Source organism: Lithobates pipiens, unplaced genomic scaffold (genome assembly GCF_037356315.1).
Source record: "Lithobates pipiens isolate NorthernLeopardFrog02 unplaced genomic scaffold, aLitPip1_a1.2 Scaffold_16, whole genome shotgun sequence".
Classification (NCBI taxonomy): Eukaryota; Metazoa; Chordata; class Amphibia; order Anura; family Ranidae; genus Lithobates; species Lithobates pipiens.
The window spans coordinates 609,527,657-609,816,014 of record NW_027507748.1 but is presented as its reverse complement, the minus strand read 5'-3'; the positions used below and the strand labels follow the sequence as shown (position 1 = coordinate 609,816,014).

Genomic DNA, 288,358 nt, shown 5'->3' with positions numbered 1-288,358 from the left:
CCCAAGTGTGGTATGGGATGCGTTTAAAGTGGTGACGCGGGGGCACTTTATTTCGGCTATAAAAATGGCCAGGGTGGCTGATGGGACAGAGATGGATGACTTACTGGTACAGGTAAATCAGAAAGCCAGGGCGCACGCGGACTCTCCGTCAGGTGCTACATATGAGGCCCTGTTGGAGGCAAGGCGCACGCTCTCGCTGCATTTCACGAGTCAATCTCGTGCGGACACGGTTAAACAGGCCCAGACGGTTTTTGCTGAGGGCGACAAGAATGGGAAACTATTGGCAATGCTGGTGGCTGATCATGGCTCCCTCACCTGTGTCCCGGTTCTTAGGGAGAAGGGTGGGGGACTGATTAGTGATCCGGGGGCTATCATGCAGGAGTTTGTTCAATTCTATTCCGCACTATACTCCCCCATCCCTCCCTATGATCAGTCAGCATTGACTTCATTCTTGGGTGACCTACCTATTCCTAGACTTTCCGATGGGGACCGGGACCTTTTAGAAGCCGAAATAACGCTTGCGGAGGTACAGACAGCGATTTTTGCATTCCCCCCGGGTAAGGCCCCTGGCCCAGACGGGTTCCCAGCAGACTTTTACAAAGCAAATGTGGACCTGGTGGCCCCCCGACTTCATGCACTTTTGAGACACTGTCTTGCGCAAGGTTCCCTCCCGAATTCTATGATGGAGGCGTAGATGGTCCTCTTATTGAAGCCGGGAAAGGACCCCTTGGAATGTGCGTCTTACAGACCGATTGCCCTGCTTAATATGAACTTAAAAATTCTCACCAAAATACTGGCCAGGCGTTTAGCTACGGTGCTTCCCTCGATAGTTAATATTGACCAAACTGGCTTTATGCCGGGTAAGTCCACGGACACGAATTTAAGACGACTTTTTACCCATTTACAGATTAAACAGAATGCGCACACATCCCGAGTTGTGGTCTCCATAGACTTTGAAAAGGCCTTCGACTCTGTGGACTGGCAGTACATGAACACAGTGTTGGAGGTCATGGGGTTCGGTCCACAGTTTCGAAGATGGATAGTGATGTTGTATTCCCAGCCGAGAGCGGCGATTAAACTGGGTTCGGCCACGTCTGACTTCTTTGCAGTGGGCAGGGGGACGAGACAGGGTTGTCCTCTCTCGCCCTTTCTGTTTTCCTTAGCTCTGGAGCCGCTTGCTGTTGCATTGCGGTCCTCGAGTAACATTGGACATATTAGAGTGGGGACAATTGATGAGACTTTTGCATTGTATGCGGACGACATGTTACTATTCCTAAATGACCCTGGGGAATCCCTGACAGTGGCTTTGGGGATTATAGATCATTTTGCTCAGTTTTCCGGACTAAGGGTGAACTGGGGGAAGTCCTCAATTTTACCCATTGATGCGGCGGCAAGAGATAGGGCAGACCCCGGGATGGCACTGCAGTGGGTTGAGTCCCTCAAATACTTGGGAGTGCAAGTTACGGCGAGAGTGGAAGACTATGTGGCCCTGAATTTACTACCCCTGATACAGCTCCTTAAGAAGAAAACGCAGACGTGGATTAAACTCCCGCTGTCTTTAATGGGAAGGATTAGTTTGCTGAAGATGAAATTTCTCCCGGTGGTGTTATATTTTCTTCGGCACGCACCGGTTTGGGTTCCGAAGTCCTATTTCCGCAAACTAGACAGTATAGTCTCATCGTTTCTTTGGGCCCCTGGGACACCCAGAGTGGGAATTAAAGTTCTGCAGGAACCCAGAGAAAGGGGAGGCCTGGCTCTACCCGATTGGCACAAGTATTATCTCGCCGGGCAGCTGGTGTTTGCACGCCGATGGTTGACGGTTGATGATGGGGATGCGGCCACAGTGTTGGAGGCGGCTCACCTGGGGGCGTATGATAGTTTGCGCTTCGCCCTGTTTCAGGGTACCAAATCGGAGCTACCATTGACGTTGTCCATGAAGGCTACTATCAGGGCATGGGGTGTTTTGGTTAAATTAACGTGTCCCAGTTTTAGAGGGGTGTCCCCTTCTACTCCCTTATGGATGAACCCGACCTTGCTGCATTTTTATAACCTCCCAGATCCCATTTTGTGGGTGGTGGCAGGTATCAAGACCGTGGGGGATATCACCAGAGACGGGGAGCTGCAGACCTTTTCCCAATTGCAGACCAGGCATGGCCTGCCAAATAGTTACTTGTTCCGATTTCTGCAAATCAGACATGCCTTTCAAACGCAGTTTCGGGAGTTGAGGGTGGAGTCTATGCCGTCAGCCTTGGAGAGGTTGTTGTTGGGGGAGGACTTGGTCAAGCCCCTCTCAGTGACCTACAGGGAAATGTTCCAAATCACACCTCAGGCTATAGCAAAATGTAGAGAGAGGTGGGCAACTGAGGTCCCGGATGCTCAAGTGGAGGACTGGGATGATCTGTGGGTCCGGCCGTTCCAACATCTGGTGTCCGCTAGGGACAGATTGATCCAGTTCAAATTTTTGCACAGAAGCTATTATACCCCGGCCCGGTTGGGTAAGATTTTTCCAGGCGTCTCCTCGGAATGCTGGAGGTGTTCTCATTCCCCGGCGGATGCTAACCATATTTTTTGGGACTGTGCACTTGTACAGGATTTTTGGGAAGACATAACTTTGTGCATCTTTGAACTGATTCAAGTACCTATTCCTAAGACTATTAGAATATGCCTATTTGGTCTGGTTGATGAGGTGGTGCCTTCACGAGCCATGCGAACAATGCTGAGTATCCTATTGTTTTACGGTAGAAAGTCCATTCTTTTGCATTGGAAGAAAACCAGGGCCCCGACGGTTTCCTTTTGGAAAAACCTGGTGAACACGATGCTGCCTTATTATAAACACACCTATGAGGCCAGAGGGTGTATGAAGAAATTCGATAAGGTCTGGCACTCCTGGCTTAATTCCAGCACCACCGTAGGTTGATATTGTATAGTAAGGGGGTGGTCGGGTTGGGGGCAAAAGTGAAACATAAGGAGGAATTTGTTAATGTGAACTATTGATGATTTAGGCATGTATGTGGGACTGTCCTGACGAGTATTCTGTTAATTTCTTAACTTATCGCAGGATTCAGACACTGAATGTATAAGGGAAGGTACAAGGGTACCGGTCGGGCTGTGACTCTGGGTTGGGGGGGGGGGGTGGGGGGTTGATTGGATTGGATTAGTTAGTTGTTGATGTTAGTTAGTCTTGGCCATTGGCCTGTGGATGTGTCATAGGCGCGTCCATTGTTTTGTATGTTTTGAAAAAAAATTAATAAACAGAATTTAATAAAAAAAAAATATATATATATATATATATATATATATATATATATATATATATATATATATATATATATATATAAAACCATCTTCCGAAATTCAAATTTGGTATATAATGATTTAGATTTTAATAGAAAAGATTTTAATAGAATATAAAAGAATAGACTAGAAAAACAATAGAACAGAACAGAATAAAATATAATATATTCTATTCTGTTCTGTTCTATCATTTTTCTAGTCTATTTTCTATTTTATTATAATCTTTTCTATCCAAATTTAAAATTAATTCATTTAAAAGTTTGAATTCATACTATTCGAAATTCAAATTTATTCTATTCAAATTTGAATTTCAGAAGATGGTTGTATATTCTTTCTATTTTATTCTATTAAATAATTTTTTCCTATTTTGTTCTAATCTTTTCGATTTGAATTAGAAATTTTGGAAGATGGTTAGTTACTTATACTTACTTATATATATCTGTCACATCAACTTCTCATACTTGCAGTGTACCAGTGCAAAAAAAAACACACACATCTTATTTAATTTATATTTATGGTATCAATGAAGTTGTCAGCATGCCTGATTGAAGAAGTCTCAGATGTCGATCGCAAGGCAAGTGCATATGCTGTATGTCATTGTCCACTTGCCAAAAGTTGTGTATTGTATTTGTCCACTTGCCACGTCACCTGCCACAAGTTGTGTATTGTCCACTTGCCACGTCACCTGCCACAAGTTGTGTATTGTCCACTTGCCACAACACCTGCCAGGAGTGCCACGTGACCTGCCACGAGTGTCACATGACCGGCCATGAGTGCCATGTGGCCTGACACGAGTGCCACGTGACCTGACACGAGTGCCAAGTGGCCGGCCACTAGTGCCATGTGTCCTGACACGAGTGCCACGTGACTGGCTACGAGACTTAACACGAGTGCCATGTGACCAGCCACGAGTGCCATGTGACCAAGTTGTGGATTGTTCACTTGCCACGTCACCTGCCACCAAGCGACCCCAGATATGGGCAATATGAAAGTACTTTTCTGCATCAGAGAATTACATTTTGCGATTGGGGTTTCTAACACCAAGTGACCCCGAGATACGTGGCCCCAAAGTCGGGTCACAAAATGTCAAGCACTTTTGTGCAGCAGAGAATTAAATTTTACGACCCGAATTTGGGGCCACATATCTTGGGGTCACTTATAGCTAGAAACACCAAATTCGGTATGCAAACACAATAGGGGTTTCTAGCACTAAGTGACCCTGAGATACATGGCCCTAAAGTCGGGTCGAAAAATATTTTCGAATCCGGTTGAAATAGTTTCGATTGCAGTTGAAATAATTTCGAATGCAGTTGAAATAATCTCGAATCATGTTGAAATCATTTTGAATTCGGTAGAAATATTTTCGAATTTGGTTGAAATATTTTCAAATGTGACCGATTTTTCGAATTCGGTAGAAAACGAAACGAAATCCGAAAACGAATTTAAGGAATTTAAGGAATATAACTAAACGAAATTAATTAATTAACGAATTAAAACGAAACGAAACAATTTTTTTCCTTTTGCACTTTGCACATGTCTAGTTTAGACATTAATGTGTGTTGAGTTATTTTGAGGGGACAGCAAATTTACACTGTTATACAAGCTGTACACTCACTACCTTACATTGCAGCAAAGTGTAATTTCTTCAGTGTTGTTACATGAAAAGATATAATAAAATATTTAAAAAATGTGAGGGGTGTACCCGCTTTTGTGAGATACTGTGTGTGTTATATATATATATATATATATATATATATATATATATATATATACATACATACACACACACAGTGGGGAAAATAATTATTTGATCGCCTGCAGATTTTGTAAGTTTGCTCACTTACAAAGAAATGAAGGGTCTATAATTTTTATCATAGGTGTATTTAAAATAATAGAGACAGAATATCAACCAAGAGTCTAGAAAAAAACATGATACAACAGTTATAAATTAAATTGCAGTTCAGTGAGCAAGATAAATATTTGATCCCCAAGCAAAACATGACTTTGTACTTGGTGGAGAGACCCTTGTTTGCAAGCACAGAGGTAAGATGTTTCTTGTAGTTGGTTACCAGGTTTGTACACATCTCAGGAGGGATTTTGGTCCCCTCTTCTTTTAAGATCTTCTCTAAATCCTTAAGGTTTCTTGACTCGCTTGGCAATTTGAAGTTTCAGCTCCCTCCACAGATTTTCTATATGATTAAGGTCTTGAGACTGGCTAGGCCACTCCATGACCTTAATGTGCTTCTTCTTGAGCCACACCTTTGTTGCCTTGGCTGTATGTTTTGGGTCGTTGTCATCCTAGAAGTCCCACCCATGGCCCATCTTCAGTGTTCTGGCTGAGGGAAGAAGGTTCTCATCCAAGATTTCACAATACATGACCCCATCCATTGGCCTCTCAATGCGGCAAAGTCGGCCTGTACCTTTAGCAGAGAAACAGCCTCAATGCCTAATGTTTCCACCTGAGCGCTTGACTGTAGGGATGGTGTTCTTAGTGTCATAATCAGCATTTTTCTTTCTTCAAACATGGCGAGTCAAGTTAATGCCAAAGAGCTCAATTTTGGTCTCATTATCTCAGCACTTTCTCCCAATCCTTCCCTGAAGGATTTAGATGTTCATTGGCAAGATTCAGATAGGCCTGTACATGTGCCTTCTTGAGAAGGGGGGACTTCAATCCATGGCGGCATATTGTGTTACCAATGGTTTGTCTGGTGACTGTGGTCCCAACCGCCTTGAAATCATTCACAAGCTCCTCCCCTGTAGTTATGGGATGATCCCTCACTTTTCTCATTATTATCCTTACCCCATGAGGCAAAATCTTGCATGGAATAATCGCTCCAACAATTGTCTCCTTCTTAGCAAGCTTCTTGCTGATGGTCTTGTGAGCCATTCCAGCCTTGTGCAGGTCTACAATCCTGTCCCCAACATCCTTTGACAGCATTTTTAGTCTTGCCCATGATGGTTTGAATGGAAGAAAGCCATTCTGTGGACAGGTGTCTTTTATACAAATAAGGATTTGTCATTAGGGGCACCTTCATAAATTGGCAGAACTAATCTGTGTACCATATGAGCACATATTGTAGACAGTCTGTGCGAGCCAGAATTATTGAATTATTATCTCACTGAACTGTGAATCAATTTATAACTTTTGCATTGTGTCTTTTCTGGATTTCTGGTTGATATTCTGTCTCTATCATATAAAATACACCTATGATAACAATTATAGACCCTCCATTTCTTCGTAAGTGGGCAAACTTACAAAATCTGCAAGGGATCAAATATTTTTTTCCCCACTATGTCTTTTACAGCTGAACAGGTGAGTAGACAGTTGATATTTAAAGTGATACTAAAGTCTTGTTTTTTTTGTTTAAAAATAACAAACATACTTACCTGCTCTGAGTAGTGCACAGAGCAGCCCAGATCCTTCACTTCTCGAGTGAATACAGGCACTCCTGGCCCCTCCCTCCTTCCGAGTGCATCCTCAGCAAGCAGGGGGGCAAACGAGTAGAGCTGCTGTTCTGTGTGTCAATTCAGACACAGAGCTATGGCTTGGCCCCACCCCTCCTCTCCTCATTGGCTCACTGACTTTGATTGACAACAGAGGGAGCCAATGGCGCCCCGCCGCTGTCTCAGTCAATGAGGAGGGGAGTCCCGGACAGCCGAGACTCTCATGCAACATCGCTGGTTCGAGATGGGGCTCAGGTAAGTATTAGGGGACTGCTGCACAAAGACATTTTTTTATCTAAATGCATAGAATGCAATAATATAAAAAAAAGTCTGACTTTAGAACCACTTTAAGGCAGGAAAACCAGCAGGCCCTGATGGCATTAGCCCCAGGGTGCTCAGGGCATGTGCAGACCAGCTGGGGAGTGTCCTTCAACAGGTCTTTAACCTGAGTCTATGAAAGGTTCCTGTGTTGTGGAAGACATCCTTTCTTGTTCCTGTGCCAAAGATACCATGTCCTTGTGGCTCCAAGGATTACAGACCTGTGGCTTTGACCTCCCACATTATGAAGACCTTGGAGAAACTTGTTTTGTATAAGTTTTAACCCATGGTTAGTAAATATTTTGACCCTTTGCAGTTTGCCTACCAGCCAAGACTGAGAGCTAAGGATGTTATCATCTTCATGCTAAATCGCATGTATGCACACCTGGATAAGCCAGCAAGCACTGTTATGCCACATACACATTATCAGAATTTCAGCCAGCAAAAGATCGATGAGAGCTTTTCATCGGAAAAGGTGATCGTATGTATGCTCCATCAGAATTTAGCTGGCCGAATTTTCCGGCAGAAAAAATTTGAGAACATGTTCTAAATTTTTCAGACGAAAGAACTTTCTATTGGAAAATCTGATCGTGTGTATGCAATTCCGACGCGCAAAAACTCACGCATGCTCAGATTCAACTACGAGATGGAAGCTATTGGCTACTGGGTGTTGAACTTCCTTTTTCTAGTCCCGTCGTACGTCACCGCGTTCTTGAAGGTCGAAATTTGGTGTGACCGTCTGTATGCAAGACAGCTTGAGAAATCCCGTCGGAAAAACCATCAGAGCTTTTTCCGACCAAAATTCCGAACGTATGTACGCGGCCTTAAGGTAATTTTTTTTTACTTCTCTGGTGCTTTTGATAATATCAGGCCGGATCTCTTGGGCAAGAAGCTAGCAGCAATACAGGTTGAGGTTTACCTTATGTCATGGATTGTAGACTACTTGACAGGAAGACCGCAGTATGTGCGTTTGCAAGACTGTGTGTCAGATAGGGTGATCAGCAATATTGAGGTTCCACAGGGGACAGTCCTCTCACCCTTTCTTTTTAGTCTATACCACTGATTTCAGCTACCAGAGTCTTGCCATTTTCAGAAGTTTTCTGATCACTCATTCACCTGTATCTACAGTAAATGTGACAAAGACAAAGGAGCTGGTTGTAGATTTGAGAATGAGAAAGGCACCAGTGACCCCAATCTCTATCCGAGGAGTGGATGTAGTAGAGCATTACAAGGATCTGGGGGTGCCCACAGATAATAAGCTGGACTAGAGCAATAACACTGAGGTGCTATATAAGAGGGGCCAGAGACACTTCTACTTTTTGAGGAGACTAAGGTCTTTTAATATTTGCCAGACGATGCTGAAGATGTTTTGAGTCTGTGGTGGCCAGGGCTCTCCTGTATGATGTGGCATACTGAGGAAGCAGGGTTAAGCCTCGTACACATGGTACAATTGCTGGCAGGGGATTGTTGACAGACTGTTGTCCTAAAATCTTACCGTTAGTACGATCCTTTTGACAATTGTTGTCCAACTTTCGCCAACAAATGGTGGATGACAGGCTAGTAAATTTTCGGCAGACAAGGGTTTGACTTCAGATTTTCGTATGGTCAGTACACAAATCCGTCACACAAAAGTCGAAAGTACAAACATGCATGCTGGGAATCAATGTTCACCAAACACAAAATTAGCAGAAGAGGCCCAAAGAGTGGCGCTCAAGAACTGAAATTCCTCATAGTACGTCACTACGTTTGTGTTTGTGGCACAACAATTGTGTACCGTTAGTATGCAATACAAGATCCGGGCACACGCCCTTTTGACAAAAATCAGACGCTCGGTTGGCCAACAATCGTACCGTGTGTATGAGGCTTTAGGGTGGCTGACTTTACAAACTGATTCGCAAGGCCAGTGATGTTGTTGGATTGGAGTTGGAGTCTTTAACAACAGTGTTGGAGAGGAGAATGTTGTTCAAGGTACATTCAGTATGGGTTCACACCTATGCAAGTTGGATGTGGATTTTACGCCATCCAATTCGTATGGGAGGAGATTGTGACCTGCTCTCTTTGGAGCCGGTTCACACATCTCCGCTGCGGCTGCGAATTTGCACAGGGGTCCTGTGCGTCTTTTGGTCTGTTTCAGATCCGAATTCAGCCCAGAAAGGGGATGCACTGGACCCCTGCTGTGAGCTGCATACGGAAATAGTGTGGACCCAGCCTCAATCTTGGACAACTCCTCACACCCGCTCCACAATACACTGGTCAATCGGTGGAGTACAATCAGTGACAGATTATTACAACCATGATGCTCCACAGGAAATCATTTTTGCCTGTGGCCATCAAGTTATATAATTCTTCTCTTTGAGGGCTGGAAGTGAAGATTTTATTCTGGTTTATGATAAGGATTGTATGTAGTTTTTATAGTATGTTGGTATTATGTTTATTACTTGGGGTAATGGAGAAAGTGGTGTGTAATTTACATTTGTAGTTTGACTTTCTGTTATTTTTAATCTGCTATGTATTCTATGTTGAATTTTAATTGTATGAATGGTTTATTAGAGTGCAATTTTAATTTGTTTTATTTGATGCTAATGGCTGTTTTTGGTCATTTTGCTGTGTCTTTGTATTTGTTCTGTTCATTGTTGTGATTCTGTGTTGTGTTTGTTGAGTGTGGCTGTGTCACAACAATTTCCCTTTGGGATTAATAAAGCATTCCGATATCCCCATCTTACACACATACTTTTTTTTAAGACAAACTACTTTTTTTTAGGTTTTCTAAAATATATACAAATTTTTAAACTGATGCTTTATATGTTTTTATTACATTTTTATTTTACTAAAAACATAGGTTGCAAAATGTCAGCTGTACCTTTTCTCTGCCAAATTGTCTCCACATCTGAACAGAGGAAAGCCGAAATATTGCTTCTCTACCTCATTCTGTTGTGGGTGTGTGTAATTGATTTCATTCAGCTCTACAGACAGATTTCCAGCAAAACAGATATTCACCGATATTCAGCTATAAAACATTATGACTACTGACAGGTTGATTTACTCCTGACAATGGCACCTGAAAGTGGGTGGGATATATTAGGCAGCAAGTAAACATGTTACCCCTGAAGTTGATGTGTTGAAAGCAGAAAAAATGGACAAGGGTAAGGATTTGAGCAATTTTGCCTAGGGCCAAATAGTAATGGCTAGACAACTGGGTCAAAACATATCCATAATTGCAGCTCTTGTGGGATGTTCCAGGTCTGCAGTGGTCAGGACCTACCAAAAGTGGTCCAAGGAAAGAAAACCAGGGTGATGGATGGCCAAGGCTCATTGATGTATGAGGGGAGTGAAGGATGGCCCGTGTAGTCCAATCATATAGAAGAGGGACTGTGGCTATAATTGGTGAAAACGTTATTGCTGGCTCTGGTAAAAAGGTGTCAGAACACAGTGCATCACATTTTGCTGTGTAAGGGGCTACATAGACACAACTTGGACAGGATGACTATGCTGACCCATGGCCACGGCCAAAAGTGCCTACAATGGACACATGAGCATCATAACTGGACCACGGTGCAATGGAAGAGGGTGGCCTGGTCTGATGAGTTTAAAAATGGTTTGAGGAACACTACAATAAGTTTGAGGTGTTGACTTGGCCTCCAAATTCTCCAGATCTCAATCCAATTAAGCATTTGTGAGATGTGCTAGAAAAACAAGTCTGAACCACGGAGGCCGCACCTCGCAACTTACAGGACTTAAAGCAGGGGTAGGCAACCTTGGGCCCCTACAGCTGTTGCAGAACTAAAAGTCCCATCATGCCTCTGGGAGTAATTGTAACTGCCAGCTTTGCAATGCCTCATGGGAAATGTGGTTCCACAACAGCTGGAGGACCCCAGGTTGCCTACCTTAGACTTAAAAGATCTGCTACTGGCAGCCTGGTGCCAGATACTAAAGCATACCTTCAGAAGTCTAATGGAGTCCATGCCTCAATGGATTATATGGTAGGTGGTCATAAGGTTATAGTGGATCAGTGTACTTCTCATTCAGCAAGCATTTCCCTTTAAAGTAATGGCCTCCCATCTTCTATTGGGTCACCTATTTCAGTGACAACATTTTGAAAAGGTAACTGCTCATATTTCTGGTTAGGTCTGTGGGGCAGGAAGTTCAGGTTATGTATACACCAAATTTAGAGTATTGTTCAGCATCCAAAAATGAGCACTTTGTCAGGAATTGGAGGTCAGGTTTGGTTCCTTTGTTATAGCAAAAGTACAGGATGGCCTGTAAGCAAATTTTCCACCAGACTATACAATATTCCTGTGTAAAATGTCACTTTATTAACAAAACAATTTGTAAATTTCAAGTTATAACATACCTGGACCATGTAAACGCACTCCACATGACAGTACTCAGCTTGGCGACTGGCCCACAATTCTGTGCAGAGGCAGAGATGGCCATGTGCTCCTCCATAGCTGGAAATGGGGGAAATTTCTCAGGCAAGGCTGGTGGCAGGTACAGTAAGTGCAGTGAACAGGAGTACTGGCTGCTTATTGTGTCTCTTATAAAGTAAATATGTTACTTTGCCTAGTCTGGCTAAGGACAAGTTCACTTTAACAGTCTTGGATATGCGTACATTAACCTTCATTCATTTCTGCAGTATACAAGCTACATCTGTACCTAGTCATATCCAAGCTATGGTTTGAGGATCAATGCATTAAAGTGTCCACAAGGATGACCTAAACAGTTTACTATGCATCTTAGTAGGAGGCATTCATCCCTCTGATGTACTTATTCTCTAGTTAAAACTTCATATTATGGAAGAACTCTTGAAATAGCTTTCTAGTAAAAGTAGGGAAGACCTAATAAAATATCTCAGTACATTCATACAAAAAAAAAAAAAGTACAAAGAGTGTTGTATATTTTTATTACACTAGTGATCTTTGGGAGAGTCAGTAGAGAAGGGCCGCATTATACTAGTGGTCATTGGTGTCACCTGAGAGACAGAAATTGCTCATTGGTCACGAAAGCCCTAACGACGTCTGGAGAAACCCTAGTCAGGAAAGGCTGCTCTAATTCATAAAAGCACAGCACTGGACAGTCTTCTGACTTTGGCACCGTGCCTCAACCTTATTAGCTCACTATCAAATGCCAAACATTATTAGTGGGTACTGATGGACTTTGGTTGTGAGACAGACAGCAATAAGGTGTGGGCGAGGCATAGCCCCTATCGGACCTCACATTGAGGCTTCGGTTTCAATTTGGCTCAGAATTAAGAGGTTGTGTAGTAAGAACTGGATCCCGGTCAGGCTAAAATTGCAGCATCTCCACAATTTCATTCTTATGCCACCCCATATGTTTTGAACAGGCCCAGTTCTGAAAGTATGAAGAAAGCCATCTCTCAACAGATTACCTTAATGTACAAAGCATGGTAATTGAAAGCTTTGGATTTCAGTTTACGGGGAAGATGAAAAATCAAATGGCTATGATTTAGTGCATATATAACATTATTTTTGTCATATTAAATGAGCTTGTCTGTTTAAAACTGATCCTAACACCTTTCAAGGTTCATTATCTCTAGTGGCATACACCTAGGATTCCCTGTCTCCCTTCTACTGTTTACCCTGCCACTTGAGCTCTCAGTGCACTATCTGTTGCAACCCAAACATAAGAGGCTAAGGGCCGGTTCACACTGCGAGCCGCGGCGAGGCGTCTCCGACTTCCTCGCCGCGACTTGCAGGGGGGGGTCAGCGGCGACTTGCAGAGGACTTCTGCATAGAAGTCAATGCAAGTCGCCCCCGAAGTCGCCCCGAAGTAGTACAGGAACCTTTTTTCTGAGTCGGAGCGACTCGAGTCGCTCCTCTCAGAACGGTTCCATAGTACTGAATGGGGGCGACTTGCGGGAGCGAGGCGAGGCGAGCCGTGTCGCCTCGCCTCGCCTCGCAGTGTGAACCGGCCCTTAGAGGTAGCGGGATAAGATCTGATTTTCTTTTGTTCCCCTATGATAACACTCTTCCAGATAAATCCCCCCTCAGCTGCACTTCCAATTGAACCCTCATGATATCCAAGTCAATTTTAGGTCCTCAGGTCAAAACAAACCCAAAAGCACTAAACGTTAAACTTACAAAACATATGGCCATACAACTAGTCTTTTCTTTTCTTACATCAGGGGACACAGAGCCATAGTAGTTACTATGTGGGTTATATGGACCACTGATAGGTGATGGACACTGGCACGCCCCTAAGGCAAGACGTATACTCCCTATATAACCCCTCCCGCTACTGGGAGTCCTCAGTTTTTTCGCCAGTGATGGCGAACCTTGGCACCCCAGATGTTTTAAAACTACATTTCCCATGATGCTCCACTACACTGCAGAGTGGGTAAGCATCATGGGAAATATAGTTCCAAAACATCTGGGGTGCCAAGGTTCGCCATTACTGGTCTAAGGTGTTGGTCATGAGTAAAGATGTGCTGTGCTCCACTGGAAGCTTCCTTGCTGGGGCTAGCCATGCTGACTGGATCCATTCTGATGTTCTTTCATGGGCTAAACGAACGGTACCCGGGCGTCCTGTCCGAAGAAACAAGGTTTTACTTGCAAACATTTCTCTTTAGAGAGCTGGACCCTGGGATCCAGTACTTTTTGGTAGTAAGGCCATAAAGTTTTTACTGGCAGGGTGCTGTCGTAGGTCCAGGATTGTGGGTAACCTGAGGTTCCCCTGTTCCTGAAGGTTTCCTAAAGGTCTCAGAGCCCACCGTGAAGGGTGAAGATTGTTTTTTTTTTATCTCAGATAACCCTGCTGCGAGGAAAAGGTAAGGGAGATTTTCTCAGGAATTTCACCTTCTTTGTATAATGTGTCATGCCTATATGTCACCACTGGGGGCTGTATTGAGCACTCAACACGCTGGAAACAGCACAGAAGTCTTCATATCTCCTCTCCTCCAGCCACAACAGATCCTCCGGTAAGAAAGGGGGTCTGGTACTCTTCCTGTGCCCCCAAAATTGTTTTTTCCCCCTGCAGGGGATAGGATAACAAAACAAAATCCTGCGAGCCTTAAAGAACCCCCCCATCTATCTGTCACTAACAAGCTGCAAACGTTAAACACGTCTCATACGTTTGTGCACATTAAAACCAAAATTGAATATACGCTGCGCTGGAATGGCTATGCACTGAATAATCTGTATTGTATGTATGATCCACAAAAATATAATAATGTGCATAAAATAGTAAACATACAACTGGTGTAAAGTGCAAGTGCAAAATATAGCAAAACAAATAATGTGCACAAAATCTGTAAACGCACAACTAAATATAAAGTGCACAAGTGCCAATAAAACTCTGTGAGGTTATATGGACCCCTTAGAGTTACAAGGTGCCATGCAGAATAACATACCAGGAAATACAATATCAATAATAATATTAGATGAAAAAAGTGCTAAATGCTAAGTGCTAAAGAAGACTTAGGATACACCTATACAGTTGACCAATGGGAAAAAGCTTGTAACACCACATATAAAGCCACATGCTGCTCTACACTATGGGAAGTATCCATTAAATTGACTCAACGCTGGTATCTTACTCCTGAGAAAAAATCTAAATTCAATGGCACATTTGATGACAAATGTTGGAGATTGTGCAGGGAAAAAAGGTGATATGTTACATACATTTTGGACATGCCCTAAACTTGGGAAGTATTGGGAACAAATCTTTCAAGTTATGTCTGAAATTACCAAAACAGTCATTCCTCCAAATCCCTCACTGGCTCTATTATCCATTGATCTTGATCGATATCCTATCCAGTTTAGAAATGTGTTTACACATATTTTGCTGTCAGCCAGGATCAGTATAACAAGGAACTGGAAAAATCCTGATCCTCCCACCATAAAAGAAGTGATAGAATCGACTCAAACTCATTACATTTATGAATCGATTCTAGCTCTTCGGCCTCACATAAAAGAACATACTCATAAAATATGGCAGCCATGGTTAAAATGGGCTAGTCCCCAAAACATTGCACAAGTTCTTTGTTCCTAGATAACTTGAATTAAAAAATTACTTACTCCGCTCTAATATGTTAATCTTTGTTTTGTATCTATTAAATGACAGGTTACTATTACTGTCCCAAACACAGTTTAGCACCCATAGGGGTGTTTGGGAATATATTTAGGTTCATCATCTTTGAATTACTTGAATTGGCAGTATATAAATATATGAAGATAATATTTATATTACTTTTGTGCATTGTCTCCACAATGGATGTATTAATAACCTCCCGATCGTTATCTTTATTATCCTTATTATAATTGAGATAATTAATATGGTTTTCTTTATATTTTTGATTATTTTTGGATACTATTAACTAAATACTGTAACTGATCTGTTATTTAGTCATAATTTCTGTCATTTGTCTTGATAAAAATGTAAACTTTAATAAAAACTATTGATTAAAAAAAAAGTGCTAAATGCATACATATATGATAGCAAACATATATAAATAAAAAACGCATAAAAAGGTGCAAGTGCATAAACCATACAAGTGTCTCTATATTATTAAAAAACTGTTCTTTGAGGCAGCCTGTCTTGGGCTGTGATAAGAAACACAAAATCTTGATTGATGTGAGACTAGATGCAGGTGACATGATCTCCAGTGATCATACTATTGACATGCTTGTTACATCCAACCGTGGCTTTGAATGATGCATAGGTGAAATCTGGGAACCCCTTATGGTAATAAGCTCTCCTCAGAGCGTGTGACCAGCTTTTACACCGAGTCAAAACACGCATATGAACCACTATAGGGTTCTCAGCTGTTACACTGGATCAGTAGTATCCTCAATGCAATGATCTCAGAAGCGCATGAAAAAAGGAAAAAGACTAATAGTGCAATACCGTTTTCAAAATTTAATAGACAAGTTAAAAAAAACATCCCCCGCTGGTTTGTATCTCCTCTAGTCAGGTGTACAATCTCTCGCTCCATCCTGGCCCCTCCCCTACACATGTCAATACTTAGGGTGTGGTGTATCTTCCTCAAGGGGATGCCAAACTAGTTTCCTTTTTCGTAAAAAAATAAATAAAAGGGACATGCCGCGGCCACTCAGCGGAGGATTTACCCCCACCATTTCTGCAGCTTCCACAGGATGCCGCTTGCACGGGAAAGCACTTTCCTTTTAAAGGAAAGGAGGGGGGGGCGTAATTTGCATGAGGGCATGGCTAACGGAGTCAGACGCCGGCCCCATGTGTAGGAATTTGATTTAAGCGCTTTGTGTATCTAGCTGCTGCTTGCTGTGGAGGGACAGAACAGGAGGTTGGTTGGATCAGGTTTGGTGACACAGGCATTTCCCTTTCACACACTGTACTTTAATGGGCTAGGATTAATAACAGCTATTGTGCTGGACTATAGCCTAGCAGTGTACATTCTTTTGCTGGTAGTGCCTCTGCTTTGTGCTTCAGGCTATGAGTGGAAAAGGGACCAGGTACTCCTCTAAGGTTTCTAAAGGGTCAGTGGTTACACAACAAACTAAAGCCATTTCCAAAAGAATGTCATCCTCCTCTGTGAGTGATGCGGCTGGTCAGATTGAGCCATCAGGGGAATCTGTAGTTGCAGCTACACAAGATGCTTCAGCCCCTGAGTATATCACACAAGAGGTCTTTTCTGCTACCATTAATAACAGCTATTGTGCTGGACTATAGCCTAGCAGTGTACATTCTTTTGCTGGTAGTGCCTCTGCTTTGTGCTTCAGGCTATGAGTGGAAAAGGGACCAGGTACTCCTCTAAGGTTTCTAAAGGGTCAGTGGTTACACAACAAACTAAAGCCATTTCCAAAAGAATGTCATCCTCCTCTGTGAGTGATGCGGCTGGTCAGATTGAGCCATCAGGGGAATCTGTAGTTGCAGCTACACAAGATGCTTCAGCCCCTGAGTATATCACACAAGAGGTCTTTTCTGCTACCATTTCTGTCTTGAAAAAAAAGATTGATGCTATTTTATCCCTCCATAGTAGGGTCAAACGTAGCACATCCCCATCTAGTGCTATTGAGGTTCAGGAGGCTGGGGATCAAGTAGATCTTCCCAAAGATTTGGAAAATACTTATATATCCTCTTCTGAGGATCCTAATATAGAAGGAGTAACATCACAAGACAGGTTGCTTGTGCACTCCCTTAATTGGTTCGTTCAACCTTTTTGCTGCCTGCAGCGCAGGCTCTTGATGAACCCACCTCTAATTTAGGATCATTAAAACCTCCTCCATCTGGAGATGCCTTTGCTATTCATGCATGGCTAAGGAAGCTTATGTATGCTGAATGGGAACATCCGGATAAACAATATTATCCTCCACACTTTATCCTATGGAAGAGAACTTCTATAAAAAAAAATGGGGGGTTCCAGCGATTGATGCTGAGATTGCCTCAGTGAACAAGAATCTCACATGTCCGGGGGATAATGCGCTAATGTTAAAGGACGCAACAGATAAAAAGTTGGAGCTTCTTTCTAAAAGCCATATGTCTTTGACAAGCTCAGTAGCGCAGCCAGTTCTTGCCACAATTGGTGTATCCCAGTCCATTAAGGAACAGTTTGAGGAGATACTTAAAATTCTGCCTGACGAACAGGCCCAGTAATGGGCTGGTTTATCAGACGCACTGTGTTTCACAGTAGAAGCTATGAAGGATTCTATTCTATGCTTGGACTAGTGCATTCTCGTAGAGTTCTATAGCTGAAAAGTTGGTCAGCCGAAGCACCGCTCACTCGGGTGGGGGGAAGGCTCCTACAATTCTCAAGGATCTGGCAGGAGCAATTTACTTTCCAAGGTCAACTGTTCCCAAGAACCCAGAGAAAAAGAAGGCTCTCCTTCTAGCGCTGGATCATCTATTATCCCAGTCGGTGATATCAGAGGTCCCCCCTTGGTGGAACAGGGCACAGGTTTTTATTCAAACCTTTTCACAGTTCCAAAACCAAACGGAGAATTAAGACCTATTCTAGATCTCAAAGATCTGAATTGGCACTTGAATATCTGATCCTGTCGCATGGAGTCAATCCGATCGGTTGTTGCCATCCTGCAAGGAGGGGAGTTTTTGGCTTCTATCGATATTAAAGATGCATATCTCCACGTGCCAATATTTCCCGCTAACCAGAAATTTCTGGGCTTTGAAATAGAAAATCATAATTTTCAGTTTGTGGCCCTGCCATTCGGTCTAGCCACAGCACCACGGGTGTTCTCAAAAATTCTGGCACCTCCTTTAGCCATTAAAGGCTCAAGGTATAACGGTCCAAGCCTATTTCGATAATCTTCTTTTAATAGATCATTCGGTTTCAGGTCTAAACCAGAGTCTGGTCACAACTGTAAACTACCTGGAATCTCTAGGTTGGCTTCTCAACCTAGAAAAATCATCCTTAAAACCATCAAGGAGATTGCAGCACTTGGGTCTGGTCATAGATATCATACAGAAAAAGGTATTCCTACCCCAGACAAGAATCAGTTCCATTGTAGAACCAATTCAACTCAAAGAAAAATCTTTCCATTCGGTTGTGCATGAGATTCGTGGGGAAAATGGTGGCCTCCTTTGAGGCCGTCCCTTACACGCATTTTCATTCAAGATTGCTACAAAACACAATCCTGTTGGCCTGGAACCAAAAGGTTCAGGCCTTGGATTTTCCAACATGCCTGGCTCCCGACGTGCGTCAGAGCCTAAATTGGTGGTTGGTATCCAGCAACCTCCAAAAGGGAAAATTGTTTCTACCAGTCTCCTGGAAAGTAGTAACAACAGATGCCAGCCTTCTAGGCTGGGGAGCAGTCCTGGAAGAAGATTCTGTCCAGGGGAGATGGTCCAAGTTGGAGAGGACCTATCAATATTTTAGATTCGGGCAGTTCGTCTGGCTCTAAAGTCCTGAATGGTCAGACTGAGGGATTGTCCTGTCAGAATTCAGTCTGACAATGCCACGGCTGTGGCTTACATCAATCACCAGGGGGACACGAGGAGTCGTGCAGCCCAAAAAGAGGTGAATCATGTTCTAGCTTGGGCAGAACACCACATTCCTTGCCTATCGACAATATTCATTCCGGGAATAGAAAATTGGCAGGCGGACTAGTTGAACAACTCAAGATACACTATCAATGACCTCCCAATTAGTATATCATCACAGTGCTCACACACCCCCTCCCTCCAGCTGCCACTTAAAAAGTTAAATATATCTATCAGAAGGTGGAAAAAAAGCAAATCTATCACTTGAAATGCAAAATAAGCACCTAGTGGCGCTATACAAAACCACACTGTTAGGTAACAGTGTGCTATAATAACCAAAAATGCCTAACGTGAAAATTAAAAATGTGCATAAATATAATCAACAATACAATAAATAGTGATGAAGTAGCAACGAAATCCAATCACAACAAAATTTACAGTCAAAAATATATAAATCCCACAAAAAGTGATACTGTAGATGTGTGACAAAAAGTGAATAAAAAATGAACACAATAACAAATAGTGTTCTAATGAAGATGTGCAGTTCCAAAGTGAATTCGATTAATCTTCAATCAAATAAAATTGATGAGGAGCAATAACCATAATGGTGGCAATAGTTCAAAAAATGATTAATTCAGGTGAACATTCTGTAGCCAAGTGTCCATCAAATGAAAAAACCTCCACCGCACCCTTGGTGTTCGTGCCCCCCTTGTTCAAAAAACTCACCAGCAGTATTGCCCAGCACTCTCGTGTCGGGCAAAAACGCATATAGTGTATACAGATGATTATTTCTCCAAGCCACTTCTTATGATAACTTCGCAGGCAGAGGATAGTCACTTATTATCTCAGAATTACCTCAAGGAGACAAAAGAAACTTCCCATAGTGCAATAATGTAAAGCTATTTTAATAAAACATCGAATTTTAAAATCACACTCACATGGATTCAATTAAAAACAGGCACTTCAAATAGACAATCCACTGGTTAATTCAAAGGTTCTTCCCTCATAGGCATTGGTAGGTATACTGGAAGCAAGCTAGGTAGTATCACATAGCACCGTCTCTATACAAGGTATCTGTGTGGTACCTGACAGCAGACAGCTCAAATTGAAAACAGCGCCAAATGGTGATATTCCGTCCTTCAACCTGTATGTTCTCCTCCCTCCGCCTTCTATCAAGTTAATTACTGTGTGTGCTGGTCGCCATATAGCCACACCCCCGACATGTTTCGTCCAATGGACTTCCTTGTGGGTTTGGCTATCCAGCTGTAACAACCCCCCTTTTATTTGCACCCACGGGCGACCAGACCCTCCCAATCCAAGTAACCACTCCCCCTTACGTCCTCCAATTGGTTGATGGAATCTTGCAATGGGTGGATCATCATTAATACCTCCCCCAACCAATAACCATCTCTATGTGTAACAGGCATTCCCAACATCTCCACATATTGCTCACATGTCGATCGGGAAAATACAGTCACATATAATAAGGAAGGCACATTATCCTACCCTTCTAACTGATTGCCCGATCACGCCGTAGCAGTGGATGTTTTTATTATCTCGGCGCGCATGCGCGGAACATCCGAGGACGCTCGTAAATAACGTGAGCTGATTGGCCCTGTCAGGGCGTCGTTGTCATCACGCATAACACCGCCTGCCTCCCCAGACCGCCCACTACACCCGCGCCATCATAGTACACCCAGGTGTCGCTCATGAGCTGCGCACGCGCCAATAGTTGTACTTAGTTATGGCGAACGGCTCAAAAGACCTCCCCCTTACACCCATAGTTCTCCCCCTTCACCAGCGCCATCTTATTACACCCAAGAATCACTGCTAACATCACCTGCGCAAGCGCCAAGCACTGGGCGATATCTTGGAGACAATAGTAATAATCTTAGACATCTGCGCTGCACTGCTGTCGAGATATCCACTAAATCCAACAGGGAAAACTGCCACAAACAATGCTGTTTTAAAGCGGAATCACATAATAGATGCCATAAATGTGCACATTACTATGCCACACATAACACACTAGCGACCCCCTCACCTCCAATAAGCGAGTCCTAAACACAGTGTATATGCAGTAAAATGCGTATGTCCACAAACTCATAACATCTTAAATGGATCCACAAAAGCTATGCCATACAGTAATAAATAAATAAATGTACTAAAAAATAAAGAAATAAAAATAAATAAAAATAAAAATAAAAAGCAAAAAACAAAACAATCTGTCAGAGGAGGAGAACATACCGAGAATTTACAAAAAATATATATTTAACCCCACTACTTAAAATCAGAATGCTACATGTCACCCTTATTTTTGAACACCAAGCTTGCACAACCAATGCCCAAGAGTTCACATAATAATAGGAACAATATAAAAAATATATATAGTGTATATGTCAAGTTATACCTTCTCATCAAATATACACTCTTTACAGAAATGTGCATAAAAAATGTGAATAAAAAATCAATGAAAATGCTAACTACCATCAATGGTCAATATGAGAAACATTTCCCCACAATAAGGATCATATCCTCCTAGTTCAAAAACAATCTAAAAAACATTTAATAGGACAATCATAGGAAAGCGAGGCGGCCAACCCCCCTACAAACAAAATTCTTATCAGGAATTATTGATGAAACTATTGACATCCAGCTCGATATTCATACCCACTGGTGCCAAACTCCTCATCAAAAAAATCCACCTCGTTTCCCTTTGTGACAAGTACCTGATTCGGTTTGAACCCCTCCAAGAGTGGTGGACATGGTCAATACCGCAAAACTGTAACAGGGATGGATCCTGCTGGTGGTGCTCTTTAAAGTGCATGGACACACTATGGTACTTGTACCCCTTTCGTATATTCGCAAGATGTTCCGAAATACGAACCTTCAATTGCCTTTTAGTGCGTCCCACATAATAGAGTTTACATGGGCACCACAGTAAATATACTACATAAGTCGTGTTACAGGTCATGAATTCCTCTATTTGGAAGGATTCCCCAGCCCCGTTGGTCACTGTAGTAATGCCCCTATTGATATCCAAAACCGTCCTGCAACATATGCATTTCCTGCATGAAAAGAACCCTTTTAGATCTCCAGAGATGGTGATTTTCAACGGTGGATCTAACACCTTCTTAACGATCCTATCACCAACATTAGGAGCTCTTCTGTAGATGAATCTGGGAGCAGTTGGTAAAACCGCACCCAGATATCTATCTTTCCCCAAAATATGCCAATGCTTAGCAAAAATAGATTCTATGTCCCTATATTGGTGATGAAAACCCGACAAGAATTTAAATTGATGTTGTGTTTGATCATTGCTTTTTAACCGGTCTTGCAGACATACGTCCCTAGGTATATTACCCACTTCCTCTATCACTTTCTCAAGGTGAGTGCAATTATACCCCTTCTGCAAAAATCTTTCCTTCAGTATGCCTGACTGGGATACAAAGTCCATATCTGTGGTGCAATTGCGGCGGACTCGCAAAAACTGGCCTTTCGGAACATTCCTTATCCACGAGGGGTGGTGTCCACTCCTCGTTGATAACAAACTATTCCGGTCCGTAGCCTTAAAATAAACTATCGTACTTAAGTGATCACCATCTCTAGTTATAGTGAGATCCAAAAAGTTGACAGAAATGGGACTGATATTGAAGTCCAATCTTATGTCATTTATATTGGAGTTCAATTGTTCTGCAAATTTGTGGATAGTGGGTTCAGTACCCAACCAGATGATCAAGATATCATCAATAAATCTCCGGTAAAAGATCAACTGATGTGGTCTATTTGAGAAGACAGCCCTATCTTCCCACTCTGCCATGAAAAGATTGGCCAGGCTTGGGGCATACTTAGCACCCATAGCCACGCCAACCTTCTGCGAGTAGAAGTCTCCCCCATACCAAAAGTAGTTATGGGACATGCAAAAATCCAAGGCATGGCCCACAAACACCTTTTGAGCATGGGGGATATCGTCCCTCCTGCTTAAAGCCCAATTGAGGGCCAGGAGTGCATCCTGATGTTGGATGATGGTGTAAAGACTAGCAACATCCGCTGTTGCCAAAAAAACTTCAGCGTCAGGGGGAATTTGTATCTCATTTAGCGCCTTTAAGAGGTCTGTGGTATCCCTTAAATAGGCCCTTGTGTTTTTAACGCTAGGTTGGAGGACTCTATCAAGATACTCCCCCAGTCTAGCCGTAACTGAACCTATACCGTTGACTATCGGTCGTGGAGGGGGGGTGATTTGGTCCTTATGTATTTTTGGTAGGGTGTAAATAACTGGTATCCTACACGCACTTGGTACCAAATATTTAGTTTCTTTAACGTTTAAAACCCCTTTACCATAACCCCATTGGATCAAAGCCTCCAATTGGTTTTTATAGTCATCAGTAGGATCTCCATCCAATTTCCTATAAGTCGTGATGTCACCTAGTAGTGTCTTTAACTGGCTGTCATAAAAGGATTTATCCAAAATTACCACCCCCCCTCCCTTGTCCGCAGGGCGTACAATAATATCTTTTCTGTCCTCTAAGGACTTAATCCCATCCTTAAAATGGCGAGCATTAACACCTTTCTTAAGAGGTAATGCATCCAAGTCGTTGAGTACCAAATTTTTAAAAACTTCGACAAAATGATTACTGGGGATCTGAGGGTTGAACAGGGAGCGATTTTTTAAACCACTATCACTACGGGTGTCAACTGAACTCGTAATAGAACAACCCTTAGAAGGGTGCATGAGAAAATGTTTTTTGACATTTAAAGAACGCACATACTTATGAATGTCCATATAAACATCAAATTTATTCAACATTCTTCTCGGTGCACACTTCAGGCCCGTCTTTAGAATATTTAATTCTTTGGTTTCTAGTTGTACCTTGCTTAGATTAAACACCCCTCCATCTACATGTCCCTCATCCTTTTTCTTGGATTGTCTGTATTGCTTTCGTTTTCCCGCTGTTTTCAATTTGAGCTGTCTGCTGTCAGGTACCACACAGATACCTTGTATAGAGACGGTGCTATGTGATACTACCTAGCTTGCTTCCAGTATACCTACCAATGCCTATGAGGGAAGAACCTTTGAATTAACCAGTGGATTGTCTATTTGAAGTGCCTGTTTTTAATTGAATCCATGTGAGTGTGATTTTAAAATTCGATGTTTTATTAAAATAGCTTTACATTATTGCACTATGGGAAGTTTCTTTTGTCTCCTTGAGGTAATTCTGAGATAATAAGTGACTATCCTCTGCCTGCGAAGTTATCATAAGAAGTGGCTTGGAGAAATAATCATCTGTATACACTATATGCGTTTTTGCCCGACACGAGAGTGCTGGGCAATACTGCTGGTGAGTTTTTTGAACAAGGGGGGCACGAACACCAAGGGTGCGGTGGAGGTTTTTTCATTTGATGGACACACTTGGCTACAGAATGTTCACCTGAATTAATCATTTTTTGAACTATTGCCACCATTATGGTTATTGCTCCTCATCAATTTTATTTGATTGAAGATTAATCGAATTCACTTTGGAACTGCACATCTTCATTAGAACACTATTTGTTATTGTGTTCATTTTTTATTCACTTTTTGTCACACATCTACAGTATCACTTTTTGTGGGATTTATATATTTTTGACTGTAAATTTTGTTGTGATTGGATTTCGTTGCTACTTCATCACTATTTATTGTATTGTGGACTAGTTGAGTCACCAACAATTATTTCCAGGGGAATGGTCTCTTCACCCCAACATCTTCCTAGCAATATGTCAGAGGTGGGGTACTCCGGATGTGGATCTGTTCGTGTCCAGATTCAACAAGGTCGAAAACCTTGTGTTGAGAACAAGGGATGCGCTAGCTTGCGGAACAGACGCATTAGTCTTCCCATGGGATCAGTTTTCTCTGATCTATGTATTTCCTCCAGTTCTGCTACTTCCGCGTCTTCTTCGTAGGATCAAGCAGGAATGAAAGGAGGCGATTCTGGTGGCCCCAGAAGATCTTGGTTTGCCAAGATCATAAAGAGGGCAGTAGGAGTCCCTTGGACTCTGCCATTATGGACAGACCTTCTCGCACAAGGTCCAGTATTCCATCCTACCTTACAGACGCTAAATTTAACGGTTTGGCTATTGAGACCCACATTCTAAGGGATCATGGGTTGTCTCATTCAGTAGTGTCTACCTTGATTAATGCCAGAAATCCGGCTTCCAGAATCATTTAATATAGAGTCTGGAAGGCATATGTTTCTTGGTGTGGATCCAGGGGTTGGCACCCCAGGAAATATGTCATAGGTAGGATCCTTGATTTCTTGCAAATGGAATTGGAAATTAAGCTGGCCTTGAGTGCTATCAAGGGCCAGATCCCGGCCTTGTCAATATTTTTTCAACAGCCTCTGGCTTCTCACTGTCTGGGGCGTAGCTTTGTTCAGGGGGTAACGCGGATTAATCCCCCTATCACGGCACTTATAAATCCTTGGGATTTAAACTTGGTCTTATTGGCTTTGCAGAATCAGCCTTTTGAGTCTTTACGAGAAATTCCCTTGGTTCTTTTGACTAGAAAGATAGTCTTTCTGAATGCCATTTCTTCTGCTAGAAGAGTATCAGAACTAGCGGCTGTCTTGTAAAGAGCCATATTTGATCATGCATAAGGATAAGGTGGTGTTACGATCTCATCCCGATTTCCTACCAAAGGTGTTGACAGGTTTTCACTTAAACCAAGATATTGTTCTTCTTTCTTTCTTCCCAGAGCCTCAATCTAGGGAAGAGAAGGCACTACATGCCCTTGATGTAGTAAGAGTGGTCAGTGTATTTAAAAGGTGACCGCACAGGTTCGCATAGCAGATGTTTTATTTGTACTGCCAGATAGTCCAAAAAGGGGAGAGGCAGCATCAAAAACTACCATTTCCAAATGGAGTCTTCAAGTCATTATTCAGGCTTATGGTTTAAAGAGAATTACTCCTTTTCTTGTTGAAGCACACTCAACCAGGGCGACTAGTGCATCTTAGGCGGTGCATCATCAGGCCTCTATGGCTCAGATCTGTAAGGCCGCAACCTGGTCTTCAGTTCATACGTTTGTTTACCAGATTTTATCAAATCAATGTTAAAGGTCATGAGGATATTGGCTTCGGGTGCAGTGTACTGAAGGCTGCAGTATGAGTACTCTGGCCTCCTTTTTGTTGTTGTGTCTCCCTCCCTTCAGTTGCTATTGCTATGGAACATCCCACATAGTAACTACTATGGCTCTGTGTCACCCGATGTAAGAAAAGAAAACAGGATTTTAAAGCAGCTTAGCTGTAAAATACTTTTCTTTGATGTACATCAGGGGACAGAGGTCCCCCCCTTCTTGGTGTACACTTGTATTGCTTGGCTACAAAACTGAGGACTCCCAGTAGTGGGAGGGGTTATATAGGGCGTACATGTCTTGCCTTAGGGGCGTGCCAGTGTCCATCACCTATCAGTGGTCCATATAACCCATATAGTATCTACTATGGCTTGTGTCCCCTAATGTACATCAAAGAAAAGGATTTTACAGATAAGCCGTTTTAAAAATCCTGTTTTTTTTTTTTTAGTTTTTTTTTTTCTTCTTTCACTGGGAAACGAAAGCATGCAATATCTTGGGTCCAGCATTATATCCAGTTAACCACTTCAGTCCTGGAAGGATTAACCCCCTTCCTGACCAGAGCACTTTTTGCGATTTGGCACTGCATCGCGTTAACTGACAATTGCGTGGTCGTGAGGCGCAGCTCCCAAACAAAATTGGCTTATTTTTTTCCCAAAAATAGAGTGCTCTTTTGGTGGTATTTGATCACCCCTGCAGTTTTTATTTATTGCACTATAAACAAAAAAAATAGTGACAATTTTGAAAAAATGCATAATTTTTCACTTTTTGCTATAATAACTATCCCCCAAAAATACGTTAACAAAAAAAACAAATTTTTTTTCCTAGTTTAGGCTATGTATTCTACATTTTTTTTGTAAAAAGGCGATTTTTTTTTTTTACAAAATCGCCTTTTTGTAAAAATAAAAAAAAATATCGCAATAAGCATTTGGTTTGCGCAAAGGTTATAGTGTCTACAAAATAGGGAATCATTTTATGGCATTATTAATATATATATATTTTTTTTTACTAGTAATGGCGGCGATCAGCAATTTTTATCGCGGACTGTGACATTATTAACGGACACAGATGATTTTGACACATTTTTGGGACTATTTGCATCAATGCTTTAAAATTGCATTGATTACTGTAAAAATGTCACTGGTAGTGAAGGGATTAACCACTAGGGGACAGGGAGGGGTTAAGTGTGTCCTAGGGGAGTGTTTCTAACTGACGGGGGGATGGGCATGTATGACGTGGACACTGATCGCTGCAGACGATCAGTGTTTTGTCATTAGGCAGAACGGGGAGATGCTGTTTACATCAGCATCTCCGCGTTCTTGAGCTCCATGACACGATCGAGGGGATCCCCGCGGCAATAGAGTCCGTGGGACCCACAGCCACGGAGCTTGTGGCAGGACACATTTTCCCTATAATGGCTGCGCTCTCAAAAATGTTATATCCCACAATCGTCTTACCAATGGGCATTCTGGCCTACATATTGTGCATATTACATGACATAGCAGACTTGTACAGTTGTGCTCAAACATTGCATACCCTTGGAGAATTAGTAATACACATACCATTTTTAACCACTTACCTACTGGGCACTTCTACCCCCTTTGTGCACAGGCCATTTTTTTTCAGTGCTGTCACACTTTAAATGACAAATTGCGTGATCATGCTGCACTGTAACCATGTGACATTTTTATGATTTTCTTCACACAAATAGAGCTTTCTTTTGGTGGTATTTAATCACTGCTGGGATTTATATTTATTTCTTACAAAAAAAAAGAAAAAAAAAAAAAGTTTGTCAGTACATTTTGTAAATAAGTAATTTTTCTCCTTCACTGATGTGCGCTGATGAGGCAGCACTGATGGGCACGGGTTGCTGGCACTGTAATGTAATTAGGGCAGTGATCATCAGTGCCGATTACATCTCTAAGACCCAATACACGCTATACAACTTTTGTCATCAGATTTCCTTAAGATCTACCAAAAGGTAGAAAGGAAAACATGTAGGGCCCGCCAAATTGCATCTCTTAGGCCCCTTTCACACTGGGGCAGTGTGGGCGTCGGCGATAAAGCGCCGCTATTTTTAGCGGCGCCTTACCGTCGTTTTAGCGGCGGTCTGCGGGCGCTAGCAGGGTGGTTTTAACCCCCGCTAGTGGCCGAAAAAGGGTTAAAACCGCCCGCAAAGCGCCGCTGCAGCGGCGCTTTGCCGGCGGTATTGCCGCGCTGTCCCATTGATTTCAATGGGTAGGAGCGGTGAATACACCGCTCCAAAGATGCGGCTAGCAGGACTTTTTTCACTGTCCTGCCAGCGCACCGCTCCAGTGTGAAAGCCCTCCGGCTTTCACACTGGAGTGAAAGGGGCCGTTTTTTTTCAGGCACTACACAGGCGCTATTTTTAGCGCTGTAACGCCTGAAAACCGCCCCAGTGTGAAAGGGGCCTTAAGGTTTGACCTCATATGGTTTTGGTAAATCTGAAGGAATAAAAATCTACAGAAAATTGTATAGTGTGCACCCAGCTTTACTGTCCCCTGCAAGGAGATGCTGCTGATCAGCTCTGCTCACCACACACACCGTCAGTGTGAGGAGAGGAGCGGCAATTACCGGCACTTCCTTGTTTAATCATATGATCGACTGTGTCCAATCACAGCTGGTCACATGTAAAGAGCTGCGTCAGCAAAACTGTATTGCCTCCTTTAGCATCAGTAACAGCATGCAATCTTTTGTAATAGTGGTCTATGAGGCCCCAAATTTCTACAGGTGCTATAGCTGCCCATTCGCCTTAGCAAAATACCTCCAGGTGATGCAAAGTCTTTGGCTGTCTTGCATGAACTGCACACGTTTGAGTGGCTCCATGACATTAAGGACAGGAGACTGATGGCCACTCCAGAACCTTCACCTTTTTCTGCTGTAAGCACTGGAGGGTGAACTTGGCCTTGTGCTTGGGTTCCATTGTCGTGCTAGAAAGTCTAAGAGCGTCCCATGTGCAGCTTTCGTGCAGAAGAATGCAAATTGTCTGCTAGTATTTTCCGATCACATGCTGCAGTCATCTTGCCATCAATTTTCACAAGATTCCCCATGCCTCCTCCCCCCCTTAAAACAAACATCAGTGAGCCACCACCATGGCTCCCAGTGGCAATGGTATTCTTGTCGCTATAGGCCCCTCTCCAAAATGGAGGTGACCATAAAGCTCTATTTTGGTCTTGTCACTCAACATTACAGTGTGCCAGGTGCTGTGAGGCGTGTCAAGGTGTTGTCAGGCATATTGTAACCATGGCTTTTTGCTGCAGTAAAATCTTCTTGCTGGCAGCTCAGTCATGCAGCTCATTTTTGTTTAAGTATCATTGTAATGTGCTCCTTAACCTCTTAAGGATCACCTCCTGCACATTTACTTCGGCAGAATGGCACGGCTGGGCACAAGCATGTACAGGTACATTGCTCTTTAAGTGCTCAGCCGTGGGGGCGCGCTCGCGACCCGGTACTGAGCTCCGTGACTGTGGCTGGGGGACCTGATCGACACTGGTGTCCCGCGATTGGGTCACAGAGCTGAAGAACGAGGAGAGGTCAGTGTAAACAAACCTCTCCCCATGCTTCCTACTGTGGCTGTCACCGATCATCTGTTCCCTGTTATAGGGAAAGACAATCAGTGACGTCACATACCAAGCCACGCCCCCCTACAGTAAAAACACAGAACAAAAAAAAAACACAAACGTCACATAACCACTAGGAGGTGAGTAGGGGTTAACTCCTTCACTGCCAGTGTCATTTACACAGGAATCAGTGCATTTAAATAGGACTGATTGCTGTATAAATGACAATGGTCCCAAAAATGTGTCAAAAATGTCTGATGTGTCTGCCATAATTTCGCAGTCACCATAAAAAAAAAAAAAAAATAAAAAATGATCGCCATTACTAGTAAAAAAATTATTTTTTTATAAAAATGCTATTAACCACTTCAATACCGGGCACTTAAACACCTTTCTGCCCAGACCAATTTTGAGCTTTCAGCGCTGTCGCACTTTGAATGACAATTGCGCGGTCATGCTACACTGTACCCAAATGAAATTTGTATCATTTTTTTCCCACAAATAGAGCTTTCTTTTGGTGGTATTTGATCACCTCTACGGTTTTTATTTTTTGCTAAACAAATAAAATACCGAAAATTTTGAAAAAATGTTTTTTTTTTGTTTGTTTCAAAACTTTGCAAATAAGTAAGTTTTCTCCTTCACTGATGGGCACTGATGGGGTTACACTGATGGGCAATGATAAGGCGGCACTGATGGGCACCGATGAGGTGGCACTGATAGGCGGCACTGATGGGCGACACGGATGGGCACTGATAGGTGGCACAAATTGGCACAGATTGGTGGCACAGGTGGGCATGGGTAGACGGCACAGGTGGGCATGGGTAGGTGGCACAGGTGGGAACTGATAGGCGGCATTGTATTATAATATATTGCACTAATGGATGCCAATCAGTGCCAATCAATAATGCATGCCAATCAGTGATGCCCATTGTGGACACTGATTGGCATCCATTATGGGCACTGATTGGCATCCATTGTGGCACTGACTAGAATCCCTGGTGGTCTAGGGTGGCATACCTTGTCCTTGGCATCCCTGGTGGTCCAGTGTGGGCATCCTCGGGGGGGCTGTGCTGATAATCGATCAGCACAGACCCCCCCTGTCAGAGGAGCAGCCGATCGGCTCTCCTCTACTCGCGTCTGACTCGCGGCTTTTCCTATTTACACTGATCAGCCGTGATTGGACACGGCTGATCACGTGGTAAAGAGTCTCCGTCGGAGACTCTTTACCGAGATCGTAGTTGCCGGGTGTCAGACTGACACAACCCGCAACAACGATCGCCGCGATGCGCAGCGGCTCATAATCCTGATCACGTCATATGACGTCCGGTCAGGATTATGAAACCACTTTGCCGCCGTCCATTTGCTATAGGGCGGGTGGCAAGTGGTTAAAACTATCTCCTATTTTGTAAAACGCTATAACATTTGCGCAAACCAATCAATAATCGCTAATTGCAATTTTTTTTTTACCAAAAATATGAAGAAGAATACGTATCGGCCTAAACTGAGGAAAAAAAAATGTTTTTTATATATTTGTTGGGGCTATTATAGCAAAAAGTAAAAAATATTGAATTTTTTTCGAAATGGTCGCTCTATTTTATAGCGCAAAAAATAAAAACGCAGAGGTGATCAAATACCAGCAAAAGAAAGCTCTATTTGTGGGAAAAAAAGGATGCCAATTTTGTTTGGGAGGCACGTTGCACGACCGCACAATTGTCAGTTAAAGTGATGCAGTGCCGCAAAAAGGGGACTGGTCCTTTGGCTGCAAAATTGGTCCGGGGCTTAAGTGGTTAAAACAACCACTTCGATTTTTTTCAGACCAGCCTGTATTTCTCTTGAGGCCATCTGTGGGTTTTTCTTTGGATCCTGAACAATTCTTCTGGCAGTGGTGGCTGCAAACTTTCTTGGTCTACTTGACCTTGTCTTATTGTCAAGAGATTTTCCCACTTCTTAAGTGATTGAACAGTATTGACAGGTATATTAAAAGGCTTTGGATATCTTTTTACATCCCTTTCCAAAAAAAGTAACAGACAGTACCACAACTGTTTTTTTTTTCCAAGTGCACTGATACAGCTACAATCACCATAAGCACGACTATGCACAAATTCCAAAGGGTCTGGACATCACATAAAACACGTTACATGCCTCCAGACTTGAAGATTCCAGAAAATGTTTGGTTAACCTTTTAGGGACTTTTGGCTCAAGTTCATATTGTGAACCACATGTGAATCATGTTTCCCACATAGGATCAATGTGAACTGGGGCTTCTGATTTACAGGATTTAACCAGCTGGGCTGCCCCCAATTCCCTCCTTTTTTCCCCCTTCCATCTTTCCACCCTCCTTAAATTTCCCTCCTCTTTTTCATTTCATAACCTGTCTTTTCTTCCCCCTGTGTACATTCTCCTTTCTTGTATGTTCTTTTTTTGGTCGTCCATCTATCAGATTCTATGTAGGCACCAGTGACGCTTTCTACTGGGCCCATCACTTGTAGGTTATTTCCCTTACATTAACAGGCTACCATAGCTTATTACGTTTATCATAACCTCTGCAATGAAGTACCCTGCCATCTTCTATGAATATATATATAAAAAAAAATCTCACTATACCTTATACCACTTATAGTGCTACTCAAGGTGCTCTGGTAGATCCAGTGTTTCACAGAAATGGGTGCAGGCTGTCTTATGTGTAATCCAGAAAGCAGGGAAGTATGAGGGGATGAGAGACGCCACAAATCACTTAGCTAAACACATGAAAAAGATGTGAAGGGTGTGAATGGCCTCAGCCTTGAGGTCCTCCTGAGCATGGTCTCAGATCTCTACGATTAAACCCAGATGGGCAGGGTGAAATGCATCAGACAGGGCTCAGGAGGAGCTCAAGGCCGAGGACAGTCACATCTCTTTTTACCTGTTGAGCTAGTGGTGTGTGGTATCTCTCATCCCCTCATCATACAACAATCTACTTCAGTGATTCTCAACCAGGGTTCTGTGGAACCCCACGGTTCCTCCAGCATCGGGCAATTTTTGCCTCTCAGATAAATTACAACTGACACCATTGATTTTTTTTTAGCTATCTCTAAGGAGGTAATTCTTCCTAATGACCACAAGTGTAAGGACCATTCCTCTCACTGACCATCACACTAATGTATCATGAGTTGTAAATTTCCTGTGTTGAAAAGGTTGAGAAAGGTTTATCTACTTTGACAACTGATCATCTAGTAACGTTCTTGAGAAAAGCAGACATGCTACAGAAATTATAGTTTATGACTCCAATTTATATACATATTCAGACTGAAGGACATACAGGCATATATACATATACTAAAGTGAAAAAACATGCAAGTCAAAAAAGGTATTCGTACTAGTTTAATACAAAAAAAAAAACATAACTATAACAAAAAAAAGAAAAAAAAAAAAAAAAAGGGGGAAGATTAAAAGTGAATACAAAGCTGTCATTTTGAGGAACAAAAAAAAAAAAACAAAAAACCTACAATAGGCCATCAACTGCACAAAGCCGAGGCAGGAAGTTTATAAGAAAAGCCTGTACACTGGAAGCCAAAGTTCCAGCACCCAGGGACATTCATTCTCTTGATGAACTGATAGACCATAGCATCAGGCTTCATGGATCAACACAGGAAGATAGCTGCTTGACTAGCAGTGGCCACAATGAAAAAATAAAATAAAAAAAACTGGAAAAAAAAAAACAATATAAGAAGACATGCTGCTGTAATGAAATGGTGATTTGACCTGCACATACTGCATATCTACAGTGAATCTCCAAAAAGATCTATATGGGGAGCTTTATTATCCTCCATGGGCTCAATAGTTAGAGAATGTTAACCAAGGCCTGTGAATGTAATTTACACTTTAAAATGCATACAATATTTCTCTGGAGGCTGAAGATGGAGTGATGTTATTTCAAATAAAAATAATGGCTCGGTTATGTCAGGACGGCAACGCACACAAGTATCATACACTCCATTCTTCTGTTGGAAAATATTATATTCAAAAAAGGACAAACTATATAGAACTACATTTTCTTAAAGGGCTAGGGCGTCTTGTAGAATTGAATTTTAAATCTACTGAGCAACTCAAATGCATGGCTTTAACTTCACATTATATGCTGGAGGACTTAAATAAAGCATGATTTCTTAAGTTGGCCCTATAAAAATATATCTAAAGAAAATGTCGTTAAGCCTTATAATTTGCCTACATGGGCAAAGGAAAGGGTCAATTTTAAAGGCTAAACATAGCAGAACATAACAGAAGTGGTTGGTCTCAACTATCGATACAGTTGAGGTCATTATTTAACCTCCTGTACCCGTGTGCCATTTTACAATTAAGTGCTGAAGATCCGGTATCCTATACATGCTAGAATTCCTAGCTTATTTAACTCGTGGACAAAAAAAAAAAAAAAAAAAACAATGGAACAGACTTTAATCCTCTATTTTTCCAGGAGCACCCAACACAAAAATATATTCCTTTCAACTTCATGGTAACTGACAGGCAAATTGTACCTGAGAAACCACAATCATTGGGTGCGAGTTGCCCTAGTGTTCTTGTGCCACATGCCTTCTAGAAGATTCTGAATAAGGAGGTTGTTTTCTGCCCTTAATTTAGGCATTTGACAAAGGCTGCTCACCTGAAAAAGCAACTTAACTTGTCAGTTTCTCTGCGACTGGAGCGTAATCACATTTTTGGGTTACCAAACAACTTTCAAGGCCAAGGGAGGGGGAAAAAAAAAAAAAAAAAAAAAAAGGGGGGGGAAGAACATGCCACCACAAAAAGTATAAAAGTAAATCTTAGAGCATTTTGTTCTCCAATTCTTGCAGTTACCATAGAGGTCAGTGTCCTCTACAGAGACTTGTGCGGTTTCTCTATAACCAGGTACACTGTACACAACCACACTGCAGCAGTCACTAAACCACAGCTAACAGCCACAAGGTCAGCTATCTATACAAATCCATATAATAAAAATATCTGCAAAAACAAAAAACAAAACCAGAAACTATGCAAAACTTCACTGGTCACACTTATAACCCATACAGTATGTGCAAGAATAGCCAACAAGCTATTAAGACAGTTGTGAAATCTTGATGTACAGTTCAGTGCACTGTTGTCATGACAGCCTCCAAGAGACAATATTATATAGAGTACGACATTGGGTACAAACACACCAGTGGCTTTTAGACATGAAAACATTGGAGGAAAAAAAAAAATATCAAAAACTTTATAAATCTCTTAGGGAACAATTAGAGCACATGTTTAGAAAAATAGATCTTCAAAATGTACTAGCTAACTTCTCTCTCTCTCTAAAATGTCTATCGTTTCCCTCTCTTGTTTCCAACTGGGGGCTTCTTAAGCTGTAGCAGCTGTGATCCGGTCCCAAAATTGGTAGATGAGGGGTTAGATACTCCGAAGGTTAAACCAGCTGATGCAGTGATGCCGGGACTGCTGAAGTTAAATCCAGATGTAGATGAAGTGCCAAATCCTTGAGGGGATAAAATAAATTTGAAACCATTAATTTAAGTGAGAAAGGGTTTCCATTTAAATAACTATCCTAGCCAAGACATTATACAATTTACCTCCACATATCTGGATTGTGGAATGGCTACATTAACTGGTGTGAGTCGCACAAGTGACAAAACATCACAGTACAGCAAGAAGTTATTTAAAGTGAACCCCTCACTTAAAATATAGTTTCAACCTAGGCTGATTGACCTGGGAAACAGCTGGTCTTAAGTCTACTGATCCGTCTTGTCCTTACAAAATCTTTTGTGCCCAGTACAAATGCACATGAGGCTCTGTGTGGCCCTGCCAAGTACCTGACAACATTGTGGGAAAATAGGATTAGCATGACAGATTTCCAGTTACACATATTTAAGTGGCAGGTTCACTTTAAATCCTAAATGGCAACGGTAAGGAGGTGAGCTGAGTACACACATGGCATTAAAGGAAATTAAAATGACTTAAGCTTTAGTTCCTTACAGATCAGTGATCACTTTTGTAAATGGAATACATGGCACAAACATCAAACCCTTTAGAGGCTTTTTCACATCAGTTACTTAGACTTAATTTTTGCAATGCACTGTTACATTTTGGCTGTTGTGGTAACATACTCTCAGACGACATTTGTGAGCATAAAAGATAAAAATATTTCTGGAAAGTGTTTTGAAGGTAAAAGGACTTGACATATAATTTCTATTATCCTGAAGATAGTTTGGTTTATATTTTACAAAGATAGCTTTAAATCGCTTGCCGACCAGCCGCCGCGGGTGCGATGACTGCCGGGGTCCTGCGATCGCTTGTGACAGAGTGAAACCGGGATCTGTGTATTTAGGGGAGCAGAAACAGATTGTGTGTCCATACTAAGTATGACCACCGATCTCCTCCTAGACAATCCCACTCCCCCCCACAGTTAGAACACACCTAGGGAACACATTTAACCTCTTGATCGCCCCCTAGTGTTAACCCCTTCCCTCCCAGTGACATTTATACAGCAATCAGTGCTTTTTTTTTTATAGCACTGATCACTGTATAATTGTCAATGGTCCCAAAAATGTGTCAGATATGTCTGCCGCAATATAGCAGTCCGGAGTCTGCTTGTCTGGAGTTCAGTTTTAAAGCTGCATTAATTTTAAAATGCACATAACTGGCCATAAAAGGTAAGTGGTCTTTAAGGTTAGTTGAAGAAAGATAAAAAGGCAGAGGCAAGGTTGGACTGAGAAAGGTTTTAATATTGTATTGTAGATACATTCAGTAGCGTGCTATGAAATAACATGGATCTTTAGGCAAAAGAATCCCATCTCCCCTGGAAGATCATCTTGAAAGGTTGTTTTAGCCTAGATATATAAAAATAGAATCAAAACAAACTTTTAATTTATAAGATACCCTTCCAATAAAAAAAAAATAAAAATAAAAAAAAGCACAGGATTTCCCACACACATTATAGACTCCCGTATTTTCATAATTCACAGTCGTGGCCAAAAATATTGGCACCCCTGCATTTGTCAGATAATGCACCACTTCGGCCAGAAAATTGTTGCAAGTACAAATGTTTAGGCATTCATGTTTATTTCTTTAGTTTGTATTGGTATGACACAAATGGCCCCTTCACAAACTATTTTTTACAATTTTGTGATGCTCCTTTAATATGTTGAGAGTTCAAAGACAAATGCTGGACAATATAGAAGTCACTCTGGCAACCAGTTAAAATGGTGAAAAATGTAGTCAACCCTTTTGTTGTGTGTCTGCGTGCCACACGGAGCACAGAGCAGAGAAACAGCAAAGAATTGCCTAAGGATTTGAGAAGAAAAAAGTGGAAAAGCATGCGCAAGCCCAAAGATACAAGTCCATTTCCAGAGATCTTAGTGTTTCTGTGCCCACTATGCTCAATATTGTTGTCAAGAAGTCTACAGCCCATGGCACTGTAGCCAATCTCCCTCGATGTGGACAGAAGAGAAGAATTGACCAAAGATTGCAATGAAGGATTGAATAGTGGATATTAAAAAAAACAAAAAAACCCTTGACCAACTTCAGACAAATTCAAGATGACCTTCAGACACAGGATACAACTGTGTCAGCTTGCACTATACGTTGCTATCTGAATGAAAAGGGATGCTATGGCAGAAGACCCAGGAGAACCCCCCACTGCTGACACAAACATGAAAAAGCCACACCGGAATTTGCCAAAACTTACCCGAGGAAGCCAACATCCTTTTGGGAGAATGTGCTGTGGACAGACAAAACAAAATTACAGCTTTTTGGTAAAGCCTATCATTCTACTGTTTTCAGAAATTAGGCCTTTAAAGAATACAGTTCATACAAACATGGCAGAGATTCACTGATGGTTTTGGGGATGCTTTGCTGTTTCAGGCACTGGTTGTCTTGACTGTGTGCATGGCATGAAATCTAAAGACAACAAAAGAACTTTGGGGTGCAATGTAGGGCACAGTATCAGGAAGTCGGGTCTCCGGCAGAGGTCATGGGTCTTACAGCAGGACAATGACCCAAAGCACATGCCAAAAAGCACCCAGAAATGGTTTAAGACAAAGAGCTGATAAGTACTTAACTTGGCAGCATGGAGTCCAGATCTAAATCCATTGGAGAGATCTCAAAACAGCAATTGGGAAAAAGGAACCCTTCCAATCTGAGAGACCTGGAGCAGTTGGTGAAAGAAGAGTGATCCAAAATTCCAGTGAAGCAGAGGTTTAAATCTCATTGAAGGTTACAGGAAGCAACCGATTTCAATTATTTTTTCCATGGAGTGCGCCGCCAAATATTAAAATGAAGGTACCAATAATTTTGTCCAGTCCATTTTTGGAGTTTTGCGTGGAATGGTCAGATTTGGCTTTTTGTTTCTCCAATTTTTTGTGTAATACCAATACAAAACAAAAGAAATAAACATGAGAATGCCTAAACATTTGTAGTTGCAACAATTTTCTGGGTGAAGTGGTGCATTATCTGACAGAAATGCAGGGGTGCCAATATCTTTGGCCATGGACTGTATCTGCAGCTTGAACCATTTACAGTGGGTGTGCACAATGCGAAAGTATTGTGCCATGTGAGGATTAGATTGGGTGGTAGTGACCACTTTTCTGAAATGAACACTCACTATCATATGCAGCTATTGTGACAAATTAGGATTGTGACTGGATACTGACCATTTCCTTTATGGTGGCAAAAAGGATACAACCCTTGGGCTGCATAAATGCCTTAACAGAGCTAGGTTCATTGTGGTACCTGGTGCTTCCGAGATGCCAGCAGGCTGGAGATGTCCATTGACCTCTTGGCGACACCTGCAAGTCTAGTGGAAGTCTTTATCTCATTCGTTGACAGCAATTTATGAGGAGTTTAAAGTCAACTGCCTACAGGAATATACAGCATGTACATCCAGGTGGTTGCTCACTATTTTACCTCAGACTGAAAAGATTCAGCATTCCACTGACAAAACGCGAAGTAAAATATCCTCAATAAGAGAAAATATAGCAATTGCATGGCAAAGGTTCTAATATCCCCAGCCATCTTTGACCTTCAGTCGACCCTTTTCTCATGGGCCAGTGAGAACCCCATCACAATTCATGGCCAAATCACATGCTGCTGGTACCTAGAAGCATTGCTGCTACAGTGTCCAAGGGACAGTAGATCATCTTTAAAATAGCATAGCCTTTGGCAAGATGCAGTGCATTAGTTAAAAGCATCTCCTCTGTACCAAAATTGTAGCCACTACATAGCATGAGAATTCCAGTTGTGCATCTTTGATTTAGAATGTCACAGATAGGTGAACCATGGTGTATTCAGAGGGTGTCCACTTCCAATAGCTATTGTAAATCTTTACCCGTGGGCTCATTTACACAAGGGTGGATGTCTAGCGTGCTGTCTTTTTTAGTTTAGGAAATAAAAAGGTCATTTGCATGATACTTTGAAAAGCCAACAGAGCCCCTAGTGTTCTGACAATATGCTGCAGTTTGTCTTGCACTTTCTGCTCAAGTAAATTGGATGGGCACCTTTAAAAAAAGTTCATAGCAATGCATCTGTATTTAATTGCACAGAATAATGCAATTGTTTCCAGCCAGGTGAATATCCCAATGGTCTTTTTTTTGTAACTATTTTTTCTTCTTTTTCCAGTGTACAAAATGTGAGTTTATGTTAGGATTGGTTGTATTTTATACACACATTTGTATATTCTATGAATGTTCTGTATATTGGTATATACAGTTTTGGAAGGAGGTCCTATTTTAACAATCTTTACATTTTTTACAAGTGCTTTGCACTATGGCAAAGTGGAAATCAACTGTTGGCATAAAGGGCTCATCTGTTTTTTCACTAGAACGGACATTCTTGAAAATCTGAATCTTTAGGCTTAAGGAATTATAATAGTACTGCCAATATGTGTTTTGGGCTTGTACTCTTCCTTTTAGAGCCAAGTATCAACCTAATGCCAGAATGTAATGCTCCTGTAAAGGCTGACAGCTGATATAATGTTCATGCTGTGGTAGAGAGAAAAATTTTGAACTTTTCTTGCATTCTCCTGCACCTTCTCTCTAGCCTCATTTGTTCTTTAGTGCCCAACAACTGAGCTCAAGCTGGAATAACGTTTGACCATCGTACAGCCTAGCACTTCTGCACCCACTGGGAGAGAATACAAGTTAACAATAAAAAAGACAAAAATATCAAGAAATCCCTGAAAGTGTATACTAAAACTACAATTCTAAAATAGGGATTCACGTTATTATTACATCTGAAAATTGGTTAACTAGTTTCTATTTTGGTTGGTTAAAATGTTAGAAGAATCCAGAGCCACCAGTATTCGAGTACTTACTATAAAATCTTTTCCTTTGAGTCGATTGAGGGAAACAGGAATTCAGAAGCAGTTAGGCAATACTGCCAACTACAGGAGGTTGAAACACTGGCAAACAGGAACATTATAAGCCAGTCCCTGTAACACAACCACTGATAAAACCAAGAAGGAACCAGATGCAGTGAAATCCTCTTTAAGAATCTGCCAACTATGGGAGATCACAGGGGGATTAGTGCTGGGGAGGCTGCTAAACCAAATAACGATTGTAGAAGGACTAGCTCAAGTAGCAGTGAAAACAATGAATCTTGATGAAAGTCGGGGGGGGGGGGGGGGGGGGTTAGAAAGAGGCTGGCTTACAATTTTTCAATGCGCTAGTGACCCAAACTTCTGAAGGCTTGGTATAACCCAAAGGTTTCTGTATTCCTATGGACGATGGAGAAATAAGGTCCATCGTTTGTTAAATAAAAAACAAGCCGTTTAGTTGAAATACAAACCTGCACTGAGGCTTCCTGATGGTTTATTTGCAGTTCCAAAGCCAAAAGAGCCGGCTCCAGATGAGTTGCTTCCGAAAGCCGAGCTACCTCCAAATCCTAGTGGGACAGCATTAGACAGAACACATGTATCAAAGCTTACAGCACAAAGATGGCTAAAAGTAAAAAACCTCAGCATACACGTGAGCAGTTTACATATACTATTAAAAGCAAAATATTCCACAACAATTAGCTGTACGTTTGCTCCCGGAAAGCCCACTATGTCTAATGCTACCTTAAATTATATTTCAAAGCAAAATTAATTGACTGGGGTATCATGGAATAATATGGAGATCTCCATCTGTAACAGCAACAACAAATCCTATGGTTACCGACAGACTGGAATTGCAGAATATCTATGGAGCATGTTTGATCATAGATTTCATCAGCTAATGGCACTGCAAGTGAATCCTGCAGTTGTAGCGCTGTCATTCAAAAAAATCTGTCAGCTGGGAAGGGTAAAACCTTAAAGTGTTACTAAACCCAAGACCCTGCATTCACTATATCTGGTCTCCCACAGTACACAGAACATGGAAATGCAATATAAACTGCCTTTTAAAATACCTTTTCTCATCAGCAGTATATAGCAGTCTTGGGACTATCAGTTCCTTGTAAAGCGTGTAAGAGGAGTTTTCAAACTGCACTGAGCTGTCCTATTCGGATCCAGGACCCCTGACCTTCTGTCTGGACAGTGCTGATTGGATCTGTGCTGATCACATTACACTCTCCCAAGAAAAAAAGAAAACCCTCTCTAGCAATACACACCAAACTGAGCATGTGCAGTGACTCCAAGGGTTCCGTCTTATCCGGACATGTTCTGGAGTCAGTGGAAGGAGGATCTGTGCATACAGGCTCAAACAGCCATTTTACACACTGCAGAGGATTAACCCCTTAGGTTCCACAGTGAGTATAACAAGCATGCTTTACTGTATATACAGACTGATTTTACTATTGTGGGTTTAGTAACACCAAGAGCGTTTTTTCTCAAAACTCCTTTAACGTAGAAAAACCTCCCAACAAAAATGAGAACATTTACTGATGGACCATGGATATTTAATTAGGTTGTACAGGCATATGTCAAATACTGTTAATAAGCTGACTGCCTCACTCCCTTGCTACATATTGTTGAGTACGTCAGCAATTAGGATAAGGGTGGAACTGCCAATTAAGTGGTAAATTCAATCAGCAGCAAGAGATAAAAATTGCCTGTATATCTTAGATTGCACACTGTTCAGTTCAGACTGAGGACTTAGGCGAGTATAGGAGGAGGTAAAAAACCCCAATCCTTTAGAACCACTTTAAAGCTGAACTCCAGCCTTACCTGCATTCTTGGACAGTTATACAAGGGCTTTTCACCTGTACTGAAAATGCTCACTTTGATTTCCCTGCACAATGTGAGCTTCTCATACTGTGCACTAGACACTGCAGCAAGCCCGCCTCGTTTTCTGGCTGGAGGATGTTCAGCATCATCTAGACCTCCCCAGTCTTACTGTCCCTGGAACACCTCTTTCATGCATTGTAATTCAATTGTTTTTACCATGTAGGCTCAGCATCATGCCATTACCTAGGGCGATCTGCATACAAATACACCGTGACTAGATATGCCCACTGCTCCAGATTTACATCCACCCATCAGTACATTTTGATATTTGCATAACTCACCCAAGAGCCAGCTCTAAAGGCTCTTGAGGAGTACTTCGGCTGTGTGCTATGCTGTTTAACCACTTGCCGACCGCCGCACGACGATATACGTCGGCAGAATGGCACGGGCAGGCATATGGGCGTATATACAAGTCCCTGCCTGCCCGCGGGTGGGGGGCCCGATCGGGCCCCCCCCCCGGTGCCTGCGGCGGTCGGCATTCCTTCGAGAGCAATCCGGGATGAGGGGGCGGCCATTCATTCATGGCCACCCCCTCGCGATCGCTCTCGACGAATGGAAATCCCCGGTGACATCACTTCCTCTCCTGTAATGTAAACACAGGAGAGGAAGTGATGTATTCTCTCCTCCGTGTCGGTATTTTTCGTTCCGACACGGAGGAGAGCAGATCGGTGAGTTGCACCAACACTCTACACACACAGTAGAACATGCCAGGCACACTCACACCCCCCCTTTACCCCCCGATCACCCCCCCAATTACCCCTGCCCCCCAGTCACAGTGACACCAATGTCATTTTTTTTTTTTTTTTTTGCATTGGTGTCATTTGTGACTGTAATAACTGTTAGGGCAGTTAGAGTTAGCCCCCTTTAGTTCTAATGTGCCCCCCTAACCCCCCCAATAAAGGTTTAACCCCGTGATCACCCCCCGTCGCCAGTGTCACTAAGGCTGGGTTCACATTGCAGCGGTTTATGAGAACGAATGTGATTCGCACCGCACTGCAGTGCAAATCACATCCGATCTCTGTGCGATTCGAGTTCAGCCATTCGCCGCACCCGCCACACCCGCCGCACCCGCCGCAAATTCGCACGGGACCCTTTTTTTGGTCCGCAGCAGAATCGGATCGCATGGGTGTTCACACCATGCGATCCGAGTTTGCAGATCGCACTGCGATATGCGAACTGATCTGGGGGTGTCAGTAACATTTCACTGACACTCCAAGCAGTTCGCATAGGGCAGTGTGAACTGCCGCCGGGAGGCATGCGATGCGGGAACCCGCCGCGGATTCGCGGCGTTTCTGCATCGCTCCAGTGTGAACCCAGCCTAATAAGCGATCATTTTTCTGATCGCCGTATTAGTGTCACAGGTGACGCTAGTTAGGCAGGTAGGTATTTAGGTTCGCCGCAGCTTTTTATAGCGCCAGGGACCCCCATATACTACCGCATAAAGCCCCCTGATTGCCCCCTAGTTAACCCTTTCACCTGTGATCACCATATAACTGTTACAGGTGACGCTGGTTGGTTAGTTATTTTTTTATAGTTTCAGGGCACCCGCCATTTATTACCTAATAAAGGTTTAACCCCCTGATCACCCGGCGGGTGTCATTTGTGACTAATAACTGTTAGGGCAGTTAGGGTTAGCCCCCTTTAGTTCTAAGGTACCCCCCAATAAAGGTTTAACCCCGTGATCACCCCCCGTCGCCAGTGTCACTAAGGCTGGGTTCACATTGCAGCGGTTTGAGAACGGATGTGATTCGCACCGCACTGCAGTGCAAATCACATCCGATCTCTGTGCGATTCGAGTTCAGCCATTCGCCGCACCCGCCGCACCCGCCGCAAATTCGCACGGGACCCTTTTTTTGGCCCGCAGCAGAATCGGATCGCATGGGTGTTCACACCATGCGATCCGAGTTTGCAGATCGCACTGCGATATGCGAACTGATCTGGGGGTGTCAGTAACATTTCACTGACACTCCCAGCAGTTCGCATAGGGCAGTGTGAACTGCCGCCGGGAGGCATGCGATGCGGGAACCCGCCGCGCATTCGTGGCGTTCCCGCATCGCTCCAGTGTGAACCCAGCCTAATAAGCGATCGTTTTTCTGATCGCTGTATTAGCGTCACAGGTGACGCTAGTTAGGCAGGTAGGTATTTAGGTTCGCCGCAGCTTTTTATAGCGCCAGGGACCCCCATATACTACCGCATAAAGCCCCCTGATTGCCCCCTAGTTAACCCTTTCACCAGTGATCACCATATAACTGTTACAGGTGACGCTGGTTGGTTAGTTATTTTTTTATAGTTTCAGGGCACCCGCCATTTATTACCTAGTCTCACTAGTGTACCCCTAAATTTAGGGGTGTCTACTTTCCAAAATGGGGTCATTTGGGGGGGGTTTGTGCCATCTTGGCATTTTATGGCCTTCAAAACTGTAACGCCCTTAGAAAGCCTGAAGGCGGTGCTTGGTTTTCAGGGCCCCGTACGCGGCTAGGCTCCCAAAAAGTCCCACATATGTGGTATCCCCGTACTCAGGAGAAGCAGCAGAATTTATTTTGGGGTGTCATTTCACATATGCCCATGGCATGCGTGAGCAATATATCATTTAGTGACAACTTTGTGAAAAAAAAAAAAAAAAAAAAAAAGTTTGTAATTTTCCCGCAACTTGTGGCAAAATATAAAATATTCCATGGACTCAACATGCCTCTCAGCAAATAGCTTGGGGTGTCTACTTTCTAAAATGGGGTCATTTGTGGGTGTTTTGTGCCATCTTGGCATTTTATGGCCTTCAAAACTGTAATAGGTAGTGAGAAGTGAACTCAAAAATTTACGCCCTTAGAAAGCCTGAAGGCGGTGCTTGGTTTTCGGGGCCCCGTACGGGGCTAGGCTCCCAAAAAGTCCCACATATGTGGTATCCCCGTACTCAGGAGAAGCAGCAGAATTTATTTTGGGGTGTCATTTCACATACGCCCATAGCATGTGTGAGCAATATATCATTTAGTGACAACTTTGTGAAAAAAAAAAAAAAAAAAAATTTTTTTTGTCATTATTCAATCGCTTGAGGCAAAAAAATAAAATATTCAATGGGCTCAACATGCCTCTTATCAATTTCCTTAGGGGGTCTACTTTCCAAAATGGGGTCATTTGGGGGGGTTTTGTACTGCCCTGCCATTTTAGCACCTCAAGAAATGAGATAGGCAGTCGTAAACTAAAAGCTGCGTAAATTCCAGAAAACGTACCTTAGTTTGTAGATGTGACAACTTTTGCGCAAACCAATAAATATACAATTATTGACTTTTTTTTTACCAAAGACATGTGGCTGAATACATTTTGGCCTAAATGTATGACTAAAATTGAGTTTATTGGATTTTTCTAATAACAAAAAGTAGAAAATATCATTTTTTTTCAAAATTTGCGGTCTTTTTACGTTTATATCGCAAAAAATAAAAATCGCAGAGGCAATCAAATACCATCAAAAGAAAGCTCTATTTGTGGGAAGAAAAGGACGCAAATTTTGTTTGGGTACAACATTGCATGACCGCGCAATTACCAGTTAAAGCAGCGCAGTGCCAAAGTGTAAAAAGACCTCTGGTCATTTACCAGCAAAATGGTCCGGTCTGAAAGTGGTTAATGTAAAGCACCATTCTGGCCTCTGCCACCAGCCATAATCTGCCTACATTGCAGAGACCCAGTAATAACATCACTGGGTGTAAAATAGGGTAGGTCATGAAAAGGTTATTAAAAAAAGTTAGAATGAAGAGGGTGGACCAGGAAAGGTAAAAAGTAAGCAGGTTAAACTTCAAGAAAATACTAATACAGTAGGAAACAGTGAGTTAATGTTGCGCAGATTGGCAGCCAAAAATCATAGTGCTTAGAGGCAAGGCTGTAGGAGAGAACAAAATCCATTCACAGGGGTTAAAGTAGAGATCCCAGTATATACAAACTAGATACACCATAAATGCATTGCATAGACAAACTACATGCAAAAATAAGTACACAAATGCCAAAAATTAAAACATTATGAACCGTGCACTCTACTTTTTCCCTGAGATAATTTCTGGTGTAGGAACTAGGGTTGCATACCTAAAGCAACTTTTAGTAAACTTTCAGGGATGCCCAGTTTATAGTCCTGCCTCTCGTCATGATCTGTCCTGGTAACATCCCAGACAGATTGTCCTCTTAACGCGCACTCATGCCACAGCCCTATTCACCCTTATGGAGGAGCCATTTTCCATAGGACAGCTAGAACAACATACGTTTCACTCATAGGAAGGAATGGAGCTCTTGTGTGTGCACATCAACAAGAGCTGTTGGGGAATTTTATGATTCTAAAACTCTAAAGTATTTCTAAAAATATCTGACCTCTCCTAACCTGCTACAATGTACAGATGAAGTCTTGAAAGGATGCTTCCAAACGCGTATAAGGTGAACGCCACCTAAACATTATGCATAAAATGTCACCATATGCGTGTGCCCCAGTTAGGCTAGGAAGCCTGGCTGGAAACATCTAGTTTGATGAAAGATGGAAATTGCCTCCTCGTGTGACTTTTCTTCTGTAATAGTGATGAAGTAATGTACATAGAAGAGAACAAAAAAACCCATCTGGAAATAGATCTCGGACATTGGTAGCTAATGTCTGCACTGATGTCAAGGACTTTAATTGGCTGGACAGACATATTAGTTGAAAAAGAGGAGCTCACTTAGATGTAAATACATACAGCATGCAAACACAAACAAGAAAGGCTTCAAAAAAAGACTAGCAAGCCATTGGTAATGAACAGCAATTTCTAGATGGATGCAGTTAAAGAAAAATCAAGCAAATGCTCCACACAATGTGCCAGTCCTTTCGGATTTAAAAATGTTGGCTAAGTGCTTTTTAGCACTGGCTACAGTTCACATGGAAAATGTTGTAGCCTAGTGACTTTTAGGATAGAGTATGAAATATGGAGTCAGTCAATTGACAGCTAAAACATACCACACCTGTAAGAAAAAAAAAAACCTGCACATATTTGTAAAATAATCCCATGGTATACTATAAAGTTATATAGCATACAGCATGTGTTAAAGCCCTTCAGGGGCTCTGCAGATTAAGACACTGTCCAAATTCTAGTCTGCTTTTTTTTTTTTGTTTAGCACTGCTGCCATGTAGGCAGACAGCAGGGGCAAACATAAGATCAGCAATTTGTCTGTGCACCCATAGAGTCATTTAAACAGAAGTGGCAGTTGCAGCAGAGTCATTAGTGCACAAGAAATGTGACAGCAGAAGCAGATTTTAAAATGAGTGAAAGATGTCATTGCCAGCATTATACGTAATCTGCTGTGTGAGCGATCCAACCATCAGCCTCTCAGCCCCGTCCTCAGATAAATGAGAGGCTATGCAGCAAGCCTCAAATGAAAGTAAATTACACCAGTGGAATACTACGGAGCATCATTTGAGCGACAGCTCTGAGTATACTTGGGGCTACTGATGACCCTTCAAAGCTGTTGGTGCTCATCATCAGTTTCAGACCTGTTCAATATCATAATATTCAAAAGGGTACAGGGAGATTAGATTACGAAACGAGGCAATTTGAATATTCTATGTCAGGAGTTCCCACATTAAGATTAGATAGATTTTCCTAAGATAGTTTCTATAAAATCACCAAGGATTTGGAGATCTTAAAATACCAACAAGCAACAGATCACCATTACAAAAGATCTGCTGCTGAAGAGGACCCCCACAAAGATAAACTTGGGGAAAAAAAAAAATAAAAAAAAAAAAAAAAAAGAATAAATGAATGAATGATAAAAAAAAATAAAAAAAATAGATAGATAGATAGATATATCTATCTATGTATCTATCTATCATGGTACCATTCTGCATGCTAATGTAAACCTTCAAATACAGTGCTTAAAGTACCAATTAAAGCGTAAGTTAACCCGACTTTGTTTAATAATTAAATACTGACATAAGTAAAATTCTTTGCCCTTGTGTGCTACAAAAACGGTGGAAAGAAAAAAAATTAAAAATTCCTTTAAATTCTTGTTGGGACTACAGGACAGCAATACACAACAGAAAATCACACTGATGGCAAAGTAAAAAAGATCCTGCCATGCAGTTTAACCATTTCCACTCCATCCAAAATATATATTTTTTTTTTAAATTAGTTTGAGTGATACTTCATCAGAAATTGGAAACAATCCCCTGTATTCAAGCCTTTCGTTTAGCTAAGATGCCTAATCTGGCAATGATCTCACATAGTAAACACTTTATTGATATGCTCATATAGTTTTCTCCTATTTTTTTTAGGCTTGTGGATGGGGCCTTACTTTAACAAAAAAAAAAGTGAAGTATGATGAACAGATAAAAATCAGGGTAGGGCTATTCTAGCAGCCAATATTTCTAGCAGGTCAACCAAAGCAAGCAAATTTTAATGAGTGGGCAAGGTCAGTATGACACAGAAGAGTGAAGATCCCTGAAAGCAGAAAAAGAAAAACATAACTGAGAAAATGAATATACTGCAAATGTTACAGGCAGGACTTTTAAGAGCAAAGCCTTCGGCCTTTAAAAAAGGAAAATTTTTTTTTTTTTTTGTTTTTTTTTAGAAAGTGCATTATTTCATGTAAATACTGCATTCATTCTAGCAAGTCCTGATACAATTTTACACAACTGCTCTTCCATATTCTGGGTATTGCTTTAACAATGTGGTATTGCTTTAACAATACCCTAGCCATTAATCTGTGTTTTACTGCAATCACAGTTGCCAGTTATTCAGTAGAGACCTTAGTAGCAACTGTCGGCTTGTGTGGTTGTGAACAACAGCAAGCTAGAGAAGAACTGTCATTCACAAAACCATACGAACTCAACATAATCCAGCTACTACTCTCCCACTTGAATGGCCGTCCTCTGTCTTTCCTTTTAGTACAATGACATTTTAAGCACAGAAAAGGAGGTGGTAGAGGAAGCACAGATTTGCCAGATTAGATGGAGGACTGCAGAATGAAGATGAAATGGTAGCTTCAGTGTCGCCGATAAATTTGATTTCAGTCTGGGGTGGAGCTACAGACAGAAAAGTAATTTTATTTTAAAAGCACTGCATGGATCTGAAAAAGAACCAAATGCTATGTGCACCGTGTTCTCTGGAGGATTCAATGATTTTCAAATTTGAAGTTTGAACTGAATAAATAATGGAAGTCTATGCATGTATAGGTGCATCTATTAGTAGTCACTTATTCTGTAATGTTGAAGATATTTTGTAGCTTATACAAACCAATTCTTCAGTTGAAACTGAAGCTGTGACTTGGATAAATTACAAAGTGTCAACATTACAGAACAAGTCCAGGCGATTGTAACTACTAGATATATCATGACCTGGATAAATGAGGACCTTCACCGACATAAGCTACAGGTGGTTTGAATTGATTGCAACATTCAAAAGGGAAACATAAGCTACTCCTGCCATTTTTTTTTCCCAACCACCACTTAAGCCCCATACACACTATCAGATTATCTGCTGAGTTTTTCCTTCAGATTTACTAAAACCATATAAATATGAGGACAAACCTTAGGAGTTTCAATGTGTATGCAATCAGGCAGGCCCTTCTACTACATGGTTTTGGTAAATCTGAAGGAAAAACTCAGCAGATAATCTGATAGTGTGTATGAGGCTTTAGTTGTTGCTTAGTGAGCGGTGATGCACAAATTCCTCAGAATGAAGCATCAGAACCAAGGAAGCATACCTATGACAAGCTGATGCAAGAGTGATGCCCGTCTGCAATACAATTCCTACATGTGGGCCCCCTGATTAGCAAACTGTTCAAAGATAAAAGCTCAACACATGACGTTTCCTTTTCAACTAAAACCAGTAGGTGAAATTCTGATTTGCAAGCCACTTTTTTTCACATAAGCATCTTCTATAGTAAGATGTTAAAATTAAGAGAATGGAAAAAAAAAGGTACCTCCAATACTTGAAGAGCCCAAGCCAGCTGGTTGTAGACCAGAACTCATAGCTGAGCCGAAGGGTGCGCCAAACCCAACTCCTAGCGAAGGCCGAGGCCCTAATGTGAAGAGTAGAAACAAAAACAAAACAAAAAAAAAAGGCAACGGAAAAAAAGCTTTTCTTATTTGCAAAAGTAAAGAAAAAAAAAAACGTAAGCAGCAGTGATGTGAATCCACTAAAAAAACTTTACACCCCTAGTTCCTGCATTAGCCAGTAGTAGTAAAATTCAGGTGGGCTTGGTGTACAATTTTGAAGATGTTTCACTGCTCCTAATGGCTTCTTCAGTTCAGTTTATTAATTTTAACTGGGAAAGGCACGTGGATGAATGATGAAACATCCTCAACATTAAACAAGTCCATCTGAATGTGACCATCTACTAAGCTAGCCGTAGCATGACCTGGATACAAGTGAACCTTCACACATCAAGTTCCAGCATTATCCCCACCATGTATCAACTAAGCTAAACCCTAATATACAAAATGATTGACTCTAACTAAATTTTACACTGGCAGAAAGAATACAACAAAACAAAAAAAGTGTTTATTCAATTTATTGGTCAGTTGTAGCAAGTTATTGACTGATTAACAAGACAATGCAGATGTTTCTTGTAGTAAGTTAAAAGCTGGAAACATCAGGAGTCACAACAAGATTCAAAAACAGGCAAACTTACTACCTGAAAGGTTTTGCCTAGCACATAAAAAAAAAAAAAAAAAATAATAATAATTTTGAGTAATATCTCAACCCAACATTAGAATTACAAATAGACCAAACTTGAAATTCAATATGAATTGGTCTACCCTTGCCAATAAATATTAGATTATCAATATATATTTATCTTCTGAACCTCCTGAATTTTGGACACCTGGTTGATGAACACATTGTCCATAGACCATCACAGACTGTTCTCTAGGGGGACAAGGTTGCAGACTGGGCTCTCATCTGATAAATATTGTTTATGATTAGGTAAACATGAACGACCTTAAAATCCACCTGGGGTAGGTTTGGCTCTTATGTCACTGCACATATACATTTTTTTTTTAAGCACACATCTGCTACAAAATGTCAACCCATCTGCCACTGCCTTGGTTTTACTGCAATTTTTTTTGTACCAAACACTTTCTAATGACAAAGCACTTTTCTAAAATTAAAGGGATTGTAAAGATAAAAACTTTATTTTTTAAAAATAAACATGTTATACTTACCTCCACTGTGCAGCTCGTTTGGCACAGAGTGGCCCCGAACCTGCTCTTCTGGGGTCCCTTGGCGGCTGTCAGCTTCCTCCCTCAGATGCTTCTCACGTGCATGCGAGCTCCCTTGCATGGTGAGAAGCATCTGCGGGCGCGCTCCCGTGATACAGCCCCCCCCCCGCGTCAGGGGATGTGACTGACAGCAGCGCGAGCCAATGGCTGCGCTGCTTTCCATCCATCCACTCCAGCCAAGCTGAGCGGTGGAAAGGAAGTCGGGGGATGAGCGCGGAACTTTCGAGGGGTGAGGTAAGTAAAAACAGGGGGGCTGGGGGTGCCGGGACTGTCAGATGTTTTTTCACCTTAATGCATAGAATGCATTAAGGTGAAAAAACATTTACCTTTACAACCCCTTTAATCATTTTCAGATTTTGAAGTGGAAGGGCTGCTTATATGATATCCAAGGCAATTTGCTATCGGTGTTCATCCGACCATCATTGGTAGAAAGTTTGAGCAGTGGTGTATATCATTACCAACACATGATGATTAGTAAGATAGCCTGTTATGTTTTTTTTTGTTTTTGTTTTTTTAGCAGACTATTTTAGATGCAACCCTGCTCCACCTAGGACATAACAAAAGAAGAATGGCCGCAATTTGTTTATTTTGCAAATATCATATTAGGTTTGTGTTATTTAAAAAAGTGGCAATAAATCTCACTGGATCTCATCTATAAGAAAGGAAGCCTCCCTCACAGAATAACAAACTGCCACTTTTCTAAGAATACAACACAAAAAAAAAAAGAGAAGATTCCTCCAGAGTATCACACACTCACGGTCTACTATTGGTTTATTACCAACAAAGAAACATCAGTCTTTGCCAACAACAGAAAAATATAACTGCCCTACTTGCTGTAATACCAACTTCATTATCTAAACTAAATGCATAAGAATAGTACAGAATTGATCATACATAGTATGATTACTGAGAACTTAAGAACTTAAGCTGGCCAGACATTAAAGTTTTTTATTTTTCATTTAGCCAGCCAACTGAAAAAAAAAAAAAAAAAGCCAATTTCCCTAGCCACATTGGATGGGGAAATCCTCCCTTCTATGTCCTTTATATTCTAACAACAGGGCTCCCTCATCATCATAATACACTGATCTGAGCTGCAGCTAATGGGCTGACTAAGGGGAGATTTTCCAACAAGCCCATTCGTAAAAAGTCTATTGACAGACTGACTTCTCCTGAACAGGAATCACCATGCCTGGATTGAAGTATGGCTGGTTCCACTTGAACTGGCTTGTGGCCGGCCAGCTTTAGACTTGGTGGCCATTGCCTACATGAGACTTTTTTTTTTTTTTTTTAAATATAAAAAAGCATAAAAACCAGGGAGGTTACCTCCAGGAGGAAACCATGGAAAATTAATCTGAACATATGCAGGCCAGAGAAGAAGTTAAAATCATACACCGGAGCTGATGTTGGGATAGGGTATGAACAATTATGCTATAATGCTGCACCCAAACTCAACATCACCAGTTCACGTGAACGTATACACAAGTTTTCATTATTCAGCCCTCAATGGACTGAGAATTGCACTTCCATTATTTATGGCAATGCAATGCACATAACATTCACAATGTAAAGCTTTTTCCCCCTGCATTGTTGTGCAATTTAGAATATAATGGCAATGAGGAGTAAGAATTCTTCTCATGGTTGCCAAGGTATCATATCAAATTGCCAAATTGTATATCAGATTATCAAAATTGCACCTGGGTGTAACCACCACCTAGTGCCCACGCATAGTTACCTCATGTTTAAATCACCTGTCCTACCGATTTATAGGAATAAACCAAAGTCTCCTCTGGTTGCCGTGTAGCCTATTCCCCCTGCCATCTCTCCACACATCCCTATTGGCTATGGAATGTGAAAAGCTAGCAGCAAGAACAGAAAGGAGCAGGCTACGCATCTATCAGGAAGAGATCTTGCATGTGAATGTGACTATCACTTTAAAGTAAATCTAAAAGACCCTGGCCAGAGCCTGGCACCAACCATTCCTTAATTTCGCTGAAGTTAAGCACCAGCGGCTGTGAACCAAGGTCCATGAGAAGCTCTCTTCTATGCTTACCAACACCCATGCCAAATTTCTGAAAATTTGGAATCCATAGATAACCCACAACCATTCATTTAAACTTGGACCATTCTTTACTCATTTGGAGGGATAGCCTTTGTACTTTGTAACAGGCTGGCCCACACGGGATTCTTTCCCCTCTACCCCCCCCCCCCCCCCAGGCAAGTTTCCCATTTGTCACCCGCTGCAGATTAGGGGGGGTATTCTGCTCACTTTGCCCTTCTCTCTCCTCCTTTACATCTGTCCTGGGATCCAGAGTACCCTATTCCTTCTACTGCCCTCATCTAGGCATACTCCCTCATAGTAGTATTACTGCCGATGGAGCTTCTCCCAGCCCGCACTACAGTTCAATATGTACAGTCACTGGTGCCTTATTGCTTGTGATGTTATTTTCAGCATTACCTCTGCTCTATTCAGTGAGCCTATTTACCCAGTTGTTACTTTCCTCTGTAACCTCACTGCTGTTGCATTATTTTCTGTTTAATACCTTGTACAGATACTTAAAAACCAAATAAGAGTTTTGGTAAATATAATGTGGTCTGTGTGTTCATTAACCACCCTTTGGATTGCAATACCAGGTACCTGTGTGTGCCCACAGCCTCAAATTTGGTGCTACCTGCCGAACGTATCATTTTTTGTGTTAATAGGGCTGCGCTGCAACCACCCAGTAAACACATGCTCTGTGCAGGTTTTCCAGGGTTAAAACAGGCAGTGAGGAGGAAACATACTACCTCTCAGCTCTCTATCAAACACCCCCTGAAAACCGCTGCAGATCATTTTTCGGAGGGATGGCAAGGGTTGCTGCAAGTGTGAATGGGGGATTTTAACCATGCCCTGTCCTATCCAAAAATGGGGGAAAACAAAAAACAAAACAAAACACCAAAAAACACATTTGCCTTTATGTATAAAGTGTTACTAAACCCAGGTTCCTGCATTCACTATATCTGGTCTCCCACTGTACACAGAAAATGGAAATGCAATTATTTTAACTATAAAATTGCTTAATACCTTTTCTTATCAGAAAATAAATTGTGTGTGTGTGTGTGTTTAGCAGGTACCTCTCCAGGCCGACAGCATTTCTCTCACAGAATTGCTTGCTCTGTAGCCTCCCATTGGAAGAGACTGACAGCCAATCACCAGGAAAATGCAGCAAAGCATTGTGGGCGATGTAGTTTGGAGGAGGAGGTTAGCTGGATCAGCCCTGAACTACAATACAGACAATGCAAAGCGCGCAGCACTGCATGCTGGGAGCAGTAATAAAAGGACTAGCGTGGGCCATCTTTCAGCCTCTCTGGACACCATTCAACACCTGCCAGGAGGTCTGTGTGCCACCAGGAGTGAGAGACTGCAGCCTATAGAGTGGAGAGCCAGATCGCCTGCCTCTGAGGGATCTTGGAGGACAGCCCTATTTCAGCAAACGGACCAGCCTACTCTTCAGAGCAACTGGAAGGCAATGCGTTTCAGCCCACCGGGAGTAGCAGCATGGCGTGGCATTTTCACCAGAGACGTCAGGAGGGGAGTCCGGATGGAGCCTCACAGCCTCTGAGTCTATTGTGGTAAGAGGGCACCTGCACATTCCAGTAGCGAGCACAGTATTGCTGAGCGAGTTCTTTTACAGACTGCTGGCGAGACTTGTAGTTCCACAGAGGTGAATCTAGTTCTTCACAAGCAACATACAGCTGAACTCTGGGGTTTGTTCCCTGTGCTGTAAGGTCAGTACTGTATTACACTTGAAAACAGAGAAAACACTGCTCTACTATTTAACAAAGGTGATAGAGCAGCTAACACTCAAGCAAACAAAGCTAAACAAAATGATAAAAAAGATTAGTGTAGCGCTAAACATTATGTACACAAGTGTAAATACAAGTGTGATACAGCACATAAAACAGCACTGGACAATGTGTTAAAATTTACATAAAAGTGCAAAACAATATATGAAAAAAGTGGACAAAGTGAAGGACTTGGTTCACATTCAAAAAATTAACTCCAGTGTGTCCTATATTGGAAATAGTCTGCATAAGCCCAAATGTGCAGGTGAATGTTCCTGTAGGATAATGCCGAACACAAAGAGAAATCTGGGAAAAGCAATGCAAACAATGGAGGCTAGGACTAGTTGTCTGAAGTCACATCAACATCAGCCAGTCAAGAAAAAAAAGGTGGGTACTCTTACCGATATAGCTGGACATGCATGTCATACAACAGTGGGACATAAAGGCTTGCAATCACGGTCTAATGCCATGTGGGAGCAGTGGTTAGATGGATCCTTACAGAAGGTCCTCGACTCTGTATCCGCGAGCTCCAAGGTGTAAATTACTCCAAGATGGCCGTATCTGGGACCAGTTCACTTGTCCAATGCTCAGGTTGAGATATAAAAAAGGAACAGAGGGGCTCCAAATGGTGCAGGTCAAAAAACACTCATAGGTTTATTGCAATATGTCATAAATAAAACGACACACCAAAAAATATCCATATAAAGTGATCACGAACAATGGTAAACCAATAGTAAAAGCAATGTAGGGTACAAGAAAGCTGCCCTCTGTTCTTTTTTTTATATCTCAACCTGAGCATTGGAAGACAACAAGTGAACTGGTCCCAGATATGGCCATCTTGGAGTATTTACTCCTTGGAGCTTGCGGATACAGAGTTGAGGACCTTCTGTAAGGATCCATCTAACCACTGCTCCCATGCGGCATTAGATTGTGATTGCAAGCCTTTATGATCCACTGTCGTATGACATGTGTGTCCAACTATATCGGTAAGAGTATCCACCTTTTTTCATGACTGGCCGATGTTGATGCGACTTCAGACAACTAGTCTTAGCCTCCATTGTTGGCATCGCTTTTCCCAGACATTCTGAAAACGCTGCCCTGTGTTACTGGGTGCATATGTTGTGTTAGTTTATGATGGTCTGTGTGTTGAGGCCTCAGCGGACGGATATCCAATAAATATGTTGAGGGTGTTGGATGTTCACATATACCTTTTCAGGTAACGAAAGGTACACACACATTCTGTATATTGGAATTAAGTGGTATTTTCCTGTCAGTTATAACGTCTGTGTTCATACCATTTTATTATGTCTATTCTTTATCTCAAGTAAACATTTCTGAGTGGTTCATCGATATTGTGAGTCTCTATTTACAACCACAGCTGGTGACGTGACTGAACCCAGGGCCTCGGTAAATATACTTCATGGTTTATCATTACTGTGTTTCCTCTATTGCTGGGTTCCGCACTAATATTATCAAGTAGGTGCGCCAGAGGGGTTGGGCCCATTCTTGGGGTTGAGAGGCAGAGTACAGAACCAAACATACATTAAGCGGCTCGTGTGTGTGTGTGTGTGTGTGTGTGTGTGTGTGTGTGTGTGTGTGTGTGTGTGTGTGTGTGTGTGTGTGTGTGTGTGTGTATTTTTTTTTTCAGTCCTGTGACTTCTATCAATGTCTGGCTGAGCACCACACTCCAAAATTATTCAACTTTATTTCAAAAATGTAATAAAAATCATGGCATCTAGGCTTGTATACAGACTAACTGCACAGCCGCTGACTCAGCGGCTATACAGTTAGTCTGTATACAAGTCTAGATGCCATGATTTTTATTACATTTTTGAAATAAAGTTGAATAATTTGGTGTGCAGCTATCCAGCTACATCTTTTCTACTTCAGTTCCTGTTGCTAACTGGGGAGCTTGGTAGCGATTAAATAAATAAAATGAAAGCGCAAACGTTGAAAACTTTCCTCTCTCTCAGAGAACTCCTAATAATTACTATACCCACAGCTCAAGGTACATTAGCATGATGGTCAGTGGGAAGAATTACCACCCCTCCCCTTGCGGATAGCTAAAAAGATTATTGGTTTATGTGGTTACTTATGTGAGAGGCAGAAATTACTCATTGCCCAAGGAAGCCCAAACAACCATTTGAGTAACCCTGGCCTCATAGAAGGGGAAGAGGAGACATGAACTACTGTGGGGAACTCCAGAGAGGATGAGAAATAAGCTGCTGGGTTATTCAACCCATCACCAATTAACAGTTTTGGGTAGACATGCCTTTCAAGGAAGTCTAAATTAAACCACCAGACACTTTCTAATCGGTGTCACTCACACACCACTGGGGGAAAAAAAAAAAAAAAGGCACTTCTTGAATCGAACTAAGGTAGGCATAGGAGCACCGTAACAGCACACGGTACAAGTTATTATTTGTATTCTCAATGCAGTTAAACGGTTTATTGCTTTTACACAGCACAACTTTAGTAAATGTCAAAAAAGTATTAAAAAAAACGCCAGGCATTAACATGGGTTTAAAAAAAAAAAAAAAAAAAAAAACACCTTATGTAAAATGAAGAACTTTTGATTTTTTTCATAGTGTCTCAAGTACAAATTAAAATGTCATTAAATAAACATGAAAATTGCTGCCTGTCCAAGCAAAGCAATTAACAAGAAGCAACCATAAATAAAAACAAAAAAACAAAAAACAAAAACAACTAATGGTCTGTCAGCAATACAAATAAAATAAATAAATAAAAATGTAAACATTTGGAAATACACATTCATTGGCAGTAGGTATGCAGCATCATAGAAACAAAATGAAATAAGAATCACATTCCCTTAATTATGAACTTTAGAGCCACTGCATGCAAATTAAACAGATTGGCTTAGTTTATAACTGGGATAGACAAATCCATGAGAAATCAGAAGCCATGCGCCTAGTCTAGTAGTCAATAAGTACCTTGAAGTTGGCAGCAATGCTTAGCATTTCAGACTTCCTGTACCAAGGACCTGGGGGTTCAAGTAACACTATACCATTCTGTGAAAAATTTGTTATACCCCATTGCAGTTGTTGACTTTTTCAGCATAGGTGAATATACAAACATTAGATTAAGTGCTTATAAAGGTGATATACTTGAATAAGTGAAAAAAAAAAAAAAAGGAAGTACACATGTAGAAGACATATCTTGTAGGCATTTTGTATAACTCCCCACCAGTCTGTCATTGCCTGAGTGAAATATTTGACCACTTCTCCACGCCAAGTTCCTTCGGTGGCTTTTTGAGTCATCTCCATGTGGGTTTGCTAGCGCATTTAGGATCATTGTTGTGGTTCAACATCAGCTTTGCTCCATTTTAGGTTCAGCCTCACATTCTCAAACACGCTTTGATATAATGCAGAACGTATAGCTGACTCTGACCGCGAGCTACCCGGGCAGTAAAGCAGCAAAACAACCTGGAACCACAACATACCCACCACCACATTTCACAGTTATGTTTTTATCTGCCCTGAAATGCCATGTTACATTTGCAGAAAACACATTATTATTGTATCCAAACAACACAATCTTTGATCAGTCTTCAGTACATTTTCTAGAAAAGCTGGTCTTTGCCTATATGTTTAACCCACTTGCTTACTGGGCACCTAAATCCCCTTCCTGCCCAGGCCAACTTTCAGTGCAATCACTGACAATTGCGCGGTCATGCTACACTGTACCAATATGACATTTTTATATATTTTTTTTCACACAAATAGGGCTTTCTTTTGGTAGTATTTAATCACTACTGGGGTTATTTTTTGCTAAACAAAAAAAATAAATAAATAAATAAATAAATTAAGACAGTTTTCAGTTTGTTACAAAATTTTGCAAACAGGTAATATTTCTCCTTTACTGATGTGCGCTGATGAGGCTGCACTGATAGGTAATAAGGTGGCACTGATCAGGAAGCACTGGTGAGGCTGCACTGATAGGTGGCACAGCTTAGCAGTACTGATATGCAATGGTAGATGGCACTGGTGCTAGGTGCAGCCGCTGGCCCCACTCACTCTGACAGTGTGTGTCCATCAGTGATAACTACAGCTAAAATGTGCAACAGCTATAATTGCCAGTGTGAATGTAGCCTAAGGAGCCTCTAATCAGTGGCACCTAAGCTGGAACACTGAATTCGAACTTCACAAATTTGAACTGGTGGCAAATGTAGGGATGTACTTTATCATATGAAAAATCTGCGCTTTTTAATTTAGATTACAAAAATTATTACACCGTGTTAATAATGCGCATCATTTGTTCAAGTAATCACCTTTATCTGTAGACACTTTTTCAAATGAAGATCAAATGTTTGCCTGTTCAAACATTTTGAAAGAATCAATACATTTCCATGGGATGTGCTGTCTTTTTCACATGGGTATCAGCACGGAGTATGAATGTCACCCGTGTATCTGTACAGGAGAGTCGGCTTCCAAATAAGGCACCATTTCTAATGCTACAAGTGGATTGATTACCTAGATCCTATTATTCCCTAGTATAAAAAGTGTACCTGTTTGTTTCAATCATAAAATACTTCAGATATCAGAGACACCAAGAAAACAATGGATATGTTTTCTATACTATAAAATGTCTACTGGTTCCTAAAAACAGTTTGAGCCTCAGGTCTATATTAATTTGTCCACAAATGAAAGCAACCATTTTGTTGGCAAGAGATGTAGAGAAGAGTGGCACTCTTCTGCTACATTTTCAAAAAATTGCTGCCATCAAAATAGATCACATTTTAATACAACAATTCTTCCTGATTAGGGTCACTTTTTTTTCTTTTTTTTTTTTTTTAACTGTGATAGCAGCAGGTCCATGAACAAACACGTCTCTCAACAGAGATCTGTGGCCTTAGAGCAGGGGTGCCCAACCTGTGGCCCGGGGGCCACATATAGCCTGCGGAGCCCTCTGATGTGGCCCTCGTGTTCTGGGCTGGCAGGTTGGCAAGCCCAGATCGCGGGGTTGCCTAACCAACATCCCACATAAGCCGATGCTTCCTGTATAGCGCCGCTTCCTGTCACAGGTGGAGTGATGGAATGACCAAATGTATCCCAGACTTCTGGTATTACCTGCAGGTTTGGTGCGCCTTCAGAATCTGCAGGATTCTATGGCAAAGTGCAGCTAACCCACAGGAAAACCACAGTTGCACTACACTTTACCCGCGGTGCTGGTAAACTGCAGCAAATCAATGTGGAAGCAGCCTTGGGCCCCGTTCACATGATCAGTCTGTCCCAACCGGACCCCCCTTTCACCTCTATGAAGCCACAGATGTAAATGAACTTGTGTTCATTTACACCCGCCTACCTCCAATCTGATCCACAAAAAAAAAAAAAAAACACAGCAGGGGATTCGTCCTCGTCTGTCTGATCGGAGGGCCCAAAGAGTAGAGTAGACTGTGTCCATTTTTCATATGTGGACCTGTCAAAACGCCCGATCCACTCATTGTGGGCCGCGACCGGTTACAGTGTCGCTTATGTGGTCCTCTCTCTTCAAAAGGTTGGGCACCCCTGCCTTAGAGGTTGAAGCATCTTGAGCTTCTGCCTTACACCAGCTTATTAACAAAAAACTGTGCTTGAGTATTCATTTACTCAAAAGGCATTCTATAGAACCTCTCAGGACAGCTTTACCTAGCATGACCAAGGCAGTGATAATTTTGGCACAGGGATGTGACAGATCGTAATGATGCAGAGTTGACCACTGCTTGGAACCAGTGGCACTTCCAAGCATCAAGCACTAGAAGTCCCCCAGCACCAACTGGAGCCTTGGCTATGACTAGTAACATCTGTCCTGACAGTTCAAGACACAGGAACTTCATACACATTTCAATGAATTATTAAAGTGTTAGTTCACCCAAAAACCGATGAGATTTTCATTTTGTAGCAAAATGTTGGACAGTAAAAATCAGACAGTTTAACATCTTCTCAGGGAAACTCTTGGTGAAATTCTTGTGACAAGTCCTACTCTCCCAGATAGATTTTTACATTTTTTATTTAACAGAAAATGCCACAAGGTGAGGACTATGGCAGAGAGATCCCGCTATTGGAGAAGCCAGGCCATAAGAAACCACAGACTGAACTAGCGTTTTAGCAAATTAGCGTTTTTAAACAGTATGAGTACTAATCGCTCCGTTGCTCCCCGCTGAGCAGCAAGATGACAGGTCTGTCATTGCACACCGTGCAGGGACGGACCTGTCAAAGTGCCGCTCTCCCCTATGGGAGATCGGATGACAATGGACCGCAGAGTCCATCATCACCCGATCCGATGAGTAATGGAAAAGTAGGTTTTTCCTCCGTCACACTTTTTCGGATCGGGTGTCAGCAGACATGTCACAGCTGACATCCGACGCTCCATAGAGGTCTATGGAGCATCCGTTAAAGTCCGCCTAAAAAACGGACAGGCGGACCTGAACGGATCAGTCATGTGAAGGAGGCCTTAAACCCATCTCTGCATTCACAGGAAATTTCTCTAAGTATTTACTATATCAGAGGTCTCTGAATGAAGCAGTCATTTCCAGATTTTCATGACAATCTAGTTTCATGGAGGATCCCCCAATAAAAGACACAAATATTGCTATTTGTGCATTCAGTTAGATGACACCACAAAGTGTCTCAGAATTCAAAAGTACCTCATCTCACATTAGGGTTACAGCAACGTAACAAGAGATGTCCTCCTCACAAGAGATAGAGATGTAGTGAAAATCAAAAATTGTCACAATGAGCCTTATTTAAGTGCCTGAAGATTTGACTCTAACATTCTGCACAGCAACCAAGTCGTTTCTTTACACTACAGGAAAATGAAAGGCAGGCTCTGAAACTCAATGGCTTATCATTTGGAATTTTAGCCCTTTAAATAAGTCAAGGTGACAAGCCTCTGGAGCTGAGTAAAGGTTTGTCGGGAAAAAATGCTGAAGGATGGAGGAAGGATGTTGAACATATTTGCATGCCAAAGTACCATCCATGTTTTAGTAGCTCCATCAAGGAAACTAAAAAGGCATTATAGAACAGGCGTCATTACAAATTATGGTAATTTCCAGGAAATTCTCCATATAATATGGAACAGTCCCCACCTCTCGCAACTATATTGTGAAAATGAACTACATTCATGTAGCATACAGGGGATCCAACCAGCTAAACACAGTAGTTCCCTACTGTAGCTTATGATTGCAGTGACATTCTAAATGTCACCCCCAGGTATATAATGAAAGCTGTAATCGCAGCAGGGGACTAATGTGTGTTATATTGTACAAAATTCAAATGTTCGGGTTTTCTGGAAATCTGTTTTCATATGGACCTATACTCAAATGTAAACATAATGCCATTTCTGTAGTTCTACCAGGATGTATACAGTGCCTTGCGAAAGTATTCGGCCCTCTTGAACTTTTCAACATTTTGCCACATTTCAGGCTTCAAAACAAAGATATAACATTTTAATTTTTTTGTGAAGAATTACCAACAAGTGGGACACAATTGTGAAGTGGAACGAAATCTATTGGATAATTTAAACTTTTTTAGCAAATAAAAAACTGAAAAGTGGTGCGTGCTAAATTATTCGGCCCCTTTACTTTCAGTGCAGCAAACTCACTCCAGAAGTTCAGCGAGGATCTCTGAATGATCCAATGTTGTACTAAATGACTGATGGTGATAAATAGAATCAACCTGTGTGTAATCAAGTCTCTGCATAAATGCACCTGCTCTGTGATAGTCTCAGGGTTCTGTTGAAAGCGCAGAGAGCATCATGAAGACCAAGGAACACACCAGGCGGGTCCGTAATACTGTTGGAGAAGTTTAAAGCCGGATTTGGATACAAAAAGATTTCCCAAGCTTTAAACATCCCAAGGAGCACTGTGCAAGCGATCATTTTGAAATGGGAGTATCAGACCACTGCAAATCTACCAAGACCTGGCCGTCCCTCTAAACTTTCAGCTCAGACAAGAAGACTGATCAGAGATGCAGCCAAGAGGCCCATGATCACTCCGGATGAACTGCAGAGAACTACAGCTGAGGTGGGAGAGTCTATCCATAGGACAACAATCAGTTGTACACTGCACAAATCTGGCCTTTATGGAAGAGTGGCAAGAAGAAAGCCATTTCTCAAAGATATCCATAAAAAGTCTCGTCTAAAGTTTGCCACAAGCCACCTGGGAGACACACCAAACATGTGGAAGAAGGTGCTCTGGTCAGATGAAACCAAAATCGAACTTTTTGCCCACAATGCAAAACGATATGTTTGGCGTAAAAGCAACACAGCTCATCACCCTCAACACACCATCCCCACTGTCAAACATGGTGGTGGCAGCATCATGGTTTGGGCCTGCTTTTCTTCAGCAGGGGCAGGGAAGATGGTTAAAATTGAGGGGAAGATGGATGCAGCCAAATACAGGACCATTCTGGATGATTCTGCAAAAGATCTGAAACTGGGACGGAGATTTATCTTCCAACAAGACAATGATCCCAAACATACAGCAAAATCTACAAAGGAATGGTTCACAAATAAAACGTATCCAGGTGTTAGAATGGCCAAGTCAAAGTTCAGACCTGAATCAAATCGAGAATCTGTGGAAAGAGCTGAAAACTGCTGTTCACAAACGCTCTCCATCCAACCTCACTGAGCTCGAGCTGTTTTGCAAGGAAGAATGGGCAAGAATTTCAGTCTCTCGATGTGCAAAACTGATAGAGACATACCCCAAGCGACTTGCAGCTGTAATCGCAGCAAAAGGTGGCTCTACAAAGTATTAACGCAAGGGGGCCGAATAATTTTGCACGCCCCACTTTTCATTTTTTTATTAGTTAAAAAAGTTTCAAAAATCCAATAGATTTCGTTCCACTTCACAATTGTGTCCCGCTTGTTGGGGATTCTTCACAAAAAGAAAAATTTTATATCTTTATGTTTGAAGCCTGAAATGTGGCAAAAGGTTGAAAAGTTCAAGAGGGCCGAATACTTTCGCAAGGCACTGTATATAAAGAAAATACAGAAGAGCTAAAATCTTGCTTTTCTGGGAAAAACGTTGCTGCATTTTCACTCCGATACTGATCACATATAAACATATGCTATTTAACAGAAAAGATCAGGTCAGATTGAGACAGATCATATGATCACAAAAAAGTGTTTTGGTTATAAATGCAGGAAAAGCTATTGTAGCCCTTCTTTTACTCTTAAAGCGGAGTTCCACCCACAAATGGAATTTCTGCTTTAAGTGTTGGTGACCCCCTGACATGCCACATTTGGAATGCTTTTTTGGAGGGGGGGTCCCCTGTTTTTAGAGTCAGCCAGCTCCTACTTCCTCCCCTGGGGCTGCCGGAAGAACAACTCTTCCCCATCCCTCCCTGCAATCTTCTGGGACACATCACAGGTCCCAGAAGATTACCCGGCCATTCACAGCACGCGTCCGGCTGTGAGGCCACAGCTGGACGCCCACAGTTAGAATGCCGGCGCCACGGAGAAGAGGGGGAGAGGAGCAGGGATTCGTGTGCCGTGGACCACGGGACAGGTAAGTGATTGATTATTAAAAGTCAGCAGCTACACTTTTTGTAGCTGTTGACATTTAAAATGGTGTAACTCCGCTTTAAAGTGTTACTAAAGGACAAAGCAAAGTTTGTTTATATGACTAGGGTATCATAGAATAATATGGAGATCGCCATCTGTAACAGCAGTTACCCAAATGCTATGGTTACTGATAGACTGGAATTGCAGAATATCTTTGAGCATGTTTGATCATCAGCTAATGGCACTGCAATTGAATCATGCAGTTGTAGCTCTGTCATTCAAAAAAAAAAAAAAAATATCTATCAGCCAACGGTAAATCCTTAAGGTGTCACTAAACCTAGGGCCCTGCATTCACTATCTGGTCTCCCACAGTACACAGAACATGGAAATGCAATTATTTTAGTAAATATGAACTGCTAAATACCTTTTCTCATAAGCAAGTATATAGCAGTCTTGTGACTTCTATCAGGTGCCTGGGTAAACTTGTAGGAGGAGGAGTTTTCAATGTTATGAGGCTGCTGGACCCCCAACCCTCTGTCTGGACAGTGCCGATTGGCCCTGTGCTGATCACATGAAACCACAAAAAAAAAAAAAAAAAAATCTAGCAATACACACCAAACTGAGCATGTTCAGAGTGCTTCCTAGAGCTCTATACCAGGGGTCTTCAAACTATGGCCCTCCAGTTGTTCCGGAACTACAATTCCCATCATGCCTAGTCATGTCTGTGAATGTCAGAGTTTTACAATGCCTCATGGGATGTGTAGTTCCGCAACAGCTGGAGGGCAGTAGTTTGAGGATCCCTGCTCTATACCATCAGCAGATGGATTTGGGACAGTAAAGAGGGAGGATCAGAGACCACGGAATCGAACAGTCTTTTTACACAATGTAGAGGGTTCAACAGTGATTATAACAAGCATGCTTTACTGCATATACAGACTGATTTTACTGTTTTAGTAACACTTTAATGCTTTGGGCAGATGCAACCAATCGGTAGCACTTCCTTGACACATGTCCTGCCCCGTTTTGCAGGGGATGACAAACATATCAGGATAGAACATGCCCAGATATGCTGATCAGTAGGCATTACTGAATTGATTTAGGAATTTAAAATGAGAGAAGAGGGAAATGAAAATAGAGCAGGTTGTGTATTGGGTGCTGGTCTACATCTCCATAACATTTGAGTATAGTACCACTTTAAAATAAAGTTTCCAATGACAGCAAAATATTTACTTTAAAATGTATAATTATTGCCAAGACTTAACCCTGTCTACTCTAAAAGCTGCATTTAGTAAAAATTAGGAAGACCCAGTTTGAGAGCTAAAATAAAATGTACTAATCATAGATTGGGTGTAAGTAATCTAGAACTTGAATGCATTCAGACCTGTAGCAGGCTGCTGCTGCTGGGTCAGGGTTGCAGCCATCGCCACAGCTGCTGCGTTTGGTACACTGCCAAAGGGTGTGGGCCCGGTGGTTATGCGAGGGGCACTTTGCCACTTCTTGGCTTCAGTTCTCCGTGCCTCAAATACATCTGTGGAATCGCCCAAGAATGCCTTCCGGAAACCAAGGTATTTTTCTTTGAGCATCTGTAAGCAAACAAATTCTTGTGAAAAACTTTAGGCAACACCAAGTCAAACAACTGCTAATGCTATTCAGGAAACAATGGAACTATTTAAAATCAATAAATCCACTCCAGTTGTATATAATCTTAACTGTGAAATTCAGTAGGCTTCTCACACATTTGTACAGTTTTGGTTTTAGTTATTTTAAAAGATGCATGCAGTTGTGGGGTTTTTAAAGGATAAGTTAAACTTTCAAAAAATAAATAAAAATGCACATTTTTTCGCAGGAAAAAATAAATAAAAGCGCATTTATTCTTTGTTGCAGGGCCTGTAAAGCATTGCACCAGTGATCAGCAGATTGCTGGTGTCATGCAGGTCTCCTGCAGATATGTCAGTGTATCGGCTTCCTCGTACCTCATCCGGGGAAGCTGATACATTCTGACAGGAAGACTCAATGAGCTACCACAATGCTCACATCGTCGTGGTAGGTCATTGAAAACTACAAGCCGACACGTGTCATTTTCAATTCACAGGACACTGTGAATAAGTGACGTGGCCGGGCAGGCAGAGCCCTGCTTGGCCCTGAATATGGGTGCAACATAAAACATTGTTATGAAAGGTGAACTTATCCTTTAATTAGCTTGGCAGTCATGTATACAATGTGACTACCAATCCAAACTTCAGAACAAAAAACGGTTTCAACCCAAACTTTTCAAACCGAGCACACCATGAAAACTGCTGGACCATAGGTTGCTCTTCCTGAAAAACAAATGTGAAATTATATTGGTAGATGTTCATTTTTCCTTTAAACAATAGTGTGTCGTCCCTACCAATTAAATGAATCTCCTCATTGGTTAAGACTATCCAAAAGGAAGCCACAGAAGGGGTGGGACCAAGTTCGTCTTTTACAGAAGGCGAAAATTAACAAACTTCAGCTGCCTGCCTCTCCTGATTAGTTGGACATTCTATTAAGGGAGCACTCTCTGTATGAACATTTATCATCATACAGTCAGCTTGAAGCCCAGGTGTGTAGCAAATATATACTTTAAAGCGGCTGCACTTATTAACTGGTAAGGTAAAACCTATATTGGTTTGAGTCCCTATTAGCCCCACGTTTTTGGATTTAACATGTGAAATGAAACAAGCCAGGATTAGATTATTCATGGCTCAAATTTTGAAGGATACCCGGAGGTGGACCTTTAAATCCCATATCTTTAACTACAGTACAGCACACAGGCAGAATATTCATACGCCTTGGGTAATAGGCATGTACTTTCACGTGTTGACACTGGCAAAGCTTTAGAGGACACTTCCTGGGCACATACCCTACAACCCTATCCAACTTCACGTGTCCTCAGTTTCATAACAAGCAATGGTAGGGAGGGTAGCCTGTGTCCTGCACTGTTCTCCAAGATATAGAATTTATAGGCAAGTCAAAATTCTTCTCATCTTAAATCATACAGGACACAGGTAGATTTGTCATACACTGTGGGACATCCCCAAGCAATGAATAGGAAGGGTGGGTAATAATGAAGCAGACAGTACAGTGCTAAGGGATTCAACAAGGGTCAGAAAACACAACCTCAGACTTGCCGAAGGAACCTTGTGGCCAAAAGCTGCATCAGCAGAAGATTGGACTTCCACCTGGTATACATTTTAAAAGTACGAATGCAAGATCAGATGATGGAAGATCAGATTTTGTGTCAATCATGCAATGGTGGATTTAAAGCAGGGTGTTCCTTGTAAGGTCCAGAGAACTGGACAAAGAAAGAAACCATCTGACTGGAACAGTAGCCTTGAGGTATACTCTAATGTTTCTGCCTACATCCAGGCAATGTACAGAGATTTCCTGTAGGTGTTTAGGAGCACGGCACAAGGATTGGTGAACAATGTTTTCATCGAGGTGGAAGAAAGGCATGGGGTCTTGCAAAGGGTGCCAATACAAGGGTATAGCTTTACACACACACACACACGCCTTTGAAAAAGAAAGGATAAAGGCCAAAACCTGACCTTCAAGAGTATTTAAAGACAATTTCTGGTCAAGGCCTAATTGTAGCAAAGCCAGAATGCAAAGTAGAGAGTAAACTCTGGGATTGAAGTGCATGTGTTCAAAAAGATTTGCAGGTGCGGTAATCTATTTTCCTGGCAGAAGCTTTTTTTTTTTGCTTTTAGTAAGGTAGCAACCAGAACCCCTTCTATCCTTTAAGTACCTGGGTTTCAAAAGTCAGGCTACATTTCTCCTATTGAACACAGGAATGCAGTTCGTTCTGCACTCCTGTGACCCGTTAGTTGACAGCAGGCTAAAACTCAGAAAATGTCACTCAGCCGATCCAGGCTAGGGAAAGATCCTGAGTTTACAGTCGGGATCCACACAGATGCCTGGATGGACAGCTGGCTAAGCTTCTCAGCATGCCGCTAAGAGTCTGAGCCAGCAGCTCACGCCCCCTCCACAGGGCAGCCCTGGAGGGGTAGAACAGAGAGCCAGCGACCGACAGTCACCACTCTCTGCTCAGAGCAGAGGAGGAGAACTGAGGGATCAGCTGTGTTTGATCACTTAGTTCTCAGGGTAGACTCAGCGGGGACAGCTGCAGCTGGGATTGGTGCTGCAGCCATCTAGGCGAGTAGGACATTTTTTTCTTATTCCTGAACCTCTTTTAAGCCAACAGGCTAAAGCCTGCAGTCGGCTGATGTTGCAGAATTAGTCCTGGCTCTGCAGGAATCCCAATGATGTTGGAATCTACCCAGATACCCAACTGGCAGCTGGCTTAGCCTCTTGGCGCACTGCTGATAGCCTGAGCCAGTCGATCCTGCCCCCTCCACAGTCCAGTGCTCTAGTAAACACATGTGGAGCCGACCAGAGAGCCGGTGACTGACAGACACCTGAAGGTCTGGGAGCATCTGAATTGTCTTGTGGACATTTTCTAAAAGCTGCAAAAGAAAAGGTGTCCTTCTAAACACGCAGTGGCTTTGATGCCAAGACCATTGTGAACTCTCTGGGAGCAGAGGATAAGCCAAAAGGATTGGGCAACAAACTGGAAGTGGTTGCTTGCAAGCGCGAAGCGCAGAAAGCTCTGTGGAGATGGGCAAATGGGAACATGTGGACTTGCATCTTGGATGTCCACAGATGTATTTCCCTCGTCTTAGAGAGGTATTCACTGACTTGAATATTCATGCAAAATTTTGGAATTTTAAAAGGAATTTGTTGAGAGATTTTAAATCCAGAATAGGACAAATTTGGTACTGCACACAGGTTTGAGTAAAATCCTTTGGACCTATCTTGTGGTGGTACAGGCACAACAACTCCCTGGGACAAGAGGTGGTCCAAGAAATTTTGCAAATCTAACTGTCCTTGAAAGAAGAAAGCTGTGAGGTGGTAGAGTTTTGAACTCTTTTAAAACCACTGATTGAACGCATTGGTCTGGGAAAAGCAGTGACCAAGAGAAAGGCAAGCTGTAAGACAGCTGCCCCCTACTCTTAGGAGTGCCACTTTATTAGGAAGAGGGCTTTGGGGAGGGCTTGGAGGACCAAGCCTTGCGTGGAAATAAAGGTCGGAACTTAGGTTTTGAAGCTGAAGCCTAGTTACAGCAAACAGGTGCCCTGCATTTTGAGGAGCTAGGGGATCATGAAGGTGGTATTTTTGTGATACCTCATCCGTGACATCTTTAATTGGTCAAGTGCCTCACCGAAAAGCTGCCTTTCTCTGGAAAAGCATATGGGTGAGGCTATTACCCCTTATGGTACATATAGGCACACTCCGGGCTAGCCAAAATACATAAATATATAAAAACCGTGACTAAAAACCAAGGTGAAAAATATCCGCTGACAGAGGGGTTAAACCCTGCTAAAGTGCTCAGGTGTATCATATTACTCAGGTGTATATAAGAAAACACAAATAGCCAATCTATATATACAAACACAGATAACAAAAATTCATCCGTGATACCATATAAAGGTGATCAAACACAATAAAGTGCTGAGTGCGTATGATAAAAAATAAATAAAAAATGCAAAAAATGTAAAAAAAAACAAAAAAAAAATCAATAAAAAGACATACACAATAGTCCAACTAAGTGAATATTGTAGTGATTCAAAATGCAGAAATAAAGTGACTTAGTGCTTGCAACGTGCAAAAAAAAAGGGGGGGTGTCGTCTTCAGTCCAGTAATTCACCGTGTTTGTTTAGGCACACCAGGTAATTACTTCCCTGCTGTAAGGTATACAGCGTATCTATAGCCTTTCCAGGGACACACAGGGAGTCAGGAGGAGGGAATCAGGAGGGGGACTTCAGATACTATCCATAAATTGCTCCATAAACCATCCATGAATTGTTCCATGAATAGATTCAGGTGTTGCTCAAAGAGTAAATATAAGGATGACCATAGTGTAGTAAAATTAAATATAAACCAATTTATTTAAGCGATTAAAATATACTCAATACAACAAGGCGAGTCATGCATAAACAACAGACTACGAGCCGACCGCTCGGGTGTAGGCGTCACTTCCGGTCTCCGTATCTTACGCGTTACGTCACTTCCTGTGACTTCAACTCCCAGCAGTTTTATTTGGCTTTATATATAACCCCATTCTGCTATACTGAGGTTGGATGGAGGTACTGCAGTAGGGCTGTGCATTTAGTTTTGGTATGAGTTTGTCAATTGTAAATGTAATTTGATAAATCAATACAAAACAATTTAAAATGGGAAAAAAAAAAAAAAAAAAAAAAAAAAAAAAAAAAAAGGAAAATCTATTCTTGTACAACCGTTGGACGTTTCCAGTTTTACGGTTTCTTTTTGAAAATAAATAAATAAATAAAAAACTCAACTGCAGCAAATGGTTTTCAAATTATATGCATGCAAAATTAAATAGCACATACAAATCAGAAGATGCTGTTAGTTCTCTTATCTTTGGGAACAGGTTCCATATTAGACATTACAAACTGGAAACTAGAAAAAGCCAATTCAAATAACTTACCTTAACACTTTCATGTATGGACTGCAGCTGGGCTGCTAAGGCCACAAACGTCTGGTAGAGCTTCTGCATTGCCATGGATAGGTCTGCAGAACACAAAAGCCATTTATATTTGGTATGATCAGAGGTATAAAAAAATAAAAAATTAAAAGAGATATTTAGTAAAACAAAGCAAGTAAATTTGGGAGCAGTCAGCTCAGTCTAGTAGCCACCCATGTGCAACAACAGCTTGATAAAGGCTTGAAAAAAAAATACTGTAAGTTGTAGGCAAACAATGTCTGTGGGTCAATTTTTCTTTTTTTTTTTTATAAGTTTAGAATTAATTGAAACCACATTGGCCTCAAAAATAGCCCAAATCTGGTTAAAAAGAACGTTAGAATTGAAGAAAATGTTAGTAAAATAAATCTTCACCACAGGTTTGACCTGGGAGCCTATCACTATTTTAAAAGACCTCTTAAAATCTTTTAAAGCATGTGATGGTTTTATCCTGATTTATTGTAGGGATGAAGCAGCCCCTGGGACCAGCGCTCCCTAGTGCAACAGGAGGGAGCAGCATCCAGTTCTTTTGGCAGCATGAGCGCACCATGTATTCACTCCTGTTGCAGACGCTGAGCTCATCACAGGCAACAAGAATAAGCCTTGTGCCAATCAACAGAATGCCAGTGCAATACAGGACTCCTGCAGACTGTCAGTGTCTGCCCTTTCACCGTACGGGCAGGCAGTTTCACATCGACAGGAAGAATCAAACACACACAGCACTCAAAACAGTGCCATTGCAGCTCATTGAGAACTACAAGCAGACATCCACAAAAGAAATGATGCCGCTGTGTGGGCGGAGCCTGTGTTCTTTTCAAAAGGCTACAGATGGTACTGGGGAACTTCCCCCCTGTACTGCGGTCAGAGGGCTGCAGGAGCAAATCACATATGTTCCACCCTAAAAATGGGTGGAACATGTAACATGTTCCTTAAAGTGGTGTTGTCACCAAAAAAAAAAAAAAAAAAAAATGCTGAAAATTCATAAAAAAATAAAATAAAAAAATAATTGGAAAAAAATGTTTTTTTACTCACCTCTAAATGCCTGTTGCTAGGGGGTCCCTCGTAGTCTGCCTTCTTCATTGCCCGGGCTAGTGACATCACTTCCCCTCACGCTGCACAGTAATTTGTGACCTGTCACATGTCCCAGATGACTGTGCGGCGTATCATGGTGCCGCTCGTGCATGCATAGTGGGTGCCCGGCTGTGAAGCCACAGCCGGGTGCCCACAGTAAGAATGCCAAGACTACGAGCGGGGAACGAGGGGGGGGGGGGGCTTCATTCCCCCGCATCGCTGGACCCTGGGACAGGTAAGTGTCCAATTATTAAAAGTCAGCAGCTGCAGTATTTGTAGCTGCTGACTTTTAATTTTTTTTTTTTTTTTTTTTTTTTTTTTTTTTTTTTAGGGGGCACCCCACTTTAAAAGTGAACTTATCCTTTAACCCTTTCGCTGCCATCGCTGTTTTGGCACACGTTTAAAATGCAATTTTAGGCCTAATGATTACAAACCCCCCCTAAAATGGGATATATTTTCTGAAAGCAGACACCCTGGAGAATAGAAATAGTGGTAATTAAAAAAAAATAAAAAAAAATAAAAAATAATGTCACACAATATAATTGCAAAGGTCTAAGAAACATACAACTTTAGTAAAAAAAAAAAAAAAGAGAGCCAACATGTCAAAACCTTATCACCCCCTATGGGTGATCAGTTTATTGTTACGGAGGAGATCTGGTGGTAGAATTATTGCTCTCACTCTGGGGTGCGCGGCAATATGTAACATGTGGATCGCAATCAACGTGTTCATATGTAGGGGGGGGAATTTCATGTGCAACTTTTTTCTTTCTTTTACACAATTAAACAGTCTAAAAGGACCCTGGATGGACTCCCCTGTGCTCCACGGAATGTAATGCAAATCACATGGCATTCATTTCCGGCCTCGATCCCCAGAGACACTGACAACAGCGACGTCATATACACCACTTCCGGGTCAGGAACAAGAAAAGGAGAGCAGTCGTGTGCTCTCTTCCCTCCCCTCTATTCGGCAGATGGGCAAATAGAGCCCGGGATGTATAGCCGGGGTGGTGTCACTTTACTGGTGTGAGCTCTGCTGCTTGCCGACTAAAATGTAGGAGAATAAATAAAAGAATAAAAATAAAAAGAAGGAGAAAAATAAAAAGACTTGCCCAGAGCGCAGAACTGCATGTCTCGGGTGATACAAATTGCGCATCCCTGGTGTGTGTAGCATTTGCTTTGCTGTGGAGCACATCAGGATTCCACAAACTCAGGTCGATCTGGCAGAGAAAGAACAACCACCTCCCATTGCGGCTGGCTTGGCCCTACCCATTTCCATCATTGCCGAAATGAGCACGGGTCTGAAAATGCACTGGCTTTAATATTTGTCCTTTAAAAGGCAAAGTCAGTGTTTGTGACCATTCCACATTTGCCATTCTGAAGCTTCCCTCCAACCACTTTGCATATTATTTTATATATGCTGTGATCTTGTACTTGCCAAATATGCTGCAGAAATCTCCCACCACCAAGTCTAGCAGCAGCCATTTTAACTGTGGGCAGCTGAAGCTGCTGCCTGTTCACGTCCTGAATTTACACACACCTGCTTGTCTGCACATTTCTCCTTTCTCGATTAATACACATTGATCTCTGCAGTCTCCATGATCTCCACCTTCACCCATCCCACCCGCCAGCACTGCAGCTCTCCTTAGCTCTACTATGACTCCCCCGCCCCCCCCCCCCACTGTGCTTGCTGGCAAACTCTCACGAGTGTGAGAGCTGTGCCTGATGTAAATAGCCTAGGCTAATTACCAGACAAGAAAGAGGAAACAAGCTGTTTAAAAAGGTACTCACTGGCAGAAAAAAAAATGTTTTACTATCCAAAGTTAAAACAACAAGGGCTGAAGATTTAACGGAAAGATGAAAGAAATTACTGAAGGTTTGCTTTAAGATAAAGATTTTTCAAGTGTCAAAATAAAAAAGGATGGATGAAACACACTGGTCTGGCCTGCATTGAAGGCGCATCAAATACACATGCCACCAGAGCACCACTTTAATCCTGAACTTGATGCTTCAACGATGGTTTAAAATTTGTCCTCAGGCATTGTACAGTGAATAAGCTGTTGTGCTACTTTTTATCTTACAGTCATTTACAGCAAAGTATTGTGGTAAAGAGGAGATCAAGCCACATTGCAAAAAAGAACAGCCATGACTCGCATTAAATAAGCACAAATTTACACCCAGTAATATAGACCCCTCCAGTTTCCCACCTCATACCTTGTGGTGTTAAGTGTGAGCTGCTTGCTTGCGTTGCCAGGTGGTTTTCCAGCTCCTCAATCTGCTGCCTGTATTGCTGTAACTGGACTTCAAATTGTTCCACTAAAGTCCGGAAGTAGCTAAAAAATACACGTTATAATTACAAGAAATAGGTGTATGTTGATTAAAACTTCTATGAGAGAAAATTGAGCAATTACATTTTAGAAATAATAAATCCCACAGACTCAAGAGCACTATTCAGTTTTATGCTGAGAAAATTCACAGTAGAATTCAGCGTAAAGCTCTTTTCTGGGGGTTCATTGAGAGACAAAAGGAATTCTTAGACTGTTGGGTTATACTGCCATCTACGTAAGAAATGGACACTAGCATCATAAAATAAAATAAAACATGACATTGGCCAGCACAGAATAACCCCACACACAAACATTATTTCTCAGTTTTGTAGAAAAGTAGCATCGAGAACATGGAATAAAAATAAAGAAGAGAACTCCAAGAAAGAACTTTAAAGCAAGTACAAAAATCCTATTTTCTTTCACATCCTTTTAGCGACACAAATTCTTAGACTGTATGGATGTCCAAAAGCAGTCCAACTGAAGGGTGAGCAACATAGCAATAAAAGCCAAAAGTCTCAAAAGAAATCTGGGAACTGTCTGCAGCTCAAAGAGCCGCCTGAAGCATCCAACATCCATAGCTGGCATTAGATAAGTTTTACCAGGCTGATAGTCAGGCTGGAAGACCAAGTGGTAGCCGTGCACATTGTGAAAAGTTGCACAATGCTGAAAACCGAGGAAGAAGCACTCACAGATCTAGTAGCATTCACCTTGAAGGAAAAGGGAGGAACCTGATCCTTAGGAACACAAATGTTTGAACGATGGTCTCGGTCACCTAAAGATGGTGGAGAGAAACCAGCGTACCCTTATGGGGTCTATCCAGATTACAAAATGAATCCTTCATGAAAAAGTAGTGGCTGAAACTCGAAGCCCAAACCATATTCAGACAAGTGAGAGAAATGTCCTTTTTTTTTTTTTAGGAAATGGAGCTGGACAGAAGGATAGGAGAACAAGGTTCTGGTCGAGCTGAAAAGCAAAAAAAATTACTATAGGCAAGAACGTGGCCTCAACAACACCTTGTTGCAAAGCAATCATGTTAAAGGCAGTGACTTAAAGCAGGATGGCAAAAATAGGATTTTTATAACAGCTTTCCAGTAAAATCCTCTCATCACATCACAGGATACAGAGCCATAGTACCGTATATACTCGAGTATAGGCCGACCCGAATATAAGCCGAGGCCCCCAATTTACCCCCAAAAAAACTGGCAAACTTATTGACTCGTGTATAAGCCGAGGGTGAGACATGCCTGTCCATCCCTGTGTGTGTGTCCGTCCATCCCTGTGTGTCCGTCCATCCCTGTGTGTCCGTCCATCCATCCCTGTGTGTGTGTGTGTCCATCCATCCATCCATCCCTGTGTGTGTGTGTCTCCATCCATCCATCCATCCATCCCTGTGTGTGTGTGTCTCCATCCATCCATCCATCCATCCCTGTGTGTGTGTGTCTCCATCCATCCATCCATCCATCCCTGTGTGTGTCTCCATCCGTGTGTGTGTGTGTGTGTGTGTGTGTGTGTGTGTGTGTGTGTGTGTGTGTGTGTGTGTGTGTGTGTGTGTGTCCAGCCTACCTTTGTCCCGAGCCTCCGTCCCGTGCCTTGCCTCCTTGCCTCCGTCCCGTGCCGTGCCTTGCCTCCTTGCATCCGTCCCGTGTCGTGCCTTGCCTTGCCCCCGTCCCGTCCCGTGCCGTGCCGTCCCGTGCCCTCTTCGTCGGCGGCCATTGTAAAGTTCAAAAGCTGCGCCGCCGCCTTCGCCTGTGATAGGCGGAACACTGAATTTCCCAGCAGCCTGTGTTCCGCCTATCACAGACGTCGTATCATCCTCGTCCGTAGTACGAGGATGATACGATGTCCGTGATAGGCGGAACACAGGCTGCTGGGAAATTCAGTGTTCCGCCTATCACAGGCGAAGGCGGAGCCGGAGGCGCGGCTTTTGAATAGAATGGCCGCTGTCTGTCTGCTCGACACGCTGATCGAGCGGGCAGACAGCGATGACTCGAGTATAAGCCGAGGGGGGCACTTTCAGCCTCAAAAAAGAGGCTGAAAATCTCGGCTTATACTCGAGTATATACGGTAGTTACTATGTAGATAATAGGCCACCTTCAGGTGATGGACACTGGCACGCCCTAAGATAAAAATGTGCACTCCCTATATAACCCCTCCCACTACTGGGAGTACCTCAGTTTTATAGCAAACCTCTGTGTCCCGTGATGTACTTCAAAGAAAAACTGGAGTTAGTACTTACCGGTAACTCCTTTTCCGGTGGTCTTCCAGGACAGCCCTTGAGAGATGGAGCTCCTCCCATCGACACAGGAAACACATTGCCACAGTTCAAAAGGCGGTCCCTCAGGTCCCTGGTCAGTCATTCACCAAGAACCGAAGGATGGAACTGAAAAACATATAAACCATAACAGGTAATAACATTAGTACATCACTATAATCAAATAAAGGGTGGGATTGTGCTGTCCTGGAAGACCACCGGAAAAGGAGTTACCGGTAAGTACTAACTCCAGTTTTCCCAAGTGTTCTTCCAGGACAGCCCTTGAGAGGATCCCCAAGTACTTACCAGATTAGGGGGGGACCACGGCCTGGAGGACTTTCCTCCCAAAGGCCTGATCCTGACTAGACATTAAGTCCAGTCGGTAATGCCTTGTAAAGGTGGAAAAGCTTGACCATGTGGCTGCTTTACATACCTGCTCCGGGGTGGCACCAGCTCTTTCTGCCCAGGATGCAGACAACGCTCTTGTGGAGTGAGCTTTAACACCCTCAGGAGGATCTCTATTCAAGGCCTTATACCCCTCTGCTATAGCTAGCCTAATCCATCTAGCTATGGTTACTTTTGAAGCTTTCTGTCCCCTACGCTGTCCGGAAAAAAGGACAAAAAGGGAGTCTGAGATTCTGAATGGATTTGTTACTTTAAGGTATTCTAGAATACACCTCCTCACATCCAATAAATGAAAACGTTCCTCTTTCTCATTTGCTGCATTTTGACAAAATGAAGGGAGGACAATATCTTGGGACCTATGGAAGCTAGATGCTACCTTTGGTAAGAACCCAGGGTCTGTCTTTAGTATGACTCTGTCTTCTAGGATCTGTAGAAAAGGTTCCCTGATGGAAAGGGCTTAGATTTCACTGACCCTACGGGCTGAAGTGATTGCCAGCAGGAGTACTGTCTTAAATGTAATAAGCCTTAAGGAGGCCTCTGAGATAGGCTCAAAGGGTGACCCCAAGAAAGCTTTTAGTACAACTGCTAAATCCCAGGATGGGACTTTGGTGATTCTGACTGGCTTGCGTCTAGCGACTGCCTTACAGAATCTAGCGACAAAAGGATTTTCCTGTAAGCGTTCATCTAGGTACACACTTAAGGCAGCTATCTGTACCTTAATAGTACTTAGGGTTAAACCCTTGTTTACGCCTTCCTATAAAAACTGTAGAATATTAGCCGTATTTATGTCACGGCTATTCAGCCAGCTATTAAATTTTTTCCAGACTTATTTGTAAATAGCCCTCGTGACTGGTTTGCGACTCTGTAGTAAGGTCGCAATTACCTCATCTGACAGGCCCTTACTCCTTAAGATTTCCTCCTCAGTAACCACGCTGAAAGCTTCAGTGTGGCGACCTGTGGATGGTAAAGAGGTCCCTGCGACAGGAGGTCCTGTCTGTAGGGAAGCCTTAGAGGCGGACAATCTGTCAATTGTAGCAACGTTGTGAACCATGGTCTCCTGGGCCAAAAAGGTGCTACTAGAATCAAACAGGTTTTCTCCTTGAGGAATCTTGCTAGGACCCTCGGAATGAGATGAAGAGGGGGAAATGCATACGCCAGACTGAAAGTCCATGGAGTTTGCAAGGCATCTACAGCCAGGGGCTGATCTCCTGGGTTTAGCGAGAAAAAATTTGGAACTTTTGCATTCTTTTTGTTCGCAAAAAGGTCTACCTCTGGTTTTCCCCAGTGAGTTGTTATGAGATTGAATGCCTCTGGGTGTAAGGACCATTCTTGGTTCGAAATCTTTTGTCGACTCAAGAAGTCCGCCGTGTTGTTCAGTTCCCCTTTCAGGTGAACTGCAGAAATAGATTCCAGATTGGCTTCTGCCCACTGGAAAATGCGTCTGGCTACCAACATCAAACGAGGACTTTTGGTACCTCCTTGTTTGTTTATGTATGCTACAGCCGTCGTATTGTCTGAACGGACCTGTAGATGGTGACCCTGTATTGTGGGGTGAAAAGCTAGAACAGCTCTCAGGATTGCTGTTAGCTCTTTCCAATTGGAAGAGAAACATTTCTCTTCCGGGGTCCACTTGTCCTGGACCCAGTTTGAGCCGAGGTGGGCTCCCCAGCCCCAACTGCTCGCATCCGTTGTTAGTGTTGAAGTGATAGGAAGGACCCAATGAACCCCTTTGTTTAGGTTCTCCCTGTCCTTCCACCACCAGAGGGAGCGTTATATCTTTGAGGGGATCGATACCTCCTCCTCCAGATCTCTGCCCTTTAATTGTTCCAGCAGAAATCCCTGAAGGTCTCTCTGGTGGAACCTGGCCCATTGTACGGCTGGAATGGCTGCCGTCATAAGACCTAAGACCGACATTACTTCCCTCACCGTACATTTGGGGCTGCATTGAAGAAAAGATATTCTCTGCCACAGATTCAAAATCTTTCCTTCCGGCAGTATAATTTTCTGATCTACAGACTTGATCCAGTAACCCAGATACAGGATCTCCTGTGTTGGGGTTGTCTTGGATTTCTCCTGACTGACAATCCACCCTAATCAACTCAGGTTGAGTTGAGTCAATTCCAGATCCTGAGAAAGACGACTCTCTGAGTGTGCTGTTAGGAGCAGATCGTCTAGATAGGGGATAATTGAGACTGATTGAAGCCTCAGTGGAACTAAAGCCTCTCCGAGAACCTTGGTAAAGATTCTTGGGGAGGATGACAGACCGAAGGGGAGCGCTCTGCACTGAAAGTGGTAAACCTTTGTGTCTATCTGCACTGCCATCCGAAGGAATTTCTGGCATTCCTCCCTTATTGGAATATGCAGATAAGCATCCCTTAGATCCAGGGTCGCCATAAATATCTCTTTCTGCAGGAGATTCTTTATGGAATAAATGGACTCCATCCGGAATCTCTTGTAACGGATGGAGCGATTCAATGGTCGGAGGTTCATAATTAGCCTGAATCTCCCTGACGGCTTTTTTACCACAAAAATGTGCGAGTAAAAACCGTCTCCTTGTTCCTGAATAGGGACTGGTGTCAATACCTCTTGATCCACCATTTCCCCTATCAGTAAAGGTAAGGCCCTGGCCTTTTCTGAGTGACTTGGAAGCTTTGTCACCAGAAATTTGGAAGGAGGGCTGCTGTGGAATTCCAGCGCATGACCCCTTATTATGTTTAAGACAAACTCGTTCGAGGTTGTCTCTTCCCATTGTGGAAGAAATTTGCTTAATCTTCCTCCCACAGGAACCCTGACGTCACTGGGGTTTGGGATCCTGATTGGGGCGGCTAAACAGTATGCCCCCTTTTCCTTTCCCTTTATGTCCCGACCAATGTTTTTTGAGGGTTGAACTCTTCTCTGATTTAGAGGGTTCCTTAAAGGGACGAAAAATTTTTCTTTGAAAATTTTTCTTTTTTGCGGGAAAGGTTTTCTTTTTATCCGCCGTCCTTTCTAAGGCGGAGTCTAATTCAGGCCCGAAGACTAAGTCTCCTGTAAAAGGGACGCTGCACAGGCGGGTTTTAGACGCCGTGTCTCCCCCCCAAGTTTTCATCCATATTGACCTCCTAGCTGCCACTGAAAGTGCTGCTGACTTGGCCGTAAATTTTACGGAGTCCGTGGAGGCGTCAGAGATGAAACTGGTGGCCTTAAAAAGCATAGGGAAGGATTTCAGAAGCTCCCCCCTAGGAGTGCCTGCTTTTAAATGTTCCTGTAGTTGTGATAACCAGAACTCCAGGTTTCTAGCTACACAAGAAGTGGCTAGAGCTGGTTTTAAGCCTGCCATAGAGGCATCCCAGGCCCTCTTTAAGACGATGTCTGTTCTCCTGTCCATGGGATCTTTCAGATGGCCCATATCCTCAAAGGCCAGATCAGCTTGTTTTGAGATTTTGGACAGAGGGGCGTCTAGTTTAGGATTTTTATTCCAGACCGCCTCTGGGCTCTCATCAAAAGGGAACCTTCTCTTAAGGGATTTAGGAAAGAAAACCTTTTTATCTGGTTCCGACCACTCCTTAAGGACAAGGTCAGAAAGCACCTTGTGTATAGGGAAAACCCTTGCTTTCTTTTTTCCCAGAGCCTCATACATCATATCATGTCTGGATAACTGAGTTTCTTCCTCCTCAATTTCCAGCGTGTCATAGATAGCCCCCATTAGCTCATCTACTTCCTCAAGAGACAATCTATACTTTGAGGCTTTGGATGTTGCTTGATCCTCTTCCTGATCGGAATCAGTGTCAGAGGAATCGGGGCTAATCAACGTGGGGCTAGGCTCCCTGAACATACGGGGCTCCCCTGAGCTGGGTGTTGTAAAGCATGGTGAGGAGGAGACTGCAGTTGTTTTACTCGTGGAGGCAGCCGCAGCTGACCCCACGTCAGTGATTAACTCTCGGAGGGACTTAAAGGTCGACGCCATTTTCTCTTTAAAGGAGCCCAAAAATTTTGCCAAAGGGGAATCTGTCTCAGATTTAAGCAGGTTTGTAATGCATTGCTTGCATAGGGCTTTGTTAGAGCCAGAGGACAACCTATTCCCACAATTAGGGCACTTTTTGCGGCCTGCCTTGTCTTCCTTTGGTATCTCTTTAACCTGAAAATAAGAAGACAAAGGATTTTTAGCGCCAGCCCCCTGTCCCTCCTTAGAATCACCACTAACTGCACACAACCTAGACTGTGAGTAACCACCACCGTGGGGCACTACAGAACCCATCCTACAAACACCACCGCTCCACCAGAGTAATAGCATGCCCGGCAGCCTACCTGGGATTGGCTGGTGCCTGTCTCCGCCGGAGTGTCCTGGGGAATAGTCTCCATAGTCCCCCTCTGGCGCTCCGGATCCCGCCGCTAGTCCGGTATTGCTGGACGCTGGTCGGGCTTTACAGGCACAGCGCTGGCTCTCCCTCTCCCCCTTGTACCCTAGAGACCCGGAACCGGAAGTCTCGGCACACAGAGATGACGCGGTTCCGCCGGAAGTGAACGCTCGGCGTCTCCGACCCCCTGCAACGAGGAGGGAAGATGGAAGGTTCCACTCACCACTCCTGGGGGAAACCGGCGTCATTCTGCCCCTGGCCACCTCGGCACTGGAAGGAGGAGGGTAACGGGTCTGCTCCGGTTCAGGTGGACGGTACCCGAGCCAAAGAAAAAAGGTATGGACCCAAACTGCAGCCATAAACCAGGACCCGGTCCCTTAGGCTTGCAGGTTCTCAGGCAGCCCCTGAGAGGGGCCTCCAGGTTCCTGGCAACATGTTCCTCCGACGGAGGAAACACAAATGACTGACCAGGGACCTGAGGGACCGCCTTTTGAACTGTGGCAATGTGTTTCCTGTGTCGATGGGAGGAGCTCCATCTCTCAAGGGCTGTCCTGGAAGAACACTTGGGAAAGTATTTTACAGGCAAGCGGTTATAAAAACCCTACTTATCGTAAATCACAGGACACAGAGCCATAGTAGTTACTATGGGGGATGTCCCATAGCAATGGCAACTGAAGGGAGGGAGACAACAAAAACGTAGGGCATTAAGAAACTTGAGGACTCATACTGCAGCCTGCAGTACACTGCGCCCAAAGGCAATATCCTCATGACCTTTAACATCAATTTGATAGAATCTGGTAAATGTATAGATTGAAGACCAAGTTGCGGCCTTGCAGATCTAAGCCATGGAGGCCTGGTGATGCACTGCTCAAGAAGCACTAACAGCTCTGGTGGAGTGCTCTTTAACATGAAAAGGAGGAATCTTCCTCTTTAGACCATAAGCGTGAACAATCACTTGACGAATGCATTTGGAAATAGTAGATTTTGATGCTGCCTATCCTCTTTTGGGACCCATCTGTTTTGCGAATCTGAGCGGTCTCCTTTAAATAGATCTTGACTGGTCTCACTACATCAAGGGAACGTAGTGACTTCTCTTCCCTAGATTGAGGTTCTGGAAAAAAAGGCAAAACAATAGCCTGGTCTAAATGAAAGCCTGTCACTACCTGGCAGGAATTTAGGACGAGGCCACAATACCACCTTATCCTTATGAATAATCAAATATGGCTCTTTACAAGAAAGAGCCGCCAATTCTGATAATCTTTTTGGTTGACGTATCCTGTCAGAAGGGTATCTTTCTGGTCAAAAGAACCAAGAGAATATCCTATGTAGGCTCAAAAGGCTGCTTCTGTAAAACCGATAAGACTAAATTCAAATCCCAAGGGTTCAGGGGTGTCCTGATGGGAGGGTTAATCCGCGTTACCCCCTGAATAAAATTATGAACAAGAGAGTGAGAAGCAAGAGGCTGTTGAAAAAATACTGATAAGGTCGAGACCTGGCCCTTGATAGTACCTCAAGGCCAGCTTCATTTCCAGTGCCATCTGCAGGAATTCAAGTATCCTATGACATATCTTCTGGGGTGCCAACCCCTGGATCCACACCAGGAGACATGCCTTCCAGCCTCTATAGTATATGACTCTGGAGGCCAGCTTCCTAGCACTAACCAAAGTAGACACTACTGAAGGAGATAACCCACGGTCCTTTAGAATGTGGGTTCAAGAGCCAAACCGTTAAATTTAACGTTTTTAAGGTAGGATGGAATACCGGACCTTGCGCGAGAAGGTCTGGCCACAGTGGCAGGGTCCAAGGGTCCCCTACCACCATCTTTATGATCTCGGCAAACGAAGATCTTCTGGGCCACCAGAATCGCCTCATTTTCTTCCTGCTTGATCTTGCAAAGAAGGAGCGGTAGCAGAACAGGAGGAAATGCATATATTAGTGAAAACTGATCCCATGGAAAGACCAAGGCATCTGTTCCACATACCGGCGGATCCCTTGTCCTTGACACAAAGTTGTGGACTTTGTTGTTGAATCTGGACACGAACAGATCCACATCTGGAACACCCCATTGTTGACATATCGACAGAAAGATGTCGGAGTGAAGGGACTATGCTCCCGGAAACAATTGTTGGCGACTCAAGTAGTCCGCTTGCTAATTTTCTAACCCCGAAATGAAAATGACGATAGACAAGGAATGTTGCTTTCTGCCCAAGATAGAACATGGATTGGTGATTGATGTAGGCCACAGTGGCATTATCGGATTGAATCCTGACAGGACAATTTTGTAATCTGAGCATCCAGGCCTCTAGGGCCAGACGAACCGCTCGAATTTCTAGAATATTGATGGGCAAGGTCCTTTCTGACTTGGATCACTTCCCCTGGACAGGAGCCTCTTCCAGGACTGCTCCCCAGCCTAGAAGGCTGGCATCCATTGTTTCCAGGATACTAGTAGAAAGGATTTTCCCTGTTGAAGGTTGCTGGATATCAACCACCAATTGAGGCTCTGACGCACCTCGGGGGATAAGAGCATTGGAAAATCCAAAGCCTGGATCTCGTTCCAGGTCGACAGAATATGGTTTTGCAGCAGTCGTGAATGAAACTGAACATAAGGAACGGCCTCGAAGGAGGCCACCATTTTTCCTAACAATTTCATGCACAGCCGAATGGAAGGATTTCTTTGTTTTGACAAGCCGAATCTGTTCCTTTATGGAGCTGATCCTTCCCTGGGGTAAGAATACCTTCTTTTGAACATACCTGTAATACTGTAATCTCCTTGACGGTTTTAAAGGAGGGTTTTTCTAGGTTGAGACTCCAACCTAGGAATTCTAGGTAGTTTACGGCTGAGATTAAACGTTGGTTTAGATAGGTGACTGACTGATCTTCTAAAAGCAGATCATCTAGGTAGGCTAGAATTGTTATACCCCGAGCCCTTAACCTGGCTAAAGGAGGGGCCAGGATCTTTGTGATCACTCAAGGTGCGGTGGCTTGACTGAAAGGCAGAGCCACAAACTGAAAATGACGATTCTCTACCTCGAAGTGTAGAAACTTCTGACGAGTAGGAAAAATTGGCACGTGGAGATAGGCATCTTTGATAAATCTATGCCAAAAATTTTCCTCCTTGTAGAATGGAGACAACAGATCGGATCGACTTCAAGTGAAAGGAACATATATTCAAGTGCTGGTTTAGATCCTTGAGATCTAAAATGGGTCTTGTCTCCCCATTTGGTTTTGGTACAGTGAAGAGGTTTGAATAAAACACTGATCCCTGCTCTTCTGTGGAAACCGCGGATATCACTTTCTGAGACAATTGATGATCCAGAGCCAGAAAGACTTCCTTTTCCCTGGATCTCTGGGAACGTTTGATTTAAAAAAAGGAGAGATGGGAATTCTAGTTTGTAACCTAGAGAAATTGAGGAAGCCATCCATCTGTCCTGACAATGTTCCTGCCAGATCTTTGAAAATTGTACAAGCCTTCCCCCCACCCGAGTGAGCGGGGGCACCCCTTCATAAGGAGGCTTTAGTATTTTGCTTTGTGGGCTTCCTGTCCCAAGTTCTCTTTTGGCCCTGGGACTGCCCCCGAGGTCTTCCTCTTGAACCCAACGTTGGAGGCCATCGAGACTGTATAGAGGCAGATGCTCCTGGCACTGGAGAAGATGCACGTTTTAAAAAGGAAAAATGTTTAAACTTCTTTTTTACTGGTAAAAGAGAACTTTTCCCCATTAGAAATTCTTTGGGCATACGTATCCAGATAGTTTTCAAAACAATTGTTCACCATGAAATGGGAAACTGGCCAAGAGCTTTTCATATATGGCGCTTTGGCTGACCAATTCTTCAACCACAGAACTCTGCGCATATGTACCAGCTCTAGCATAAGCCGTGAGGCTTCTATAATAGAATCTTTCATAGCATCCACTGTGATCATGAATAATCTTGAGTACCTCCACAAACTGGTCCTTTATGAACTGAGATACTCCAATTGCCGCAAGAGGCGGCTGCACAACTGAACCTGCAAGAGCAACGTTGTTTTTAAAAAGATATTCCAACATTTTATCTGTTGGATGCTTCAACATTTGCACATTGTCTACAGGACAAGTCGGGTTCTTATTTACCGAGGCTATAGCAGCATCAATTGCTGGAATCCCCCATTGCTTATAGAATTCCTCCTCCATTGGATAAAGTATAGAAAACTTTTTTTGGAGGAAAAAAACGTTATCTGGATGCTCCCACTCAGAATACATCAGCTTTTTAGCCATGAATGGATAGGAAAAGCATCCACAGATTGGGAAGACTTTAGTGATCCCAAACCATAGGTGGGCTCATCAATAGACTGTGCTACAGGCAGTAAAAAAGTTGCGTGAAACACCTTAGTAAGGGAGTGTACCAACAGTCTGTCTTGTGAGGCTGCTCACTCCATATTAGGATCTTTGGAAGTGGAGCCATCAGCCTCTTCTTGATCCTTTGAAAGAACTTCATTATCTCCTTCCCCTTGTTCCTCAGTATGAGGGTCCTGAGCAATGGACAGGGATCTGTCCAAAAAGGGACCCTTTGAGGTGTTCCTTGTCCCCCTTCAGCTCATAGCCTGATGCACAAAGCAGAGGCACTACGCATACACTGCTAGGTCTATAGTCCAGCACAATTGCTGTATTAATGTCCAGCCTGAACCCCCCACTCCACTTACCTTTCCCGCCGCAGGGTTTTCTGTGGTAAACCAACAGACCCAATCTTCACCCTTCACAGTCAGTTCCATTAAACCTTCAGGAGCAGGGGACCCTAGATGAAATCCACTATCCTGGACATGCAAAAGCACCCTGCCAGTAAAACTTTATGGCCTTACTACCAAAAAGTACTGGATCCCAGGGTCCAGCTCTCTAACAAAGAGAAGCATTCACAGGCAAAAACCTAATTTCTTCGGATACGAGGCCCAGGTACCATTCAGTCTGGCCAGGAGAGACACTTTGAATGATCCAGTCAGCATGGCTATCCCCAGCAAGGATTGCTCCAGTGGAGCTCAGCACAGCATATCTTTACTAGTGGCCAACACCTTAGACACTGGCGAAAAAACTGAGGTACTTACAATAGTGGGAGGGGTTATATAGGGAGTGCACTTTGTCTTAGGACGTGCCAGTGTCTATCACCAGAAGGTGGCCTATAACGCACATAGTAACTACTATGGCTCTGTTTCCCGTGATGTATGATAAGAAAAAGGGTATACAAGTAGAGTTCATGGACTGTCCGCCAGGGGTCTTGCCAAGAAAGCAAACAATATCAGCCTGGGCCAGTCCAGAATCCTGCAAAAACAGATTAAGAAATTTAAGAGGAAAAGTATAGATCAGAGTGTACTGATCCATTGGAGCATTCTCTGCTTCTGCTACAGGAGCACATTTGGTGTCCCCCTGCCTGTGACATGACGTGGAACCAATATGGGAATAGGAATAACGCTCCGGCTGAGGAAATTCACTAGTCAATGATCTATGGATGAAAAAAAAAAGCAGGACCAGAACAGGATCCGAACACCTCTTGCCACAGTGAGATGTTTCACATCTCCCCGACACCCCCACCATATTATTGTCCAACTAACTACAACCGAATGACCTTCTAGCAAGATGGTCCAACTCTGCAGAGACCACCAAACAACCTGAAGATTTAGGATGTTGATCAGGAGACTCTGTTGACGACCAAGCCCACTGTATCAAACAGGTTCCCAGGACTCCCACCCAGCCTGGCATCCATCGAGAGGATCCTCAGAATATGGGAATGAAGCAATTCTGTTTCCTGAGCCAAAAAGAGACAACCTGGTCCTTGGTGCCTAAACGAATTGACCCGTCCAGAGACAGGATTCACTTGCCCCACGATGACAAGGTGTGGCGGAGTAAAGCTTCAAAGTATAACTGGGCGAAAAAGGAACGTCTTGAAGAGGACATCATCAGGCCTAGGACTGTAGTAAAAGCAGTCAGGAAACTCCTGAAATGGAAATCTTTAAGCAGACCAGAAATGTAACGTTTCTTCTGTGGGGGAAAAAAAAAAAAAAAACACAAGCCTGACCTAGGCTGCATTCAGAAGTAGACTGACAAATACAAATGGTCTAGTGTAATCCATACAGCAATGGGAGCCAAAGGAGGGTGCTGTGGTTAAAAAGCAGATTGGACCTCCAAAGTCCAATCCAAGATATCACCAGCACAACATTTTCAGATAAACACGCAGGACACTTTAATGTCACCAACATAAAAATGTGATGTTTCAAGGCCACTAAGGGTCTCTTGTTCAAGCAGCATTGACGATAAAGCGTCCAGACAGTTTTTCTAAACATGTTGTGCTGGTGATATCTTGGACTGCACAAGACTCAAATACTCCAAAATTAGAAATAAATTTCCAACAACAATTTCTTAAGGTTCAGGATCATCGGAAACACTGCGACTTCTGAATGGTCAAGGCCCTGTGGTCTGAAAGAAAAAACTGCAGACTCCTCTTTCAACAGGAAAAAGGGAGAAATTTATTTTCACACTGTGCGTTGCCAATAACAGTCTGTTTGAAAATGCTGCCCCCATTTCAGATACAATTAAGTGCATTTCCTCTTGCACTCAAAAGGGATAACACCAAAAGTTATGTTTGTTACATGTTCTCAATCACATAGCATACATTTTCCAAAGTTAAAACTTATTCGGAGAGCTACATAAAGCATCATGCATTTACCCTTTCCCAGCAGCATCATTTCTTGTTTTGGGGAGCAAAGAGAAAGTAAAAAATGTAATCTTTATGGTGTATGCTTTTAAGTTAACCATTTACTTTTTTCTGACTACAAACATTACAGGGTTGCTTAAAGAGCACCAAAAGTCTGTATAGACAACACAGGATGAGTGATAAACACACCAGTTTTATTTCCGTCTGCTTAATAAAACTTACTCTGATGGTGCTGTATTTTCATGCTGAAGGCCTGGTGGTGTTTTCTGTGTTCTTAAAGCTATTTCAGCATTTTTAAGTTCCTAAGAGTGACAGAGCAAGAATTTAGTGCATAACAAGATTAGACAGACAAAAAACACTTTTCTTACAAAAGAGATTCTGCTTTATCTATATGCTGTATATTCAAATAGTAAAAAAAAGGGCAAACTTTTGAAATTCAGGTTTCCAAGGTGTAATTCATTCTAAACCCCACATTTTGTTTTTTTGTATTAAAAAAGTCAGATAATGGCACACAAATGTCTATTCAAACTGTTAAAATTATATTGTTAGACCACATCACAAAAAACCCCAGAGAATTACTCATAACAAATTGCAACTATACAATATTATTAAAAAAAAAGGTATAAGGCGCAATTAACGCTGCTGCAACTTTGAAGCAGACATCCCAGCGTGACTTCGGCACAACATGCATACGACTTCTTTAACAGAAGTCAATGCAAGTTGTGCCAAAGTCAGACCAAAATTGGTGTAGGAACCTTTTTCTAAGTCAAAGTGACCAGGTCGCTCTTATTAGAACAGTTCCATTGCACTTAATGGGGGTGTGACTTTTGATGCTACATGTGCTCTCAAAGTCAGGAGCACGTCTCACCAGTGTGAACTGGGTCTAAATAAACAAGCAATTAGGCAATCACTTTGTTAACCACTTGCCGGCCGAACCGCCATCATTATACGTTGTGTGTTTGAAGAGGAATATAGTTAAGGCAGAAGCTAGCTGCCATAACCCCAGTATCCTCTTCTTCAGTGGGCAGTCAGCCCTCAGATAAAAGTGGTCTCAGCAGCGGATCGCTGGGAGATCACTTTTAATCTGCGGCAGGAGACGAGATGATCGGATCCTTCTGTCTGTGGTATGGAGCTGACTGAGGGGAAGATGGCCCCCGCTCGGCTCCATACCACTGCAGGGCGGTAACGGCAGGTGCTCTTAAGGGATATTTTTATTGCATTTTAGTGTAAAATAGTGCAAATATGAGATGTGAGGTCTTTTTTGACCACAGATCTCATATTTAAGGGGTCCTGTCATGCTTTTTTTGAATAGGAATAAAAGTGACATTTTTTTTTAAAAGAACAGCGTAAAAAAAAAGAAAAAAAAAAAAAAAAAAAAAAAAAAACACATTAAAGCGCCCTGTCTTGCCGAGCTTGCGTGCAGAAACGAACGCATACGCAAGTCGCACCTGCATATGAAAACTGTGTTAAAAACACACGTGAGTTATCACCGCGATTAGAGCGAGAGCAATAATTCTAGACCTCCTCTGTAACTCAAAACATGCAACCTGTAAAAAAAAATTTAACATCACCTATGGATATTTTTAAGGGTAAAAGTTTGTCGCCGTTCCACAAGCAGGCACAATTTTGAAGCGTGACATGTTGGGTATCAATTTACTCAGTGCAACATTGTCTTTCACAATAAAAAAAATAAAATAATGGGCTAACTTTACTGTTCTCATTTTTAGAATTCAAAAAAGTGCATCCCCCCCAAAAAAAGGTGTGCTTGTAAGACCGCTGCGCAAATACGGTGCGACAGAAAGTATTGCAACGATCGCAAATTTATATATTTATATATATATATATATATATATATATATATATATATATATATATATATATATATATATATATATATATATATATATATATATATTTTATGTTTGGGGGTTCTAAGTAATTTGCTAGCAAAAAAAGCGATTTTAACTTGTACACGCCAAATCCCAAAATGAGGCTCTGTCCTCAAGTGGTTAATAGACAATGTAGCAGCATTGGCTTCCAGAAACAACAAAAAAAAAAAAAAAAAAAAACCACACACACGGTGTAACATCTAACCCCCACCCCACCACAAAACAGAGTATAAAGAACTTGGAAATACAAAAGATAAAAAAGATAAGATATACTTTTGTTTTAACCACTTCCCACCCGGCTAATGTACATATACGGCTGGGTGGGAGCTCTCTACTTCTGAGAGGACGTTCAGGAACATCCTTCAGGAGGGTGATCGCGCGCACATGTGCCCACGCAGCGGCAAGATCCTGATGTGCTCGTGTCACCCGGACACGGCGCATCTCGGATCGGCAGGAGGGCTCTGTGATTGGCCCTCCTGATCACATTACGGCCGTGTCCAGATCGCTGCACCCGGCTGGAGATCAATAAGTATGAGCTGTTTTTACAGCTTTTTACTGTTAACCAGTCTAGTGTAAGCACACATCACCACACAGTGTAAACACACGTCACCACAATACACGTCACCACACATGTTCCCAAATAAAAAAAATAAAAAATAAAAAACACGTTCCCCACATATGTCCCACTAAAATCACATGTTCCAATGATTATCTGCACACATATGTACATGATCATTTGCGTACATATGTCCGTGATCACACAAACCAATTATTATACACTTAACGGAATTTTTTTTTACCAAAAACACGTAGCAGAATAAATTTTGGCTTAAATTTATGACAAAATTTGATTTTATTGGATTTCTTTTAAAATAGAAAAAATAAAATATTGTTTTTTTTTTCCAAATTTCCGCTTTTTTTGCGCTTATATCGCAAAAAAATAAAAACGGAGTCGTGAATAAATACCACCAAAATAAAGCTCTATTTGTGCAAACAAAATGATAAAAATTTCATTTGGGTACAGTGTAGCATGACCGCGCAATTGTCATTAAAATTGCAAGAGCGATGAAAGCTGAAAATTGGGCTGGGAAGGAAGGGGGCAAAAGTGCCCTGTATTGTAGTGGTTAATAACGCTTGTTCCAGGTCAGTGTATCAAAGTAATAAAGTCTCTGAATCATCATAAGACCGGGATGGTCAGCAACAAAAATCTACATAACTAAATCAGTACAGTTCTATGCAAAGCCATTAGCTAGAACCCTTCAACTGGAGCTTAAAATGAAGAGCTTTAAAAGTGGTTGTAAACCTCAGACATTGAATATGAACAAAGCATATCCCTCTACTTTGTGTACTTGCATCAGTTAGGAGCACCAAGTGCGGTTTCTGTCTCTTGCTTCGTTACTCTGCTACCAGCACAAGTCACTTCTGACAAGTTTTCTTGACATCAAGAGAAAAATTGTGACAGGGGAGGGACCTCCAACTGATTGACAGCCTCAGCTCTGTCCCTGTGTGCAGTGCTCTCCTCACTGAGCAGTGCAGAGTGCAATGTTGGCTCCCTGTCCCCTTTTTCCTGAACGCTGACAAGCATTAAAATTCAGCACTTTGGATTATGTAAAGAAAAGATGGCTGCAGATGAACAAGTACAACTTATGTAGGAGGATTTATTTAATCTCTGTACATTACCTGAGGCCAGTCACTTCACTGGGTACATTTAAGGGTTTACAAGCACTTTAAACTTGTTGAAATCTTGGAAAAGCCGCTGCAATGATGTAGTACAACGTACCTGAGCGGTTTCAATTTTCAGTTTGTCAATAGCCAGAGTGTTTCTCTGAAGGCCACTGGAGGCAACTGATAAAAGTTGCTTCAAGGCTTTGATGTCTTCCTCTACTTTCATCATGGCTTTAGAAGACATTCTGCTGATCTCTTCTTGCACCTGTTTCTGCTCCTTCACAAACTTTCTGCATAGGAAGGCAAAAAAACGTAAAAAACGCATAGTGCTAATTACAATAGCAACACCCTGTTACCCACAGAACCGGAAAGAGCACATAATGTATGATCATCAAAAAAGGAAAAAATAAAAATAATGTTCCTTTTTCCTTGTATGGAACTATACACTTCTTCAGAAGAAGTAGTGACTGAATTATGCTGTGATGTAACCCACCAATTTCAGGTGGAGAGAGATGGAAAGAGGCTGCCCTGGATCAGCCCAGCAAAATCCTGTCGGGTAGCTATATTTACCAATAATCAAAGACAGAAGATCATAGAGCATGAATCCTACTCATTAATCTTATTATTAATGGTGGTAAATGCCAGTTATTGTGGATACAGGTTTAATAGCTACATTTGTAAGCATAAAAAAACCTGTTAAAGCAAATGTTCGATCTTTAGGTGGACCTGATCTGGCCTAACAAGTGGATGAAGATAATTGTGCAGAAGTTTAGGTACCCATGTTAGGCTTTAAAAGAGAAGTTCACCTTTACATGTTCCATCCGTAAAAGTAAAATCTGATTGGTTGGTGTGCTTTGCATGTTATCATATTTTATAAAATCAGGCTAACAATTGTGCATGTACTGAAACTACACTTAAACAAATTTTATCAAAACCTCTTCTAACATTGAAACCCAGCACTAAATTGCAATATGTTCATTAAAATACATGCTAAAATTTATAGCAAACCAGACAAAGTCAGACTGAGTCAAGTAAAAGGAGAAAAAGTATGATATCTGTTATAGAGAAATTAAAAGTGAAACTTGCTAAAAATTCACACAAAGTTTAGTGATACTTACTGGAAATTTTCTACATCTTGGCAGATTAATTGAGGTAGATTTTCATCCTTAAGCGCTTTACTGTCTCTGCAGGAAACAAATACCAAAATATCAAAATGTATCATTAGGGATTTTGGTGAACACACCACTGCTGTGTCTGAATTTTCAGTGCTGGAAAGAGCAAACTGACAAAACACAAATTTGTTTTTTGTGCTTCTCACTTTCACCTCACTGAAGTTACTGTGGATGCACACCAGAGGTGTAAACCACCAGACAAGCAAGCAAGCATACATGACAAAAAGGTATTCTCAGTCTGGGCCATCGTACTGGGGGCTTAAAGTGATAGTAATGTCTAGTGTTTATTTTTTAGGAAAAAAAATAGGATTTTTCTAACAGCTTACCTGTAAAATCCTTTTCTGGGAGTACATCATGGGACACAGAGCCTTAAGTAATTACTTAATGGGTTATGGGCCACCTTTCAGGTGATGGACACTGGTAAACCCAATGAAGGAAGTTCACTCCCTATATAACCCCTCCTCCTTCTGGGAGCACATCAGTTTTTGTAGCAAAGCAATATACTTAAATCCCAAAAGAGGGGCGGGACCTCTGTGTCCCATGATGTACTCCAAGAAAAGGATTTTACAGGTAAGCTGTAATAAAAATCCTATTTTCTTTATCGTACATCATGGGACACAGAGCCTTAAGTAAATAATGGGACGTCCCATAGCAATGCTACTTAAGGGGAGGGAGAGACCCGCAGGGTACCCCCAGACTTGAGGACTTTTACTGCTGCCTGCAGCACACTGCACCCAAAAGGCAATATCCTCATACCTTCTTACATCCACCTGATAACATTTTTGTGAATGTATGCACCGAAGACCAAGTTGCGGCCTTACAGATCTGAGCCATGGAGGGCTGGTGACGCCCTGGTAGAGTGCGCCTTAACTCGAAAAGGGGGATCTTACCCGTTAAATTAAATTATAACTCGCCAAATCCAGTTAGCGACAGTGGATTTCGATGCTGCCTGTCCTTTCTTAGGACCCTCTGGCAGAATAAATAAGACATCAGTCTTACAAATCGGAGCAGTTGCCTTTAAAAAGATTCTCGCTGCTCTCACCACATCAAGACAATGTAGGCACTTTTTTCCAAAACCATGTTCCAGGGAAGAAAATGATGGCAGGACAATATCTTAGTTCAGGTGAAAACCTGAAACCACTTTTGGCAAAAGCCTGGACGAGGGCATGACACCACTCTGTCCTCATGAATAAATCAAAATTACCGGTTTTCTTTCCAGCTTGATCCTGCAAAGGGGTCAAGGCAGCAACCGAACAGGAGGAAATGTATAGATCAGTGAAAGTTGATCACACAGTATCACCAAAGCATCTGTTCTGTATGCAAATAGATCCTTTTTGTGGACACAAAGTTGACTAACTTTATGTTGAACTGGATGCTAGAAGATCTACGTCCGGAGTCCCCCATATTTGACAAACAGCCCGAGAATATGTCGGGGTGAAGAAACCATTCCCCTGTGAAACGCTGGTGACTTAAGTAGTTTGCCTGCCAATTCTCTATTCCTGGAATGAAGACTGCTGATAGGCACAGAATATTTCTTTCTGCCCACGTTAGAATATGGTTCACCTCTCTCTGCACCGCGAGACTCTTGGTTCCCCCTTGGCGACTGATATAGGCCACAGCTGTGGCAGGGGCGGATTGGATCCTGACAGGACAATCCCTTAAAACTGGAAGTCCAGGTCTTCAGAGCCAGACGCACTGCCCGAATCTCTAGGATGTTGACAGGCAAGGCTTTTTCGGTTCTTGACCACTGTCCTTGGACAGTTGTCTTCCTTAGTATTGCTCCCCAGCCTGAATGGCTGGCATCTGTCATTACCACTTTCTAGACAACAGGTCTGAAGGATTTTCCTTTCAGCACATTCTGGTTAGTAACCACCAGTTGAGGCTTTGGGACACCCTTGGGTAAAGCCGCATTGGCACGTCCAAAGCTTGGATTGTCTAGCAACAGTCTCGAATGGAACTGGGCATAGGGAACCGCTTCAAAATGAAGCCACCATCCTTTCTAACAACCTCATGCAAAGGCAAATGGAGGGATCTCCTTTTGACCTGACCATCCGCACCAACTCTCATGAAGTTTGTTTTTTTTTGGCTGGTCAAGAACACCCTTTTTCTGGGCTGTATCTACGATCAGATACTCCAACTTTTTTCAATACTCCGGCTTTTTTAGCGGTTTTAAGGGAGACTTCACTAGGGTGGGAACACAACCCAGACTTTTCCAGGTAACTGATTGTAATGTGTACACCTTAATCTGAACACTGATTGTCTAGGTATGCCAAGACTGTTTAAGCCCTGTGCCCTTGACCTGGCTAGAGGTGGGGCTAGCACTTTTGTGAACTCATGGGGTGCTGTAGCTGGCCCCAAGGGCAAGGCTATAAACTGAAATGCTGCTGTTCTACTTCGAACCGCAGAAACCTTTGGCAAGTGGGAAATATATGAACATGCAGATATGCATCCCCGATGCCGATAGGTGCCAGAAGTTACCCTCCTTGTAGAAAAGAAACTACTGACTTGATCGACTCCATAGAAGGGAGTGGATCTTCAGGAACTAATTTAGATTCTTTTAGATCTAGAATGGATCTGTTGAATTTCTGCGTGGATCTGTACAGGTAACGCATGAAAAAGGCAGTGAAAGTTTTAAAGGAACCCAAGAGGAGAAAAAAAAAAAAAAAAACACAGATCAGCTGACTCTACTCGATGTAGCTTAAAAGAGGCACATATCATCTCTGTATGAGATTTGTACCAATAATTTACCAAGGCTGAAAAAAGGTTCAACTCCAGAGGCAGAGGCAGCTGCCCCTGGTGCAGGGGAAGGAGTCAGTTTAAATAAAAGGACGTTTATAACTTCTTCGACAAAAGAGGACCTTTCCTGCTAGAAATTATTTGGATGCATTTGACCAAAATCTTCCCCATTGAAAAGGGAAACTAGTCAGGCGCCTTTTTGCAAGATGCTTCGGCTGACCAACTTTTTAACCACAAGGTCCTACACAGGTGTTTTAGCACAAGCGCAAGGCGGGATGCTTGGTGGATAGAGTCTTTTATGGCATCTATGACAAAACATAGCACCTTTGCTTGGAGGATTTTAACAAAAAAAGATTCCAACTTCTTATCTGTTGGATCCTTAAGCATTTATGCATCTTTATTGATGCTGGAAATCGTAGAGTCTACTGCTGGTACTTTCCATCCTTAGTGAATTTTTCCTCCATGATAGAGAACTTAGAAATTCTTTGGAGGGAAAAAAAAAATGCTTATACAGATGATCCCATTTTTTTTAAAACAAGGAAGGGACCAAACTTTCAGCTGACTGTTAGGAGTAGCATAAAAAGTGTAATGAATCATCTGCAGATGCAGACCCGAGAGGGAGGAGGTGGCACCGGCCATGATGGACTCCAGACTTTTACAGTCTGCAATGCTATACAGGGGCTGTCCAGGCTCAACAATAATGGTAATACAAACAGTGGAAGCTCCTTGAGTTCATTCAGAGAGCACTGCTCATTGGTTGATTGACAGCAGCGGGAGCCAATGGTGCCACACTACTGTCTCAGCCAATAAGGAGGGGAGTCCCATGCAGTCGAGACACTCCTGCAACATCGCTGAATCTAGAGAAACCTTACGCAAGTTGTAGGGAGGCTGCTGCACACAGAAGGCTTTTTATCTTAATGCATTAAGATAAAAAAACCTTCTGCCTTTACAATCACTTTAAAGAAACGCATAGTGTTGAATAGAAAAAGGTAGACAGTTCATTGACAGATTTAAAACCACCTATTTTTTTTTGCCCACAGTGATGTTAAGAGGCTTGAATAAATCATTTTATAATTTCTTTAATTTTGATTTACAAAACTAGATTTCAAATAGGCCAAAAGGAAAGTGTCAGACTAACTTTAACTAGCCCAAGGAGGAAGAACTGAATTAGTTTGTTCTGCAAGCAAGTTGTGTACAAATCATTTAAAATGGTTCTAAAGCCTAAATATTTTTTTACCTTAATGCATTCCTTGCAGCATCAAGGTAAAAAACGTGCACGCCTAGAGACCTTCTCTCCCCCCACTTGTGGGTCTTACTGGCTTTGCTGGGGCACAAGCAGCCATCGGCTCCCAGTGCCGTCAAACAAAACCAGTGACAGGGGAGCCGGGCCAAGTCCCACTGTGTCAATGGATGCAGCAGCAGGGTTCGGGAGCTAGCACAAACCAGTGCCCCCACGAGAAGCAGCTTCTCGTGGGGGCACCAGACAGAAAGGAGGAGCCAAGAGCGCCAGTGGGGGACCCGGGACAACTCTGCAATTCCATTGCAAAGACCAGGTAAGTATAGAGATGTGTTATTTAACCTCTTCACGACTGTGCTATAGCTGAATGATGGCTACAGCACGGCCGCATATTGCCGGGAGGGCAACATACAACGTCTTCCCGTGATAGCGCTTCCTGCATGACCCCTATGCGGCCTGCTTCAGCAGTGATCTGTGATGTTTACCATGCGACCAGCTGTGTCAAATCACAGCTTATCACAGTGTAAACAGGATTTTCCAGGTATTGAGAGAGAACCCTCCTCACAATGGTGCATGAGGAGAGCCGATAAACAGCAATCCACACAGGGGGCATCTACAATGATAATCAGGGCACTGCTGCTAGTCAGTGCAGCCTAATCAGCACCCATGAGCAGCTTTTTTTGTGGTTATTCCGTCTCTCACTGTTAAAATAAACCTACCTTAAAGATCATTTCTTTGTCAGTGCTCAAACGAACAAAGCAGGGGGATCAAATACTCCCCCCCCCCCCTCCCCCACTGTAGCTACTACATTTTCACACAAGAACTATATAAAAAAAAAAAAAAAAAAATATTTTGCATACACATGTAAATTATTGTTTTACGGGATTTACGCAGCACCAACAGTTTACGCAGCGCTTTAAAAACATAATATCAGTGGCCTTTTGAATGGACAGTACTGTTACCACTTTAGTCTACAACAGGGGTAATGAATTCAAATTAAAGGAGGTCCGGTCGCCAAAATTTTCTTTGGGCCGAGGTCCGAATCTCAAGTCTGTGCTACGACTCAGAAATATTGTAGTAACTGTATATCTATCAAAAACATGAGAAATGTACAATTTCCTTAGCATTTCAACAATATTTATTGTCAAGTTACATCTGGTGATCCCAGATCAAGTTAAATCTGGTGTCCCCATCACAGTGCCCCTTTACATCAGGTGTCCCCATCACAGTGCCCCTTTACATCAGGTGTCCCCATCACAGTGCCCCTTTACATCAGGTGTCCCCATCACAGTGCCCCTTTACATCAGGTGTCCCCATCACAGTGCCCCTTTACATCAGGTGTCCCCATCACAGTGCCCCTTTACATCAGGTGTGCACATCAGGATTTCCCTTAACATAAAATAAGTGTCATGCTGATGGGCACATTTTATATTAAGGGGCACTCTGATGGACACAACAAAACATGCCCCTTAACTTAAAATTTGCCCATCAAAGTGCCCCTTTTAATATAAAATGTACCTATCAATGTTGCTCTTAAAATAAAATCTGCCCATCAGCGTGCCCCTTAACACGAAATAAGGGTCACACTGATGGGCACCTATTATGTTAGGAGGCATTCTGATGGACAATTTTTATTTTAAGGGGCATGCTGATGAGTATATTTTTAATGTGCACATCGATGGGCATATTTTGTAGGGCACATTTTGTTGTACCCATCAGCGTGCCCCTTAACAAAATATGCCCATCGATGTGCACATTAAAAATATACCCATCAGCGTGCCCCGTAAAAATAAAATTTGTCCATCGGATTACCCCTTAACATAAAAGGTGCCCATCAGCGTGACCCTTATTTTATGTTAAGGGGCACGTTGATGGGAAAATTTTATGTTAAAGGGCACTCTGATGGGCACATTTTATTTTAAGGGACACGCTGATGGGTATATTTTTAATGTGCACATCGATGGGCATATTTTGTTAAGGGGCACCTTAACAAAACATGCCCATCAGTGTGCACATAAAAAATATATCCATCAGCGTGCCCCTTAAAATAAAATGTGCCCATCAGAGTGTCCTTTAACATAAAATTTTCCCATCAGCGTGCCCTTTACAAAAAAAAGCCCCTTAAAATATGCCCAACAGTGTGCACAACACTGATCACTAATAGATAACTAATGTGTCCACATACCTTAACTGCAGGAGTGTGGGCACAACTGAAGCTGCCTCGCGATGAGATCCAGGACCCGGGAACCGCGGGCAGCAGGGGGGCGGGGCGCGCACGTGACGTCACACCCCTACTGCCCGTGTCTCTTCAGCTCCGAGAGATGCGGCCAGGAGCAAGGGGCGGGCGCATGCGCGCAGCGTCACTGGTTGCTGGGGAAACCCGCGGTCCCAGCAAACCAGTGATTGCTGTCGCTTGCTACACTGGCGGCATTTAGTGACGGCTGGTCTACAACATTGATTTTGCATCTCAAAACAGATCAATTCGCTTCACTCTCAACAAAACATGAAAATAACTTACTCAGGTCGGGTTCCAGTTTTATCACCTGAAAAACAAAAATTAACAGATTACAAATTTAAAACAGCAGGGTTGGTATGGCAGATTTTAGATCCCATTCTGCATTATACACAAGGCCCACTTACCACCCAGGACATTCAACAGTGCAGGAAAATGCCTGGCTGCCAGGGAAGGGATTTTTAAAAGGCAAGTATATTACGTTATTCATCATCCCCTAGGCAAAACAAGCTGTAAACTCTTGCAAAGCAGAGGAGCACTAACGGCTCAATTATTTTTCCTTGTCTGGGAATTTAGCGGTATTCATTATAATTAGTTCAAGAGTAGGTCCAGCTCCCCACAAATACTGTAGCTTCTGACATGCCTGTACTGGAATCCAGCAATGTCGACTCCCCAGTCAATGTTTCCATTGGCTCTCAGGTGATTCACAGCCAGGAGGAAGAAGAGGGTAGAGGAGGGAGGAGGGAGGAGGGAGGAGGGAGGAAGGAGGAGGAAGGGAGGAGATGTAGTTTTTATCCAGTAAAGTGGACTCATTTCCAAAATCAAATATTAAAAGCAAACAAAATTTTGAAGTACTTTGGAACAAAATTCATTATTCATCACTAAGAACTGTGCATGGCTGCAGGTCTTCAGTCCCCTCTTCCTGCTCTTAGACGCTATACTAAGGGCAGAGGGAGTTATTGGCTCCTGCTGCTGTCAGCCAAATCCTGTGAGGAGGGCGTGAGGGGTGCGGCAGAGCTGTGCTAAGTCTATGGGCCCATACGGGAGACCCCATAGCACACAGCTTGCTATGAGGACATGCGTAATAAGGCGGGGGACCGCCAAAGAACAGGCACGGGACTGTTTTTTGCAATATTGTTGCACAGAGCAGGTATGTATAGTATTTTTTCATTAAAAAAATAAATTGCCTTTAGAACCACTTTAAGCTTTTGCTTAGTAGACTTATAATGAAACCCAACAGTTGCATATTTTTGTGAAAAACAAGATTACCGCTGGAAGGGATTCTAGTTAAAAAAGGTAGAAAGAACATACTTTTTTTATCCGATGAACTGCTGAAATCTATGCCACCAAGACCATCATTTGAAGCAGCCTGTGTTGCTGGTGCCGTTAGACCCAATGGGTTCTGTCCAAGACCTGAGATATAATAGATATCAAGTGTGAGATGTGAAAATGAACTAGAGAAGAACGTTGGACCTCTGCTGAATGTAGATGAGGTTAAGAAGCTGATCATTTTGAAAGCACTATTGTTAAAGTGACCCCCTTAATCTAAATGCACAGTACACACAGCTCCATGGGAGAGCCAATAAATACAGATTTTAGCTACCTATTGGTACAATGTGGGACGGTGGGGTGGAGAGTAAACCCAAAAGCATTACTACTCAGGCAGAGCCAGTGTCAGTATTAGAGTTCAAAAGAAAATAAAAATTCACAATATGTCTCTCATATAAAATATGTATATAACAAATGCCAATGGTATTGCCACTGCTTTACAGGTAAAAAAAAAAAAAAAAAAAATAAAAAATAAACCCACACAGCTCATGTAACTTTAAAGATCCTGACACATTTTCATCTCTTAGGAAAAAAATAATAAATGTACATATTTCTGCAAAAAGTAAAGTGCATTTATTATTTTTTCCCACAGCAGCCTGGACAGGTAAAAAGCATAGTGTAATAGTTACCTGATGTGGCTGGATTGGTGTTTTGAAAAAGTGACCCAGAAAGACCGAGTGTCAGACCAGGGTTTGCTGTAGTTGTAGCTGTTGTACCACTGTTCAAATTCAACGAAAACCCCGTGCCTAAAAGAAAAGATCATTACTCAATCACAACAATCTCACACAAATCTGTCTACAATGGCAATTTGCTACACAGAATATGGCAACTAGTTAACGACTTTAAAAAATCTAAATTTTAAGGAAAGCAGATACCTTTAAATACATATGTATTAGTTACAGAATGGTGGAACTGTATGAAAATAAATCCAAGTTTCCTGGCTACAAGCGACAGTGTCGGTATTGTGTATTCACAAAAGTTATAACACGCACACGATCAATATTCAATAATGAGCTGCAATTTCTTTTAGTCCTTGCTATCACATTTTGATTCGTATTGTAAAATGCCAAACATGTAATGGAGTTGTTATGAACCACCATGTGGCAATAGTTTGGGGTAGCCCTTTACTGTTCCAGCATGACTGTGCCCTGTGCATATTGCCAGCTTCATAAAGACAAGGTTTGACAATTTTGCTGTAGAGGAACTTGACCTGAACAAAGACCTGTCCTCAACTTTACGGAAAAACTTTTTGAAGGACTGGGATGTTGATTGTGGGCCAGACACCTTCTTGTCCAACATTAGTACTTGGTCTCACTAATGCCCTTTTGGCTGAATGGGCTATAAATTCCCAAACACACTCTACAATCCATTGGACAGGCTTCCCAGAGAAGTGAAGGCTGTTTGTGTCTTTCTACTCAAATTTAATAGAACATGATGTACGCTTACTATGAGCTGTACTACATTCCATTAAGCCTGTGAAATCTTAATGTTTCTGCGACTTTCCATCAACTGAAAAAGGTCTAGCTGCTTTGTTAAAGCAGAACGTCACCCAAAATGAAAAACTCAGCTTTTTAACCTCCTTCCCTCCCTCCTCTATCACTTTCGGATACAATCTTTTTTTAAGCAATCCAAGCAGAAGTTTGCCTGCTTTCCTTTGCCTGCAGTATTCTGGGACATGTCACAGGTCCAAAGAGGCTGCGGGTCCATTCACAAGACACAGTCCGACACGTGCATGCGCAAAGGGAAGCCAGCTGTGATGCTTCAAGGAGTCATGGTCGGCTTGCCACACTAGACATAGTGAAGCCGGGAACCTGAAGACCAGTCAAGAACCCGCCTGGGTGAGGACAGCCCTGGATCCCTGTACAGGCGAGTGTCCTTTGATTATTAAAAGTCAGCAGATACAGTATTTGATATAGCTGGAGGGGGGAAGAGACTGAAGATCCTCTTTAATGTGGTTTCCGGCATCACTAAAATAGTGCAGGAAGGTTTGTTAATTCTCTCCAATGTGCTCATTAATGTTGATCAGGTCCAACAAAGGAGGTTCACAAGTACAATGCTCCAAAAAGCTAGAAGATTAAATAAAAATGTCACTTACCTGTTGCTGGGGTAGATGTCAATGAAGAGGGCAAGGAAAGGCCTGTGGATGAGGTAGTAGTGGTAGTCAGAGAGAAAGGTGTAGCTGATCCAGCAGGTTTGCCAAAATTTAAACTGAAGCCAGATGTTGCAGGAGCTGGAATAAAAAAAAATAAAAAAAATAAAAAATATAAAAAGTCTATGTGATTTCTAACATAAAAGAAACAAACAGGGAAAAGAACCCGCTCCAAGTGTCTGGGTCGCAAAAACAAAACAAAAAAAAAACCCTTCTCCTCCTCAGTGCTGAGTGCTGGCTCAGTGTGCAAAGTAGCATATAGAAAAGAATTCAATCCGGATGGCCGCACTCCAACAATGATTTCTATATTGGTTAAAAACCATAGAGCAAAAGATGAAAACCTCAGCCATCAACAGATTGCATATTGATTTAATCAGAGCTGAGCTTCCATGTGTAGTGAGTATCCACTAATTCACCAACTCTTCAATTATTCAAGCCCACCTTGTTTACTCTGTAAAAATTGTATTGGCATGTGCATATAAATTCCGGTCTATTGTCTAAAGAGTCAGGTATGAGTAAGCACCAGTAGTTATGGTGTGAAATATGTCAAAAGCTGTTGATTTCATCTTTTGTTGTATGTTTTTTTTTAACCAAAGAAATTGTTGGAGTGTGGCCATCAAATTCTTTTATATACAAAACAAACATTTTGGTATAAGCCAAAATGAAAACAACATCTGAATTCCTCACCTGCATACTTGTTCTGTACCAATTATGTAAAAAGCATTGAAGCCAGAGGGCTCAAGATAACTAGCTAGCATTTCCATCTCCTCGAAAAGGTCTGACAGTTAAAGTGGTTGTAAACCCTTACAACACACTTTGACCTACAGTTAAGCCTAGATTAAGGCTTATCTGTAGGTCCAAGAAATATCTCCTAAAACCTATACGGTTTGGGAGATATTTGCCCGAAGACCGGCACCGCTGTCTACGGCGCATGCGCCGTAGACATCGGCGCGCAGGCGAACTGAGCGCGGCATCATCAACGATGGAGATGCCGTGCGTGTCGGCTCCCGTGCGTATGCGCGGGAGTGACGCCATCGCGGCGGAGCTGCGAGACCCCACCGAGAAGATGGATGCGCTGGACTACAGGGGACAGCGGTGACTTCGCTGGCTCCTGTGTCAGGTAAGTGGCACATAATGGACTACTATGCGATGCATTGTAGTCCATTATGCTTTACCTTTGCAGGGAATGAAAGAGGAAGTAAACTCATCAGGGTTTACTTCCTCTTTAACCACTTCCCACCCGGCCAATGCATATATACGGCCGGGTGGGAGCTGTCTACTTCTGATAGGACGTTCAGGAACGTCCTTCAGAAGGAGCGGGATCGCCCGCGCAGCGGCGCGATCCCGATGTGCTCGTGTCACCCGGACACGGCACATCTCAGATCGGCAGGAGGGCTCTGTGATTGGCCCTCCTGATCACATGACGGCCATGTCAATCACGGCCGTCATGTGATGTAAACAAACAGCCGGTTGCTGGGCAATCGGCTCCTCCTCTCCTCACACAGAAGTCATTGCTGAGGAGAGGAGAGCAGCCGGCTGATGATCAGTGAGTATGAGCTGTTTTTTACAGCTTTTTACTCACTGATCGCCAGTATAGTGTAATACACACAACACACCACACAGTATAAACACAATGTCCCCACATATGTCCCCAAAACACACATGTCCCCAAAACATACATGTCCCCAAATAATAAAAACACATGTCCCCCACATATGTCCCACTAAAATCACATGTCCCAATGATTATCTGCACACATGTACGTGATCACCTGCACACATATGTACATGATCATTTGCGTACATATGTCCGTGATCACACAAACCAATTATTATACACTTAACGGATTTTTTTTACCAAAAACATGTAGCAGAATACATTTTGGCTTAAATTTATGACAAAATTTGATTTTATTGGATTTCTTTTCAAATAGAAAAAAGAAAATATTGTTTTTTTTCCAAATTTCCGCTTATATCGCAAAAAATAAAAAACATAGGCCGTGAATAAATACCACCAAAATAAAGCTCTATTTGTGCCAACAAAATGATAAAAATTTCATATACAGTGCGCGACAATTGCGCGGTCATGCTACAGTGTAGCATGACCGCGCAATTGTCATTGAAAGTGTGAGAGCGATGAAAGCTGAAAATTGGGCTGGGAAGGAAGGGGGCGAAAGTGCCCTGTATTGAAGTGGTTAAGAGCCCTTTTAATTTGTCCTATTCTTCTAAATACAACACTTGTTTCAGAATTTGTATCTATAACAATCCAAAATGTGGTAAACCATATTCTTATTAGAAAAAAAATTACATATAATAGTACAAAAATAAACAGCTTTTCAAAATGGATCAAAAATGGTTTAATCATCTAAAACACTAACATTTGTGTCAATAAAAAGCCACCTCCTTCAGCCGTCCAGCTTTGATCTCAGGAAAAAATGCCAGTGCCTGTGAAGTCCTCTCCCCACTCATCTGTTTTTACTAACCAGTCTTATGTCAAGGCTCTCTTCTAAGCTTTGCAGCCACATGCATTTAAACATGCAAGACTGACAGTAGAAAAAGACCATATGATCCACTGTGCTTCTTTCTATTCCAGCAATGAAACGATGCATGAACACCCATAAGTATTCCTCTGCTCTGCAGAGTGACAGGAATAGATGTAAGCCCTTACTGAACAACATTTTATTTGATAAAGCATCAGCTATCAAAATTTCCATTCAGTACGGCTCGTTTCCTGCAGCCTCCTAGGAGGCCACTTGCCATCTACATGGCAAGTTTCAGGGTGGGTTTTCCGAAGTTGGCACATGTCTGTGTAATGTATTCTGAAACAGCTACTTGTCTCCATTGAAAAGTCTGTGTGACTGTGAAACAAAGCAGGAGAACAAATTCAACTATAACTGGAAATGCTTGAACAAGGACTTCCATGGCAAAATCACCAAGTATTATAATAAAAAGCTGCAGATTTAATTGAAAAAAAAAAAAAAAAAAAAAAGTGTAGGACTTTGGAATGACATTAACATGTTAACACTCATGAAATTTTAGTAAAGGGATTTACATTTCAGTGAACAATTAGGCGAGCCTAAATCTTGCATATGCAAGCCTGCACATTTATGATAATTAAAGAGGAAGTAAAGGCAGGCAAAAAAAAAAACACACACCCTGTAGTGCAAAGGCATAATGAGCTAGCATGGATAGCATACTAGCTCATTATGAATAACTTACCTGAGATGCAAGCCCCTGAAGCGACACTTGTTGTTCTCCTCCATCTAACCCAGTGTAACTTCTGGGTATCACAGCTCCGGTGCGGTGACTGGCCGGAGCCGCGATGACCTCACTCCCGCGCATGCGCATGGGAGCCGCCACTAATGGCGAGATCGCCATTAGCAGCGGCATGCTCAGTGCGCCGCTGTCTACGGCGCATGCGCCGTAGACATCGGTGACAGTCTTTTGCAAATATCTCCTAAACTGTGTAGGTTTGGGAGATATTTGTTGCACCTACAGGGAAGCCTTAATCTAGGCTTACCTGTAGGTAAAAGTGGTCCCAGAGGGTTTACAACCACTTTAAGACTGAATCTTATTGCATTTATCTCATTGTGACTTGGTATATGAAAGTTTTGATAAAATTAACTTTTTCTGTAAAATGAGCTCTCTGTTCTGATGAATGATGTTCCTGGACCTTCCCAGTGCAGATGCCACACACTATTTGCCTTTGCAAGATTTCTCTAACATTTGATCCTTTGGTTAAATTCTCATGAAATTTAAATGAAAGTAAAAAAAAAAAAGCAGACAGGACATCAAATGCATATACCTGTATTCTGCAATCCCAAAGTGAATCCTGTGGTTGGTTTGGCTCCGAACATGGTGCCAGTTCCTGATGTAGATGATGTTGTTGCGGGGGTCGCAAAACTTCCAAAGGGTGTTGTACTAGTATTACTAAAGGAAACAAATTATACAAAAAATAAATAAAATCAGAAATCAAATGCACAATCAAGAGGGTTCCAAATACACGGCTCCTCACACCAGATTACTACATTTGGCTGTAGGGACCTCTGTTAAACTGTTAAAGTTGCAAAGACCCAATCTCAGCTAAGGTCCAGGCCTTCTACAAAATCAAAATTACAACAAACCAGTCATAAAATAAAATTTAGACTATCATTTTTGTCCTTCTGATAAGCAGCCTGTACAGTGCCTTGAAAAAATATTCATACCCCTTGAAAACCAAAAACAAATACATTTTATTGGGATTTTATGTGATAGACCAAAACACAAAGTGGCACATAATTGTAAAGTGGAAGGAAAATGATGCAACAATTTTTACAAATAAATATATGTGAGAAAAGTGTGGCGTGCATTTGTATTCAGTCAATATTTTGTAAAACATCCTTTAGCTGCAATTACAAGTCTTTTTGAGGATGTCTCTACCAGCTTTGCACATCTAGGAGAGTGAAAATTTTTGCTAATTCTTTACAAAATAGCTCAAGCTCTGTCAGATTGGATGGAAAATGTCTGAACAGCAATTTTCAAGTTTTGCCACAGATTCTCAGTTGGATTTAGGTCTGGACTTTGACTGGGCCATTCTAACACATAAATATGCTTTGATCTAAACCATTCCATTGTAGCTCTGGCTGTATTTTTATGGTTGTTGGTGGTTGTTAACCTATTTTATTCTTGTTATTTACCTGTAAAAGCTTTGCATGTGTAAACATCAAAAAACCCAGAGCCTACCTCTGGGAGCCACCATCTCAGATGTGATGTTAACTGCCTGAAGAGCTGTCACTCCAGTGACACTATAGCGTCATCATACATTGGCCCATGCAGTGAGAAGTATTTGCAATCGGCTCTCATTACTCCCCAGGGGAGCCGCTGTGCAGAGTGGCAGCAGATGCAGGCACCAGAACATGGTGCCTGTATATTCCCAGCCAAGACATCATTGAGATGACCAATGTGGGACAAGAGCTAGGTGCCCACTGAACACTAATTATAGGACACCATTTCAACTGATGTGATCAGACTTCACATTATTACTTCAACCGATGCCGGTAAATTTATCGGTTCCACCACAGTCTACCGACGCAGAGACACGCGTCACTCCCGCTGACCACCGTCACAGGGACATGTGAAGGGCTGAAACGATTAATCGATAAAATCAATAAAAAACGATAATGAAAATCGATGACGACAATTTTCATCATCGATTCGCTGGTCTGCACGCACCTTCCTCCCTCCGAGTGTTACACAATCCTCTGTGTACAAGCCCCTTTCTCAAAGCAGTGCTCATGTGACCGGACACGTCCCCCTCTCCTCCTCACGTCAGCGGGGTACTCTCAGCCCCACACACTTTGCTGCAGCGAGGGAACAGAAAGAGGAGAGAAGCAGCGGTGAGCGCCGAGCTGTGATAAGGTAGCGGCTGATTTTGGTATTTCTGGGAGGAATAGTGCCCCGTCCTTGGTGTTCCTGGGAGGGGGAGGAATAGTGCCCCGTCCTTGGTGTTCCTGGGAGGGGGAGGAATAGTGCCCCGTCCTTGGTGTTCCTGGGAGGGGGAGGAATAGTGCCCCGTCCTTGGTGTTCCTGGGAGGGGGAGGAATAGTGCCCCGTCCTTGGTGTTTCTGGGAGGGGGAGGAATAGTGCCCCGTCATTGGTGTTCCTGGGAGGGGGAGGAATAGTGCCCCGTCATTGGTGTTCCTGGGAGGGGGAGGAATAGTCCCCCAGTCATTGGTGTTCCTGGGGGGGGGGGGGGAGGAATAGTGCCCCGTCATTGGTGTTCCTGGGGGGGGGGGGAGAGGAATAGTGCCCCATCATTGGTGTTCCTGGGAGGGGGAGGAATAGTGCCCCATCATTGGTGTTCCTGGGAGGGGGAGGAATAGTACACCATCATCGGTGTTCGGAGGAAGAATAGTGCCCCATCATCGGTGTTCCGGGGGGGGGGGGCGGGTGTTGGAATAGTGCCCCACCATTGGTGTTCCTGGGGGGGGTTGGGGAATAGTGCCACATCAGTGTTCCGGGAGGGAGGAATAATGCCCCATCATTTGTGTTCCTGGGGGGGGGGGGGGGGGGAGAATAGTGCTCCATCATTTGTGTTCCTGGGGTGGGGAATAGTGCCCCATCATTGGTGTTCCTGGGGGGGAATAGTGCCCCATCATTGGTGTTCCTGGGGGGGGGGGAATAGTGCCCATCATCGGTGTTCGGGGGGAATAGTGCCCCATCATCGGTGTTCGGGGGGGGGGGGAATAGTGCCCCATCATCGGTGTTCGGGGGGGAGGAGGAATAGTGCCCCTTCATTATTGTTCATGGGGGGGGGATAGTGCGCCACCATTGGTGTTCCTGGGGGGGAAGAATGCCCCCTCATTGGTGTGCCTGGGGGGGGGCGGAGGAATAGTGCCCCACCATTGGTTTCCTGGGGGGGTTGGGGAATAGTGCCACATCATTAGTGTTCTGGGGGGGAGGGGGGAATAGTGCCCCATCATCGGTGTTCGGGGGGAGGAGGAATAGTGCCCCTTCATTATTGTTCATGGGGGGGGGGGGGGGATAGTGCGCCACCATTGGTGTTCGGGGGGGGAGGAGGAATAGTGCCCCTTCATTATTGTTCATGGGGGGGGATAGTGCGCCACCATTGGTGTTCCTGGGGGGGAAGAATGCCCCCTCATTGGTGTGCCTGGGGGGGGCGGAGGAATAGTGCCCCACCATTGGTGTTCCTGGGGGGGGGGGGAATAGTGCCACATCATTAGTGTTCGGGGGGGGGATAGTGCCCCATCATCGGTGTTCGGGGGGAGGAGGAATAGTGCCCCTTCATTATTGTTCATGGGGGGGGGGATAGTGCGCCACCATTGGTGTTCCTGGGGGGGGGGGGGCGGAGGAATAGTGCCCCATCATTGTGTTCCTGGAGGGGGGGGGGAATAGTGCCCCATCATTGGTGTTCCTGGAGGGGGGGGGGGGAATAGTGCCCCATCATTGGTGTTCCTGGAGGGGGGGGAATAGTGCCCCATCATTGGTGTTCCTGGAGGGGGGGGGAAATAGTGCCCCATCATTGGTGTTCCTGGAGGGGGGGGGAAATAGTGCCCCATCATTGGTGTTCCTGGAGGGGGGGGGAATAGTGCCCCATCATTGGTGTTCCTGGAGGGGGGGGGGAAATAGTGCCCCATCATTGGTGTTCCTGGAGGGAGGGGGAAATAGTGCCCCATCATTGGTGTTCCTGGAGGGAGGGGGAAATAGTGCCCCATCATTGGTGTTCCTGGAGGGGGGGATAATGCCCCATCATTGGTGTTCCTGGAGGGGGGATAATGCCCCATCATTGGTGTTCCTGGAGGGGGGATAATGCCCCATCATTGGTGTTCCTGGAGGGGGGATAATGCCCCATCATTGGTGTTCCTGGAGGGGGGATAATGCCCCATCATTGGTGTTCCTGGAGGGGGGGGGATAATGCCCCATCATTGGTGTTCCTGGAGGGGGGGGGATAATGCCCCATCATTGGTGTTCCTGGAGGGGGATAGTGTCCCATCATCTGTTTTCCTGGGGGAGTCATGACCCCATCATGACAGGATACCTGTATATGACCTGTGTAACACACAACAAAATTGCATATTGCTTTTTTTTTATTTTGTTTTTTTCCCCAGTTAATCGAAAATTTAATTGGCCAACTAATCGATTATGAAAATAATCATTAGTCGCAGCCCTAGATATGGGTCACTCCCGCTGACTATAACTAGGGCATTTTTTACTCCCATTCATGTAAGGGGAATTCCCCCCCCCCCCTTTTTTTTTACCGCTGTATGGGGCACTTTCTATAGGGATTAAAGGCAATATAAAAAAACTGTAAGCATTTAAAACACGCAACCCTTACATGGTTTTACCTGCTATTTTTTGCAAGTTGGTGACAGGGTCTCTTAAAGGAAGCACCCCTCCTCTGAACATGTGAAAAACTGTATGAACTGCAGCTTGTCTTTAGCTCCGCCATACAATATTCGCAGTTTAACCAATCAGTTTCCATCGTTGCCTGAACTTTGAAAGTGAACCTTCACTCCCAGGAAGCACTTCGGGTCATTTTAATCCTACGTCTTCGCAATCATAAAAGCTGTTTTTTAAAAAATGACATGTACCCCACTTCAGCAATTTCCTGGGATATCCATGTTAGATCATCAGTTCAAAAACAGTGGCTGGAGAAGGGTGGACCTGGTAGTATGTTATCAGGGGATGATTGCAAGAACCCCAAAGAAACAGCCAGCTCCTGATGAAGTCAAATAGAAAGATGGCAGTATATGGCCTGGTGTGTAGAACGGGATCGGCAGATCACTGGATTTGCTGGAGGTGCGAGTGTGCAATTTTAGCTCAACGTAGTGAGCAAGGCAGAAAGGCAAAAAGAATACCAAGATTAATGTTCCTCTTTAACATTGCATTATCTGTATCTTTGAGTACATATTGAATACCCAAGTGTATCTGTAGTACTTTCTTTTATTACTTTGACTCAAAAGGCCAGGATCCCAGCTGGAAAGATAATATTTAAGTGCAACATTCAATCCATGTCCAATTACAGACTTTCGAGAGTTGCTCATAGGCAGAATCTAGGAGCTGTAATTCATTCTGCACATTCAGGGGAGCAAACCTAGATGAAAAGGTCAATGTGTGCAAGACCTCACTGTGTAGCACTGGGGGCAATGGTTCATACCCCAACCATGACACTACCTGCCTGGAGTTTGCATGTTCTCCCTGAGACTGTGGGGGTTTCCTCCCACACTCCAAAGACATGCCGGTAGGTTCATTGGATCCGGGCTAAACTGCCCCTAGTAGGTGTATGTATGAATGTGAGCGCCTTAAAAGGACTGATGTGAATGTACAATATATATGTAAAGCAATGTGTAAATTGATGGCGCTATATATGTACCTGTAATAATAATTCAGGAGAGCCTTATTTTCAAATACAAAAGCAGAGTCCAAGGACATGAGGGCGTGATCTCAAACCAGCAACAAGAGAGTTTGTTATAAAAAATGCTAAAACTCTTATTTTACCAAAACAGAATTGTATGCTTGAATCAAACTCCTAGCTCAGGCACTGGTCAGTAAAAAAATTTTGCGCAACTCGAAGCTTCATGCTAACTCTCCCCCCCCCCCCCCCTCCAGTCTATAAATAATCATCTTTACTGGTGGCTCTAGGCCAGTCAGGTGACACTGCGGAGATCCTATTACCTCACACTCAGGCTAGGCAGCCCCCATTGATACCATCATGAGGGCATTGGTGATGGTCTCCACACTGGTGCATTATTGTGAAAGTGCTGTGGTGAGGCCATGGGGGTGGGGCCATGATACCCTGCACTTATAGTATGTGCTCAACCATCCCAGGTGTCATGCAACCAGAAAGACTGAGGATATGAGGATATCTTGTGGTGAAGAAGAGGTACTGCAGGAGACAGCTCAGCTTTGTCAACAAGTATTGAAGCCAGAGCTGACTTTTTTTTTTACATAAAAATTTTTAAGCGATTGTAAATCTTGAAATTAAAAAAACATACATGTCATACTTGCTTGCTCTGTGCAATGGGCTCTTATAGGGTCCCCACCAGCACTTCTGCCGCCCCCTCCCCCCCCCCCCCCCCATCAAGTGCCCCCACAGGAAGCCACTGCCCATGGGGGCTCGATTCCATGCCGGGCTGTTTACACCTATTCAGACACATAGCACGGCTGAGCCCTGCTTACAGATTTTGACTGACAGCAGCAAGAGCCAATGGCTTCCACTGTTCACGCCCATCAGAGTTGGGTGAGGGGAGAAGATCTCCTGCAGAGTGCACAGTGCTAGACCAAGATCAAGCCGCTATTAAAAGGTTTCTTTACCCTAATGCAGAGAATGCATTAAGGTTAAAAATCCTTTTACCTTTCCAATTACCTTAAATTAAAATGTGATTCTACTTTTACAGTCAGATTTGGGAAACCCTCACTACAGTATAGATTTGTTCCCATTCGCCTATTCATTTCTGACCTTTCTAGTAGTTCCTCTGTAGCAGGCCTTTAGGCAGACTGCAAATGACTCTGAACAAATTTAGGGTAAAAATGCTCCACTTCCTGCCCTAGCCCAAGCGCTATCTCCAGCTCAACTCCCCTCCCTCACTACACTTCCTGTTTTTACATGAGAAACTAAGGGCAAAGGAGTCAAAGGCTCCAACTGTCAAACTCCTGTGAGGAGGGAACATGCGTGTCTACAGACGAACACAGCCAAGCTTGAGCGCAAATATGCAGGTAGAAGATAACGCTGGCATGGGACTGCTATAAGAAGAGGGTGCTTTCTGTGCAAGATCGTTGCATGGACTAGGTAAAGTATATTTAAAAAATATAATTACAAACCAGTCAAGGGTATGCATCGCATACTAGCACATTATGTGAAACTTACCTTAGAACAAAGCCTTCCAGCGGCATGACTGACACTGCTAACAAGGCTTTCAATATTACCTGTCTTACTTCTGGGTTTGCGGACTCAGGCTGCATGAGTGGCCAGAGCCGTGATGACGTCACGCCACCATTTACGGCACAGGACTCTCAAGCAATGGCCCGGGTGGTGGTTACGTCAGAGTGCATGTGCCGTTGGTGTGACCAGCAGCATGTACTTTAAAATATCTCCTAACTGGTGTATGTTTAGGAAATATTTGCAGTATTTATAGGTAAGCCTCATTATAGGCTTACCTATAGGAACAAATTAAGCATGGGAGTTAACTCACACTTTAACCACTATACTGCAGCAGGTTGGCTCTATTGCGCGAATACCCGTAGCTGCAAGTCGGTTCGTGCAATAGATACAGTGAGCGTGCTCGCCCGCGGCCCTGATGCTTGTGACTGGAGGCCGCGATGTGCACCAGCCACTCGCGACCGCTCCACAGAGAGCCAGAACGGGGATCTGTCAATGTAAAACAGATCCGCATTCTGACAGAGTGATAGCCTATTCCTAGTGATCAGGAACACCGATCTCTCTCCTCCAGTCAGTCCCCCGCCCCCCCCCCCGTTAGAAACCTCCAAAGGAACACATGTAACCCCTTGATCGCCCCTAGTGTCAACCCATTCCCTGCCAGTGTCATTTATACAGCAATCAGTGCATTTTTTATAGCATTGATCGCTGTATAAATGTCACTGGTCCCAAAAGTGTCCGATTTGTCTGCTGCAAATGAAAAATAAAAATGCCATAACTCTATACCCCATTTTGTAGACACTATAACTTGAGCAAACCAATCAATATAAGCTTTTTGCGATTTTTTTTATTTACCAAAAACCCATGTAGAATACATATTGGCCTAAACTGAGGAAGAAATTTTATTTTTGGGATATTATAGCAAAAAAATATTTTTTCAAAATTGTCCCTTTTTTTTTTTTTGTTTATAGCGATAAAAAAAAAAATGCAGAGGTGGTCGAAGACCACCAAAAGAAAGCTCTATTTGTGGGGGAGAAAATAAAAAAGGGACATATATTTTGTTTGGGGACAGCGTTGCACAACCGCGCAATTGTCGGTTAAAGCGACGCAGTGTCATATCACAAAAAATTGCCTGGTTATTGAGGAGGTAAATGCTTCCAGTCCTCAAGTGGTTAAAGAGGAGCTCCAGGCTCCTTCAGAAAATGTTAAGTCAACAACCACAAATACCGTAGCTGCTGACTTTTAATATTAGGACACTTAGCTGTTCATTAAAGAGGAAGTAAACCCTGATGAGTTTACTTCCTCTTTCATTCCCTGCAAAGGTAAAGCATAATAGGCTACTATGCATCACATAGTAGTCCATTATGTGTCACTTACCTGACACAGGAGCCAGCGAAGTCACCGCTGTCCCCTGTAGTCCGGCGCATCCATCTTCTCGGTGGGGTCTCGCAGCTCCGCAGCTGTCATTCGGCGAAGCCGCGATGACATCACTTCCGCGCATGCGCAGCTCCGTCGTTGGAAATGCCACGCTCAGTGCGCATGCGCCGTAGACAGCGGTGCCTGTATTCAGGCAAATATCTCCTAAACCGTATAGGTTTAGGAGATATTTCTTGGACCTACAGGTAAGCCTCAATCCAGGCTTACCTGTAGGTTAAAGTGTGTTGTAAGGGTTTACAACCACTTTAATCCAGCAGTGTCCTTACAGAAGCGGATTTTTCAATTGGCTATCTGGTGGTGCTGCTGCAGCCACCACCACCACCACCACCACCTCCGCTAAGGGAATCCAGCAGTAAGGGCCTTTACGAGGAGGCCGGGACACAACAACAACAACAACTCATTGCCCTCCTGTCAGCTGACATCTCCTATAAAGCTTCCCTGGTGACAGGTTCTCTTCACAACGAGCGCTGTACGGCCTCCCCCCTTCCCCGCCTTCTCCTCCGCCTCACCTCGCAGCCGGATTTGTTCCGAAGGAAAATGGCGTGGCTGTCCCAGTGGCCGGGTTGAGAGTTGTGGTTGAAGAACCCCCGAACGAGAACCCGGTAGTAGCCATGATTTTTCTCCGTGCGTGAACAGCGCACCGGAAGCACCGAGACAAGCGCACTCTGATGACGTCAGTGCGCGCCGAGTCATGCTGTTGGCAGAAGATTGTGAAGTGGCGCTTAGGAGTGATTGTGGTTATGACTGAGAAAAACAGTACAGACAACGTGCGATTGTGCGCATGATTGATAAAGTTTCAGCATTGCTGTGTCATACACACGTGCTCCGTGTTTACATTGGGGCTCCCTGTGTCTCTATGTCCTGTACAAGTTACATTACTGTCTATAACACCAAGTGTACTCATATCCACTCCGGAAGAATTCACCCCCTTCCTGACCAGAGCACTTTTTCAGATTCGGCACTGCGTTACTTTAAAGCGGGATTGCACTGGGGAAAAAAATATTAAAAGCCAGCAACTGCAAATACTGCAACTGCTGACTTTTAATAAATGGACCCTCACCTGTCCCGGGGTCCAGCGATGCCGAGGCCGATCGATCGCTCGGCTCTCGGTTGCTTCCGTCACCATTCTAGGTGAGGGAATCAGGAAGTGAAGCATTGCGGCTTCACTTCCCGGTTCGCTGAGTCGCGCAGCCCAATAGGAATTGTCCGCGCTGTCTCTGGGACCCGTGCGTGTCCCAGCAGACAGCGCGCAGGGACAGGAAGATGCCCGGAAATGGGTGTAAATACCTGTCTTTGACAGGGATCTGCACCCCCCCCCCCCCTGAAAGGTGCCAATTGTGACACCGGAGGGGGGGAGGGTTCCAATCAGCGGAAGTTCCACTTTAGGGTGGAACCCCGCTTTAACTGACAATTGAGCGGTCGTGCGACGTGGCTCCCAAATAAAATTGACGTCCTTTTTTTTCCCACAAATTTTTTGATGGGATTTGATCACCTCTGCGTTTTTTATTTTTTGTGCTATAAACAAAAAAAAGCGACAATTTTGAAAAAAATGCTATTTTTTTACTTTTTGCTATAATAAATATCCCCAAAAATATATAATTTTTTTTTTCCATCAGTTTAGGCCGATACATATTTTTAGTAAACAAAAAAAAATTGCAATAAGCGTGTATTGATTGGTTTGTGCAAAAGTTCTAGTGTCTACAAAATAGGGGATCGTTTTATAGCATTTTTATTAATACTTTTGTAGCACTAACCCCCGAAGGAGCTGCTGGTTTGATTGGGCTTACTGTTACCTTCTTCTCGATTTGCGTCTAGGGGTTTCTCGTGGTAGATGGCCCAGTGACTTTAGAGACTGACAACAGATCCGCATAAAGGGATTTTTATTTGCAAAAAAAACTTAGACAATGAGCAGTCTCTGAAAATAGGATCAGAGGGTCAGGAAGGAAGTTCAGGTACTCTTTTAGTGTCAAAGTCAATAATGAAGGACTTGCTTACTTTGACTAATTCCAGAGAATAGCCATTCATAACTGGATGTTCACTCAAGTTGGATAGTCCCTCTCTCACAAGGCCTAGCGACCAACAAGGTGCTTTACTCAGGAACAAGTCTCTGCCACAGACGTTGTTATAGAACAGTGATGGCAAACCTTGGCACCCCAGATGTTTTGGAACTACATTTCCCATGATGCTCGGCTATACTGCAGAGTGCATGAGCATCATGGGAAATGTAGTTCCAAAACAGCTGGAGTGCCAAGGTTCGCCATCACTGTTATAGAACATTCAGGAAACGAAAACTTGTGGAACACTCGTGTGATACCTGAATCTTTCAGCCAGCTTGGCGATACCTACGAGACTGGATTCACTCAGGTACTTCAGCCCCTTCAGGCTCATGCTAAGAAACCAACCTGTACGTGGCCTTCTGAAGAGTCCTCCCCTGGATAGCTACGAAGTTACTGGGCCTCTCCAACTACCAGAGACGGCACCGGACCACCCGCCATAGCCTTCCTGGGGGCTGGTCAGGAGGACCAGGACCACGGAGTAAGAACATACTTCTGGACTGGAACCCCGAACCACGTGACATCCGCATCTTAAGTACCCTCTCCCAGAAAGCACAGCAAGAGTGACACTCCCACTGGGCGGGCTCCGAGAGATAGTAACCTTAAAGCACCCAACCAAACTGTGGTTCCATACCTGCCAGAAGAGACAGTGCCCCTTGTGGCCAGGCTGAACATCCTATAGTCCAGTCAGACTGATGCTAAGGTCCAAATTTAGAACAATTGTACCCAAACCAAACAGCAGCTCAAGTGTAACCTTAACTTTCAAAAATATAGCGCGTGCTCTTCAGGAGCCGGCGCTACAAATTTTTTTTTTTTACTAGTAATGGCAGCAATCAGTGATTTTTATCGTGACTGCGACATTATGGCAGACACCTCGGACAATTTCAACACATTTTTGGGACCATTGGTATTAAAGCGGTTGTATAGTCAATTTTATAACTTTTACCTACAGCTAAGCCTATAATAAGGCTTACCTGTAGGTAAAAAGAATATCTCCTAAACCTGTACGTTTTAGGAGATATTCCCCTTGCAATGAGCCGCTGACTTTAGCGGTGCATGCGCACAGGGGATTCACGGCTGAAAGCCCGGCAGATGCCGGGCTTTGCTGGAAAGAAGTCTCCCGTGCGCATGCGCAGGAGTGGCGACATTGCGGCTCCAGCCACTCACATCACTGGAGCCGTGATACCCGGAAGACATGCTGAGGCAACATGTCAGCTACCTCGGCGTGGACCAGGTGAGTTACCGACGCCTCGTTCTAAGGTAAGTATTTCATAATGAGCTAGTAGGCAGTGCATACTAGCTCATTATGCCTTTTGCCTTACAGGTGTAGAAAAAAATTTTTGGGGGTATATAACCGCTTTAATACAGCGACCAATGCTAAAATAATTGTATTGATTACTGTAAAAATGTCACTGGCAGTGAATGGGTTAACCACTAGGTGGCGCTGTAGGGGTTAAGTGTTTCCTAGGGAGTGATTCTAACTGTGGGCGGGGGGGGGGGGGGGCTGTGTGTGACATGTCACTCATCAGTGACAGTGAACTAGGCAGAACAGGGAGAGATGCTTGTTTACATTAGCATCTCCCCGTTCTTCCTCCCTGTGAGGCGATTGCGGGTATCCCTGCGGACATCAGGTCGGGACCCGCGATCACAGAGCTCCCGGCAGGCGCACACCAGCGAGCTGCCTTTTAAAAGGCAACGTACAGGTACATCAATCTGCCTGTATGTGCCCTTTTGCCACAGTATATCTGTGTGAGGCGGTCGGGAAGCGGATATTCATTGCACATAGGAAGGTAGGCCTCAATCTCAGCCATTCCTGAACAGCGCATGTCCTAGGAAAGTTTAGGCCCCTCTCACACAGACTGTCATTTTTTTCGGGTGGATTCAGACTGGAGCACACTATCGCTATACAGTGGGTATAGAAAAGAATTACCCTCCTTTAACCACGTCAGCCCTGAAAGAATTTACTCCCTTCCAGACCAGGCCATTTTTTGCGATACGGCACTGTGTCGCTTAACTGACAAATTACACGGTCATGCGACGTTGTACCCAAAAAAATAAATTGATGTCCCCCCCCCCCCCATATAGATTTTTTTGGTGGTATTTGATCACCTCTGTGTTTTTTTTGTTTTTTTTTTGCGCTATAAACAAAAAAGGAGCTACAATTATGAAAAAAACAAAAAATGTTTTTACTTTCTGCTATAAAACATTTCCAAAAAAAGTAAAAAACCTGATAAATTCATCAGTGTAGTGTGAATAGGGGAGTAACTGTTATTCCCTACATGTGCAAAGGCTCGTTGTGAGGTTAATACCTATGAAGTGAAAAATTGGTGATGAACCGCACGCCCTTAGGGCCAGTTCACACCACATGCAGTCCAGTGCGTTTTTCTGCATCAGAAACACATGGAAAGTAGGTTATATGGTTTTCAATGGCATACTTCACACCAGTGGAGGTCCATCTATTGGGAGTGCTGCCTCCCTAAGCAATTCTAAAAAGTAGAAGAAAAAAAAAGGTCACTGATTGCAAGCTGGGAAGCAGATTTTCCCATGTTTGGGGTGCAAGCGATGCGCCTGCAAACACTCCCACTCTTCACTTATTTGTCTAATACTCCAGTAACTCGTTCCGTATTGGCAGGGACCGGAGGATGCTGGGCGGTGATTTTTCCGGCACCGCTGCATCACTTCCGGTTTCCTGGCCATCACTCACTGCTGTTGGACGAGTGGAGTTGACTAGTGTGAGTGCGGTGGACTGGATTGAGCAGCGCCGGTGCCTATGGGTAAAGGTAAGTGCAGACACCACTGGCATCAGCTTTAGACATGGCTGCACTCCTCCCTGAGATCTTATCGCCTGCCCCTCCATTCCACACACACTGACACTTCCCTGCACAGCGCTGACAGTCTGACTGAATTCAATTTCTACTCTGACACTGTCCAGGACAGATGATTGCAATGCGGGGCTGGACTGGAGCCATCAGGGTGACATGCCTGCATTTGATGGACACAGTGGTGGCATTTGATGGGCACAGTGGCTGCAATAGATGGGTACAGTGGCTGAATTTGGTGGACACAGTGGCTGCATTTGATTGCACAGTGGCTGCATTTGATGGGCACAGTGGCTGAATTTGATGGGCACAGTCACTGAATTTGATGGGCAGAGTGGCTGCATTTGATGGGCACAGTGGCTGCATTTGATGACACAGTGGACTGGAGCCATCAGGGTGACATGCCTGCATTTGATGGGCACAGTGGCTGCAACTGGTGGGCACAGTGGCTGCAATAGATGGGCACAGTGGCTGCATTTGGTGGGCGCAGTCGCTGCAATTGATGGCACAGTGGACTGGAGCCATCAGGGTGACATGCCTGCATTTGATGGGCACAGTGGCTGCATTTGGTGGGCACAGTGGCTGCAATTGATGGGCACAGTGGCTGCAATTGATGGGCACAGTGGCTAATTGATGAGACAGTGGCAGCAATTGGTGGGCACAGTGGCTGAAATTGATGGACGCAGTGGCTGCAATTGATGGATGCAGTGGCTGCAATTGATGGGCACAGTGGCTGCAATTGATGGGCACAGTGGACTGGAGCCATCAGGGTGACATGCCTGCATTTGATGGGCACAGTGGCTGCAACTGGTGGGCACAGTGGCTGCAATAGATGGGCACAGTGGCTGCATTTGGTGGGCGCAGTCGCTGCAATTGATGGCACAGTGGACTGGAGCCATCAGGGTGACATGCCTGCATTTTATGGGCACAGTGGCTGCATTTGGTGGGCACAGTGGCTGCAATTGATGGGCACAGTGGCTAATTGATGAGACAGTGGCAGCAATTGGTGGGCACAGTGGCTGAAATTGATGGAGGCAGTGGCTGCAATTGATGGACGCAGTGGCTGCAATTGATGGGCACAGTGGCTGCAATTGATGGGCACAGTGGACTGGAGCCATCAGGGAGACATGCCTGTATTTGATGGGCACAGTGGTGGCATTTGATAGGCACAATGGCTGCCATTGGTGGGCACAGTGACTGCAATTGATGGCACCACAGTGGCTGCAATTGATGGGACCAGTGAGGCTGCAATTGAAAAAAATATTGAGCACCAGCCGCCACTGATTTACACCAGTGCTTGCAGTTCCAGTGCATTCCAGTTCCAGAGAAATAAAGTAGACCATGCTGCTTTTTATCCTGCACTGGACTGGAACGATGTAAAATGCATCAAAAATGCACTGGAACGCTCCGTAACACTCCAAAAATGCACTGGAACACACATGTCCTTATTTAAAGATAGGAAAAAAAGAGGCGCAAAAATGCACTGGACTTCACCGAAAACGCATCCAAAACACACATCCAGAACAGCATCTGGAACGCATCTGGGCTGCGTTTCTATGGTGTGAACTAGCCCTTAGGGCCGGTTCACACTGCTGCGGTGCGAATTTTGTGCGAATTTGATCTTATTGCGTTGCAAATTTTCGTTGCAAATTCTTTATGTGTTCTGGCGAATCTACTGCGATTCTATGGCAAATATTGTATTGAATTTGCATCACACACTGATCAAACTTGCACAGGACCCTTCTTGTTGTACGCAGCTTAGATTCGCAACACATTAATGTGAACGGCACCAATGCAAAACTATGTTATTTAAATGACTTGTGAATTTGAGCGATCGCAACGGCTCAAATTCACAGCAGTGTGAACCGGCCCTAAGTATATTATACAATTAAGTGCAATAATGTGAACAACCACTGGGTGTCCCCAGTGGGTGATAACAGTATTGCTATACAAATGTACTAAACAACTATAAAGTGCAAAATGAATGAGCATAGAAATGACCACCCAATATTCAGGTGGATACCAAAAATTGTGCAATGTCCAAAAAATAACTGCATAAATAAAGTCCAAAAATTCATCAAATGGTTCCAAAAGTGCAGTGATCTTGTGGATCCCAATAAACAAGTGACTGTAAATCATCCTCCACCAACACCAGTCACTCAATCTACTCACCAGATATACCCGACCCCATTACAGAAGTCATATACAGGATTAGGGTGCAAGATGTTCCCATGGCCCATCACAGTATCTGGGAATGGATCCTCCAATTGATCATCAAAAGAAGGGACACCCGCCAAATCCACAAGTACAAGTGAATTGTGAGGATTTAATTGGATTGAAGATCCTTTAACAGGCAGCAGTATATAACCATTGGAGGTGATGTGTCCATTCATGTGACTCCTGATGCCGTGCTGACGAAACGCATTGAATGTGGTTGAGCATGATACGTCACTTCTGCCCACGGTGGAGCACACACAGGGGGGTACCCCATGTCTACTTGTTCTTTTAACTTTGTACACTTGTTTACGTGTTTTTTAGCGCTTAATTTTAATAAAACAACAACATACTTCACCATGACCATACTTGCCAACAGTCCCGATTTTCCCGGGACATTCACGATTTGCAGCCCTTTGTCCCGGGTTTAGGCCGTCCCAGAAAGTTTCCCGAAAAATCTGTTTTGTCCCAGGCAGGGGCCAACCACGCTGGAGTGTCTGTTCCCCCCTAAAAAAAATCACTGCTCCGCTGTCACCCGGCCCTGCCCAGTTGCATCGCTATAGGAGGAGATTGCCACACCTAAATTATGCCTTGCCCACCCATGTGCCCCGCCACTAAGTTAGCATAGTTGCCATAGCTACTCCCTGTGCTGCTGGGTGGGTTTACAATCACAGGTCCCTAGATGAGCAGCGTAGCAATAGAATTGATAATCTAGGTGGGAAGGCGGAGCTACTGATCAGTTACTCTACCTCCTGCTTCTTTAGCCAATCAGTACACCTCTGTAACCCATCCTTTCCACAGTCCGCCACATTTGACAGAAGAGAAGATGCCAGTGGCTGGAGCAGAGTGGATGGGGGGAGGAAGAGACACTTGGACCTGCTTCTAGTAGAAGGTATCACATCCAATGCGTTTTGTCAGCATGTCTGACGTCATCAGGGGTCACATGACCGGACACATCACCTCCAATGGTTATATACTGCTGCCCATTAAAGGATCTCCAATCCAATTCAATCCTCACAATTCACTTGTACTTGTGGATTTGGCAGGTGTCCCTTCTTTTGATGACCAATTGGAAGATCCATTCCCAGGTACTGTGATGGGCCATGGGAACATCTTGCACCCTAATGCTGTATATGACTTCTGTAATGGGGGTCGGGTATATCTGGTGAGTAGATTGAGTGACCGGTGTTGGTGAAAGAAGATTTACAGTCACTCTTTATTGAGATGCCACAAGATCACTGCACTATTGGAACCATTTGACCCCAGTGGCAGCATGGAGTACAAAGAGACACTCCAGAGGTAAGAGAGGGGGAACAAAAAGATAGAGAGACCAATAGGCGAGGGCATCTTCAATCTCAGTGGTGAAATTTTCATCATCAGTGAATTGAAAGTGCTAGAGTTGGGTCTAAAATATACTACAGATATTGGGTTTCGATAAGTTTGATGCTTTTATTGACACTAAAAAAATTGTAATAAAATTAACTATCAAGAAACATTTTGCAAACAAACCAACTATAGGAAATATTGATACAAGGGTCTTTCAAGATAGTGGTTTGAGGAATCATTCCACATTCAACCCAAAGGAATCTTCCAATAATTTTTTGGAAGTTTTTAAAGCCATAGTAGAGCAGGATATTAGATTGATTCAAACAAAGGATGGAAAGAGGAAAGGTAACATACAAAACGGCTTAGAGTCCTTAGAAAAAAGGAAAAACATAGCAATAAGAATGGCAGACAAAGGGGGAGGAATTGTGGTACTTAAGAGCGAATAATTAGTAAAGAGTTAAACAGATTGGGTGGAGACATGAATACATACAAAAAGCATAGCAGCAATCCGACCAATAATCTCAAAGCCTCTCTAAAAAGGATCGTCAAGCAGGCTCAACACAAAGGAAATTTTAACTAAAGAAAGAAGCCATGTACCTTGTTAAAGATGCTCCCAGATTACCTGTAATATACAAACTACCAAAGATTCACAAAAACAAGGAGTGTCCACCTGGGAGACCTACAGTGCCTTGCGAAAGTATTCAGCCCCCTTAAACTTTTCAACCTTTTGCCACATTTCAGGCTTCAAACATAAAGATATAACATTTTAATTTTTTGTGAAGAATCACCAACAAGTGGGACACAATTGTGAAGTGGAACGAAATCTATTGGATAATTTAAACTTTTTTAGCAAATAAAAAACTGAAAAGTGGTACGTGCAAAATTATTCGGGCCCTTTACTTTCAGTGCAGCAAACTCACTCCAGAAGTTCAGCGAGGATCTCTGAATGATCCAATGTTGTCCTAAATGACTGATGGTGATAAATAGAATCCACCTGTGTGTAATCAAGTCTCTGTATAAATGCACCTGCTCTGTGATAGTCTCAGGGTTCTGTTGAAAGCGCAGAGAGCATCATGAAGACCAAGGAACACACCAGGCAGGTCAGTAATACTGTTGTGGAGAAGTTTAAAGCCGGATTTGGATACAAAAAGATTTCGCAAGCTTTAAACATCCCAAGGAACACTGTGCAAGCGATCATTTTGAAATGGAAGGAGTATCAGACCACTGCAAATCTACCAAGACCTGGCCGTCCCTCTAAACTTTCAGCTCAGACAAGGAGAAGACTGATCAGAGATGCAGCCAAGAGGCCCATGATCACTCTGGATGAACTGCAGAGAACTACAATGTAACACAATGTGGTTGACTTAATAAATCAAACACTAACAGCGCTTTTACTGCATATTCAGAGAACTACTATTCCCCTGCTGTTCCCAACATGCAGTCCAACTTGATTTGTTACAATACTCCTATCTTAGTGTTTGCTAACAACCAATATGCAAACTTGGAAAATTAGTAAAACACAGTCCAGCACAAAAGATTACAGAGTTCTTTCAATCAATCTGCGTGACATCAGCATGCAAGATAGAAGTAATCATCCCGTGTCTATGGATGTAAGTGAAGTCGATCCTACACCTTCACCATTTTGCACCGCAATGTGTGTCCACACAGATGGCAGCTTACCAGAAGCAATCTGCTTTAGAGCCTATCTTTTTAATCCTGCTGTGTGAGCTCCTCCTGTCTGCTCCTGTCTCCTCCGTTTTTATTGTGCTGTCCTCGTTGTAAATGAGCATGTAAGAAATGCAAGGGGTCTGATATCGTGTTATACCCTTTATTAACAGTAACCCTCTCCCCCTTACAAATGCGCTTACTTAAAAACAATTGGTTAAAGGCATGTACAAGGGTTGCCAGTCATACAGATCGAACATCTCACCGCCAGGCTGATTTCCTCGTGCGTCACTGCCTGTCAATAGAGTCCCGGGTATTCGACTGCTGCTGCTCAACCTCACTACTCGCGTGGCCACGCCCTGACACGTTTCGTGATTACGTCTTCAGAGGGCGTGGCCACGCGATATACGCTGTCGTTATTTATACTGGGTTCCATAGAGAAGGAGCTGCGTCATATCCTCTATGACGCCACTCGTTCTTCCACAGCTCCTTCTCTAAAGATCCAAACATTATCCCTTTTGGGGTATTTTACTTCCATACATGAGCGCTGGGGACAGGTGTATGTACGATAGTATTTGAGTAGATATTCCTGTTTTATATATGCAGAGAACTACAGCTGAGGTGGGAGAGTCTGTCCATAGGACAACAATCAGTCGTACACTGCACAAATCTGGCCTTTATGGAAGAGTGGCAAGAAGAAAGCCATTTCTCAAAGATATCCATAAAAAGTCTCGTCTAAAGTTTGCCACAAGCCACCTGGGAGACACACCAAACATGTGGAAGAAGGTGCTCTGGTCAGATGAAACCAAAATCGAACTTTTTGCTCACAATGCAAAACGATATGTTTGGCGTAAAAGCAACACAGCTCATCACCCTCAACACACCATCCCCACTGTCAAACATGGTGGTGGCAGCATCATGGTTTGGGCCTGTTTTTCTTGAGCAGGGACAGGGAAGATGGTTAAAATTGAGGGGAAGATGGATGCAGCCAAATACAGGACCATTCTGGATGAAAACCTGTTGGATTCTGCAAAAGACCTGAAACTGGGACGGAGATTTATCTTCCAACAAGACAATGATCCCAAACATACAGCAAAGGAATGGTTCACAAATAAACGTATCCAGGTATTAGAATGGCCAAGTCAAAGTCCAGACCTGAATCCAATCGAGAATCTGTGGAAAGAGCTGAAAACTGCTGTTTACAAACGCTCTCCATCCAACCTCACTGAGCTCGAGCTGTTTTACAAGGAAGAATGGGCAAGAATTTCAGTCTCTCGATGTGCAAAACTGATAGAGACATACCCCAAGCGACTTGCAGCTGTAATCGCAGCAAAAGGTGGCTCTACAAAGTATTAACGCAAGGGGGCCGAATAATTTTGCACGCCCCACTTTTCATTTTTTATTAGTTAAAAAAGTTTCAAAAATCCAATAGATTTCGTTCCACTTCACAATTGTGTCCCACTTGTTGGTGATTCTTCACAAAAAATTTAAATTTTATATCTCTATGTTTGAAGCCTGAAATGTGGCAAAAGGTTGAAAAGTTCAAGGGGGCCGAATACTTTCGCAAGGCACTGTTATAAGTGGTATTAAATCTGTGTTCTCTCCTATAGGCAAGTATGTTGACTGTTTTTTGTAGCCCATTGTACAAACCCACCCATCCAATTTGAGAGACAGTAAATATCTTATGAACATTTTAAAAGACATTGAAATCATGGATAATTATTTATTGTCACGATAGACGTTGAATCACTGTATACCAATTTTGAGACAACAGGATGTAATAACTACCACTAGGAGAGCCCTAGACTGTAAATCTGATCTTAAGAGAGAACAAAATAATTAATGTTAGAAGCCCCGAATCTAGCCATGTCAAACAACTATTTTTGGCATGAAGGCACCCATTACAACCAAATTAGGGGAGTGGCCATGGGAGCTAAGTATGCTCCAAGTGTGCCCAATATACTAATGAGTCAATGGGAGTAAACCAGTATCTTTGGTAAAACCCTACCAGCAGTATCGTTGTAAAAAAGATACATTGATGACATCATCATATTATGGGATGGTACAGAAGAGAGTATTTCTATCTAATATTAATAATTGTTATGGACCCAAGTTCACTGATTGTTGGGATCTATATGAACATAGTTTCCTGGATTTGGTTTTGATGAAATGTCATGGGTTGATAAACACCAAAACCTTTTTAATGAGATGGATAGAAATATTTACATACCTACAGCAAGTTGCCAACATCCTAAGTGGTTGGGGGATCCCAAAAAGGTCAGCTAATTCGTATTCAACGCAATTGTGATAGTATGGGCAATTACTTACAACAGTCCGTCATGGTTGTGAATAATTTAAAGAAAAGGGGTATCGCAAGCTGATTTTAGTACTCATACAAAATCAGGTAATGAAAATGGATAGAAGGACATTATTGGAGGATAGACCTAAAAAGAGTAAAACTAGTGAACATCTGACCTTCCTAACCAACTTTAACTGAGACTATAAAATACTAGAGCATATTGTGAACAAACACTGGCCAATATTACTAAGAGATAAAACATTAACTAATATAACTGTCAGGTACTCACCAGGGTCGAGTTGTTGAGAGCGGATTCCCTTGCAACTGGGTGCACAGTACCACTGAGAGTGGAACAGCGGGTACTGGGCACGGAGGGGCACGGGTTGCCAGCAGTAGGGATGAGCTTCGTGTTCGAGTCGAACGCACGTTCGACTCGAACATTGGCCGTTCGGCCGTTCGGCGAATTCCGAAAGTTTTGGCCGTTCGCGTCAAAATGCGAGTGACGCGCGCGCGGACCACAATGCACTGCGTTGGCGCAGTGCATTGCTGCCCGATGATTGGCCAAGCATGCACTGTGACCCCGCATGCTTGGCCAATCGCAGCGCCGGCAGCGAGGAGAGCCATGATTGGCCACAGGCATCCTGCCTGTGGCCAATCATAGCTCAGGCTGTGTAGTGCACGCCCCACACTATATAAGGCCGCCTTTAAGGCGGCCTCCTGTAGTGTGTTACTTTGCATCTGAAGCAGTGGGTGTTCTGTGTACCTTCAACACAGTACACACCAATCGTTTTTGGCTGATTTCCTATCTTGCTGCTGTGTAGTGGTTGTTGTCTGTGCCCTGACTGCAGTATACACCACTATATTCACCTCACCTATATAGCTAGTGATCTAGCTTTAACCACTTAACAACTGCCCATTGCCGATTAACGGCTTCAGGGCGGTTGTTTAACTCAGAGAGGCCGTTAATTAACGGCCTCCCAGAATTCTGCTCTCGCGTGCCCCGAGGTGTGCGCACTCGAGAGCATCCGTGACCGCCGGGTCCATAGGACCCGGCGCATCACGGTAAACGGCCGCTCATAGCGGCCGTTTACCACGTGATTGCTCCGTCAAATGACGGAGTGATCACTTGGAAACAAACCGGCGTCATGTTATGACGCCTGTTCCTACCTCCCCTTTCTGTACCGATCGGTACAGCGGAGGGGAAAGAGATCGGTGTCAGCAGCGATGTGGGCTGCATCTGCAGTGCCCACATCGCTGCTCACCGAATTTAACCCCTCAATTCCCTGCCAATACTCTGCAATACCAGTGCATACTCTGCAGTACCCTGCCATTACTCTGCAGTACCCCGCCATTACTCTGCAGTACCCCGCCATTACTCTGCAGTACCCCGTCATTACTCTGCAGTGCAGTACCCCGCCATTACTCTGCAGTGCAGTACCCCGCCATTACTCTGCAGTGCAGTACCCTGCCATTACTCTGCAGTGCAGTACCCCGCCATTACTCTGCAGTACCCCGCCATTACTCTGCAGTGCAGTACCCCGCCATTACTCTGCAGTGCAGTACCCTGCCATTACTCTGCAGTGCAGTACCCCGCCATTACTCTGCAGTACCCCGCCATTACTCTGCAGTGCAGTACCCCGCCATTACTCTGCAGTGCAGTACCCTGCCATTACTCTGCAGTGCAGTACCCTGCTATTACTCTGTAGTACCCCGCCAATACCCCGCCAATACTCTGTAATACCCTGCCATAAATTGCCATACCCAGCCATACTCAGAGATACCCAGCCATACTCGGTGATACCCTGAAATACCCAGCCATAGACGCCCCCCACCCCTCACCGCCCTCCGGTGCTTCTACCAACTCGCCAGTACGATCAAAGCCAGAATCTTTTTTTTATTTTTTATTTCAGGCTTCCCAGCCTAGAGGTGAGATGTGGGGTCATATTGACCCCCCAGATTTCACTGTAAAGAGGACCTGTCACCCCATATTCCTATTACAAGGGATGTTTACATTTCTTGTAATAGGAATAAAAGTGATCAAAAATATATTTTTGGGAAAAAAAATGTCAAACTAAAATAAATAAAGTAAAATGAACAATAAAAAAATAAAATAAAAATTAAAGCGCCCATGTCCCCATGTGCTCGCATGTGCCACACATGTGAGGTATCGCCGAGAATGTTAGAGCGAGAGCAATAATTCTAGTCCTAGACCTCCTCTGCAACTCAAAACATGTAACCAGTAAAAAAATATTTAAAGCGTCGCCTTTGGGGATTTTTTAAGTAGCGACGTTTGGCGCCATTCCACGGGCATGTGCAATTTTGAAGAGTGACATGTTTGATATCTATTTACTCAGCATAACTTCATCTTTCACTTTATGCAAACATTGGGCTAACAAGTGGTTAATAATAGAGCTTGCAGTCAGTAGTGTTAGGAGTGCGTGCTGTCTGCGTGCTCTGTACCCAGTACATACCGCTATAATATAGGGCAGGCCCCTACTTTCAAACATCCAACTTACAAACATCTCCTACTTGCAAACGCAAGGAGACAGCAGCAAGTGAGATGAAAAAAGATGGACGACAAAACAAATTATACAGGGGTGATAACCCTTCACTATGTTTTCCAAAAAGCTTAAAGATAGTTTTTTTGACTGGAGCTACACTTTAAAAATGTACCGGTTGAAAATGACAAACAGATTCAACTTAACACAACAAACCTACACAGTCCCTGTCTTGTTTGCACCGCCTGTATACTGCTGTTCTGAGTATATAGGGCCTGGGGGCCACACGCATTTCCTTTTTTTAATATGGGTACGGGGTTCCCCTTAATATGCGTACAAGACCCAAATAGGCTGGTAATGGGCAGGGAGGGCTACCCATGCCATGTTTCTCAATGATTTTCAACCATATTGCAGGAACCAGATATAACATTAAAACCGCAAGCAGTTTTAAATGGTGTTATTTCCGTTTAATGTCATTTTGTGCAGGGACTGTTCTAAACACGGGAAACACGTGGCACTTCACAGGCATACTACAGACACCCCGCAGGCACCATATTTAAAGGAATATTTCACTTTTTTTTTTCACTTTAATCGTCATTAAAATCAGTGCTCCCGCCAAAACGGTAGTTTTTAAAACTTTTTTTTGCAGTGACCCATGTCCCCTGAGGCAGGAGGCAGGTCGCCAAACCCTTTTTAGGACACTATCTTGCATATTAGCCGTTAAAATGAGCACTTTCCAATTCGAACGTTCGAGTCCCATAGACTTCAATGGGGTTCTAACGTTCGTACCGAACGCGGGGGTCGTTCGCAAGTTCTGGTGCGAACCGAACCGGGGGGTGTTCGGCTCATCCCTAGCCAGCAGGTGACACGTAGGCAGAAGGTCTTCTGGGAGAAGAGGTACTCGTGCAAGATGGACTTGGTACTTGATTGGAGAAAGGACCAGCTGGGGCCCTAACACCCGGAGCTAGGAACAGCAGGAGGCTGAGGGTCAAGCACCAAGAAGTCCAGATAGGTTCAGAGTCCAAGAGCAAGCCAGGTCATACACAGGTGGTCAATCAGTACTTCTTGAGCGTCAAACACAGGGAGTAAGCTGAGACAAGTCCAGGAGGAGGCCAGGGGGGTCAAACACAGGAAACAGCAGAGAGACAAAGATCCGAGAGACAAGCCAAAAGTCAATCACAGGAGAGGTCCAAGAGTAGTTAGGCACGGTCCGGGTCACAACGTGTAGGCACAGGAAACAAGGCACAGGAACACTGGAGCTGAAGAGACAAACCAGCAAAGGACACAGGGCACACTGTTGCCTTTTATAGGCCTGTCAGAGCAACCACGTGGTGCGCATAGCCATGCGCATGCATGCCCGCTGTTGCGTCGTAGCGTGCACATGCTTGCGCCAACCCGTAGTACTGTGTGCGCGCAGACCCACTAATTCGCGCACCCGTGTGCACCGTTCTACCCCGCAGGCGCACAGGGAAGCACAGATGCTGACAGGTCTGTAGTCCATTGGTCCTCTGATAGTGCCCCCCTCAAGGGGCAGCCTCCGGATGCCCAATCTGGCTGGTAATTCAGGATGCCTCTGGTGGAAATCCCGTATTAAGCGGGGAGCGTGGATGCTACTGGAGGGACCCCAAGAGTTGTCTTCAGGGGGATACCCCTTCCACTTTACCAGGTACTGAGTCTGTCTCCCCCTCTTTCTACAGTCTACTATGGCCTCCACCTCAAATTCTTCCTTGCTTTCGACTTCGACTTCTTGCCTTCGACTTCTGGCGAAGGAGCTTGGGACCACTGGTTTCAACGGGGATGCATGGAACATCGGGTGAATCTTGTATGAACTGGGTAGGGTAAGTTCAAAGGCCACTGGGTTTACCACCCTCTTGATCTCGAAAAGGGCCGATGAATTTAGGGCGGAGCTTCGGTGGTGGGTATGGCAATTTCAAGTTAACAGTGGATAACCAAACTTTCTCCTCAATCTTGAAACTCGGGCAATTCTTTCTTTCTCTATTATAGTATTCCTCGTAATCCCTTTGAGCCTTTTTCATAGTCTCTTGGATTTGTAGGAAATTGTCCTGGATTGACTTTACCCGTTCTTGTACTGCGGGGGCAGAGATTTCGGGAGTGGAATCTGGTAGGAAGGAAGGGTGAAAGCCGTAGTTAGCCCTAAAGGGGGTTTGGTTGGTGGCGGAGTGTATGAAGTTATTGTAAATGAATTCCGCGCTGGGCAGGAGAGTTGACCAAGTGTCTTGGGAGCAGAAGCAACGGAGGTATTGCTCTAACGTTTGATTTCTTCGCCTTGTTTGACCGTTGCTTTGCGGGTGGTTTGCAGAAGATAGCGAGGTCTTGATCTCTAGAGCCTTGCAGAGGTCCTTCCAGAACTTGGAGGGGAATTGGATTCCCCTATCAGACACGATGTTGTAGGTGGACGCCATGTAGTCTTACTACTTCTTTTATGAAGATACTTGCCGTAGCTGCAGCAGAAGGAGTGCCGAGCATGGGTAGGAAATGTGCCATCTTTGAGAGGCGATCCACTACTACTAGAATCGTGGTAAACTTGTCAGAGGGTGGCAGATCAACAATGAAATCCATAGAGATTTCCTTCCAGGGGCGTTCGGGAACAGGCAAGGATCTCAAAAGTCCCCAGGCTTTGGTGTTTGATCCTTTGTTACGTTGGCAAATGGCACAAGATTGGACATAGTTCTTGCAATCTTGCCTCCAACCCAGCCACCAGAAAGAACGGTTGATCAGATCGTCCGTTTTCTGAATCCCAAAATGTCCTGCCTTCTTGTGATTGTGAAAAGTCTGTAAAATCTGAAGACTTACTGAAGGAGGAATAAATACCTTGCCGTGGGCCCATAGCAAACCGTATTTCCTTTCCAAGGTGGTAGGTGATATGGAAATTGAACCTGGAGAAAACAAAGGCCCAGCGTGCTTGTCGGGGTCTGAGGCGTTTAGCAGCTCAAAGGTACTCCAGGTTCCTGTGGTCTGTAAAGATCATGATGGGCTGAAACGCACCCTCCAGCAGGTATCTCCATTCTTCCAGAGCGAATTTTATAGCGAGAAGTTCTCGGTCCTAATTCTCCGGAGGACTGAGCTTTCGAGAAGCGAAAGCGACCGGGTAAAGAAGAGCCTTTTCATCACTTCTTTGGGAAAGAATAGCCCCCATGGTGGACTCAGAGGCGTCTACTTCCAATACATTAGGGAGACTTGGATCCGGATGTCGAAGGATGGGGCTTGCTGGGACCATTGGAATTTAACTTGCTGGTTGGTCAGTTGAGTGATGGGGGAAATAATCATGGAGAACCCCTTGATGAACCTGCGATAAAATCTTGCGAAGCCAACAAATCGCTGTACTGCTTTCTTGTAGACATGTGCAGAGTAAAATATTTCGTTTCGGAATTTAGTTTTCGTCCGAAAACTTAATTTATTTAGTTACTCCCGAAATTCGTTTTTATTTATTTCGTTTTTCGTTCAAAAATTGCATTCGTCCGAAAATCCACATGAATTACGGTCGAATCTGTCTTGGAAGGCTTATGGTGTCTGTCGAATGTATAAAGAAGATTCGACGGAGCTAACTATATAGCATACTTTAGAACCCTATTAAAGTCTATGGGACTCCAACGTTCAAAATCTAAAGTGCTAATTTTAAAGGCTAATTTGCAAGTTACTGTCCTAAAAAGTGTTTGGGGACCCGGGTCCTGCCCCAGGGGACATGTATCAATGCAAAAAAAAGTTTTAAAAACGGCCGTTTTTTCGGGAGCAGTGATTTTAATAATGATTAAAGTGAAACAATAAAAGTGTAATATTCCTTTAAATTTCGTAGGGGGGTGGTTGTCTATAGTATGCCTGTGAAGGGGCGCATGTTTCCCGTGCTTAGAATTGTCCCTGCACAAAGTGTCATTTATGCAGGAAAAAAAGTCCTTTAAAATCACTCGCAGCTATTATGAATTGTCGGCTCCGTAATACAGAGAACACTCATTGAAAGTCATTGATAAAAAAAAAAAAAAAAAAATTAAAAAAAAAAGCGTGGGGGTCCCCCAAATTCAATTACCAGGCCCTTCAGGTCTGGTATGGATATTAAGGGGAACCCTGCCTCAAATTTAAGAAAAAATTTGACGTGGGGTTCCCCCTAAATATCCATAACCAGACCCTTCAGGTCTGGTATGGATATTAAGGGGAACCCCGCGTCAAATTTAAAAAAAAATTGACGTGGGGTTCCCCCTAAAAATCCATACCAGACCCTTTATCCGAGCACGCAACCTGGCAGGCCGCAGGAAAAGAGGGGGGGACGAGAGAGCGCCCCCCCTCCCTCCTGAACCGTACCAGGCCACATGCCCTCAACATTGGGAGGATGCTTTGGGGGTCCGTGACCCCTCAAAGCACCTTGTCCCCATGTTGATGAGGACAAGGGCCTCATCCCCACAACCCTGGCCGGTGGTTGTGGAGGTCTGCGGGCGGGGGGCTTATCAGAATCCGGAAGCCCCCTTTAACAAGGGGACCCCCAGATCCCGGCCCCCCCCCTGTTTGAAATGGTAAGGGAGTACAAAAGTACCCCTACCATTTCACAAAGAAAGTGTAAAAAATGGTTAAATAAAACAAACACACTTTTGAAAAATTCCTTTATTAAAAATAAAAAAATAAAAAAAAGATTCCAGCGGCGGTAATCCACTCTTGCTATCCAGCGACGGACGATCATCTCTCCAGCGATGTCTCATGTCATCCAGCGCAGCGATCCTCCATCCTTCTTCTGTCTCCTCCACTGAGACACTGCAGGCATTCCGGCGGCTGACGTTTCTTATATACGGAGGGCGGGGCCACCTGTCACCTGACCCCGCCCCCCTCCGACGCAAGGGGAAACCCGGGGTTCCCCGTGACGTAGGGGTGACCCCGCCCCCCTCTGATGTAATGGAAACCTGCCTGTGTTACATCAGAGGGGTGCGGGTCACCCCTACGTCACAGGGAACCCCGGGTTTCCCCTTGCGTCAGAGGGGGGCGGGGTCAGGTGACGGGTGGCCCCGCCCTCCGTATATAAGAAACGTCAGCCTCCGGAATGACTGCAGTGTCTCCGTGGAGGAGACAGAAGAAGGATGTATTCGCTGCGCTGGATGACATGAGACATCGCTGGAGAGATGACCGTCCGTCGCTGGATAGCAAGAGTGGATTACCACCGCTGGAATCTTTTTTTTATTTTTTTATTTTTAATAAAGGAATTTTTCAAAAGTGTGTTTGTTTTATTTAACCATTTTTTACACTTTCTTTGTGAAATGGTAGGGGTACTTTTGTACCCCCTTACCATTTCAAACAGGGGGGGGCCGGGATCTGGGGGTCCCCTTGTTAAAGGGGGCTTCCAGATTCTGATAAGCCCCCCGTCCGCAGACCTCCACAACCACCGGCCAGGGTTGTGGGGATGAGGCCCTTGTCCTCATCAACATGGGGACAAGGTGCTTTGAGGGGTCACAGACCCCCAAAGCATCCTCCCAATGTTGAGGGAATGTGGCCTGGTACGGTTCAGGAGGGAGGGGGGGCCTCTCTCTCGTCCCCCCCTCTTTTCCTGCGGCCTGCCAGGTTGCGTGCTCGGATAAAGGGTCTGGTATGGATTTTTAGGGGGAACCCCACGTCAATTTTTTTTTTAATTTGATGCGGGGTTCCCCTTAATATCCATACCAGACCTGAAGGGTCTGGTTATGGATATTTAGGGGGAACCCCACGTCAAATTTTTTCTTAAATTTGAGGCAGGGTTCCCCTTAATATCCATACCAGACCTAAAGGGCCTGGTAATTGAATTTGGGGGACCCCCACGCTTTTTTTTTAATTTATTTATTTATTTTTTTATCAATGACTTTCAATGAGTGTTCTCTGTATTACGGAGCCGACAATTCATAATAGCTGCGAGTGATTTTAAAGGACTTTTTTTCCTGCATAAATGACACTTTTTGCAGGGACAGTTCTAAGCACGGGAAACATGCGCCCCTTCACAGGCATACTATAGACAACCCCCCCCTACGAAATTTAAAGGAATATTACACTTTATTTCACTTTAATCATTATTAAAATCACTGCTCCCGAAAAAACGACCGTTTTTAAAACTTTTTTTTGCATTGATACATGTCCCCTGGGGCAGGACCCGGGTCCCCAAACACTTTTTAGGACAGTAACTTGCAGAATCTTTTCTCTCTGTCAAATCTTTTTTCTCTGTCGAATATTTTATCTATATAATCTTGGACTAATAGAGGTAAGGTTAAGCACATTCGACCACAGGTTCTATAGACACAGATTGTTGTCAGAGTCATGTCGAATCTCCTATTCTATATCGAACTGTTGTAACAATGAAAACGAAAATAAAGCATTTATTTATGTCGGATCTTTCGTTTTTCGGATTTTGTGCTTTCGTTATCGTTTGTCAAAACGAAAACGAAAATAGCTGAAATTCGGACAAAAATGCATTCGGACGAAAACGAATGCACATGTCTACTTTCTTGTCTGAAGGGGCTGGCCACTACTGGATGGCTTTGACCTTTTGCGGATCCATTAAGATTCCTCCTGTGGAGATGATGAACCCGAGGAACTGGATGGTATCTCTTTTGAATTCAAAATTTTCTCCTTTTAAGTAGAGCCTGTGTTCTCTGAGGACGAGGAGGACCTTCCTGACGTGGGTACGGTGTAGTTCTAGTGAGTTGGTGAAAATCCAGAATATCGTCAAGATATACAATCACACAATTGTCTAGATATTCACAGAAGATATCATTGACCAGGTGCTGGAATGTGGCCGGGGCAGTGCAGAGCCTGAAGGGCATCACTAGGTACTCAAAATGTCCAAATCTGGACCTGAAAGCCGTTTTCCACTCATCCCCATCACGGATTCGGGCCAAATTATATGCTCCCCAAAGATCTAATTTGGTGAATATTTTAACAGAGGAAGCGGGTACCTGTTCTTGATAGTGATTTTATTGAGTTCCCTGTAATCCACACAAGGCCTGAAAGAATTATATTTTTTTTCAACAAAAAAGATGCCTGCCCCAGCTGGAGAGGAGGATGGTCGGATGAATCCTTTTTCCAGGTTTTCATCTATATAGGAGTGTAGGGCTTTCAATTCAGTCTCTGATAATGGGAAAATCCAGCCAAACAGAATTTCGGAGCCGGGTAGTAGATCAATCGGGCAGTCATAGGGCCGATGGGGTGGCAGACTATCGGCCTTCTTTTTGTCAAAAATGTCCAAAAAATCATGATAGGCTGGAAGGACATGAAGGTTATCAGGACTTGTCTGTATTGTTAGACAAGAGGTGGACTTGTTGGAGGTCGGCAGGAGACAGTGTTGTGAACAATAAACAGAGGAAAAGAACACTTCTCTCATGTTCCAGTTGATTCGTGGATCGTGGGCTTGCAGCCATGGGAACCCAAGGATGATTGGAAACATAGGGGAATTAATGATGTCAAAGTGAAGAAATTTGTGATGACCAGAGTCTGTGGATGTCAGGATATGTTCTGTTTCCTGGGTCACAGGACCTGAGCAGGGTAGGGAGCCATCAGCCAGGTAGATTTGTTAGTGCAGAGAGGAATGTGCAGGTTCCGAGCTAAGGTTATGTCCATGAAACAACTGCAGGCCCCAGAGTCAATGATGGCAAGACAGAGATCGTCTGGACTGGACGGCTTAAGTAGGCAGGACTGACGAGCAGGATATCAACTACAGGTGAGACACTATGGAGAGATAGGAGCTGGCAATTAGCCGATAGCTGAGCAGCCAGCTTTCAGAAGGAAGGGCTGAGCCCAGCCCAGACAGTACCCCCTCCTCAATGACCCCCTTCCACCTTGGAGGACCACCAGGCTTGAGGGGAAAATGTCTATCACGGAGGAGGACAGGGGCATGTACATTCGAGGATGAGACCCAAGAGCATTCCTCTGGACCGTACCCTTTCCAATAATGGACTGTACTTTATACTCCTCATGGTTCTCAACTGTACAGGGTGAGGACGAGGCACTGAGGTGGTAAAGTGGTTGCAAACCAAAGGTTTTAATAAGGAGACATGAAATACATTCGAAATACACATATTAGAAGGAAGGCCTAATGCATAAGCCACTGGGTTAATCCTGCGAAGAATACGGAAAGGCCCAATAAACCAAGGTGCAAACTTCAGAGAGGGAACACGAAGTCGGAGGTTGCGAGATGACAGCCAGACCCTGTCCCCAACCTGGTAGGAAGGTGCCGGCAGGCGTCTGCAGTCAGCATGGAGTCTGTACCTATCATTAGCATGTTGCAAAGCCCCCTGGACTTGTACCCAAGTGGAAGAAGACCACAGAGATGCTCCTCTAATGCAGGAATACTCAGCGAAACAAAATGAGTCAGGCAACATGGAAGGTTGGAAACCATAGTTAGCCATAAACAGGGAAAATTGGGAAGCAGAATTCAAGGCACTATTGTGAGCAAACTCTGCCCATGGTAAGAGGTCTGACCAATTGTTATGATGGTCAGAAAAATAGCAACGTAGGAATTGCTCCAAGAACTGATTGGCGCGTTCTGTACCCCATTAGACTGCAGATGATACGCAGAGGAAAAAGCAGGCTGAATTCCCAACTGGGCACAAAAGGCTCGCCAGAACCACCGGGACACAAACTGACTACCCCTGTAGCCCACGTAAACAAAAGATCTCCTGAGCAAAAAGGGAAGCCAGTTCCTTAGAAGTGGGCAACTTAAGAATACAATGGAACATTTTTGAGAACCGGTCAACCACCATAAGTATAACTGTGTTGCTCTGGGAGTTGGGTAACTCCACAATGAAATCCATAGACAGGTGCATCCAGGGCATCTCTCCATTGGGTATGGGTTGTAGGAGGCCCACTGGAAGGTGTCGTGGAGTCTTACTATGACAAATGCGGTAACATCAGCAGATAAACTAGGCCACCAGAATTGTTGGCAAATGGCCCAAAAGAGTTGATTCTTCCCAGGGTGGCCAGCAGCCTTGGGAGAATGGTAGGTCTGGAGTACGGCAGTTCAGAGACTCTCTGGTACAAAGCTCAGGAGGAGCATGGACCTGAGCAGCAAGAATTTTGTCACCCAAAGGAGAAGTGAGACTGGTGTGAACCATATTCAGAATACGTTCAGGAGGAATCACAGGAACGGACTCCATCTTGGAAGTAGAGGAAAATTGTTGTGACAAAGCATCAGCGCTTACATTCTTAGTATCGTGTAAGAATGAGACAATGTAATTGAAACTAGACAAGAAAAGAGCCCTTCTGGGAGAGAGGCGTTTAGCCTCAGACAAGAATGTGGCACAGTGGTACCTTCGAGGAGATTTCTCCATTCTTTCAGGGCTAAAATGGTCGCTAACAGCTCTCTGTCACCAATCTTGTAATTGCACTCTGCATGTGACAATTTCTTGGAAAAGTAGCCACAAGGATGCATAGCGCTCTCAGTGGTAGGACGTTGAGATAGAAGGGCACCAACTCCAATCTCAGAAGCATCAACCTCAAGGATAAAAGGTAACGTAGGATCAGGATGTGCCAACACAGGAGCAGAAACAAAGGCAGCCTTGAGACTCTCAAAGGCCTTAATGGACTCCGGAGACCAACTCTGTGGGTTATCGTCCTTTCTGGTCATGTTAGTCAGCGGCTTGACCAGAGGCGAGAAGTTAAGAATAAACTTTCGATAATAGTTGGCAAAGCCAAGAAAAAGCTGCAGAGGATGCAAACCCACGGGTTGGGGCCACTGTAGGACTGCTGAAAGTTTCTCTGGGTCCATCAAAAAAAAAAACAGCAGTGGAAAAGACATAACCCAGGAATTTAACTTGTTCACAATGGAATCCGCACTTCTCCAATTTACAATAGAGATTGTTCTCTCTTCTTCTGAAGCACAGGACAGACATCTGTGTGGTGGCTCTCCAGGGAGAAAACAGAAAATAAGTTCCTGGATGGCCGCACGTCAGCTATGAATAAGCGCCAGAACAAGGTGTGAAACGCATTAGCTGTTTTATCCTGTTTTTCCATATTTGATATGTGACTGCATTTGGATTTTATTGACCAATAAAGATGCCATTTCTCTGACATGCGACCATCCAGGAACTTCTTTTTTATTTTCTATACTGTGCAGAGCCAGCACCTGAGTGTCTCATTAGGGTCATACATTGGTGGTGTGTCTGAGAGGCTGGAGCGGTAATCCCTTTTCGTTTGGCTCTCCAGGGACTTGGAAAATATGAGGATATCATCGAGATAAATACCACACATAACTGCAGTAAATCTCGGAGGACATCGTTAATAAATTCCTGGAAAACTGGAACAGTCCCTGCAGCTCCAAAGTCGATTAGAGTCTGTATCTCAATGGACGACTCAGCCCAAGAAATGGTTACCGAAAACCAGGGGCTTATCCTTCTGGATAACTGGGGACAAAACAATGCCACCTGTCTGTCTGTGACAAGACCTCAAGGTTTGGGCGTTCCCTGGACGGGTAGGACAAGACTTCAAAAAGTGACCTCCCTGGCCACAATTTCTCCCTCCTCCTAAGGGTTCTCTCCTCCGCAGAGAGACACATGAACCCCAAGTGCATGGGTTCATCTTCACTGACCGACTCGGTACCAGGAGGCATGGGAGGCGAGGGAGGCAAGGGTGGGACTGCAAAGTTCAGAGACAAATGTAAAGGAGGCTTCCGCAAGCGCTCCTTTAGACCCCTTTCACACTGGGGCGTTTTTCAGGCGTTTTTCAAGCGCTTTAGCGTTAAAAAAAGCGCCTGTAAAGCGCTTGAAAAAAGCCTCATCTGCAGTCCCAATGTGAAATGTCAGCGCCGGAAAAACGCTCGTAAAGCGCCACTTAAACTAGCAGCGCTTTACCAGCGTTTTTCGAGCGTTAATGGGGTGCTTTTAACCCCTGCTAGTGGCCAAATAAAGGGTTAAAAGTGCCCACAAAACGCTGCTGCCAATAGCGTTTTTCGGGCGTTTTACAAGCGATTCCCGTTGATTTCAATGGGAAAGGGCGTTTTAGGAGCGTTGTATTCACCGCTCCAAAAGCGCTGCAAAGAACCTGCTTGAAGGACTTTTTTTTGACGCTCTGCCAGCGCAGCGCCTCAGTGTGAAAGCACTCGGGCTTTTACATTGGGATTGCAGTTGCAGCTTCTTTCAGGCGCTTTTTTTAACGCTAAAGCACATGAAAAACGCCCCAGTGTGAAAGGGATCTTGGTGTGAAAGCACTCGGGCTTTTACATTGGGATTGCAGTTGCAGCTTCTTTCAGGCGCTTTTTTTAACGCTAAAGCGCATGAAAAACGCCCCAGTGTGAAAGGGGTCTAAAAGAGAGACATTCTCCTTGTCTGGAATCAATGAGGATGGCAACTGTGATCAACCTCTCCAGCTCAGTGGATATATCTCGGGCTGCTTTCTCATCCTTCATAGTATCCGAGAGACCACGAGAAAAAGCAGCCATGAGGGCCTCATCGTTCTAAGAAACCTCTGCTGCCAGAGTACAGAATTCAATGATGTAATTGGCAACAGTTCTCGTACTCTGTTCAATGGACATGAGGCACTTGGCAGCAGAAGCGGGGTGTACCCTTTTAAAAGAAGTCATAAACTGATTGTAACTCAAGACAATGGGTTTTTGTGTCTCCCATAGAGGGTTTTCCCAGGCAAAGGCTCTCTCAGAAAGCAAAGATATCATGAAACCTACTTTGCTTCTGTCCGTGGGAAACGCCTGGGGCAGCATCTCAAAGTATATCTCAACCTGGTTGAGAAACCCTCTGCATTGGACTGGTTTGCCTCCAAATCGCTGGGGAAGCGGAGCGTAACCAGACATACCTCTTACAGAGGTAATACTCTAGGCGGGTGCCTGCACAGAGACTGGAGCAGTAGCAGGGATGGCCTGCAACACAGGTTGTACCGGAGCAGCCACAGTGGGAGACCCCAGGTGAGCCGTGCGACTCAGGAGCGTTTGTAACGCCATGGCAAACTGATCCATGTGGTGATCCTGCTCATCCAATCTGGAAAAAATATTACCAACAAGTGGATTGACTGCATCTTCTGAATTCATGGCCTTCACTATTGTCAGAAACCATGAATCAGACTGAGACAGAAAGTACAGTTAAATCACACTTGTTTAATAATAATAAAAAAGGTAAACAGAGTAAACGTAGTCAAAACATAGCCAGAGTTCAGGAACCCGGAACAGATTGTCAGACATTCCAAAACGTCAGGTAGACAGGGATGAGCATAGTAGAACAGCAAGCAGGATCTGGAGCCAGGAGGACTGTTAGCCATGCAAATCTTTAACAGGACCACAGGAGAGCGTCTCTAGAGATGTGACCAAGGCGAAGGCAGAGATCATCTGGACTGGACAGATTAAGTAGGCAGGACTGACGAGCAGGATATCAACAACAGGTGAGACACTGTGGAGATATAGGAGCTGGCAATTAGCCAACAGCAAGCTTTGAGAAGGAAGGGCTGAGCCCAGCACTGTCAAATAGAAATTATCACTAAATATGGAATAAAGGATCCATTGTGCCCATCAAACGCAGCCACCTGTGCCGAAACGCAGCCATTGTGCCCATCAAATGCAGCCACTTGTGCCCATAAAATGTGGCCACTTGTGCCCAAATGCAGCCACTTGTGCCCATCATATGCAGCCACCTGTGCCCATCAAATGCAGCCACCTGTGCCCATCAAATGCAGCCACCTGTGCCCGTCATATGCAACCACCTGTGCCCATCAAACGCAGCCACCTGTGCCCATCAAACGCAGCCACCTGAGTCCGACATTCTGCCTCCTGATTGGCCGGGAGGAATATTAGTGTGAAAATAGTGAAAATGTATTTGCTATTGTCACACAATTGGATGGGATCAGGGTACACGCTCTGTGCCCAAGTCCACCCTATTTTGAAGCCGATTAGAGCATCTGGCTCTAATCAGGTGCTTCAAAATATACCACCCCCGCCATAAGATTCCATGCCCGTCTGGCAAGGGGCCCGTGCGCCCATGTGTCCACAGTACATGGGCCACCACTGGTGGACAAAATGTTTAGTATCCTCCAAATCATACACCAACATGAATCGATCAAAGAGTAACAAATTAATCTAGATCAACCAGTCAGTTGTGCCTCCATTCCTATTAATATAGAAAGCAAGGGAGTTTTGGGACTTTAAATGGGGTGCTTATTGAGTAATGGATACAAATGGGTTATGGGATGCAAATAGATCACAGTTGAGGTCAAGTTATGTGTTGGGAACATGATGACATAGGCTTGACGCATTTCGTGGCTAGTTGCCACTCATCAGGAGAAACAGCATAGAGTATCTGAAAAAAAAAATGAAAACAGGTACCAAATCTATTTGGTACCTTTTTAATTTTTTTCAGATACGTTATTGGATACCTAGCGCTTTGGCGGAAGACAAATGACAGAGGAAGCTGGAGTAGTGGACACCGAAGCCGCTGCCTACACTCCAGGAGAGGACACCACAGCCCCACCACTCGAGTGGGTAAGTGCTGCACGCAAGGGGGGGTGTTTGATCCCCCCCCCAAAGAATAACCCACCAGCCACCATTGTTACAATCTACTAGGGTGTAGTAGAAGAGCTTACACTCTATTAGGGTATAGGGGAGGATACAGTGGTAGAAGAGCTTACACTCTATTAGGGTACAGGGGAGGATACAGAAGATAGAAGAGCTTACACTCTATTAGGGTATACAAGAAAATACAGAAGGTAGAAGAGCTTACACTCTATTAGGGTATAGGGGAGGGTACAGAAGATAGAAGAGCTTACACTCTATTAGGGTATACAAGGAAATACAGAAGGTATGTAGCGGCCATAACCCTTGGCAGGGCGGCCTTAACTTTTGGGCATACTGGTTACCTCCGGCTTGTTCTTCCACGTCTAGGGGTTCCCAGGGTTGGTACCCAACAACTTTGGACGCTGACACCATAAAAGTCCTTTAGAAAGGTTTTTATTTGCAGGGGTAACATCCAACAACACAGTCTTGTATGGGAACAGAGGGCAAGGGTGAAGAAGCTCAGGCACCTTGAACTGCTAATATCAAAAAGTCTCTAGTACCACCCAGAGAGTAGCCACTCGCAGCTGGAAGCTTCACAGCTGACCAAATCTCTAGCCAGATTATGGCAGTCAGCACTTTGATCCAGAAATTTGTGAAATCTTTGACCTTGGGTAACTGGTAACAGAAGTGAACAGGAACCTTTTTCCTCAGTACCTGGAACGTTCTCTGTCTCCTTGGCAGTACTGGAAAAAGCGTGGATTCGTCAGTGTCCTTCACAACCCAGCAACCAGGCACTTCTCAGGATGCCAGCTTGTTGGCCCTCCTCCGAAGAGTCCTCCCCCGATCACTTACACGAGCTGCGGTGCCCCTCCATGCCGAGAGCACACCCGGATGCCTTGAATCCTCCCTCAGTTACTGTGCCTTGGACCAGCCGGATCCGAGACTCAGGAACAGACAGATCCCTACCCCAGACCAGGTGGGTCTATTGGGGTCAGTCACCCGAACCATGTTGCGGAGCGACGAAAGCTCCCGTGACCGGGACCCCTCGCGGGGCTACCCCGGTCCAGAATCAGGAACAGACTGCTATGGCCTCACGAACGAACCTGGATCGCGTGACTTCAACATCTTAAGTACCCTTCCCCAGACTCCTCAGCAGGCCCGACACACCCACTGATTGGCTCCGGGGAAGCTGATACCCAAAACGTCCAACCAGGCCTGGTTCTGGCCTGCCATGTGCACCTAACTGTATACATGACCAGGCAGAACTCTAAAACAGCCCAGCCAAACTGATATCAAAGTTAAACCCACACAATTAACCCTCAGAACCCCACTACTGTCCTGAGGCAAAAAACTAAATTTGTAGACGACAGACACCTTGTCCAAAGTGTCATCACTACAGGTAGAAGAGCTTACACTCTATTAGGGTATAGGAGAAATACATGAGGTAGATGAGCTTACACCAGGGTTGCCCAACCAGTGGCCCTGGGGCCACATGTGGCTCGCGGAGCCCATTAATGTGCATAGTTGCCAACATTTGAAAAAAAAAATCGGGACACTTTTTTGGCAGTAGGCGGAGTAGTGTTATAATTAGGGGGCGGGGCATGCGGTTATAGGTGTGGTATAGAAAAAGGTGAAAATGCGACGCGCGCAGCGGCAAAATATGGGTGTGGTTTACGTAAAATAGTGGGCGTGGCTTACATGGGGGCGTGGCTCAAAGGCACCGCAGCATCTGAGCTCTATTGAAGACCAGCTTCTGGTCTTCTTTAAAATGGCGGCCAGCGGAGACATTGGACCTCTAGGGGCCGGCGGCGGCGAAAAACGGGACAAACCGAATTTCCCGGGACAAAATTAAATCGGGACAAATGTCCTAATCACGGGAATGTCCCAGGAAATTCGGGACAATTGGCAACTATGGATGTGGCCCGTGACCTCCTTCTGTGGGATGGCAGATTGGCAAGCCCAGATCATGGGTTGCAGACCCGCCATCCCAGAGCACCTTTGTTAATGAAGCAGCTGTGGAGCAGAGCTGTATAAGCTGATGCTTCCTGTATAGCGCCATCTCTTGCCACAGACGGAGTGATACCAAATGCACTCTGCCGGGGACAGCAATAGCAGGTGATACCTGAATGGAAGACTGTTAATAAAGGTCAGTTTATTACTAACATTGCAGTGTATATATGGGCATATCTGTGCAGTGGTTACTGGGCTTCTTTCAAACTGATCCGCAGGTGCAGTGCACCTTCAGGTTACCTGCACTGAGGCATAGAGTTCTGTTATTATCTGTGGGTTTGGTGAGCTTTCAGAAAATGCACCACATCTGCAGGATATAATAGAAGTCTGTGGCAAAGTGTAGCTAACCCATAGGAAAGACACAGGTGCACTGCGCTGCATCAGTGTGAAAGGCCCCTTTCACACAATCGGTCCAACCCAATCAAACCCTCCATTCACCTCTATGAAACGGCAGATGTAATCAGATGTGCGACCTTTTATACCCGCCTACCTCCAATCAATGCCCTTCCATCAGGGTAGATTGGAGGACCCCTAGAGCAGAGTGGGCTGTGTCCATGTCCACTCTGCATGGACCTGTCATCCACCTGCTCTGCTCTTTGTGGCCTATGACCGGTTATCAAGTCGCTTACCTACTTCCCACCCGGCCAATGTACATATATGGCCCGGGTGGGAGCTCTCTACTTCTGAGTGGACGTTCCTGAATGTCCATCAGAAGTAGGGGGATCGCGCGCGCATGCGTGCCCGCGCATCGGCGTGATCCCGATGCGCCCGTGTCACCCGGACACGGCACATCTCGGATCGGCAGAAGGTCTCTGTGATTGGCCCTCCTGATCACATGACGGCCATGTCCAATCACGGCCGTCATGTGATGTAAACAAACGCCAGTTGCTAGGCAATTGGCTCCTCCTCTCCTCACACGGAAGTCATCGCTGAGGAGAGGAGAGCAGATCGCTGCAGCCGGCTGATGATCAGTGAGTATGAGCTGTTTTTACAGCTTTTTACTCACTGATCACCAGTCTAGTGTAAAACACACAACACACCACACAGTATAAACACAATGTCCCCAAATAATAAAAACACATGTCACTAATAAAAACATGACCCCCACATGTGTCCCACTAAAATCACATGTCTCAAATGGTTATGTGTACACATATGTCCGTGATCACCTGCACACATATGTACATGATCATTTGCATACATATGTCCGTGATCACACAAACCAATTATTATACACTTAACCAAATTTTTTTTTTACCAAAGACATGTAGCAGAATAAATTTTGGCTTAAATTTATGACAAAATTCGATTTTATTGGATTTCTTTTAAAATAGAAGAAAATATTGTTTTTTTTTCCAAATTTCCGCTCTTTTTTCGCTTATATCACAAAAAATCGAAAACTGAGTCGTTAATAAATAACACCAAAATAAAGCTCTATTTGTGCAAACAAAATGATAACAATTTAATCTGGGTACAGTGTGGCATGACCGCGCAATTGTCATTGAAATTGCGAGAATGCTGAAATCTGAAAATTGGGCTGGGAAGGAAGGGGGCGAAAGTGCCCTGTATTGTAGTGGTTAAGTGGCCCTAGCACTTCAAAAATTGGGCACCCCTGGCTTACACTCTATTAGGGTATAGGGGAAATACACAAGGTAGAAGAGCTTACACTCTATTAGGGTATAGGGGAAATACACGAGGTAGCAGAGCTTACACTCTATTAGGGTATAGGGGAAATACATGAGGTAGATGAGCTTACACTCTATTAGGGTATAGGGGAAATACATGAGGTAGATGAGCTTACACTCTATTAGGGTATAGGGGAAATACACGAGGTAGCAGAGCTTACACTCTATTAGGGTATAGGGGAAATACATGAGGTAGATGAGCTTACACTCTATTAGGGTATAGGGGAAATACATGAGGTAGATGAGCTTACACTCTATTAGGGTATAGGGGAAATACACGAGGTAGAAGAGCTTACACTCTATTAGGGTATAGGGGAAATACATGAGGTAGAAGAGGTTACACTTTATAGGGTATAGGGGAAATACATGATGTAGGAGAGCTTACACTTTATAGGGTATAGGGGAAATACATGAGGTAGATGAGCTTACAATCCATAGAGATAGAGAAGCTGAAATAGTTTACAGCCGAGAATAACGTTGAAATGTATAAGATTTATTAGAGGTAAAACATTAATATTCTTATTCTTCTGGACTATGTGAAGAGGGTGAGCACACAGCGGTGTCATTAGAGGTCTGAGATGATTATTTATCATGATGTGGTGGGAGAGATCACACTCCGCGCATCCCGCCTTCTATCGGGATAGAAATGATGTGCAGTTCTCCAGGTGACCTCGGGGCGGCGCCTGACACAGTGTCGGCGGCTGCGGCGGCGCAGTCCGGGCGTGTAGTGTGCTGTCATAGAGCAGGAAGTATCTCCCAGATACAGCGGCAGGAAGAGAGGCGGAGCCTCCCCCTATCCCGCCCATCATCTCCACAACACAGCACGGATGGAGCACATCAGGACCACCAAGGTAATGTACACGGCCCAACCCCCATATACCGGGCCGTATTGTAAATTGATGGCGGCTATGGGGTGTTACAGGAGGACACTATGTGCTGGCAGCATCTTCTACATTACACAGAACCCCATACACAGACATGAGGTCATCTCATCACAGCACAGAGCCCTCCCCCACTCTGCCAGCATGTTGTCACCCTCCCTTGCAGCATGTTGTCACCCTCCCTTGCAGCATGTTGTCACCCTCTCTTCTCCCTTGCAGTATGTTGTCACCCTCCCTTCCACTATGATGTCTCCCTCCCTTCCGGCATGTTGTCACCCTCCCTTCCAGTATGTTGTCACCCTCCCTTCCAGCTTTCCTGCATGTTGTCACCCTCCCGTCTCCCTTCCAGTATGATGTCTCCCTCCCTTCCAGCTTTCCAGCATGTTGTCACCCTCCCACCTCCCTTCCAGTATGTTGTCACCCTCCCTTCCAGCTTTCCTGCATGTTGTCACCCTCCCGTCTCCCTTCCAGTATGATGTCTCCCTCCCTTCCAGCTTTCCTGCATGTTGTCACCCTCCCACCTCCCTTCCAGTATGTTGTCACCCTCCCTTCCAGCCTTCCATCATGTTGTCACCCTCCCTTCCAGCCTTCCATCATGTTGTCACCCTCCCTTCCAGTTTGATGTCACCCTCCCTTCCAGCATGTTGTGTCCCTCCCTTCCAACCTTCCAGCATGTTTTCACCCTCCCTTCTCCCTTCCAGTATGTTGTCCCCCTCCCTTCCAGCTTTCCAGCATGTTGTCACCCTCTCTTCTCCCTTGCAGTATGTTGTCACCCTCCCTGTACGATGTCACCCTCCCTTCCAGTATGTTGTCACCCTCCCTTCCAGTATGTTGTCACCCTCCCTTCCAGCTTTCCAGCATGTTGTCACTGTCTCTTCTTCCTTGCAGTATGTTGTCATCCTCCGATCCAGCATGTTGTGACCCTCCCTTCCAGCCTTCAGTATGTTGTTACCCTCAATTCCAGCCTTCCATCATGTTGTCACCCTCCCTTCCAGCCTTCCATCATGTTGTCACCCTCCCTTCCAGCCTTCCATCATGTTGTCACCCTCCCTTCCAGTTTGATGTCACCCTCCCTTCCAGCATGTTGTGTCCCTCCCTTCCAACCTTCCAGCATGTTGTCACCCTCCCTTCCAGTATGTTGTCACCCTCCCTTCCAGCTTTCCAGCATGTTGTCACCCTCTCTTCTCCCTTGCAGTATGTTGTCACCCTCCCTGTACGATGTCACCCTCCCTTCCAGTATGTTGTCACCCTCCCTTCCAGTATGTTGTCACCCTCCCTTCCAGCTTTCCAGCATGTTGTCACTGTCTCTTCTTCCTTGCAGTATGTTGTCATCCTCCCTTCCAGCATGTTGTGACCCTCCCTTCCAGCCTTCAGTATGTTGTTACCCTCCCTTCCAGCCTTCCATCATGTTGTCACCCTCCCTTCCAGCCTTCAGTATGTTGTCAAGGAAGTGGTGCAACATCCATGTTGATATGTCAGTTAGTAATGTGAGATGAGACCAAAGGAGAGAGGTGAGGAGTAGACAGATGGAATTGGGTGTCATTGGCGTATAGATGGAATTGGAAGCCGTGGGTGGTTATCAAGTGACCAAGTGAATTAAATTGCACTCCTGTCATCCATAGGAGATGTATAGCCAAACAAGCTTTGGCTATACTTCTTTAACTTTCACAAAGTCTGCTCTCTCAGATTTTATGATGGCAATGAGCATATACTTCAGAATGATATGAAGAGTGACTAGATGAATTACAATTAATTGCAGAGTCCCTCTTTTTATTTTCCATGAAAATGAACTTAATCCCATAAAAATACATCTCCACTACATTTGTGAAGAAGGCTTCAGGGCTCCCAAGAAAGTCCAGCAAGTGCCAGGATCGTCTTCTACAGTTGATTCAGCTGTGGGATTGTGGCACCAGAAGTGCAGAGCCTGCTCAGGAATGGCAGCGGGCATATGTAAGTGCATCTGCACGCACAGTGAGCTAGAGACACTTGGAGGATGGACTGCTGTCAAGAATAGCAAAATCATAAAATGAAACACGGCAACAAGTAAACAATATAAATTACCTGTTCAGAAGTCTGTATACCGTTCGTTCTTAATACTGTGTATTGCCCCCTTTAGCATCAATGACAGTGTGCCGTCTTTTGTATTATTATCTATGAGGCCCCGAATTCTTGAAGGTGGTTTAGCTGCCCATTTGTCTTGGCAGAATGCCTCCAGGTCATGCAAAGTCTTTGATTAACTTGCATGAACCACACATTTAAGATCTCCCCAGAGTGGCTCAATGATATTAAGGTCAGGAGACTGTAATGGTCACTCCAGAACCTTCACCTTTTTCTGCTGTAACTACTGGTGGGTCAACTTGGCCTTGTGCATAGGGTCATTGTCTATCTGGAAAGTCCAGGAGCATCCCATGCACAGCTTTCATGCAGAAGAATGCACATTGTCTGCCAATATTTTCTGATACCATGCATTCATCTTGCCATCAATTTTAAGTAACCCATCGTTATGCTTTGCTGTAGGAATGCTATTCTTATTGATATAGGCCTTGTTGACCACTCTCCAAACATAGCACTTAGGGTTGTGACCATAAAGTTCTATTTTGGTCTCAGCACTCCAGATTACAGTATGCTCTTCTGAGAAGCGTGCCAAGGTGTTGTTGGGCATATTGTAACCAGACTTTTTTGTGGCATTGGTGCAGTAAAGGCCTCTTTCTGAACAATTCTTCCACTTCTTAAGTGATTGAACAGTACTGACTGGCATTTTTAAAGCTTTGGATATCTTTACATATCATTTTCCATCTTTTATAAAGTTCAATTACCTTGTTACGCAGGTCTTTTGACTGTTCTTTTTTGCTCTCCATGGCTCAGTATCTAGCCTGCTCAGTGCATCCATGTGAGAACTAACAAACTTATTGACTATTCATACACAGAAACGAATTGCAATTTAAAAAGCCATGAATGTGTGAAATTAACCTTTAACCCTTTCGCTGCCAGGTCCGTACATTGCAAGAACCTACATTGTAATACAGTCAGTGGAGTCCAGAGAAGTCCAGAGAAGGCTCTAAAAGACCCTGCATGTTTAATTAAAGCGAACCTGTCACCTAAAAATCATCACATAGGGGACTTTCATCCCCTATGTGATAAAAAAAATTTACCAAAAATTTTTATTTTTTTATTTTTTGCAAAAAAACTAAGTTAAAGTGCTTGTAAACCTTTACAAACCACTTTGACCTACAGGTAAGCCTAGGTTAAGGCTTACCTGTAGGTCCAAGAAATATCTCCTAAACCGTTGCCGAAAGACAGGCACCACAATATGCCACGAGTGGCGGCTCCTGTGCGCATGCGTGGGAGTGACGTCACCGCGGCTCCGACGAATGACAGCGCTGGAGCAGCAAGACCCACCAAGAAGATGGAGGCTCCGGACTACAGGGGACAGCGGTGACATCACTGGCTCCTGTGTCAGGTAAGTGACACACAATGGGCTACTATGCGATGCATAGTAGTCCATTATGCTTTACCTTTGCAGGGAGACAAAGAGGAAGTAAACCCATCAGGGTTTACTTCCTCTTTAACCACTTCAATACCGGGCCTATTCTGACACTCCTCTCCTGCACGTAAAAATCATAATTTGTTTGCTAGAAAATTACTCAGAACCCCCAAACATTTTTTTTTTTTAGCGGACACCCTAGGGAATAAAATGGCGGTCATTGCAACTTTTTATCTTGCACAGTATTTGCGCAACAATTTTTCAAACGCATTTTTTTTGGAAAACAAAATGTTTCATGATTTAAAAAAATAACAAAACAGTAAAGTTAGCCCAATTTTTTTTGTATAATGTGAAAGATGTTACGCCGAGTAAATAGATACCTAACATGTCACGCTTTAAAATTGCGAACACTCACGAAATGACGCCAAACTTCAGTACTTAAAAATCTCCATAGATGACGCTTTAAATTGTTTTACAGGTTACATATTGAGAGTTACAGAGGAGATCTAGAGCTAGAATTCTTGCTTGCTCTCTAATGCACGTGGCAATACCTCACATGTGCAGTTTGAATGCCGTTTACATATGTGGGCGGGACTAACGTGTGTGTTCGCTTCTGAGCGCAAGCTACTGAGGACAGGGGCGTTTAAAAAAACAATTTTTTTTATTTTACTTTATTTTTTTTATTTTTACAACTTTTTTTTCGATCACTTTTATTCCTATTACAAGGAATGTAAACATCCCTTGTAATAGGAATCTATGTGACCGGTCCTCTTTATGGAGAGATATGGAGCCAGTAAGACCCCCACATCTCTCCTCCAGGCTGAAAAGCATGAGATAGTGAAAAAAATTTCACCGATCCCATGCTGACAGCCGCGATCGCGGCTTTGTTTACTTCCGGGAGCCCGGGCATGACGTCATAACATCGCGCCCAGGCCTCCGACGGTCATAGAGATGACTGGTGACCATAAGGTCACCGGAAATCTCTATCATCATCATCTGGCGCCAGACGATTCTTTCTCCAGGCCCCTGATGGCACGGGAGAGCCCGAAGAAGCATCGGATGGCGGCGGGAGGGGGGGATGTCCCCTCCCGTCGCCTGTAAGAACCATCAAGCGGCAGAACTGCCGTTATGATCATTCTTATGGTGCACAGAATCGCCGCCTGAAAAAAAGGATATCTGTATGATGCCTGTGGCTGCTAGCATCATTCAGATATTCCCACTGAAAGTCCAGGACGTCATATGACGGCCGTGGGCGGGAAGCGGTTAAGCAAAAACTTTTGAGGCCTCCACCCCCGCTTATACGCATGGATGAATGTAAATGCACGCTTCAGGGGCACCCACCCTTTAAAACGTTGATTGCGATACACATGCTACATATCACTGTGCATGCCACAGTGAGAGCAATAATTCTAGACTTCCTCCATAACACTAAACTGATGATCTATAGGGGGCTTTTGAAGCGTTGCCTATAGAAAATGTAGGGTACTGAAGTTTGTCGGTATTTCACAGGCGCACACAAATGTAATGTTTGACATGTTGGGTATTTATTTACTCGGTGCAACCTGGGCTTTTTTATTTTACCAAAAATGTATTGCATTTATTTGCCCTAAAAATTACTTTAGTGTGTTTATTACAGAAATGTTGTGTTTCCTAGACCTTTTGAAGTAATATTGTGTGACATAAAAATTTTGAATTAAAACAATTTTATTATCTGGGGTGTCTGCTATCAGAAAATATATAATATTTGGGGGTTTTGTGCAATCTTCAGGCCTAGAGGGATTTTTTTTTTAAACGTGTGCAAAAAAATGCAAAAACAGCTTTGGCAGTGAAAAGGTTAATTGCCATGTGTGGCTTTGTGTGTGTACCAAGGCTAAACATTACAGGGTTTGGAAACTTTTGATAAGGACCATTTGGGTGATTTTTGTTATCATTATTATTTAAAAAGCAAAACAACTATGTGATAATAAATGGCTTCATATTATTATTTATTATTACTATTTTATTATACAGGTTTTATATAGCGCTGATAGTTTACACAGCGCTTTACAACAAAGGGCAGACAGTACAATTACAATACAATTTAAAGTGGTTGTAAACCCTTACAACACACTTTGACCTACAGGTAAGCCTAGATTAAGGCTTACCTGTAGGTCCAAGAAATATCTCCTAAACCTACACGGTTTAGGAGATATTTGGCGAAAGACAGGCACCGCTGTCTACGGCGCACTGAGTGCGGCACCGTCAACGGCGAATATGCCGCGCGTGGCAGCTCCCGTGTGCATGCGCGGGAGTGGCGTCATCGCCGAATGACAGCGGCGGAGCAGCGAGACCTACCGAGAAGATGGATGCGCCGGACTACAGGGGACAGCGGTGACTTCGCTGGCTCCTCTGTCAGGTAAGTGACACATAATGGATTACAGTGCGATGCATAGTAGTCCATTATGCTTTACCTTTGCAGGATATGAAAGAGGAAGTAAACTCATCAGGGTTTACTTCCTCTTTAATACAGTAGGAACTAGAGAGCCCTGCTCATTAGAGCTTACAATCTAAGAGGGAGGGTCAAGAGATACAAGAGTTATAACTGTGGGAGGTGTGCCGATGGAGAAAATAAAAGTACATTTGTTAGGTGGGGGCCAGAAGATGGGCTTCTCTGAATAGATGAGTTTTCAGGGATTGTCTGAAAGTGGACAGAGTAGCATATAGTCGGACAGATTGGGGTAGAGTATTCCAGAGGGTGGGCGAAGATCGGCATCAGAACAAAAAAACCTTTCCTCCTCTTGTCTTATGTGTCCCGCAGTAATTCCTTTTTGCCACTAGATGTCCACGGTCTACAGGGTTGAGTGACACCCAGTGAACACAGGAGACTGAGGACATCCAGTGAGTGGAGGGTGTCATGGATCCAACCCCCCGCACAGGGGTCACCACAGCGCCCTGCACTTGCAGTGTAATGAACCTGAGAGTGGTACTGATGTCATCACATCAGTGCTTCTTTCTCTGAAGTCCGCTTTTCCAGCCCAGTGTTGACAGCCATGAAAAGTGGAGAGTGCATATGTTGTAGAAATCCAAGAAATAAAGTGTATCTGGGTGGAGGTGTGCCTGTGTTAGGCAGGTCATAGATCATGGCTGCTCAACCTCTGGCCCTCCAGCTGTTTCAGAACTACAAGTCCCATCATGCTTCTGCTTTTGGGAGTCATGCTTGTGTAATTGACAGCCCTGCAATGCCTCTTGGGACTTGTAGTTCCTCAACAGCTGGAGGGCCACAGGTTGAGCACCCATGTCATAGATGATTAGATGATGCAATTTTAATTCCTGCGACCGCAGGTTGCACTAAAGAAAATTACTTTATTCCCCCATCAACACAGACAGTGCTGATGGAGGAATCCCTCCCATGTAGCTATTGTGTTCTCCGGGGGGGGGGGGGGGGGGGGGGCTGTGCCTGTCAGGAGCGATTATTACTTTGGCAATAGTTGCATGAAAAATTCAACATGCTGGTTGTACCCAAGTTGATCGATGCTTTAGCTTACTCGGAGGAAGGTAGGATTGTGCCAGCATTAGTGACCACCCTGTCCTTCCAGACATCTCTAGTCACTACATTCCTCCTCCTCTTCATCACGGACAATAATATAATAATGGTGCGCTCAAACGATCGATTGGTGTATTAGTGGACTGACAATTGACCCTCATGCTGGTGACTCATTAATGTCTGAGTAGAGTTTTGGGCCATTTGCCATTAACTTGATCACTGGCAATGTAATTACAAAGATCGAGCCATTATAAAATCATGTATAATGCAGTTAGGTTATCATCTTTGTTCGTGGCCATCAGGTAATGTGCAATGTATGAACCATATGTTTTTGAGCTTAGATACGCTTTTATGTGTATTACTACGTTTGCAGCCAAATTGGCGAACAGTTACTTTATATTTGTTACATGTCACCATTTACATAGCTTAACTTAAAAAAAAATCAGTTTGCTACTTACATTTTTTACTTGCTCCTTTCTGAAAACTTTTTTTTTTGGATAGAGTGCAGAGGGATTAGAACACCTGTCTGTCCATTATTATTGCTTTCTGTGACCCCGTTAAGGAGATTCACCCTCTCTATTTCTCCTGTTTACCATTATCATTGAAAGGGAAAGTAAAAGAAAATAGCAAATTTTGGGTTGTCCCCAGAAAAGTAATAGAGGGGGAATCTGGAAATCTTTCCAAAATGGGGAAAAAAAGTTTTGCCTATAGTTCTACTTTAATATCTACCATGATTAACCCGATCTGTGCTGTGCTGACAGATTTTATTATCAGTTGTAAACTATATTTGAACATTGTCTTGCCTAACAAATTATTAAAGGATAAGTTCACCTTTGGGAACATGTTACATGTCCCTCGTGATTTTAGGGTGGAACATCTAACATGTTCTCAGTGGCAGCAGTACGGGGAGAAGTTCCCTGTACTAGCTACCACTATTTGAAAACAGTGCGGTTGTGCGGGTATCACATGGCTGCGTCAGTCAGATGCACAGATCCGTGTGTGTGAATGAACTACAAGCCCTGACACCCCGATCGCCTGTCCATTCTCAATGAACGACCATGGTGCTGTGGATCGCTATGGTACTTCATTGAGTCTTCCTGTCGGTGAGTATCAGCTTACCGTACGGAATGTACGGGCACACAGATACACTGACGTGTGCAGGAGACCTGCATGGCATCGGTGATCTGCTGATTGCTGGTCCAATGCTTTACAGTCTTTTTTACCTGCAAAAAAATCTGCATTGAAATAAAGAAAAAAAAAACTGAACTTATCCTTTAAAGACCTCAGAGCTTGGGTTCAGCATTATATGTTAATGAGCGGAATCTCAGCTTGCCCTAATGCTGGCTATAGGTGTTTTGAATCTTGGCCGGTTCAGCAGGAATCAGACAATATTCAAACCATATATGGCCAGGCTGAATGTACCACGTTGATCGATCAACTTGGGTACAACCATCCTGCTGGATTTTACTTGCGATTATCACTAGTGGCTGGTATAGCTGCTAGCAAATATCACTGTCTTCTCTTGACGGGGATGGCTTCTCCCGCAATCCCATCGGGAGTATAAAATAGCTCGGCAGGAGGAATTCCTCTGTCATCACTGTCTGTGTTGATGGGGGAATCAAGCATATCTATTACCTGCAACCTGTGGTTGCAGGAAAGGAATTTGCACTGTGTATGGCCGGCTTTACTATGCCCCTCACACTGTTCACAGTATCTTGCCCAAAGGCCTGCTCCAAAGAAACAACTGGAAAGGTCAGAAACATTTATTAGTTTTAGTTATGCTGTGTGAATAGGGACACATGACAACATATAAGGGAGGTTTTCTCAAATGTGAATGCACTATTACAAATACAGCACCTCCGACATGTCTCAAAAAGTTTAATCTTTCTTTGCTTTTGAAAGACAATACTATTTTGAAACACGTCGGAAGGAACACTAGGGGCTATCATGACATCACAGATGGAAAGGCCTCGTCTTTATGAGTGGGCTCGACAGTCCTACTGGGTGATCTGTCTATTGTACCATCAGCCGAGGTACTGACATTAACGATCAGTACCAGTCTATGGGTTCACTTTTTATAGCACTTCTATTGCTAGTGTATCTGTTTGGGACATAGTATTCCCAGATTCATTAGAAGTGACAGAAGTATTCATAGTTCACTAGTGCTCTTCTATAGGTGAAGCTGATTTCTTCTATTCAAATTAATGTACATTAAGAGGAAGTAAACCCTGATGGGTTTACTTCCTCTTTCATTCCCTGCAAAGGCAAAGCATAATGGACTACTATGCATCGCATAGTAGCCCATTATGTGTTACTTACCTGACACAGGAGCCAGCGAAGTCACCGCTGTCCCCTGTAGTCTGGCGCATCTATGTTCTCGGTGGGGTCTCGCAGCTCCGCCGCTGTCATTCGCCGAAGCCGCGATGATGTCACTCCCGCGCATGCGCAGGGGAGCCAAAACGCACGGCATTGCGCGGCATCTTCGTCATCGAGGATGCCATGCTCAGTGCGCCTGCGCGCCGCTGTCTACGGCGCGTGCGCCGTAGACAGGGGTGCCTGTCTTCTGGCAAATATCTCCTAAACCGTATAGGTTTGGGAGATATTTCTTGGACCTACAGGTAAGCCTTAATCTAGGCTTACCTGTAGGTCAAAATGGTTTGTAAGGGTTTACAACCACTTTAGTTGACCGTTTTGATTTTGGCATAGTAGCAGTGTTTGCTCCGTAGCATTATTAGCTCAATTCTTGGTCTTCCTGATTGGCTGCTGCTCCAATTTTCATTAATCAGTGACAATATTTGTTTACATAAATATTTTAATTGTACAAAGATTATAATCTGTTGGGTGTGGTTCTTGCTTTACAAGAGTGCCGTGAAGTCCAGAGATTCCTCTGTGTGACATGGAGGGCTGTTGGAATCATTTGAGGAGGTTTTTTTTTTCCCCTCATAGATCTCCATTAACCACTTGCTTACTGAGCACGTAAACCCTCTCCTGTCCAGACCAATTTTCAGCTTTCAGTGCTGATACACTTTGAATGCGTGGTCCTACAACACTGTTCTTAACCACTCAATAACCGCCCTATAACCGAATGACGGCTTCAGGGCGGTTTCTTAACTCTGGGAGGCCGTCATATGACGTCCTCCCAGAATTCCGCTCTCGCGCGCCCCCTAGGGCGCGCACTCGAGAGCATCCGTGACCGCCGGGTCCATAGGACCCGGCGCATCACGGATCACGGTAAACGGCCGCTCGTCGCGGCCGTTTACCATGTGATCGCTCCGTCAAATGACGGAGTGAGCACTTGTAAACAAACCAGCGTCATGTTATGACGCCGGTTCCTCCCTCCCCCTCTCTGTACCGATCGGAACAGCGGAGGGGGAAGAGATCGGTGTCAGCAGCGATGTGGGCTGCATCTGCAGTGCCCACATCGCTGCTCACCGAAAATTAACCCCTCAATTCCCTGCAAATACTCTGCAATACCCTGCCATTACTCTGCATTACCCTGCAATACTCTGCATTACCCTGCCATTACTCTGCAATACCCTGCAATACCCTGCCATTACTCTGCAATACCCTGCCATTACTCTGCAATACCCTGCAATACCCTGCAATATACTCTGCAATACCCTGCAATACCCTGCAATACCCTGCAATACCCTGCAACACTCTGCAATACCCTGCAACACTCTGCAATACCCTGCAACGCTCTGCAACACCCGCCAATACCCTGCAACACTCTGCAATGCTCTGCAACACTCTGCAATGCTCTGCAACACCCACCAATACCCTGCAACACTCTGCAATGCTCTGCAACACCCGCCAATACCGTGCAACACTCTGCAATGCTCTGCAACACCCTCCAATATCCTGCAATGCTCTGCAACGCAATACTCTGCAACGCCATACTCTGAGATACCCAGCCATAGTCGGTGATACCCTGCAATACCCAGCCATAGACACCCCCCCCCCCCTCCCGCCGCCCTCCGGTGCTTCTACCGACTCGCCAATACTATCAAATCCAGAATCTTTTTTTTTTTTTTTTTCAGGCTTCCCAGCTTAGAGGTGAGATGCAGGGTCTTATTGACCCCATATCTCACTGTAAAGAGGACCTGTCATGCCATATTCCTATTACAAGGGATGTTTACATTCCTTGTAATAGGAATAAAAGTGATCAAAAAATGTATTTTTGGAGAAAAAAATGTCAAACTAAAATAAATAAAGTAAAATGAACAATACATTTTTTTTTTTTTTTAAAGCGCCCCTGTCCCCATGTGCTCGCATGCAGAAGCGAACGCATACGTAAGTCCCGCCCACATATGAAAACGGTGTTCAAACCACACATGTGAGGTATCGCTGCGAACGTTCGAGCGAGAGCAATAATTCTAGCCCTAGACCTCCTCTGTAACTCAAAACATATAACCAGTAAAAAAAAATTAAATCGTCGCCTATGGGGATTTTTAAGTAGCGACGTTTGGCGCCATTCCACGAGCCTGTGCAATTTTGAAGAGTGACATGTTGGGTATCGATTTACTCGGTGTAACTTCATCTTTCACATTATGCAAAAATTGGGCTAACTTTACTGTGTTTTTTTTTTTTTTTTAAGCACAAAACAGTTTTTTTTCCAAAAAAAAGCATTCGAAAAATTGCTGCGCAAATACCGTGCGAGATAAAAAGTTGCAACGACCACCATTGTATTCTCTAGGGTGTTTGCTAAAAAAACATATATAATGTTTTGGGATTCGATGTAATTTTCTAGCAAATAAATGATGATTTTTACATGTAGGAGAGAAATGTCAGAATTGTCCTGGGTGCTCCAGAACGCCTGATGGCACTCCCTGCATGTTGGGCCTCTGTATGTGGCCACACTGTGTAAAAGTCTCACACATGTGGTATCGCCGTACTCAGGAGGAATAGCAGAATGTGTTTTGGGGTGTAATTTGTGGTATGCATATGCTGTGTGAGAAATAAACTGATAATATGACAATTTTGTGAAAAAAAAGTAAAAAAATCTTGATTTTGCAAAGAATTGTGGGAAAAAATTACAACTTCAAAAAACTCATCATGCCTCTTACTAAATACCTTGGAATGTCTTCTTTCCAAAAAGGGGTCATTTGGGGGGTATTTGTACTTTTCTGGCATGTTAGGGTCTCAAGAATTGAAATAGGCCGTCAGTACTTCAGGTGTGATCAATTTTCACATATTGGCACCATAGCTTGTGGACTCTATAACTTTCACAAAGACCAAATAATATCCACCAATTTGTACTTATTTTTACCAAAGATATGTAGTGGTATAAATTTTGGCCAAAATTTATGAAGAAAAAATTACTAATCTGCTAAATTTTATAACAGAAATGAAGAAAAATTCATTTTTTTACAGAATTTTCTGTATTTTTTCTTTTATAGCACAAAAAATAAAAAACCCAGCGGTGATTAAATACCACCAAAAGAAAGCTCCATTTCTGTGAAAAAAAGGACAAAAATTTCATATAGGTCCAGTGTTGCATGACTGAGTAATTGTCATTCAAAATGTGAGAGCACCGAAAGCTGAAAATTGGTCTGGTTATTAAGGGTGTTTAAGTGCCCAGTGGTCAAGTGGTTAAATTACATTTTTATAATTTTTCCCACAAATAGAGCTTTCTTTTGGTGGTATTTGATCACCTCTGTGGTTTTTATTTATTGTTAAAAAAAAAATTTTTGATATATATTTTGCTATAAAATTTTGCAAGCAGGTAATGTTTCTCCTTCATTGATATACGCTGATGAGGCGGTACTGATGGGCACCAATGTGTGGCAGTGATGGGCACTGATCGGTTACACTGATAGGCAGCACTGCTAGGTGGCCCTTATTGGCACCACTGGTGGGCATTAATAGGTGGCACTCATGGGCATTAATTGGTGGCACTGGTGGGCACTGGCAGGGGCTACTGGTGGGCACAGATGAGGCAGAATTGCCTCTTCCTCTTCGGGACCTATGTCCCTAGCAGATAAGCCAGTGAGCAGCTTTTTTTTCTCCTCACGCTGTTTACATCATGTGATCAGCTGTAATTGGCTGACAGCTGATTACATGGTAAGGAGCCGGGACCGGCCCCTTACTCGGAACTGTGATTACCTGAGTCTCAGTGACTCGTGATCACAGTGCGCGCGCAGGGAGTGTGCAAAGGGGAGGCCATCATAAGATGGCCTCCTGGAAATTCGGGGCCGCACTGTGGCCGTCATTCGGCTATAGCGTGGACAGCAAGTGGTTAAAGTGATTGTAAACGTTAGATTTTATTATTGTTTTTTTTAAAATAACAAACATGTTATACTTACCTGCTCTGTGTAAGGGTTTTGCATAGAGCGGCCTTGATCCTCCACTTCTGAGGTGCCCCGGCTGTACTCCTGGCTCCTCCCCTTCATTGAGTCCCTCCACTGAGAGCCGCATTCCATGGGGCACTATTATGTCCATTGACACAGCCCTGCCCCCCGCTCCCATGTCACTGGATTTGATTGACAATAGCGGGTGTAATCCAATGGCTCCCGCTGCTATCAATCTATCCAGTGAGGATGGAGACAGCGTTTGGACCTGCTGCACATTGCTGGAATGACCAGACTCGGGTAAGAAAAAGGGCTCTGGGGGCAGCTGCAGCACACAGAAGGTTTATCATCTTAATGCATAGAATGCATTAAAGTGAGAAATCTGGAAACTTGACAATCCCTTTTAGAAGCAATTTGCACTTTTTTTCAAGAGACAACTTGTCTGAAGGTTTAGTATTACTTTGAAAATGTTGTAAATTTTGCAAATAAAAAATACCCTGCAGTCAGTAAAGTAATCTTCATCAATTATATTGCCTTCAATAAAGAACAGATCTGCTGTGTTTCTTGCTCGGTGAGCTAATACGTAGCTCTGTTTGGCAGCAGCATTAGTGGGATGTTTGGGTTTAGGAGCCTGTGGTCTGTTATGATTCAGGACATTTTGTAATTTGCAATTTTTTTATAGCAAGCAGAAATGTATAAGTAGGATCATAAATTCTAATAAAGCACAATCAAAGCGTGTGAGCCACTAAAGCCCAAATAAATGAAGCAGAACTCCTGTCAAAAATAACAAGTAAAAAAAATAACCAGTTTTCCCAATCATGGAGAGCTTCTGCAGAGGCTTCTGTGGCACTTACCAGTGCCCACCAGTGTCCCCTATCTGTGCCCACCAGTGTCCCCTATCTGTGCCCACCAGTGTCCCCTATCTGTGCCCACCAGTGTCCCCTATCTGTGCCCACCAGTGTCCCCTATCTGTGCCCACAGTGTCACCTATCAGTGCCACAGTGCCACCTATAAATGTCACCGATCAGTGCCTCATCACCAGTACTGCCTATCAATACCACCTACCAGTGCCCATCAGTGACATCTATCAGTGCCATCTTATCAGTGCAGCCTCATCAGCAAATATTAATGAAGGAAGCAAAATTTTATAACAAACTATGAAACATTTTTTTTTTTTTGTTTAGCAAAAAATAAAAACCCAAGTGGTGATTAAGTACCACAAGAAGAAAGCTCAATTTGTGTGAAAAAAAATGATAAAAATTTAATTTGAGTACAGTGTTGTATTGACCGCACATTTGTCATTCAAAGTGTGACAGCGCTCAAAGCTAAAAATTGGTTTAAGTGCCCCGTAAGCAAGTGGTTAAGCTTTCACAAAACAAATCTGGAAGCTGATTGGTTTCTATGCAGACCTGCACCAGATTTTTCACTCCAGTTTTAGTAAATCAACCCTTTTTTTTCTATCGTTATAAGGGCTGAGTCACACCTATGCATTTTTAGTGCTTTTTGCATTTTGTAGATTTGCACTACAGTATCATTTAACATGGTTTCCTATGAAACACGTTCTGTAGTGCAGATCTGCAAAATGCCAAAAAGCACTAAAAATGCCATAGGTGTGACTCCAGCCTAAAGGGACATGAACAGGTGCTAAGAGTGCTAAAAATGGGTGAAGCCTGTTTGGAAGGCTCTGATTATATGTAAGCAGAACGCAGCATGATCTCCAAATACAAAGCTAAAGTCGATGTTGCACAGGATCCTCGTTCCCCGGTTTGCGCGGTTGGCACAGTGCGTTCTGTGCATGTGGTTCTGTTTACATATTTCTAACAATGAGCACAGCTGTTATTGGTCGGTACATCTGCTTCAAGCCCTGGCTTGATTGCTTCCTTTGTTGCAATATGTGAAGAAATTCTTTGTTGGCAGGAAGTAAATTACTCCGGAATAATTGTCACTAAGGGGAAAAAAAATCTAGTAGAATGCTGTGGATAATCCTGGAACATTCTGAACCAATACAACTATGAATAGGCAACACAGTGTTTTATTTTACCTTTTTATTATTATTATTATTATTATTATTATTATTATTATGTGGGATAATTAAAGAAGAGCTCTGGTCCAGTGCAAAAGCAGGGCATTTCTTTAAAAAAATGGAGATGCTAAAATCATGCGTCATAAGTCATAAGACTTTTCATTCTTTCTGCTTATATAATATACTATATTATTTTGCTAATTGTTCATCAGATTGATGCACCGGAGAAGGTAGGCACAGATACAAAGGGGTGTATTTCTAAGAAAAAAATATCTGCACAATTTGCAAAAAATAAGCTGCACAAAAGGAAATGTAAAAATCTGAATGTTCCAGTGGGTGTTAAGTGATATAGTTTGGTTTAAACCTCTGGCCAGGTGCCCCAACCACTGAGCAGGAAAGGGCGCTCCGAATTGCATTTGCCAAGTATTACATCACATCACACTGCAAATTACATGTATTATAAGGAATACTTGTCCAGCTCAAAGAAGCTAAAGCTTCCACTATGTACAAAAGGATGCGCTCGTGGTATCACTGTGTACTAGTACAAGAAAAACGCTATTATAATAAACTCAAAAAATACATAATCAAAAATAATAATAATAGGTGTACATAAACAATGAAAGAGAATATGTGATGGAAAATAACACAAATAAAACCACATAGGGAGGTAGGTCAGCCCCTCCTACTATAAGTAAATCTAAATAACACACACTTGTGTATAAAATGGCTAGTGATGGATATAAAGTAATCAAATCAGCATTATAAAAGTCCTAACAAACAGTCCAATATAAATGGTGAGAAAAATATAGTAATGCAAAAATGTGCTAGGTGATGAAACATGCACAACACACAGCCAAAATGGGATTAGTGTCTTTTCTTCCAGTTCAGTGACACCTCTGTGCTGATTGGCCTCTCACCATACTGCTGTAAGGTAACAAATAATAGATAATCTGTGAAACTCCAATGGTTTAGATCAGCTCTCCTGTGGTTAGCACAGCTGATGGTTCTTTTGCACTGCAAATTTCAGCTCACTGTAGGGGTCCTCCTCTCCTAAGCCAGGTGATTCCCCAGGGTGGTGATTTTATTTATGTGCTTTCACATCACATATTCACTCATTCATTGTTTTATGTACACCTTTATTATTATTTTTAAATAATTAGAATTTTTTTTTTTTTTTTTTTGAGTTTATTCTAATAGCGAAGCTTCCACTATACCATCAGAAATATTGGGGCAAATAGGCCGCTCACTATGCATAGGAACTATCTAGGGCTGCAACTAACAATTACTTTCATCTATTAGTTGGCCGATTATTGTTTCGATGAATCGGTTAATAACCTTAAAAAAAAAAAAAAAAGTGGGTCAAATTTACTTTCATTTTCAACCACAGTGATGGGAAAATTTGGAATTAACAGAAAACTTCTTGGTCAATGGAATTTTCAGACAGTGTATGTGCTTTTCATTCAGAAATTATTCATTTTAAAAACAGAATGTTAAAAACAAGTGAAAATTTCAAACAGAATTCTTTCATTCAGCGAATGTACAAAGATTTTTCGTCTGAATATTCTCATCTGAAAATTGATCCGTGAGGCCAGCATAAGGCTCGGTACACACCTATACAGTTTTCTTTTGATCTGTTTCTGCAGTGCTTTTTGCTGTGCGTTTTGATTTTTGCACATGTGATTTTACTGCAATTTGCATTTTTGCCTTTTTTTTTGGGCAGATTAAAAAACACAAATTGCTGCAAAAACGCATTGCATGCTTTTCTACAGCTTCTCCATTGAAGTGTATTGAACCAATAAAGCACCATTTTGCGTTAAAAGTCCCTGACCCTTTCAGATGTGAACGTGTCCCATAGGAAACCATGGAAATGAACTGCAGTGCATTTCTGCAAAAAGCACCAAAAAACACATAGATGTGAACCGGGTCTAAGACGTTTAGTAACATAATGGGGTTAACAAAAACTAAAATGAGCCCTTTAGTAGAAAAAAGCAGATAATCACTGTACGTGACTGAAGAAGTCACGTGATTGACGTAACGCGTAGGGAGTGGTCGTGACGCGATACCGGAAGTGAAGTAAGACTGGCGGAAGACGCCAGTACACCATTTTTCTTAATGCGCTGTCTCGTTTTTTTAAATTTGAGAGTCCGATTTTATTTGTAATTGATTTATCTTCATTCTTTTAATAAATACTACACCATCAGAGCCCCTTTCCTCTCCCTATGTTTTTCTTTTGAGCGGCACTTATCAGTGGAAATCGCCACCGCAGACACTATCTATTAATACAGGGATGAATGGCCCTCTGGTGGCCTAGCATGGATATTTATGTTGTTCCAGTCAGCTATTATTGAAGACCCCCTGGTGGCGAAGGACAAAACGGAGGCTGTTTGGTTTGCTTGATGTGCCTGCTTTTAAAGATCTGAGGTGAGAGTTCTGGGAGCCCAGAGTTTCCTGTGTTTATAGGAGCACCTTTACCTGCTGTTTCTTTCATTATCGTTTGAACGCATTTGACGCCATTGAACGATTATTCTGGGATTTATTCACGGACTGTTTTTTGTGCCTGTTCTTTATTTATTAATATATTTTTTTAAGCACGTAGCACTTTTATTAGTATTTGGTTTGCGCAGGACCATCTTATATCTATAGTGTCCCATATGAAACCATGGAAATGAACTGTAGTGCATTTCTGCAAAAAGCACCAAAAAACACATAGATGTGAACCAGGTCTAAGCCCTTGTACACACGGTCGGACATTCTGCCAACCAAATCCGTTGGATTTTGTCCGACGGATTGTGTCTGAAACTGTTGCATACACACGGTCGGACCAAGTTGTCGGAAAATCCGATCGTTCAGAACGTGATGACGTTTTTTCGTTAAGATGGGACTACGTTCACGCTAGTAGCCAATAGCTTTGATGTAGGAATTTGATCTGAGCATGCGTGGCACTTTGTCCGATCAGAATTCTCTACACATGATCGGAGTATGTCCAATTGGACCAGTTTGTCGGAAAATATTTCCAACAAGTTGGAAAATTGGGTCCGACGGATATTCAGACGGAAACAGTCCAATGCATACCACACACAGTCGGATTATCCAACAAAACGGTCCAATAGGACACATTCCGTCGGAATCTCCGATTGTGTGTACAAGGGCTAAGACGTTTAGTAACATAATGGGGTTAACAAAAACTAAAACGAGCCCTTTAGTAGAAAAAAGCAGATAATCACAACTGTAAGGGGTTAATTTTCTTACTGTAGAACTGTGAAAGTAATATTTAGAGTAGCGATTTTTGTACTTTAAAGGGCTCATTTTAGTTTTTTTTTTTTTTTTTAACCCCATTATGTTACTGGCCGATTAATCGATTATGAAAATAGTAATCGATTAATTTCATAATCGATTAGTTGTTTCAGCCCTAGAATTATCCCTAGAGCTCAGTGAATGTAGTGAAAGTTCACTTTTCAAAGAATACCCAAACGTGCAATATGCGAAGCTTCACCGCCATTGCATCCAGAGGAGAAGAAACATCATAGGCATGATTCTTGGTAATGGCTAACTGATACGCAGTAAACCGGTACATTTATAACTTTGCTTATCAGATGTGGTTTTGTTGACATTGCTGTTATTGAGTTTTCTGCTGTAAACGGTAACTTTGTCTGTTAAGTAGGACAGTGGTTACGTGTTGCCATGGCAACACAGGGCTGCCTTTTCCTCTTGAATCATTTAGTTTGACTATAGAGAAGTGACTCTGCAATCTTTTCCAGGCCTAAGCTAAGAAAAATCTTTTTAAACAGAATAAGGGAGCATATGTCTTCCTTCAAGGGGAAGAAAAGCCTAACTGTATGGCCTCGTTCACACAGGCATACTATAGCATACACCTACAGATATGCATAGGTGTTCCCTGCATCCCAATGCAGGCAGTCCCATGCTTGTCAGTTGGGATGCAGAGGCTGCACAGACACAGCTGCTTCTCCCAATGTGACAGCTGTGCAGGTGAATGAGTCAGGGAGTATGCGTTTGGGACCATGCACTCGCAAGGCTATCAAATTGTGAGCAACAGCTCTGTCTTTGCAGCCGCTGTGTCCCAATTGACATGAACGGGACTGCTTGTGTGCAGCTACATGGAATACCTGTTCATCCTCAAGCTGGCAAACGCAGTCCTTGCATGGGTTGTACGCCATAGTACATCCGTGTGAACAAGCTGATGTGATGTTCCCTCCCCCCTCCTCCTGCCTAACCTATATAATAAAAAGATGTCTGTACTTAACTATTCTTAAAGGAGTTGTAAAGACAGAAGGTTTTTTAATCTTAATGCATTCTGTGCATTAGGCTGGTTTCACACCTATGTAGTTTTAGTGCCTTTTGCATTTTGCAGATTTGCACTACAGTCCATTTAACATGGTTTCCTATGGAACACGTTCTGTAGTGCAAATCTGCAAAATGCAAAAAGCACTAAAAATGCATAGGGGTGAATCCAGCCTAAGATAAAAAAGCCTTCTGTGTGCATCAGCCCCCCTAACCCTTACCTGAGGTCCCTCTATGTCCAGTGATGTCTACGAGTGTTTCAGCCCTCCAAGATTCCCCCTCCTCCTGAGACACAGCAGCTGACTGAGACACAGCATTGGCTGCCACTGTTGTCAATCAAAGTCAGCTAGCCAATCAGGGGAGAGGGGGCAGGGGCTCCGTGTCTGAATGGACAAAAGGAACTGTGACTTGGCTCGGGAGCCCCCAGAGTAAGCTGCTTGCTGTGGGGGCACTGAACAAGAGGGAGGGGCCAGGATCACAGAAGAGGGACCCGAAAAGAGGAGGATCCAGGATGCTCTGTACAAATCCACTGCAACAGAGCAGGCAAGTATTACATGTTTGTTATTTTTATAGGAAAAAAAAAAAGAGACTTAACAATCACTTTAATTTGCTCCTGTCGGCTCACATGATCCTGGTGCTCTGGCTCCCCTGTGTCAGTGAGTGGCTGCCGCAGGGGAGAGGAGGAAACACCGACAACAGCTGGGTCATGGGAGACTATGGTTAATATCACGCCTGTCGAAGTTCACAGCTGTTGTCAAGCGTTCCCTTATACAGAGCTGCAGGATCAAGTGACTAGACCGGAGTGTAGTGAAAATATGTACGTTCACAGATATTTTTTATGCAGGATAGGTGAGAGGAGGGGGAGAGAACATTTTTAAGAATAGGTATAGTTAGGGTTATCTTCCACTTTAATTACATGTAATGTTTCATGATTACCATTCAGATAATTAGTTTAGTGTTTTTTAAAAGAATTCACCTCCAAAAACTTTACATCATTTTGTAGTTCTTCCTCTGTAATTTAAGTTTTTTTATTTTTTTATTTATTAGGACTGATGATCTACACTGTATTGTTTCAGTTATTTACAGATAATTGCTGAAAAATTGTGATTGCATAGGTTGTCACCTCCCTTGCTATGACCCCCATCAATGAGCTGTGGTGCTACCAACCGCCGGCATCGGACAGGATGGCTGGTCCTCGGACGGACTGCCTGTCTGTTTACGCCCAACCGCCATCCATTCTGATCCACCAGATGGCTGGGGAACGGATCCTCATCCGTCTGTTAGTGGATCGGATGTTGGCAGGTGTCAGTGGACAGATGACCGTTGACACCTGCTGCTCCATAGAGGAGACTGGAGAGTCCGATCAGGTCCACCCATGTGAAAGGGCTCTTAGAGTTTAGTAATACTTTAATATGTGTTGCCTTGTGTGTTAAATTATGTACTTACTTTAGTATACAAGCCTATTTAATAGCACAGAGCATGCCCACTATGCCTCTGAGAACCCTTTTATTGCCTCTGCAGAAATGTCACACTACTTTGCTGGTATGCATTTGCCTAGGACGTCTAAGGCGTCCTTGACATCTTGCTATATATAGAGCTTTGCTATTATGTGTACCTGAGTCCTTTTTGTGTTTGTTCTTGCAGGTGGAGCAGGTGAAGTTATTGGATCGCTTCAGCCCTAGCTACAAATCTTCTTCTGGGACGTTGTATCTCACTGCCACCCACTTGTTGTTTATAGACTCTCAGCAGAAGGAAATCTGGGTAGGCAATTGTACATTGAATGTAATGTGTTTACAAAAACCTTATCATATGACATTTAATATTCAAGCTGGAAGATGAGCAGACAACTACCAACCTGGCCCTGGAAAGGGCTCTTCTGATAACAATGAGTGCCTTGTTAACGGCTATTATCCATGTATGTTTAAGCTGATATTCAGCTACTGTGAATAATAAGTACCTGCTGAGTGCCGACTTCCATCACAGCTATTGATTTTCTCCTTTTTTTTACAATTAAAGGATAAGTTCACCTTAGTAATAATAATAGCACACCTTTTTGTAGGTAAAAAAACAAATGTGCATTTTTTTTTTTTTAAAGGCATTGCACCCGAGATCAACAGATCATAGATGCAATGCCAGGCTCCTTCAGACACTCAGTACAGCTAAGTATGGGCAGAAAGTTATTGAATTGCAGGAAGACTCGAAGTACGAAGATGCACACTAGCGCCCTCACAGTTCATTGAGAACTACAAGCCATCAACTGCTGTGGCCAATGATAGTTGTAGTTCATTCACAGAACACTATGAATGGTTTACGCGGCCATGTGGGCAGAGCGCCGCACAGCCATGCAGTTTTTAGGTTCTGACAGTGGGTGCAGGGAGAGAATCTTCCGCGTGCTGTCACAGGGTGGGCGGTAGCTGGAAAATGTTACATTTTCCACCCTAAATATGGGCAGAACCCGTAATATGTTCCAAAGGTGAACTTATTCTTTAATGTAGACAAAGACTCACCCAAGCTCTATCGCATGTTTATAGAATGATGAGCTGAATAACGGTGGTCAAGCCATTGTGTCCCATACATCAAAATTGCAAAAAGAATGTCGGTAACTCGATTCCTTCTTCTTAAATCTTTATTGAGCACAAATGGCAGTGCGACATCAAAACGCTAACATGTTTTGGCAAAGGCCTTTCTCATAGGGTAGGCCTTTGCCGAAACATGTTAGCGTTTTGATGTCGCACTGCTGTTTGCTTCTTCTTAAATCTTTATTGAGCACAATCGAGTTGCCAGAATTCTTTTTGCAACTTATCCTTTAAGGCTGGCAATAGATGAGTCAGTTTTCTTTTTGTTCAACCAGTGTGTTGAATGAAAAAAATTTACCCAATTCCCCCATCCACACATTTTATTATGATAGTGTTATGTTCTGTTCGCAAAGTGGCTAATGTAGAGTAGCCATATGCTACAGGGTATGAAATGAATGTTGGGTGTCTTTGCATTACATTTGGTTTAATAAATGTAGACAATAGTAATAAGTGTATGTGCCTCCCATTTATATTACATACAACAATTTCTTTGAACTTTTAAAACGGCCAGGTCAGTTCTACAGAAGCTTTTGTATTTTCCAGGCAACTGTTAAAGTGGAATTCCACCCTGAAAAAAAATGTTTACATATTCACAGACCTTTGATAATATAAAGAAACATTTTGGGAAAATTTTATTTTTATATTTGCCAGAAACGCCCTGTTGCTGTGTAGTGCTCCTAATCTGCCACTTCCTGGTCCGCAGCACTCCTCGTCACTTCCTCCCTCGCTTGTGCTCCTGGGAAATGTGAGTCATCATTTCCCAGGAGTCTGTGGGCAGTATTGTGATTGCGTTATTTTCCAACAGGAAATTATGCGATTTAAGGTGGTTGCCATAACAACAGGGCGGGACCTTTCTCTGTTGCCGCCTGTTGTTATGGAAACTTTTGAGAAAATTGGCGCTACTGGCGCTGGAGAATCGCACATTTGCAAGATCAAGAGGTGCATGCTGGTTACCCATCGCTATTCCCGGAAGAGGTATCAATTGGGCTTCACATGCCTGCAATCATCATGGCAACAGTCAGAAGAACATTTGCTAAATTGTGAGTTTAAAACAAATATATTATCAACTAGACATGTGCGATTTGTTTCGTATGAATCGAAAATTCGTACGAATTTCCGGAAATTTGTACAAATCCGAAATACAAATTTTTATGCATACGAATTCCGTACGAAATACAAAATTTTGTTTACGAATTTCAGATCCAAATTCATAATGAAAATTCATATGAAAAGTTAATGAACCTAAAAGTTAAAACCCCAGGAAGTCAGCACAGTACAGGGATGGTGGGAACCCCTCATAATGATAAATTCATCATAACGAAAATTCGTATTTGTTACTAAAAGTTAAAACCCCAGGAAGTCAGCACAGGGATGATGAGAAACCTATGGGGAATTTCTACGCTTACGAATTTTATACAAAATCGAAATTTTGTTATCGAATTTCGGATCCAAAATAACAGAATTGTGACTGGTGTTTTGTTCACCAATCAGAGGAGGTCAGCACAGCACAGGGATGGTGGCAATCCCTCATAATGGGCACAGCGGGTGTACACTCAGACCCGGAAACTCAGCACTAGGATGGTGGGAACCCCTCATAATGGACACACAGCAGGTGTACAGACCTGGGAACTCGGCACAGGGATGGTGGGGACCCCTCATAATAATAAATTCATCATAACGAATTTTAGTTATTTTAACTAAAAGTTTACGAATCTAACAAAAATTTGTATTTCGCACGAATCAGAATTGAATTTCGTACACAAACTAGGAAATACAATTTTTTTTTCAAACGGAACAAAACTAAACAAATTTTTTGATGGCGCCCATGTCTATTATCAATATCCACAATCGTTTTTAATGTTAATAATGCATTATGCTTGTATATCAGAAAAATAAAATACAAAATGTGTCCAGAACTCCGCATTAAACAGAGTTTGTCACATGGTTCTCTAGAAAGTTTTCAATATGGCTTATACATGTGTATCTGTAACAGATCCTACACCATCACATTGCTGCGGTGGAGAAGCTAGCTCTCACAACTACCGGCTGCCCTTTAGTGATACAATGCAAGAATTTTCGAGTGGTCCACTTTATAGTTCCCAGGGAGAGGGACTGTCATGACATCTACAACTCTCTGCTACTGCTGTCAAAGCCAGGTAAGGTATACTGCCATCCCCATATTATAATTTTTTTGTACATATGCTTTTCCCAACATATATAATATTGAAATATAACAGGAGAAAACATAGCCATACACCAATATCTGCATTCAGTAGTCTTATGTATTTACTAAGATGAAAACAGCACTTCTCCACCTGTGTCCTCAAACTCTGATGTGTTTCACCCTTTAACAAGGCCTAATTGTACACGTCAGAGCTTCAGAATTCATCTTGTTAAATAAATGGATTACTGAATGCTGCTGTGCTGCTATTGGTGTGTGGCTATGGCTTCTTCTGTTGGATAGTGATTTGGGAGCAGAGGCAATATCAGGGGGGGCAGGCACTTACTTTGCCAGCATTTTTGTTACCCTGTCCCAACTATTTTGAGACATGTTTCTGCCATTAGTTTCAAAATGAATTTATTTCTTAAAATGCCACATTTTTTGAGTTTAACCACTTTAGTACCGTGCGATAGCCAACAGATGGTTACAGTGTGGTACTATAGTTCTGGGAGGTCACTAGATGTCCTCCCGGAACCCTGCCCCCTGAGTCATTCATTGGCATGCTCTGTTACCGCTGTGTCTTTTGGACACAGCTGATCACAGATGTGGGTAAAGGGACAATCACAGTGGCCCTTTACCATGATATCAGCTGTGCCCAATCCCAGCTAATCTCATGTAAACAGACTTGATGGTTATTGGCAGTCCTTAACTGAGGCGCTATGTCTGTTTGAGGAAAGGAGTGCCGATTACCAGCAAGGCTGTCAGCACACTGTTTACACTGATAATCAGAGCACTGATCATCAGTGCAGCCCTCTTTGTGCCCTGATTATTATTGCATCCCCATCAGTGCCACCTATCAGTGGACATCAGTGCCCATCATTATAGCCTTATCAGTGCTCATCAGTGAAGAAGACAAAAAGGACATCAATTTGGTTTGGGTGCAACATTTCACAATTGTCAGTTAAAATGACGCAGTGCTGAATCGCAAAAAGTGCTCTGGTCAGAAAGGGGGTAAATTCTTCCGGGGCTGAAGTGGTTAAATACCATCAAAATAAAACTCCATCGCAACAATGATAACAATTTTGTTTGGGTACAGTGTATCCTGACCGTGCAATTGCCATTCAAAGTGTAAAATGCGTAAAACTAGAAATCTGCTTAGATATATGTATATATGAATGAATGAAATACTTGTATAGCGCACAATGCGAACTGAATCGCCTCTAGGCACACTATATAGCTGCAGCCTCCCCAACAAAGACTGCACAAAGTGGTGTCCCAAGAAGTATATGCAATAAGAACATTCCAAGTGTGACAGTGCTGAAAGCTGAAAATTGTCAGGAAGAGGGTAAAAGTCTTCTAGTTTCTATTGGGAATAAAATATGGGTTTATTCGATTTTCGAATCATTGCGTTTTTTTTTGTAGATTTTACACAGGGTCACAACTTTTTTGGAATTGGGGTTGTAGTACCAATGACATGATCTGCCATGCGGGTGCCACTTGTTTGTCATGTTACACACCGGGCTTGATGTAGAGAAGCAGGGAACTCAAGCCTAATTGTTTTTATTTTTTTAAACTATTTGTTAGATCCTAAAAGGCTGGAGGAATCTACAAACATTAATTTCTTGATTCGCCCACTGGGGTGTCAGTTCACTTCTTCCCTGTTACCCCCCGACCACTCTTACCTGTAAGATAAGAGAACGAGGGTATATTTCCACAGATTTCCACCTTTGCCTTGTATATATATTTTTTATATCTTTCCGAAAGAAAGAATAACAAATTTAGGGCAGCGCCATATGTACCAGAGGTTACAAGCATTGTTTCTGTAGCTTAGGGCTTTTGGCTTGGTTGGAAATAATGTTTATAACACTGTTTTATAGCCGGATGTTTTTTTCACATAGCACTATAAAGGATGTCATTATACTTACAATGGGCCAGAGTTGTGAAAGATTTACTTTGCAAACTTCTTTGCCATCTGTTTTGCAATAACCAAAGGGTCTTCTATTCCCCAGCAGCATTTTGAGTTTATAGCAGGTGAGAGTCTGCAGCTGGGGCTGATATGTGTCAGACATTTTTGTAAACACAGTGTTAAAGTATAGCTAAAGGCAAAGCATTTTTTCTTGGATAGAGTGGAGACGGATTAGAACACCTGTCAGTTTTATATTGCTTTTTGTGCACCCATTCACCATCTCTATTCGTCCTGTTTACTGTTATCACCAGAAGTAAAAATAAATAAAAATGCATAATTTTGGGTTGTTGCCAGAACAGCAATAGAGGGGAAATCTTCCCATGGGAACACTTGTCCTGGTGACTCAGGTGATAACAAGGATCTCCCTCACTTCCTGTATTGGCTATGGGACAGGAAGTGAAGGGAAATTAACACCCCCACCCAAATGGGACACAGATGTAAAAAAAAGAAAAACTGACAAGCATTACAACCCTCCTTTATTCTTTTGCAAAATACAAAACAATATTTTGCCTTGAGTTCTACTAGCTGAGAGACTGCAGGTAAGGCTGATTTGTGTCAGACATTTGTACACACACCTTTATACTGTACGTGTCTGAGCCAGCATCTCATTTGAAGAAGTAGATGCTGACCCTGGATGATGTCTGTATAAAGAATGCTGCTGTCTTGTTGGTAAAAACAGATGACAGCTTTGTTGGGGGGGGGGGGGGGGGTAACTTGTGATTTCTGTGAGAGGTAATAGCATATATGAAAATATCTGATGCTAGATCCACTTTAAGGTGATATAAGATTCTGATGTAATATGACAGATCAACACAATTCACAAGGAGATATCCAGCATTCAACTTCCTCCCCTACCCAACTCATCAGGTCCAACACCACACTCAATACTCTCCTCCATCTGCCCAGTTAGCACTGATGAAGTTGATAAACTCCTCTCCATGGCCCACCTCACCACCTGACCCCTGGACCCTGTCCCCTCACAATTACTGCGACCACCTTCCCACTCTATCCTAAACTCCCTAACCCACATCTTCAACCTCTCCCTCTCCTCCGGCACCTTTCCTTCCCTGCTCAAACAAACATGCACTGGTTATCCCCATACTCAAAAAAAATCCTCACTAGACCCCACTTGTTTGAATAACTTAAGACCCATCTCCCTGCTCCCGTTTGCCTCCAAGCTCATCGAATGCCTTGTCCATGACCGAATGAGTTGCTACCTCACGGACAACAACCTTCTCGACCCCCTACAGTCTTGCTTCCACCCACAACATTCTACTGAAACTGCCCTACTAAAACTCAATGGCCATTACTCCATACTCATACTCTTAAAGCCCCTGTACACACGGTCGGAGATTTCCACAACCAAATCCGTCGGATTTTGCCCGTCGGATCTTGTCCAAAACTGTTGCATACACACGGTCGGACAAAGTTGGCGAAAAAATTTGATCTTTCAGAAGGTGATGACGTAATTTCGTTACGATGGGACTACATTCAGGCTAGTAGCCAATAGCTTTGATGTAGGAATTTGATCTGAGCATGCGTGGCACTTTGTCCGATCAAAATTCTCTACACATGATCGGAGTATGTCCGATCAGCCCAGTTGGTCGGGAAATATTTCCAACATGTTGGAAAATTGGGTCCGACTGATATTCCGACATAATCAGTCCGATGCATACCACACACAGTCGGATTATCCGACGACACGGTCCGATAGGACACATTCCGACAGATTCTCCGACCGTGTGTACAAGGGCTTAGACCTCTCTGCTGCCTTCCACACAGTTGACCACCTGCTCCTCAGCAAACTACACTCCCTTGGCCTCTGTGATTCTGCTTTATCCTGATTCTCCTCCTATCTCAGCGCACTTTCAGTGTCACTTACAACTCCATCTCCTCTGCTCCTCTTGCTCTCTCTGTTGGGGTATCCCAAGGCTCCGTCCTTGGGCCCCTCCTATTCTTGCTCTATACCTCTTCCCTGGGCCAGTTGATAATCTTCCATGGCTTCCCATACCACCTCTATGCTGATGACACACAGATCTATCTCTCCACTCCTCAACTCACCCCCTCAATCTCCTTACGGATCTCAAACTTACTGAATGACATATCGATATGCATGTCACACCACTTCCTCAAACTCAATCTTTCTAAAACTGAGCTTGTTATATTTCCTCCTTCCCAGTCCCCACCAGTGACTTTACCATTAAGATCAACAACACAGCCATTGGTCCCTCCACACATGCCAGGGTCCAGGGTGTAATCCTTGACTCTGACCTCTCCTTCAGCCCCCATATTCAATCGCTGGCAAAATCCTGCCGCCTTAACCTCTACAACATCTCCAGAATTTGACCCTTCCTGACTAATGACACCACAAAGCAACTTATTCACTCCTTATTTCCCGCCTTGACTACTGCAACTCTCTCCCTTACGCAGGCTATCCCCCTTTCAGTCTATTATGAATGCTGCTGCTAGACTAATACACCTCACTAACCGATCCGTGACTGCTGCCCCTCTCTGCCAATCCCTTCACTGGCTTCCCCTAACCCTCTGTGTAAAATTTAGAATGCTAACCACAACATAAAAGGCCATCCACAACATTGCGCCCATCTACATCACCAACCTCATCTGCAGATATCGCCCAAATCGTCCCCTCCGCTCCTCTCAGGACCTCCTGCTCTCTAGCTCCCTTGTTACTTCCTCTCATGCTTGTCTTCAGCACTTCTCCAGAGCCTCTCCAATCCTCTGGAATTCCCTTCACCGGTATATCCAATCAGCCCCTAACCTGTCCACCTTTAGGAGATCCCTGAAAACTCACTTATTCAGGGAAGCCTATCCCACACCCACCTAACAACTGTCCCCGAGCCACCCCCATCAAATCATTGCCCGAATCTATTACCTTTTGTACCACCATCCCCTCCCTTTAGAATGTAAGCTCTACGAGCAGGACCCGCCTGTCCCTTCTGTATTGAATTGTACCGTAATTGTGCTGTCCCCCATCTACATTGTGAAGCTCTGCATAAACTGTTGGTGCTATATAAATCGTTATTAATAATAATAATAATAATATAGCATGTAAAAGATGACCTATTGATTTTTTTTTTCTTTAGTGCGATATGCTGATATCTATGCATTTTCTTATAACCCTAAACAAAATGAGAAGGAACGAATTCTTGGATGGCAATGCATAAACCTGAAAGAAGAGTATCAGCGAATGGGGGTCCCTAATTCTTACTGGCAGCTGTCTGATGTCAATAGAGATTACAAGGTAATTCCACACTGCAGGACCAACTGAAAGTCACTTTATGGGTGATCCTGTTGTCATCCTTCTGCTCCACATCATTCTATTGAAAATTCAAAGAAGCCGGGTGGAAAATCGTCAGTCAAGCAGTGGCTGCCGCCATTCAAATGCAGCTGCTGTTCAGGTATTCTGACAGGCCCTGGCACCAGCTTACAGAATACAATAGCTGTCACTGCAGCGTCATCTATCTGTGCTGTGTAATGTGGATATAGGATTTTTTTTTTATTCATTTGGTTACTTTAGAAAAATCTGTCAGCTTATGGTCACTTGCCTAAATGTAGTTTTCCTAATTAAAGTGGTTGTAAAAGCAGATTTTTTTTTTAGCTTAATGCATTCTGTGCATTAAGATAAAAAGTCTTCTGTGTGCAGCAGCCTCCCCAGCACCCCCTAATTCTTACTTGAGCCCCATCTCAATCCAGCGATATGCATTAGAGTCTTTGCTTCCCCAGACTCTCCCTCCAAATTGGCTGAGACAGCAGTCAATTACAATCAATGAGGAGGGGGAGAGGGTGGGGCTGGGTCATGGCTTAGTGTCTGAATGGACACAGGGAGCTGTGGCTCGGGTTGGGTGCCCCATAGCAAACTGCTTGGTGTGGGGACACTCAACAAGAGAGAGGGGCCAGGAGAGATTAAGAAAAAAACCTTCTGTGTGCAGCAGCCCTCCTAATACTTACTTGAGCCCCATCTTCCTCCAGCGATGTTGCACAAGTGCCTCAGCCATCCGGGACGCCCCCCCCCCCCCCCGATTGACTGAGACGCAGCAGCGGCACCGAGCTGCTTGCTGCGGGGGCACTCAACAGAAGGTAGGGACCCGAGAAGAGGAGGATCCGGGCTGCTCTGTGCAAAACCACTGCAGAGAGCAGGAAACACGTTTGTTATTTTTAAAGAAAAAACAAAACGAGAGTTTAGTATCACTTTAACCACTTTCCGCCTGGCCTATAGCAGAATGATGGCTAGGAAGTGGTTCAGTTATCCTAACTTGGCATCATATGATGTCCAGCAGGATAAACTGCCCCCATGGGGGCACGCAGCACGGTGACCGCTGATGTGTCAGTCAGACACACCGCATGTCTGATTGAAGTAAAGAGCCTCTGACGGAGGCTCTTTACCACACGATCAGCTGTGTCCAATCACAGCTGATCACAGTGTAAATAAGAAAAGCCATGTATCAGCTTTTCTTCTACTTATGCGGACAGACATGAGTAGAGGAGAGCCGATCGGCTGCTCCCCTGACAGGGGGGGTCTGCCCACCCAGGACCACCAGGGATGCCCACCCATGGCCACCAGGGATACCCACCCATGGCCACCAGGGATACCCACCCATGGCCACCAGGGATGCCCACCCATGGCCACCAGGGATGCCCACCCATGGCCACCAGGGAAGCCCACCCATAGCCACCAGGGATGCCCACCCATGACCACCAGGTAAGCCCACTAGAGCCCACCAGGTATGGCAATCATTGCCCATTAGGGGTGGCACTCTGTGCCCATCAGTGATGCCTGCCAGTACCTCTGATCAGTGCCACCCATCACTGCCACCTATCAGTGCCACCTGCCAGTGCTGCTCATCAGTGCCACCTATCAGTGCTGCATATAAGTGCCACCTCATCAGTGTCAATCAGTACTGACTCATCAGTGCCTTTCAAAATTTTTGTTCTTTTTTTATTTGTAGCACAAAAAATAAAAACCCCAGAGGTGATCGAATACCACCAAAGAAAACTCTATTTGTGGGAAAAAAATATATAAACATTTTGTTTGGGTACAGTGTCACTTGACTGCGCAATTGTGATTCAAAATGTGAAAGCTGAAAATTGGTCTGGGCAGGGAGGGGGGGGGGGGGGAGTGCCCTGTATTGAAGTGGTTAAATGGGTTCAGTTATCTAGCTGAAATGTTTTTGCCTTTGATTAGGGAATGGTTATAACTCCAACAGTGTTTTTTTTTTTTTTCTTGGCTCCCATTTGGTTAATGTTCTACCTAGCTACCTGCCCTAGTTACAGCACTGTCAGTAGAAAAAGAAGTGGTCAGATATCTCTCTAACAGTGACACAATGGCAGTTAAAGCCCTTATTATTAATAGGTTAAGAGCAGAGTAAATCCTCTGGTTAATTTTCAGTTGTTCCTGTTTCCCCACTGGATGTTTTCCCTTACAACCAACGTCACCATGAAGGGAAATTTCTTGAACGGACACACAGACTGCAAAATACAGAAGGTCTTGTCCATTCCTTAGAAGTGAATACAGAAACACTTTAGCACTCAAGCAGCAGTATATCCCATGGTATAACTAATGCTTTGTCCGATGCAGTCCTCCTCAGATTGGGGAATCTTCAACAAACTGTAAAAACACACTGGAAGGTGCCTAGTGCATTACCACCATGAACGCTTTTTATTATTTAGTGAACATATGCTAGTGTACTCACAAAGATAGTTCATAAGTGCATCAGATCATAACTCCAGCCGCAAGGCAAGCAGTCTACTCATAGCACAGTAGAAAAGCTAATGCTTTTTGGGGGCGTACCCTCTTCCTCAGAGCTCAGCCTGACCTTAACTAAATCTTCTGTCTTTCAGGTGTGTGAGACGTATCCACGAGAACTGTATGTGCCAATTTCAGCTAGCAAGCCGATCATTGTGGGGAGCTCAAAGTTTAGAAGTAAAGGGAGATTCCCAGTGTTGTCCTTTTATCATCAGGAGACACAGGTAACCATTTCTTGTCATTTTTATATTAACTTTTTTTGAAGCGCATCATTCCAACCGTGTACACACGGTCGGACATTCTGATGACAAAATCCATTGGATTTTTTCTGACGGATTTTGGCCCAAACTTGTCTTGCATACACACGGTCGCACAAAGTTGTCAGAAAAAAAATCAGATTGTTCAGAACGAGGTGATGTACAACAGGAACGTCGGAACTATAAAGAGGCCAGTAGCCAAGAGCTTTCATCTCGTAATTTATTCTGAGCATGCGTGGCACTTTGTCTGTTGGAATTGTCTACACACAATCGGAATTTAAATGATCGGATTTTGCTGTTGGAAAATTTTAGATCCAGCTCTCAAACTTTGTGTGTCGGAAATTCTGACAGAAAAAGTGATGGAGCCCACACACGATTGGATTTTCCAACAATATAACAAATGCTGCTACTTCAAAAACATAAATATCAAAAACAGTGTAACATATATACAAAACACATATATGTGAATCCCCATAAGTGCAACAATATCAACTAATTGACTCAGTGCTCAAAACGTGACAATAAGAAAAATTGTGCAATAATTAGAAGAAACAAAGAAAGAAGTCCAATAACAGTCCTCTTTTGCCAATGATAATTTCATGTAAAATGTTAAGTCCCAGTGATGTCTTATTGGGAAAAACACCAAAAATGATCTACAGCCGCTGTGTGTCACATCCGTCCCACTCCCATCAGATGGCAACTCACCATAAGCTGTTGCCCATCATTTTCATGGTTGGGCTAATGAGCTATAAGAGTCATCTGTTGAGGAATTCCTTAGTAAGCCAATCCACTTCTCCACCCCTCTTGCAGTAGAGGCACACATAAAAAAGAAAGGCTCCACTAGGGTAATATTGTCAAAGCACAATCTTTAATTTAAAACCAGTATTGAATCCACTCGCATGTTACACATTTTGTATCAAACATTGTACAGCTTGCAGCATAATAAAGCGATCCCCATAAGTCTCACCACCTCCACACTGGCTCACGACTTTCCAGGGAAACACCACTCGCTCTCACAATTTTGATGCAATTATTCCATTTGATGTACAGTCACACCCGATGTGTTTCGCCAATTCCGACTTTGTCGCACGACCCCCCGTGACAAAGTCGGAAGTGATGAAATGAGCCAGAGCGTGACTGTATGGCAATTTTGATACCATCCATTAAAACAACAATTTAACTCTTGTTTTTTGGGAATTTTGACAAATACATGTGGGGGGGGGGCTACACTCCATAAGCTAACTGTTGGCTTTCTGTCAATTCTGACCCCACTGTTTCCTGGGCTCAGCTGGCCCATCTGCGTGACCAGATCTGCATCGAGTGTCTCTGGGGGGAAGACAGGGAGACCAGCAAGCATCCATTTGCTGGCCTTCCCTAGTTGTAAATAGCCCAAAAGCAATGTATATAACATCACTTCTGGTTTCTCTTGTCACTTTCCCTGGCTGCTATAGCCAAGGAAAAAGCTAATGGTGCACCACAACTTCAATGGAGGGCAGGCATTGGGGTTGCGCCAAGTATCTATTTTCTTGGCGCAACCCCATATTTAAGATTTTACTAAGTAACTGGGTAATATAAAGTGTTTGTGTGCCCTTAAATGAACTTCAGTCAATTTTTGCCACTAGAGGGTGTAAAAGCAACATACCTGGCTGCCAACATTCTAGGCTTCCCCTGTTCTGCTCAGTGTCAGCAAAGGCTTCTGTGGCAGAACTGTTATCTCCAACTCTGTCAGCCATCAGTAGGGGTTTGGGGGGACCATCCACCCATCCACCATTTCAGGAGGTCCCCCTGCAACCCCCCCCCCCCCCCGGAAAGGGAATAAAAAAAAAAGAAGGGGGCGGCGTGGCTTAGACTTCGCCGGCGTGCGCGTGAGACATGGCACTGGCGCAAGGCTCACTGGCTTAAAAAAAAGGCTCACGGAGAGACACAGAGCACACAAGTGGCATGTAAGCTGTATGGGTGTGTGGATACAGGTATTTTCAAGGGGCAGGTTTTACTCAGCATTGAGACTGAGCATTTATAGCAGCATGTCATGTAATTGCTAGACTAAAGCTGGGCAGTAGATACACTTTGTTTAGTACCTCTGCATTTTTGTGCTTAGGACTATGTCTTCCCACAGGAGGGGTAATTCATCAGGGTGGAGTGCAAAGTCGCTGCGGTCAGAGCCTGAGGCTTCTAGTCGCATGCCCGCAGTTCCATCCTCCCCTGAAGGACCTGGAGCATCTAGTGAATCTGAACCATCTTGTCTCATGGGCATGGTGGCTACCTCCAACGTCCCAGCCTCTGCATATGTCAATAAAGACGATTTGGCTTTGGCTCTGGCTGGTTTGGAAGGGAAAATAGCCAAGATATTAGTGATCCCCCTTCTCCGGCCCTTGACCTTCCAGTATTGGAGCAACAATGGGCAGCTGATATTGGGGTACCTTTGAGAAAAGTAGGTTCAGGTGTCTCCTCTTCTGAGGATTCAGATTCTGGAGAACCTTTCTCAATTTTGCAATCTCAGAAATTGCTAATCCAATCCCTTGCGGACTTGGTTTGTTCTGGATATAAGTTGCCTCCTGCAGAGGTGGAGGATGTTTCCTTCTCCTCCTTGGCTTCGCTAAACCCCAACAGGGTTCTCATGCTTTGCCAATACACCCGTTACTGGAGCAACTTATGCTGATTGGGATCTCCCAGATAAGCAGTTTTCTCCTCCTAAAAGATTTTCAATTCTTTACCCTATAGAGAAAAAGTTCTCAAAGAGATGGGATTTGCCAGCGGTAGATGTGGCCATCTCCTCTGTGAACAGGAGTTTAACTTTTCCAGTGGACAACGTACAAGTATTTAGTGATCCAGCTGAAGTTGGAATCTCTGCTTAAAGCCTCATTTGCTGTAGCTGGTGCGGTATTACAACCTGCAGTGGCAGCAATAGGCATCTGTCAATCCCTTCCGGATGAATTCAAGCAGGTTATTAAAAAAGTTCCTGCTCAAACTGAAGAGGCCCAAAATTTAGCTGAGCTACCTAGGGCCCTATACTTTGCAGTGGTCGCTATCAAGGATTCTATCCATCAGGCGTCTCACCTTGGGCACATGTTGATACATATGCGCAGGATTCTGTGGCTAAAGAACTGGCCAGCCGAGTTCCTATGCAAGAAGCTCTTGGCTGGGTTTCCATTTTATGGAGAAAGGTTGTTTAGGAAAGATTTTTCTAAGTATATTCAAAAGATTTCGGGGGGTAAAAGTACCCTTCTGCCAGTTAAGAAAAAGAATAGATTGCCTTCTTTTAAACCTTCTCTTCAGATGTCGGGGGCAACAGCCTCCAGGCAGCCTCGGCGGCCTCCACCCTCAGGGGCAAGGGGTAAGCTTCATAACCAGACACAGTTACAAAAAAGTCCTGGAGTCAGAAGTCCACAAAAGAGTCCCAAGTCTTTCTTGCAAAGGGGCGCCCTCGCTCGATCCGCTGGGGGGAAGACTGCGGTGGTTTTCAGAAACTTGGCAAGAGGAAATCCAAGACAAGTGGGTCCTCTCTGTAGTGGCCCTAGGCTACAAACTAGAGTTCCAAGAGTTTCCACCATCGCATTTTCTAATATCAAACGTTCCCAAGGACCCAGTAAAGAAAAAGTCCTTATTTCTGGCACTGGACCGATTACTGTATCAGGGAGTAATATTAGAGGTTCCCTCAGAAAGGGACATGGGGTTTTATTCAAATCTCTTTATGGTACCAAGACCAAATGGAGATGTCAGACCCATTATAGATCTCAGGAATCTGAATCACTTCCTAAACATTTGCTCCTTTCGAATGGAGTCGATTTGGTCAGCTGTTTCCACCCTACGGGGAGGAGAGGTTCTAGCATCCATAGATATCAAGGATGCGCATCTACATGTGCCAATATTTCCCACTCACCAGAAGTTTCTGCGGTTTGCGGTAGAGCATCGCCACTTTCAGTTCATGGCCTTGCCTTTTGGGTTAGCCACCGCTCCCCGAGTGTTTACAAAAGTGTTATCCCCAGTACTAGCAAGACTAAGGGGCCAGGGTATAGCAATAATAGCATACCTAGATGACCTGCTACTGGTAGATCAATAGCAGGGTTAAATCGGGGGGTATCCAGAACAGTCAGTTATCTGAGACACCTGGGTTGGATTCTCAATCTAGAGAAATCATCCTTACAGCCAGTAAAAAGGCTGCAGTATTTTGGCTTGGTCATAGACACAACCCAGGAAAGGGTGTTCTTGCCTCAGGCAAAGGTCACCGCTCTAAGAGAGCTGGTCCAGGCGGTCAAGGCAAAGAAGGGTCCTTCCATTCGCATTTGCATGAGATTACTAGGGAAGATGGTTGCTTGCTTTGAAGCGGTTCCCTATGCCCAGTTTCATTCAAGACTGTTGCAACGCAGTATTCTGTCTACTTGGAACAAATGGATCCAAGCCTTGGATTATCCAATGAAACTGGCTTCAAAGGTACGCCAGAGTCTCAACTTGTGGTTGATAACCAGGAATTTACAGAAGGGGCTATCCTTCATTTCAGTTTCCTAGAGAGTAGATGGATGCCAGCCTATGGGGCTGGGGAGCGGTTCTAGAAGAGACCACTGCTCAAGGGAAGTGGTCAGAGTCCGAGAAGACCTTGCCCATCAATATCCTAGAGATTCGGGCAGTACGTCTGGCTCTAATAGCCTGGACATCCAGGTTGCGGAATGCTCCTTTCAGGATACAATCCGACAATGCCACAGCAGTGGCCTATATCAATCACCAAGGGGGCAACAGAAGCCACGCAGCCCAAAGGGAGGTGGACCATATTCTGTCTTGGGCAGAGAAACATGTGCATTGCCTATCTACAGTCTACATTCCAGGAGTGGAAAATTGGCAGGCAGATTTTCTGTTGTTGCCGGGTGAATGGTCTCTACATCCCAATGTCTTTTTTGGCCATATGCCAAAGATGGGGTATGCCGGACGTAGATCTATTGGCATCCAGGTTCAACAAGAAATTGGACAATTTTGTGGCGAGAACAAGGGATCCACTTGCACTTGGAGTAGATGCGTTGGTGACCCCGTGGATTTTTCACTGATTTATGCATTCCCTCCAGTTCAGCTGCTACCACGGCTACTTCACAGGATCAGGGAAGAAAGGAAGACGGTAATCCTAGTGGCCTTGGCATGTCCCAGAAGACCCTGGTATGCAGGAATCATGAGAACGACATCTCGTCCATACCTGCTGTCGCAGGGACCAGTATTCCATCCTGCCTTACAGATGCTAAATGTAATGGTGTGGCTAGTAAAGCCCACATTTCTAAAAAACTTGGGGGGCTTTCAGGTTTGGTAGTTACCACCCTGATTAATGCCAGAAAGCCGGCATCCAGGACCATTTATTACAGGGTCTGGAAGGCCTATATCACTTGATGTGAAACCAAGGGTTAGCATCCTCGTAAGTATGTCATAGAGAATTCTGGCCTTTCTACAATTAGGAGTAGAAATGAAGCTGGCCTTGAGTACAATCAAGGGTCAGCTTTTGGCCTTGGCAGTGATTTTTCAAAGGCCGCTTGCTTTGCATTCTTTAGTCCGGGCATTCATACAAGAGGTAAATCAGATAACTCCACCAGTTAGAATACCCTTGTGCCGATGGGATTTGAATTTGGATTTGTTGGTGTTGCAGACAACCCTTTGAACCTATACGGAATATTCCTTTGATCCTTTTGAGAAGGAAATTAGTATTCCTAGTTGCAATAACCTCTGCAAGAAGAGTATCAGAATTGGCTGCTTTCTCATGTAAAGAGCCTTACTTAATCATTCACAAGGATAAGGTGGTGCTGCATCCGCACCCAACCTTTTTGCCAAAGGTAGTGTCTGGTTATCATCTGAATCAAGATGTTTCCCTACCTTCCTTTTCTCCAGAACCTCGTTCTGCAGAAGAAAAATTATTATGCTCTCTTGATGTAGTGAGAGCAGTTAAAGCCTATCTGAAAGCGACTACTTGTATACGGAAAACGTATGCTTTGTTTGTGTTGCCGGGAGGCCCTAAAAAGGGTCAGGCAGCATTGAAATCTACTGTGTTTATGGCCTGAAAAGAAGGATTCCTCCCTTTTAAGATTGAAGCACACTCTACCAGGGCAGTCATTGCTTTATGGGCAGTGCATCACCAAGCCTCTGTGATTCAGATTTGCAAGGCCGCTACTTGGTCGTCAGTACATACATTCACAAGATTTTATCGAATGGATGTAAGATGGCAGGAGGACACCGCCTTTGAGCGCAGTGTGCTGCAGGCAACAGTATAAGTCCTCACGCCTGGAGACGGCTATTTGCTTTGTGTCTCCCTCCCCTTAGGTGGCATTGGGACATCCCACATAGATATTACTATGGTGTGCTGTGTCCCGTGATGTGCAATAAAGAAAATAGAATTTTCTATAACAGCTTACCTGTAAAATCCTTTTCTTGGAGTACATCACAGGACACAGAGGTCCTTCCCCTCGTATTGGGATATGTGTGTATATTGCTTTGCTATAAAAAGGTACTCCTGGTATGGGAGGGGTTATATAAGGAGGGGGACTTCCTGTTTCCTTTTGGTTATACCAGTGTAAAGGTGACCTATAACCCACATAGTTATTACTATGGTGCTCTGTGTCTTGTGATGTACTCCAAGAAAAGGATTTTACAGGTAAGCTGTTATAGAAAATCCTATTTTTCATCTTATTTCAACCAATTTCATTGCAAAAACAATTGAACCAATCACTTCAACCACCAACAGGTTTTATCCAATAATTACCATAATAGCCATTGTTAATGGTAGGTTGCCTTGATTTGTTTTGTCGTTTTTGCAATTGAAAAATGGTAGAAAGTGATTACATTGTTTGATACGTTAGGCTGGGTACAGACGGTTTGAATCCTCCTGCTCAACCGGCTGAGATTCGAACCGCGTGTGGCCAAGCTGAATATACCTAGTTGATCAATCAAATTCACTTGCGATTATCGCCAGCAGCTGCTGTAGCCTCTAGCAATAGTCAGTCTTCGCCAGGTGGGGACAGCTTGCCCCCCCGCCTACCTCCCCCTTGGGAGCAGACAATTGCTTGGCAGGAGGGATTCCCCTGTTAGCCCTGTCTGTGTTGATGGGGGAATCATGCAAATTTGCGCCATCTATGGCTTTCCTAAGGCTGTTTTGGTGCTGTCCATCAGCAACTCAGCCCTCATAGTTTAATTTGTTTCCAGATTTGAAGCGACCAAGTAAATGGAAATTGCAGTGGACATCGATGGAGACCAGTGCAGTGTCTGGTGAAGGGCATTTCAGTGCAGGGATTTATTAATGCATTAAATGCTATGTAAACCCTTACAATTAACTTCTTTTTTTCCCCTTGTTAGGAGCATTGTGTGTGTGGTGTTTTGTTATACATTATATGTTGATAAGTGTAAAGGGAAAAAAAAAAAAAAACAGTTGATCCTACCAAAAAGTGAAGGAGATGCTCTGTGGTTATGTCCCAGGATGAGAACACTGCTCCTCCATAAACGCAGTACAGTGACTTACTGTTTTCCACCTAAGACAGAAAATGTGTTATTACCAGGATAAAATGATACAAATAAAAAAAAATGCAGGAAGGACTGGTAAACTGCTATATATATATATATATATATATATATATATATATATATATATATATATATATATATATATATATATATATATATATATATATATATATATTTTTTTTTTTTTTTTTTCCCCTCTTCTGTCTACCTTGGTAAATTGTTTACATTTTATGTGAGAACTGTGCAGAGAAGAGGATTCAGAGAGGAGTTATGCCGCGTACACACGATCGGAATTCCGGCCAGAAAAAGACAGATGAGAGCTTTTCATCAGAAAATGCGACCGTGTGTATGCTCCAGTGGAAATTTAGCTGTCCGAATTTCCGCCAACAAAAAATTGATGGCATGTTCTCAATTTTCCAGTCGGAAAAACTTTCTATCGGTAATTCCGATCGTGTGTTTGCAATTCCGACACACCAAAAATCACGCATGCTCAGATTCAACTACGAGACAGAAGCTATTGGCTACTGGCTATTGAACTTCCTTTTTCTAGTCCCGTTGTACGTCACCGCGTTATAAACGTTTGGAATTTGATGTGACCGTGTGTAGGCAAGACAGCTTGAGCCGAATTCCGTCGGGAAAACCATCAGAGCTTTTTCCGACGAGAATTTTGATTGTGTGTACGCGGCATAAGAAGGCTCTTTATTGCTCAGGAAACCTAAAATGCCATTCCTAAGCAGTTGAAAGTTTCTCTGTATATCAAGCAGACTTATGCTGCCTCCAACACCATATTCTCCTTTTTAATAAATTATTCAAATGACACAAGGCGCAGAGCTTGTACAAAAAGGTGTTGTTTGGGTGTGCCTAGGGCAGCAGAATATCTAAGTACGGCCCTGAACATGATGATAATGACATACACATATACGGCCAATTTAAAATGCTTATAAGTAGCTTTTAGTTGCAGAAGTATCTGATCCTGTAAACTTCCGACCAACAATTATTCTTCTCTAATTGGCAGGAAAGGCGCTAGGTTGAGGTGATCCATTTAACAATATTTGTGATCAAAAGCTGGATGAAAGAGGTTGAAATTATTGCAAAGCTGTTTGTATGGCCAGAATAAGTGTCAGTAAGAAACATCTCGCTATGTATGGTCCACAGTTTATTCATCATAAATTAGATGTTGTCAGGGCCCAGTAGTGTGACAATTCTGCTAGGGCTGGACAGATCTCTTAGTGCTTGTTGTTCTCTGTGATAGATCTGCCTGTTGATGCTTACCATAACTCAGCATTGCATGTACAATTGAAGTCGTTTCTTGTTTCCTTCTTGTTTTAGGCAGCTATTTGCAGGTGCAGTCAGCCTTTGTCTGGCTTTAGTGCAAGATGTCTGGAGGATGAACACATGCTGCAGGCTGTTAGTAAAGCCAATCCTGGGTGCAGGTCAATGTACGTCATGGATACCAGGCCTAAGGTATGTAAACAAAGTGTTACATAGGTAATTGATTTAAAGGGTTAGTTCACCTTTTTAGAAAAAATGATAAGGTGGTCTACGTGCCCCCCACCCCCGATTCACTGCTGTCCTTACCCCCATGGGTGATGAGCCATCACCGCCCAAGTCGGTCAGCGTAGCAGTCTGGGGATTTTAAATCCCTGCTCTACTTTCCTGTCTTTCTGCAGGGCTTCTGGGACAGATCAGAGCGATTCTCTGTGCCAGCGCTGATCACTTAGAATTGGTCTTATCCATCCTGGAAGCCCCAAAGAAAAAGAACGGGGAGTTCAGATTCCGGGACCGCTGTACTGCTGCATGGGAACTGACAGCTCATCACCCACGGAGGTACATACAATGGGGACCGGTGAGGTGGGGAATGGTATAGGGTGTTAGTTTCCCCTTACATTTTTTCTGAAAAGGTGAACTTACACTTTAAAGCCTGATACAAACCTTGACAGTTCATACAAAGCAGAGGTAATTTTAAGGCTATTAACAAGTGAAATTGTATATCAGTTACAAATTTTGTTGTAATATACAATATTGGCCCGCACTGGCTTCTGAGCCTCCTTACTGGTACTCTAATGTGATAGCCAGCCTTACTGATGACCAGGAGTGGGGAGAGACTGGGACTTTCCAGAAAGACTTAACGTATAACTAAAGGCAAACATTTTCTTTCGTTTTGGATAGAGCGGAGATGGATTAGAATACCTGTCAGTTTTTATTGCTGTCTGTGCTCCCCCTCTTTATTTGTCCTCTTTTTAGCATTATCATTGAAAGTGAAGGTAAAAGAAAATCCCAAAATTTGGGTTGTCCCCAGAAAAGTAATAAAATGGAAATCTTCCAATGGGGACCTGCAGGTCTCCAAGCGATTCCATTTAAATTGCAGGAGTTTCCTCTCACTTCCTGTTTTGGCTATGGGACAGAAAGGGGGGTAAATCTCCCCAATGGGGCACAGATGGCAAAAAAGAAACCAACAGGTGTTATAACACTACCTTACTTTATCTAAAGTGAAAGGAAAAGTTTTACCTATAAAATTCTACTTTATCCTGTTCCTGTCCAGCCTCTGCCATAATGCCTCCAGCATAAACCTCTCGTTGATCCCAGTGGACATCATATGACATCCTCCTTGATCGTACCCCGCATGTAATATCAGCCGCCTTTGTCACTTAAAGCTGATCTCTCAACTAGGTTCATAAAACATACATTAATGCAGTTATATTCTCATTAAAAATAATTATGTGTATTTCTAATGGCAAATAAATATACCAACATTGCTAAAATAAAATAAAAATTAGAATTTTTGCATTTAGGCCCGCAGAGCATTGCAAAGAAGCATCCTACAATACTAGAAGAGGAAACAGTTTGGCTAGGGGACTATTGTATGTGACCGTGATTCATGTTGCATCTTAAATATGGGTGTAACATGCAACATGGTCTAAAAAGTGGTCATCGCATTTAAATTCAATTTGTCTAAGTAACTAAATTTGATCAGCCTCTTGGGAATTCTCTGTATAGTAGCATTATAAGGACCCTTTCTCAAGGGGCAGACTCTGCCAGGAGTCCGCTTGCTCAGCGGGGAATATGTCCGCTGATCCCCGCTGAGCAGAGGGGTGGCTGGTCTGTGTCCACTCTACTTATGCAGATCAGACACAGCCCATTCTCCTCTATGGGTAATCAGATGTAAATGGGCCACCTGTCTGGAATGGATCCCCATCTGTCTGCTTTTAGTGCATTGGATAGGATTGGATGTGGGCGGATGTAAATGGACACATGTCTGTTTTACACTGACCACTCCATAGAGGTAAATGGAGGGTCCGATTGTGGCCACCTATAACACTGACAGGTGGACCTGATTGGACTACTAATATGAAAGGGGTCTAATTCCCTGTTTAGCAAATTGGGAGAACAAGCATTCAATCAGGTGTACTTATGCTAGTGTAATGACAAGAAACCGTTTGACAGGTAAAGAATGCAGAGTGGCAAAGGCATGGATTGCTTCTGGTTTATCACTTTCAAATCACATAGTGAGGGCAGAGAGGTGACTTAGTATTAGTTATTATAAAACAGGTCACCAGGTTGGCTGTACTGTCTGGCAAGCAGTTTAAATCTCATAACTGGATACACAGAAATGCGTATCCTATAGGAGGTAAAATAGCTCCCATATATGTACAGCTGTGTATTCTTCTATTTACCTGGAGTTCTCTCCCAGCACTGAAGGCTAAACTATAAAGCAAAAATGGTATCACCCAAGGTTTCTCCTATACAGTATCTTCTGGAATGTTGTTATGCTTCTTGCCTTTTACAGCTCTCATGTGTTCTCAGAATTCATGATTGTTTTAATAAATGTTTGATCAAATATGTTTTTAAAACATTTTGTGTGACATTATCATTTACAGCTGAATGCTATGGCAAACAGAGCAGCAGGCAAAGGGTATGAGAATGCAGATAATTACTCCAACATTAAATTTCAGTTTGTTGGAATTGAGAACATTCATGTAATGAGATCGAGTCTGCAGAAACTCTTGGAAGGTAGGTGACTTATCTTCCAAAACTTCTTCTGTTACATAAAATTTAGTGTTAATACATATAGTTCACTGATAATAAAAGTTGTGTCAAAGTCTACCATTCATACCTAAAATGCCATAACCCCTGTCACATTCTCTTTTGGTGGGAACTAGCACTAAAAGTTGTTTCCCTTTTAATCCTTGTAAAGGTTACCAATGGCACACATGATCCTGATCACAACAAAAGTCCAAATTTTTATAAAACTTGCAGCGTTTACTCCCTTTCTGTCCCAGCTATGGTGGGGTTCACAACTAACTACAGTAGACATTCTGTAAAGGGACGATTATTGAAGAGGTAGACTATCCCTTATAAAAGGAACTGGCATACGTATAGAGGAGGGAGATGCAGCACAAAGAGTCAATTGTGTTGTTCCAAGGAGCCAGATGTGACGTCAGCAACTCAGTTTCTATGCATTTCAAAATGCAAAGAAGCTGAGCCACTAATGTCTCATCTGGCCTCTTGGAACGCACGCCGACTCTGGGAACACAAGCGGCGGTGAGTGCATATTTCACCCGGGAAACGTGGGAAAGCAACTTTTTAATTTAAAGAAGAACTAGTTATTTCACATCTGATTACAAGATCACGGCGATTGGGGACTTTCCTTTATAGAAAGATTTTGGACTTTTATATTTTTTAATAACTTCATGATGTTTTGAGATATAAAGTCCAAGGTTATTGAATATTATATGCACTGAAGGGCCTGTTTTTTTATTTTTTGATTACTCTGAAAGACTAGTTCCCCATCAGGTCCACGTTGGATATGATTGAAAGCATATAGAATTGGGCAGATCAATAGCAGCTATTCAGTTCCGATAGCAGCTTTTGAATCCGCCCAATGCCATCTATCTCAGAGACTTAGTCTCAGAGTTCCCCATCAGGCTCTGCCCACCCAACAACTGCACTGTTGGGTGAGTGGGGCCTGATGGGGAACTCTGAGACTAGTTCCCATTCAGGTCCTGCCATCCACTGTCAATCAAAAGTAAAGCAGACCTGATGGGGAATTAGTCTCTCAGTTCCTCATCAGGCACTGCCCATCTTTAGTTTAATACTAATAGGCTATGTACCTGTCAGTGTGATGCCTGTGGAGGGAGTGAGCACACTGCGGAAGGAATTTTCAGTATGGACACTACTCCCATAGTGCCAATATTGACAGATTCATGAATCTACACCTAGACACAATTCTAAAGGTTGTCTATGATACCTTTTATGAATTTGCCCAAATGTGCATGCAGTCTGTAAATGTAGCTTTTTTTTTTTCTTGTAAAACTGAAACTACGCTTCCGCAATGATATACAGTGAGGAAAATAATTATTTGATCCTCTGCAGATTTTGTAATTATCCCACTTACAAAGAAATGAAGGGTCTGTAATTTTTATCATAGATGTATTTTAAATGATAGAGACAAAATATCAACCAAAAATCCAGAAAAAACACAATACAAATTTTATAGTGTATATTCAAATAACAAGTACTGGTGCCAAAAATATGTGAAAATTATATTTGTGCAAAAAAGTGTGAGTATAGCTGCCCCTTTTTCAAGTAAAAAAAATTCACCTTAAAAAATGATTATCAGAATAAAGTAAAAGTCCGGCGCTAACTCGGATAAATTTAATACAAATTAGAGGTCGACCGATATATCGGCCGATATTTGGCGTTTTTTAATTAATCGGCATCTGCTGATTGTGCTGTGAAAAAAGGCAGTGCAAGTTGCCTGGAGACTTGAGTGAAGCAACTTGTCTACTCTCTGGGCAGTCTGCCAAGAAAAGATCAAAAAGATACAATGTTTACACTTGAATGAATGAACTCAACTTGGTGTGTAGAGTTCTCAGTTTAACCATATAAAGACTAAAATCTTTTTTGACACTTGATGCTTACAAATAAAAATCCTGTATTTTCTGCTAGAAATTCACTTAGAACCCCCAAAACTTATATATATATATTTTTAGCAGAGATCCTAGGGCCAGGGCCAGATTAAGAACATCATGGGCCTGGTGCTGAGGATTTTGGTAGGGCCTTTTATAAACAATAAGTAAATAAAAATGCAAACATTTTTTTGTTATAACAAATTAAATTAAAGAGAGAGAGGGAGGATGAGAGAGAGAGAAAGGGGATGAAAGAGGTGTGAGGGGTAAGGGATCGAGGATGAGAGAGAAGAGGGGGGTGAGAGAAAGAGGATGCACATGAGCATGTGTGGGAATGACATCAATGCAGCCTGGCCAAGGCAAGTGACCGAAGGCACAGAACCCAGAAGGAAGACCGGGTGAAGATGTTAGTGCCCAGGCCCCACCGGATTGATCACAGCACAGCACTGGAGGGCTCAGTCTGACAATTTAAGTGTACCCTAATGTGCTAATATGCTGGGCATACTTGTACATTATGGCATAACCTACCCCAGGGCCTCTAAAAAGTAGTAATGTTCGAAAAGTTTACTACTGCTTTAATATCACGAGCCTCTCATGGGGCCCCCTACTGACCCTGTGGCCCTTGGGCAGTGCCTAAGTGCATAGTTGTCAACATTTCAAAAATATTTTCAGGAACGCTTTTTTACAATTGCTATATTTAGAGTAGCTGACATCCCCTATGTTCCTCTATACATCACAATAGTAGTTAAAAAATTAAATAAATACTAATAATGGGGCAGAACAAATATGAGGACTGTGAGATTTCCTTTAGTTGAACTGACAAAAGTGCCCATTCTAGAGCTGGTAACATTGAGGATATTCAGTATAATTTTAAAGAACAGTTTTTGTGGGTAAGAGGCATAGGGGAGGAGTATGGATGGTATAAAAGTGGGAAGTATGTGCAGGTGAGGGAGAGGAATGTGGAGGGTCTAACAGTGGGCACTATGTACATGAGGAGTGAAGAGGGTATGGCAGAAGGCACTATGTACAGGAGAGGAGTGTGAAGGGTATGACAGTGGGCAGTATGCACAGCAGAGGAGTGTAGAGGGTATGACATTGGGCACTATGTATAAGAGAACAGTGTGGAGGGTATAACAGTGAGCAATATGTACAGGAGAGAAGTGTGGAGAGTAGGACAGTAAGCAGTAATTACAGGAGAGGGGTGTGGAGGGAGGATATGACGCTGGGCACTATGTATAGGAGAGGAGTATGGAGGGAATGACAGTGAGTAGTATGTACAGGAGAGGAGTGTGGAGGGTGTGACAGTGGGCACTATGTATAGGAGAGGAGTATGGAGGGTATGACAGTGAGTAGTATGTACAGGAGAGGAGTGTGGAGGGTGTGACAGTGGGCACTATGTATAGGAGAGGAGTATGGAGGGTATGACAGTGAGTAGTATGTACAGGAGAGGAGTGTGGAGGGTATGACAGTGGGCACTATGTATGGGAGAGGAGGATGAAGTAATCTGGGAAGGAAAAATGTAAAGGTTTGTGGAAGGATGTTTAGGGACGGCGTAGTGGTTAATCGGGCCATACATGGATTGAAATTACACCAATTAAGCAGAGACCAGCCATAGTCGATCTATGTATGGGCTAGCTGGTTTTACACAAGTCAACCTATTAACTGACTTGAGTACAACCAGCCTGTCAGGTTTTCCCCAAAACAATCAGTGCTGCCAGCTATAGTTAGCAACACTAATCATTGTATTGACTGGCAGAACACAATAACACTGCGGGAGTGATTGCCCCATTCACAGGTCAGCAGGTGAGAGGGTGTGTGGGGACAGGCTGGGGAGAGATACTAGTCAGTCCCTGGGTAGGCACTGGTTAGTATCAGAGCCAGATACACACAGGTTACATACGCCACGATCGTTAGAACGAGAGCAATAATTCTAGCACTAGACCTCCTCTGTAACTCTAAACGTGTAACCTGTAAAAAAATTATAAAGCATCGCTTAGTACACAACAAAAAATAGTGCTAACTTTAGTGGGTTTTTTTAATGAATGAAACTGTTTCTTTCCAAAAAAAAGTTTGAAAATTTGCTGCGCAAATGTCATGTAACATAAAAAGTTGCAAAGACCACAATTTTATTCCATAGAGTGTCTGCTAAAATAATATATAATGCTTGAGGGTTCTGAGTAATTTTCTAGCATAAAAAAATGATGACTTTTACATGTAGGAGAGAAGTCTCAGAATGGGCCTGGGTGGCAAGGGGTTAATTATCATAAGTAATATACAAATAATTATTATGAGCACTGTGAGTTCATCCTCTCCGTCTGCTGCAGTGTTCCAGACTGTGTTTAAACTGGCCGCTCTGTATGTAGCTTCTGACAGGCTGCGCAAGCAGCCCTGTATCTCCGGAACCATAGATGATAGCAGCCCCATATTTTAACCAGTGCTGGAGTGGGTCTTTAGCTACCTACCCCCCAAATGTGGGGTCTCTGTGACTCCTGATCGCCGAGCTACAATCCTCGAAGTCAATCTTTTTTTTTTTTTTTTTTTTTTGGGCAAATGGGCCTATCTTGAGAAAGGGGCCTGGAGCTGCAGCTCCAATAGCCCCTATGTTAATCCGGCCCTGCCTAGGGCAGTGATGGCGAACCTTGGCACCCCAGATGTTTTGGAACTACATTTCCCATGATGCTCAACTACACTGCAGAGTGCACGAGGATCATGGGAAATGTAGTTCCAAAACATCTGGGGTGCCAAGGTTCGCCATCACTGTCCTAGGGAATAAAATAGCGGTTGTTGCAATATTTTGTCACACGGTATTTGCGCAGCGGTCTTTCAAACTAAATTTTTTGGGGAAAAAATACACAGATTTAAAAAAAAAAAACAGTAAAGTTAGCCCATTTTTTTCATCCAAAAGTTTTTATTACCTGTTTTTGTGTAATATATATATATATATATATATATATATATATATATATATATATATATATATATATATATATATATATATAATTTCATTCTAAATTATACATACAAGTGAACTGTTTGGATATTTGTTTTGTTTAATAAATGTAAGAAATTTTCTGTATCACTTAAGGCTGCTTTCACACCGGAGCGAGCAGGCGTTGACGGTAAAACGCTGCCAGTTTTAGCGGCGCTTTACCGTCATTTTAGCGGGGCACTTATAATTCAGCTAGTGGCCCAGGAAGGGGTTAAATGTGCCCGTGAAGCGCCGCTGCCAAATCGCATTGCAGGTGCTTCGGCAGCGGTGCCCATTCATTTCAATGGGCAGGAGTGGTGGAGGAGCTGTATACACCACTCGAAAGATGCTGCTTGCAGGACTTTTTTTTAACGTCCTGCCAGCGCATCTCCTCAGTGTGAAAGCACTTGGGGCTTCCACACAGACTGCAGGGGAGCCGTTTTGCAGGCACTTTACAGGCGCTATTTTAAAGCGCCTGAAAAATGCCCCAGTGGGAAAGGTGTCCAACTGTTAGATTTTATGAGATGAAGGGGAAAAAATAAATAAATAATCGGCCTAACATATCTACCCAAAAAAATCGGCATCATATATCGGCCATCGGCCGTGGCGATTTCGAAATATCGGTATCGGCCAGAGAAAAACCCATATTGGTCGACCTCTAATACAAATCCTTAATAAAAAAAAAAAAAAAAAATTGTGTTCCACAATAAAAGCTCAGTAAGTTGTGAGAAAAGAGAAAATGCCCTCAGGATGAGTCCAGTCACCGTAGTGGAAGGATTTTGTGCAGTGACTAACAATTGTTTTATCTGTGCTCCACCATCACTCATGTGTGAGGAATGCAAACTCACCAGATATCTAAGCTGAAACTTCGAATTGCTAAGCGACAGCCAAAAACCTTAAGGATTTAGAGAAGATCTGTAAAGAAGAGTGGACCAAAATCCCTCCTGAGATGTGTGCAAACCTGGTCACTAACTACAAGAAATGTCTTACCTCTGTGCTTGCCAACAAGGGGTTCTCCACCAAGTACTAAGTCATGTTTTGCTTGGGGATACTTATTTTACTCACTAAACTGCAACTCAATTTATTACATTTGTATCTTGTGTTTTTTTTTTTTTTTCTTTTTGATTTTTGGTTGATGTTCTGTCTCTATTATTTTAAAATACACCTATGATAAAAATTATACACCCTTCATTTCTTTGTAAGTCAGCAAACTTACAAAATATGCAGGGGATCAAATAATTATTTCCGCCACTGTAGCAGAGCAATGTCAGTAAGCTACCCCTTAAAGCGGTATTAAACCCTGCTTGGTCTTTTTTTTACCTACAGCTAAGCCTATATTAAAGTGGATGTAAACCCGATGCATGAAATTTGAGCTGGGCACATATATCTGCACTGTTTCCTTATCTCTCTTCAAAGATCTGATTCCCATGTGTTTCTTCTGTTTCGTAGCTCTGTTATCGGCCTGACCACTTTTGACAAGTTCTCTGACACAGGGGATAAAACCAGCCTAAAGTTTGTGTTGTGGGAGGTTGCTATAAATAGATTAGCAGAGAGCTGCTCCATTTAGTGCAGAGCTCTGCAAATCTTTGCCTATGTGGAGAGGGGATGTGTGCCTTTCCTCCAATCAGCTGTCTTGGCTGTATCCCAAAAATCCACTCCTACTGCTGAACAGGAAGAGAAAATCTCCAACACCATGCAAGAAGTCTAAAGAATATAGCAAGGGAATACATATACATGTAAAACTTTTATATAGGGTGATTTGTTTCATCTCTTTGTATCATCTAAGGCTGTTCACTTCACTGGGTATAGGAGAGGGTTTACATCCAATTTAAGGCTTACCTGTAGGTAAAATGAAACACTTCACCCTGGATGCAGCCAGTTTTGTCACCGACGCATGGGATCTGAAGGTCCAACATACCTTGCCGGGGCTTCAGAGCTTTGTGTCGGAAACGAGGGCTCCGGCGTGCATGCGTGGGAGTGATGTCATTGTAGCTCCAACCAAACACATGGCCGGAGCGTGCGAAACCCGGAAAAAAAGACAAGGAAGATGTCAGCCCTGTCAGTGATGACAGCACAATGCTGGAGGGCTTTGTTCCAAGGTGAGTATTTCATAATGTGCTAGTATACGATGCATACTAGCACATTATGCCATTGCCTTGCATGTTTTTTTTTTGTTTTTGTTTTTTTTTTTACAACAGCAGCGGTTTACAACCGCTTTAAGAAGTTCGTAAAAAAAAAAATTTGTATTCTTTCATGATGATAATTACAACCAAAAAGTCCTAAACCTTGAAGAACTGTATTTATTGGGTGATTGCAGCTTCCTTCTGTTTTTGTTTTCTCGCATTTCCTGACTAAATTGTAAAATACCTTTTATATAAACAAAGAATAAAACAAAAATAAATATATACAGGAAAATAATGATTATTGTGAGGATGCTTACCAGCTTGTAATATTGTTAACTGTAAGGCCTCATATACACAGGACGTTTATTTAACTCTCCTAGAAGCCAGCAGCGTTTTTGCAGAAAAAATGCCTGACGCTTGTAAAAGTGTCTTAAGCTTATACAAGCTTTTAGGAGCTTTTACAGGCGTCAAGTTCTTGGGCGTTAAAAATTTTTTGTTATTATTATTATATAGGATTTATATAGCACCAACAGTTTGAGCAGCACTTTAGAACATGAGGGCAAACAGTACAGTTACAATACAATACAATTATATACAGGAGGAGTCAGAGGGCCCTGCTCGTTAGAGCTTACAATCTAGGAGATTCATTTCATTGGACAGAATAAATCATTTATTCTGGTCATTGAAATGAATTAATGCTCAAGCACTGATTTTTTTTTTTGCTTTTTGGAAGGTGTTATCAGCTTTTAGAAGCTGTTAACTTCTAGCAGCTGTTAGTAGCTTCAAACTTTTTTTCTGCCCAAACGCTGCTGCAGTGTTTTTTTTTTTCTTGCCTCTAACAGCCCCTATAAGCTCCTGCCACTAAACGCTGCAAAAAGCCTGTGTGTGCATGGACACATAGGCTAACACGGAGAGGTGTTTAGAGGCAGGAAAAAAAAACGTCAGATGCCCCTTGAACAGGGATATGCAAATAGTGGACCTCCAGCTGTTGCAGAACTACAAATCCCATGAGGCATGGCAAGACTCTGACAGCCACCAGCATGACACCCAGAGGCAGAGGCATGATGGGACTTGTAGTTTTGCAAAAGCTGGAGGACCGCTAATTGCATATCCCTGCCCTAGAAGCAGCAGTAAAAACGTCCAGTGTGCATTAGGCCTAAGACCCTTCAGTATTTACTTGCAAGTCTTGTTGTATCCACTAGAGGTCAGTGTATACCTGAAGATGCTCGGCTGAGACTTATTTGAAGGAAAACACTGGGTGTGCTAAGAATTAATGCTGGACTCCAGGCAGAAATTTTATTTTTATAAAGTTTATTTCTTAGCTTTTAGCAATATCTTTTTGTTTTTCTATACAGATATTCACCCATTGAAATATCTTTACTTTATTAATTATAATGGTGTAGCCTCCTTCATTTCTTTTTGTATGACTGTTGCTCACTATGCCTGCTATTTCCTTGGCCACTGGTCTTGTAATGCCTCTGTTTAGTCCCTATGCATTGAGCGGTGAAGTCATTACATCACTGGTCACTGGAGTGAAGGGCCCAAGAGTCTGACCCTTCCACTAACGTTGCATTGTTTAATGGATAAGTCAGGAGATTGCTGGTCTGTCCCATCCACACCTACTGTAAGTGATTGGCAGGCTATTCAAAGGACCCCCCCACAGTCACGCCCATTGCCCCCACATTCACACCCATTACCTGCTATATTTTCCATTGTATGATGGAAATTGTAGCTTGGTTCATCACCCATGCACTGTGACAGGAAGTGATATCTGCTCTTCACTCATTTCTCCTTCTGATGCTTGCTAATAGCTGCTTTGTCTCATTCAAAGTGATGAATGAAACAAAGCAGCTATTGGCAAGCATTGGAAGGAGAAATTAGTTAAGAGCTGATGTCACTTCCTGTCACAGTAACAATTGATGAACTGGGAAGACCCAGTGATGTCATATAAAGCGATGATGTCACTGGGTTTTCCCACATATTTACTTTTTATTGAATCACGTTTCAATTGTGTATGGCAACAGAAGTTATGGGGCAAAATTAGATTCCAATCCGAAGTTCAGCTTTAACAAATGTATATGCTACACAAGCTATTTTGTAATTTATTGTTACTAATATTATAGCTCCATTCAAAACCATTTTTTTTTTTTAAACATGAGTTCTTTTTATTGAAAAAAAAGGAGGTACGGTACATACAGAAAAACAAATGCGGTCTTCATCAAATCATATGATATTCACAGGTGCACTCATCACACACAATGTATATACACGTCTCACATAGATATTCAAGTCAATACATGGTATGGAATGGTTACCGGATCCAGATCATCTCCTCCAGAAATCCACCCACCCCTCCCCTTCCCATCCCCACCCGCCCATACCCAACTCTTCTGCAAAACCATTTTTAGTAGAGTGGATAGTGGGGTCCTCCTGTCTTCTCTAAGCAGAAGGCCTTGAGCTGAAATTCCATTTTAAAATAAAAGTTTTGCATCATGGCATCTCAAACATAGGGATGTTCTCATTTCTTTCTTCCTGGAAACACAAGAGAGGTTTAATACTTTCTCTTTCAGTATTTTCTTTTCTGTACAGGGATGGGAGTAAGAAAAGAGCTTGCTGTGGTGAGCTGCATTGGAGTTTTTTAACCCCCGTACACATAAGCCAAATATCGGCGGCATCAGCCAGATCAATAGAAACTGGCTAACATTTGGCCCGTGTGTACTGCCTGCGGTCTGACAAAAGCCGGGTGTTCAGCCAGCTTCTATCAAAAGGGCATGACCAAAAAAGGTCTGCCAACCGTCTCCCGATCTGCACTGACCAAACACAATAGAACAGAACGGCGGCTCCGACCTGAGCTGTCAGCCCGCTGGGTTGAACAAAAAAAAACTAGCGGTGTGTACTAAGCTTTAGGCTGTGGATCCTCTCACTCACCAGACTAGGAAAAGGTTACTGCACACAGCAGATGTCTATTAGGATAAACTGCAGATGCACCTCCTTGATCCCAACCTCCGGTTTGGTTAGGGACACATTTTCACCTCTCTTCTGGAATTGGCTGGACTTTTTTGTGCTAATTGTGCTAATTGGGGTTGTAGGGATTTCAGGTATAATTTAATTAGAATCGTATTTGTTACTGTACCTTCATTTATTTTTATTTCCTTCCAGGTGACATTTTAGCTTTTTCAATACTTTTTTAATACTTTTTTTTGTTTTATACTTTCATTAGTGTGTATGACTATTTAACGTATATGGGTGTCACAAAGCCCCAGTGCTCCTCACCATTTCATTGTTGTACATGTCTATGTTTGGCTCTAGGACATTGTGTGCCCATGTGTATATGTAGCCTAATTATTTCAATAATGTAATCCAACACAGCCCTAAAATATATATATATATATATATATATATATATATATATATATATATAATATAATATAATATAATATAATATAATATAATATAATATTTGTTGGTCAGCGGGCTGGTGTTTTTTGGAGGAAGAGCAATTGACTTACCTGTGACAGCACTGAGCCAATCAACAATGTGACCGGGAAATGCAGAACTCTCAGAAAAGGATGAAGACTATGGCGCTGTCTGGTGGCTCATGGATGGGTATATGTAGAGGTGGGGCTGGGATGAAACTGAGGAAAATGCCACAAAAGTCTAATACATAAATGCCGGGCAAAAGAGCAAAGGGCTGCTCCTCGTGGTCCAGGTCCTGATTTATCTAGTGCACATATAACACAAGGGAACGCACCCATCTAAATGTTGGCTGTTTATTAAAAACTAAAAGAAATGGGAACAATGCACTCACTGCATTTGGAGCTACCGAACATACCTGGAAGCCGCCGAGCAGTAACAGGTGGATTGTTTTCCACGCCGCAGTCTGTCATCTACTCCGTATAGTTCTCCAGGCCAGAAGATAAAGCTACCAGCCATTTACCTGCCAATCTCTGCAGACCGAGCCAGCAGCCAAACTCTCGACATGCTTTTATTCCTCCAAATTTTAAAAACAGCCTACATTTAGAAGAGTGCACCCTCTTCTCTTTATACTTATACAGCCAAAACTCTATTGACTTCAGTGACTTGTAGTTCACACAGGACTTTGAAAGGTAAATACATGTGTCTGTGGAGAACTGTATCAAGGTTAACCTGTTTGCATTGTAAAAGCACAGTTTCTCGTTAAGCCTTTCCTACTACCATCATGTTCCTTTTTTACAGGAATATTATTGATGTGATTACATATTAACCTTTTTTTTTTTGTTTGTTTCAGTTTGCGGGTCTAAAAACCTTTCTGTGAATGACTTTTTCAATGGCCTAGAGAACTGTGGATGGCTTCGCCACATCAAAGCAGTGATGGATGCTTCTGTCTGCTTAGCCAAGGTACACAGATCATCTTCATATGTCAGCGTGCATTACAATGGAATTAAATAAATTAAGAAGTCTTGTGTCCTTTTTGTTTCAATATTTTTATTGAGGTTTTCACAAAAGAGAATACAAACTTGGTTACAAGGAACAAGTACAGTATAAAATATCTACTAGATCTAGGGACAATATAAAACATAAATATATACTAGATCCAAACAATTTTCAAATATGTAGATACACCTACAGTGTTCATTCTTTTAAGTATAGATCTTTACTGTCTATGATAATTCTACTATCCTCGTCTGAATGAGGTATCCTCAATTCTAGTTTAGAACTTCTGATGTGACCTAAATATAATATATTGCATCTTATATATACCCTTAAAGATAAAGCCTCTACTTTTTGTAATTTAAAATGAACCTTCTGCTTGTGACTCTTTGTATGTTGTAGATGCACTTATTGACCACTGTAAGTATTAACAAAGGGGGTGATCTCCATATTGAGGATACCACATCTCTCGGCTCCCTGAGAGCAGAATTCATTCCGAAGTAGTAGTAGTAGTAGCTGTTCAGGGTTTATAGGGAATAAGTCAGATAACCCTAATAAAACTACAGCGAAGACCAAGAGAAGAAAATGAAAAAAATAAAAAAAAGGGATAGAGAGGAAAGGATGAAAGAAAAGTAGAAAATGACTCTTTGGTCCAACTCCCACCATCCAGAAACAACTGTAATCGGATATAGATCTCGGATCTCCTGTCAAATAGTCCCAGACTTTCTCAAACATCTGCATTTTATCTTGTAAGATTGCGAATGGCAAGGCAACCGTTTTCCAGGGTTTGGCAATAATCATTTTTGCTGATATAAATATATAAATGTTATGAGACTTCTCTGGGTTCTCAACGCTGTCTCCACCTTACTGCCCAGCAGCGCCTGTCTCTGAGATTTAACAAGATTCACTTGGTAAGGGTGTAGATGAAATTGTAAGTCTAGTGTCCTTTGATGTCACCACTCCACCTTATCCAATCAGAGAACTCTTTGCATTCAATCAGAAAATGCAAAGCATTCTGTAAAATGGTTCCCGTGCTGAGCGGCTGACCCCCTGTGTTCACAATACATCAGGCCGACCGCTCAGCACGGGGCCCAGAAGCAAGTGGAGATCACTGAAGTAGCAGTGTCTATTTCCATGATTTCCAGCTTCCAGGGGCATCGACCAGGTATGTGTGTAAATAGTTACATTGGTCCAAAATGGACCAATGTAACTGTGTAAAAATATACCATGTCTGGAATGCTTATTTAACTCCTAAATGTAAAACAAATCTAAATGCCTAAGTCCAATTTTTTTCATTTGAAATGCATTAGTAAAACTGTACATAGCATCACAGCTACTTTGTGCATCCAGGTGGATTATACCGTGGTTTTTTTTTTTTAGGACAAATTGGGTTTTTTATTTGGTGGTAAATGGTAATGGATATCACCTGATTTTTTTTTTCTTATTGGAGGAAATAATAGTAAAAAAAAAATGTAAATGTAACTGAATATTTCTTGCTACTACCATAACCTACCACCAAAGAACAACCCAAAATCAATTCTCCTGTTCATGACGATTGCAGCGATACCTCATATGTGTATGTTAGTTGTCTGTACCCGTAGTACAGACCAGAATCAAGAATACACATTTTGCTTTTTTTTAAATCCTACATAAAATACACTAATAATAATACAAAAAAAAAATCCTGTCCAAAAAATACTTAATAGTAAACTTTGACCCAAACACTAACCCTGGCACTGACCAAACCTTGATTTAGGTATTTTTTTATTTTTTTAATTATTGTTATTTTTTCCTACACACCTTTTTTTTTTTTCTATCTCTGCAAGGACAGAGAGTGATAAAATGTATCTCTCTCATCCATTCACAGTGACAGAAGACACAGGGGCGGGCTTCACAGTGATTGATTACTGTGATAGCCAATCAGAGACTATCACAGAGATCAGGTGACCGAGAATCGGATGTTTTGGAGCTCTCGATGAGGCCCTGGTCTCTGTTCTTGGAGCACATTATGAATATTGTAACCGGAAATTGTAGCATTGCCGTTATTATGTTATTTACCTTTACATTGTTATCTTCCTTTTATTAGCACAATGTTAATAAATCAATGCTTGTGTCCTTAGGCTATATATGAGGAGAATACCAGCGTACTGGTACATTGTTCTGATGGCTGGGACCGTACGTCACAAGTCTGTGCATTGGGATCATTATTGATGGATTCTTTCTACAGAACCATCAAAGGCTTCATGGTGAGTCCAGCTACTTTTGCTGCAGTGATGTAATTTGCATACTTGGTCAGTTGCATACTTGGGAGCATCTTTTCAAGCCTGGTACATGGTTTGCCCATAACCAAAGAATAGCAGATGGCACCCAGCAGTCAGTTATTTAGGCTTTTGCGCCTGTAACCAGCTGCTAAATTACATATTTTGTAGGAGCATAGGCATGAGAAGGGTGGACTAATTTGTAATATTGATTTAAAATCCCATTAACAATATTTGATCTACTTTAAGCCACTGTGGTCTGCAAGGCAACAAGTATTGCGGTCAGCAATAGCAGCCTGATTATTTCCTCCATGACTGGTAAAGTTAAATTTTTCCCTCATAACACTATGTCAAGCCCATTGGAAAAGCTATTTTAATGCTAGTTTTTTCTTTTTTTAGTTATTCATATGAGGGCCGTACCTCTTTCTATATTTGAATGTGGCTAATCAGCTAGCAAAGTTAGAACATGCCAAGCTGCCTTTATAAGGCATGATTATTAAATTATAGCAATATTTGAATTCAAACTAATGAAAATGGCATTAGGTCCCCCTGCATAGATGTTGTAAAAAGGGAGTCTGTGCGTCTTCCTGACAATTTTGTTCATCGCTAAAAGGAATTGGATTAGTAACAAAATAGTTTGAAGCGTTCTCTTTGCCACACTGAGCCTGGGTTCACACTGCTGTGGTGCGAGAAGTTGCATATAATTAGCACAGGAATCCCAGCAGATTCCTGTGCGAATTACATGTGTTGTCTCTGGGGTGCGATTTGAGCCATGGATTTGTATGGCTCAAATCACACTGCATTCACACTGGTGCCAGGACACTTTTTTTTGTCCACACCAAAATCGGATCCCATGGGTGTTCACACCCATGGGATCCGATTCTGCACATTGCGCTGCGTTTTGAAAACCGATTGCTGTGTTGTTAACTTAAAATACACTCCACTATCAGTTCGCATGGACGAATTGCGATTTTAGATGCGGTGCCATATCCGCAGTGAATTCACTGTAAATGTGAACCGCATCTGGTGTGAACTAGAGCTGCACGATTAATCGCTGAGCATCATTATCATGATTCTTTTCCCCCTTGCGATCTTGACAAAGTATTTCCCGATTCTTTTTATGCAGAGAATTCTCTCTCCATTGTTGAAGCCAACGGCCGTCAAAATAAAAAAGGGCAGCCTGCCAAGTATCACAACATTCTTTAGCAGTGGGACTAAGTATAAACATTGTAACGATGTGGTACACGGTGTGTAAATGAGGAAAGTTTAACACTAAACCTTTTTCTGACATTTGTTGGTTACAAGGTAAAATAATTTTTTTGCTAGAAAATTACTTAGAAACTCAAACAAAATATATATATATATATATATATATATATATAAAGAGAATAAAATGGTGGTTGTTGCAATATTTTATGTCACACTGTGTTTGCGCAGCAGTCTTTCAAATGCAATTTTTTTGAGAAAAAATACACTTTTTTTTTTACACAACTTTTTTTGTATATTACGCCGTGAGAATCGTGCTCTTTATTCTAAGCAAAAAAGAACCGTGATTCTCATTTTGGCCAGAATCGTGCAGCTCTAGTGTGAACCCAGGCTGATGAAGTGAATGAAAATCTGATTGTATCATCTGTCGATGTTTAAACTATATTCTTATCGGAGCCAGACTTCCCCATGCCATGTGACCATGTGAATTACCTGGTGCCCGGTACACCCCAGACCTCTGCATACATGTCTTTACTATTCAGGCACAGCACAGAGCTCTAACTGCAGTTGTCTTTGTTCATAGAAACAGCCAACAGCTTGTAGACGGACACAAATGGAAGTAGGCATAGTCACCTGCCCTGACTTCCTAAACCTGACTTCTTCCTCTTATGACCTCTGTCCTGGTTTTCTCGGATTGTTTGCCTGTCGCCAACTCTGACCACTGTCTTTTCCAGACATGCTTAATTCTCTTCTTACTTGTCTGGTGTTATTTTATCCTTCAATCTCAGTGGCTTATGCTGATCAGTTACCACAGTGGGTTCCTGCCCTTATGATCAGATAACTTCTCCCAGCGACTGAAGAGGCGCTTCGGTTCTGCAGTCAGCACACTATACTCACAGGCCAAATCACTGCAATTAACTTAAATATTTCCATAAGAAATTCAAAAGGTTTTCATTCTTTAACAACCACCACTTCTTCCTACAGTCATGCAGAAGAATTATGTATGTAGCGAGACGTTAAATATACCTTTAATGATTATTACCACAACTGATATAAAGAAAAGCCCAAAAAAAAAAAAATTACAACTTTTTTCACATAACTTATAAAGGAAGAAATATATAATCAGACATATTCAACCACTAATTAGGTATACAAATAAATAGTGGAAGAACATACATTTAAAATACAGAAAGTCCCTGAGTTACAAATATCCGACTTGCATATGACTCCTACTTACAAACGGAGGGAGACAACAGGAAGTGAGAAGAAATCTACCCATAGGAAGGGAAATTCCCTCCTATAAGAGTTATGAGAAAAAAGGTGTCTCAACTAAAGCTCTATCGCCAATCCCTGTTTCCACAATACCCCAACATTTTCAAAATCCAGTTGTCACAGGGGCAGAAAGTGAGGTTAATTCTTCTGAACAGGGGCACAGACAGCAAAAAAAAATGTAACAGGGGTGTTAACCCTTCTTTATGCTGTCCAAAAACCTAAAAATTTCAAATAATTCTTAGATCACTGTACAATGAACATATAGTAAAATCAGAGTAATCGATAAAACCTATACCCATTCGAGAAAGAGAGAAAAAATGAAAATAAAACAGTCTTCTCTATAAAGTAATAATGTGGTATGCTTAATTCCTACCCCTTCTACATTGTATGCAACAATATATGAAATTTGAATAGTAGAGCTGCAATACAGGTAATGGAAAACTCTTTTTTTAAAAGGATAACTATACTTTCAAAGAAAGTATCATTTTTTTTATTTTTTTGTTTGCTGAACCCTTTAACCTAAAATAAGCCTCTTCCCTACCCCAAATACATTATATTGTCAAGTTCCTCCACCCCAAAATTAGATCATCCATGTCTTTATGGACCCTGCTTTGTGCACTGGTCCAAATCATGTAATGGAGGGGGGATTGTGGTGTGGGGTTGTTTTTCAGGGATTGGGCCTGGCCCCTTAGTTCCTGTGAAGGGAACTCTTAAGCTGTCAGCATACCAGAACATTTTGGATAATTTCATGCTCCCGATTTTGTGGGAACAGTTTTGGGATGGCCCCTTCCTGTTCCAACATGACTGCCCACCAGTGCACAAACAATGTCCATAAAGACATGGATGAGTGAGCTTGGGGTGGAGGAACTTGACAGGCCTGCACAGAGTGCTGACCTCAACCATATAGAACACCTTCTTGTCCAACATCAGTGCCTGACCTCACAAATGCGCTTCTGGAAAAATGGTCAAATATTCAAATAGACACACTATTTGACAGCCTTCCCAGAAGAGTTTAAGCTGTTATAGCTGCAAAGGGTGGGTCAACTCAATATTGAACCCTATGGACTAAGACTAGGATGCCATTAAAGTTCGTGTGTGTGTGTGTGTGTGTGTGTGTGTGTGTGTGTGTGTGTGTAAAGGCAGGTGTCACAATACTTTAGACAATATAGTGTATATATTTACCTGAACCAGATGGCCATAGACTTCAGGAACCATTTAAGGCTCTGGCTAAAATCATATTTCCTCTGGCCACACCTGCACATCTGATTCCCATAGACTTCCATGGGACAGTTTCCCGATACAAGAGAGGCCTGGGGGACAGCCCCATAGAAATCAATGGGGAATGGCTGTACAGGTATGGCCAAAGGAAACAATGTTTCATCCAAAGTTTAGCTAAAACGAAAAACTGAAGAATCAGTACAATGGACAAAACTTAGTTAGTATGAGGTGTCCCTTGTTCGGATCCTTCTGCTTCAGTAGAAAACTTTATGCATTAAGGTAAAAAACTTCTGTATGCGCGATGTGCACGAGAGCCTCGGCTCTCCGGGGACTCTCCCTCCTCATTGGTTGAGACCACAGATGATGCCATTGGCTCCTGCTGCTGTTAATCAGAGTCAGTGAGCCAATGAGGAGAGAGAGAGGGCTAAGGCCAAGATTCAGCTCCATGTCTGAGTGGACACACAGAGCAGTGGCTTGGGATAGAGCCTACTCGGGTGCCCCCATAGCAAGCTGCTTGCTCTAGGGGCACTTGACAGGAGGGAGGGGCCAGGCACGCCGGCAGGGGACCCAAGAAGAGGAGAATAGGGGCTGCTCTGTGCAAAACTACTGCACGGAGCAGGTCGGTATAACATGTTTGTTATTTTTAGAAAAAAAACAAAACCATCGCCTTTAATATCACTTTAGGTCCAAATAGGTGCATGTCACCTTCAAGGCTTTTCTCTATTACATACGTATGTGTGACAGGGTTTATTGCACCCCTGGAGAATACACTCGCGTGGTACCTCATTAAGCGGTCTTAATGTTGTACACTGAACCTTATTAAGAGGTCTGTAACCTACCTTTCCAGGTAGATGGGTGGCCTAGGTATAGTCAACACAGTGATATTCTTTTCTTTGATGTTTTTGAAACATAATTTTGGTAACATGCTGGGAGAGGAACCATCTGGGTGGGTTGGTATTTTTCAGTCCTGGATTAGGCCTTTTCTGCGAAGCTGGGAGAATGGTGAGCCAGCTAAAAAAAGCCTGGGGGTCCAATACGGTAAGATCCTGGCTTACGTTGCCTCATGCCTGAAAATGCTTTGACAGTGGCGAGTGAAGGGAGGAAATGAAGTTTCTTCCTAGGAAAAACCTGGAGAGGAGGGTTGTTGAATCTGCCTTTAGTGAGCCACTGGCCTTGAGGGATTGCCCAGGCCCTGTTATGAGGGAGGGTCTGCATTTTATTAATCCAGAGAATCCTTTTTGAAGTTTCAGGATTTGGTCTAGCTCTCATTCTATGACAGACTCTATGTGAATGGCAACTTGAAGCACCTCTCTGCGGAGAACCGTGGTTGTCCAAAAGTGGAGTGTAGTGGAGTGGAGGAGACAATGGACCATTTTTTGCTTCAGAGCCCCTTCAATATAGAAGCCTATAATCGGATGGGTGGGGCTCTGGGTATCCCTTTCCTCTCCCGCTTGAGTTATGCGGAGTGGTCGTATGGGTTTTTTTGAGACGCATCAGGATTTTGATTTTGTCAGGTTTCCATTCAGAAAAAAATTCCTTCCTGTCAAGGTGGTGGTGCACAATATTCTGAGTGAGGTTGGGAAGATTCAGGGTCTTGAGAAGTACAGGTGATGGCGGGTGGTCAGAATAAAGGCGTGGAGCAATATCAGGTCCCCGTAGCTGTTCTCTGTCATCCTCTGAGTGTGCAGCTTTTTTTTCTGTCCTTTCACATCCCCTACATTTCTATAAGGTCAGATTTTTGGAAAAAGGTTGCATGCATGGGTTAAATGTGTATTTGTTTCTTAGCCCGAGGGTATGTTTAGGTTGTGGTTAGGGCTTTGTTGTGGTGTTTTATATTAATAATATTAACATATATTTGGTTTTGACCCCGTACTTCATTTAAAGTCCCGCTCAGTTCTTGTTTTTAATTTAGTATCATATATTTTGGTTTGTATATTTAGTTCTGTGTGTTTATTTCTGTCAAAAAAGCCAGTTTGTTTTCTATACTGGAGTAAGCTATTTTTGTTTGTCTATATATAATTTTATTTACTCTGTATATATGCACATATTTTTTTTTTTTAATAAACAAACAATGTACACTCCCGTTGTGAGAGCAGAGAAGCACACAGAGCAGCTATGCCTGTCCCTCCCCTCTGCTTCCCATTGACAGAAGCCTTATGTGTTCACATGATACAAAGGCTTCTGTAAATGGGCAGATGAGGGGGAGGGGCAGGCATACCAGTTCCAGTGACTCTGCTCTTGGAGGAACTGAGACCACAATGAGCAGTGTCAGAGCTCCAGAAGTTATCTTCCTGGAGCACAGTAAATCTGTCAGATGTGAGTAATCCAGATAAGTCTATAATACGTGCATACGTTACCTAATTAGACTTAACTCATTGTATGCCTGCAGTTTTCACAAAGTACTAAATTCATGGAATTTAGCTTTTAAGTGGAATTTTGGTCTTGAATTAACCACTCTTAAAGTGAACCTTCCTCTGCAATGGTTTTTCACAAAGTACTCCTGATCTCCTCTTCTGCCCCGCGGACATTCCTGGCTCCACCTTTTTGGCGAGTGCCCCCATAGAAAGCCACTCCCTGTGAGGGCATTCGTGGGAGCTCCATCCTGAGCTGCAGTACTTGTGTCTATAGATACAGACTGCATTGCTTGGCCCTACCCCCCTTCTTTGTCACAAGATTTGATTGACAACAGCAAGAGACAATGGTACCCACTGCTATCAGTATGCCCAGTGAGAAGGGAGAGAAGGAAGAGAGCACTGGGTCAAGATCAGGCTCAGGTAGGTTTAAGGGGGGCTAGGGAAGATCCTGCGGCAAAAAAGATATTATAAAAAAAAAACCCCTTAAGTCTTTAGAATCCCTTTTTAAAAATGATTCCTTCTGGAAATAGGTAAGTAACTCCATCTTTCTTACACGGGTTAGTAAGCATAGGTTTTAGGAGGAGGTAGGGGACAGTGTTCAGAGTAGTTAAGGTTAGGCCTGGAATTCCTCCTATGAGATAAAGTACAACTCCAGCCTAATCTTTTTTTGGTATTGGAAAGAGTGAGGAATGCCTAAAATGTATTTCCACTTTTGCCTTCAGATTTGTGAAAACCCCACTACATGCTTTATTGGTGGTCCCATTCACACAGCATACTGATGTAGCAGGAAGCTGGCTATCTTATCTGCAATATCAAAAGACACTCTGTAACATTGTTGCAATGAGACTGTTTCTCTCTAGTGCCAGCTAAGACTCTGTGTCATCACATCACATCTGTCATCACATCCTGTGGTGATTTCACCGCACGATTTAGGCCTCCGCCACCAGTTGGGACATCCAGCCTGAGAGATGGGGATCACAGGTGCACATCCAGGCACACCTGCACTGACAGGGAAGCGTTCCAGTGTGAGGTGACCAGTGGGGTCGCCAGGAGAGCCTGCTGTTCCAGGACGGTCATTGGGCCTTGACCGCAGGGTTGGATGGAGGGCTTTAGTCCATTTGTAGGAAACGGGAACACTGCACCCACCACAGAAGAAGCTAAATGGACACTGTATACCGACATCATTGCTGTTAGTTATCTTCCTGACACTTGTAGTTCCACAGGGCTAAAGGATAAGGCCATTCATTTCCAGGGACACTATATACAGACACCATTGTTCTTTTCACCTTGCTGAGAAAGATCCTGCCTTCTTCTCTTGATAATCCAGGCAAGTTGTGTTGTTTGGCCCTGCTATTCAGAAGTTTAAGTGTACCAACGAAAGTGGTTAGCTGAAAACACAAAGTTTTATCTGTTCTTCAAAAGACTGAAGCTACTAGTGCCATACGGACCCACATACACATTCAGGGCTCTGTGTGTGCAGTGGGTGTGTGTCTATCTAGGAAGTTAAGCCATTACAGTCTATCTAGGAAGTTAAGCCATTACATGTTGGTTTGAATAAAGTGTTTAAAGTTGGGCCTGTGGTGTCAGGGGACAGAAGAGAGAGGCCTGACACAACGAGGGTCATTCCTCAGCTCTCCTCCTGCCTGGACTCATAGAGCCAACCTGAGTAAAGGTAACCAATCTGATACGGATTGCCATATTGGGATTTTTTGCCATTTAAGTGTGCCTCTGCTCTTGGGGTTATTCTTAGGTTTTGAATCCCCTGAAAGCAGCCTGAATATAGTATTGAGCTATATTGCTCATAACCTCGGCTATTGCACTCCCATTGCATTCCTTGAACATTTATATTGTTACTGTTTGGTACTTTTCCACAGAAATATTGCAGTGAAAACAATTTCTGTGTTTTATCATAATGTATGTTTCTCATTGGTTGCACTTGCACTAGTGCCAGAGGGGGCTGAGACTGTTACTGGGGTTGAGAGGCAGAGTAATGGACTGAACAAACTTAAGCGGCTCCTCCGGGGGTATCGCTACACTAAAAAGAAAATTATACAGTAATTCTTACCTTTAATATGTTTCTTAGGAGAAAATATCATTGGTGACTGCAAGCATTTGTAAACCATTGCAGGGTGAGTCTGTCCCAATATAAAGGCTGAGGACAGGTTGCGATAAGGGTTTTATTTAAATGACTCCTATTGCAAACCTGAGCACACTGAGCGCCTGATGAAACCATACATAAGCAATGGTTGCTTTGAAGTGAAAACCACATGTCATTCGGGAGAGACAGAACTGTCAGTAGCTGAATTTAGATGTACCGTAAATCTACACTTTTCCTGCAAAAGCTAATCTTAACTGGTTCCACACAGCAAGGGATTTAATTTTCCTGTTATTATATCAGGGTTATGTTCCAATGCCGGTTCAGATGTAAACTGCCTAGTATAAATGGCACTTAGCTGGGATCTTTTCTAAATGTAAGGAATCAGAATAAAAATACAGCCAGTTTTTTGTTTTCTGCTATAAGAAGTGAACTGTCTTCTGTTGTCTTACATAAAAATACTCTCCTCTTTCTGTCTTTAGGTGCTGATTGAAAAAGACTGGATATCATTTGGCCATAAATTTTCTGATAGGTAAATATTGGCTACAGACTTCTCTGAATTGCACAGTATATCCCTGTTTAAAGCGGGAGTCCACCGGGACTCCGCGTTTTTTTTTTTTTTTTTTTAAAAGCCAGCAGCTACAAATACTGCAGCTGCTGACTTTTAAAATAGTGACACTTACCTGTCCAGCGCGCCCGCGATGTCGGCACCCGAAGCCGATCTCTAGGTCGTCTGTCGGGTCCTGCCGCCGCCATCTTGGGTATGGGAATCAGGAAATGGAGCCTTTCGGCTTCATTTCCCGGTTTCCCTACTGCGCATGCGCGAATCGCGCTGCGCAATAAGGACGCTCCCCGCTGCCTCTGGGATCTGTGTGTTTCCCAGCAGGCAGCGGGGCACTTGCGGGAAGGGGCGGGCACTTGCGGAAAGGGGCGTAAGTTACGCCCCTTTCCGCAGAGAGCTATCCCGGAAGTGGGTGCACTTACCTGGATTATCCAGGTAACTGCACCCCCCTCCCCCTGAAAGGTGCCGATTGTGGCACCGGAGGGGGGGAGGGTTTCCGATGAGCGGAAGGTCCACTTTAGGGTGGACCTCCGCTTTAACCACTTTCAGACCGGACCATTTTGCTGGTAAATGACCAGAGGTCTTTTTACACTTTGGCACTGCGCTGCTTTAACTGGTAATTGCGCGGTCATGCAATGTTGTACCCAAACAAAATTTGCGTCCTTTTCTTCCCACAAATAGAGCTTTCTTTTGATGGTATTTGATTGCCTCTGCGATTTTTATTTTTTGCGATATAAACGTAAAAAGACCGCAAATTTTGAAAAAAAATGATATTTTCTACTTTTTGTTATTAGAAAAATCCAATAAACTCAATTTTAGTCATACATTTAGGCCAAAATGTATTCAGCCACATGTCTTTGGTAAAAAAAAAGTCAATAATTGTATATTTATTGGTTTGCGCAAAAGTTGTCACATCTACAAACTAAGGTACGTTTTCTGGAATTTACGCAGCTTTTAGTTTACGACTGTCTATCTCATTTCTTGAGGTGCTAAAATGACAGGGCAGTACAAAACCCCCCCAAATGACCCCATTTTGGAAAGTAGACCCCCTAAGGAAATTGATAAGAGGCATGTTGAGCCCATTGAATATTTTATTTTTTTGCCTCAAGCGATTGAATAATGACAAAAAAAAAATTTTTTTTTTTTTTTTACACAAAGTTGTCACTAAATGATATATTGCTCACACATGCTATGGGCGTATGTGAAATGACACCCCAAAATAAATTCTGCTGCTTCTCCTGAGTACGGGGATACCACATATGTGGGACTTTTTGGGAGCCTAGCCGCGTACAGGGCCCCGAAAACCAAGCACCGCCTTCAGGCTTTCTAAGGGCGTAAATTTTTGATTTCACGCCTCACTACCTATTACAGTTTTGAAGGCCATAAAATGCCAAGATGGCACAAAACCCCCACAAATGACCCCATTTTAGAAAGTAGACACCCCAAGCTATTTGCTGAGAGGCATGTTGAGTCCATGGAATATTTTATATTTTGCCACAAGTTGCGGGAAAATTACAAACTTTTTTTTTTTTTTTTTTTTTTTCACAAAGTTGTCACTAAATGATATATTGCTCATGCATGCCATGGGCATATGTGAAATGACACCCCAAAATAAATTCTGCTGCTTCTCCTGAGTACGGGGATACCACATATGTGGGACTTTTTGGGAGCCTAGCCGCGTACGGGGCCCCGAAAACCAAGCACCGCCTTCAGGCTTTCTAAGGGCGTAATTTTTTGAGTTCACTTCTCACTACCTATTACAGTTTTGAAGGCCATAAAATGCCAAGATGGCACAAAACCCCCACAAATGACCCCATTTTAGAAAGTAGACACCCCAAGCTATTTGCTGAGAGGCATGTTGAGTCCATGGAATATTTTATATTTTGCCACAAGTTGCGGGAAAATTACAAACTTTTTTTTTTTTTTTTTTTTTTTCACAAAGTTGTCACTAAATGATATATTGCTCATGCATGCCATGGGCATATGTGAAATGACACCCCAAAATAAATTCTGCTGCTTCTCCTGAGTACGGGGATACCACATATGTGGGACTTTTTGGGAGCCTAGCCGCGTACGGGGCCCCGAAAACCAAGCACCGCCTTCAGGCTTTCTAAGGGCGTAATTTTTTGAGTTCACTTCTCACTACCTATTACAGTTTTGAAGGCCATAAAATGCCAAGATGGCACAAAACCCCCACAAATGACCCCATTTTAGAAAGTAGACACCCCAAGCTATTTGCTGAGAGGCATGTTGAGTCCATGGAATATTTTATATTTTGCCACAAGTTGCGGGAAAATTACAAACTTTTTTTTTTTTTCACAAAGTTGTCACTAAATGATATATTGCTCACGCATGCCATGGGCATATGTGAAATGACACCCCAAAATAAATTCTGCTGCTTCTCCTGAGTACGGGGATACCACATATGTGGGACTTTTTGGGAGCCTAGCCGCGTACGGGGCCCCAAAAACCAAGCACCGCCTTCAGGCTTTCTAAGGGCGTTACAGTTTTGAAGGCCATAAAATGCCAAGATGGCACAAACCCCCCCCCCCAAATGACCCCATTTTAGAAAGTAGACACCCCTAAATTTAGGGGTACACTAGTGAGACTAGGTAATAAATGGCGGGTGCCCTGAAACTATAAAAAAATAACTAACCAACCAGCGTCACCTGTAACAGTTATATGGTGATCACTGGTGAAAGGGTTAACTAGGGGGCAATCAGGGGGCTTTATGCGGTAGTATATGGGGGTCCCTGGCGCTATAAAAAGCTGCGGCGAACCTAAATACCTACCTGCCTAACTAGCGTCACCTGTGACACTAATACAGCGATCAGAAAAACGATCGCTTATTAGGCTGGGTTCACACTGGAGCGATGCGGGAACGCCACGAATGCGCGGCGGGTTCCCGCATCGCATGCCTCCCGGCGGCAGTTCACACTGCCCTATGCGAACTGCTGGGAGTGTCAGTGAAATGTTAATGACACCCCCAGATCAGTTCGCATATCGCAGTGCGATCTGCAAACTTGGATCGCATGGTGTGAACACCCATGCGATCCGATTCTGCTGCGGACCAAAAAAAGGGTCCCGTGCGAGTTTGCGGCGGGTGCGGCGGGTGCGACACGAATTCAGCCATACTATCTGTATAGCTGAACTCGAATCGCACAGAGATCGGATGTGATTTGCACTGCAGTGCGGTGCGAATCACATCCGTTCTCATAAACCGCTGCAATGTGAACCCAGCCTTAGTGACACTGGCGACGGGGGGTGATCACGGGGTTAAACCTTTATTGGGGGGGTTAGGGGGGTACCTTAGAACTAAAGGGGGCTAACCCTAACTGCCCTAACAGTTATTAGTCACAAATGACACCTGCCGGGTGATCAGGGGGTTAAACCTTTATTAGGTAATAAATGGCGGGTGCCCTGAAACTATAAAAAAATAACTAACCAACCAGCGTCACCTGTAACAGTTATATGGTGATCACTGGTGAAAGGGTTAACTAGGGGGCAATCAGGGGGCTTTATGCGGTAGTATATGGGGGTCCCTAGCGCTATAAAAAGCTGCGGCGAACCTAAATACCTACCTGCCTAACTAGCGTCACCTGTGACACTAATACGGCGATCAGAAAAATGATCGCTTATTAGGCTGGGTTCACACTGGAGCGATGCGGAAACGCCGCGAATCCGCGGCGGGTTCCCGCATCGCATGCCTCCCGGCGGCAGTTCACACTGCCCTATGCGAACTGCTGGGAGTGTCAGTGAAATGTTACTGACACCCCCAGATCAGTTCGCATATCGCAGTGCGATCTGCAAACTCGGATCGCATGGTGTGAACACCCATGCGATCCGATTCTGCTGCGGGCCAAAAAAAGGGTCCCGTGCGAATTTGCGGCGGGTGCGGCGGGTGTGGCGGGTGCGGCGGGTGCGGCGAATGGCTGAACTCGAATCGCACAGAGATCGGATGTGATTTGCACTGCAGTGCGGTGCGAATCACATTCGTTCTCATAAACCGCTGCAATGTGAACCCAGCCTTAGTGACACTGGCGACGGGGGGTGATCACGGGGTTAAACCTTTATTGGGGGGGTTAGGGGGGTACATTAGAACTAAAGGGGGCTAACCCTAACTGCCCTAACAGTTATTACAGTCACAAATGACACCAATGCAAAAAAAAAAAAAAAAAAAAAATAAATGACATTGGTGTCACTGTGACTGGGGGGCAGGGGTAATTGGGGGGGTGATCGGGGGGTAAAGGGGGGGTGTGAGTGTGCCTGGCATGTTCTACTGTGTGTGGGATGTGTTGGTGCAACTCACTGATCCGCTCTCCTCCGTGTCGGAACGAAAAATACCGACACGGAGGAGAGAATACATCACTTCCTCTCCTGTGTTTACATTACAGGAGAGGAAGTGATGTCACCGGGGATTTCCATTCGTCGGGAGCGATCGCGAGGGGGTGGCCATGAATGAATGGCCGTCCCCTCGTCCGGGATCGCTCCCGAACGAAAACCGACCGCCGCAGGCACCGGGCGGGGGCCCGATCGGGCCCCCGACCCGCGGGAGGCAAAGCACGTACATGTACGTGCTTATGCCTGCCCGTGCCATTCTGATGACGTACATCGGCGTGAGGCGGTCGGCAAGTGGTTAATACCACAGAGGGGAATAAGTTTGTGCTTCGGCATGTATGTGAGACCGAGCTGAGGTTTCTCGAGAACTAATAAATGGACTTTAATTATGGGACGGAAATTGGAAGTGTTGCTCATACAACCAATGAGCCGTTTTTTTTTTTTTTTTTTTTAGACATTTTTCTGCTTTTTATATTGGTGACCTGTACAAAAACGTGGGAAAAATCACTGCAAAATCGCGGTAAAAACACACGACTTTTAAACCCTCAAGTGTGAATGCAGCCTTAGAGATGGGACTGACACCTGAGGCCCTGATCTGTATATCACAGTTGCTGGTTTCAGCTACACTATATTGTCAAAAGTTTTGGGATGCCTGCCTTTATATGCACATGAACTTTAAGGTCATCCCAGTCTTAGTCCATAGGGTTTAATATTGAGTTGGCCCACCCTTAGCAGGTAAGGTCCATAAAATCATGGATGAGTGAGTTTGGGGTGGATGAATTTGACTGGCCTGCACAGAGTCCTGACCTCAACCCGAACAAATTTGGGATGAATTCGAGTGGAGACTGTGAGCCAGGCCTTCTCATTGAACATCAGTGTCTGACCTCACAAATGCACTTCTGGAAGAATGGTCAAACATTTCCATAGACATACTGTTAAACCTTGATGAAAGCCTTCCCAGAAGGGTAGGCTGCAAAGGGTTCCCCGCTGACAGCTAAATGTAAAAAAAACAAAATGACCTGCAACAAAAAAAAAAAATTGTTAAAAAAAACGGCATGGGGGTCTGTTATGGATTTAGAGGGGACCCCCACCAACATTTTTTTTAAAATGGTGTGGGGTCCCCCCCAAAATCCATACCAGACCCTTATCCCAGCATGCAACCCGGCAGGTCAGGAAAGGGATGGGACAAGCGAATGCCCCCTCCCCATTCCTGAACCATTTACCAACCAGCTATATACAGTGTTTAAATGGAAAAAGAAAAACGCAAAATACATCAGAAATCGCATCATAAACACAACACTTGATTTCTGGTGTGATTCCATTTAAGTCTATTACACGGAAAGCACGAGAAAAAAAAGTCCCAGACCCTTTCCAAAGATGCACAAACGAAATGGGATTTCACATGTCACATGACTTGGGGTTTCACAAGTCGGATCTCAAGTCGCTGCAGTGTGAACCGAGCCTTAGGACTGGTTCACACTTTTACAACAAACACTCCAACATTGGGAGCTCATATCGCATGACGTATGCAAATCAATGTTTCCCTATGAGAGCCGTCATAACTGGTCCAACTTTAAAAAAAGTTCCTCTGCTATTTTGGTCCGACTTTGATCCTACTTTAGCCCATTGGATATCGTTGAAGTTTGATCAAAGCCGGATCATCGTCTTAACTGATCCGACTTTGACATGCGACTTGTGCTCTCAGGATCTTGAAGAGTAAATCCACGCCAAATTAAAAAAAAGCCCAGCAGGTCAGGAAAGGGGGTGGGGACGAGCGAGTGCCCCCCGCCTTCTGAACCATACCAGGCCACATGCCCTCAACATGGGGGGGGGTGGGTGCTTTGGGGCAGGGGGGCACTGCGCCCCCGCCCCAAAGCACCTAGTCCTGGCCGGTGGTTGACGAGTGCTTATCAGACTCTGGAAGCCCCCTTTAACAAGAGGGCCCCCAGATCCCTGCCCCTCACCCTATGTGAATGAGTATTGTACCCCTACTCATTCACCTAAAAAAAAAAAAAAGTGCCAATAATAAAAACAGTACACAGGTTTTTGACAAAATAATTTTTTAAATCAGCTCTGGCTTCTCTTCTGATTTCTTCACCCCTCTCCAGTTCTGCTCCGTCTTCTGGTGATGTCTTATTTTTCTGCCGGTTCTCCCACTCGAAAGCTGGGTCAGCCGTGTGCCACTACTTATACCATCATGCCACGGGCGGTGACGTCATAAGGGGCAGGAGAGAGCATCGAGTCAACATCGGAGGAAGAACAGACCCGGCAAAGGCAGAAGACAGTAGACAGAGGAGGAGAACCATAGAGGGCTAGAAGACATCAGCAGAGGAGAACCGGCAGAGGAAGAAGACATGGCCAGAAGACGAAGAAGAGCCGGAGAGGAGAGAAGAAATCAGAAGAGACACAGGAGCTGATTTAATAAATTATTTTGTCAAAAACCTGTGTACTGTTTTTATTCCATAAACAATGAATATCTCCTGAACAGCGCACGTTTAGGAGATAGTTACAGTACCTTTAGGTAAGCTTTATTCTAGGCTTGCCTATAGGTGCAACTTCCCCATGCAGGTTTGCAACCTCTTTAACCACTTGCCGACCGGACCGGCTCACGCCGATATATACTTCGGCAGAATGGCACGGACAGGCATATTAACGTACCTGTACATTGCCCTTTAAGACGCAACATTGTGAGCGAGTGCCCGCTGCGAGCTCCACGAGTGTGATCACAGGTCCCGTGGACTCTATGTCCACGAGGATAGCCACAATCATCTCACAGAGAGGAAGAATGGAGAAATGCTGATGTAAACAAGCATTTCCCCATTCTTCCTAGTGACAGGACACTGATCACTGCTCCCTGTGATAAGGAGCGGTGATCAGTGTCGTGACACACGTAGCCCATCCCCCCTTTAGTTAGAGCACATCCCTAGGACACACTTAACCCCTTCAGCGCCCCCTCCTGGTTAACCCCTTCACTGCCAGTCACATTTACACAGTAATCCAATGTATTTTTAATCTCACTGATCGCTGTATAAATGTGAATGGTTCCAAAATGGCCAAAAGTGTCTGATCTGTCTGCCATAATATCGCAGTTACGATAAAAATCGCTGATCGCCGCCATTACTAGCACACAAAAAAAAATATAGATAAATATGCAATAAAACTATCCCCTATTTTGTAGATGCTATAACTTTTCCGCAAATAAATCAATAAATGCTTATTGTGATTTATTTTATTTTTTTTACCAAAAATATGTAGAAGAATACGTATTGGCCTAAACTGGGGGAAAAAAATATTTTAAAATATTTTTTGGGGATATTTATTATAGCAAAAAGCAGCGCTTTCTGGCTGCTAGTGGGGCTCTTTTAACCCCAAAGAAGGGGTTAAAAATGCCCATGTTGCGGCGCTTCAAAATCGCTTTTCAGGCGCTTTGGGAGCACTACCTATTCATTGCAATGGGCAGAGGCGTTTTGGGAGCACTTTAATGCCTGAAAACTGCCTCAGTGTGAAAGGGGTCCAACTCTTAGGTGGTTCAGTGGATATACAGATGACTAAAGTATAGATATCAGAGTGTGGTTGTTGGGGTTCATTTGGAACAGAGTCGCTAGTGGTGCACCATAAAGCTACGTACTAGGTTGTGTTCTATTTAATATATGTAAGTAATTAAAGGTTTGGAAGACAAGGTACGTCTTTTTGCTGGTGACACAAAGGTGTGTAATAGGGTCAATATCCCTGGCAGTGTCTATAACATGGAACATGTAGTTCAATGTTTCTAAATGTAAAATGATGCACCTAGGGAAAAAATCCCTTTAAAGAGTACAACATTGGGGGTACAGTGTTGACTAGCATTACAGAGATTTGGGAGTACTTAGTTCAGATGATTGCAGAATGATCAGTCTGTTGCCATGCAATTCAAAAAGTAAATAGAATTCTAGGATGTATCACTAGAGGGGTCACCAGTAGGAATACTGTGTCCAGTTCTGAAGACATCACTTACAGAAAGATATTGGTAGGATAGGATGAGCTCAGAGATGGCTAACAAAAATGGTGAAATGTCTGGAGGATAAGCATATCGAGAGAGATTTCAGAAGCTCAATATGTACAGTCTGAAGGGAAAGGGGAGACTTGACTAAAACTTTTAAGTACATCAATGGGGTAATTAAGGTTCAGGAGGGCAGGGTTTTCAATATGAAGCTAATATTAAGAACATAGAAACATGACGCCAAATTAGCAGGAGCAAAGCTCAAAACTAATCTTAGAAAGTATTATTTTACTGAAAGAGTAGTTAATGCTTGGAATAGAATAGAGGTAGCGAGTCAATCAACAGTAAAGCCCCATACACACTATCAGATTTTCTGCTTATTTTTTTTCTTTCAGATTTACCAAAACCATGTAGTAGAAGGGCCTGCCTGATTGCATACCAATTGAAACTCCTAAACTCATATTATATGGTTTTGGTAAATCTGAAGGAAAAAATCTGCAGAAAAGCTGATGGTGTGTATGGGACTTTAGTGGATTCCAATATGCTTGGGGACAGACAGCGGGTAAAATAAGTATTGAAGACATCACAATTTTTCTAGGTAAATATATTACTAAAGGTGCTATTGACATGAAATTTTCACTACATGTCGGTAACAACCCATGCAATCCATATATACAAAGACACCAAAACAAATAAATTCAGAAAATAAGTTCTGTGTGATCAAAATGGAATGACACAGGGAAAAAGTATTGAACATGCTAACTGAAATATATTTAATACTTCTCACAAAATCCTTTTTGGTAATGACGGCTTCAAGATGCCTCCTGTGTGGAGAAACTAGTCACATGCATTGCTCAGATGTGATTTTGGCCCATTCTTCCACACAAAGCATCTTCAAATCTTGAAGGTTCAGTGGGCCTCTTAATCTTTAGTTCTTTCCATAGATTTTCTATTCTAAGTCAGGTGATAGGCTGGGCCATTCTAGCAGCTTTATTTTCTTTCTTTGAAACCAATTGAGAGTTCCCATTGGCTTTGTGTTTGGGATCATTGTCTTGCTGAAATGTCCACTGTCGTTTCATCTTCATCATCCTGGTTGATGGCAGCAGATTTTTTAGCAAGAATTTGTGTTTTTTTTTTCTATTCATCCTTCCTTCAATGACATGAAGTTTGGCAGTGCCGTATGCTGAAAAACAGCCCCACACCATGATATTCCCACCTCCAAACTTCACTGTTGGTATAGTTTTTTTGGGGTGTCGCACAGTGACATTTGACCTCCAAACATGGTATATATTATGGCATCCAAAGAGTACAATTTTGGTCTCATCTAACCAGACTATATTCTCCCAGTATTTCACAGGCTTGTTTAAATGTTGTGCAGCAAACTTTAAACAAGCTTCAACATGCTTTTTCTTGAGGTCTTTCTGAAGCTTTCCACAAGTGGTCCTTGGCTCTTGGACAACTCTTATAATAATTATTTTGACTCCTCTGTCAAAAATCTTGTGAGGAGCACCTGGTCAAGGCCAGTTCATGGTGAAATTGATATTCTTTCCACTTGCGGATTATGGCCTCAACAGGGGAAGGAAATCCTTATGTAACCAATGCCATTGGTATTTTGCAACAATAAGGTTGCCAAGGTCTTGAGAGATCTCTTTGCTTTAACCCATCAAGAGATGTTTCTTGTGTGACACCTTGGTAATGAGACACCTTTTTTATATGCCATCAGTTGAGACTGAACCAGCTGATATTAATTTGCACTGACAAGGGGCAGGATTGCTTTCTAATTACTGATAAATTTCAGCTGGTGTTTTGGCTTTCCATGCCTTTTTACACCTCCCTTTCTTCACATGTTCAATACCTTTTCCCTGTGTCATTCCTTTTTATTATACATAACTTAATTTCTGAACTTATTTGTTTTGGTTTCTTTGTATGTGTGGTTTGCATGGCTTGTTACCAACATGTGGTAAGAATTTCATGTCAACAGCACCTTTAGAAATATATTTACAGTGAACCAAAGCAAATTTTCCCATAGAAAGAAAAATTAAACTGCACTAGCAGAATGTAATAATATAAACAATTCAATGATATAGTGACTAATACCATATAAATCAGTATACTTGTGCTATACAAATAAATATGCAAGCAAAAATATATATTATTATATAAGCAAATCTGTACAAATCATTAAAGTGCTTGGTGCTCATATGATGATAGAATAAAGTGCAACGATGCTCCAAACTCGAAAAATGTGTGAGCTGCCAACACTCTCCCTTCGGTGACCCCACTCACCAGAAACAATGGACCCTCAGCTTTACAGTCTAGGGGTCAAATTGACTGTGATCTATTGATCTCGAGTATGTAGGATGATTGCTCAAAGGCTTCTCCAGAGAGGTTGCTTTATGACTGCAATGATACACCACACTCCATAGATGGGGAAACAAAGAGAGAGCTTATAGTGAAATACCGCTAGGATAAAATAAAAATGCAAAAGCTAGGCGCCACTTACAGGATCACTGGCAAAAAACAGGCATCAGTAAGAACATCCGAGTCCACCGCTGAATGGCGTGAGTTCTACGGAGGCGGAAATTTCGCCAATGGTTAGCATGAAGTGGAAGTGTCAACGCGTTTCACCCCTCCTCCAGAGCGTCATCAAAGGACACTTTCAGTGTTTTTGTGACCACAATCTCACCTACAAGAAGTCATGACCACGTGTCAGAGCAGGGAAGATGGCCACGGCTCGTGTTTGTGAACTGAAGCAGAGCTTGCGTACCAAAGCTAACTTTTGTGAACTCTTCTGTTCGTGAACCGAGGTATCACTGTACCTAGAAAAATGGTGACGTGTTTAATACTTATTTTACCTGTTGTATATGTACATAGATCTATAACAGGACATCAGAGTAAAAATATATATATATATATATATATATATATATATATATATATATATACATATATATATTCACACACACACATTTTCTTTAAATGGGGCACACTTGATGGACCACTTAGTCTTTTTTCTGCAGTCAGTCTTCTATGTTTCTGTGTTTCTTTCTGTTTACTTTACAAAGGAACACAGATACTGGTACTCCCTTTTCCTCAGTAACCATTCTAATTTCTTAACATCTGAATATCAATATAAAAAGAGCATTCAAAGCCCACAGGATGCAGTAAATACATTTTTGTTACTATTGTATCACTATAATTTTGATAAAGGTAATTTTATTGGCTCCTGTGTGATGTGGTTTCACCTCTATGACCCCCTTGTGCTGCGCTCATCCACACAGATGTAATGGCTCTCTGTGAATGAATTTTATCTGAAAAGGATACGTTTAGCTCTGTAAAAAGTAAGTTTCTTAATCGTACATCACGGGACACAGAGCCATAGTAGTGTGGGTTATATAGGCCACCTTTAGGTGATGGACACTGGCACACCCTAAACAGGAAGCTTGACTCCCTATATAACCCCTCCCCCTACAGGGCGTGCCTCCGTTTTTTTCGTCAGTGTCTTAGATGTTGGTCACGAGTAAAGGTGTGCTGTGCTGAATTCGGCTGGAATATTCCTTGCTGGGGCAAGCCATGCAACCGGATCCATTCAAAGTGACTTTTCCAGGCCGAATTGAATGGTACCTGGGCCTTGTGTCAAAGAAACAAGGTTTTACCTGTAACGCTTCTCTTTTTAGAGAGCTGGACCCCAGGATCCAGTATTTGTTTTTTACAGCCATATTCCTGGTGGGGTGCTTTTTACAGGCTCTGGGCTGTGGATCCCCCGATGAAAAGGGGGCCCCTGTCCCTGAAGCTTTTTTAACGGAGCCCACCGTTAGCGGTGAAGATTGGGTCTGTTTTACCAAAGAACCTTGCAGCTGGATAAGGTAAGACATTTTTCTAATTCATGTGGGTTGTCTCCTTTTAAGTTAATGTTTTCTATGCCTAAAGTCGCCACCGGCGGGCTGTCAAGAGCACTTACCTGTTCATTGCTTGTCAGTCTTGCTCAGTGTCACAAGCTGGACACTTCCTTCAAGCCCAAGGTCCAGGTAGGATGTGGGAAATGTTTTTTTTGTTTAGGAATGTCCCTCCACAACTTCTCCTCCCGTTAGAGGCCATGGGGCAGTCGGCGGTATGCCGCACCGCTCCTGCCGCCATTACGGCGGCTCTCCATCCACCTGCCCTCTTCTCTCCGCCTCAGCCCCCCCTCCACGTGCGATCCGGTCAGATCAGAGACCCCGCTTGCACGGAAAAGCAGTCTTTTTTTTTAAAAAAAGATATGAGGAGGCGGAAGGAGTGGTCGGAAGAGGTGGGATGGAACATCAGCGTGGCGTTGGCGTGGTTCAACGCCCACAAGTGCAGGCCATGCTTAGCTATAAAGGTGCGCTTTTTGCAGGCGCACACAGCTAAAGAAGGGACACAGTCGATGGATTGCATGTGAGAGTGGGTGACACAGTCATTCCCAGGCACATTTACTGAGCATTAGACTGAGCCTTGATAGCAGTGGCAGTTGCTGAAATATATTGCTCAGCAGTGGATGCATTTCTGGTAGTACCTCTGCATTTGTGCTTAGCACTATGGGCAGAAGGGGAGGTACAAATGCCCCGAAAAATAAGGGCTCCAAAAGATCTCCCTGAGGCTCTGCGGACCCAGAGGACTCCCTCTGCAAAGCCATCTCACCCTGAAAAACCTAGGGAGGCTGGTAAGAGTGAGCCATCGGGGTTTGGGGTTGCAACTGCTTCTGGCATTTTGGCCCCTGCATATATTGCTCAGGAGGTTTTTTCCTTAGCCATGAGTGGATTAGAGGACATATTAGTGACCTTAATCCCATCTTCACAAAGTAGAAGAAAATGCATTAAGGGCCCCCTCTATCACATAGGACCCTCAAACAGAGAAACTCTGGGAGAAGAAAGATGATCCCCCTCAGGGACTGATGACTCGTCTTCTGAGGAATCAAGTGGGGAAGGACCCTCTTCAGCTGCACAGGCTGGTGCAATCTCTTACTGAAAATGGTCTGCTCCACATTTAAGTTACCTGTAACTGAGTCAGTTGAAAAGCCCACTTCTGGTTTGGGTTCACTAAAGCCTCCTCAAGCTGTGCATACCTTTCCTGTTCATTCATTGCTGGGAAAGCTTATTTATTCTGAGTGGTATCACCCAGATAAGCATTCTTTCCCTCCTAAAAAAGTTTTTCAACACTTTATCCTATGGAGGAAGAAATTTACTAAGAGGCGGAGTATACCGGCAATTGACGCTGCTATTTCCTCTGTAAATTAAAATTTGACTTGTCCGGTTGACAATGCTGAAATGCTTAGGAATCCATCTGATGAAAAATTGGAATTCCTGTTAAAAAAATATTTTCTCTTTGCCAGGTTCAGCAGCTCAGCCTGCAGTGGCGGCAATTGGGGTATGTCAGTCCCGGAAAGACCATTTGAGACAGGTATTCAAAGTTTTCCCTGAACAGCTAGCACAGGATTTAGCCAAGCTGCCAGGGGCTTGGTATTTTGCAATTGACGCAATCAGAGATTCTATTCTGCAAACCTCTTGCTTTACGTTTGGGTTGGGGCATATCCATAGAATCTTATGGTTGAAAAGTGGTCAGCTGAAGGGCCATGCAAAAGCTACCTGCCTGTTTTTTCCTTTCCGTGGTGAAAGGCTGTTGGGGATGGTAAAAGGTACCCTTTTGCCAGTTAAAAAAAGGAGTAAACCATGCCTCATTTAAATGGCCTCCTTTTCTTCAGTGCCAGGGGTGTTTTCCTTCAGGCAGTCACGACGGCCTCCACCGTCAGGTTCAAGAGGACCTCAGGGTCAACCCCAGGGACAAAGGAAGCCCTGGGGTAAAAAAAAAATACAAAACAATGCTAAAGCCTCTTATGAAGTGGGTGAGACTCGAGTGAGTGGGGGGGGGGGGGGGGGGGGGAGACTTCTGCAGTTCTCAAGGGTCTGGCAGTAGGAGTTTTAAGACAGAGGGATGGTCTCCATAATAGCTCTAGGCTACGAACTAGAGTTCCGAGATTTCCCGACTCCTTGTTTTCCTCAGGGCAAAGGTCCACAGATGCAGAGAAAAAGAAGCCTCCTTTTTTCAAGCATTAGTCCGACTTTTGTCTCAAAAAGGGTCATGGCGGTCCCCACGATGGAGCAGGGGTTGGGGTTTTTTCAAACCTTTTCACAGTGCAAAGACCAAATGGGGATGTCAGACCGATGCTAGATCTCAAGGATCTAAACCGGTTCCTGAAATATCCACTTTTTCCACGTGCTCAATCGAATCTGTTGTCTCTATCCTATAAGGAGGATAACTTTTGGCATCAGTCGACATCAAGAGTGCATACCTGCATGTGCGCTCATCAAAAATATCTGCCTTTTTTAAGTAGAAAAATGTCACTTTCAGTTGTAGCATTGCGTTTTCGGTCTAGCTACTGCACCTTCCTTTGGCCAGATTAAGGACTCAAGGGATAAAAATTGTAGCATACCTAAACGACCTGCTCTGAATAGACAGGTAGCCCGCTTGGATCAAAGCGTGGTCTCCATAATCAGCTACCTGAAATACCTAGGTTGGGTCCTCAACCTAGAGAGATCTTCTTTAAAATCATTAAGAAGACTAAGAATATTTGCTTCTGGTTATAGATACAGCCCAGAAGAGGGTGGCTTTTACCCCAGGCAAAAATCAGTTCAATAAAGGAGCTGGTGATCAGGACAAAGAAGGGTCCTTCTATTCGTCTTTGCATAAGGTTATTGGGAAAGATGGCTTCATTCAAAGCGATTCCCTATGCTCAGTCTCATTCACGATTGCTGCAAAACAGTATCCTGTATACCTGGAACGAGAAGGTCCAAGCGCTAGATTTCCCAAAGCGCCTGTCACCAAAGGGTGCATCAGAGCCTCAGTTGGTGGAAAATATCCAAGAATCTGCAGAAGGGGAAATCCTTCTTACCAGTTACCTGGAAGATGGTAACAGCTGCAAGGGTTGGGGAGCAGTCCTGGAAGAGGCGACTGTCCAAGAGAAATGGTCGAGAACTGAAAGGACCTTGTCTATCAACATTCTAAAGATTCGGGCAGCGCACCCAGCCCTAAGGGCATGGACATTCGGGTTGAGGATTTGTCCTGTCAGGATTCAATATAACAATGCCACAGCAGTGGCTTATGTCATTCACCAAGGATGCACCAGAAGTCATGCAGCCCAGGGAGAGGTAAACCATATCCTAGCTTGGGCAGAAAAGCAGGTGCCGCGGATATTGGCAATCTTCATTCCAGGGGTAGAGAATTGACAGGCAGACTACTTGAGTCGCCAGCAGTTGTTCTTGGGGGAGTGGTCCCTTCCCCCCGAAATCTGTCTGCCTATATGCCAAAGATGGGGGATTCAGGACGTAGATCTGTTTGCGTCCAGGTTCAACAAAAAAGTAAACAACTTTGTGTCAAGAACAAGGGATGCACTCGCATATGGAACAGATGCATTGGTGACCCTGTGGGAACAGTTCTCATTGATTTATGCATTCCCTCCTATTCTTCTGCTACCATGACTTCTTTGCAGGATCAAGCAGGAAAAAAAGTCGGTGGTTCTTGTTATGCCCTGATCGTAAGGATGGTGGTAGCGGACGCATGGATCCTACCTCCATGTCCAAACCTGTTCTCGCAGGGACCAGTATTCCATCCTATCTTACAAACGCTATATTTAACGGTTTGGCTATTGAAACCCACATTCTGAAGAATTTTGGGCTTTCAGGCTCAGTGATATCTACCTTTTATTAATACAAGGAAGCCAGCTTCCAGAGTCATTTTATTATAGAATCTGGAATGCATATGTTTCCAGGGGTTGGCATCCTAGAAGGTATATTCCTTGCCTTTCCGTAAATAGGATTAGAAAATAAGCTGGCCTTGAGTACCATCAAGGGCCAGGTCTCTGCCTTATCAGTATTTTCCAGTGATCACTTGCTTTGCTTTCCCTGGTCCGTAGTTTTATACAGGGAGTGACATGGATTAATACGCCGGTTAGGTCACCCATAGAACCTTGGGACTTGAATTCGTTTTTTTCAGGTTTAAAAAGACAGCCTTTTGGGCCAATAATCCCTTGACCCTTTTGACAAGGAAATTGTTTTTTCTGGTTGCCATATCTTCTGCCAGAAGGGTATCAGAATTGGCTGGTCTTTCTTGTAAAGAGCCATATTTAATTATTCACAAGGATAAGGTAGTATTGCGTCCTTATCCTAGCTTTCTGCCGAAGGTGGTTTTAGGTCTTCATGTAAACCAGGATATTGTTCTACCTTCATTTTTTTCCAGAACCCTGTTCTACGGAAGAAAGGTCGCTACATTCTCTTGATGTAGTGAGAGCAGTCAAAATCTATTTAAAGACGACTACTCAGATTAAAAAAAATCGGATGTTTTTGTTTTTTGTTGCCTGAAGGTCCTAGAAAAGGACAGGCAGATTCGAAATCTACTATTTCTAAGTGGATCCAGAAAGTAATTATTCAAGCTTATGGTTTTAAGGGAAGGTCCCACCTTTTCAATCAAAGCGCACTCCACCAGGGCTGTTAGTGCTTCATGGGCAGTGCATCACCAAGCCTCCATGGCTCAAATCTGCAAGGCCGCAACTTTGTCTTCAGTCCATATATTCACCAGATTTTATCGGGTGGATGTAAGAAGGCATGAGGCTATCACTTTTGGGTGCAGTGTACTGCAGACAGCAGTATAGGTCCTCAGGACTGATGGCATCTTACTTTTGTTTGTGTCTCCCTCCCCTCAGTTGGCATTGCTCTGGGACATCCCACATAGTAACTACTATGGCTTTGTGTTCTGTGACGTAAAATTAAGAAAATAGGATTTTTATAACAGCTTACCTGTAAAAATCCTTTTCTTTTAAGTACATCACGTTACACAGAGGTGCCTCCCCTAATTTTGGGTATACACGTGTATTGTTTTGCTACAAAACTGAGGTACTCACTGTAGGGGGAGGGGTTATATAGGGAGTTGAACTTCCTGTTTAGGGTGTGCCAGTGTCTATCACCTAAAGGTGGCCTATATAACCCACATAGTAACTACTATGGCTCTGTGTCCCATGATACTTCAAAGAAAAGGATTTTTACAGGTAAGCTGTTATAAAAATCATATTTTTGTTTAATGTGGATGAAGATGTAATTTCCCTCTGAAAGGCATTTTCTCTCTTCTTTCTTTCAGATGTGGGCAATTATATGGTGATTCTAAGGAGGTTTCTCCGGTGTTCACTCAGTTTTTAGAGTGCGTCTGGCATCTCACTGAGCAGTTTCCTCAGGCTTTTGAATTTAATGAAGCATTCCTTCTCCACATACACGAGCATGTACATTCCTGTCAGTTTGGAAACTTCATAGGAAATTGTGAAAAGGAACGGGAAGAATTGAGGTAAGGGATGCATTCTGGGTAAAAAAAAAGTCTGTATTTTGGTTATGCCATCTGTTTACATGTACAGTGCCTTGAAAAATTATTCATACCCCTTGACATTTTCCACATTTTTGTCAAGTTACAACCAAAAACGTAAATGTATTTTATTGGGATTTTATGTAATAGATCAAACACAAAGTGGCACATAATTGTGAAGTGGAAGGAAAATGATAAATGGTTTTCAATTTTTTTTACATATAAATAGCTGAAAAGTGTGACATGCATTTGTATTCAGCCCCCTTTACTCTGATGCCCCAACTTAGATCTAGTGGAACCAATTGCCTTCAGAAGTCACCCAATTAGTAAATAGAGTCCACCTGTGTGTAATTTAACCTCAGTATAAATACAGCTGTTCTGTGAAGCCCTCAGAGGTTTGTTAGAAAACCTAGTGAACACATTATTCCAAGCTTTGAACATCTCACAGAGCAACGTTCAATCCATCATCCAAAAATGGAGAGTATGGCATAACTGCAAACCTACCAAGACATGGCCGTCCAGCTGGGCAAGGAGAGCATTAATCAGAGAAGCAGCCAAGAGGCCCATGGTAACTCTGGAGTAGCTGCAGAGAGCCACCGCCCAGGTGGGGGAATCTGTCCACAGGACAATTATTAGTGGTGCACTCCACAAATCTGGCCTTTATGGAAGAGTGGAAAAAAGAAAGCCGTTGTTGAAAGAAAGCCATAAGAAGTCCCCTTTGCAGTTTGCGAGAAGCCATGTGGAGGACACAGCAAACATGAAGATTGTGCTCTGGTCAAATGAGACAAAAAAAAAAAAAAAACTTTTTGGCCTAAAAGCAAAACGCGATGTGTAGTGGAAAACTAAAGCCCTATACACACTATCAGATTTTCTGCTGATTTTTGTCTTCATATTTACCAAAGCCATGTAGTGCAAGGGCTTGCCTGATTGCATACAAATTGAAACTCCTAAGGTTTGACCTCATAATATATGGTCTTGGTAAATCTGAAGACAAAAATCAGCAGAAAATTTGATAGTGTGTATGGGGCTTAACACTGCACATCACCCTGAACACACTATCCCCACCGTGAAACATGGTGATGGCAGCATCATGTTGTGGGGATGCTTTTCTTCAGCAGGGACGGGGAAGCTGGCCAGAGTTAATGGGAAGATGGATGGAGCCAAACACAGGGCAGTCTTAGAAGAAAACCTGTTAAAGTCTGCAAAAGACTTGAGACTGGAGCAAAGGTGTTCACCTTCCAGCAGGACAACGGCCCTAAACATATAGCCAGAGCTACAATGGAATGATTTATATCAAAGCATAGTCATGTGTTAGAATGGCCCAGTCAAAATCCAGAATTGAATACAATTGAGAATCTGTGGCAAGACTTAAAAATTGCTGTTCACAGACGCTCTCCATTAAATCTGGCAGAGCTTGAGCTATTTTGTAAAGAAAAAAGGGCAAAAATGTCACTCTCTAGATGTGCAAGGCTGCTAGAGACCCCCTCAAAAAGACTTGCAGCTGTAATTGGGTGGGGGCTGAATAAAAATGCACGCCAAGGCAATTGGTTCCACTAGATCTTAGTTAGGGGGATCAGAGTAAAGGGGGCTGAATACAAATGCATGCCACACTTTTCAGATATTTATATGTAAAAAAAATTGAAAACCATTTATCATTTTCCTTCCACTTCACAATTATGTGTCACTTTTTTATTGGTCTATCACAGGGGGGCCCAACGTTGAAGAGCGAGGGCCACTTAAGTGACTTGTTAACCAGTCGTGGGCCACAATGAAAGAGCAGGCGGATGATAGGTCCGTGCAGAGCGGGCATGGACACAGCCCACTCTACTCTATGGGTCCTCTGATCTGATCCACCCAGACGGAAGGGGATTGATCCCTTCTGTTTGTTTTTTTTTTCAGATTGGTGGTAGGCAGGTGTAAATGGACACAAATCTGTTTACATCTGCCGTTTCATAAAGGTGAATGGAGGGTCCGATTTGGGTTGGACCGATTGTGTGAAAGGAGCCTTTCACACTAATGCAGCACAGTGCACCTGTGTCTTTCCTGCAGGTTAGCTACACTTTGCCACAGACTTCTATTATATCCTGCAGGTGTGGTGCACTTTCTGAAAGCTCACCAAACCCGCAGGTAATAACAGAAGTCTATGCCTCAGTGCAGGTAACCTGAAGGTGCACTGCACCTGTGGATCAGTTTGAAAGCAGCCCAGTAACCACTGCGCAGATATGCCCATATATACACTGCAATTTTATTAATAAACTGACCTTTGTATAACAGTCTTCCATTCAGGTATTGCCTGCTGTTGCTGTCCCAGGCAGAGTGCATTTGGTATCACAGCTCTGCTCCACAGCTGCTTGCTTTGCCGGCTTCATTAACAACACAGATGCTCCGCGATGGCGGGTCGGCAACCCATGATCTGGGCTTGTCAATCTGCCATCCCACAGAAGGAGGTCGCGGGCCACATTCAAGGGGTATGAATACTTTTTCAAGTCGCTGTAATAAAACTGCTTGTAACTTGAAGAAGTGCAAAGTATGTTGACTATGTGCAAGTATAGTTCCCCTGACAGCCAATCCGATTTCATCTTTGTGTAGTCAGGTGAAGAGAAAGAAGACATGCATTTGGTTGCTTTGTGTTAGGGGCAGTTTATGATCTTATGGGCCTGCTGTCAAAGGAATTAACACTAGGATGTGTTGGGCATTTTCAGAGGATTGACAATTGTACTTCCAATATCAAGTCTAGATGACAAGTAAAAACAAACATTACTGAAAATGTTACACAGGAAGCATCGCAGCTGTTTGAAAGAGTCAGCTACCTTTTTGAGTTAAGGGCTTAATTTACTCAAGAGTGGTACCATGAAGAACAGTTATGGAAAGAAAACAGCATAGTAGGATCCAATTCAAATCTTTACTGGACTTCCAATAGACCAGTGTTTCTCCACCTTTTTTCAGTCAAGGCACCCTTTAGAATTGTGCACAATGCTGTTTTACACCAGTCTGAAGGCTCGCTCACACAAGGAGGTGCGTCTGAGCATGAGTGTTTATTTGTGTGTTCCCATGTGTTGTGTTTTTAATTAGACACAAGTAGCGAGAGAATGGGGACTTTAAATGCAAATCAACACAATATTCATAAAATCATTATTTATTTTATATCAATAAAAATAAAATAATTGTATAAAATTCAAAGTCGCAAGACTAATTAACAATCTTAAACTGACTGGTTTAACAGACAAATTTTACATTTTCCATGTTACAGTTGATACATCCATCTCGACATGTTTTGCCAAATATTTTACAGCTTCTTCAGGATTATATGCATCAATTTAGACCAGTGGTTCTCCACTCTTGTCGTCAGGACCCACTAACAGGCCATGTTTGGAAGATAACTGAAATATATAACAGGTGATATCATTTGCTGCTCAGTAAATGCAGTATTCTAGTCTACATCTCCCCAAGGTAATCCTTAAAATCTGGCCTGTTAGTGGGTCCTGAGGACAGGAGTTGAGAACCACTGATCTAGACTGTTAGATTTCAATCAAATATTGTCTAAAGTTGCAATGGCCGTTAACATCCATAGGATAATGGTCTAAGCAACTGAATAGAGAACCATAGGCAGAATAAAGGTCCAGAAGGGAATCAAAGTTCCTACGTAAAACTCGGGAGCAATTTTAGACTCTATTTTTGTCTGGATTATCCAACACCCACAAGGTATGAGGATCCAGCTGGAGCCACGAGGGAGTAAACATACTGAAAATACCTTATTGATACAGTCTGTGGATCCTCATACCTTGTGGGTGAGGGATAATCCACACAAAAATAGAATCTATAATTGCTCCTGAGTTTTACATAGGAACTTTGATTCCCTCCTGGACCTTTATTCTCCCTATGGCTGTCTATTCAGTTTTGTAGACCATTGTCCTATGTCCTATGGGTGGCAACTGCTATTGCAACTTTAGACAATATTTGATTGAAATCTAACAGATTGATGCATATACTCCTGAAGAAGCTGTAAAATATTCAGCGAAACATGTTGAGATGACTGCATCAATTGTAACATGTAAAATGTGTCTGTTAAATTTATCAGTCTTGTGACTTTGCATTTTATACAAACAATGATGTTTATTGATATAAAATAAATAATGATTTGATGAATATTGTCGATTTGCACCTTTAAAAGTCCCAATTCTCTCTCTACTTGTGTCTAATAAATTGGGATGTAGAGCTAAATATTTTAAATCTTTTCTTTCAGGACTAAATATTGGTAATGTATTTTTAATTGGTTTGCTCTATGCTAGTGAAACATGGAAAAGAATGCTACTCTAAAACTTGGTCGCTCTGGAACTTGTTTGTCTTCTCTGATGAAGGCCGTTCCCTTTTTGAATGTGACCCTGTAGACTAAATTCACCCTGGTATGACTCTGGACATGTGATACTTCAGAGACCCCAGTCATGCAATCCATATACTGCCTGTGTGATTCGCGATATCAAATTTTACTTCCCCCCCACCTCCTTTTTTAACCTCTTCTTAGCCCTTGTACACACGGTCGGAGAATCCGTCGGAATGTGTCCTATCGGACTGTGTTGTCGGATAATCCGACTGTGTGTCTTATGCATCGGACTGATTCCGTCGGACCCAATTTTCCAACATGTTGGAAATATTTCCCGACCAACTGGTTCGATCGGACATACTCCGATCATGTGTAGAGAATTTTGATCGGACCAAGTGCCATGCATGCTCAGATCAAATTCCTACATCAAAGCTATTGGCTACTAGCCTGAACGTAGTCCCATCGTAACGAAATTACGTCATCACATTCTGAATGATTGGATTTTTCGAAAACTTAGTCCGACCGTGTGTATGCAACAGTTTCGGACAAGATCCGACGGACAAAATCCGACGGATTTGGTTGTCGAAATCTCTGACCGTGTGTACAGGGACTTACTCTCCTTCCGTCCCCCCCTTTTTCAATATTTCAATATTTCAACTTTCCACTCTTCCTACTCTATAATGTTTTCCTTTCTCCTTTTTGATCCATATCTATATTGCTCAATGGTATTCTTTATATAAAAGTTTGAAAAAAGATTGATTAGGGCTGGTTCCATGTGCCCACCCTGCCGAGCACTCTATTCCATGGTTATGACCTATTCTAGCCCTGTCCAGTTTTGAACATATGCACCCCCATGTCATGCTGGGAATATGAAAGTCACAACGGACATCCAGCGAGCACCATGTTTTCTTTTGTGTTTTCAATTTTTGAGTTCCTGCAATAACAATGTGTTGTGCTGTACTGTATGTCAATGCGTTCATATAATGTTATGTGGCCTTGGACCATGTCCTTTGACTAAATAAAGATAAATTGCAAGAGCGCAATTAACGTATTACTGCACTGCACCTGGTGTGAAAAAGCCCTAAAATTTAGTTTTTAAGGCAGAGTTAAGCAGTCACTAGGTTGTAAATCCCCCCCCCCCCCCCCCCCATGCACTAAGCTAGCACAAATTCCCCCATTCAAAATCCCCCTTCCTAGCACAAATCCCCCCCATTTGCCTTTATCACAGCAAATTTACAGAAAGCCCTGATACAGTCTGATGATTAAGGAATGAGCTCAGGCGTGTTCGCATGCGCTAATCACAGGCAGTGAGACATTGCCCCGATGCGCGGCTGCAGAGATTGGGCAATGTCTCACTGCCTGTGATTAGCGCAGCACTGCGCCAACTTCCTGGTGGGCTCAGTACATGGACCATTCAAACATGCCTGAGCTCATCCCTACTGATGATTAAAGGTTTTGTGTGTCTGTGTATATGGAGCAGGGAGAGCACATCCCGTTCCTCCTCTGGGCTCTCTCCCCCTCCCTGCTGCTATCTATACTACTGCTGGCAAAACTGTGTGCACTGCCCGACCTTTCCTTAGCAATTTATGATGTCATCGGTTGGTAGGACGCAAGCGGCCGGCTTGTATAGCTTTCAGTTTTGCCAGCAGCAGCATAGATAACAGCAGGGAGGGGGAGAGAGACTAGAAGAGGAACGTGATATGCTCTCCCTGCTCCATATACACAGACGTTAACACAGGAAACCTTTAATCATTGAACTGTATCAGGGCTTTCAGTAATTTTGCAGCGGCACCCCAGGGTGAAAAACCCTGCATTAGACCAATGTCGTGGCGCCCTTTATCAAGATAGCAGACAGAACGGTCATATATATAATGAAAACTCTTATGTTGCTCTTACTATAAACTTTTTTTTATAATAATGAAAGCACCATATACCTAAATGTCAACAAGGCCTCTTCGTTTCAAACTAAGATCATCAAATTTGTGCTTGGGTGAAGTCTTAACATAAACCCATATATACACCGTGCAGAATTTATTTGAGAAAATATCACATGATATAATAATGAACACAGCTTAGTTTAGTGAACTTGCCCTATAATAGTGGCAGTATATGTTCATTCATCTATGGTAATTTTGTAATTGCCACAATTGTAGCTCAATTAGTAACTAGCCATAACTCTCATTAAAGCCGGCTATTAGTTCTAGTTTTATAAGATGTCGTGTTTGTGAATTTTTGAAGTGGCAGGATCGCTTTGTTTAGACAGATTAATGCCTCATCAATCTGTGTTGCAGTAATTGGCTATAATTAGGTTAATGTACTAAAACGATATGTTTCTGGATTAAAGAAAAGTCTCAGATTAAGGTCACCCTAGCTGATGGAAACAGGGCTGGTTTCCTGATTAATTAGATGGTGATTAGGATGAAACTAAAGTACCGCCTGCCCCTCAGAAGAATGTTTATATGTGGCCTATTTCTCCTCTATGTTCCTGTCAGTGACTTTAAGGTTGAATATATTTTTATTAACCATTTTTCAATAAAAGTAGTAGAGGGTACAGAATAAAGAAAAAGGGGGAAGTGGGGGGTAGTGGTAAACAATTACAACCACTCAAATGGTACATATCGTTTGATCATATAAATGCGAATAACAATGCATAAAAGTTGCAATCACTATCCTAAGCATGTAGCATATCCAAGTAGTTGGACGTATGGTTCTGTATAACCCAGAGGTAGGGAAGGAGGGAGGGGAGTGGGGTATGGAGGAGGGTAAGGTTATACAGTTAGGGTTGAAGACATGTTTATGATTATATGCCAGGTAGTGTAGCATAACGTACCAGACAACAGGTAGTTATAAAGCTCATGTCACCAATAACATCAAGTAAGGCACATTGTTAGGCAAAAAAGAACAGGGGAGGGGGGGAGAAGGCGAATACTGCAGGGAAGGGGGGAGAGAAAAAAGGAAAAAAAAAAAAAAGGGGGGAAGGGGGAGAGCACAGCAAATGCAGTTAATGGAAAGGATATGAGCAGAATATGTATCAATATAGTTGGTATAAGAAACACCATAATCGCCCAACTCAGATGTGGAAACAACCATGTTCTTCCCTCCAGTGTCACCTGTGGCCATCACGACGTCACCACTCTCCGCCCAATCGCGGCGGAAGGATTGTTTAGGAGATTTTAAGATTATTAAGAAATAGTTCCGTCTGAGAATGGTGTCGCCAGACGGACCACAACATGGTGAACCTATCATAAGTATCGTCCACCTTCGCCTGCAATTCCTCCATGAGCATGATGTCATTAAGGATATCCACCCAAATTGAAATAGGGGGGGTGGATTCCTTCTTCCAGCATAAGGAAATGGTATGGCGAGCTGCTGAGAGAAAGAATCTCAAAAGACTACTCTTCTGGGACCGAATTGTCCCTGGAAGGATGGATAGAAGAGCAGACAAAGGCGAAGGATGTAACGAGGTCTGATATACATTATTATAAATTTCGAAGATTTTATTCCAAAATGGACGAACCTTGCCACAGTCCCACCAAGTATGGATATAAGATCCCTGTGCTCCGTGACAGCGCCAACACATGTTTGTGGTTGATGGGAACATCCTGTGTACCGAGACCGGGACCCTGTACCACCTCGACAGCAATTTGTAGTTCTTCTCTTGGGTAAACCCTGACCTGGATGAGTGATGCGTGTGGGTAAAGGAGGTAGTCCACTGTGTTGGAGAGATCTCTAAATTCAGGTCTCTAGACCATTTACTAGTATATGTAGGGAGGGCGTCATATAAGCGAGTTTGAATATCTTTGTAAATTAACGATAAAGTGTGTCTTGGGGTTTGGGCTAGCTTGCAGAGATCCTCAAATAACGTGAGTGGTCTATGTGTTCTACCCGAGAGGTGAAGGTCTCTGCAAAGCTGGTTTAATGAAATTGTGGTCAGCCAGTCTGTCGGGGTAGCGGTCTGTGGGTCAGGAGGGGGATGGAAATGTCCAGTAGTAGGATGGACAAACTGAATAGCTGTCGGCCAACTTTCACGTTTGTAGTTCCCGCAGTGCGTCTTGGCAGCGAGGGAGGAGAGAGCCAGATTATCAAATAGGGGCGTTAACGGGCTGGGATCTGTGGACAAGGCGTAAGGAGTAGCTTTAGTATACCACAACGCAAGGGCCACCCTCGTTAGAGGGGAGATCCCCTGCATCGTACGATACTCGGTATTATACCCCCATAGTAGGGCACGCAGGTCTACTGTAGCCATATCCTGTTCAATTAAGGTGGAGGGTTTGATACTTGGTCTCGGGAACCAGTCCAGGAGTCGGGAAAATACCGCAGATGTGTGGTATAATTGGAAGTCCGGGAGACCTGTACCCCCCCTTAAGCTTGGGGGCACATAAAACTTTGTGTTTAAGTCTGGGAGGGTGGTGCTGCCAAAGGAACTTGCCCACCAGAGCTCGTAATGCCCGGAAGAAAGTCGCTGGAAGGAGAATGGGAAGAGTTTGAAACAAGTACAATGCCCTCGGGAGGATATCCATTTTGATAACACTCATTCTCCCCCACCAGGAGAGCTTGAGGTTGTGCCAGCCCTCGAGGGAACGTCTGATAGAGGTCAGTAATGGGCTAAAGTTTAGGGTATATACGTCATGAACGTTAGTGGGAATCTCCGTCCCAAGATATTTGATCGAGCGCGGTTGCCATTTAAAGGAGAATCGCTTTTGAATAAAGTCCAGATCTTTCGGTGGTAGAGATATATTTAAAGCTTCCGTCTTGTTCAGGTTCAATTTGAAATTGCTATGAGCTCCGAACCGGGCAAGCTCCTCCAGGATGGCAGGGAGACTAATTCGGGGTTGAGTAACATATAAGATCAGATCATCTGCATAGAGTGACAGCTTACGGGGAGCCGAAGGGGTGTTGATCCCATGAATAGAGGGATTGTTTCGGATGGCTTCAGCCAAATGTTCAACAGTAATTGCGAACAGGAGTGGCGATAGCGGGCATCCTTGCCTGGTGCCGTTCTGGATCCCGAAAGCCACCGACGATTCCCCATTAGCTAAGACCCTGGCAGATGGGCTCGTATATAGAGCCATGACTTTAGTAAGCATTCGTGGGCCTAAGGCCGAGTACACACGGGCGGATTGTCTGCCCAACTAAGTTCGGCAGACAATCCGACAGACAGTCCGTTCAAAATTAGCATGAACGGACTTGACCACACACGATGAGCAGACAGTCCGCTGAAAGCGTGCGTGATGACGTGTACAGCACGTACGATGGGACTAGAAAAACGACGTCCTATACACTGCAATGCAACCTTTGGCCGTGTAAATCCTTTCTGAGCATGCGCCATACTTAGTCCGTCCAACTTGCCTACACACGAGCGGACTGTCCACTGAAACCAAGTTTGGACGGACAAAACCAAGTTTGAACGGACTGTCTTACGGAAATTCCGTAAGACTTTGTTCGTCAGATTGTCCGCTGAAAAAGTCCGCTGAAGCCCACACACGAGCGGATTGTCCGCTGAAACACGGTTCAGCGGACTAAGTTGGACAGACAATCCACCCGTGTGTACGCGGCCTTAGCCTAGCTGCTGCAGGGAGGCCTGGAGAAACGTCCAGTTCACCCTGTCGAATGCCTTTTCGGCATCACAAGCTAGGAGACAGGTAGGGATGTTGTGGAATTTGGTATGTGAAATAAGGTGTAAAGTCTTAGTGGTGTTATCCCTAGCCTCTCGGCCTGGGATAAAGCCCACTTGGTCGCTATGAATGATGGAGGGGAGCAGGGGAGCAAGGCGCGTTGCCAAAATTTTGGAGTAAAGCTTGAGGTCAACGTTCAGTAGGGATATGGGCCTATAATTTCCACAGTGCATGTGGTCTTTGCCCGGTTTGGGTATTACAACTATCTGTGCTTGGAGAATTTGGAGTGAGAGGGGATGTGTGTCGTCTATGTCCTCAAATGTCCTGGCCATAATCGGAGCGAGTTGGTGTGCAAATTTTTTATAGAACTGTGGGGAGTATCCGTCAGGGCCAGGGCTCTTGCCATTCTTCAGACCTTTAATCGCTGTTAGGAAATCTGATGTAGACAGAGGTAGCTCCAAGTCAGCTCTATCAGTTAAAGAGATGGTGGGTAAGGCGGTGTCTTGAATATAGCGGTGTAAATCGGACGATGAAGTGGAGCTCGAGACACCCAAGGGGGGGAGATTGTAGAGGGAGGAATAGAAGTCCCTGAACTCCGAGACAATCTCGGAGCTCCTGAACCTCTTCTGCTGGGCAGCCGATAAGATGCAAGGGATGTTTTGCCTCTTTTGTCTAGGATGGATAACTCGTGCTAAGTGCTTTCCGCATTTGTTAGCCTGTGAGTAGTGGGTATGGCGGCCCTTGTGGTATGCGTTTAGCGATCTAGCCGAAAATATCCGAAGCAATTCCCGTCGCGCGTTAGAGAGTTCCGTTAAGGTCCGAGTGTCTAAAGAGCGTTTATGGGAGGCCTCCAGGAAAGCTATCTGAGAGAAAAGTCGGCGTATCTCCTCTGTACGCGCTCGTTTCAATCTAGAGCCGTGTTGGATAAAAATGCCACGAATAACGCATTTCAGGGCTTCCCACTTAGTCATACTACTGGTCTCATCGTGGGCATGGTCATTGGTGAAATCTGTGATTGCTTGAGATATTTCCGCAACACACAGTGTGTCAGTCAACAAGTTGTCATTCAGCCCCCACGTACCCCAACGGGGGTAGCGAGGAAGCTTCCCAAGTGTCAAGTGTACCGGAGCATGATCCGACCATAGCCGCACCCCAATCTCGTACTGAGGCTCAAAGTCTAGCAGGTTTTGGCTTAGGAGGATGTAATCTATCCTACTGTAAGAATTATGTGCAGGGGAGAAATAGGTATAGTCCCTATCCGAAGGGTGTAACAATCTCCAGGCGTCTACTAAAGACATGTCAGCTAGGGCAGCCCTGAGTTTGGTCAGTGAGGAGGGTGATAGGTGGGACTTACCGGTGGAGGAGTCCAGTCTCGGCACGAGGGGGACATTCAAGTCACCTCCCAGGATCAGGTAAAGAGTCCCAAAAGATTTAAGGCGAGCAGTCACGGAGCAGAGGAACTGAAGTTGGTTCTGATTAGGGAGATAAACATTGGCAACAGTTAGTACAGTTTGTAGATACTGCAATTTCCTGTCAGTGACTTTAATACAGCATTACTACCAGGTGTCTGTTTATTAAGTAGCTGTAAACCCAATTACTAAATCTGGTATAAGTGTTAACAATTTACTATACAGTAATTTCAAAAATTATTTTCATTTTTTTACATCAACATATTTTACTAAATAATAATTCCTGGCAATGCTGCCATGAATGTCCTTGTGTAACCACTTCCTGTCATGGGGTGACAACACGTCTCCCAACTGTGCTATTGCATTGTCACATGGGCTGATAGAGACTACAAGGGTCCATTTTAACACATTTGCTGGTATACTCTATTGTTATCACCATCAGGAATCCCACCCTGAAAGAGGTCATGCAACCATTACTGGAGTGCAGATGGGCCAAAGGTGGCTGCAAAGATCAGGAGGCTGCATGGAACTCAACAAAGGATAAAAAAAGCATGAAAACAGGATTTTATTTTTAAAAATTGCAGTTGTTTAGAACTGAGTGTTTTAACAATCTCTAAACCACTTTAACCACTTAACAACCGCACCATAGCTGAATGACAGCTACAGCATGGCTCGATAACTCTGGGAGGGCATACATTGACATCCTCCCAGAATCGCGCTCGGATACTCCCATCTGCGCTTCTTCTCCCCCCCCCCCCCCCAGGGGGTGCGCACATTGGAATATCCATGACTGCTGGGCGCATCACGGATCATGATAAATGGCTGCTGACAGCGGGCGTTTACCAGGTGACCGTCCTGTCAAATGACGGAGCGATCACTTGTAAACAAATCGGCGTCATGTCCAGTTCCTCTCTTCCCCCCTCTGTACCGATCAGTACAATGTGAGGGGAGATGGGGGAGAGATCGGGTGCAGCAGCACTGTGGGCTGGATTTGTAGTGCGCACAGCACTGATCTGTGCCCATTGCAGCCTCATCCAGCCAGCCATCCATCCATCCATGCTCAGCCATCCCCCTGTCATACTCATCCAGCCATCCACCCATGCACAGCCATCCTTCTGTCATACTCATCCAGCCATCCATTCTCAGCCATCCCTCTGTCATACTCATCCATCTATCCATCCATGCTCAGCCATCCCTCTGTCATACTTATCCAGCCATCCATCCATGCTCAGCCATCCCTCTGTCATACTCATCCATCCATGCTCAGCAATACTCATCCATCCATGCTCAGCAATACTCATCCATCCATGCTCAGCAATACTCATCCATCCATACTCAGCAATACTCATCCATTCATCAATCCATGCTTAGCCATCAATACTCATCCATACTCAACCGTACCCATCCGTACTCAGCAGTACCCAGCCATACTCGGCTGTACTCAGTCATACTCATTCATGCTCAGTCATCCCATTCATACTCAACCATGCTCAGCCATCCCAATCCATGGCTCATCCATCCCCATTCGTGCTCATCCATGCCACTACAGTGCCTCATAAAAGTGTAATAGGTAGTCAAATTAGATTTGAAATGTATGCCCCTAGAACACCTAACAGTGCTCCCTGCATGTTGGACCTCTGTGTGTGGCCTGACTGTGGGAAAGTCTCCCACATGTGGTATCGCCATACTCGGGAGGAGTAGGAGAATCTGTTTTGGGGTGTAATTTTTGGTATGTAAATACTGTGTGTTAGAAATATTGTAAATAATTGACAACTTTGTGTAAAAAGATAAATAAAATAAAATAAAAAAGTGTTTTTATTTTCTTTCCACATTTTCCAAAAACTTGTAGAAAAAAATGACATGTTCAAAAGACACATTATGCCTCATAGATTATACGTTGGAGTGTTTCCTTTCTAAAATGGGATCATTTTTGGGGCGTTTCCATTGTCCTGGTGCTCCAGGGCCTTCAAAAGTGTAAGCGGTAGTCAAGAAATGATATGTGTAATTTATGCGCCTAGAATGCCTGAAGGTGCTCCCTCAATGTTGGGCCTCTGTATGTGGCTATGCTGTGTAAAAGTCTCACACATGTAGTATTGCCGTACTCAGGAGGAGTAGCAGAATGTGTTTTGGGGTGAAATTTGTGGTATGCCTATTCTGTGTGAGAGAAATAACCTGCTAATATGACAATTTTTGAGAAAAAAAAATCTTGATTTTGCAAAGAATTGTGGGAAGAAATTACAACTTCAAAAAACTCACCATACCCTTTACTGAGTACCTTTTGAAGTGTCTACTTTCCAAAAAGGGGTCATTTTTGGGGGGTATTTGAATTTTCCTGGCTTGTTAGGGTCTTAAGAAATGAGATGGGCCGTTAGGATGTGATCAATTTTCAGAGATTGGCACCATACTTTGTGGACTCTATACCTTTCATAAAGACCAAATAATATACACCAATTTGGGTTATTTTCACCAAAGCTAGGTATCAGTATAAATTTTAGCCTAAATTTATGAAGAAAAATTACTAATTTCCTAAATTTCAGAACAAACCAAGAAAAATTCATTTTTGTAAATAATTTTCTGTCTTTTTTATTTTATAACGCAAACACATAAACCCAGCGGTGATTAAATACCTCCAAAAGAAAGCTCTATTTGTGTGAAAAAAGGACAAAAATGTAATATAGGTACAGTGTTGCATGACTGAGTAATTGTGATTCAAATTGTGAGAACATCGAAAGCTGAAAATTGCTCTGGTTAGAAAAGGGGGTTTAAGTGGCCAAATGGACCCTGGACCCAGACTTGGGCCCCTGGGCAACAGATCGCAGCAAGACTATGCTGGATCTGCTGGGCAGGGGAGTATCTGAATCTTAGATAACCCAGCATGACAAATGACAGGTAAGTGAGGAGTTAAAGTGCAACTTCACTTGCACCTATATATTTTTTTTTAACACATTCCTTTCATTTTAAACTTCACTACCCATTTCTGAAAGGGGTACAGGACAGGAGAGGGTTTGATGCTGGATGGCTTTGCCTGCAATTGGATTCAATGGCAGCCTGCTTGGGACAAGCAGGACATCAGATGTTAGCAACCAGTCAGCTAAACAGAATTTCTGAAGGCCATTGGGAACAGTGTACTCACAGGTGCCTTCCCTAAGGAGTCAGAAAGCAGTGACAATTTTTTTTTTTTTTACTAGACCAACTTTAGGCTTTGTAAGAGGTTTATGTTGGGCTACCAATGCATAAGATGTTATTTTGGGGCTAAGCAGTAAAAAAAAAATGTTAACAGGTATAGTTTTTTTCATAGTAGAGTCTTTGTGTGTCTCTTCTATCAAAATCTTTTGTGCACCACCCGTGGAGCTTTCTCAGTGTCATGTAAATTCTTTTTTAATCAAAAAGGTTTTTATTGCTCACAAAACAAACAGTACATTCCAATATGAAACTACGTACATGTTCAAGTCTTACATTTTTTTCAACCTACCATCTATAAGCACATTTGTTAACAATCAAGATTGGTTTCTGTTCATGGTACCTTTTGGATTCGTCACACTCTGTGCCATACAATCGCCCATTACTGTCAACCCCATGCTGGCTACACCCCTGTTCTTACTTCTGATGCTATTTCCGTATCCATCTGGGTGTCTGAGTCTTATTGTACCTACGCCCCTCTGAGCAGTCTCATATGTACCAACTCTGTTGGTCCTGGTGTGTCAAGCCATGCCTCCCACAGTTTGTCAAATTTACCAGGATTCCCTCTATGCTGGTATATGTATTTCTCCATTATAAGCATTTTACTCATGCATTGTATCTACGTTTTAGTCTTTGGTGGTGTAGCTGATTTCCAGCTTAATAAAATTGTTTTCCTTGACTGAAATAGTGCCCTGGCGAAGGTGGTTCTCTTCCCCTCCTCTGCTATCTTCCCCTCCAGGACTCCCAGCAGGCAGTTTAGTGGTTCAAGGTGGACATTGGTCTGGAACACCTGATTTAGTGTGGCCAGAACCTCCGTCCAGTATCTGTGGAGCTTTGGGCAGCTTCTTCCCCAGGTACCGCTCTGCATCTACCGCGTAATGGGTCAGGTATTCTACCCATTTTGTATAGTTTTATGGGAGTATAGTGAACTCTCAGTACAATGTATAGTTGGTATACCTTTTGTGCCACACTTAGTAAGCAAGTATTGACTACCTGCAGGGCCTCCTCCCACAGTTCTCCATCTATGGGCCCTAAGTCCACCTCCCATTGTGTCCTTGCCTTCATGGGGTGTCCTTCTAAGAACGATGACAAGAGCGTGTTGTAACGTGGGAGATTATGCCTTTTGTGTCAGATACGGAGTGGGGGACTGATTCCACTCCATGGCCTCCCCATGTGCCCTGACGGGTGTTGAATTTGCATATAGTAAAAGAGCATACTGTGGGGCAATGCATATTTGGATTTTAAGTTCTTTAAGGGAAAAAGGCCCCGTTGTGAAAGATGTGCCTCATGTGAGTTATACCCATGGGGATCCACCTGGGTCCCTGTTGGATCTTGGGTAGTTCTGCATAGGTTTTATTTCCCCAGATTGGGCTGAATGCCGTGAACTCTGTTACCCCCTGAAGCTGCTTAGTTTTATTCCACACCTGAAGGAGTGCATACGTGGGCATAGATTTGTTAGGCTTTTGGAATTGTTGGGCCTCTAATCCCTCAGGTATTGAAGCCACCCCCGAGCTGAGCAGCATAAGTTTGGCAGATGAGCCCCCCATCGAGGAAGCCATGGTCCCTATCAGATGCTGCAGCTGTGCTGCCAAATAGTGTATCCAGGGATTGGGCAGGGCAAGGCCCCCCCCCCCCCCCCTTGGGTATTGTAGTTGCTCCAGTTTAATTCTGGGGGTTTTGGCATGCCACAGCAACAGCCTGAACAAAGAGTTAACCACTCTGCATATCTTCAGCGTGATGACCACTGGTGTGTTGTGTAACAGGTAAAGGAACTGTGGCATCAGTATCATCTTGATGAGGTTTGCCTTTCACGTCAGTGACATTTTAAGTTTTGTTCCATATGTTTATTTTATCTCTAAACAGGGTTAGCATGGAATATATGTTTAGTTTGCAGAATTCTGTTAATATGGGGGAAATGTGTATGCCTAGGTATTTAAACGTAGTCACTATAGGTACGGGGCAGAAGGGCCCCCCGGCCCGGTCCCGGGCTCTGTTCACAAACATCAGGGCCAATTTGGGCCAATTTATAGTGAGGCCTGAAAAATGGCCAAACTCCTTGATAAGGGACATTGCCCCAACCAGTGAGTCATCTGTGTCCTCCAAAAAGAGAAGCATATCGTCGGCATAGAGCATGATTTTTTCATGCAGTTCACCGTATCGGAATCCCCTGATCTGTGGGCAGTTCCTCACCTGTGCCGCAAGGAGCTCGATGGCTAGAGAGCAAAGAGCAGGGGGGAGAGGGGGCACCCCTGCCTGGTCCCCCTGCCCAAAGCAAAAGCATGCGGCAGTCTATCTGACATGCGTATGGCAGCCTGTGGTGTGTCATACAGCAGTCTCACCCATCTAATAAACCTGGGACTAAAAAACCCAAACCTGGCCAGCCCAGACCACAGATATCGCCAGCCCACACTGTCGAATGCCCTGTTGGGGTCAAGAGACAACAGGGCTCTATGGCCGGCGGAGTCCGAGGGGGTCTGCATGTTCAAGTATAGTCGCCTGAGGTTGGTCGCAGTGGATGTTCGTGGCATGAGTCCTGCCTGGTCTAAGTGGACAATGGATCGGATTTTTTTATTAACCCTCATGGCCAGTACTTTGGCCAGGATTTTAACGTCACTCAGTAGTAGCAAGATGAACTTATAGGAGCTGGGGTCTAGTGGGTCTTTACCTGCTTTGAGTAGTAGTATAATGTTTGCCTTAGTCATACTACTGGGCAGCTTTCCTGACCTGAAGGAGGAGTTAAAAACCTAAAGCAGCTTAGGTAAGATCACCTCCCGTATTGGGTATAGACCTCCATAGGAATCCCATCGTCCCCCGGGGCCTTGCATGTTGGAAAGGAGGCAGTAGCCTCCCTCAACTCATCTAGTGTAAGCGGAGCAGTTCTTCCCGCTCATTGCGGGTCAGAGTCGGGAGGTCCACCCCATCCACATAGCTCTGCAGCTCTTCTTCTGTGTAATTGTCACATGACCTGTACAGTGCTACATAAAAAGAGGCCAGTTCCTCTATTATTTGTTCTGGGTCGTTCACCAATCGTCCCGAGGAGTTGCGCATTGCTCCTATGGATGGGGAGGATTGTTGAACTCTGGCAATTCTAGCCAGTAATCTGCCTGTTTTTTCCCCCTCTTCATAGAATGCCTGTTTGGTAAAGAACCTTTTTCGTTCTTCGGCGGAGGATCTCACCTGGTCCAGGGAGTCCTGAGCCGAGATCCATGCCTCCCTCGCGGAGTCCGATGGGTCCACAACATAAGCAAGCTCCAGCCGCCTCACCTGGTCTTCCACCTGCAGTAGTAGGGCTGATGAATCTCTTTTGATAGCGGCAACTTAGGCTATAAATGTGCCCCTCAGGCATGCCTTGAAGGCATCCCATCTCAGCAACAAATAACTATGCATTTGGTTGTCAAAAAAGTATAGTTCTATCTTCTTCACCACCCGTTCGTGAGAGGTGAATAGTTTTAACCAGAAGGCATTCAGCTTCCATGGTGCCCTTGGCAGATTCGCCAGAGGGTGAGTGATCAGGTGTGTGACCAGTGGGGAATGGTCAGATACCCCCCTTGGAAAGTACTCTACCCTGGTGATCAAGGTCAAAAGTTGGGGGGACCCCACGCACAAGTCAATGCGTGACAGTGACCCAGCCCACCTCCAGCAGCAGCCGGCTTAAAATAGTGCCCCTGTTCCCTGAGGGAGGCTGGGTCGGGGGATGTCTATCCAATTTAGGATCAAGGTAACCGTTAAAGTCACCCATGATCAGTGTGGGGACATCAGGCTTATCGACCAGGTAAGACAGGAGAAGCTGCAATATTTGCCTAGAGAATGGGGGAGGTATATACACAAATGCCAATATCACAGTTAAAGTAAACATTTTACAGTAAAAAAAATACATATCTGCCCATGGGGTCTTTTACTGCGTCCAATTCCTGGTAGGCCAAGGATTTGTGCACCAATAAACTCACCCCGCGCGAGTACGCAGTGTGAGTGGAGTGGCATGCCTTGCCCACCCAGGAGTATTGCAGAAAAATTGTTGTCCTTTTGTGAGGTGGGTCTCCTGGAGACTCACAATAGCAGGGTGAAACTTTTTCAAGCATGAACTTACCATAGTGCGTTTCAATGGTTTATGAACGCCATGGACGGTCCATGATACATTCGGGGTGGTAGCCATGCTGGTTGTTGTATGTTATTGTGTCCATGGCCCATATGCCCGACGCCTCAGTCCTAGGAGACAGCGGGGCATTGATCTTGTTACAGGTACTAAGTTCTGATATCCAGTGAGTTGCTTCGGTTGAATTTGGCGATGTCTTACATCGGTAGGAATGGGGAAGTACTGTTTGTCAGTGTGACCAGCAATAGTATAACAAACTTTCCTGAACTGGTCCTGTCGGGTGCATTTCGCAGGCCCGCACAAGGTTGGGTGCGGACTCCCCCCTTACAACCTCGCGCCAAGACAGCACCAAATAGCAAGCCCTCTTAACTGGGGCAAAATGTAGATTCGTGAGTCCCCATGGGCATGTCGTCCCCACCTGGGCTCAGACTCCGTTTTAGACAAACTTATTCTGTCAAAAAGCTCTTGCCAAGCGCTATCTTTATAAAAGTGAACTTTATCCCACACTGTAAGTAGAAGACTTAAAATGTCAGCAGGTTACATACCGCCTCTGTAGCAGACATCACTCCCCCTGGTCGGCCTCTCGTTGTCTTCTAAGGTCCTGTCCATTGCGTTCCAGCCAAGCGGAAGCATCCAAGGCAGACTCAAAAAAAAGTGTATTGCCCTCTGGCAGTGATGTGTAATTTAGCTGGGTACATTGAATATGTTACTTGGATTCTTTGCAGAGGCGCTTCTTCACCTCAGCAAACTTGGCCCTTTTGCGTTGCACCTCTGCCGAGAAATCAGGGTAAAATTAAACTTTAGCCCCATTGTAGTGTATCACACCTCTCTTCCTGGCTAGCCTGAGTATAATCTCTCTGTCCTTATAGTTCAGGAGTCGGGCCAGCATGGATCTTGGTGGGTTACCGGGTGGATGGGGTCTGGGCGGCGTGCGGTGTGCCCGTTCCACCGCGTACAGTGTAGTGAAGGCCTCTTTGCCGAATATCTCCTGGAGCCATGTTTCTATGAAGGCCGTAGGGTCCCGACCCTCAACCTATCATGTAAATTCTTGATCCAGGAAGAAGCAAGTAGCAATTTTCTTTGTATGATGGCTGACTTTACAGAGCCACTCTAGGCTCTGGAAGGATCTTGACCAGTATTGTTGGGATCCACCCAGCTACCTAATTGACAGCCGGCTTTGGCTCTCAGCGCTTAGCACAGAGTCAAAAACAGCTGCAAGACAAAACCAGAGAAAATTCCCAGCTCAACTCACCAACCAGTCTGCTTACTAACTGAATTAACCTGTCTAACAGTATGCGTTAAAAGGAGGGGTTTAGTTAGCACACATTTGCAAAAGCATGCGTAAACTGCAGCGCCCCTTCACAGCACCCTGTATTACCTGCAGTCCTATCCCTTGTCAAAGCCACCTGCGCCCACCCCCTCACCAGTTTTGCACTCCAGTGAGTGCTTTTTGGGGCATAGTTGAGATTTATGACTGACATTCACCACTCTCTGCTTCGGCAAGACCTGTCTGAAAACTGAGTGATAAGCAGCTGGTTGCTCAGTTCTCTGGCTTAGGGTTAGCAGGGGACAGCTACAGAATCAGACTGATGCTGCGGCATGGACATGAGTATGTATCTTTAACCACTTGACCACTGAGCACTTAAACCCCCTTCCTAACTAGACCAATTTTAAGTTTTCGGTGCTCTCACATTTTGATTGACAATTACTCAGTTATACAACCCTGTACCTATATGATTTTTTTGTCCTTTTTTTTCACACAAATAGAGCTAACTTTTGCTGGTATTTACCACTGGGTTATTTATTTATTTTGCACTATAAAAGACTGAAATTCTGTATTAAAAAAAAAAAAGAAAATGCATTTTTTTCTTTGTTTCTGTTAGAAAATTGGGCAAATTAGTAATTTTTCTTCATAAATGTTTGCCAAAATTTATACTGCTACATATCTTTGGTAAAAATAACCCTAATTGGTGTATATTATTTGGTCTTTGTGAAAGTTATAGAGTCTACAAACAATGGTGCCAATCTCTGAAAATTGATCACACCTGATGCACTGATGGCCGATCTTATTTCTTGACACCCTAACAAGACAGGAAAGTACAAATACCCCAAATGACCCCTTTTTGGAAAGTAGACATTCCAAGGTATTTAGTAAGAGGCATTCTGAGTTTTTTGAAGATGTAATTTTTTCCCCCACAAAATTGTCATATTAGCAGGTTATTTCTCACACACACAGCATATGCATAGCACACATTACACCCCAAAACACATGCTACTCCTCCCAAGTATGGCGATACCACACGTGTGAGACTTTTACACAATGTGGCCACATTCAGAGGCGCAACATGCAGGGAGCACCATCAGGCGTTCTTGGAGCATAGATTACACATATAATTTCTTAACTACCTCTTACAATTTTGAAGGCCCTGGAGCACCAGGACAATGGAAACGCCCCAAAAAGTACCCCATTTTAGAAAGAAAACACCCCAACGTATAACCTATGAGGCATAATGAGTCTTTTGAACAAATCTCTTTTTCTACAAGTTTTTGGAAAATGTGTAAAGAAAATGAAAAGAAGTTGTCCATTTATACAATATTTCTAACCCATAGCATGTACATACCAAAAATTACACCCCAAAATAGATTCTTCTACTCCTGAGTACGGCGATACCACATGTGGGAGACTTTTACACAGCCTGGCCACATAGAGAGGCACAACATGCAAGGAGCACCATCAGGTGTTCTAGGGGCATACATGTCAAATTAAATTTGACTACCTATTACACTTTTGTGAGGCACTCTAGTGGCATGGATTTGGCATGGATAAGAACTAATGTGGCATGGATGGCTGGAGGTGGATGGGATGGCTGAGCATGGATGGATGAGTATTGTCGAGTATGGATGGATGGCTGAGCATGGATGAGTATTGCCAAGTATGGATAGATGGCTGAGCATTTATGAGTATTGCTGATTAGGGATGGATGGCTGAGCATGGATGGTTGAGTATTGCGGACTATAGATGGATGGATGAGTATTGATGAGTATGGATGGATGGCTGAGCAGGGATGGATGGGTATTGATGAGGATGGATGGATGGCTGAGCATGGATGGATGAGTATTGATGAGGATGGATGTCTGAGCATGGATAGATGAGTATTGCTGATTATGGATGTGGATAGATGGGATGGCTGAGCACGGATGGCTGGATGAGGCAAGAATTGTCACAGATCAGTGCTGTGGGCACTACACATCCAGCCCACAGTGCTGCTGCTTCCACTCTCTCCCCTCTTCACTCACACTGTACCGATCAGTACAGAGAGGGGAGAGAGGAACCGGATATGACGCTGGTTTGTTTACAAATGATCGCTCCGTCATCGGCAGCCATTTACCGTGATCCGTGATGGTCACGGATGTTCCCAGGTGCAGAATTCTGGGAGGATGTGAATGTACGCCCTCCCAGAGTTATCGAGCCATGCTGTAGCCACTATGGTGCCGTCAAACTTCTTTAAAGTTGATTCCTTTAAGTTCTTGTTTGCATTATGATTATACCACATATCTTTAATATTGTGCATCTGATTCATGAAAACTGGAGTAAAAGTGGGTCTGGTCATTTCAGTTTGGTGTGCATCTATTTATGTATATAGTTTTCTGCCAAGGTTTTTTTCGTGTGAATTTTTTATATATTTTCACTTCTGGAATCATCAACATAGTATTTATTAGTGTGATAGTAAAAAAGAGGATTGCAGATTTGATTTCAAAGGCCATTTGGACTATTCAGCATCTTTATTCTGTTTGTATAGATTAAAGGAGAAGACGCACTCATTGTGGGCACATCTTCTTGGTGAACGCAGCAAATATCAGAATCCTCTGTTTGATCAGAGCTCCCTCAAGAGCCAGCCAGTCCTGGAGCCAAACACCATCCATTCCAGCTTCAAGTAAGCACATCTTTTCATGCGTCTTATGTGTCCTGTCACAGGCTGGGTATTATCACGGTCTTTAATGCTGTCATTTGTGAACAGATTCTGGAGGAACATGTATCACCAGTTTGACTTGACACTGCATCCCAGACAGTCTGTTGCCAATTTACTTGTAAAAATAAGTGCTGAAAACAAAGCTTTGGAGGATGAAATGAAACAACTGCAACTGGTAAGACCTCTAACCATATACTGTATAGCTTGACATACAGTATGGCTTTTTTTTATTTAGGTTATAAAGTACACCTATCGGTTACTAACATTTTCTATACCTGCTACTCGTAGCTTCCAAATATTTCTGACAGAGAGAGCTGTCACACCTTTCTTGCACCTTTTTATTAGCCTGTGTTATGATGGCTTTACTGGCCACTTGGAAAGTGTGGAGTAAAGGGCGCTCTGGATAACAAGGAGACTTTAACAACCAGACCAGTACATGACTGGCTCTTGAAATGTGATTAATACACAACAGCAGCACTTCAGAAGAGGGAAGCACACTCTAGAGGAAAAATAAAACAGAGAAGAAGACACTTCTAAGTACAGTAATAAAACACTTACAATATGGAAGTGAAATACAGGCATATCAGTGAATCCATAACGTCCAGTGAGGTGCCTCCTCAGAGTAAACACAGCTGCAGGTGAAAGTTCCAGCCAACCAGTGGTGATGAACACTGTCTCTCTTAGATCAGAGACACAGTATTTCCCACTGCTGGTCGGCTGGAACTTTCACCTGCAGCTGTGTTTACTCCCAGGAAGCATCCTGCTGGACATTATGGATTCACTGATATGCCTGTTTTTCACTTTTATCTTGTAAGCGTTTTTAACTTTTCCTTGTCATTAACCACTTGCCGACCAGCCACAGTCATTATGCTTCGGCAGGTTGGCTTTATTGTGCAAATTCGCCGTAGCTGTATGTCGGTTCATGCAATAGATACAGTGTGCACTCACACGGCGCTGGAGGCTCGCGCCAACGCGCATGCCACCCATGATCGCTCCACAGATACCTAGAAAGATCAATATACACTTATTGCGATTTTTTTATTTTTTTTTACCAAAAATATGTAGAGGTATACATATTGAATTTTCAAAAAGCACTCCGGCAAACGCTACGCTATAACCAAGGTGAAATATATAATATAAGCAGCAGGCACCAAAAAAGTCCAGTACCAAGTACTTCTTGTACAAATATAAACACAAAATTGATGCAGCACTAATAACAACATGTGACTAAATTACGTATTTAATTAATTTGTGAATAATGAATACATTTAAATAAGAATAATACAATTGGGTGGGGCCTTGATGGTGACATCACGCTAGCCGCAAGACGGTGGATGGATACAGGAAAGAGGAAGTAGAGCGATTTTTCTGGTGAGACCGCATTGGAGATTTACATATTTGGATATATTTCCGGCCATTTGATGACTACTAATTTGTGAGTGCAAACTTTATCTTTATTAAAAACTTATTGATTTTACGGTATCACACTATGGAAGTCTCTTTTGTTTCCCGATATTGAGTGTTACATACGGAGGCTCTATTAACATCTAAAGGGTTGCGGGAGACCTATTTCCCAAACGCTAGGCGAGACTGTTCTTTTGGCAGTCATCGCCCCCTCTGGTAAGCAGGCAATCTATACATTATTTGTGGTGAAGAGGACGCACATTGCATGCTGTTTGAAGATAGATCACGAAGATCATTATTATTCACTTATTATGTGGACACTTTATATATATTTTTCACCATTGTTTCTAATAGGACTCTGCATTAGTTTTTTTTTTTGATCACATTTTTTTTCTTTTGTGATTATTTAATTGTATTCATTATTCACAAATGAATTAATTACGTAATTTAGTCACGTGCATGTTATTAGCGTTGCATCTATTTTGTTTTTATAAGTATACATATTGACCTAAACTTAGGAAGAAATTCGGTTTTTTAATATTTTTTTGGGATATATTATTATAGTAAAAATATAGCTTTTTTTTTTTCTTTTTTCAAAATTGTCGCAAACAATAAAGACCATAGAGGTGATCAAATACCACAAAAAGAAAGCTCTATTTGTGGGAAATTTTTTATAAAACTCACATTAAAGTACATACCTAGTCAAATCCAAATCTGCATAGTGTCCCCGTCCCACGATGATAAAAAACCACAGCAGCTAGAGGTGCTCACAGGGCTGGAGGAGATGTATAGGCAGTCCGCCCCAAGCTGACATGACTTCCGCCCTATGCCCACAGGGGTCCTGGAATTTCTCCTCCAGCCCTGTGAGCTCCTTTAGCGGCTGTGGTTTTCTGTCATCGGTGTGATGGGGACACTATGCAGATTTAGATATGTACTTTAATGTGAGTTTTTATAACATTTTTAATAAACTGCCTATTGGTGCACTAGATGGCACTTCCCTTTCTATACTGGGTTCACACAAACAGGAGTGGTGGAGGAAATTGCATGCGATTTGGACAGGAATCGCACTGAAATCCTTTTTAAGTCAAAGCAGAGAAGAAGGCGCTTCTAATTGCAGTAATAAAACACTTTGTGATCTCAATTTCTAAATACCGTACTAGTGACCCCACAATTTCGCAGAAAGGAGTTTAACAAGACTCGTGGCCACTCATTAAAATTAGAAGAAAAGAGGTTTAACCTCAAACTATGTAGAGGGTTCTTTTACTGTAAGAGCGGCAAGAATGTGGAATTCCCTTCCACAGGTGGTGGGCTCAGCGATGGACTTGTAGGTGTTAGTTTTTGTTTTTTCAAAGTGGGTTTACAACCACGTTAAGGTGCCTAAAGTCATTAGAGAAAGTTCACCCCATCTGAATGTTTATGGTCCAGCTGGACATAATTTTCAGGTCCTTCAGTCCCCCTGATTTCCCAACCCCCATATAACTGCTACCTTACATAAGCTCTACAGTAATGCTGTTTAAAGATAACCTCTAACACTTTTTTTTTTTTTTGCAGAAAATGAGCAATCTTACCAAAGGAGGTGAATATGCTGGAAACAGCTGCATCAGCTCTCCTACCACAGAGTATATCAACTCTCCAACCACTGAGTATATCAGCTCTCCTACAACAGAGTTTCCCAAACTGAAAGAATCTCCGTGTTACGAGAAGGAACAAGTTCTTCACCCCCTGCAGGACCCTGTTCAAACCATAGATGGCAACACTGCAAAAGACAACCGCTATACTGAATATTCACAGGAGCCGTCTAAAGAAGAGCCCTCCTTTGTCAGTCTGGAGTTTGGAGTTGCTAAAATGAGAGTCAGTTAGATGTTGACTGTGCTAAAAGTGCCTTGTGAGTTCACAAAATCCCTTCTAGCACATAAAAGGCTGTCATTGGGCATAATACTACTCCGTCAATAGAGAAAGAAAAGCCCAAATTGACTTTTAGCTAGATGAACTGGAGACTCTACCTTGTGAGTGGCCGTTATATAACCGTTGGGTAACACTGCTCCATCTAGGTAGAGCAGGATTCTGAAGTTGCATTTTTGGAAGGTATTAAGCTTCCGAATTTGCACTTATTTAGAAGTGGACGACGTTTGTACTGTATAACTCCAGTTTACATTGATCATCTTTATTCCACATACATTCAGGTTCTCCTAATGGAGGATCTAAAGGCCTTCATAGGATGTGTGAAAATGTTTAAAGAAAAATCGCTTCTGCTGGCCGTAGCAACCAGTTCCCTCTTTAATGTTTATGCCTGTGTGCCATTTTGATGTTGATTGGTTGGTGTGGATGGTACAGAAAGAATTCCTCTTTTTGACTTATCTGTACATAGGGTTCTTTGTGTCTTCAGGGTGTCTTGTAGTTTTCACTGGACTTAGCTTGTCTATAATCTGTTTGTAAACTGTGTAGTTCGTATTTTGGAGTATGTCGCTGTACTGATACCGCAAAAGCCTTGAGAGCTTGTAAAGACTTGGGAAGACCAGGGACTGCAGGCAAAAAGTGATTGTATTCTTCATTGTGAGCTGGCGGCAAAAAGCTAAACCATCACTTAATGCCTTTGTGTATTGAGCCATAGAGCTCTGTGTTGTTCTCCTACAACTGCTGCTAAGGCTTTGCCTTAACGGAAGGAATATATAATGCCCCCCACATCCCCATTTAACTTTTGTGTACTCTAAAGAGGTAATAATGAGGACCTGTTATTTTCTGTGTACTAGCCCCCCTGAGACCTAGGGGTGTTTCTATGTCTCCCCTTGTGCTTGGCATGTAGGTTTTAAATCCCCTGCAAGTAGTATGCAAATACAGATGACTGGGCATTGCCTGGTGGGCAGATGAAGTCAAGAACATTTGCATAGATTGTGCAAGGCTTATGAATTGTGCATGCCTTTGCCCTAGTTGACCTGTACGTACATAATACACTATCCAGTAGGTCCTCTTTAATATCACCTAGATTGCCAGGAAGAAGGAAGGTTGTATCAAAATATCAGCAATGCATATGGTACAAGTTTTCCCTTCTAGCAGTGTTGCTCCTAAAACGCAAGTTGGCTCACAAACATCCAGTATATAAAAAGATTGTACTAACTTTGAAGTGACAAATATCATATAGTCTTATTTAGCAAAGAAATACAAAGTGTGGATGCTATCTACAAAGTACAATAATTCTGAAAAAAAAAATCTGATTTCTGTTTACAATTACCAGATCAGGTCAGAGTTTATTTTGATTGGTTGCTGAGAGTTACTAGCCCTTTACATATCAATTATACTGTGAAGTGCTGTATTAAGCAAGTCATGTTGTATGTACTTTGCTATTTTAGGCTGAGGAGAAACAAAAGGGGGTCTAAAATATAGAAATTTCATACTAGTGGCCACTGAAATGTTCCACCAGGAAAAGAAATGTCAGTTTTTGGAGTATGCAAATGTGCCATGGAAAGAGCTGGACCCTTTCACTGATCAGTAATTTTTGTTTAAAAAATGATAGCCCACTTCATTTATCTATCTCTATGTACCATACTTAGGGGTGTACTTTTTATTTTTTTTTAAATTGCAGAGATATTCCTTCTGTGCAAATGGAGGCAAAATTATATGTTATTAAATTATAGCTAAGGTCAAAATAGCTAGTTAATTAAAGCTAAGGTCAAAACTTTATTTTTTTTTGTCTGTTTCCTGTTAAAGCGGAGTTCCACCCAAAAGTGGAACTTCCGCTCATTTATCTCCTCTCCCCCTCCGGTGCCAAAATTGGCACCTTTCGGGATGGGGGGACAGGATACCTGTCTTTGACAAGTATCCTGTTCCTACTTCCAGGAGTCTGGGCCGTGGCCCGTGACATCACCATGGGGCTCTCTCCTCTGTCGTCGGGCCAGTAGGAGAGAGGAGCGTAGCCTCGCACATGCGCAGTAGGGTTCCCGGCGTGGAGCTGTAAGGCTACACTGCCGGATACCCTTACCCGCAATGGCGGCAGCAGCACCCAACAGCTGATGGAAACATCAGCTGCGGTGCCGACATTGCTGGACTCCAGGACAGATAAGTGTCCTATTGTTAAAAGCCAGCAGCTGCAGTATGTGTAGCTGCTGGCTTTTTAATATCTTATATTTTTTTGGGCCGGAACACCGCTTTAAGGAGATTCCCCTACCCTATTTGTCCTGTTTACTGTTATCAGTGAAAGTAAAAGAAAAACTCTAATTTTGGGTTGTCCCCGGAATAGTAATAGAGGGGAAATATTCTAATGAGGACACTGGTTCTGGTGACTTGGGGGTCCCCAAGAGATTCCCTTAATTTGTGGGGATTTCCTTTTACTTCTTGTTTGGCTGCGGTACAGGAAGTGAAGGCAAATATCCCCAATGGGACAGATATGGCAAAAATAAACCTTACAGGGTTTATAACCCCCCTGTACTCCTATACAAAATAAAAATAAAAAGTTTTGCATATAGTTCTACTTTAAGCTATTTTTTTCTCCAGGTCAAATGTGTGGATCAGGAAAATACTGCATTATGGCAACTGGATGGAGCCGACAAAAACAAGTGTTTATTTTTATATGATCATCGGCTCTATCTTGTGTCCATAATGCAGTATTTTCCTGGTTCACACATGTGACCTGGAGAGAAAATGTCTCAACATTTGTTTTTGCTGGTGTTTGCACAGAATGAATGTACATGCAGTTTCACAGGAAGAATAGTTCTACAAATATTTTTGATAAACACACCCCTTACACTGGCAGGTTCATCTTGTTAGTTTGCCATTATCTCCTGATATTTTTTTTATATATATATGTAAACTCTAGTTGAAACTCTTTTATATAAGCCAACTTGTGAGCTCACCTAAGAATAGGTGCGCCTGTAAAACACCTTAGCCTTTAAACATATATCAAGAAAAATTAAAAGAAGGCACCCACATAATCTCCTTAGATGTACTGGCTCATTATGGTACACTTTACGGTAAAAAAAAGTGTGATCGCTCGAAACTCGAAGTCATGCTCATAGCTCTGACTTTTCTGGACACTTTTGTGATCAATTGAAATGTTGAAAAGTGGAGGCTGGAATAGATGATAAGGGGTGCTAACTTCATAATAACTCCCATTGTTTTGCTATTGGATGCCCACCAAGCTCACATAAGTGTAATGGTCAGGTGTTCACAAAACATTGCCTATATAGTGTGGCACGGATAAGCATAGAGAACAGACATTATGCAAAGTATGACAACACCCCCATCTATCTCCTTTTATTCCACAGGAACCTTGATTTAAAGGGTGTTGCCATTGAGCCAACCAGGTATGAGGAGCAACAAAGAGTTTATTTTTACTGCATGCCACAGTGCCAGGGATATAAAGATTTTACAAGCACATCCCGATAATGATAAACTCTAGCAAAAATGTCCATCAGGACAAATGAAGATAAATCTTATTTGAATTGCATATCGTTAAGGAGGATGCAGCCAGCTATTTCCCGCTATGGTTAATGTGTCATAAGTCAGAACTACCATAGGTACACAATATATACTCCTTTTGAAGACTATCTAAAAGGGAATCATTTGCACTACAAAGCTTGATGCTCATAGGAAGAGTTTTAGTGTTGTGAAATGACTAATATTAATGCCTTTCTAATTTGTTGACTTTTCTTTATATGCATAACTAGTAAGGGAAGCTAAGGTGAGTTATTAGCACGTTTAACTGAAGATGCTGCTATGTATAGATAATAGAGTTCTTCATTGTCAAAGAAGTGCAGAGTCCTGTCAGCTCTGCTTATAGGTAATGTCATTAAAGTGGAAGTAAACGCAAATACAATTTAGGTTAAAAACATTGCTTCGTCCCTCCTCATACCCATAAATTCTGGTATACACTACAGTTTTTATTTTTTTTCAAGCAACCCAGCGGGTTTCTCAAAAAAAACTGACAGCTCCATTCAGGGGCACTGTACTAACCGTGCAAGGTTAGTACAGCGATCTCTTTGACTGAGCTCTTGTGTTCTGACAGAGGGGACGCTCCTCCTCGCCAGAACACTCCAGTCAGTGCTCTCCGCCATTAGCTGAGAGCGCTGATTGGGAGTCGGTTGGCTGCTGGTTTTCTAGCATGCACGTCCGAGATACACATGGGCTGAATGTCAGCTGTTTTTTTTTTAACCGGACGTTGTTTCCTGAAATTCAGTCCGTGTGTACAGGGCTTAAAGAAGATCTGTGTAAATACCCTTGGGAGGGAGTGCTGATAACGGAGGGGCAGTGGAACCTGGCGTGTGAATTCACAGCTCCAGGAATTCATCCCCGTTGCCAAGCCGCTCACTGACACTGCTTACAGATCATGTGACTGAACCTGGACAGTGCAACATATGTATGACGAGGGGGGGGGATCAGTGTTTTTAGTCTAAATTGTATTAGCCTATGCTTTCCGGGTCAGGTACTAGTCCAGAGGCAATGAAAATGCAAAGGTGCTTTACAGCCCCCCAGAATTAGTATGCAGCTAGATGTTTAAATATTGGTCGTTTCCATCTGAGGCTTCTGATATAGTGTTTCATGACAGCAACATTCAGCCTATCAGTTTATTGGAAATTGGTGACATTACTGCACTTTAAGACACTGGTGCCTCATGCTGCAATGATTTAACTGATTATTGTGGACTTATGCTTATTCTTATCAAATAGAATCTCTGATCTTATATGTGTAAACTAGTTGTTATGGGTTACTGTACTAGTAAGCCGTGTGTCAGTCCAGGCATCCTGGCTGATCCAGACTGACATTGATGATGTCGGCAGAGAGCGGACTTCAGTCCCCTCTCTGAAAACGGGTCACAGGAGTCCAAAACTAATTGTACTCCTGTCATCCATAGGAGAAGTACAACCAAGCAAGTTTTGGCTTTATATCTCCTTTAAGCATGGACGGCAGGGACACTTTACTGTGTAGATGGCCTGATTCCAGACATCATGTAGTTTTAATTTTATTGAATACTTCTCAACCTTTGAGTAATCCTGCCTTTAATGTTGCTTACTTCAGAAAACAAGTCCTCCATGGACAAAATTATTCTCCAGAGTGGATGCAGGCATCGTTACGCTTAATGCTTAGAAGCTGCATTCTCTACTGTGTCCAGCTTTCTTCTAAGAGCTCATGATTGCCGATATCCATCTACATCATTAGAGAACAGATTTTTTTGTAAATGATCCTCATACTCCACTGCTCCAGGAGCACTAAATATAGAAATAGTCAGATGATGGTGGATGCTGTACTCCAGGCTTGTCAGTGGATGGTCTTATCTACATAGGTGAATGAAGTGATGAGGTGCAGTGTTGCCAATGTCATTTCATTACTGAGATTGGGTGAGCTATTTCCAGCAGCGCCAACTACTAGAGGCATGAGAACGGGGATGATTAAACCCCTTCCTGCTGCCCCGGTGTCCTTTTAACTGGGCTTACATGCCCATGGGGTGGAAAGGTTTGCCTAGTCATGTGACCACTGTGATTGGATGTCACAGTGGTCACATAATTGGGAGCAATTCCCACTGGATCCCCATCATTAGAACAGACAGGGACCTTTCTTTCACAGCTCTGTCTCTGTACTGTGAGTGTACTTTCAGCACAGAAACCTCTGCCTCCCATAGACACATATGTGCAGCATGTGGGCATTAAAACCCAACCTCTGCCGCCGCACATAAGCGATAAGTATGCAGCAAAAGGTTAACAAAGGAAAGTATGTCATAATTTTAGTGTACATATTAGCTAGTTTTCTGGGTGCCAAGTTAACAATGTCATTACACAAGTTCTATGTGTTGGAGCACCAGCTGTGCCAAATCTGTAACAGTTTTTATTTATGTCTGATAGCGTGCGCCTGACTATCAAGCACTTGCGCCAATGATTTTGTTAAAATTTTTTCCAAAATGTACACCATTACTACAGTGGTATAAATATTATAATGAGGGGCGGACAGTAAAGAGCAGCACTGCTGGAGGGACAGGATGCAACAAATTATTGAACTTTTGTCCAACAATTTTCTTTTTTTTATATTTGGCACATAAAAGCTTAAAGGGGTTGTAAAGGCAGAAGGTTTTGTTATCTTAATGCATTCTATGCATTAAGATAAAAAGCCTTCTGTGTGCAGAAGCCCCCCTAACGCAAAGTGTCTCAGCCGTCCGAGATTCTCCCTCCTGATTGGCCGAGACATAGCAGCGGCGCCATTGGCTCCCACTGCTGTCAATCAAAGTTAGCTAGCCAATCAGGGGAGAGAGGGGGCAGGGCAGGGTCAGGCTCCACATCTAAATAGACACAGGGAGCTGTGGCTCGGCTCGGGTGCCCCCATAGTAAGCTGCTTGCTGTACAAATCCACTGCAACAGAGCAGGTAAGTATAACATTTTGTTACTTTTACAGGAAAAAAAAAGAGACTTTACAAGCACTTTAAATAAGTATGTGCATAGAAATTGCAGCATATTTCTCTGTGCACCAATCTTTGGTAATCCCCCTGAAAGTTCTTAGTTTCACAGATTGTAACAAATTTACAGCATCCTGTCTACTTCCTGTTACTATGAACACTGGATTAAGAATACAGGGATGCAGAATGTGTGATTGTGGGGGATAGGGGTTTACCGGTAATGGCAGGATTTCATGTTGGTAGCTAGGGGTTGGGGAAAGTGGCTTTTTTTTAAAATGAACTTTGGCGGCACCAAGAAGGGGGATAAATATGGCATCTCATCTGCAGTTAATGGTTTCAGCTTATGGGCCAGTTGACACCAGAGTGCAGGAAAGGCATGTTCTGCGCGCATTTCCTGCACCGCTCCCAAAACGCACTGACTTTGTGATCTGCTGTGAGTGACAGTGTAATGTTGATGGTACCCCAAGTGCAGATCGAAAACCCAGTGCATTTGTGGGCACCAAATCGCATGGTACTGCAGTACCATGTGATTTGGTGCGGCACATTTTTTAAAAGTAGTGCATGTAGTGCTTTCTTTGTGTTCTGATTGCACAGGAACACACGCCACATTCCTGTGTGATCATAGTGTGTGAACCAGCCCTAAAAGTAAAGAAAGTTAAACAGTAAATTCACTTGTGCATTCATAAATTAAAATGTTGCCTCTTAAAACAGAAGTATGGGATTTTTTTTATTTTAGATTAATACTTACCTATGTGGATGGAGCATCAGACCAATGCTGCAACTGTCCCCTACCATCTCTGCACTGGGAACCGAGCCACCAAACATCGCTGGTGGCTTGGTTTTCACAGATCCCCGAGAGAAGAGCTGCAGTCAGTCTCTCCTCTCTCCTTCTCCACGCTCATTGGAGCAATGAGCTATGGAGGGGCAGGGAGCGACCGTCTCAGTGGCTCGCTGAGACTGCAATCAACCAAGGCAGCTGGTGGATCCAGACTTGGAAGTCGGGATGACGCGCTGCCTCAACTGATGGCAGTGATGTTAGCGGACAGCGAACTTCAGACTGAATTACACTCCTGTGACCAAGAGGAGAAGCCTAGCCTAAAAAGCTCGGGCTGGACTTCTCCTTTAAAGTAGATCTAAAGCCTCAAGATTTTTTTCACGATTTTTAAGATGAAAAATCTTCTGTGCTGCAGCTCTCCCCAAGAACCCCTTTTTTCTTATTTGGGCCCATCTGATCCAGCGATGTGCACGAGCGCAGCTGCTCCAGCCGCTGTCTCTCTCTTCATTGAACAGATTAATAGCAGCAGAAGCTGGTTTACAACCATTTTAATACCCTCCACACTCCTCCAGTCGTGGCTGCACTTATTTGTTATTTAGTAAGTTCAATGCCCACGTCTGCTAATTTACCAATCCGTACATTTCTCACTCTGTACATTGGCCCTGGGACTGTGTATCAGAAAAATGCTGGTAATGGTGAGCTATGGTTAGTGCAGTCATGTGACTGCACTGATCAAAAAGAAACACTTCATTCTTCCAGGATAGAAGTGATTTCATTGGTCAGGGCAGGGATTGAAGGATGTAGAGAGTTAACATTTTCATTTTTAGATGCAAAAGTGAAGTTATCCTTTAATTGGGAAAGGTTTTAGTAAGTGTTTAAAACAGAAATGTTTTTAAATTGAATCTGTGAATGTGAAGTCTTGAACCAAGGGATGAAATTTCCATGTTTCTAAAAGAAAAGCAGCCTCTGTGCTGTTCATGTGTCCAAAATCCTACTCATTTTTGATTTGTGATCTCTATTGAAGGCATGGATTGGGCAGTCTGTACTCTGGGCTTACCCTTCATCAGATATCACATGACCAGATGCTTAGGCCATGGATCAAATGAACAGCACAGAGGAAGCAACAGTTTTCTGGGAAAAGTATGAATTTCTTTACTAAGGCTTCATTCAGACAGGCGTTGACCTGCGTTCTGCATGCAGGCTGCGTTTGTTATTGTACCTGCATCCGCCCCGAGCTGTGTGCAGACAGCCTACAGAAATTGATGCAGAGGCTGCATTGGCACAGCCACATGTCAAATATTGACATGCATGCAGGAGTGGGTGCACGGATTCAAAGCAGCCAGTGTGTGTTCAGATTCATGCATTTGCTCCTGCACACATTTTGCCACATGTTTCCGGCTGTGTCTGTGTAGCCAATGCATCTGCTTCCACCTCTATAGGCTGCCTGTGCACAGCTCGGGGCGGATCCAGGTGAAATAACAAATGCAGCCTGCATATAGAAAGGGTGTCAAAGCTCATCTGAATTAAGCCTTTCTCTTTATGTACGGTAAGTTGTTATCCTAGTCTCCTCCATATAGTATCACATACTTTCCAAAAAAAATTTTTGTTCAAATGATGAAGAAAATGGTTTTGTGGATCAAATCTGTAATTGACATATCAGATATTACTGAAGTCTGTAAAGCTTGTACTGAAACAATATGTTTACATGAACTGCACCATAGCTCATAGGATCTTTCTCGTTTTCTACTTGTTTAAATTGTTTTTTTTTTTATGTTAGGATTACACAGAATAACTGAACTGGAAGCATTATGTTCTAAAGGAAAATGTATTGATGTTCATGTAGCACTCAGCAATTCTATATGTGCTGCTTCTTGTTTAGAAGTGTTAGAAGGGGGTCTGGAGGTCTGCAGGAACCAATCTGGATACCCCATTCATTTTCCAACCTGCACTGAGAAATTGACAGGTGCTCATTGACTGCAACAAAAACACTTCCCTTTAGAAATAAGCTGGTTTTATAAGAGGTCCAGTATGGTTTGCTGATGAAATACACTTTTGGTTCATTGCATCTTATTTCACATCTGCAGAGATATATGTAACAATAAAATATATGGGATTCTTTCATCCTATGCTGCTTACTTTGTTTTATATGTAGATTCCAGAGATCCCTCTATTAACCACTTCCCACCTGGCCTCAAATTTAACCTCATTAAAGCGTAGTGATTAACCACTTAAGGACCAGGCCTATTTTTCAGACTTGGTGTTTACAAGTTAAAATCATCAGTTTTTTTTCCTAGATAATTACTTAGATCCCCCAAACGTTATATATATATATTTTTTTTTTCCAGACACCCTAGAGAATAAATTGGCGGTCGTTGCAATACTTTGCCACACCGTATTTGCACAGCGGTCTTACAAGCGCAATGTTTTTAGAAAAAATATACTTTTTGACTTAAAAAATAACAGTAAAGTTAGCCCAATTTTTTTTATATTGTGAAAGATAATGTTACGCCAAAGTAAATTGATGCCCAACATGTGATTCTTCAAAATTGCGCCCGCTCCTAGAATGGTGACAAATTGTTACCCTTAAAAATCTCCATAGGCGGCGTCTAAAAATGTCTACAGGTTACCAGTTCTAAGTTACACAGGAGGTACTTTTTAAAGAATTATTGCTCTCGCTCTAATGATCGCAGCGATACCTCACATGTCTGGTTTGAACACTGTTTTCATTTGCGGGCATGACTTACGTATGCGTTCGCTTCTGCATGCAAGCTCAGCGGGACGGGGCGCTTTACTTTTTATTTTTACTTTACTTTTTATTTTTTATTTTTACACTGTCCTTTTAAAAAAAATGTTTGGGTCACTTTTATTCCTATTACAATGAATGTAAAAATCCCTTGTAATAGAACTAATAGAACAAAAAGCATGACAGGACCTCTTAAATGTGAGATCTGGGGTCAAAAAGACCTATTTTACACTAAAATGCAATTAAAAATGTCCCCTTTAAGACTGAAGGGCGGAAGTGATGCTTGACGTCACTTCCACCCTCCAATATTATGTAGCGAGGCGGGGGCCATCTTTCACTCACTCGGCATCCAGCCTGCGATAGGACCCGATCGATGGCTCCGGTAAGCAGCGGAGACGACCGGGGGCGGGGGGCCCTCTCCTGCTCCCGATAAAAGTGATTGTGTTGCGAATCTGCCATGGGAGACCACTTTTATCTGAAAGAGGACTGTCTGCTCTTAAAGAGGATACTGGGGTTATGGGGCCATAACAGTATTCCTTTTCAAACAGCCAACGTACAATGGTGGGCGATCCTTAAGTTGTTAAAGTGTTACTAAACCCAGGACCCTGCATTCACTATATCTGGTCTCCCACAGTACACAGAACATGGAAATACAATTAATTTAGTAAATATAAACTGCTAAATACCTTTTCTCATCAGCAGTATATAGCAGTCTTCCTCCTCCTTCTCAGACTTTTATATCTAGAATAAGGAAGTCATCTGGGGAAACTACTTCAGATTCACACTGTCTTCAACAAACATTCAGGGAATATTTCTCAGCTCTCTACAACCTGGCTCCACCATCATCTTTGGAAGATATGGGATCTAATACTTGTCACATTAAAGACTTATGTGCAGGAAACTGCCATTCCAATACTAGAGGATGATAATAGAAAATCTTTGGATTGTCCCTTTTCAAATGAGAAATTAGTAGGTGTAATTACTGACATTCCATCAGGTAAGAGCCCTTGTCCAGATTGATTTACCCCAAAATATTATATTATAAAACAAGAATATCTATCCCCATTGATGCTTCAGTTATTTAATTCCATCTCTTCCACTAACCCATTTCCGACTCAAACACTGGAAACCCATATTACTTTGATTCCTTAATCAGATAAGGATTTACCATTATGCTCTAGTTACCGTCTGATATCCCTAATTATGGTAGACATAAAAATGTATGCCAAATTGATTCCATCATGTCTCCAACCTCTTCTTCTGAGTCTGGTACATATAGACCAGGCCGGGAATTGTCCAAGGAAGAGAAGCACCTGACAACACGATAAAATCCTTTCTACTTATGGGCTATGCCCAAACAGCTAAAATACCAGTATGCAGGGCCAATCCTAGGGCCACAGGCACCTGGGTGCAGAAATATTTCTGGAACTCCCACATGAGCGTGGTCATTTTACAAACTCCTCCCCTTTACAAACATTTCTATGGCAACGACTCAAACACAGAAATGCTCCCCTAAGGAGTCTTTGTTGCCCTGGGATCCTCCCATGATCTTTTAACAATAAAGAAAATACAGGAAGAGAGTACTCCGATAGGACCTGGAGGGGGTCTCTCTAATGGACACAGAGAGGGCTTCTGTTGTCCCCCAGACATACTGCGGACATACTACAGGAGATGGTCAGAGGCTGCAGATATGTACTTGTATCAACATGAGATTGTCAGAGACTGCAGACATGATGCAAGAGATGGTCAGAGACTGTGAAAATGATACAAGAGATCAATGCATCAAATGCAGCCAACCAATGCCCACCAATTGCAGCCTCATCAGTGCCTATCAAATGCAGCCTGCCAGTGCCCATCGAATGCAGCCTGCCAGTGCCCACCAACTGCAGCCTACCAGTGCCCCTGGATCAAACAGAGTGGCGACAATCTCCTACTGTCACGGAGCTTGGATTTGAATCTCCCGAGCAGGCCTCTGTAACAAATTCCCGCCTACTAGACCAGCTCGTGGCTCCTATAACACACGTCACATTGATTAAATTTCACTGTATTGGATCAGTGTTCCGTCTATTACAGGAGTTGGTCTAGGAGGCAGGACTTTGTTACAGCGCTGCCCAGCGGCAGACTGACAACTTATGGGGCCCCCGTGCAATACGAGATTATGGGTCCCCAAAGTTTAAAGATGGCTGCCGTCATACCCTCCACACTCCTCTCCTGTACATGCTGCCCACTGTCATACCATCTACACACCTTTCCTGTACATACCACCCCGTTATTCCCTCCACACTCCCCTGCAGTATATGACAGAGGGCTGAATGTACAGGAGAGGAGTGTGGAGGGTATGATAGTGGGCGGTATGTACAGGAGACGAGTGTGGACGGTATGACAGTGGGTGGTGTGTACAGGAGAGGAGTGTGGAGGGTATGCCAGTGGGTTTTATGTACAGGAGAGTAGTGTGGAGGGTATGACAGTGGGCAGTGTGTACAGGAGAAGTGGGGAAGGTATGACAGTGGGCTGTATGTACAGGAGAGGAGTGTGGAGGGTATAACAGTGGGCGGTGTGTACAGGAGAGGAGTGTGGAGGGTATGACAATGGGTCGTATGTACAGGAGATGAGTTTGGAGAGTATGAAAGTGGGCGGTATTTGTACAGGAGAGGAGTGTGGAGGGTATGACAGTGGGTGGTATGTACAGGAGAGGAGTGTGGAGGATATGACAGTGGGCAGTATGTACAGGAGAGGAGGGTGGAGGGTTTGACAGTGGGCGGTATGTACAAGAGAGGTGGGAATTAGTGCGCGATATGTACAGGAGAGGAGTATGGAGGGTATGCCAGTGGGTCGTATGTACAGGAGAGGAGTTTGGAGGGTGTGAAAGTGGGCAGTATGTACAGGAGAGAAGTGTGGAGGATATGACAGTGGCCGGTATGTACAGGAGATTAGTGTGGAGGGTATTACAGTGGGCAGTATGTACAGGAGAGAAAAAAAATCACACCCACCAAAAGGCCCCCACATCCATTATTTTATGTCATAATTAAAACTAAAATTACATTTATCAGGAAGTCAGATTTACATGCAACAGCTCCCCTACTTCATATCAGGTGTCCTCCTTTTTTTTTTTTTTTAAATCAAAGATGTTTATTAGATAACAAAGTACATACCGTATATACTATATACCGTATAAGCCGAGATTTTCAGCCCCTTTTTTTAGGCTGAAAGTGCCCCCCTCGGCTTATACTCGAGTCACCGCCGTCTGCCATTCCACTATTCAAAAGCCGCGCCTCCCTGTCTGTGATAGGCGGAACACTCAATTTCCCAGCAGTCAGTGGTCCGCCTATCACGGACATCCGCTCATCCTCATACTACGGACGAGGATGAGAGGATGTCCGTGATAGGCGGAACACTGACTGCTGGGAAATTGAGTGTTCCGCCTATCACAGACGGAGGCGCGGCTTTTGAACAGTGGAATGGCCGCCGTCTGTCACAGACGAGGAGAAGAGGTGCGGCGATCCTGGCATGGCCGCCGTATGTTTTTACATGCAGATCGCTGCAGAAGGGCACAGGCTGCAGAAGGACAAAGAGGCACAGGACACAGGTAGGCTGGACACACAGGGATGGACAGGCATGTCTCACCCTCGGCTTATACACGAGTCAATAAGTTTTCCCTTTTTTTGTGGTAAATTAGGGGCCTCGGCTTATATTCGGATCAACCTATACTCGAGTATATACGGTAAGTACATTTTACAGCTCACATCTCAAGCATATAATCTTGTCAAAAAATACAAGTACAATTAAGCTTGCGAGAGATATAGTCAAACAGTTCTTACATCCCCCAATACCAAACCATCCTAGCCAATGCAGGTATTACTGTATAGCTTGGCTTTTCTTTTGTCCGCCTCATATTCAGAGTTACCTACAGTGGGTGCCTTACAATTTGTGCCCCCCCCCCCCCCCGGCTTGTACCTCCCCTCCCCATCTTTTATCTCAGCATTCTATCCGTAACGAGATCGACCGAGGAGAGGCCGGGGGTATCCTACCAGGGTGCCCATAGTTTGTCAAACTTTCCCGGTCATCCTCTATGCTGAAAGACATACTTCTTCTTTCTAATGGTGTCTCCCATTTGGGTAATCCACTCCTTCAGCCCCGGAGGCTCAGCCACCTTTCAATGCTGAAGGATCAGCTTGTGGGCTTGAAACAGGGCCCTGGCCATGGCCTGTCTAGCATTGTCCTCCATGGGAATATTATCTAGTACCCCAAGTAGGCATGGCTTTGGGTCTGTAGGTGGTCTGGTATACACTGTTAATGGTGGCCAATACCGCTGTCCAGAATAAATGTCGTTTGGGGCACCTCCAGAGCAGTTGTATTAAGTCCCCGTGCTCTCTTGAGCACCTGGAGCAGTTGAAGGCCGGTCTCACCCTCATCTGAACAGTCTGTCGGGTGTGAAGTGTACTCTGAGTACGATGTATAATTGAGAAAGCCGCTTGGCCACATTCTCTGAACAAATTTGTACTGCCTGGAGTGCCTCCTCCCATTGATCATCCTCGAATGTTCCCACATCCCTCTCCCATTTCCTTGATGCAGCTTGAGGAAATGCCCCCATATAAATATTAAGAACCATAGAATAAGAGATAAAGCCCTGAAACTGTGATACATCAGCCATGTATCGAAAGATCGGGTCGGTGAAAGTGTGAAGGAATATAATGTACATACTGATAATCAGAAAATGTGTATTTGCTTATGTGTATACATGTTTCTATGCAACTCCTTACTTATTATGTAGTATACAGATTGACCCTCTTTGGAACTAAAGGTGGCGTCTATACCCTGCTTCCCATGCATTCGAATAATGCATATGTGACGACATAACCAGCTTCAATCAACCTTCAAGCATCAAGTTTCTCCATTTCTCTTGTATTTCAACCAATGAGATGTACAAATTAGACTGACATAGCAATGACATATCTTTGTGTATAAAATATTAACACTGCCCAGGAATAAACTAGAAGTTTAGAAGTAACCGAGCTGAACGTGTCTCAGAGAGTGCTTACTTCTATTGTGCATGCACATTTATATTTTTTTAATTAGAAACAGCAGATAACCTTGAACTAGTCTGTAGTTCCTATCTATTTCAAAAGAGTCCACGGGGCCCCCCCAGCCTGTGCCTTCACTGCATGTTGCAGCTGTAGGTAGTAGAAGAGCATTGATTGTGGGAGGTGAAATTTTTCCCTCAGTTCAGGAAAGGGAATCAGCTTTCCCGCTGTAAAGATATGTCTCACATGTGTGACCGTGTGTGACCCCTTATCTCTTCCACCGTGCACCACAATCCAGCGACATTAGCTCCTCATAATGCTTATTTGCCCATATTGCTCTGTACTCAGTGAAGCCCTCCACCTCCTGCAGCTAAGTTTATTCCATATTTTCTTCATCAGAGCGTATGTGGGGAATCGTTTATTTGATTTTGCATATGCTAGGGCCTCCATAACAGTAGGTACGTCAACATGGCCAGAGGCATAGCACATCAGGGCCTTAATGGGTTCAAATTGTATGGTTCCCTCCTCCCTTCCTGTCACTTCAGGCGTGGCCCGGGCTATATGTTGCGCCTGAGCTGCCAGGTAATAAGTCCAAGGATTAGGAAGGGCAAGGCCTCCCACTTCCTTAGACTTTTGTAATTGTTCTAGTTTTATCCTTGGGGGTTTTTCTAGCCATATGAATCCTCTAAAAATTGAATTAATATTTCTAAACATCTTTAGAGGGATCGCCATAGGTGTATTGTGCAGAATATATAGGAGTTGAGGCATAAAAATCTGACCAGAGACATCCTAAGGCGGGACCAGATTTTTGTTTTATCCTGAATTTTATTTAGTAGTGGGTTCAGGTTAAGGGAGATATACTGTATATTATTGGTATATTATGTATCATCCGTCCTCTGCTTTCCGGGTTTGCATCCAGCAGCAGTAGTGAGGATTTGGTCCAGTTAATGATCAGTCCTGAATAGTTTCCAAATTCACTAATTATTTCCATAAATTTCCTCAGGAAGTCAGATGTGTCTCCCAGAAGCAGCATGGTGTCATTTGCTTATAGCATAAGTTTCTCCTGAATTTCTCCATATTGGAAACCACACACTCTCTGGTTTGCTCTAATCAAGGCTGCCATGGGTTCGATGGCAATGGCAAATAGGAGGGGTGACAGTGGGCACCCTTGTCAGGTGCCCCTATGCAGGGTAAATGTACAGAAATGTGTCCCGCCTCTCTAATGGTTGCCTGTGATGAGCAGTATGGTGTCCTCCCTTAACAGCAGGAGCTACATCGTATCAGGAGCCGCCTTTCACATTGTGAGCCCTCTAATTAACATCAAGAGTCTCCTTTTACATCAGAAGTCCCCCCAATTTACATTGGGAATCCCCCTTTGCGTCAGTAGTCCCTACTTACATCAGAAGTCCCTCTTTAACAGAGTCCCTCTTTACATCAATAGCCTCCTACTGAACATCAGGTGTCTCCCTTTATGCCAGAATCCCTCTTTACATCAGAAGTCGCCCCTTCACATTAGGAGTTCTCCAGCGGCTTTGGGTCTTATACCCCCTATGTGCGTGCCCATATCCTCCTCCTTCGTGCGAGTGCCCAAGTCTGGCCCTGGAACAAACACAGGCTGGTGAGGTTAACAAGCAACCCCCCCAGCCGCAACCTCCATCACCACCACTGGCTGCTCAATAGCCTACACATTTTTGCACCCCAAAATGATCCTTTCCATGCAGAGCGAACTGAGGAGCACGCTCTGCTACTGATGCTTACCTGCCATTGACTGAGCCAGGGAGGGGATGGAGGGCATACACAGCCCAAGGGAAGTGATGTGGCCTTTGTATGGGACATCAGAGCGGCCGGGGGGAAATTGGCACCTTGCCCCCTCCCCCCACCTGGGGTGACCACATTTCCAAACTGCCATTCAGAGACAATTTTGCTGAGTGGGGGGGGGGGGGGGGGAATGTAGTGTCAGGCAGGGTTGATCAGTGGCAGGGTTGACTTGTAGGGCGAATGGCTGACGTTAGCAATAAAATCATCCAGACACCATGCTTGATATGTTGTCAGGTTACATTTCTATTATTACATTGTAATATATAATGAAATAGTTCAACTCACCATAATGCAGAATCAGTGGGAATCCTGAGATTGTCACTTGCCACCAGATGCATCGTGTCACTTGCCACCATCACCAGCCACCAGATGCAGCCTGTCACTTGCCACAGTCGCCTGCTGCCAGATGCAGCATGTCACTTGCCAGCTTTGGCTGCTATTTGGTTACTGGGGACACCTTCCCTTTTTCTATATGTCCTAGTAATGGAGCATTTAGCAACAGCAATTAGACAGAACCCTCTATCACTGACATACAGATAGATCAAGAGGAAATAAAACTTGTTTTGTTTGCTAATAATCTGATACTCTATGTTACTAATCCACATGTTTCTGTGCCTTCTATCCAGTGGCGTAACTAGAACCTTCAGGGCCCCGATGCAAGAAACCATGGAGGGCCCCCCTGACCTCCAGCCAGGGCTCTTCTGACTGATCCCGGGGGCAGCAGGACCTGGATAGGAGGGGGAACAAATCCTCTCCATTTTCCTCCTGCAGTTACTTAATTCCTATCAGAGGGAGAGGAGGAGAAGCAGACTTTTAGTGGCTACAGGAGAAAAATTGAGGGGATGTGTTCCTCTAAATGCCCCCCTCCCCCATCTAGGTGTTCAGGGGCAACATGTGCGCTATCACAATTGTGAACCCTGTAGTTACGCCCCTGGGATGAGTGCCAGTGGTGGTGGTGGGGGATGGGATTAGTGGCAGCAGTGGTGTTTGAGGAGGGATAGGATCAGTGGCATCGGTGGTGGGGGATGGGAAGAGTGGCAGCGGTGGGGAGGATGGGAAGAGTGGCAGCAGTGTTGGTTGGGTGGGGATGGGATCAGTAGTAGCGGTGGTGGGGAATGGGATGAGTGGCAGCATGAGTGGCAGCGGTGAGGGTGATGGGATCAGTGGCAAGGGTTGTGGTTGGGGGGTGGGATCAGTGATGGGGGGTTGAATGGGATGAGTGGCAGATGTGGTGGTGGGAATGGGATCAGTGGCAAGGGTGATGGTTGGAGGGGGATGGGATGGGATAAGTGGCAGTGGTGGTGGGAAGATGGGATCCGTGGTTAGGGTGATGGTTGGGGGGGTGGGATGGGATGAGTGGTGGGGAGGGGAATGGTATCAGTGGCAAGGATGGTCGTTGCTGGATGGTCATGGTGGGGTGGATCAGTGGCAGCAGCGGTTGTGGTGGTGTGGGGGGTATAAATGGTGGTGGTGTGGGGGAGGGGGAATCAGTGGCAGTAGTGGTGGTGTGGTGGGTATCAGTGGCAGTAGTGGTGGTGTGTGGGGGTATCAGTGGCAGTAGTGGTGGTGTGTGGGGGTATCAGTGGCAGTAATGGTGGTGTGTGGGGGTATCAGTAGCAGTAATGGTGGTGTGTGGGTGGTATCAGTGGCAGTAAAGGTGGTGTGTGGGTGGTATCAGTGGCAGTAGTGATGGTGTGTGGGTGGTATCAGTGGCAGTTGTGGTGGTGTGGGGGGTATCAGTGGCAGTTGTGGTGGTGTGCGGGGGTATCAGTGGCAGTTGTGGTGGTGTGCGGGGGTATCAGTGGCAGTTGTGGTGTGCGGGGTATCAGTGGCAGTTGTGGTGGTGTGGGGGTATTAGTGACAGTAGTGCTGGTGTGGGGGGTATCAGTGGCAGTGTGCGGGGGTATCAGCGGCAGTTGTGGTGGTGTGCGGGGGTATCCGTGGCAGTTGTGGTGGTGTGCAGGGGTATCAGTGGCAGTTGTGGTGGTGTGCGGGGGTATCAGTGGCAGTTGTGGTGGTGTGCGGGGGTATCAGTGGCAGTTGTGGTGGTGTGCGGGGTATCAGTGGCAGTTGTGGTGGTGTGGGGGTATTAGTGACAGTAGTGCTGGTGTGGGGGGTATCAGTGGCAGTGTGCGGGGGTATCAGCGGCAGTTGTGGTGGTGTGCGGGGGTATCAGTGGCAGTTGTGGTGGTGTGGGGGTATTAGTGACAGTAGTGCTGGTGTGGGGGGTATCAGTGGCAGTTGTGGTGGTGTGGGGGGTATCAGTGGCAGCAGTGGTGTGGAGGGGGGATCAAGAGATGGGTGCCACTCACTTGTAGATCACTTGGTTCCCCCTGCTTGCTCGGTCTTGCTTGGGTGAGCAGGGAGGCTGGGCGGGGCCTGTGATTGAAGGTGTGGACGGAGAAGATGGGCGGAGCAAGCGGGGACAGAGAATTTGGGCGGAGACTGTGCGGGCAGAGGGAATGGGCGGAGAGGATGGGCGAAGTGGGCGGGGACTGTCCCCGATGAGTGCGGGAGCAGAGGATGGGCGGAGCAGTCGGAAAGGATGGGCGGAGCTTACCGGGACTCCGCGTAAATGACTATCTCCCGGGCGGCGGCGGGCCCCCTTACAGTGGCGGAGCTCAAGGGCCCAGTCGCAAATGCGACTGGTGCGACCCTGATAATTCCGCCACTGCTTCTATCCTATCTGAATTTCAGTGTTTTGGAGCCTTGAACAACTTCAAGGTAAAGGTATCAAAATCGGAAATTCTTAATGTGTCACTTCTACCACACCAAGTTACGGCGCTGAGGAATAATTTTTCTTTTAAATTCTGCTCCTCTGCATTAAAACACTTGGGTATTAATATTCCTGCTGATCCAGTCCATCCATATTCAACAAATTATATCCCTCTTATGTAACGTACTCTAAAGGATCTAAAAAAATATGATTTGAATCTATATTCGTGGTTTGGGAGGAATAATATATTGAAAATGGACATAATACCCCGTTTTCTGTATCTTTTCCAAAATGATTCCTGCTTTTGTCCCTAGATCTTTTTTTTTTATCACTTTAAATATGCTTTTATAAAGTTTATCTGGGAGAATAAGAGATCTCGATTACAAAGGAAAATTTTAGCATTACCTAAAACGAAAGGAGGAGCGGGTGCACCAGATTTATATTATTATTATGTTATGGCCTTCCTGACTGGATTAGTGAACTGGTTCTGTCACTCTGATGCTAAACAATGGGTACCAATATATAAATTTGATCTCCAGGCACTTCCTTGGATAGACTTATCTTCCCATGGTACTCACCGGGACTCATCCTCTTTTCTACTCTTTCTTACATCTCATCTATTGAATATCTGGGATAAAATGGTCTCACGGCTAGGGCTTTCTTCACAAGTAGGACCAATGACACCTTTATTCGGTAATCCTCAATTCCCACCTGCAGTGGACAGGATAAGTTTCCTCACGTGGAATAAGGAGTCTCACCGAAGAGTGAGCCAGATTCTTTGTCAGGGAACAATTCCGCCCTTACTGAACTTAAGCTCTAGACAACAGCCTTCATTTATGCAGTGGTTGGAATATCACCAACTGTTGTCATTCTTGTCCTCTACTCCATTAAACAAATCTTTTAATAGAGATCTAAATTAGTTTGAGTCCTTGTGCTTCAAATCTCTAAACCAAATATGTGATTCTTATTAGAAAAAAATCATCCTGAAATCCCAGAATTCACAAACAAATGGGCATGTGATCTCAATGTTCAAATTGGAGCAGAAGAGTGGGAGAAGTTGTTCACCCTCACACATTGCTCATCATTGGCAATCAAGGCCCAAGAGACGAGCTACAAGCTTGTTTCTCATTGGTATCAATGTCCAACGTCCTTGCAGCGTATATACCCAGATGCATCTGCTATATGTTGGCAGTGCCACTCTGCCAAGGGTTTGCTGTTAGACATCTGGTGGGAATGCCCTCAAATTCATAATTTTTGGGACAGGATCATGCAGTTGTATACTACAGTTACTGGGGGGGTTAGTGCCAATACACCTCAAATTATCCTGCCCGCCATTTTACCAGGCTCTTATAAAAACATTAAAAAGGACCTGCTCAGACATTGGTTGACAGCGGCAAGATTAGTTATTCCACGGCATTGGTGGTCAATACAATCCCCCTCTGTGAATGAATGGGCTATAGAAATGGAGTACATTGAGAGGATGGAGTTCCTCTTAGCACATGATTTGTATAAATATGAATAATGCTGTCAGGTATGGGCCCCCTGGAGGATTTTCAGGGAATCAATAGAAATTTATGTAGCACTTACCCCCGAAGGAGTGGCTGAATTTGATGAGGGCTTACCAGTTACCTCCTCCAGCTTGTACTCATTGTCCTTGTCTAGGGGTTCCCAGGGTTGATAACCCAGTAACTGTAGAAACTAACACTGGAATTCCTTGTTAGGATTTTTAATTTGCATGAAACGGTTGAACAAAACTCAGTCTCTAAGTTGGGAATAGAGGGTATCAGGGTAAAGTTTAGCTCAGGTGCTTGGAACTGCTGACATCAATAAAAGTCTCTCTCTATGTACACAGTCCAGGGAACAGCCGCTCGCAACTGGACTCTTTCACTGTTGGATAAATCCTTAAGTTTTGGGTTTAGCAGCCAACAGGTAATTCTAGCTTTTCAAAGTCTCTCACCCAGATTTGGTTGGAAACTTGGAAACTTAGTTACAACTGGAAGGGTAGAAGTAGGAACTTTTCTTACTGTACCAGAATCTTTCAGCCGGTCCGGCGATACCGTAAGAATTGTGGATTCAATCAATGTCCGTGGCAGCTCAGCTTCCAGGCTCTTACCGAGCAGCCAGCCTTGTGTGTGGCTCTCTTACCGAAGACTCCTCCCCTGGTCGCATGTAGAGTTGCTGGGCCTCTCCAAAACCCGAGATGGCACCAGAACACCTTAGAATCCTCCTTCCAGTTACTGTGCCTCAAACTAGCCAGTTCTGAGGCTTAGAAATGGATGGATCCACACCCCAGGCCATGAGGGCCCCTGGGGGCTGGTCAGTAGGACCAGGACCACGGAGTCAGTGACAACTTCTGGACCAGAACCCCGAACCACGTGACTTCAGCACCTTAAGTACACCTTCCGGGATTACGCAGTGAGACAAACTCCCACTGATTGGCTCCAAGACAGAGATTGGTACCCAATGCGTCCAACCAGACTGTGTTCTATAGCCTCTCACAGGTGTACAACCCCACCTATGACCAGGCAAAACTTCTATACAGCCCAGCCAAACTGATGCCAAAATACAAATTTAGCACAATTAGTACCCAAACTCATTACAGTTTTGGCCAAAAACTAAATTTAACATATAGCGCGTACTTGTTAGGAGTATCGGCGGTACATTTAGAAGCCTTTATGTTAATCAGAATATGACCTAAATGAAACTAAGTAGGGTTTCAATAGATGTTTATTTGTGGACTCTTTCTTTCTTTGTTTTCCCTTCCTATTCTAGGAGGGTTTTTTGTGTTTTGCTTTTGTTAGTATGTGTATTTGCAATATGTTTGGAGGTATGACAATGCCATTTACAGTATATATGAATTCTTGTCTATGTGTACAATCATTTATAATAAAATTCAGATTCAATCTAAAACTGAAAATTGTGACACATACAAGAAGCACAGCCATCCTGGTCAGTACTTCTATTTTCCAAGCACTGCTGTACTGCACCCATCTACCCCACTCTCTCTTGTCAGAAAAAACCTGCTTGTGATACTGGAACAACTAACATGTGAACTCTGATGTGTACAGTATAAGTACTAAGATCACATCCACCAATCAAATTCAAACCTGCCTTGCGAGTATAAATGCAACTTGTAATGCAGAGAGAAAGGGAATTGTACAGCTCAACTGCCATTAAGTATACTCTGCTGACCCTGTGAGGTGGTGTGTGGGTACTGTGAACATAGAGATTCACAGAAATTAAAGCTAAAGTTTAGGTATGGATATTTTGTCATAGTTAGGACCAATGTATTTGTGTATGTGCAATACTTGGCCAATCTCCGTGGAAGGTGGAAATCACTTTAGTAGGCACTGCTGTCCTGCCACTTAGTGAACACGGGAAGTCACTCTGCATTTTCTCAATAAAAGCAAAGCATTCTGTGACTGGAGAGACGGGTGCTCAGCACAAGAACCTGAAGCTATAGTGGTGATCACTGGAGTAGCAGTGCCTCATACAGTGATTTCCAGCTTCCATGAGGAACTGCCAGGTATGGAACATGTTAAATTGGTCCAAGCTGAACCACTGTAACTGCAAAAATAACCATACTTCAATATAAGCTTTAAGGTAAATGTAATTTAAATTTCAGATTTCAGCACAGCTGGATAGACTTAGTGGCCTACTGCTTTGTCCCTCCTGTCTGGAATTGCTGTGAAAGTCAAACTGATATCATGTAGGTGTTATCACTTCTCCATGACTTTTTCACCACGTGTAAGCGCCCTATACCAGATCTTAAATCAGAGATTCCCTATTTTTAGGCAGCTGGTCTGCACTCCAAATCTAGCTTTGTTAATAAAGCAGATGATTCTGGATGGCTGCAGGTCCAAAAATCCTCTTTATTGAAGCTTCATGTGACAGGTGGTTAACAGATGATAAATGGGGAGTACTCGGAATGATCAGGGGTGGGTAGTGGAATCCCCCAGGGTTCTGTGCCGGGACCAATCCTGTTTAATTTGTTCATAAACGACCTGGAGGATGGGGTAAACAGTTCAATCTCTGTATCTGCGGACGATACTAAGCTAAGCAGGGCAATAACTTCTCCGCAGGATGTGGAAACCTTGCAAAAAGATCTGAACAAATTAATGGGGTGGGCAACTACATGGCAAATGAGGTTCAATGTAGAAAATTTTAAAATAATGCATTTGGGTTGCAAAAATATGAATGCAATCTATACACTGGGGGGAGAACCTCTGGGGGAATCTAGGATGGAAAAGGACCTGGGGGTCCTAGTAGATGATAGGCTCAGCAATGGCATGCAATGCCAAGCTGCTGCTGACAAAGAAAACAGAATATTGGCATGCATTAAAAAGGGGATTCATTCCAGAGATAAAACCATAATTCTCCCGCTCTACAAGACTCTGGTCCAGCCGCACCTGGAGTATGCTGTCCAGTTCTGGGCACCAGTCATCAGGAAGGATGTACTGGAAATGGAGCAAGTACAAAGAGCAACTAAGCTAATAAAGGGTCTGGAGGATATTAGTTATGAGGAAAGGTTGCGAGGACTGAACTTATTCTCTCTGGAGAAGAGACACTGGAGAGGGGATATGATTTCAATATACAAATACCATACTGGTGACCCCACAATAGGGAAAAAACTTTGGCAGTGGTCTCTGTGGGGGCATTGATAGTTTCAAGAAATAAGACAAAATAGATAAGCACCTGAACGACCACAACATACAGGGATATTCAATGTAATACTGACATATAATCACACACATAGGTTGGACTTGATGTCTTTTTTCAACCTCAGCTACTGTGTAACTATGTAATGGTTGATCTGAGGTCTGGTGGTGGTCACTCATCATATGTATTGCACAGGGAGGAGTATAAATTGCTAATATTTTTTGTTCCATTTCAAAACCTAATTTGAAGTCATACAGCATTGCTCCATTTGTTTATTTGCCTAAAAGAATTAAGAGCATCGTACAATGAGCACACGCCATCAATTATCCAGATCAGCTGTCTTCACAATACATCTGGTTTTCCTGAATTGTACAGATAAGCAAAGGCCGACTTTCCTTTAACACAATTACTGACAAAAAGACACAAACATGCCCATCATTGGAAAGATAAAGGACTGTAGCTTGCTCTAAATCATTTACCCCTTGCATACGTACTGATATTATGAGAATAACTTGACTTTTCAAAATGTAACAAAATTATACTCCATAGCCATGCTATTTTAATGGTGATTAGACATTGAAGCAAAAATACAAACAAATTGTTATTTTATACATAAGTGTATCAGATCAGCCAGTATGGTTCGTGACAATAAAAACTGTATAGAAAAATAAATTCTGTGACAAATTTTAACAGTCCAACTAAACTTAAAAATATACAGAAACTTGATTTAGTCACTTCATTTGCTTAAAGGGGGTTTGTTTTTCAAATTTATACCTCTACGTGGGGAGGGTCTGTCAGCCTTGCTGCAGGGCAGTGCAAAACAGAATGAGTGTGGCAGATTTAGGGCTCATTCACAATGCCCACATGCTGAATGCTCAATTTTAGCACGCAGGAAGCTGTCAGTTTTGGGCTGCAGTGAGGAATGTCAGTGGGCTGTGTGATTTTGTTTTTTTTTTTTGCTTTTATTAATAAAAACTGCTGCACGTGTCCAGTGGGCTGCGTGATAGCTTAGTTTTTGCAGATTTGCTATTATTCAGGCATGTTGAAATCATGGGAAGTGCAGTTGATTGCACAGAGAACTTAATGCCATTTCCTCTTTAAATGTGGGAGCAATGTGTTGCAGTGTGCTGCTATAGAGCGTTCATATAGAGAGTTAAATAAGGCTTGTAAAAGCAGCCATACATGGATCTCTGCCAAACTGACTGATTTTCCATCCATGTATGGGCAGGCTGGTTGAACAGAAGTTGATCTACTGATTGACTTCTGTACAACCAGCATGTCGTTTTTTTCCTGAATGATGAGTGATCAGTGTATTCTGCCAGCAAGGAAGGCTCCCCACTCAAAACATAATAGCACAGCGGGAATGATTCCCCTATTCACATCAAGTGTGTGAATGGGGGAATCGGGTAATTGATTTTTCATTCCAGCTGCTGGTTGAAAGAAAAAAAAAAATATTAAAGTGGTTGTAATTATTATTATTATTATAATACAGGATTTATATAGCGCCAACAGTTTGCGCAGCACTTTACAATACAAATCAATACAGGAGTGATCAGAGGGCTCTACTTGTTAGATTCTCAGTCATGAAATCTAAACAAAGCACATATATCTGTAATGTTTACTCCAAGTGTGGTTTCTCTGGTGCTTTGTTCCTCTTATCAGCATATGTCACTTCTGACAAGTTTTCCCAACATATGAGATCAATTTGTGATTGGGGGAGGAGAGTACATGGAGCTTGTCTATTCAGAAAACACAGCTCTGCATTGTTCATTCGTTACTGTGCTTGTGTGTGTGTGTGAATGGGGGTGTGTCCAGAGGCGTAACTAGGATCTTCAGGGCCCCGATGCAAGAAACCTTAAAGGGCCCCCACCAGGGGCGTTGCTAGGTCTACAAAAGATCTTGGACTAAAGCCCATAGCAGCGAAGTAAAGAAAGTCATCCGCTTGGTCGGGCATACACATGTGTGCATGTGTAAAATATCGTTACATAGTGCGGATCCCCCCTTACATCAGGTTCCCCAGAAAGTCTCCCCTAACAGAATACTCAGAGAGCCTCCCTACCAGTGGCAGTCCGTCCATAAGGGCGCACGGGCACTGCCCCCTCTCTCCAGCCACCCCCTCTATGATCAATGGATAGATTCATGCATTGCATGAATCTATCTATGGCCGCCGCTCCCCCCCCCCCCATTCATATTGCCTATGGTAATGAGCCGGTGTCTTGTCAATTAGGGTCCTCTATCAGATGCTGTCCTCTGCGTACTGCGCATGCGCAGTACACAGGAGCACAGATTCCGAAAATTGCCGAGGACGAACGGCGCCTGCGCCGTGAGTCCAGGTTCTATCCCCACTATCCAAGTGGACATAGAGTTAGAATAAAAAAGAGCCGAGCGCAGCGAGGCCGAGCCCGAAGCGTGGCGAGCGAAGCTCGCCCGCGAGGGGCCCTCTAAAATTCTAAACCCTATGTCCGCTTGGATAGTGGGGCTACCTCCTCCACTCACGGCGCAGGCGCCGTTCAGCTTCGGAGATTTTCCGAAGCTTCGGCTGCTCCGTACTGCGCATGCGCAGTACGGAACGGACACATATCGATGGCCGGACTCTATTAGGCAGAACACCGGGATTAGCACCTTGGACCGGGTGTGTCAATTTCTTGCCTGAAACGGTGTGTGCACCTTTGTTCTGTTTCCATTAGTAAGATGTATTTTGCTTTTCAAGAAATAGTAATTTTGCATAAAAAAAATTCTAATATCTCTTCTCCCAGACAGCCTTGTTGGTTTGAAGGATTGTTACGTGACACGCATGTCTGTGAATAGATAATTGGAGCACATTTCATGTCTGACAGAGCTGTCTTATATGAGGGTTTAATTGAAGCCAATTCTGCCTGTTACTTCTATCAAATGAACAATTGAGAACAGGAGAAATTAAAGTCTGTGGAACCCCATCGCTTACTATGCAGTGTGCACTATGCATACATATTAAATGAATTAACGATTTGGCTGCTTCCTCTATTTCTGAAAACAAATTGTTTATGAGGCAGATGAGACACAAGGAGAGAAATCTTTTACAAATAAATGGCCTCATTTATCAAAGTCTGAAATAAGAACCGCCTAGGTTACCCTGTAGCAATCATTCTCCTTTGAGGTTTCATATTTTAGTGCAAAAAGAAACAGAGTGTCTAGTTGGTTGTTGGAGGGTTAGGCTTGCCATACATGGATGGAAATTCAGCCGGTTCAGCAGGAACCATCCAATATCGATTCATGTGTGACCACTGCAGTTGAACAGAAGTCCATCTGCCAATCTACTTCTGTTCAACCACCCTGTCAGATAAAAGCCACTCAATCAGCACCGCTGGCAAGTAGGCTGCAGCGATCAGCTGTGTATTCTTACAGAGTGGACATCTCCCCACTGTCACAATTAGGGATGAGCTTGGTGTTTGACTCAAACACCGGCTGTTCGCCCGCTCAGCGAAGCCAGAACTCTGTGGGCTGTTCGCGCCAAATTCGTTTGGCGCTCACGGCTCACAATGCACTGTGCCATCGCAGTGCATTGCTGGCTCATGATTGGCCAAGCATGCACTGTGACCCTGCATGCTTGGCCAATCACAGTGCCGGCAACAAGGAGAGCCATGATTAGCAATCATAGCTCAGGCTGTGTAGTACATGCCCCACACTATATAAGGCCGCCAGCGCGGCGGCCTTGTGTAGTGTGTTGGCGTCTGCAGGAGTTAGTGAGTGTTGTCTGTGTACCTTCAGCGCAGTATACACCTGTATCCACCTATTTAGAGTTATTGCTCTTCTGTAATTGAGCTATCAGCCATCTACAGGATTTTCTGGGTGTTGTCTGTGTGCCCTGAGTGCAGTATACACCTTTATCCACCTTTATACTGTAGCTATATTGCTCTTCTGTAATTGAACTATCAGCCATCTGCAGGAGTTTCTGGGTGTTGTCTGTGTGCCCTGAGCGCAGTATACAACTGTATTTACCTATTTTGCTCTTCTCTAATTGAGCCATCTGCAGGAGTTAGTTGGTGTTGTGTGCCTCCAGCACAGCACAGTATACACCAGTATCTACCCTTAATTCCCTTTGTTCTATAATAAAGGCATCTGCAGGAGTTAGTGGGTGTTGTGTGTCTCCAGCACAGCACAGTATACACCTGTATCTACCCTTTAATTCCCGTTGTTCTAAAATAAAGGCATCTGCAGGAGTTAGTGGGTGTTGTGTGTCTCCAGCACAGCACATTATACACTGGTATCTACCCTTTAATTCCTGTTGTTCTATAATAAAGGCATCTGCAGGAGTTAGTGGGTGTTGTGTGTCTCCAGCACAGCACAGTATACACCGGTATCTACCCTTTAATTCTTGTTGTTCTATAATAAAGGCATCTGCAGGAGTTAGTGGGTGTTGTGTGCCTCCAGCACAATATACACTACCCAATTGCTGGTTTTCCCATCTCCCTTCAGGTCATTACCATGTCTGGAAGGCCAACAAGGAGAGGCAGACAGGCACGAGCCAATAAAAGAGGGCAAGCAGGCTCTGTGTCTAGAGACAACAGTGCTGGTTGTGGTGCATCGTCATCAGCACGTGGCCATGGGACACACTTGTCCTTATTTTCGGCAGCTGGACGTGTTGAGCCGCATCATGCCGAAGACTTGGTAGAGTGGATGACCAAGCCCTCTTCATCCTCCTCATCCTCTCTCACCCAGGATCAGGGTACTAGCAAAGCAGCTGCCAACGCATCCTCTTCCCTCATCTCAATGTCATCATCAGTGACTCCTTCCCTAGATCCACCACGTCCTCCTGAGGAGTCCCCTGAACTCTTTGAGCACAGTGTTTTGGATACATGCTCCAGGAGGAGGCCCAGTGTTTTGTAGGCTCTGATGATGATACTCAGCTAGAGGAAGGCAGTAGCGTGAGCGCAGAGAGAGGGGATGCTCAAGAGGGACAGCAATCTGGCAGTCATGTTCCACAAGCTGCAGTATACTGCCAGGTTTGCTCCAGCGATGAAGAGGGAGGGGATAATGAGGGCACTGACTCCATGTGGGTGCCTGGTAGGAGAGAGGAGGAGGAGGCACATGTCCAAGGAGGCAGGATGCCCTCCGGGGGCCAGCTTAGGGGCAGCACACCGACTGAATCACACCGCAGAGCTCCGCCTGTGCAGGGCACTGCCTCTGCGCGTTATTCTAAAAGTTCTTTGGTGTGGGCCTTTTTTGAGACGAGTGCATCAGATCGCACCGCTGCTGTTTGCAACATATGTCTCAAGCGTATCTCGCCTGGCCAAAACATCAGCCGCTTGGGCACCACATGCTTGACCAGACATATGTTGACCTGCCTTGCAGCTTGTTGGCAAGCGTACCTCAAAGACCCACACCAAAGAACAAAGCGGACCTCTCCTTGCTCCTCATCAGCTGGGATCTCCAACCCCACTATACCTTCAGTCCTCTCTGAAACCTGCACTGAGAGGAATGAAGGTGTATAATTAGGTGTGTCACAGCCAAGTGCTTGCGGGCACTCTGCTAGCAGTACAGCCACGTCCGATTGTACCAGGCAAATTTCCCTGGCCCAGCTGCTGGACCGGAGAAAGAAGTTCACTCCCAGCCATCCACATGCCCAGCGGTTGAATGCTAGCTTGGCTAAATTGCTAGCACTTCAACTGCTACCTTTTCAGTTGCTAGACTCGGCCCCCTTCCTGAGTTTGTGCAATGTGCGGTTCCTCAGTGGCAGGTCCCCAAACGCCCCTTTTTCTCACGGAAGGCGATTCCGGCTCTCTACCGGCATGTGGAAGGCAATGTCCTTGCCTCTCTGGACAGGGCAGTCAGCGGTAAGGTGCATATTACCGCTGACTCATGGTCCAGCAGGCATGGACAGGGATGTTACCTGTCTTTCATGGCCCATTGGGTCACTCTTCTGGCAGCTGGAAAGGATGCAGGACAAGGTGCAGTAGTGTTGGAGGTTGTTCCGCTACCACGCCTCCAAAATGCTACTACTGGTTGTGACACACCTCTCTCCTCCACCCCCTCCTCTTCTTCTTCCTCCATGGCCTCTTCCAGTGCTCTGTCCTTGGAACCAGCGGTGCTCTGTAGGCGTTCAAGGGGCTACGCAAGTATGCAGGCAAAACGATGCCATGCTGTGCTTGCGCTGGTTTGTTTGGGGGACAGGAGCCACACTGGGGCAGATATTTTGTCAGCTCTGCAGGGGCAGGCTGAGAGGTGGTTGACGCCACGCCAGCTTAAGCCAGGATTGGTGGTTTGCAACAATGGCACCAACCTCCTCTCCGCCCTCTGACAGGGACAACTGACCCATGTGCCCTGTGTGGCTCACGTCCTTAACCTGGTGGTGCAGCTGTTCTTGGGCAGGTACCCGGGCTTTCAGGATGTCCTGAAGCAGGCCGCCGATCATTTAATGCCTGTGCTCGGCTGGCTGAGCTCCAAAAGGAGTTGAACCTGCCCAAGAACCGCCTTATAGGTGACATGCCCACCAGGTGGAACTCAACGTTGGCTGCACACGCAGCAGAGGGCCATCAATGAGTACCAGTGCGACTACGGCACAAGGACAGGGTCAGGGGAGCTCAGTTTTTTCTCACCAAGCCAGTGGAGCATGATCAGGGATGCATGCACTGTCCTGTCACCGTTTGAGGAGGCCACAAGGATGGTGAGCAGTGACAGTGCATGCATCAGTGACACTGTACCTCTTGTCCACCTGTTGGAGCATACGCTGCGTGGAATAATGGACAGGGCACTTGAGGCAGAACAGAGGCAGGAAGAGGAGGACTTCCTTGCCTCTCAAGGCCCCCTTTATCCAGACAGTGTTCCTGCTGTCCCACCCATCACGCAGGAAGAGGACGAGGAGGAGGAGGAGGAGGAGGATGATTGTGTCAGCATGGAGGTGGAGGTTGGCACTCAGCATCAGCAACAGCAGTCTTGTAGGGATGATTTACAGTCCCAAGAAACCCGTTGACTTGTACGTGGCTGGGAGGAGGTAGCTGCGGATCATGTTGTCCTTAGTGACCCAGAGGACTCCGGACTGAATGCCTCAGCTAACCTACGCTGCATGGCTTCCCTGATCCTGCAAAGCCTGCGGAAGGAACCTCGTATTCTTCGGATCAAGGAGAGGGACCATTACTGGCTGGCCACTCTCCTTGATCCACGGTACAAGGGTAAGGTTGCCGACCTTATCTTGCCATCGCAGAGGATGAGACACCTCTGGGAGGCCTTGCAGAAAGGTCTGTGCAACG

The 288,358-nt window shown here is 43.5% G+C and overlaps 2 protein-coding genes across 8 annotated transcripts; one reads left to right on the top strand and one right to left on the bottom strand.

Moving 5' to 3' along the window:
* Positions 1–32,912: 32,912 nt before the first annotated feature.
* NUP58 (nucleoporin 58) lies at positions 32,913–114,944 on the bottom strand. Of its 7 annotated transcripts, none has more exons than XM_077484041.1 (16): positions 114,771–114,944; positions 106,255–106,379; positions 102,397–102,531; positions 100,931–101,047; positions 100,284–100,385; positions 99,258–99,282; positions 92,713–92,778; positions 91,710–91,884; positions 88,263–88,342; positions 74,260–74,378; positions 70,945–71,027; positions 65,797–65,998; positions 49,793–49,891; positions 40,453–40,548; positions 37,358–37,390; positions 32,913–35,149 (listed from the first exon to the last, which is right to left on the bottom strand). In XM_077484041.1, exons 1-16 carry the CDS (start codon positions 114,872–114,874, stop codon positions 34,980–34,982), a joined length of 1,731 nt encoding a protein of 576 aa, XP_077340167.1. In that variant the 5' UTR covers positions 114,875–114,944; the 3' UTR covers positions 32,913–34,979. The 7 variants fall into 7 exon arrangements, with proteins under 7 accessions (XP_077340167.1, XP_077340168.1, XP_077340169.1 ...); XM_077484045.1 differs by lacking the exon at positions 32,913–35,149 and adding an exon at positions 36,375–36,500 and having other exon boundaries at positions 114,771–114,943; XM_077484042.1 differs by lacking the exon at positions 37,358–37,390 and having other exon boundaries at positions 114,771–114,943.
* Positions 114,945–147,047: 32,103 nt separating this feature from the next.
* On the top strand, positions 147,048–266,301 carry MTMR6 (myotubularin related protein 6). Its single transcript, XM_077484040.1, has 14 exons — positions 147,048–147,126; positions 168,420–168,536; positions 171,345–171,507; positions 176,583–176,740; positions 179,338–179,466; positions 188,311–188,445; positions 190,860–190,992; positions 202,249–202,358; positions 204,512–204,637; positions 213,277–213,326; positions 230,818–231,018; positions 253,452–253,586; positions 253,671–253,797; positions 256,578–266,301. The coding sequence occupies exons 1-14, from the start codon at positions 147,103–147,105 to the stop codon at positions 256,884–256,886; spliced, it is 1,917 nt and encodes a 638-aa protein (XP_077340166.1). The 5' UTR covers positions 147,048–147,102; the 3' UTR covers positions 256,887–266,301.
* Positions 266,302–288,358: the final 22,057 nt, after the last annotated feature.

What these genes read in the sequence shown, in the direction of transcription:
- NUP58 (XM_077484041.1), bottom strand. Translation starts at nt 114,874, where the DNA reads ATGGCTACTACCGGGTTCTCGTTCGGGGGTTCTTCAACCACAACTCTC. An exon ending in GACATCTACCCCAGCAACAG is followed by an intron (nt 101,048 to 102,396) that starts GTAAGTGACATT and finishes CTTTTCTTTTAG; the next exon opens with GCACGGGGTTTTCGTTGAAT. An exon ending in GCAGCAGCAGCCTGCTACAG is followed by an intron (nt 49,892 to 65,796) that starts GTCTGAATGCAT and finishes TCTTCACATTAG; the next exon opens with GGCCTCGGCCTTCGCTAGGA.
- MTMR6 (XM_077484040.1), top strand. Translation starts at nt 147,103, where the DNA reads ATGGAGCACATCAGGACCACCAAG. An exon ending in GGCCATAAATTTTCTGATAG is followed by an intron (nt 213,327 to 230,817) that starts GTAAATATTGGC and finishes TCTTTCTTTCAG; the next exon opens with ATGTGGGCAATTATATGGTG. An exon ending in AAATGAAACAACTGCAACTG is followed by an intron (nt 253,798 to 256,577) that starts GTAAGACCTCTA and finishes TTTTTTTTGCAG; the next exon opens with AAAATGAGCAATCTTACCAA.